The sequence below is a fragment of the Haemaphysalis longicornis genome, unplaced genomic scaffold (genome assembly GCF_048455015.1).
Source record: "Haemaphysalis longicornis isolate Haplotype H1 unplaced genomic scaffold, Haemaphysalis longicornis Haplotype H1 scaffold_4, whole genome shotgun sequence".
In the NCBI taxonomy this organism is placed as follows: domain Eukaryota; kingdom Metazoa; phylum Arthropoda; class Arachnida; order Ixodida; family Ixodidae; genus Haemaphysalis; species Haemaphysalis longicornis.
Window position 1 is genome coordinate 157,272,638 of NW_027526361.1, and position 265,882 is coordinate 157,538,519.

At 46.9% G+C, this 265,882-nt stretch overlaps 1 protein-coding gene across 1 annotated transcript; it reads left to right on the forward strand.

The window, feature by feature from the left end:
- The first annotated feature begins 78,482 nt into the window (after positions 1 to 78,482).
- Positions 78,483 to 243,427, forward strand: LOC144180065 (phospholipid-transporting ATPase ABCA3-like). Its single transcript, XM_077708473.1, has 22 exons — positions 78,483 to 78,662; positions 83,212 to 83,368; positions 92,959 to 93,038; positions 110,254 to 110,403; positions 117,897 to 118,308; positions 120,775 to 120,975; positions 130,631 to 130,809; positions 137,110 to 137,235; positions 151,293 to 151,410; positions 168,306 to 168,454; positions 180,561 to 180,771; positions 183,433 to 183,685; positions 190,862 to 190,923; positions 211,615 to 212,059; positions 217,057 to 217,544; positions 218,332 to 218,457; positions 222,635 to 222,877; positions 225,902 to 226,377; positions 233,916 to 234,103; positions 235,642 to 235,815; positions 236,727 to 236,940; positions 243,248 to 243,427. The coding sequence occupies exons 1-22, from the start codon at positions 78,483 to 78,485 to the stop codon at positions 243,425 to 243,427; spliced, it is 4,812 nt and encodes a 1,603-aa protein (XP_077564599.1).
- The last annotated feature ends 22,455 nt before the right edge of the window (positions 243,428 to 265,882 follow it).

Genomic DNA, 265,882 nt, shown 5'->3' on the forward strand with positions numbered 1-265,882 from the left:
CGCGGGGCCTTCTCTGGTGATGCACTTGTAAGGCATATAAAAAGACAAGAAATAGGAAGAGAAATACGAATTGGGCAAAAATAAATTTGTAGATGCAAAAGAGGAGAGCATTCAGGGAAGGCGAAACATTTTCTGAACAAGATATCGGAGGTCGTGTGTAAAGTGTGCACTAATGAATGCATACAAGAATAAGCAAGGTGGTGATTTTGATGGACAAAAACAAGAACAGAGGGAAAAGTTCTGGGGCGACCTTCCCACAACATGCGCATTCAAAATATGAAAATGTTCCAGCAGTCTTTTACAAGAACCGTGTTATTGTTAAAAAATGCCAATAGGAGACCAACCCAGGCGGCACAGAAAGTGTGCCCTAAGACCGGCCCGTCTATGGCCGTTTTCTGGCATGTCCGGCCAGCATCCAGGTTCTGGCAGCCACTGATCATGCGTTGAACGGCCAACATTCGGCAACCAGCGCTTCGGTATTTTTCCGTCCGCCCGTGTCCGGACGCACAACGGCAGCTAACCGGCTCCCAGATATTCAGTTCTCTTACGGCTGCCGATGTTGAGAAAGAGAACGGCCGAAGTACGGCCTTAGGGCATCCGTTTTTTCTTCGGGAAGCGGTAATCGGCCGAAGCACGGCAAGCGACCGGCCACAGATAATGCGTATTCTTGCGGCAGTTGGTGTTCGAAAGGAGACCGGCCGGAGCGCGGCTGCCGTGCATTCGTTGTTTCAACGGTGAACCGCGCGTCCGGCGGTAGAATGTTCGTTTTCTTCGGGCAACCAGTGTTATGAAGGATACCGGGCCGACATACGGCCCCAGAATATACGTTTTTTATTCGGTTAGCTGTCTTCGGCCGAATTACGGCAAGTGAATGACCACAGAATATTTGGCAACGGGTGTTGAAGAGGAGACCGGCCTACGTTAGGTATCTGGTTATACGTCATTTTTTCGGCAAACGGCATACAGCCGAACAACGGCACGCGCCTGGGCGCCGAGAATTCATGCACAGACGTGTTTGAAAGGAGACCGACCGGTTTTTTTCTGGGGGAAGAAAAAGCCGTTGGGGAGCCGAACGACGGGGACGCGTTTTTCATCCGCTCCGTGTTTCTACGTTTTAAATGAACGAACATCGTTTGTCAAAGAGTAATGAGTGTTCTCGGTGAACGGGCAAAGTGCAAGGACTCACTGGACATTAGCAGGGAACCTTTTAGGCCATCGAAATGTCATTTATTGCCACAAGAAGACTGTGCCACACCGACGGGTGAGCTAAGCCTCGCCAGTCATCGCCGCTACCACGCCTCTGCCACCGGCTTCGTCGACGCATCAGCTCGAGGCTATTCGCCCCCTCAAGAAATGGAGAGCATTGGAGACATCGACCCGGCAGAGATGTCCGATCCGAGATGGAGATGGTTCACCAAAATAACTGGCCTTCAAGGGCGTCGAGCAAGCGGCCACCACGCAGGAGCTAAACCGCCACCATATCAAGGACTCCCCACCAAAGAAAGGCAAGCGCGAGCAAAAGCGCAAGTTATTCTGCTTACAATTAAACTGCGACAAGCAATGTTGCACGATGTTGTTGGTGATAAACGTAGAAGAGACTCGCTCGTGCATTGGTAGGATCAACTTCATGCCCTGCACTATGTTACTTCATGGGATTTTACGACTGCCTATTTAGAAAAAGAATTATTTTAAATTTGTGATAACAACAAAGCCTTGTCAGTGACGAAGCCTAGCGTTAATTTAGTTCCGATGTTTGAATGTGAGCTTAGCTAGTCCTGGGATATGACTCATTTGGTTAAACATAATCGCCAGCATCCTAGCAAACACGGATTTTGTCAGGATTTTTTTGCTCAACGCAGATTGTTGAGTTCACGCACGATTTGGCTCTTGCAATAGATAAGCTTAAAGTGGTTGCCTGTATATTCTTGGACTGCAAAAAAGCAAATGATGGTGTTCCATATCACCTTCTGCATAGTACATTTCATCCTATGAACTGAATGAATCGATTTTCGCATTGTTATTGCTATTGGCCCTATAGCTTTGTTCAAAAGTACTGTGTAGTTTACCCGACTATAGCGAATGAACGTGATTCCATATACCTGCAGCTTTATTCGACTTTAATAACATCCTGGTGTGCTGATTCAGAAACGTTTTTGGATGTTAAACAGTGTGTTAACGGCACCTTTACAAGAAAACCTTCATTCCAATTGAATACGTATACCGTAAATTATGCTGCTGTGATAACGGCCGAGGAATATAAATACCTAGGAGTTTATTTAGGGAGTGGTTAGAGGTTAAATAGGCAGGTTCACACCGTAAAAGTTACGGCTGCATATGTTTTTGGCTTTCTGAGACGAAATTTCAGTGAACCTCCTTCTAACGGAAAAGAACAACCGTATTTCACTCATGTGCGCTCAATCTTGGAGTACGCATGTGTTTTCGTGGATCCCTACACCAAAGAGCTGGTTGATACGCTCGAAAACATACAGAATATGTCAGTGCGATTCGTATTAGGTAATTGTAACGCTCAACTTAGCATGAGAGAAAGTAAAAGTAAACTGAAATGGCAGGACGTGAAAGATCAAAGACGAAACCACAGGTTGAACTTTTTTCGTAATATCTATCATTCGAAAACTGGAGTAGAAGGGGAGAAGTATGTCCAAGCGCCATTCTACATATCGCAAAGTGGGACCGCTGCGTAAAGCGAATTATTAACTTTCTTTTAAAGGTGACGCGTTGCGCAATTCATTTTATTTTACATCAATACTTCAGTTTAATTATCTTCTACGTATGATTGCATTAACTGTTTATATTGACGATTTTGAGCGCGCTTTGTAGAATTATTTTGTTATTTTGTCTCATATTTATTGCTTACTGTTATGTATCTCCCTTCTGTAATGCATCCAAAGGCAAGCAGGCATAAAATAAATAAATAAATTAATAAAACAACGAATAAATAAATGAATAAAAATAAATAAACAAATAAATAAATAAATAAATAAACTTCCAGAGGCGCAAGTTTGCCTCAGACGGGTTGAGAACCCTACGCATTCAACCTTGCCAATAAAATATTTATTGCCCTATTCGTTGCAGTATGCAAGGTTTCGTGTGAAGCAGAAGTGAAGGGGCGAAGGAGGTATCCACGCTTCTACGTTTTGAAGAGGCTCACATTGTAGATGGTCGGGACGGGACGCCTGGGTGTTCTACAACAACCACAGGTCATCGTAGGTCTGGCCGTTTTGCGGAAGGCTCCAGAAACACATGACTTGCCTGCTGGGCAATGCTAATCTGTTCCAGGCATCACCTTCCCATGCTTCATCTTCCTTTCTTGGCGGCGATTGCCCGCTAAAAGATTGTCCGCCATTTTTTCGAACGATTGGCCGCCTTCCTTGACAGGTACCTTGTCATAGGCTGTGTGTATGACTAGTTTTGAGCAATATCTTGCAATATTTTTTCCCTACAAGGTAAGACGAAGCCATACATGACCCAGAGATATCGTGAACATTTTCCTCTTCACCGCATGCCTCGGAGGGGTCAGCCGGTTCGGGAGAAAGTAATCTTCATCGTTACTTTTTGACAGGTCGCTGACACCTTCGCCGGCCACGATTTGGTCTAATATGTTCCTAACTTCTGCACGTAAAAACCAAAAAATAGGAAGGAGTTAGAGAGACCAGTTGGAATACCTGTTTAAAAGCGTATCAAATTCATTCCAACGTTTTGCCACCAATGACCACCCACTTAGCAGCTATGATACGCGAAAATTTGGAGCAGCGTGAAAAATTTGGTGAACCCAAAAAGGACAAAAAGGATAGTATTTTGGTCGCCCACCTTTCCCTGAAAAACAACATGGCCAATTGAACGACGAAACAAGGAAATAGTCACTGCTTTTTGAATAAAGTTATGATGGCGTGATGCCCCCGCAGGATCCGCCGCGTGAATTCAGATTTCTCGAGCGGCCAGCGCACCTGTGGCGGCGCCTCTGAGAACTAATAAACGAGAAAATTATGTCAATTTATAAAAACCGATGCTCTAGGCTTTGACCTCGGGTTTATTTGATTGCTCCTTCCTTTCTATCTTCTGAAACACCACGTAGCAAATGTAATATGACGTGCCTTGTGCGGTTAACCTCACAATGCCCAGCGTACTAAGAAGTTGCGTACCTCTGAAAAGTGTCACTCATAAGACCTGTGAAATACAAGTCTCCATATTTTTGAGCCACCTACGACGTTTTATATTTTTCTCCCCAAGTACAATAATTATATTCTACGTGGGACCTTCATCTGTATGCTAATAAAAAGCTTCTTCCTTTTAGAGGCGAAGTCACTAAGGGGCTTGGGATCCTGACATCTTCTGTCGTCGTCGTCTCACGTAGTCACAGGACTAGAACACTGGCACACTGGTTTTTCAACACCTCACGCTAGAACGTAACCGGTGCTAAAAGACCACACTGGAACACTCGTTTTTCAACGCCTTGCGCTTGAACATTTCGTGCTTCAAAGACACGAGACTTTTCCAGCAAATCTGTATGTCTCCACTCCTAAATGCTTAATCTCCGTGGACAAAAACTTTAAGGCGCCAAAAATAAAGCTGCACACTCTATGCTCATGCCCCCCCCCCCCTTTTTAATGTTAGTGGAGATGGCCGGGGATTTTCTGGATGTGTTCCCAGTGAAGTCGCTGACTTCGGGACCGTTTTCTGTAACCTTCCTTTGTAACCGGTTACTTTGATGAGTAGCCTTCAACTTCAACTTACCATTTTTGTTTGGTACTCGAGAAATATTGTGAACGAAGGAACGTACATGTTTTTGCTTTATGTAACCATCACACGCACCATGCGGGGGGAATATTATCCTGTTTAATAAACTGCGAAGAACTTGCGTCGCCATTTAAATTTTCACCCATATTATCTGGGCATGACAAGTCTTCATATTTTTGAGCCACCTACGATTTTTACTAGTAACCGAGAGGGGCCTATAAATTTCGTCGCGAATGTAGCTTTTGGCCCAATGCCAAGGCGATGGTGTCGGCAAAGAGAATGGAGATGTGCGCCTGATCAAACTCCAACGCTACTTCACCGATGAGCTCATAGTCATTGCACTCGCTAAAGAACCGTCCGATTGTTTACCGGAGCAACCTGTCACTGACAAGGAGTTCGTCTTCGCCTGTGAACGTTGAACCAGCGCGAACCTGATCATTTAGTTGATGCTTCCAATGAGGGGATCCCGGCTTTCATGTGTAAAGCGCCATTGGAGACAATGGGGTCTGCAGATTCATTCATTCATTCATTCATTCATATACATACCCTAAAGGCCCGTAGGCATTACATAGCGGGGGACTAAATTATACACACATAAAATCAGTTTTAAGTGCGAATGCACTTTATAAGCGACCCCAAACCATCCACCGCCGGCGGCGGCGGCGGCGGCGGCGTCCGCAGTGCTCCTCTATATTTAAAAAAGAAACAGCATCCGGCGCCAGGTTTCGATCCGAGGACTTTGCGGCCGCAGCGCGACGTTCTACCGACCAAGCCACGAACGCGACGCTGATATCAGTGTTAGTGACGCGCCTTATATCTTTAACGCATTCAAACTACGTCGTCAGCGGCGTGCGTTGGCGACTCAGCGGCGTTATAGCGGCTTGATAACTGCGTGGTGTACACGTGATACTACAAACCCGATGGAAGAGATGGAAGAGAAGGCGGCGAGGCGGTGGGCTGCGGGGGCCGAGCGCAAGCGCCGCAAGCGGGCCGACAACCGTGCATTCGCACTTTCACATTCTCCCCCTCGGGGAAATGCGGGGGAATTTTTTGGCAACACAGTTCAATAAATAAACCACATTAATAATAGGAACTACAACACTAAGAAGGAAAAAAACATTTTAGGCACAGGACGCGCCGTACAGCGAAAATACAGGTGTGAAACAGTAAAAAAAAATTTACATCATAAATATTCATTTTCAAGGAAGGCTAAGAGTGCAGATTGAAACGATGAAGCCTGCCTCAAGATGGATATGTGGGATGGCAATGAATTCCATTCGGCGATGCTGAGTAGAAGCGGGAATTTTGATAAGCGTTTGTTCTGGCGACTATAGGGTTGACTTCATGCACATGATCAAGGCGAGATGAAACGTGTGGGGCTGGACGAATGTGAGTGCGTGCAAACGGGTGGGCGCTGTGATACAGAGAGTGGAAGTATGACAGTCTGGAAAATTTTCTGGGCGTGGCAAGGAGTGGAAGGGCAAGGGATTTTTTCATGGAAGATACACTTTGCTGTCGGGAGTATGATGATAAAATGAACCTTGAAGCTGTATTTTGAACGGATTCTAGTAAGTTTGTAAGATAAAGATGGTGGGCGTGCCTTATTATTGACGCATACTCTAATGAAGGTCGAATTAGCGAAAGATAAGCGTGAAGCCTGGTGCCAGAGTTAGCCTGCCGTAATCGATGCTTAGGAGGCTAAGTTTTTTCAGCGCTTTGGTAATGATAAATTCGACGTGAGAGTTCCAAGTCAGGTTTGCATTAAGAATAACTCCCAAATATTTAAATGAGGAAACTGGTTCAACTTGCCTATGATTAATTAGGTCTCTATTAAGGGATTGATTAGTACTTGTAGAAAATTTTAAATATTTTGTCTTATCCGTATTAATTTCCATTTGCCATGTACGACACCAATTTGTTAAATCAGATTGTAAAGTACCATTATCCGGATTAAATTTTGTTCTGTAAACCACACAGTCGTCAGCGAAAAGGCATATGTGGGAGTCTATGTTGGTAGCCATATCGTTTATATATATTAGGAACAGTAAGGGGCCCAAACAGAGCCTTATGGCACACCAGATTTAACGCGCACGCTTTTAGATAAGAATTTTTTATTTTCACTGACTGATTGCGGTTATTTAGGAATGCCTCAGTCCAACGAGTAGTGTTTAGGTCCACCTGGAGATTGCGAATTTTAAGCAGTAATCGCTTTCGGGGCACGCTGTCAAAATCTTTAGAACATATCTATAAAAATGGCATCGATGTAAGAAGAATAATGCAAAGAAGTGTGCAGATCAGTGATTAGTTCAAATAGTTGTGTCTGGCAGGATTTATTGCGCCTTAAACCGTGATGCCTTTCCAGGAGAAGATGATTTACGTTCAAGTGGGTCATCATTTCGGAATACAATATGTGTTCTACTATCTTACAACAAACTGATGTAATGGAAATTGGTCTGTAATTACTAGGACTAGAGCTATCACCTGATTTGAAAATTGAAGTTACTTCTGCTATTCCCCAGTCGTCTGGGTTACATCCTGAGTCAAGTGATTGCTGAAAAAGTAGAGCTAGAAGAAATAATGAGTTATCCATCGTGAGTTTCAGTAGTTTGCTGGTGATATCATAGTGTCCAGGACAGGTGCTAGGGGAAAGACGAGTGATAGCGCAGGCTACATCAGTTGCGGTGATAGCTATTTCAGGAAATGGATGAGTTATTGCGATTTCAGCAAGGTTTAATGACTCATTTATTGGTAGTTGTTCAGTACATACTTCACTAAAGTGATTATTTAGAGTCTCAGCGCACTCACGGAGTGAAAGTAAGCTGCCATCAGCACTTTTTCATGCGGGGAATGAGTTATTTTGCTTAGGGTTTACCGTGCGCCAGAACTTATTTGGATCGGTTTTTAATAGAGTAGGTAAAGCTGAGTTAAAGTATTTATCATTGGCCTCAACAAACGCCGCCTGTGCCAGTTTGGCGAGCTGTTTGTACTGTAGCCAGTCAGCAACTGTATTGGTTCGCGAAGCCTTCCTGTATGCTCTTTTTTTCTTATTTAGGCAGAGCGTAACATCCCGTGTAAACCAAAGACCATTGCTTTGTGTTTTAACGGTCAGTGTGGGAATGCAGGCATATTCTATTTCTTTTAGTTTCTTGCGGAACAAGCACCAGTTTCGGTTAGTAGATCTACTCTCGAAGTTTCTGTGAAAGTGAAGGGTGAAATCCGCGAGCATGCTGTTCATTTTATCGATGTCTGCGCACGCGTAGTTCCGCAAGCGCTTTTCTTTTATAGTTTTATCTGGACGTGGCAGCGATAGCAAGCACTGAACGAGTTTATGGTCACTAATATCTTCCAAAACACGAACGCAGGCGTTGATGGGGTGGTTTGTTAAAATTAAATCTAAGATGTGGTTTCCACGGGTGGGCTCTTGCACAAGCTGACTGAGGTTGTGAATTTGAGTGAAATAAGAAAACAGAGATATTCGCATGGTTGTAAGGGTTGTTAAGATGCAAGTTCGACCACTCAACATCGGGGTAGTTAAAATCACCAGCTAAAATTGCAATACGATTCGAGAACGTGGCAGACACTTCCTCAAGCGTTTCATTTAGGAGTTCAACAAAGTCATTCTGATAATCTGGGGGGCGGTAACGTGCCCCAATAACACATATGATAGATCCAACGGTGGCAGAAATCCAGACTAGTTCGAGAGGGGAGTCAATTGTTATTAGTGATAGCTGGTAGTCCTGTTTGATTACAATATTAATACCTCCTCCCCGAGAGACAGTTCTATCTTTTCGGAAAACAACAAACGGGCGAGGAAATCTTAATTCACTGTCTGTGATGACATCAGAAATCCAGGTTTCTGTTCCAATGATTAGGTCCGATGAGAAAGTATGCATGTAGGTTTACAAAAAAATTTATTTTAGGGAGCAAGCTGCGGAAGTTTGCTATTATTATCGATAGTTTATCGGATACGGCTACTGGAGAAGGAATTGAATCGGAATGTCATTGTGCAGTGGGAAATAATTTGATGACAGAATCTGAAGTAGGGTTGTACTGAAAGACACTGTCACGAAAGTGGAGGCTATTGAAGCGAATAATATATTTCCCATTTTCCGTGCGGGTTGACTTCACGAAATCACGGAGGTTTTTGCGGGCAAACTGAATTTTAGGCGAAAAATCCTCTTCCAGCCACACCTTTGGCCATTCGAGGTTTTTGAGTTTCGGCGCATTAGGTAAAACTTCTGATTTAGCCTTAAAGTTCAAACACTTGACTATAATAGGACGCTGGGCGCCTGGTCGACGCTGGCCTATTCGGTGAGCGCGTTCGGTGTCACCGACCTCGAGCTGGAGGTGAGTAGAGAAAAACTCTCGCACGATCTCTTCCGATTCCTCATAGCCCTCGCGTTCTGCTTCGTCTAAACCGTTCACGATTAAGTTGTTTCATCGCGTCATGTTGTTCATGTCATCAACAACATTGGCTAGCTCATCGTTAGTTTTCGCTGAACGGAATAATTGACAGCAGTAAACTGGCCATGAAACTGGGGAACACTACTGATTGCTTTTTCGATCGAGTTGACTTTAGCAATGATGTTAGTAAATTCTAGTTTGAGTTCGCGCAAAGTGGCCGAGGATTCGGCGTGACACTCTCTCAAAAGCACAAGAACATCTTCAATCTTAGGACCAGGGTTAGACTCTGCATCTCCTGCACATAGCAGAAGAAGCACTAGACACGCGGTAAGCACCGATGTGACCCTAGAGCACAGACCGCGAACAAGGCCGGCACTGGCGACAAAACGTTCGGTACCACCATGCACGAGTACACGGCATGCTAGAAACAAGCCGATGCGCGCTCGGTATGTACACACGTCTATCCCCATTTAGTCCTGAGATATTGGTTCTAAATAAACAAATTAGGATCCGCAGCCACAAGAAATAAGCAGAGCCGAAACACAGTCCTAAAAACTGTGCATACCTAGTGAACGAAAAACAACAACTTAGCAGCTGTACGGCTGTACGTCGTGGCCGCTAATCCCGTCTTGACAGCAGCGATGATGCCTTAAGTAGGCTCCGCTGGCGCCGGAACTTGTGACGTCAGGTCCGCGCACCCTCTCTTCGCGGCACTAGGCAGCAGAGCGGATGAGGTGCGATGCGGCCCACGCAGTTGAATACGCCGCCGGTGAGCTGATACCGGTATCTAGTGAACGAAAAACGACAACTTAGCAGCTGTACGTTGTGGCCGCAAACGCCAAATACGCCGCCGGTGAGCTGATACCGGAATCTAGTGAACGAAAAACGACAACTTAGCAGCTGTACGTTGTGGCCGCAAATGCCGTTTGTGTTGCTTTCGTGATCACTTCCAGCATATTCTTTACTACTCTTTTGTTGAACAACAAGGTGCTTGCATCAATTTGTTGTGCTGAAGGAGCGGTTACTCATTTGCCGTACAAGGGTTTGTAGTGCATCACAGGGTAATGGTGGTAATTGTTACGGCATTGCTGGCGGAAGTAATTTAGCACCAAGCAGATCAGGACGTCCTTATTTTCGCAAGCCATTAGTACCCGTATCGTGCCTCTTTCGCTGCCGTTTTTGTGCGGAACGTTAGCATCAGCCAAGAGTATTGACGCCTGTTGAGTTCGATGTGGATAAGAACACCGAGACAGGTATCATTTGTTGGTAACAGCGTTGGTCATCAAAAGTTTCTCTCGGCGAGAATATTCACAAAACTTTAGGCTTAGAATTGCGTGTTTATGCGGTTCGGTGTGCAGGCTTGAAACGTGGACCTGGGTTTCTTTCCTAGCAAATTGTAATTCACCGCTTCGTCCAAGAAGCCTTCCAAGTACATCACCCACCTAACTCTGACGAGGCTGTGCGCAGTGCGGAAAGCGTCCGTCTATGCTTTGGGAGGCTTCCACGAAGAACATAGGTGCCCCTTAAAAATCTTGGCATGGGGGCACTGAGTAATCCATCCAAACGGTAGTTGGTGAGCGTGCTTGCGACGGTCACCCATCAGGCAGAGAAATGGCTCTGAGGGCCTGCCGCGGTTGTAGAAATAATAAACCACGACCATCACGCGGAGGACACCAGATGCAGCAATAAGGGCTACAGCACAGAGCATTGGAAGTCTCCTGCCACCCGGCGTCTTAGCAAGATCCTCTAGTTGAATGTGCGGTCTTGTGGTCTTCGAAGGAAAGTGGGTCCGCACTGCTGTTTGACAGGAACTTCAGACAATTTAAAGGACAAAAACACAAAAAGGTAGCTAGAGGTACTGTCACACATTGATGCTGACAGGAATTTCGGACAATTTGAAGGACAAGAACACAAAACGGTAGCTAGAGGTCCTATTACTGAACTGGAGCATCAGCTCAAAGGCCGCAAATGCATGCGCCGCTAATGGCCGAAGTTTTGCTCTTTCAAGGCAGCGTTTGGCCGGAAGGGTCGAGGACAAGTGCCGTTCATGCATCTCTTTAGAAAAAAGGGCCCATCTCCCCGCGAGGGGGACTCGAGTAAATGCGTCGCATAAGGGTGAGTGTATTGCGTTAACGTTTAGTGCTTGGGGAGTTCGTGGTAGTGAATGCGTTGTATCAGGAGCTTCTTGGCGTAGTTTGAATGAGTCAAGGATGTAAGGCGCGTTCGTAGCCTTTCATTATCTGTCGGCTTTGTGGCGCAGTGGGTAGAGAATCATGTACCTTGCGTTCCGCCCGCAGGGTCGTGGGATCGAAACCAGGGGCCTATAAGTGTTATTTTTTATGTAGTGTAGGGGGAGGGGGGCGGACGTGTTGTTGAGAGCGAGGAGCGTAGCGTGATGCGGGAGAGAAGGAGTGGGGGAGAGGGGGCACCTAGAAAGGCTGTTGCGGACGCCCAGGCACGCAGACAACGCCGGCTGACCTCGTGAGTTAAAGAAATGCTCTGCATTTAATACTGTGTTCTCTATTAGGCAACTAACCAACGCGAAACGAACTCCCTTTTCAAGCTACGATTAGACGGCAGTGTACACCTGCTTCTTTTTATTGTGAACGTAATTCTATGTAGATTCAGTCACGAAACGCGGAATAAAACTGTTGTCTCCCTAGCAAAATGAAGTGTCTCGCTAAGGAAATAAAGTTCAACAGAGGAGAGTAGGACGTTATAGGCGATAAGCGAAATTAGCCACCAAAGGTTGGAACTACAGGAGGGCCAGGCAGAAATAACAACTAGGAGACTTGCAGTTGAAGCAAAGCTGCTCCGAATATAACACGCATTTACGGAACGTCCATAACCTTCAGGGCCATTTAGAGGCGCAATTTTTGTTTACACGTGTTTTCGATATGGGGTATCGAAAGGCGAAATATTTTTGCGAGGTCTGTGTGAGGCCCAAAGCTACCCTGGAAGCTTTGGGCATCAGTGTTAGCATCAATTTGAGCGAGGTTGTATCTGTGAAAGACCGGCTGGCCGCGAAAAGTGGGAACGCAACCTGACCGGCCACTCTGTAGAAGCGTAGAATGATATGGGAGGGGGGATGTCTCAGAGCTAAAGCACTTTGTGTGGCTGGGTGGCAGTGTGGGACCGATCGCCAGATGGGACGTTTTCTACAGCAAAGCTTAAAATGGCTATGCTTTAGTGTATTCTACGGCTAATTTAACAAAACCACACGCATCTTATCGTCGAGGAAGAAGACAGCCTGTGGGGGAAATAGTTGTATCTAAGTTGGAGAGGAACTCTTGCATTCGGGAAATAAAGAGTTCCTCAGCATCGCAGGAACTGGCACCCTTATAACAATAGCACTACCTCCGTCTTTTTCGCATTTCTCCAGGAGGTAAAAGAGTGATCTTTGATAATCTCGCAGTGTTGGAACTGGATCTCAATATAGAGAAACTGGCTGAAATGTGAAAACGTAACATGGAGTACTATAAAGGATGCTGGAGGGGAAAATAACCCGGAATGAACAAATGGATACTTTTAACAATTGACAATGAGAACAGTATGGACAAGCTAGAAGGCAATATAAAAACGGTAGTCATAGACTACCGATGTAGCAGAAGCAGATGTAGCAGAAGCCGCATTTGTAAAGCTGTTATTGGTAAGGACTAGCTATTGGTGAAGCAACAATTTACAACCGCCGAACTTTTTTCAATTAAATCCGGGGAGCGTCGATTGGTGGATGAGTTTGCTCCATATCACAGTAAAAAGCTGCCAAACGAGCGAGACAACTGATAATGTGCAGAACGAACCCTCCATTGCATCTGTCGTCTGCTAAGCTGTTCCCGCAACCACAGCAAAACCACTTTCCATTGGTTATCAACCGCCTTCCTGTGAACAAAGGGACGTCAAATTGCTGTAACCGTATATAAATGGAGGTATGTAGTCGGCAGAGAGGTATGTAGTTCTCTAGTTGTTGTTCAAGGAATTAGAGGGCATTAAGTGGGATGTAATAGGGCCTAGTGGGGTTAGGAGGACAGGTGAAGCCTTTACGGTGCAGGAAAATGAACAAGTCTTATGTTACTGTGGTCTAGTGGACAGAAAGGAACAGAGAGTGTGATTTGTACTCAATAAAAGCATAGGTGGCCACATAGACAAATACTATAGCATTAACGAAAAGGTAGCCGGTCTTGTAATTAGGCTTAATAAGACGAACTAACTCAGGGCTCACAATACCGCCTTTTTGTTCAAGGTATAGTCCTTAGAGTTCTTCTAGCGAATTCAATTCCCACATACCTGGTGTAATCACAGACAACAATGTCACGCACTAGGCTCCGCCATCGCGCGAAGCCGTTGGGGTTGCTTGCCCACTTGATCACGAGGGAGAGAATCCGAAGGCACCGCTGGTAGGGAAAGTCCTTCTTTTCAAGTACAGGGCGAGCCTTAGTGCTTGACTCATGCTACTCGCTGATTACGGATTTCGTGGCCCATGCCTCGGAAGTATTCTCCTTTCTTGTCTCTGCTGTCTCCATTAATCAGAATCGCCCGTGCTGAGATGGCTACTCGTTTCCGCTGAAGTCACTCAGAGTTGAAGGGGTGCGACTTTCGCAGGGTTGATGAACCGCTGTATTCAATGCGGATTGGCACGTGGCATAAGCCGAGACTGACGAACGCGCTAATTAGTGCCGTGGTCCGCACTGGGTTGTGCCGGGTCGGCAGCCCGGCCATAACAATACCCATCACCAAAGTGGACGACCTAAATCAACCCGTTCCTTCACAGCGGATACATACCCGAACGCTATGAGATGAGAGTACTGGGGCTCTTCATTAATAAACATCGCAGAGCAGACACATCATTGGCCAAATTGCGTAAGGTGGGGGACCAGGTCGGCCGGATGATGAGCAGGGTTTCCAATGAGCAAGGTTGTTACCTTGCGAAGATGGCGTGCTGCGGACGCATTAATTCGAAAACAGTCGAATCCTATTTGGCTCTATAGCTGCCCCTACGCAAGTTTGACGAGAATTTACTCGAGTTCAATCTCCGCAAAATCTACAATCGCCCCCTCGACCTTCCGGTCCACACCTCCACCCAGCGCCCTCTGGGCCTTTAACAGGTGAACGCATTCAAGGAGCTGTTACAGGCGCATTTGAAGAGCCAATACACTAGACTCTCTAAGAAGCCGTCGGGGTGCCGCCTCTTTTCCCTACTACACATTCACCACTCAATGCATACAGAAGGGCGCATACAGTTTCCCAAAAACTGGAGATACGCCCTGCATGCACTCTGTTTTCTGGCCAAAATGACACGGGACGACCAAAGTGGCCGACGCTTTGCGCGGGCAGGGGCCCTGGCTCACCTCTACGGTCATAAATACGAAGTCTTTTACATAGACGCCTCTTGTCCGTACCGCGGAGGGTGGTACACGGCCGCCGTCGTGAACCAAAACACCGCAGTGAATGAACTGAACTTCCGTGCATACAACTTTACACACCCAGAGGAGATGGCCAAACTCTAGCTGCCGCAGATCAGGAGTAGCGGGACGACTGGAATGTTGCCTGCGCAATATCTAACAGGGGTACATTCCTCACTTTGCTTACAAAAGTTTGCAAAACAGTAACTACTTGGATGCTCTTGCGAACCGCCTGATCATAAGGGCTCCGGCTTACACGGGCCTTGAGGGTAACGAGGCGGCCGACGCCGCTGCCGACGCGCTCACTCTCCGGTCATCAATCTGATTCCCTACCTATCCGGACCAAGACCTCAATACCGCTTACACCTTTAAGGAGGTAGCACAATTTTATCAATCCGGCCATTACGTCTATCCCAAGCCCTGCAGGGGCCTCACAAAAAGTCAGGAGCGCATCCGCCTTTGTTTATATACCAAAACTCTCGTGTGGACGGCCATCTTAAAACACCTCGATCCCACTTGTATGGGAAAACGCCCGCACTGTGATGAAAATTCTTCTGACATTTTCCACATGGTGTGTGCGTGACAAGAAACGCAAACCTACCCCTCTAGCGAAACCTTCCCGTCAAAACTGGAAGGCAGCCCTGCTCGGCTGTTCTGACCTGACGGCCAAGTGGCACTGCTCGGGTGGTCCCGGGCCGCAAACGACGCCGATGTGCTGTCATAAGGGGGATCCCACGTAGTGCTTGTACGGGGTGGCCCCTTAGGAACCGCTCCCCATACTCCCTGTAAAAACGTCTGTAAATAAATCTGTCTGAGTCAGTGAATGAGTCAGTGAATCAGTCCGTCAGTCAGTTAGTCAGAACGCATCCGTATGGAATGAAGGTGCAAGGCAGCAACTGTCAATTCTCGATGAAGTGTGGTGAGAGGGCGGCTTAGGCGAGACGTTCTCACCTGCAGAGTCATGGAGAGGAAAAGAGGCCGCAGCGAGGTGTGGGAGAGGGCGGGGCGCAGAAGCCACAGCAGGTGACCTTTGCAGCAGCGGAAACACGGTGCACGGGGGAGATGATTGTACAGAGCACGACATATCTGCTCCCGCCCCAATCAGCACTAAGCGTAGAAGTTTATTGCGCTCTTTTGGACTGCGCCCCGGTCAATCATGTTTCGCTCTGTGAATGTGCCCAACGCAATGAAACCGAAGCAGTTTCGCTGGCTGATCTGCAATCACATGAGTATATCGCACCCACCCCCGATTCCCACCCGATTCCCCCTAATTTTTAGTGTGAAACCAATATTGTTTCTCGATACGCAAAAAGCACTGTGGACTTCTAAGATTGCTCTCGGAATTTGAATACAAAAAGCGTTATAAAAATGGGAATAAAGCTGACCGCCTTTGACCGCTCCGACCAATCCCCACGAGGGGGATGTGGGGACATAGGTGGATATAAGGATGTGGGGATAGGTGGATATAGGGACATAGGTGGATATATAAAAGTGATAAGCGAATATATCTACTTAGGCCAAGTTGTGACCCCGGATCCCAACCATGAGCAGAGATAATTCGAAGCTTAAGAATGGGCTGGGGTGCACTTGGCAGGCATTCTCATATAATGAATGGCAGCCTACCAGTGTCCCTGAAGAAGAAAGTGTATGACAACTACATCTACCTGTACTCACCTACCGGGCAAAAACTTGGAAATTCACTAAAAGGGTTGAACTGAAACTGACGACGACTCGGCGTGCAATGGAACGGAAAATGATAGGTGTAACATTAAGGGACAAGACAAGAGCTGAGTGTGTCAGGGAACAAAGGAGTGTTGAGGACATATTAGTAGAAATGAAGAAGAAGAAATGGACGTGAGCAAGGCATGTAATGTGAGGGCAAGATAACCATTGGTCATTACGGGTAACAGAGTGGATTCCTAGAGAAGACAAGCGTGGCGGGGGGCGGCAGAAAGTTAGGTGGGCAGATAAAATCAAGAAGCTTGTTGGGATAAATTGGTCACAGTGAACGCAGGACGGGGACAATTTTAGAATATTGGGAGAGGCCTTTGCCCTGCAGTGGGCGTAGATAGGTCGAAGATTATTATTATTAATATTATTATTAATAATATTATTATAATTATTATTGGAGATTATGCTGGGCTGTATCACTTTTATTCATCTTCTGAATGGTCTAGTGTTTTTGATGTTAATGATGTTGACAAACAGGTTCGACGTTTTACCGAAATCGCCAGAAGTGGCATGGAAAAGTACATCCCTTGTTATAAGCCTGTTCCTTCCAAATTTCCCCACTGGTTTTCTAAAGAACTTCGAAGTTCGCCTAAATTTAAGAACAGCGCCCACAAAAAGGCCAAGCGTTCTGGGCTTGACAAGTGGAAAGCGGAGTTTAGTCGGTATCGCTCACTTTGTAAAATCCTCTACCGTCGTGACCACCAGCTCTATATAGAATCGTTAAAGGCTGCTGCGTCTGAGAAACCGGCTGAATTCTCGAGGTATGTACGCGGCCGTTCTAAGGAGTCTAAAGAACACGTTAGCCTGCTTAATTTCGATGGTGAAAAGGTTCAGGATGTTGCCACCAGTTTTGCTCAGTACTTTCATTCTGTCTTTCAACTGCCAGATGCCAACGACGAACGCCTATCGTTTAATAACTCTAATTTTAACACACTTATGTTCGATGAAAAAAATGTCAATGATAGCCTTCAACGGATGGAACCATCATTTTTCTGTGGTGCAGATGGAAATCCAGCAGCCCTCATGAAGGCTTACGGCAACATTCTTGTGCCTGTCTTAATTTCCATTTATAATAACTTCTTACTTTTAGGTAAATTTCCTCGTGCATGGAAGATCGCTCGAATTTTTCCAATATTTAGGTGTGGTGATAAGTCAGCCGTTTCTAACTATCGCCCGATCTCACTCCTTTGTGTCGCCTCAAAACTCTTTGAGTCAGCTCTGCACAAAGTTCTTGCTGCCTGCGTCAAGAACGTTGTGATACCACATCAGCACGGCTTTTTCTAAGGTCGATCGACGGTCACAAATCTTGCAAGCTTTATGACACAGGCTTCGGCTCCAGTTTGTGAAAACGGCCAGTTGGACGTTATTTATTTTAACTAAGTAAGGCGTTTGATGTGGTGAAACATCAGTTAATAATTACCAACCTTGCTAAGCGCGGTGTAGATGCAAGTCTTGTTGCCTTGTTCTCCAACTATCTCCTTGACCTGTCCTTTTATGTAGATGTCAACTACGAAAAGTCTAGTGTTTACCCTGCAACAAGTGGTGTACCTCAGGGTTCCGTGCTGGGTCCATTATTGTTTTCTATATTTATCAATGATGTGTCAACAGTGTTAACAAACTCTTCTTTTCTTCTCTATGCTGATTATGTCAAACTATTTAGGCACATTAGCGGTTTTCAGGAGTGCTGTGCCTTGCAGAGGGATGAGTCGGAATTATCGGTCGGGTGCAGGAAAAACTGCCTAATTTTAAACCCCACTAAAACAAAGGTTGTCACCTACAGCCGGAAAACTTACCGTCTGCTGTTTTCCTACAGTATTGAGGGAGCTCCTCTGCAAAAAGTTGAGGAGATTAGGGACCTAGGGGTGTTTTTCGACAGTACCCTCTCTTTTACTTCTCATATTAGGCTCATCACCCAGCGAGCGCTCCGAACTCTTGGAAATGTGTGTCGGATTACAAAGGAATTCTCTTCTCCAGATCCATTTCTAATGCTATACAATGCAATATGTACACCACAGTTAGAATATGCTTCTGTTGCCTGGAACGGCATCTCCAAATCTAGTAGTGAATTATTAGAACGTGTGCAGAAGTTTTTATCCATATTTAAGCACCGTCATCACAATCACAGTTTTCATCCTGATTCTGACTTACCCATAGTCCCTTCCATCCCTTCCTTGAACTGCAGACGTATGCGTGCAGACCTTACATTTCTTCACAAAATTGTTAATTGTGACCTTTCTTGCGCAGACCTGCTTAACTGTTTAGAGTTTAGTGTACCACAAAGGCCCACCAGGTCGCATCGCCCGTTCTTGACCGCTGCGCGCAACTCCAATCATTCTGTTTTGTGCAGAATACAGAATTGTTACAACCGCTTCTTTGAACGCCTTGACATCTTTCAGAAATCCTTTACAATTTATCGTACAGCGCTGTTGAATACAGTATGTTAAACATCTATGATGTGTCTGTCGTTCTTTTTTTTCTTCAATTTGGTTTCTCTGCGGTTGTGTCTATCCAACTCATAGTTCCCTATTTTTGAAGCTGTTTACTGTCATTTGTTGGTCTTATCATATGTCTCTACACTCTTGCCGTTGTTTTTGTTGTATTACTGTCAAACTTTGTTACTCTGCCTGTCGTGTGGCATCTTCTTTTTTTATTTTTTACCTGTACCCAGGCTTCGCCTGTGCTTTATATCTGTCATTTTCACTACTTCAATTAGTGTGTGTCTTGTCGCTTGTCTGTTTCTTGCTATATGTTTCTTGTATTTTGTTTTCATGTAACTATCCGTGCGCCAGCATTCAGGCCTCTGGCTGTTCCTGGGCACGTAAATAAACATGATTGATTGATTGATTGATTGAATATTCTTATGAGAGGGTGGATATGTCATGATTTGCAGCTACGTGTGAGTTTCTTACCGCGAGCAGCTGACAACGTCTTTGGTCAATTCCTTTTCAGTGGGTAGGACGTCAGTCCGTAGGCTATTCTGAACTATGAACTGATGACGTAGAATTTTTTTTCATTCATGCGGGACTTCCACAAAGTCACAAAAATTGAGGTGTCACAACACGAGATGGTAATATATACAGCATCACAGACTTTTATTCCTTTGCTCCCCATAAGGTTCATAAGATTCGGCTAGTGGTCGTACCAGGCCACGCGTATTTTTTGTAGAGTTAACCAAACATTGCAGTTAGCCAGCCGATCTCTCCGTGCTGCGGCGATGTCCTATTTACCATTTTTTTATTCGGGGCGAGCTTCCGGTATTTTTAACTGCTACGAATCCTTCATTTCTAAGCTCTTCTGTGATTCTGTGATAGTAATCAACTCTGTCATTCGTGCACGTCAATGTATTTTGAATCTCCGAAGTGTGATGTAAGTGAATTCCCATGCATCCTTGAACCGTAAAGTTTTTTCCTGCGCAAATTTCACCAGGCTTCCTCCAACGTCATGTCTCTAATCACAAGAAAAGTATGTAACACTTTCTTTTCATTTGCCTTATCTTCTCCACAATGCGATGCAGGCATCCAGAATCAACCTTTTATCGGATCTATTTCCCGGTGTCCGGCCGAAAACAATGCTCTATTCACTGAGAAATTTACCTTCCCGCAATAGTTTCTATTCCCACGTTAACTCCTGTTCTTCGCAGCGTAGGCAATGACGTATACAGGGCAGGTATTTAAAGCGAATATTAGTATGTTTACTATAGCTCTAGTGGACAGCGAGGCATCTTTTGTTGCTTCATTTGACCTTCGTACTCTAGATGGCGCCACGCTACCATTGATGCCCGCTGCACGCACACACTGGGAATTTTACCGACTTTGCACTTGGTTTATTTTTGTTTGTGTTGACAGTGATCGTTTCGTAAAACACTGGGAGTGGTCGACAAATAGGGACACGTTAGACAATGTCGCTTATGCCAAATGGCCAGTGTCACATCAGACAACAACAACAAGTACAGTGCCTGCAGTACCAACTGGGGTTTCGGGTGCTTCTGTACGTTTTCGTGTTCATTCGTAACTCCAACTGTTCACCCCAACCATTCTTACTGCTATATAAAGAATTGCGCTAAATATAAGGGCGAATCTCATTTATTAACCTTATAATCGCTGTTTAGTTTGTGTTGGATTTTGTCGGTTGTGCTGGACATTGTCGCAAGAACATGCTCATGATACGTTATAGGTTCAGCGCGGGAAAGTACCTGACGTTTTGCATGTATATTATTTATTTTTCTCACGGTATGACTTATTTTCGTGACGTATGCCTTAAAAGTGGTGTCAGTGTTATTCTTATGAGGCAATCTTTCGAATGAATCAAACTTGCGTTTCCTGTTCATGGCTTCTTCAATATCCTGTGTTTTCGTCTGAGCGATGTTATTACCAGTTTGTGCTTTTAATACATCAAAACAGTGTGTGAATAGCATGGGCAAAAAAAGAACTGAAGAGTTCAAGGGGTGTCCAGCGCTCACAAAATTTCACTCCGGGTTCTCACACTGCCCACCCTCCGGCATATACCCTAGCTGGCTATACCTGGCTTGGCTTAAGAAGCTGTATGAAAGAATGTTGTGACCGCCCTACTTTCCTCTGTTGCGGTGATTAAACGGGTTCTTTTCCAGACAGCTGTTCTGTAATACTATTATTTTCGCCGTGACGTTTCTATAAGAATTAGGTGTTTTTTTTATAATTTTTTTTTTGTTTTTCTATGCTGATGTAACCTCGGTATTACACCAATTTCCGCTGAACGCATCTTTGACATCCTTTACGTGGGTATGTGCCACGACCGAAGGTATTCGAGCAGGCAAATATATTTCTGCGTATGCGAACGTACATTCTCCTAGTGATTCGCCCCATCAGCCGCTTATTACGAAGTTGTTTACAGTGAGTCGACAACTTTTGGCGCCATAAATTGCCAGAACAGGTTATTCCAGTAAACAATAGGTTGACAGGAATACAAGAGTAAAAAATAAAGATCATTTTCATCGACAGCTTGAGTTAGCTTCAACAAAACAAAGGTGATCAAGTACGTTTTGGTTTTCACATTGTGGAAACATACATCGCTTTTACCCCATCCTGCTTTTATAAAGGCCTCCTGTACATTGAGGTATGTGCGTTGCATGAGGCGATTAGAGATTTTTTTTGTAGATTACCATGTGGTACAATCTTTGGAAGAGTTTAGTTATAATCGGTGGACAGTTCTTTCAAAACAATTTATTTTGCTCAACATTTGGACGACGTGAAGCGCTTAATTTATTGAAAGGGGGTCATGAGGAGAAAATAAGGCTGTTTAATTTGAAATAAGTACCCTTTGGTTCTTTTATTTTAGCAACTAAATACGTTTGCTCCCATAAACAACACCAAAACCCTTTTTTTCACGCAACAATGATAAAATATGGTCATGAGTGACGTATATGTGCAAGCAGTTATAACATAGTAATCGGTAAGACCACTGCGCGTCACCATTCTTGTAATACGATCAAACCAAACAAGAGCCCCCCTCAAATAGCCCAGTCTTGTTTCTTGGCGTTAGCATAAGCTGGGTGCCTACAATCGCAGGAAAAAGATTACGTGACGTCGTAAAGAAATCCATGGAAGTCACCGCTGCTTCATGGGTTTTTTTAAAAGATCGCGGTTATTGGCTTGAAGTTTGCGATATCATTGCTATCGGGTTGAAGCGTTCTGAAAGAACGAATCTTGTAGTTTTTCTCAATGGCCCCTTTAAGCGGATTTGTGCATGTTTCCTCTAGATATCAACGAAAATGCATTATTTTCCTGCTGGCCACGTGAGGTGACCCATTGGGAGACGAAGAAGAAGTCACGCTGCCGATCCCCGATCTGCCCTGCTGCCTTCCAGGGACCTTCCGCTGGTAAGCCAAGTTTTTGCCGCCCATTTCTTTAGCTGCTGTGTGCTTGGTGTCCACCAGGTATTGTTGCTAGCAGCCCCACGTGGCAGGGGTACGCAGAGTTTGAAGCACTGTGCTGTTGAAGCGCTCTGCTGTTCGTCGTTCAGTTGCCATTCTTTATGCCTTTAGCATGAACGTATCGGTAGAACTGGAGTCCCTATACGGTATTAAGTTACCAATACTGAAAAAAACTAATTTGATTTCTGCTTTGATGCAAGAAGCCTTCAGGAGGGCGTTTATTTTGTTCAGTACAATAGCAAGAAAATGAAAGTAGGGTGCGGCTGCGTTGGGAACTGAGGGTTAGAACTTTTTGTGCTAGATAACTCTGAATCGCGGAAAGCTGCTTGGCATCAGGGTGCTGAACCAGAATTTCTTCAGGCTTGGTTCCTTTCGGGTTCAGTTCCGAAGAACCATCCCCTTCCGGTTCGAACCAATTCAAACGGATTCAATCGGGTTACGAGAACAAGAGGAGGAGTGCTTCTTGTGTTTATTTTTTCTTAGTGTGGCGTTTTCGTTTTATTGCAGCGTCCGTTTAAAACAAATTCATATTGTCGGTTTTTTGTGCGCAAATGTTCTCATTTTCTTGATTCAGATAGCCTGCAACCCTTTTTTCGTCTTTTTTTATGCAAATCCTTAATGCTTCCGACAGGTGGTCAACCAACACATACAATACTTCGATTAAAGGTTCGCCAAAAAAGGTTCAGCCAAAAATTACTGCACTATGCCCAACAGGTAACTTGGAATCTGGCTCAAAGGATTTTTCTTTTTCTTCTTTGACCCCCAAAATTACGTCATTCCAGCGGCGGAGCGTATATTGGCCGGCTTTCCTTCTGCTGCAGCAAAGGATGCATTCAATAGCCACGTAAAAATATTCTCTAGATATTCAGTTAACTATGTACTAATACGTAGCATTCTTACGCCGCTTGTCTTAAGCAGGTGTTTTTCCAGCTAATTTTGTTTTTCTCAATCCTGTCCGACCAATCATCTCTACTCACGCTATTATAACGATTAGCAGTGGAACCTTTGCAGAATCCCCTTTGTTGTAGAAATGCAGGGCGCTACGCGGTTCACCATTTTCCGTACTTTTGTTATATTTTTCTTATTTTTTTGGTGCTTCAAGATTTCGCTCCACCAATTATCTCATTTACGTTAATATAACGTTTATGGGTGGAACTCCCTGAAAATCTGCATTATTGTGGCAATGCAGGTATTATCCGTGTTATCCGCATTATCCATTATACGTTTTGTTTTCACATTTTTGTTATTCGTTATTTTTTTCAAATTTTGTTACCTCAGTTATTTCCATTTATGTTATTACAACGATTACATTGCAACTTTCCCAAAATCTCCATTATTGTCGAAATGCACGAGGTACACAGCTCGGCCTTCCGTAAATATTTTTTTTTGCTATTTTTTCCCACGTTTTGTTCTACCAATAATACCATGTACTTGATAATACGATTACAGGTGAAACTGGCTAAATCTGAATTATTGTTGAAATTGCGGAAGGTATACGTTTGGCCATTTTACAGATTTTTTTAAACATTTGTGTTCTTTTTTAGTTTCACGAAATTTTTTTCGACCACTTATCTCCATTTAGTTTTTATGATCACATGTAGAACTTTACGAAATCTGCATTATTATGGAAACGCAGTGTGTTACATGGTTCGCAATTTGTCGTAGTGATTTTTATTTTTATTTTATGTATCAGGTTTCAAACTTTTTCGGCCAATTGTCTCCATTTGCGCTATTATATCGCTTTACAAGAGGAAATTTTGTGAAATCTGAATCATTGTGGAAACGCCATGTATTGTATGTTCTGCCATTTTCAGTTGTGCTTTAAAATTTTTGTTATTTTCTAGTTTTTCAAACTTTCGACCGACTACTTATCTCCGTTTATGTTATTACAAAGATTACGTTTAGAACTTTCCCGAAATCTGCATTATTGCGAAAATAAAGTGCCTTACACGGATCACCAGTTTCTGTAATAATTTTATATTTTTCCAGTTTTTTCTCAGTTTTTCAGAATTTCGTTTGACCAATTATCTCCATTCACGTTGTTATAATGAGAACGGGTTAAAGTTTCGCGAAATCTGCATTACTGCAAAAATGCGATGAGTTATACGTTTCGACAATTCCCCTAATTTTTTTAAAGTTGTCTTATTTTCTAGTTTTTCGAAAACTCGTCCGACCAACATTCAAGTTATTACAACAATTACATTAGGTCATTTCGCGAAATCTGCTTTATTTTGAAAATGCAGAATGTTACAATTTTCTCTACTTTCTGCAGTTTTTTTTTGTTATTTGTATTTTGAAAATAGTTTAACCATTTAGCTCCATTTGCGCCATTGTAACGATGGCGGGTGGAACATTCTGAATCTGAAATATTGTGGAAATGCCAGGCGTTATACATTTGACGTTTTCTATAATTGTAAATATTTTCCTTATTTTCTAGTTTTTTAGAAATTCAGTCCGACAAATTATTTCCATTTCCGGTATTGCAACGATTACATACAGAACTGTCGAATAATGCGCTTTATTGTGGAAGTGTAGGGCGGCACACCATTCGTCTGTTTCCAAAATTGTTTTATATTTTTGGTATTTTTTAAATTCTTGAAACTTTCGGTTCACTAATTATCCCGGTTTACGCTATCATAATGATTACACGTGGAACTTTCGAGAAATCTGCATTAGTGTGGAAATGCGATGAGTAGTACGTTTTCACATTTCCCTCACTTTTAAAGTTCTTTTTTTGCGTTTTTCAAAATTTTATGGAAGAAATTATCTCCATTTTCTTTATTACAATGAATATATGTGGAACTTTGCCGAAAACTCCATTATTGTGGAAATGCAGGGTGCTACACGGTTCGTCATTATCTGGCAATATTTAATTAATGTTTTCCTTAGTTCTTTTTCGATTTTTCAAATTAACATTCGTGCAATTATCTACTTTTACGCTATTATAACGATTACAGGTAGAACTTTGGCGATATCTGCGTTATTGTGGAAAAGCAGGGAATTACACGTTTCACCATTTTCTTTATTTCTTTTTCACTTTTGCTTATTTTTAGTTCAAAATTTGGGGCTACCAGTTATCCCCACTTACGCTGTTCTAGCGATTACAGGTGGAACTTCCACAATATCCGCGTTTTTGTGGAAATGCAGGGCGTTACACGGTCCTGGCTGGGGAGGTACTAGGCAAAGATTACTCCGCATTAAAATTCGAGACGCTCCAACTTTTTATGCTGCGCAAGGCTTGAAACCCAGTGAAGATGGAAGACTTCTTCCTGTCTAAGCACTGAAGGACGCAGTATCATGCATTGCACTGGGTTTAAAATTCTTTATTTACATGTTCTATCGTAACATTTCACTGTGGTAGTAGTAATGATCTTCATAGCTATCTCTAATGGCGTCTTCACTCATGCATGACGGGAGCTTAGGATCGCGTTGTCCGCAAGCTTTCACATCTTCCTGAAAGAGGAATGCGTCAGCACGGGCTAAAACCGGCGGCAACCGGCTTTACAAACTGGGCGTCTGTAGCGCGATCTCTTGGTATTTTTTTCCGAGCACCACACGCAAGTCAATGGACGATGTCGGGATCTCCATGCGACACGCACATAGGATCGCATGCGCGGAAAGCTGTCGGAGTAACCATGATCCGGTGTTTTTTAATGCCGCCGCACTCGTTACGGCCCGCAGCAAAATGGTGCCCCTTGTACTAGTGGCACAAGGCTGGACAAATAGCGGAGCTCATGGCCAAGCTAGCTTCTTCAAATTTTGCTAAGTTTCCCTGTGTTTAACTGTGCTTCCCTAAGCTTGCATATTTTACGATGTTCTTGATAGGCTACGCTAAGTGTTGAGGGGTGAGGCCAAGCTTAGCCGGATTTTACAACCCTGTTCCAGTAGGCTTCCCACTTTGACAGCGGATCCTAGGAGGGAAGAAGCACCGTGCACCACTAGTACAAGCTGCGCCATTTTTGTTCCGTTTTATAATCCCTGATAAAAACTACAGCCTTTTAATTACATAGTAACTGGTGTGTATAAGCATATGCCCTTTGTGCTCACACTCGAGCAGGCGTAAAAGCCGGCTTCAGTGTTATGAAATCCTTTCTGCGGTGTGCAATTATTACGGGCGCCGCAGCTTTCGTTCTTGGAATTTTTAACTAACGCCACCGTACCAAGCGCAAGCTCAAACAGGTCTGCTGTTAAATAAAAGCTACAAAAACAATGCAGAAAGAAATAGCATGTCGTCTGCGATGAGCAAACCAGACAGCTGGTGCCGCTTCGTTCGGCTATAGCTATAGCATTTGCAGTGCTCAGATGCGCGACAGAAAAAACTGTAGAATCTTATGGGAAGTTTTGCAGTGTTTGTGTTACTGCACAAGCAACTCGTTTTTCATGGGAGGTCAATGATTACAGCATTATTTGAAGCAATACAAAAGCCTCACATGTAAATTTAAGGCTGCTTATTGGTGTGAATGTAAAAGAATTACGGTTTATGTCCACAAGTTTCTTTTTATTACTTTGTTTAGTTCATTTATGCAATTCGATTTGATTTCATTCTTGGCTCATAAACTCGTGGTTTCATAAAAAAAAAGTTGACAGACAATTACGATACTCCCTAATGTGGAAGTTGAGCGAAGCACGTACTGTCATCTTCTCGGCGACGCCTTATAGCTGCCGCGTGTAAGCAAGTGATCGCGTCATCAGCGAACGTATGACGGCTTCTGCGTTACCTCGTAGCGCGGGCGCCCAGGAGAATGTAATGCGGGGCTTCGGCATACCGCCATCCCCCTCACCCTTTTGCCGTACTTGTATCCTCCAGTTTCCTGTTTTCTCTATCTTGAGTGACCTCTTCGTTGTCTCGGTTACAACGAGGCCGACACTGAGGACCTACACAAAACGAAAGCAGCAGGTGCTTAAGATCTAACCTCTAAAACATGGCTATACGGAACCGCCGCGGAACCGCTTTGTGTTTCATTCCCCTTACCGATACCTCGTCTCTAAATAATGCATCCTCTCCGCTGTCTTGTGGCAGGCAGACATGTAGCCTCCCGTGCAGTGAGGAGCGCACCGATGGTTTTGACACCACCTCCATCCCCCCCTTGTGACATCCTCGCCTTAAGCTCCTGAAAATGGGCACCTTCCCTTGAGGCTACCATTTGCCCCGTCCGTTCAATAAGCAACCGACCGTCCGTCTGCCATCGTTTATGGTAACATCGAGTGTTGCCGTGAGGAGGTATTTTGTGTACCCCTGCCCCTTTTGGTCTGGTGAAGGGCCGCCCCTCGCCTCCAATCACGCATCCTTGCCGAAATCTTCTGGCTTTCAGGAAGGCAGGCAGACTTTCAGGAAGGGCAGGCAACGTTCCTGGGTAGTAGAGAGCGTGCCAAACCACCGTCGTATTTGATAGAGCATCAAATGTCTAAACAAGCACGCGCGCGCGCACGCTTAATTGTAAATGAAGCACAAAAATTTGCATTAAATAGATGGGTCACTATGCTTCGCTTTTCATGTAATACTATCCGCAGACCAAGTAACGCAAGCGTTTTGGAACTTCGTCCGGCCTCCGCCAAATGATCCGCGCGAACCAAGGACAAATGGTCGCGTTGGGTTACGTGGAGCTTCCGGAGCCCCATCGCCAAGTTCAGAACTCATGCCCAAAGTTTGCTTTTCAGCCCCGTTTGTCAAAAGTGGAAAATGCAAGTTTGTCCCGTGATATCACTCGTCTTGTTCGGGAGGGTGACACGCAACGCTGCATCGGGGAGTGCATGAATGCCGTCGTGTGGTCTACAGTTAGGCCCCCAAAAAAGCATAAACTGCAACGGTAGGGTGGAATACCTAGTCACCAATGACCTAAATTGATTTTGTAAGGGGAATAGAGACCAATCCGTTGTTTTACCTCAAGGTGTGTTCTGTGAGAAGGCTTCAAGAGCAGTGCGTAATAGTTTGAGAGTAACAGCAGCGCTTCTTTGTGTCCTCCGCTTTCGTGTCTTCGCCCAGGTTTTGCGCTCTTAGCCATCAGGGAACAGTGCTAAGGAGCCCAGCTTTCAACACTCCAGCAGTTGATGATGTCCCTGAAAGCCTTCACAATGAGGCAGAGATGCATTCGAATTATAAACCCATTGAAAACTTCACACAATCATAAGCACCATGTACAGCCGTGAGCTGAAGTAAACGGACCACGGGAGCGGTGGCCAAAACTAATCGCTGCGACGTCTGGTTGCGCAGCGCCTGCTGTCGAGACCTCGCAGAGCGCAGGCGCGGCCAACCAGTTTTCCATGCATGCCACTATCACTTTCTTCTTCGCGACTAATTTTTGTTTGGATAAATCAGCGCCAGGGGAATCACGCCACACAGTTAGAGGAGCACTGCCGGGCACCGCCCTATATTGAAAACGGTGCGACTCGCCTGATATGCGGCAATGGTTCTACGCTGTCACACATAGCGTTCTGTGGCTGCGTATACGGCTCGTGCCCTTTCTGTTCTTAGGTATCACAAGGTCACAGCGGGAGTGCATTGCAGTAAATACATCTGAAAAAGAAAGGCCGACCAACGTGGGTGCTTCTGTACGGGCTACTTTGCTTGTTTTGAGTGTTTGTTTATTTGGTTGTATGTCGGCTGGGCTGATGTGCATTTGGGGGTGCAGAGCACACGTGTGGGAACGTTTTCTCCCTTCTGTCGCATCTAGGAAAGTCTGATATCGGGTATTATGCACACATTGGGCGGAGGTGAGCTGGCGAAGTGCATATCATTTTTACCAGTGTTTTTGTCACTTGAGCGGCACTATTTTTCTCCCGTGTTATGGAGGTGACGGTAATTGTTTTAGAGGGTGTTATAAGGATCATGGTAGATAGAAGCTCCCAGTAAAGACACGAGAACTGTGAGGTCAGTCGAAGTGTCAGGAGGTTTAAACGGGGTGAACGCGAAAATGTGTCAACGGGGATTTTGTTGCTAGAAATACGCTGCCGCGTTTCGATTTCTTGCGGGTCCACGGCTGTAGCCACTACCGCAGAGATATGTTGACGAAGGAGTCAGTGATGGCTCTTTTGTAATGCGGGTGCAGCCCGTCTTCTTTGAATGCCGGCGCCGGCTATCAAAGAAGGGAATATTCTGTGCAGAGCTTAATTTTAGGCGTGCATTGCATGGCTGGGAATTCATACTAAGAGTGCGAGTTTTGATTGTTGAGTGGTGCAAGTTTCTCGGTTGAGATCTGTTGTCTTGTTGTTTCTTCGGTGGCGTGTTTTTGATAAACACCTTGGAGTTTTCGCATGAGAGCACGAGCTAGAGTTTGGTCATATGGCTATCTGTGTACACAATTGACTGCATTTTTGGCCGATCAGGGGCCTAGTATCGGTTAATTGATGTAGGTCCTCCTTACTCTCCGTTGTGACGTCTCTTTTGAATGCGGGACTTCTGTAATTAAACTTAAGAGCATGGCGTTGTGAAGGAAATAGGTCGGCCTGCAGAACTTGGGATTTGCCTGACCTCTGATTTTTTATGTCAGTGGTACTCGGTCAGTCGCAGTCGCGTTCCGAGGACTCCTTGTTGGCTTGCAAAAGTGGTGGGCGACCCCACGATGAAATATGGTTATACGTGTCGTGTTGTCACACAATTAACCCTTGCAGCCAAAGTCGCACATACACATCTCTTTATGCCCGCTTTTTGAGTGTGGCTTTTTTGCATAATTGAAACGTTGTGCAAAAAGGCAGCTTTAAAATTTGTGCTGTGCGGAGAAGTTATTCTAGCATACAATGCGGCAAATCCACTCTTTTCAGTTCGCGGCAGGATTTGGAAAAAAAGGAACTTGGGAGTATCGCCGAGAGACCCACGGAGTCCGAAGTGTCTTCCCCGACCTTTCTTTGAAGACCTCCACCTAAGAATGACGGCCCTGTGCATTGCTTTGTAAAATAATGCGTGTAAATAATCTTTTTAAATTATACAGTCGTTTGCTGGCGCATGCCATCGACCGTAAGCTAGTAATCTTTTTATGTTAAAAGATCGACTGACCGATCCCTCTTTGGTTGAAATTCTTCAATTTAGACTCCTGTGACAGAAGTGCGCAAGAACTGTCAATACTGTTTTCAAGTGCAAATAATGGCATTGAAAACTGTAGTTTGTATGCGTTTCAATAGTCGCCGGGCTTTCAAAACAGGATTCAATAGAACCGCACATCGCAACGCACTTTTTGAACATTAAATGTTAGTGTCGGTGCCTCGAACTTGAAAAGACTGCAAAGCTAGATTTTCGCGAGCACTTGCGAAATGACACATATCCCGCCTTCGGCACACGAAGTTTCATAAAGCATTGCAGTACATGCCTAAACACAGCAGTATGTGTCAAAACCTCATGTAAGCTTAGATCAATAATTTTACAACTTCGCTGGCATCCTCAGGAGGCCTATAATTTCGTATCTACCCTCAAAACCGACAAAGATGGTGTTTTGACTTATTTTCTTGACTGCACAGTGAATTTTTCTGCTTCATTATCTGCTTCAATATATGACGCGGAGACGGAGGGGGTGCAAACAAAACCACAAGCACGAGATAACTCTGCCAGCGGGTCCGCATTGCCGCCGAATGCGCCAGCGCACCGTTTCCACAGCAGACAGCAAAAGAGCCGCGCGGTTCCCTGCCGTCAATTTATCGGAGCGCGAGGCAATCGTGAAGAAGCGAGCGATAGCGGCATGTGTACTGTGCTGGTAGCCCGCGCCTGCGCTGTGCGCGGTCTCGACCGCAGGCGCCGCGCAACTAGACCGCGCAGCGATTAGTTTTCGACCACCGCTCCCGTGGTCCGTTTACTTCAGCTCATGGCTGTACATGGGAACCACGGTGAATAAGCCGTGATACGTTGCCTCGGAATGTTCCTCAGACGACGTTCGTGTACCGGCTGTAGCCGCTACACCGGTGTTGTAACCGTTCCCCTTGTCTCCGATGACGATTACGTCGCTTCGACTCTTGTTCACGTACTCTTCGCGCGTTATTTTATGACGTTCCACGCTGTCGTGCCGGGTTTGGATGGTCGCGTCCCACTACTGTTCTCCAACTTCGGCCATGCATTGCAGGCTATTCCAAAATGAATGTCGCTAGCTACACTGTGTTCAATTTCCAGTGCGAGGTGAATGCATTAGCCGATGTCACCGGCCTAGGCTGTCAGTGCGAGGCCAAGCACCCTGCACCTCTGCTGCTCTATCTCAAACCAATGATAGCCTCCGATCTGCCTCCGATTTATTGTCATCATTCAGAGATATGTTTGACCTCGACGATAGCCCTCTGGGACAGGCCACTGCTGTTCAGTATCGCATCCACACAGGAGATGCTAATCCCGTACGCAGACTGCCTTTCTGGGTGTTCATGACAGAACGCCAAGCTATTCAAGCGGACGAGGACAGGATGCTTGGCAAGGACCTTATTCAGCCTTCCACTTGTTCATGGGCATCGCCCTTTCTACTGGCAGTGAAGCAAGATTGTACATGGCGGTTTTGCATAGACTACCGTCGACTAGACAAAGTTACTACTAAAGACGTGTACCCCCTTCCTCGCATTGACGGCGCGTTCGATTGCCTCCACGGGGCCAAGTACATTGTTTCCATTTATCTTGGCACTAGATACTGGCAGATGGCCATTGATGAGCTCGATCGCTGAAAAACTGCTTTCGTAACGACGGATGGTCTTTATAAATTTAAAGTAATGCAAACGGCTCTATGTAACGTGCCAGCAACATTCGAGAGATTGAATAGGGCCCCTGCTACATGGCTTTAAATCGTCGACCTGTCTCTGTTACCTTGATGACGTCATTGTGTTCTCGTCCACGTTTGAAAGCCATCTCAAACGCCTTGCGCCGATGCTAGACGTTTTTGGGCTTGCAGAACTACAGCTTAATTCCAAGAAGTGCCGCTTCAGGCGTCGCGAGATCACAGTACTCGGCCACCTAGTTGACGCCACGGGAGTCCTCCCCGACCCTACAAACGTTCGGGCTGTCAAAGAGTTCCCTTAACCTCGCTCCCCCAGCCGCTTCAATAGAAATTTCGCAACTATCACCCGGCCACTCACTGATATCCTTCGCAAGGACGCCATTTTCTCTGGGGGCCCGAACAAACAGAAACCTTCAATACGCTCACAAACCTTGTTCCTGCTCCTCTGATTGAGGGACATTTTTACCCGGCGGCACCAACTGATGTCCGCACAGATGCGAGTGGACATGGCATTGGAGCGCGGCTAAAGACTATGCAAAATATTTGGTGGCGCTGTCGGGAGAATGCTAACAAATCTTCAACCGACAGCTTTTCCACCATAATCTAAAATGAGAAAGTAGTTTTCAAGCCCCGGAACCAGTTCGGAACGGTTCCTTCCATTCGTTCCGTTTGGGGTTCAGTTCCAAAATGGCGGAAAAAGACGGGTACGTTCGGTTAAGGTTGCGGGCGAAGATTCGAGTTCAGTTCCGGTTTTCAGTTCGGTTACGATTTAGGTTCAACACTCCGCTTGGCACAATGCCGTTGAAACATCTACGTGCACCTAAATTTGAACCTTTTTATGCCAAAAACTTCACTTTTTGCTGAAGAACGTGAAAACAATTTTATTATCTAGAAAGACTTGAAACATCCGAAATAGGAAGTTAGAAAATTAGTTTCCTTAGGACGGACAGAATGAGGTTATACCCCTGAGCAAAACCGGAAACTTGTTTCTCTATTCATCAGTTGAACAATAAATATACCTTCATTGGACACTATACAGGTAAAGTTGGTATAGCTATGCTTTGTAGTAACAAAGAAACTGCACAATTTCGCTTACCTGTCACGAGCCCATCGAGCTATTGGGCTCGATGCGAGTCGACGCGCATTAAGAATTCCGCTTTTTCAGCGCGAAAACGTGAGTTTTACCAGCTCTTTTTTGCTTTTTTGAAGTCCAGGTACCTTTGTGTGTCAACAAGCGGTAAATGCGTGTTGATAAGCTACTGCAGAAGTAAGAGCAACGCACACTTTAAAGTAATTCATTAGGGACGCATACGATTGGATGTGTATGCGGGCTCTCGGTAGGAAAAATTAGGTCTCCCTCAAGGAGCTCATCGACCTGATGCTTGCTTTCCCTTGTAAGGAGGCGGGTACGCGGTAGGGGCGACACGGTTTTGGGGCGATCCCTTCCTGTAACAGAATGCAGTGTTCCCTCACCTTCGCCATTCGTGGTTTGTCCTTAAAGGAGCCGTGAAAAGAAAATGCAACTTCGTTTTATTTTAAATAACTAGGATTCTGTATCTCACTCAGCTTCATTCTAGCCGCAAAAGATTTTTTAACAAAAATGCGAGAAGTAATGAACAACTTTCAAATTTTCGGCTACAGTGACGTCTTATGAAGAAGAGTGACATGATGCGGGCAATAATAAAACATAATATTTACTGCGTTAACTGCACGTTAGCAGTCAAGTGATGGGGTCAAATGTAACAAGATGCCCCATTACAGTGGTCCAGACATGTGTCTTCGCGACTTGTCAGTTAGGCGGCCGCTAATCACACAACCAAGGTTCTGTTACGTCATAGAAAAGTTGCGAGAAATCGGCTAGGGAGCCGCCACTGCTTCACACATTTTCTTTAATGTATTCATTATTTGTTCGAAGATTGCGATGACATTGGTATCATTGTTATCAAAACTAAGCAGCCTTTCTAGTACACCGAACTTGTCGTTTGTCTTCATGGCTCCTTTAAACAAGCCCCGGCGTTCTGCGAACACCGCGCGAATGTCAGCCCTGGCTCTTTCCTCCAGATGAGCTGTCATGCTTTCTGGGAGGACCATGCCACTGGAACGCTCATCTGTCGCCCGAGGCGCATAGTCGACCTCACCAAAAGCCCTGTCCTCATCAAACATCACACCCACTGTGCTCACTCTGCTTTGGTAGGGCCGGAATTTGCTGGCATGCACAAGCTTCCTTCTTCCTCCTGGCAATTCAACGAAGTATGAATGCGCTCGATGGCCTCCGACAAGCGTGTGGGGTCCTTTCCACTTTGGAAACATTTTCTCGGACGGTGATTGTCGAACGCCAAAACGGCTTGACCCGCTTGAAAGCTCTTTTACGCGCCCGTTTGTTGTATTGGATCGCGGAGACGTTTTGCTGCTTCCTGCTCATTAGCTCGGCCACCTCGGTTGCGCGATCTACCCTCGCCATCATGTCTCTCACGTACGCCAATGAGGACAGCCCCAGAGCCACCGGCACGGTGCCCGCTCCTCACACGCGCCTTGCCTTGGAGAGCGGGAAGCTTGGCGTTCTCACGTAAAGCATCTGAAAAGGTGCAACCCCAGTCGTATGGTGAGGGACCTCCCGATAAGCACACAGACGGAACGAGATGAAGTTGCCGTAGTCCCTCCTTTGTTTTTGCACAGTGTGGGCCAACATGTTCGTAAAAGTGCCGTTCCATCTTGCGACTGCTTCGCTACTTTCGGGGTGTCCCTGCGTCAAGGTCTTAGGGGAGCAGCCCACTTTTCCCAAAAACTCCGTTGTGAGCTCCGCAGTGAAGCTAGGTCCGCAGCCAGATGAGATTACCTCGGGTGTCCCTGTCCTGGTGAACACGCTCAACAGGGCGTCGCAAGTCGCCCTGGCACTCAAGGAGCACATGCACACCACTTCCGCCCGCCGTGTGCACAGGTCGACAACCCACATGGCGTATCCGTTGCCCCTAGCTGACGCCGGCTAAAGTGGGCCTATCACGTCGATATTGACCTGCTCGAAAGGGTACTTTGGCTGGCCCAGTGGCTGTATAGGTAGACTATCGGACTGTTGGAGATCTGCTCTTGTCTGGCACCCGTGGCAGCTGCTGCAGTATCGTCTAATGTTGTATTACATGTCTGGCCAAAAAAGTTGTGTTTTATCCTGTCCTTTGTTTTACAGAAGCCCAGGTGACCCCCTCCCCGCAGTTAGGCTCGTGGGCCACCTGGAGAATTTGCTTTCGCCTGCCCTCGGGAACCACGAGCTGCCTCACCGGCCGCCCTAGTAGCTTGTCTTTGTGGTAAAGGAGCCCTTCGCTGATCATCATTCCTCCCTTTCCAGCTCTGCCGTTTTTCCACGCGTTTTGCAAAGTCTCGTCGCTTCGTTGCGCCCTCCAGAATTCAGCTGGCACTCTACTTTCGCCCGCCTCTTGGCGGCGCGATTCTTCTCCACGGGCATTATCCTCCGTGCCCGGACTGAAGCCCCCCTTCGCGCCTATCTGGGAAACTGCAACCCGCAGCTCCTGGGTTTCCTCCCCGGCAGCCCCGGCTTCGCGCCGCGCCAGCTCGACCTCCGCGCGCCCGGTCGCTTGCTCCTCCTCCTCCACTGTTACGAGCCCTTTCATGTAGCACTCATTTGTGAGCGACTCCCACGCTTCTCGGGAAAGCAAGCAATCTGTTCGTGAAACGGGCTGGTCAGTTAGCGCGCAGAGCACTGGCACTGTATCTCTTTTCCCGGCGATCACGCCCGTCTCTCGCGTATTGCTTAGGGTCACCACTGCAAACTTTGCGCTCACAACTCTCCCAAAGTGCTTTTTGGATGTCTACGAGAAAACCACTCCTTAAATTGGCGTCACTCAGGCCCACGTGAGAGGGTGTATTTTGCAGACAATGTTCTCTGAACTGATGAGTAGAGCTTCGCTTGACAAGTCAGATTTTGGTAGGCGAAAGTTCGTCTGTTTTTTGCTCCCGCTGTGAGAACGGCATTGAGGCATCTCTCACTCCTCACGGAACAACTCAATAAAAAAGCCTCATTCAGCCCCTTGGTTGTTATCTTTTGTTTATTTATTCAGAGTACCCCTAAAGGCCCTCTAGGCGAGGGTATTACATAGGGAGGAAAGGCACCACAACTTTATACAAAAATACTGACAAAAATACAAGTCTCAAAATAAACAGTAATTAGCTGCTTTGAAGGGAAGAAACGATAAATACAACCTTCAGCCATAACGCCTTGCACAGCAGTTAAACAAGATAAATTGGGTAGATAGCTCGCAAGACGTCAAGAATTTGCTTGACACTTTTTCGTCCATAATATTGGCTCAAAAATAAAAAAATAACGTGAAAACAAGAGAGAACATAACAAGTGGCAGCGTATGCACAAATAGCCTGCGGCAACAGCAAGAACAGTGTATGCAAGCTACTACTACAATTTGTGCAATAGGTAAAAAATTCAGGCCAATTTACCACGTGAATGTGGTTGGAAAGCAAAGCTGTAAACGGCACCCACAAAGATTACCCATGAGGCGTCACTTAAATTCCCTCACGTGACTCTAAAAATAGGAAACCAGAGAGAAGTGAAATGCACTTAACCACACCCGTTGTTGCTTCAAAGAGGTATTTTTGGTAAGTATTAAGCCTATACATGGCGTATGAACGGTGCTCGGTTGAGTTGTATTGGTGTAGCACAAGAGTGGAAACTTTTTTTACAAAACTAAACGAAGCTCAAACCCGGTGTTACACATTCTCTCTTATCCGTTTCTGCCGCCGCAGACGGAGGCGACGAGATCGGCGGCATAGAAGGAAGGAGGAGCAGATTGAGGAGGAAGAAATAATTCTATTCTTAGTTCTGAATGGCCCTGAGTTCGGCCCAGGGGAGTGGTTCCTTCTTCTCAGTGCGCGCCGCCGGTCCACCAGCTAAAGCTGGGTAGGCGGAGAGGGGCTGGGCAGCAGCATCTCCTATTGCTTTTGTTTCGTTGTTGACGGAAAGAGAGGAGAGTGCTCAGGGCTAATGTCGCACACCCCGCGTATGTGGCAGAGTGTTCCGACTTCTGAGCAAAATTTACATTCAGCGTCGTAGCGATTCGAATGCATTAAGGGAAGACACGTCGGGTGTACGAACGAGCCGGAGTGTATGACCCGTAGGGTAGTTTGTTATTCTGTGGAAAGGTCAGGGTAAGGCGAAAGTAGGGTCTGTCTCTGAAGGTGATAATGCTGGGTTATGTCCCTGAACGTGACAAGCAAGTGACGATCCTGGTGCAGCTCCATAGCCGGTGAGGGGGCGGAGCCAATTGGCAGGCTTGTTAGTGGACGTGTTCGGGGCTCTCCATTGAAGCGTGAGCGCGTGTCCGGATGAGCTGCATGGAACCGTTTTGAGAGTGATTTTCTAGCCCACGCAGCGCAGGTCGGGGCACCCAACCCGACTGGTAATTTTGGTAGGCTATGGGAAGCGGTGACTACCTTCCGAACCCCTGGTTGAGTGAGAGTGAAGGCGATGGATGCTGTTTCTGCTGCCGTCATGTCTTGGGTCTCGAGTGAGGCACGCATAAGGAGGTTAGTTCTGGAGGTAGCCACGATGATGGCGTACTAATGCTCTCGATGTTGGGAGGCACCTGTGTAGACAACTTCATGATCGCCACCAAGGATGGGGTGGAGCACTTGAGCGCGTCCTTGTCGGCGACCCGCGTCGTGTGACGGGTTATATTTTTAAGCAAAGGGAGAATCTTTAGTACTTGTCGCCAAGAGTCCGTGAGTATATCAAGCGGAGTTTCATTCTGTGCTGGCCATCAAGGATTATTTGAATGTGTTTCTTGATGTGTCGTTTGGTGGGAGGGCGGACGACAAGAAGCTATGATTTCTTGCGTCAACACTGGAGGCCACAGGGGGTAGGATATTGGTGTACTACAAGTGAGATGACATGCGTTGGTGCGAGCGTCCTTAAATTTTTGTAATTTCTAGCAAACCCGCAAGGCGCGCGCAAGCCCGCTAGACGTGCTGTGGGCGGAGCGCACAGCGGTGGGAGAGGTCACGTGACGCTATCAGGTGGAATTCAGAGAGAATGCAGGGGGTAAACCCGTATATGCGCTCGGTAAGTACACCACCTGCCATCCCCGTCTGCGCTTGAGCTCGTAGCTAAATTGGTAAGACAACGGGTTTTCGCTTTGCTACTCTATTAGTTCAAGGTTCGATTCCTGGCGGTGCCAGGAAGTTTTTTTATTTGTTGGCGGGCGTTTTCTGTTCACACCAAGTTTTGCGAAAGAACCCTTGGGAGGTAGAGGTAAAGAGCTTTACTTTAAAACTGATACTCTAGGCTTTTACCTCGGGTTATTCGATTGATCCTCCCTTTCTGTCTTCTCAAACACCGGGTATGAAATGTAATTTGACGGGTAATGTGCGCTTAACCCCACAATGGCCAGTGTACTAAGAAGTTGCGTACTCCTGAAAATTGTCACTCATAAGACCTGCGAAGGACAAATCTCCATATTTTTGAGGCACCTACGACGTTTACTGTTTGTCTCCTGTAGTACAATAGTTAATAGTCTACGTGGGACCTTCATCGGTATGCTAATAAGAAGCCTCTTCCTGTTAGAGGCGAATTCACTTAGGGGCTAGGGATGCCGACGTCTTCTGTCGTCACTGAATCATGTAGTCACAGCACTAGAACAACGGCGCACTCGTTTTCCAACGCCTCACGCGAGAACGTAACTGTGGCTAAAAGAACACACTGTAACACTCGTTTTTCAACGCCTTGCGCTTGAACGCTTCGTGCTTCAAAGACACGAGACTTTTCCAACAAAGCTGTATACCTATACTCGTAAATATTTAATCTCCTTGGACAAAAACTCTAAGGCGCCAAGAATAAAGCTAAACACTGCATGCCTCCCCTTTTTCATGTTAGCGGAGATGGCCGGGGATTTTCTGGATGTGTTCCCAGTGAAGTCGCTGACTTCGGGACCGTTGTGTGTGAACGTTCTTTGCAACCGTTTACTTTAGATGAATAACCTTCAACTTCAACTTCAACTGACCATTTTTGTGTGGTACTCGAGAGATGTGGTGAACGAAGGAACTACATATTTTTCTTTGTGTAACCATCCCTCGCACCATGCGGTGGGATTATTCTCCTGCTTAATAAACTCCGAAGAACTCGCGTCGCCGTGTAAATTGTCACTCATAGGTATCTGGCCATGTCGTCATCATATTTTTGACCCACCTCTGACGTTTACTAGTAGCCGAGAGGGCCCTATAAATTTTGTCACGAATGTAGCGTTTGCCCAATGCCAAGGCCACGGTCTCGGCAAAGACAATGGCGATGTGCGCGCGACCAAACTCCAACGCAACTCGCTAAACAACCCTCCGATTGTTCCGCGGAGCAACCTGTCACTGACAAGGACTTCGTCTTCGCCTGTGAACGTTGAACCAGCGCCAACCTGAACATTGAGTTGATGCTTCCAGTGAGGGGATCCCGTTTTTTATGCGTAAAACGCGATTAGAGACAATGGGGTCTGCAGACGCTGTTTTTGTTTCTTTCGTGATCGCTTCCAGCAGATTCTTTACGACTCTTGTTGAACAGCTAGGTGCTGGCATCAATTTGTTGTGCTGAAGGAGCGGTTACTCGTTTGCCGTATAAGGGTTCGTAGGGGATCACCGTGTAATGTTGGTAATTGTTACGGCGTTGCTCCGGAAGTAATTTGTCACCAAGTGGATCAGAACGTCCTTATTTCCGTAAGCCATTAGTATCCTTGCCGTGCCACTATTCGCTCCCGTTTTTGTGTGGACCTTTAGCGTAAGCCAGGAGTATTGACGCCAGCTGAGTTCGATGTAGATAAGAACGCCGAAAGAGTTATCATTTGGCGGTAAGTTCGTTGGCCATCAAAGGTTTCGCTCGACGAGTATATTCACAAACCTTTCGACTTAGAATTGCGTTTTCATGCGGTTCGGTATGCAGGCGGGAAACGTGGACCTGGGTTTCTTTCCTAGCAAATAGAAATCCACCGCTTCGTTCAAGAACCAGTCCAAGTACTTCACCCACCTAAGTGTGACGAGGCTGTGCATAGTGCGGAAAGCGTCCGTGTATGCTTTGTGAGGCTTCCACGAAGAACGTAGGTGCCCCTTAGAGATCTTGGCATGGGGGCACTGAGTAATCCATGCCAGGGGTAGTTGGTGAGCGTGCTTGCGACAGTCACCCATGAGGCAGAGAAATGCGTCTGAGGGCCTACCGCGGCTGCAGAAATAGTAAACCGCACGACCATCACGCGGAGGACACCAGATGCAGCAATAAGGACTACATGACAGAGCCTTGGAAGTCTCCTGCCACCCGGCGTCTTAGCAGGATCCTCTAGTTGAATCTGCGGTCTTGTGGTCTTCGAAGAAAAGTCGGTTCGCACTGCTGTTTGACAGGAACTTCAGACAATTTGAAGGACAAAAACACAAAAAGTAGCCAGAGGTCCTATTACTGAACGGGAGCGCAGCAGACATCCGCTCAAAAGCAGCAAATGCATGTGCCGCTAATAGCCGAAGTTTTACTCTTTCAAGTCAGCGTGGGATGTAATAGGGAATAGTGGGGTTAGGAGGACAGGCGAAGCCTTTACGGTGCAGGAAAATAGACCCGCCTTATGGTCTAGTGGACAGAATGGAACACAGAGCTTGATTTCTACTCAATAAAAACATAGCTGAAAACATAGATGAATACTATAGCAATAACGGAAGGGTAGCCGGCCTTGTAATTAGGCTTAATAACAGGAACTAATCAAGGCTCGCAATACCGCCATTTTGTTCAAGTCAAAGTCCTTACACTTCTTCTAGCGAATTCAACTCTCACATATCCGGTGTAATCACAGACAAAAATCTCACGCACTAGGCTCCGTCATCGCGGGAAGCCGTTCTGGTTGCTTGCCCACCTGACCACGGGGAAAGGAATGCGATGGCGCCGCTGGTAGAGAAAGACCTTCTTTTCAAGTACAGGGCGAGCTTTAGTGCTTGACTCATGCTACTCGCTGATTACCGATTTCATGGCCCGTGCCTCCGAAGTCGTCTCCTTTTTTGTCTCTGCTGTCCCTTTTCGCCAGAATTTCCCGTGCAAGTATGGCTCCTCGTTCTCACTGAAGTAACTCCGACTTTAAGGAGTGCGATTTTCGCAGATTTGATGAACCGCTGTATTCAATGCGAATTGGCACGTGGCATGAGCCTAGACTGACGAACGCGCTAATTAGGGCTGCGGTCCGCGCTTGGGTAGGCCGGGTCGGCAGCGCGGCCATAACAATACCCATCACCAAAGTGGACGACCTAAATCAACCCGTCCCTTCACAGCGGACCCATACCAGAACGCTCTGAGATAAGAGTACTAGGGCTCTTCAATAATAAACATCGCATGGCAGACACATCATTGGCCAAAAAGCGTAAGGTGGGGGAGCAGGTGGTCCGTATGATGCGAAGGGTTTCCAATGAGCAAGGGTGTTACGAAGCAAAGATGGCTTGCTGACGACGCATGAATTCGAAAATAGTCGAATCCTGTATTTGGCTCCATACCTGCCTCTACGCAAGTGTAACGTGAATTTACCCGAGTTCAATCTCCGCAAAATCTACAAGCACGCCCTTGTCCTTCTGGTCCACACCTCCACCCAGCGCCTTTTGGGCCTGTAACACGTGAACGCGAATTCAAGGAGCTGTTACAGGCGCACTTGATGAACCAATACACTAGACTCTCTAAGGTGCCGTCGGGCTGCCGCCTCCTTGCCCGACTACACATTCATCACTCAATACATACGGAAAGGTGTATACTGTTTCTCAAAAACAGGAGACACGCCATGCATGCAGTCCGTCTTCCCGCTAAAATGACACGGTACAACCACAGTGGCCACGCCTCGCGATGGCAGGAGCGCTGGCTCACCACTACGGTCATAAATACGAAGTATTCTACATAGAGGCCTCAGGTCCATGCACGGAGATTGGTACACGGCCCCGGTCGTGAACCAAAACACCCCTGTGGATGAACTCATCTTTCATGCAATGAACTTTACACACGCAGAGTAGATTGCCATGGGGCTAGTTGCCGCAGATCAGGACTAGCGGGTCATTATCACGACTGAAGTTGTGCCTCCGCAATATAGAACAGGGGTACATTCCTCACTTTGCTTACAAAAGTTTGCAAAACAGTAACTACCTGGATACCCCCGCGAACCGACCGATCATATGGGCTCCGGCTGGCACGGGCCTTGAGTGTATTGAGGCGGCCGGCGCCACTGCCGACGCGCTCACTCTCCGGGCATCAATCTCATTCCCTATCTATCTGGACCAAGACCTCTATCCCGCTTATGCCTTTAAGGAGGTCACACAATTTTATCAATCCGGCCATTCCATCCGTCTCAAGCCCTGTAGGGGCCTCTCGAAAGGGCAGGAACGCATCCGCCTTCTTATATAAACCAAAACTTACTTGTGGCAACCAATATTAAAACACTTCGACTGTACTTGCACGGAAAAGTGCCCGCACTGTGAGGGAAATTCCTCTGGCATTTTCCACATGGTGTATGCATACCAAAAAAACCGAAACCTACCCCTCGACCCAGCCCTTCCCGTCACAACTAGAAGGCAGCTCTGCTCGGCTGCTCGGACCTGACGACCCAACAGGCCGTGCGCGGGCGGGCCCGGGCCGCAGCTGACGCCAAAGGGCTCTTGCAAGGGGGAGCCCACGTAGTGTTTTACGGGGCGGCCCAGTAGGAACCACTCCCAATACTCCCTGTAAAAGCTTCTGTAAATAAATCTTTTTCAGTCAGTCAATCAGTAGGTCAGTCAATCAGTCAGTAGGTAAGAACGCATCCGTGTACTTCAAAGTGAGTATGGCGTGAATAGTTGATGCGGCTACAGTATATTCTCGATTAAAGGAGGGAAGCAGGCGCCGTAGGCGAGATGTTTTGACCTGCATACGATGGAGAGGAGATAAGGCAGCAGCGAGATGCGGGAGAAGCCATGGTGCAGCAGCCGCTGCAGCTGACTTTACCAGCAGCGGAAACACGGTGCACAGGGGAGATGATTGTACAGAACACGACATATCTGCTCCCACCCCAATAAGCACTAAGCGTAGCAGTTTATTGCGCTCTTTTGGACTCCACCCCGGCCAATCCCGTTTCACTCTCTGAATGTGTGCAACACAATGACACAATGACACCGAAGCAGCTTCCCTGGGTGATCCGCAATCACAAGAGTATATCCCCCCCCCCGATTCCCCCCCCCCCAACTTTTAGTGTGAAAGCAATATTGTTTCCCGATCTGCAAAAAACACTGTGCACTTCTAAGTTTGCTCTCGGAATTGAAATAAAGAAAGCATTATAAAAATGGGAATAAAGCTGACCGCCTTTGACAGCTCCGACCAATACCCACGAGGGGGATGTTGGGACATAGGTGGAAATAACCTCGGCACAGCGAAGGAGTTTGAGATAGGTGGCGAGGACATGGAGGTGGCAAGCGAATATATTTACTTAGGCCAAGTTCTGGCCCCGGATCCCAACCATGAAGCAGAGATAATTCGAAGGATAAGAATGAGCTGGAGTGCATTCGGCAGGAATTCTAATATAATGAATGGCATCCTACCAGTGTCCACGGAGCAGAAAGTGCATGACAGCTGCATCTACCAGTACTCACCTACCGGCAGAAACTTGGAGATTCACTAAAGGGGTTCAACTGAAACTGAGGGCGGCTCAGCGCGCAATGGAACGGAAGATAATAGGTGTAACAATAATGGACAAGAAGAGAGCGGAGTGGGTCAGTGAACAAACGAGTGTTGAGGACATAGTAGAAATTAAGAAGAAATGGTTTAGGCAGGGCATGTAGTGCGAAGTCAAGATAACCGTTTGTCATTGGGGGTAACAGAGGGGCAAGCGTGGAAGGAGGTGGCAGAAAGTTAGATGGGCAGATGAGATCAAGACGTTTGCGGGAATAAATTGGTCGCCGTTAGCGCAGGACCGGGATAATTTGAGAATATTGTCACGTAGCCAAGGACGAAGCAGTTGTTTGGGAAAGAAACAAGTTTATTGGAGCGAACTTGTGCTCCCCTAACAACTGAAAAGAATACAGAGGTGGCGAAGCAGTGGGGAACAAAGTGACGTACGTGCGTCGGCGAGCGTCGCGGAATCGAATGCCCCGGCCACGGAGCAAGATATAAAGAGGAGCGCCGACTGTGGCCCAGAAAAAATCGTTTGCTCGGGCCGATAATGTCCACGCGCCGCCGGCCGCCCAGCTTTCCCTTTGCTCTCTTCCTCCTTCGTTCGCCCTCTCGTCGCTGTGCCTCTGTACATGGCTCTTCCCTTCTTCGCTCTCCCCAGAGGCATCTTTTCTTGCGCAGCGACGTCTGTCTTATGCCTGTCCTACTACGCAGGAGGCATGCGTGCACGCGCGGAATTTAAACACCCGTGCGCGGCCGCAATAGACGGCGCAGATAATCGCACGCCGCTGCATACATGGCGATCGCCTATTCCCGGAACGTTTATTCTGACATTATGAAGATCCACTAAAAATATTGTACTAACCCAGCACATGTAAGACGCAACTGAACGACGACGACTTCAGAAGCACCAAAGAATGAGCAAGAGTAATATGGAACGTCACAACATAGTCTAGCGTGATTCTGCTTACGACGAATCGATGCAGCGCAAAGGTTACCCTCTGTTGTTATCCCGCTCTCCGGCCGCGTGCTTAATTATTTATGCTGCTTCTGCGCACGAACAACACTTACGAGGGTCGCCCGGAGTCTCCATCGGCAAACGGCAATGATGCACATTTCTGTGCCAATGACTGAATTGACGGCTGCCCTGTTGTATCAAGTGCACAAAAACACTGTCAGCTTGATAAGGAACCTAAGAATATCAAACGCATACTTCATTTTAACTCATGCCGCAACTTACCGCCCGATGTTCACTGTCGCTCTACGGTCGTGTTATCTCGTCGATAACACCGCGACTCCAAATAAAATACTGCGATTTGTATGGCTGCAATTTTTTTCCTACCAGGTTTCCCGGCGTTTTTTTTTTTTTTTGTTTAAGCGGCTGACCAGCAAAACAACCGGCTCGTTAAACCTTTCCTTTCGGCGAGTTATCGCGAAATGAAGGCTTCTGAAAACACCGCACTGTCAGGGACTTGATCTTGAGCAGATTGCTACGTCGCGGGCAGTCGCGGGTGATGTTATCGCATTTCTGTTCTTTTCTGATGAGCGTGTAAGTGCCGGCCCGTGTTCTAGGCACACTCTGTTTTGGACGCAAGTTGCAGAACTGCGAGAAAGCTGAGGGAACTTTTATAATCGCTAGTGATCAAAACCAATTGCTCCTTTCGCCTTTTGTAAAACCTGTTAAAACACAGCCAAATTGGTATTCCCAAATTTACAAGAGGGAGCCACATTTTCGGCAAGCACCGCGCAAAAGGTAGTGTTTGTATAGCAGCCATATGTTTGTGTGTGGTCTCTATATTTTGTTTTCCCGTCATGCAAACCAATCCTTAACGTATCTTTGACGTACGGCCTCTCAATTCCTTCGGGTCCGGGTTACCCAGAAGGTGCTGTCGAACAAATTAATCAACTGTGCGAAGGAGGCGCGCCATGAACGCGAAGCGGCGCCAAAGCAGGCCCAAAGCAGTCCATGCCCGAAACTACCGTCGCCGAAGCAGACGACAGAGCCGACGGAATGCGTTCCGCCAACTCGCCCGCCGGCGCACGGGGAACGCCGGCCGCTTAGCCGCCGCCGGCCCCATTCGCTGCGCCATCTACATTGTGCTCCGCGAGTTATGGACATTAAGAGCCCGCCGGAGAGAGCGAAGTCGGCGCTCCTGTTTATCTTGCTCCGTGGCCCCGGCGTCCGCACTGCAGGCTTTTTATCTTTCGGCGCGCGTGGTTCTCGAAACGTCGATTCGCATCGAGAACATAGTAGATCCAAGAAGATTATTCTGGGCTGTTCACGTAAGATCGGAATGCTCTCCCTATCACAACAGATAACACATGCGGCACAGAAAGAAAGAATGGAACACGCGCTTCCCTTGGCGCAGAGATAACGCAGACCGGCGCAGCCGGGCGGTAAAAGCAAAACACAAATAAACAAACCCAATGTATGGTTCGCGGCATTACCCCCCCTCTAAGAGTGCATCGACCCGATGCTAACATAAGCGACAGTCCGAACCAATGAAAATAAAAGTTTGTCATCGTCCGTAGAAAGGTTTTAGGCGAACCACGTGGACGACTTCAGGCCGCCTGCGTTGTCGTGATGTGCCGGAGTCACCATCAGGGATCACTTCGTAGGTAAGTTGGCCAACACGTCGTAGAATCTGGTAGGGTCCGAAATAGCGTCGCAGGAGCTTCTCACTGAGTCCGCGTCGTCGGATGGGAGTCCAAACCCACACACGATCCCCTGGTTGGTACTCGGCGTCTCGGCGTCGGAGGTTGTAGCGGCCCGCATCCACCAGCTGCTGGTCCGTTATACGAACTCGAGCGAGCTGGCGGGCCTCCTCCGCACGTTGAAGATATTCGTGGACGTCGGCGTTGAGATCGTCGTCTTCTTCGTGCGGAAGCATGGCGTCGAGCATCGTAGTCGGCCTTCTACCGTAGACAAGCTCGAACGGCGACAGCTGCGTCGTCTCCTGGATAGCCGTGTTGTACGCAAACGTGACATACGGGAGCACTTCGTCCCAAGTCTTATGTTCAACGTCAACGTACATTGACAGCATATCTGCGATTGTCTTGTTCAGACGTTCTGTTAGTCCGTTCGTTTGGGGGTGGTACGCCGTCGTTCTTCGGTGATCCGTGTTGCTGTAGCGTAATACTCCTTGCATCAGCTCCGCAGTAAATGCCGTTCCGCGGTCTGTGATTAGGACTTCCGGGGCTCCATGTCGCAGCACAACTTGGCTTATAAAGAACTTCGCCACTTCTTGTGCAGTCCCCCTCGGAAGAGCGGCGGTCTCTGCGTAGCGCGTCATGTAGTCTGTCGCTACGACAATCCACTTGTTCTGTGATCGTGACGTAGGGAACGGGCCTAAAAGGTCCATTCCAATCTGTTGAAATGGTCTCGATGGGACGGCGATCGGTTGCAGAAGTCCGGCGGGTCTTGTCGGCGGTGTTTTTCGTCGCTGGCAGTCACGGCAGCTCCGGACGTAGTGGGTGCCGTCAGAGGTAAGGCCGGGCCAGTAGTACCTCGCCTTGATTTTTCCAATAGTGCGGGCTGTGCCGAGATGTCCGGAAGACGGGTCGTCGTGGCACGCTTCCAAAATTTCGTCACGAAGGTCCGCGGGGATGACGAGAAGGTAATTCGCTCTTGTTCCGGGGCTGAAATTCTTCTTCACGAGGACGGAGTTTCTCAGGCTGAATGCTGGTAAGCTGCGCTTGAAGGCCCTAGGAACGGCAACGTTGCATCCCTCGAGGTACTCGATTATGACGCGTAAGTCGGGGTCGGCACGCTGCTGGGCGGCTAGGTCGCTCTCCGTCACGATCCCGAAGAACGCGCTGTCTTCATCAGAGTCTTGTGGTGGTGGGTCGACGGGGGCGCGGGACAGGCAGTCGGCGTCGGAGTGTTTCCTGCCGGATTTATAAACGACTGTAACGTCGAACTCCTGCAGGCGCAAGCTCCACCGCCCAAGACGGCCAGAGGGGTCCTTCAAATTGGCGAGCCAACACAGCGCATGGTGGTCTGTTACAACCTTGAATGGCCTTCCATACACGTATGGGCGAAATTTTGAAATCGCCCATATAATAGCCAGGCACTCTTTCTCAGAGGCAGAATAGTTTTTCTCCTCCTTCGACAGACCACGGCTTGCATAGGCGATTACCCTTTCGCAGCCGCTTTGCTTTTGGACAAGGACGGCACCCAAGCCTATATCACTGGCGTCCGTGTGCATTTCCGTTTCGGCATTTTCGTCGAAATGAGCGAGCACGGGCGGGCTTTGCAGGCGTTTTTGCAGCTCGCAGAATGCTTTTTCTTGGTCGTTTTCCCAGCTGAAAGGGGTGCTGTCTTTCGTCAAGCGCGTGAGTGGCTCTGCAATGCGTGCGAAGTTTGCGACGAAGCGCCGGTAGTATGCGCACAGCCCGAGAAATCTTCGCACGCCCTTCTTGTCTTTCGGCCTAGGGAAGTTCGCGATAGCTGAAGTTTTTGCCGGGTCAGGTAGGACTCCCGCGGCGTTGACGACGTGGCCCAAGAACTTGAGTTCCTCGTATGCAAAACGCCACTTTTCAGGCTTCAGCGTCAACCCCGACGTACGAATGGCCTCGAGTACAGACTCCAACCTTGCAAGGTGTTCGTCGAAAGTCCGGGCGAATACCACTACGTCGTCGAGGTATACGAGGCAGGTGTGCCACTTAAGGCCAGCTAGCACAGTGTCCATGACTCTTTGAAACGTCGCTGGTGCTGTGCACAGCCCAAACGGCATCACCTTGAACTCGTATAGGCCGTCTGGGGTTATAAATGCAGTCTTCTCTCGGTCTCTCTCGTTCACTTCAATTTGCCAGTAGCCGGTCTTCAGGTCCATCGATGAAAAGTACTTCGCGTGGCAGAGGTGGTCGAGGGCGTCGTCAATTCGGGGGAGGGGGTACACGTCCTTTTTCGTGATTTTGTTCAGTCGCCGGTAGTCAACACAAAACCTTAATGTGCCGTCTTTTTTCTTTACGAGTACGACGGGCGCAGCCCAGGGGCTTTTCGATGGCTGTATAATGTCGTCGCTGAGCATGTCGTCGACTTGAGTCCGGATGGCTTCCCGTTCGTGTCAAGAGACGCGGTACGGTGACTGTCGGGTAGGTCGGGCTCCATCTTCGGTTATTATTCGGTGCTTCGCTAGAGAGGTCTGACGTAGTTTTGTGCTCGACGAAAAACATTCGCTATAGCGACGTAGTAAAGCCAATAATTTGTTCCGTTGTTCTTGCGGTAGCGCCGGATTCACGTCGAAGGGCTGCGGGAGCTTGAATGTTTCTACGGGTGTGCGTTCAAAGTCGGCGACTGCGATCACATCACTTGCTTCTTGTGTTTCTTCGAGGAACGCAATTGCAGCTCCCTTGTTTAAATGCTGGTACTCTTCGGTGAAATTAGTGACCAAAACGTGAGATTGGCGTTGCTTAAAGTGCGCAATGCCTCTTGCGACGGAGACACCGCGGTCGAGAAGCAACCTTCGATCACTTTCTACGATAGCGTCGATGTCAGAAGCAGCATCCTCACAGTAGACGGCGATCATCGAGCTTGCGCGGGGTGGCAGGGTGATGTGATCGTCGGCGATCCTGACAGCAGCACGGTGATCGGGGTTCGGCTGCGGCGTCGTGGAGTGATTGGAGGAAAATGTTATCGACTTGGTCTGCAGATCAATTATTGCGCCGTTGTCCGTCAAAAAGTCCATTCCGAGAATCACGTCGCGGGAGCAGTTAGGCAGAACGACGAACGCCGCAGGGTACGTTGTGCCGTCTATGGTGACGCGCGATGTGCACGTTCCACTTGGCGTCACGAGGTGGCCTCCTGCTGTGCGTATGTGCGGACCGTCCCATCTGGTCATAACTTTCTTCAGTTTAGACGCAAATGGTCCGCTCATTACCGAATAGTCAGCTCCCGTGTCTACGAGGGCGACTACGTCAAAGCCGTCGATGGACACCTTGACGTCAGATGCAGTCGTCCTCGAGTTCCGGGTTCGTCGGGGCGTCGTATCTCTGCTTGTACGTGTTGATGGTCGGGCACTGTGCATCGTCGTTGTCGTCGTCTTCTCAACGGACGTCTCGGTCAGGTCGGGTACGCGTCGCGCCGTGTAGCTGTCGTCGTGTTCGGGAGTCTCGTCAGGGTTAGGTCGGGTCGTCGGGATGAGGGCATGTCGTGAATCACTGTCTTCAGCGCGTCCTTGCGTCGTTGGAGGGTTTCTAGTTTTTCGCCGTAGAGCAACTTCACCTCCAGAAGTTGCCGCCTTTAGTTTCCCCCGCGTGGGCTGGGGGACCTTCCACGGGCGAAGTCAGCGTTGCTACGGCGGTTCGGCGATTGGTAGGGGTAGGGCGACGGCGAACGGTTGAAACGCGCTGGGCCACGGCTGGTTTCAGATAGATACTCGTCGATCTCACGTGGTCGTTGGCCAGGGAGAGGGCGAGGTGCGTCGACGGAGAAACCACGCAGTCCGAGTCTTTTGTATGGGCAGCGACGGTAAATGTGGTCGGCCTCTCCGCAGTGGTAGCACAGAGGACGGTTATCGGGAGTTCGCCATACGTCCGTCTTCCTCGGCGTCTGGTTTCGGGCTACCGGGGGTCGGGCGGGTGACAGTGGGCGGCGGTACGGCGGGGCCTCTTGACGGCGTGTTGGAGCAGGGCGGGGTCGACGAACAGCCGCGGAGTATGTCATAGCTTGTGGCTCTCGGGGTACCTCGGATGGCGTAGAAGTTCCCAACGCTTGTTGCACTTCTTCTCTAATCACGTCGGTGAGGGAAGCGACTTGGGGCTGCGGCGGCGTTGGGAGAAGTTTCCGCAGCTCCTCTCTCACTATTTCGCGGATAGTCTCGCGTAGGCTGTCGGCCGGGATCCGCGTGCTGCCAAAGTCGTTCGCATTGGCCGCGCCAACAAAGTTGCGGTCATACTGCTTAGCACGGATTTCAAGGGCTTTCTCAATGGTGCTGGCTTCGGTCACGAATTCGGCGACGGTTTTGGGCGGATTTCGGACAAGTCCAGCAAACAGTTCCTCCTTCACTCCACGCATTAAGAAGCGCAACTTCTTTTCTTCCGTCATTTCGGGGTCCGCGCGGCGAAATAGCTGCTTCATCTCCTCAACGAAGATCACGACGCCTTCGTTGGGGTGTTGCGTGCGCGTTTCCAACAAAAGGGCGGCTCTTTCTTTCCGCACGACGGTAGTGAAGGTCTTAGTGAACTCGCTTTTGAACTGAGCCCAGTTTGTCAAGGAGCTCTCGTGGTTCTCGAACCAAGTGCGAGCCGAATCTTCCAAGTAAAAGAAAACGTGCCGGAACGTTTCTGCGTCGTCCCACCTGTTGAATTTCCGGACGCGCTCCAGTTTCTCCAACCATTCTTCTGGGTCTTCTGCGGGGGCTCCTCGGAATGATGGCGGTTCCCGTGGCTGCTGCAGAACGACAGGAGGGTTGGCTTGGTTGAGCATGGTGCTGGTTGCGACGTTTTTCTTCTTCGTCTTCTCCGGTAGTAGACCGAACTCGGGTGGTAAATCTTGCACGCGGAGGCTGGCTCTTGTTGGACTGGCTTGGCGGCTTCCAGAGGTTGTAGTGGGCATGAAGGGTGCGTACCCAGCACCTCCACCAGATGTCACGTAGCCAAGGACGAAGCAGTTGTTTGGGAAAAAAACAAGTTTATTGGAGCGAACTTGTGCTCCCCTAACAACTGAAAAGAATACAGAGGCGGCGAAGCAGTGGGGAACAAAGTGACGTACGTGCGTCGGCGAGCGTCGCGGAATCGAATGCCCCGGCGTCCGCACTGCAGGCTTTTTATCTTTCGGCGCGCGTGGTTCTCGAAACGTCGATTCGCATCGAGAACATAGTAGATCCAAGAAGATTATTCTGGGCTGTTCACGTAAGATCGGAATGCTCTCCCTATCACAACAGATAACACATGCGGCACAGAAAGAAAGAATGGAACACGCGCTTCCCTTGGCGCAGAGATAACGCAGACCGGCGCAGCCGGGCGGTAAAAGCAAAACACAAATAAACAAACCCAATGTATGGTTCGCGGCAATATTGGGAGAGGCCTTTGCCCTGCAGTGGGCGTAGATAGGTCGATGATGATGATGATGATGATGACGACGACGACGACGATGATGATGTGGTGGATATTTCATGATCGCCGCCATGTGTGAGTGTCTTACCGCGAGCTTCTAAAGGCAGCTGACAACGTTTTTGGTGAATTCCTTTTCAGTGGGTATGTCATCACTCCGAAGGCCATTATGAACTATGAACTGATTATGTGCAAGTTTTTTTTTTATTCATGCGGGACTTCCACAAAATCACAAAAATTGAGGTGTCGCAATTAACACGAGACGATCATATATACAGCATCACTGTCTTTTAATCGTTTTCTCCCCATAAGCTTTGTCACGTGAACGGATGGTGGGATGGTCTTGAACACAGCAATGAACACAGGGAAGCCGTTGACGTGTTTAACAACATACATTTAATGCACGCACGAAAAACCCTCAGGCAAAGCACTCAATATTTAAACTACACACAAACGATAAACACTCAAACCACTACAATCCCAAAATACAACTCACATACGAACCCCTACTTAACAGCGCCATATACAATTCAAATCAAAACTCAAAAGTCTCTACAATAACGTCCTACACTAAGTGCACTCTAAATACACTCCTTAACCAAGTTCCAGTTAATATATCTTGTACCACAACTCCCTAGTTGTGTCCTTTACAACTGCGTCCCTACTGAACTGGCCTACCCCGCTGTCGTCGGTGCTGACGTTACGCACCGTTGCGTGGCCGCGGCTCGGTGGTAGCCGTCCTCTTCTTGCTTCGTCGGTGCCGGCGTTCGATGCGCGCAGTCACTCGCTGGACGACGTGGGCTCCGTGCGTCCCGACTTATTTCCTCGGTGGCTACCCCCGGGTAGCCGCTCTCGCTGGAGGTCCTTGATGGCGGCGTTCGACGCGCGCTGTCATCCCTTCGGCGGCGTGCTTCCTCGGTGGATACCCCCTGGTAGCCGCTGCCGCTGGAGGTTCCAGGTAGGCTCGGCCCGAACGTCGCCTTTCGGGAACGTCGAGACGAACGTCGACGGAGCGTGGACGCTGGCCGCTGGTGCCCGACCGATGCCGCTGGGGCCACGAAGACACAGATTCGTGGTGCACCTAGGATGACGGTGCCGATGCGAAGTCGGCCCGCTCCCGCCCAGGCTCGGATGGCATGGTCGATGGCCTGGCCGCGTCCCCCTGGCTCGTTCGTTGAAGCGCACGTGCTCCGGCCGCCTCCTCGTTTCTTCGGTTTCTTGCCTCCCGTTGTCTGTCCTCTCTCTTCTCTTTGTGCGCCCCACTTTTATACCCTCTGGACTCTCCCGTGGCGCACTCCCATTGGCTTCTGGCTTCCTCCCTCTCCTTATATGGCCATCTCGCCACTTGTCCCATGCGTGGCCTTCCCTGATTGGCTGACCAGTGTGCTGCCACCTTTGCCCATGATTCCTTGGCGCGTCGGTGCTGGCGCTTGCTGATTGGCGCGCTCCTGGCGCGCACTTCAAATGGCCATTCTTTTGTTCGTTTCTTTCCTGTTTTTCTGGGGTTTGATGCGTCCCCCTCTCAGGGGGTGCCCTGACACATTACTAGCTTCACAAGATTCGAATAGTGGTCGTACCAGGCCACGCGGATTTCTTGTACAGTTAACAAAACGGTGCAATTAGCCAGTCGATCTCTTCGTGCTTCGGCGAAGTCAAATTTACCATTTTTTATTCGGGGCGAGCTTCGGCCATTTTAACTGCTACGAAGCCTTCGTTTCGAAGCTGTGCTCTGATTTTGTGATAGTAACCAACTCTGTCATTCATACACGTCAATGTAATTTGAATCTCGGAAGTGTGATGTAAGTGAATTCCCATGCATCCTTCAACCATAAAGTTTTTTTCCTGCCCAAATTTGACCTGGCTTCCTGCAATGGCATTTCTTAATTCATCAGGAAATTATGTAACACTTTCTTTTCAATTGCCGCAGCTTCTTTACAATGCGATGCAGGCATCCAGAATCAACCTTTTACCAGATCTATTTTCCGTTGTCCGGCCGCAAACAATGCTCTATTCAATGAGAAATTTAACAGTTTCTGCCATAGTTTCTATTCTCACGTTAACTCGTGTTCTTCGCAGCGTGTGCAATGACGTATCTAGGGTAGCTATTTAAAGCGAACGTTAGTATGTTTACTAGGGCTCTAGCGGACGCCGAGACGTCTTTTGTTTCTTCATTTGCCTTTCGTACTCTAGGAGGCGCCACGCTACCGTTCATGCCCGCTGGAAGCACACACTCGGACTTTTACCAAATTTGCACTTGGTTTTTTTTTTGTTAGCGTTGACAGTGATCGTTTCGTAAAACACTGGGAGTGGTCGACAAATAGGGACATACTACGGTTAGTTAGTCGTAGCCCTGTGCTGGCTCAGTGTATTCATCAACTTGCGGCAGGAATCGCTCCCAAGATTCTGATTGAATGGGTTCCACGTGACCTACTCACAGAATACTGCAAGGCAGACGTAGCAGCCCTACTGGCAGCATCCGTTCCATCCCCGACTTCCCCGTTAGAGCTGGATGATGCCACTCTCCTGGTGAAGAGAAAAGAACACCTCCGGCGCCGCACACGTGCTCTCATTTCACCGTGTGCTGCCACCCTCCCCCCGGGTCTTACCCGTGCAGAGGAGATTGCGCTCAGGAGGATTCGGGTGGTGTTGGCCCTAACTCCCGCGGTGACCCGCCACTGGCCTCAATACCGAGGTTCCTTTCAAACCCTGGTTGCCAAGTGTGCCACCGCAGTGACGCTATTGCCGACCTTCACCACTTGCTGTGGTCCTGCCTCGCCTTGATGCCGACGAAACTGCGGCACCTTGCGGAGACGGGTCTCCGCGTAGACGACGCCTCCGCATACGCCACATGGATACATGGGCACCATTATCGTTCACTCTTTCACTTCATCCGCGAAGCGAACATTGTTACTTTCATCTAATCACCATAGCATATATTCCCATTTATATGCCCTGTGGCAAAATAAACGTTCATAAAAAAAGGAACACGTTAGACAATGTCGCTTATGCCACATGGCCAGTGTCACATCAGACAACACAACAAGTACAGTGCGTGCCGTGCGCACTGGGGCTTCGGGTGCTTCTTTACGTTTACGTGTTCATTCGTAACCTCAACAGTTTAGCTCAATCATTCTTACTTCTATATAAAGAAGTGCGCAAAACGTGAGGGCGAATCTCATTCTGCAAGCTTATATTCGCTGTTTAGTTTGTGTTGGACTTCGTCGGTATCAGTTAATCACAACGACCTGCTCATGATACGTTATAGGTTCAGCACGGAAAAGTACCTGGGGTAAAAATACCCTAGCTGGCGTTGCCTGGCTTGGCTTTAGGAGCTGTATGGAAGAATGTTGTGACCGCCCTACTTTCCTCCGTTGAATTGATTACACGGGCTCTTTTCTAGACAGCTGTTCTGTAATACTAATATTTTCGTCGTGACATTTCTATTACATTTAAATGTTTTTCTATAAAATTTTTCTATCTGTTTTTTTTATGCTGATGTCGCCTCGGTATTACCCCAATTTCCGCTAACCGCATCTTTGAGATCCTTTACGTGGGTACGTGCCACGATCGAAGGAATTCAACCAAGCAAATATATTTCTGCATATGCGGAAGTACATTCTCCTAGTGATTCGCCGCCTCAGACGCTTATTACGAAGTTGTTTACAGTGAGTCGACAACTGTTGGCGCCTTAAATAGGCAGAACAGGTTATTCCAGCAAAGAACATGGTGACAGGAATTCAAGAGTAACAAATAAAGATCATTTTCATCGACAGCTTCAGTTAGCTTCAACAAAACAAAGGTGATCAAGTAAGTTTTTGTTTTCACATTGTGAAGCCATACATCGCTTTTACCCCAACTTGCTTTTATAAAGTCCTCGTGTACATTGAGGTGCGTGCGTTGCATGAGGCGATTAGAGTTTTTTGTTAATAGAATACCATGTTGTGCAATCTGTTGAAGAGTTAAGTTATAATCGGTGGACAGTTCTTTCTCAACAAATTATTTTGATCAACATTTGGACGACGTGAAGCGCTTAATTTTTTGAAAGGGGGTCACGAGGACAAAGTAAGGCTGTTCAATTTTAAAGAAGTACCCCTTCGTTATTTTATTTTAGCAACTAAACACAATTTTTCCGAAAAACAATACCACAACATTTTTTTCAGGCAACAATGCGTAAATATGGCCATGAGTAATGTAATATGTGCAGGCAGTTATAACATAGTAATCGGTAAGCCCACTGCGGGTCACCATTCTTGTGATACAATCAAACCAAACAAGATCCCCCCCCCCCCCCAAATGGCCCAGTCTTGTTTCTTGGCGTTAGCATAGGCCGGCTACCTCCAATCGCAAGAAAAAGATTATGTGACGTCGTATAGAAATCCCTGGAAGTCGCCGCTGCTTCATGGGCTTATTTAAATCGCGGTGATTGGCTTGAAGTTTGCGATATCATTGATATCGGGTTGAAGCCGTCTGAATGAACGAATCTTTTAGTTTCTTTCAATGGTTTTTTTAAGCGGCTTTGTGCATGTTTCCTCTAGGTATCAACGAAAATTTATAATTTTCTTGCTAGGCACGTGAGGTGATTCATTGGGAGAAAAGGAAGAAGTCACGCTGCCGATCCCCGATCTGCCTGCTGCCTTCCAGGGACGTTCCACTGGTAAGCCAAGTTTTTGCCGCCAATTTCTTTAGCTGCTGCGTGCTTGGCGTGCACGAGATGTTATTGGTACCAGCACCACGTGGAAGTGGTACACAGAGTTTGAAGCGCTGTGCTGTTGAAGCGCTCTGCTGTTGAAGCGCTGTGCTGTGGGTCTTTCAGTTGCCATTCCTTAGGCTTGAGCGTAAACGTATCGGTAAAACTTGATTCCCTACACGTTATTAGGTTCCCAATACTGAAACAAACACTAATTTTATTTCGGATTTGATAAAAGAAGCCTTCGGGGAGGCATTTCTTGTGTTCAGTACAATAGCAATCAAATGAAATTAGTGTGCGGCTGCATTGGGAACTGAGATTTAGAACTTTTTGTGGTACATAACGCTGTATTACCGAATTACTCTGAATCGCGGAAAGCTGCTTGGCATCAGGGTGCCGAACCAGAATTTCTTCGGGTTCGGTTCTTTTCGTGTTAAGTTCCGGGTTCAGTTCAGAAGCTCCATTCTCTTCCCGTTCGAACCGATTCAAACGGATTCAAGCAGGTTGGAAGAAAAAGAGGAGGAGGGTGCCTCGGGCATTTTTTTCTTAGTGCGGCGTTTTCGTTTTATTGTAGCGTCTTTACAAAACAAATTCATATTGTCAGTTTTTTTTTGCAAATGTTTTCATTTGGGTGATTCAAAGAGAGCTTGAAACCCTTTTTTCGTCTTTATTTTAAAAATCCTCAATGCTTCCACAACGTAGTCAACCAACACATACAATACTTAGATTAGAGGTTGGCAAAGCCCCTCAGCCAAAAATTACTCGCTCTATGTACAGCAGGTAACTTGGAAACTTGCTCGCAAGATTTTTCTTTTTCTTCTTTGACCCCCGAAATTACGTCATTCCAGTGGTCGAGCGTATATTGGCCAGCTTTCCTTCAGCTGCAGCAAAGAATGCAATCATTAGCCACATAAAAATATTCTCTAGACATTCAGGTAATTATGTACTAATGCTAGCATTCTTACGCCGCTTGTCTTTAGTACGTGTTTTTCCAGATAATTTTGTTTTTTCTCAATCCTGTCAAACCAATCATCTCTACTCACGCTATTATAACGATTAGCACTGGAACCATTGCAGAATCTCCTTTATTGTGGAAATGCAGGGCGTTAGGCGGTTCACCATTTTGTGTACTTTTGTTATATTTTTCCTATTTTTTTGTGCTTCAATATTTCTCTCTACCAATCATCTCATTTACGTTAATATAACGATTATGGGTGGAACTTCCTGAAAATCTGCATTATTGTCGAAATGCAAGTATTATCCGTATTCTCCGCATTATCCATTATCCGTTTTCTTACATATTTTTTTTCGTTTTTTTTTCAAAATTTCGCTACCTCAGTTATCTACATTTATGTTATTACAACGGTTACATTGCAACTTCCCCTAAATCTACATTATTGTTGAAATGCAGGAGTTACACAGCACGGCAGCTTCCGTAAATGTTCGTTATTTTTCCTATTTTTTTTAATTTTCAGAATTTTTGTGCCACCAATAAACCAATTTACTTTATATAAGGATTACAGGTGAAACTTTGGCTAAATCTGAACTATTGTAGAAATTGCGTACGGTATACGTTTAGCCACTTTACGGAATTTTTTAAACATTTGTCTTACTTTTTAGTTTTTAAAAATTTTGTCCGACCAATTATCTTCAATTAGGTTATTATGATCACATGTAGAACTTTGCGAAATCTGCAATATTATAGAAACGCAGTGCGTTACTCGGTTCGCAATTTCTCGTAGTGATTTTGTATTTTTTTTATTTTTGAGGTTTCAAAATTTCGTTTGGCCAATTTTCTTCATTCATGCTATTATAGCGCTTTACAGGAGGAAATTTTGTGAAATCTGAATTATTGTGGAAACGCAATGCCTTGTATGTTTGCCATTTTCCGTAATGCTTTATTATTTTTGTTATTTTTCTGTTTTTCAAAATTTCGACCGACTACTTATCCCCATTTATATTATTACAGTGATTACAATCGGAACTTTCCGATATCTCCATTATTGCGAAATTAAAGGGCGTTACACGGTCCGCCAGTTTCTGTAATAATTTCATATTTGTCTTGTTTTTTTTTTGTAGTTTTTCAGAATTTCGTTTGACCAATTATCTCCATTCACATTGTTATAACGAGAAAAGGTTGAAGTTTCGCAAAATCTGCATTACTGTAAAAATGCGATGAGTTATACGTTTTGGTGTTTCCCGTAATTTTTTAATAGTTGTCTTTTTTTCTTGTTCAAAAATTTGTCCGACCAACATTTACGTTATTAACACGATTACATTAGGTCATTTCGCGAAATCTCCTTTATTCTGGAAATGAAGTATGTTACATGGTTCTCCACTTTCTGCAATTACTTTTACTTTTGTTATTTTTATTCTGAAAATTTTTTTCCACAATTTAGCTCCATTTGCGCTATTGCAACGAATGCAGGTGGAATTTTGTGAATCTGAATTATTGTGGAAAGGCCAGGCACATATATTTGACGTTTTCTATAAGTGTAAAAATTTTTCTTATTTTCCAGTCTTTAGAAATTCAGTCCGACAAATCATCTCCATTTACGTAATTGCAACGATTACATTCGGAACTGTCGAGAAATGGGATTTATTGTTGAAATGTGTTGCATTATACCATTCGTCTTTTTCCTAAATAGTTTTATATTTTTGATATTTTTTTAGTTTTTGAATGTTTCGGTTCATCCCGGTTTACGCAATTATAACGATTATAGGTGGAACCTTCGCGAAATCTGCATTATTGTGGAAATGCGATGCCTAGTACGTTTTCACAATTTCCTCATGTTTTAAATTTTTTGGCGTTTTTCAAAATATTGCACGACAAATTATCTCCCTTTCTGTTATTACAACGATTATATGTGTAACTTTGCCGAAACCTCCATTATTGTGGTAATGCAGGGCGCTACGTGGTTCTTCATTATCCGGAAATATTTAACGTTTTTCTTAGTTCTTTTTTTTATTTTTCAAATTAAGTTCGTGCAATTATCTCCTTTTACACTATTATACGATTACAGGTAGAACTTTTTTCTATATCTGCATCATTGTGGAAATGTAGGGCATTACACGTTTAACCATTTCTCTTTTATTTTATTGTATTTTTTGTTCAAAATTTAGGGGCTACCATTTATCCTCCCTTACGCTATTCTAGCGATTACAAGTGGAACTTCCACAATATCCGCGTTTTTTTTGGAAATGCAGGGCGTTACACGGTCCTGGCTGGGGAGGTACTCGGCAAAGAACACTCCGCATTAAACTTCGAGATGCTCCCACTTTATATGTTGGGCAAGGCTTGAAACCCAGCGAAGATGGAAGAATTCTTCCTAAGCACTGAAGGACGCAGTATCATGCATTGTACTGGGTTTAAAATTGTTTATTTACATGTTCCATCATCCCATTTCACTGTGGTAGTAGTAATCATCTTCATAGCTATCTCTAATGGCGTCTTCACTCATGCATGACGGGTGCTTAGGATCGCGTTGTCCGCATGCTTTCACATCTTCCTGAAAGTGGAACGCGTCAGCACGGGCTAAAACCGGCGGCAACCGGCTTTACGAACTGGGCGTCTGTAGCGTGATCTCTTGGTATTTTTTTCTGAGCGCCACACGCAAGGCAATGGACGATGTCAGGATCTCTATGTGAGACGCATATAGGATCGCATGCGTGGTAAGCTGTCGGAGTAACCATGATCCGGTGTTTTTAATGCCGCCGAACTCGTTACGGCCCGCAGCAAAATGGTGCCCCTTGTACTAGTGGCACAAGGCTGGACAAATAGGGGAGCTCAGGGTCAAGCTAGCTTTTTCAAATTTTGCTACGTTTACATATGCTTAACTTGGCTTCCCTCACCTTGCAGGTTACACGATATTCTTGATAGGCTACGCTAAGTGTTGAGGGGTGAGGCCAAGCTTAGCCGGATTTTACAACCCCGTTCCGGTAGGTTTCCCACTTTGACAGCAGATCCTAGGAGGGAAGAAGCACCATGCACCACTAGTACAAGCTGCGCCATTTTTTTTTCGTTTTATAATCACTGAAAAAAACTGTCACCTTTTATATTCCATAGTAACTGGTGTTTATAAGCATATGCCCCTTGTGCTCACATTCGATCAGGCGTAAAAGCCGGCTTCAATATTATAAAATCGTTTCCGCGGGGTGCAATACTTACGGGCGCCGCAGATTTTGCTCTTGGAATTTTTTGTGCTAACGCCACCCTACCAAGCTCAAGCTCCAACAGGACTGTGTTAAATGAAAGCTAGAAAACCAATGCAGAAACAAATAGCATGTCGTCTGCGATGAGCAAACCGGGCAGCTCGTGCCGCTTCGTTCGGGTATAGCTCAAGCATTCGCAGTGCTTCGAAACGCGAAATAAATGTGAAAAGGCTTATGGGAAGTTTAGCAGTGTTCCTTTACTTAAGCAACTCCAAATATTTTCCATGGGAGGTCAATGATTACAACATTAATTGAAGCAATACAAAAGCCTCACATGGACACTTAAGGCTGCTTATGTGTGTGAATGTGAAAGAATTACGGTTTAGGTCCGCAAGTTCCTTTCTATTAGTTTTGTTTAGGTCATTTATGCAATTCGATTTGGTTTCATTCTTGGCTGATAAACTCATGGTTTCATAAACAAAAAAAGTTGACAGACAATTACGATACTCCCTAATGTTAAATTTGAGCGAATCACATCCTGCAGTCTTCTCGGCGACGCCTTATAGCTCCTGCGTGTAAGCAAGTGATCGCGTCATCAGCGAACGTATGACGGCTGTGGCGTCAACTTGTATCGCGGTCGCCCGGGAGATTGTTACGCGGGGCTTCGGCATACCACCATCCCCCTTACCCTTTTGCCATACTAGTATCGTCCACTTTCCTGTTTGCTCTATCTTGGGTGACCTCTTCATTGTCTCGGTTACAATGAGGCCGACCCTGATGGTCTACGCAAAACGAAAGCAGCGGGTGCTAAAGAGCTAAGCTCTAAAACATGGCTATATGGAACCGCCGCGGTTCCGCTTTGTTTCATTCCCCTTACCGACCACCTCGTCTCCAAATAATGCATCCTCTACGCAGTCTTGTGCCAGGTAGACATGTAGCCCGCCGTCCAGTGAGCAGCGCACCGGTGGTTTCGACACCACCTCCATCCCCCCTTTCACATCCTCGCCTTAAGCTCCTGAAAATGGGCACCTTACCTGCAAGCTACGAATTGCCCAGTCCGTCCACTAAGCAACCGACCGTCCGTCTACGTTCGTTTTTGGTAAAATCAAGTGTCACCGTCGAGTGTCCCGTCACCACCCATTTGGCTGGTGACGGGACGCTCGTCGCCTCCAAACACGCATCCTTGCCGGAATCTTCTGGCTTACAGGAAGGCAGGCAGACTTGATTTTTACTGGCAAGCGGGCGCCCTCATGGCAGGGCAGGCAACTTTCCTGGCTAGTAGAGAGCGTGCCCGAACCCATCGTAGTTGATATCATCGAATGCCTAAACAAGCACGCGCGCAACACTCGTATTTTGCACAATGAAGCAAAAAATTCGAATTAAATAGATGGGTCGATATGCTATTCTTTTTATGTAATACTATCCGCGGACCAAATAACATATAGTTTTGGAACTTCGTCCTGCCTACCCAGAAAAGATCCGCTCCAGACAAGGAAAAATGGTCGCGTTGTGTTACGTGCAGCTTCCGGAGCCCCATCGCCAAGTTCAGAACTTAGGCCCAAAGTTTGCTTCTCAGCCCCGTTTGTCAAAAGTGGAAAATGCATGTTTGTCCCGTGATATCACTCGTCCTGTTCCGGAGGGTGACACTCCGGAACACTTCGGAACACTCCGGAGGGTGTTCCGGAGGGGCTGCATCGGGGAGTGTATGAATGCCGTCGTGGGGTCTACAGTTATGCCCCAAAAAAGCATTAACTGCAACGGTATGGTGGAATACATGGTGACCAATGACCTAAAATTGATTTTAGAACATGAAGAGAGACCAATTCGTTGTTTTACCTCAAGGTATGTTCTGTGAGAAGGCTTCAAGAGCAGTGCATAATAGTTTGAGAGTAACAGTAGCGCTTGTTTGTGTCCTCCCATTTTGGGCCTTCGCGAAGTTTTGCAGTCTAAGCCATTACGTAACAGTACCAACTAGCCCAGCTTTCAACCCTCCAGCAGTTGATGATGTCCCTAAAGGTTTCTGAATGAGGCAGGGATGCATTCGAATTAAAAACCCATTGAAAACTTTACACAATCATAAACACCATGTACATTAGAACCGCGGTGAATAAGCCATGATACGTTGCCTCGGAATGTTCCTCAGACGCCGTTTGTTTACCGCCCCTACCCACTAAACCCGTCTTCTTGCAACCGTCCCTCTTGTCGCCGATGACGATTACGTCGCTTCGACTCTTGTTGACGTACTCTTCGCGTGTAATTTTATGACGACCCACGTGGTCGTCCCAGGTTTTGATGGTCGCGTCCAACTGCCGTTCACCAACTTCGCTATGCATTGCAGGCTATCCCAAAATGAATGTCGCTAGCTACACTGTGTTCAATTTCAAGTGCGAGGTGAATGCATTGGCCGATTTCACCGGCCTAAGATGTCAGTGCGAGGCCAAGCACAATCCACCTCTGCCGCTCGATCTCAAACACAAGATAGTATCCGATCTGCCTTCGATTTCTTGTCCTCTGCTCCAATTTATTGTGATCATTTAGAGACATTTTTGACCTCGACAATAGCCCTCTGGGACAGGCCACTTTTGTTCAGCCTGGCATTCACACAGGAGATGAAAATCCCGCACGCAGACGGCCTTACTGGGCATCCATGACCGAACGCCAAGTTATTCATGCGGACGAGTAAAGGATGCTTCGCAAGGACCTCATTGAGCCTTCCACTAGTCCATGGGCATCGCCCTTTCTACTGGCTGGGAAGAAGGATTGTACATGGCGGTTTTGCGTAGACTACCGTCAAGTAAACAAAGTTACTACTAAAGGCGTGTATCCCCTTCCTCGCACTGACGGCGCGTTCGATTGCCTCCACGGGGCCAAGTACTTTATTTTCATCGATATCGGCACTCCGTACTGGCAGATGGCTGTTGATAAGCTCGATCACAGAAAAACGGCTTTCGTAACGATGGACAGACCGTCCATCGTTACGAAAGTAATGCCATAAATTTAAAGTAATGCCAGTCGGCTCTATCTAATGTGCCAACCACGTTCGAGTGGATGATGGACACCCTGCTACATGCCTTCAAATGGTCGACTTGTCTTTGTTACCTTGATGACGTCATTGTTTTCTCGTACACGTTTGAAAGCCATCTCAAAATCCTCGCGCCGATGCTTGACGTTTTCCGGCTAGCAGAACTACAGCCTTATTCCAAGAAGTGCCGCTTCAGGCGTCGCGAGGTCACAGTACTCGGCCATCTAGTTGGCGCCACGGGAGTCCGCCCCGACCCTAGCGGTTCGGGCTGTCAGAGTTCCCTCAACCTCGGTTACCCCGCCGCGTCTTTAGAAATTTTGTGACTATCGCCCGGCCGCTCACTTATATCCTCCACAAGGACGCTATTCTCTCTGGGGGCCCAGAACAATCACAAACCTTCAATACGCTCACAAACATTGTTCCTGCTTCTCCCATTTTGGAACATTTCGACCCGGCGGCACCAACTGAAGTCCATACCGATGCGAGTCAACAGGGCATTCGAGCTCTTTTGGTTAAACAACAGGCAAACGGCGACCAAATCCTTGCTTCCTCCAGCTGTCAGCTGTCTTCCCTCGTCATCTGAGCAGAACTATTCTATCAGGGAGCGCAAATGTCTTGCTCTTATATGGCCATGAAAAATTTCGCCCCTACTTCTATGGGAGGCCGTTCACAGTTGTCATCCAACACCACGCCCTTTGCTGGCTCTCCTCTTAAAGGATCCCACGGTTCACTTAGCGCACTCGCTTTCACCTTACAAGAATACTGCTTTGCTGTCTCGTGCAAATCTGGACGTAGGCACCAAGATGCGGAATGCTTGACCTGCCATTCCGTCGATCCACCTGGTTACTCTGCCAACGACTCTGACGCTTTTGTCCTGGCTATTTTTGATTTGGTTCATATTGGGAATGAACGGGCGATCATAGGAAATTGCGCTCATCGGCGCAGGATCCTCCGCTACAGGCGTACCTAGTACAAGATGTCGCACTTTACCACCTTGACGTTCGCCCTTACGGCCCTGCTTTGCTCCTGGTCGTTCCGAAACACATCCCATAGTCCATGCTCCCTCAGCTGCACGATGCACCTACTGGAGGTCACCTGGGCCTGACGCGCATCTATGACCGCGTCAAGTGGCGCTTCTTCTGGCCTGCACTATATAGGTTGGCTCGGCGATACTTCAGTGCCTGTAACACCTTCCTACGACGGAAAAAGTTAACAACGGCATCGGCTGGTCCCTTACAGTCCTTGGACGTGCCGAGCGAACCATTACCGTGTAGGGATGGACCTCCTTGGTGCTTTCTGTTTTCTCAACCTCCGGGAGCAGGTGGATTGTTGTGGCAACGAAACTTGCTACCCGTTTAGCTAATACCGCGGCGTTACCAGCAAGTTGTGCGACTGATGTCGCTCACTTCCTCTTAAACGACGTCATTTTATAGCACGGGCTCTGCGTCAACTTCTCACCGACCGAGGACGATACTTTGTGTCCAAAGTGGTGGCTCATCTCCTTCATTTGAGTTCCATGGCACACAGGCTCACCACACCTTACCGGCCCCAGACCAAAGGGCTTTCAGAACGTTTTAACCACAGGCTTGCGGACATGCTGTTTATGTATGTCTCCGCAGATCACTAAGACTGCGAATTGATGTTGCTGTACGTGACTTCTACGTACAACTCCTCGCGCTATCATAAGGCTGGTTTTTCACCCTTTTATATACTCTATACACGTGAGCCTACTTCTCCGCTTGACACCTGGATGCCCTCAACGATCCCTACACCGACCGAATATGCCTTTGAAGCAATTTCGCGGGCAATTCTAGCCCGTAATGTCGCGCACACCGGCCTTTCGGCCTCACAGGTTTCGCAGAAAACGAGTTATGAACGCAACGTACATCATCCTCCTAGAAGTCTCGTGTTGTATAATCTCCTTCTCGCCAAGTGGGCGTCTCTGAAAAGATTATCTTGCCTGATCATAGCCATTACAAGGTCCTGCGGAAGGTGTTGGATGTGAAGTATGAGATCAGTCCTGTTGCAGCGTCCGCATCATGTTCCTTGCCGAAGACCGACATCATGCATGTACTGCGATTGAAGCACTACAGCTCTCCAAGCTCGGACGCAACACCTCAGTCAGCACCGAGTCGGTGCTTTCCCGGCCGGGGGCCATGTGACGAGGAAGTTGGGCTTTGTACTAAGCCCACGGGTATGCGTCGGTGTCATTGCTGGCCATCTACCGGGAGGTCCAGGGATGAGCGCTGAGCAGCTAGAAGAAGTCGGCGATTACCGGACTCGATTTCTTTGGTGCGTGGACTGAACGCTCTGCTAGGGCTTCACCCTTGTAACTATCTTTGTGAATACCATACCTTCCCCGTAACAATACGTTCAAGCTTAAAATATTCTACATGCAGATAAAACTTTGCGGAAACGGGCAATGCCTAACACAAACTGATAATATGCGGAGAACCTTAGAAAAAATTCACGGTACTTATAAAAAACTGATGGGTTGCGGGGCTAAAGACTATGAAAAACATTTGGTGGCGCTGTCGGGCGAGTGCTAAAAAATCTTCAGGCACAAGGTTGTCCACCATAATCTAAAATTAGGAATTAGTTTTCACGCCCCGGAACTAGTTTGGAACGGTTCCTTCCATTCGTTCCGTTTCGGTTCAGTTCCATAATGGCGGAAAAAAGACGGGTACGTTCGGTTAAGGTTCCGCGCGGAGATTCGGGTTCGGTTCCGGTTTTCGGTTCGATTCCGATTTCCGTTCGTCACTCAGCTTGGCACAATGCCATTGGAATACCTACGTGGACGTCAATTTTACCCTTTTGATGCCAAAAAACTTCACGTTTTGCTGAAGAACGCGAAAACAATTTTATTATCTAGAAAGACTTGAGACATCCAAAATAGAAAGTTAGAAAATTAGTTTCATTAGGGCGGTCAGAATGAGGTGGTACTACTGAGCGAAACCGGACACGTCCTTTTCTAGTCATCAGTTGAACAATAATTCTACCTTCATTGGAGACCACACAGGTAAAGCTGGTATGGCTATGGTTTGTAGTAATAACGAAATTGCACAATTTCGCTTACCTGTCACGAGCCCATCGAGCTATGGGCTCGATGCGAGTAGACGCGCTTAAACAAGTCTGCTTTTTCAGCGGAAAAAGTCAGTTCTATTCGCTCTTTTTTGCTTTTTGAAGGTCCAGGTACCTTGGTGTGTCAACAAGCGGTAAATGCGTGTTCATAAGCTACTGCTGCAGTAAGAGGAATTCACACCTCAAAGTAATTCATTAGCGACGCATACCATTGCATGTGTGTGCGGGCTCTCGGACGGGAAAATTAGGTCTCCCTCAAGGAGCTCATCGACCTGCTTGGTCACCTTCCCTTGTAATGGGGCGGGTACGCGGTAGGGGCGACAGGGCCCTTCCTCTAACAGAATGTAGTGTTCCCTCACGTTCGCCAGTCCTCGTTTGTACTTAAGGAAGCCATGAAGAGAAAATGCAACTTCGTTTTATTTCAAAAACTAGGATTCAGTATCACACTCAGCTCCATTCTAGCCGCAAAAGATGTTTTCTAACAAAAAAAATGCAAAAAGTATTGAAACACTTTCAATTTTTCCGCTACAGTGACGTCTTGTGGAGAAGAGTGCCGTGATGCGAGCCAAGAATAAAACATATTTTTTAGTGCGTTAGCTGCACGTTAGCAGTCAAGGGATGCGGTCAAATTGAACTAGATGTCCCATTAGAGTGGTCCAGTCATGTGCCTTCGCGACTGGTCAGTTTGGCGGCCGGCAATTGCACAAACAAGGTTCTGTGACGTCATAGAAAAGTTTCGGGAAATTGGCTAGGGACCCGCCACTGCTTCACACGTTTTTTTTTTAATATCTCCATTATTTTTTCGAAGATTTCGGTGATATTGGGGTTATGGTTATCGGTACTATGCAGTCTTTCTAGCAAACCCAGCTTGTCGTTTGTCTTCATGGCTGCTTTAAACAAGCCCCGGTGTTCGGTGAACACCGTGTGAACGTCCAGATGAGCTGTCATGCTTTCTGGAAGGACCATGACCCTGGAACGCTCATCTGTCGGCCGAGACGCATAGTCGACCCTACCAAAAGTCCTGTCCTTCCTCGTCAAACATGACACCCACTGTGCTCACTCTGCTTTCGTAGTGCAGCAGTTTGCTAGCATGCACAAGCTTCCTCAATCCTTCTGCAATTTCATCGAAAGATGAATGCGCTCGATTCCCTCCACAACCGTGCCGGGTCCTTTCCACTTAGGAATAATTTTTTCTCTGGATGGTCATTGTCGAACACCAAAACGGCTTGACCCGCTTAAAAGCTCTTGTAGGCAGCCAATTTTTTTAATTGGCTCGCGTAGGCGTTTTGCTGTTTCCTGCTCGTTAGCTCGGCCACCTCGGCGACGCGATCTAGCCTCGCCATTATGTCTGCTATGTACGCCAATGGGGACAGCCCCAGAGCCGCCGGCACGGTGCCCTCTCCTACCCAGACGCACCTTGCCTTGGATAGCGGGCAGCTTGGCGTTCTCCCGCAAAGCATTTGAAAGGGTGCAACCCCCATCGTATGGTGAGGGACCTCCCGATAAGCTAACAGAAAGAACGAGATGAACTTCTCGTAGTCCCTTCTTTATTTTTGTATAGTGTGGGCTAATATGCTCCTAAAAGTGCGGTTCCATCTTGCGACTGCTCCGTTACTTTTGGGGTGCCTGTGTGAGCTCCGCATTGAAGCTAGTTCAGCCAGATGCAATAACATCGGGTGTCCCCGTCCTGGTGAACACGCTCAACAGGGCGTCCCAAGTCGCCCTGGCACTCAAGGTGCGCATGCACACCACTTCCGGTCACTATCTGCGCAGGTCTACAATCCACGTGGTGTATCCTTGGCCCCTAGCTGACGCCGGCTAAAGTGGGTCTACCACGTCGATATTGACCTGCTCGAAAGGGTACTTCGGCTGGCCCAGTGGCTCTATAGGTACACTGTCGGACTGTTGAAGATCTGCTGTTGTCTGGCACCCGTGGCAGCTGTGCAGTAGCCCCTATTGTTGTCTTCCATGCCTGTCCAAAAAAGTTGTATTTTACCCTGGCCTTTGTTTTACGGAAGACCAGGTGACCCCCCTGCCCCCCGTTAGACTTGTGGGCCACCTGGAGCATTTCTTTTCGCCTGCCCTCGGGAACGACGAGCTGCCTCACCGGCTGCCTTAGTAGCTTGTCTTTGTGGTAAAGGAGCACTTCGCTGATGATCATTCCTGCCTTTCCCTCTCCGCCGTTTTTCCACGCACTTTGCAAAGTCTCGTCGCTTCGTTGCGCCCAACGGAATTAAGCTGACACCGTACTTTTGCCCGCCTCTTCTCCTCGTGCATTATCCTCTGTGCCCGGACTGCAGCCCCCCTTCGCGCCTACTGGGAAACTGCAAGCCGCAGTGCCCCCGTTTCCTCTCCGGCAGCCCCGGCCTCGCGCCCCGCCAGGTCTACTTCCACGCGCGCGGTCGCTTCCTGCTCCTCCTCCACCGTTACGAGCCTTTTCATGTCGCACTCTATTGTGAGCGACTCCCACGCTTCTCGAGAAAGCATGCAATCTGTTCGTGAAACGAGCTTGTCAGTTAGCGCGCAGAGCACTGGCACTGTCTCTCTTATCGCGGCGATCACGCCCGTCTCGCGCGCAGTGCTTAGGCGCACCACTGGAAACTTTGCGCTCACAACTCTCCCCAAAGACGGAATCTAGGCCAATGGTTCCATGCGGTTTAACGAACTCCGCGGGAACGGCGTTCTCACGGAGGACAGTGATTTCGGCCCCGTGTCGAGAATCGCGTCAATCTGGCTGTTAAAACAGTCCAAAGTGACTGGCTGTAGCTCACTGTGCGCGCCCTTGATATCCACTGCCGCCAACTGCGCCGACAAGCAGTTGTTACCGTTGCTCGGAGCCTGGCTTTCCTTCTTTTTTGTACCGTGTGGGCAGCTGGCCTTTTGGTGCGAAACACCCTCGTGGCGCCCGCCTTCAACGAACTGTTTCCGGCACACTGCTACCGTGGTTCCTTAGCCCTTTGTCTAGCCGCACATAGGGGAACAGGGCATCCTTTGCTTCAGCTTTCTTGGATGCGCTGCTTTTTGCCTCTGCTTCCTTAAATGTTTCAACCGGGCCGACAAAGCGGAAGCTTTCTCACATTTGTTCTCTTCCTGCAACGTGGCGTAGCGCAGTGAGCCTTCCGAGAAGTTTTTTTTACCTAATCTGCTACTAGTAGCTCCACCAGCTCATCGAATGCATTCATCCCTCTCGCGTACAGGTAGAAATTGAGGTAGCCCTGCATACGCGTGGCAAACGGTCGCCACCCTTCTTTTCCCCTTTTCGTCATTGTAAGAAACCGCCTGGGGTACTCCTCTGCTGAAAGCTTAAGCTCTTGGAGCACTGTTTCCCATGGTGTGATGCGGGTCCACAAAAAATGCACCCTCTCAAATATTACCGGGAAGACAATTTGTCTCCACAATTCCCGTAGTACCGCATACGCTTCCAGTGTGTTTTCGACGGACTCAAACCACACGGGAACTTTTGCCTCGGTAGGAAATTTTGGTAGTGCTCCCGCCAGCAGCTTCGAACAATGACGGAGCTCCGCGAGTGCGTCTTATCTTGGCGGCGTAAGCGAACTATCTTCCGCGCTAGTTCTAGAAATTCCTTTGGCTTTTCTGACCCCGAACTCAAGTGCAAGAGCTTTACAACGCTGGGACGTAAGCCTTAGCTCTAGCTGCATCTTCGACATCTCAGGGTCAGATGAACCTCCCCCCTGCTCTCGCTCCTCATCCCCGCTCATTGTTGAAAGCCTACACTTGGCAGGGTTTAAATGTCCTAAACGCGTGTTCATGAAACACCAAGACTTATTGCGGACAGCAGTGCTCGCCCCTGCTTGAGAGAAAAAGGGGACTCACCTTCGGATGCGTAGTCGCCTGTCCCTTCTCCGTCTTTCTCCCGACGGCTTATCTTGCTGCTGCTCATGGGTGCACTCTCCGTGCCCCGTCTTCGGTGTCAGTGGTCGCTCCTCCGATGCACTGCTACCCCAGTGGTCCCTCCGATGACATCTCAGCGATTTCGTCGATCCTGCTGGTCCTCGAAAGCTGTTTCTAGCTCTCCGTTCACTGTCTTCCTGGGCTCCCGGAAGACGAGGCTTTGCAGATGTGGTTGCAGATGCGGCTCTTGCGTGTTCTTCAGTTGTCACCCTCATTGTCGCCGTGCCACGCATATTCTGCCCGACTGCGCCATTAAAGGTTGCTTCAATGTTTCTTGCTTCGATGCGCCGGTGTTGTGGCGTGAGGAAGCCTTCTGCTTGTCTGCGTTGTTGCCTGATGGTGTGTCAGTGATGGTACGATGACGATCTTTGGTGAAGAGTTTTCAATGTACACGGTATATACAGACTGAAGCAGACAGGGTAAGAAATAAAGTGTGGTTCCTGATCAGTTAAGACTGTGCACGCGGCACCCCATCAAAGGCGGACCCTGACCTAAGACACCCCTATGTGATGAAACCCTCCCTAGCCGAACCTGGCTAGCTCGGCAATAGGCCAGCCGTGTATAGCACTTTGAAACCCTCAGGATCCGACGCCAAGATCTCGTGTCTCGAGGTTTTAATGTGTCAGTTATTCTCCACTTCCGATACACAGGCCAATCAGCACCCCCTGGCGATCTGGTTGGTCGGGTTACCGCATCCGGGCTTGAAGTGCGGTGGGCAACGAACCCGCAGCCCTAAAACATTGGTCACCCTCTCTCACTAACCAAAAAAAAGAATATCAAAAACAAATGAAACAGCTGCAACAAACATTCAGACACCGGCGCAAATACGTGCAACCATCCACGGACAAGCTTCTAGGAACGCCGCCTGTGCCGCCTGTTCTCGCGTTGCTGGTCCAAGCCTGGACAGCCGCTCCACACCAGCGGGTACCCATAACCATTCATCTTAAGGAAAATCGGCGCGCCACCCAGAGTGTCCGCCCTTGACAGCGATGCCCGGTTAATTGGACCGGGAACCATGACCAACGTGTAGAGAAAACAGGACACGGCGGCCGCCGCTGGCGTCGCCTCTCCTGAATCGACCCCAAGCCGCTACACGAATGCCCTCGCATGCCCTCACACCACGCGTTGACGGTGGAACAAAGGGGGCACTATCCCCTTAAATCGACCTCTGTCCAACCCCAGTTGACAGCTCCAAGCTTACACGTCTCCAGCGGCACGCCGGACCAAATGGTGTTGCAACCGGCCATTCCGCTAAACGAAAACGCGGCGGGCCCACAGCCAGCTGCTGCCAAGCTCCCCGAATGATTTCAAGCCGCCGGACTACCAGCGTTTTGCTACAGCTGCACCACGTGCGCTGACTAAAACGGAGTGCCGAAGCGGCTGTGGTCCGAGACTATGTGTCCTCACTCGAGCGGCGTGACCCAGAGGCCCTTTGCTCTTAACAAGTTCGCTACTCTAAAGTCATTCATTCACAATTCAGGAACTGCCGCCCCCTCTGCGTTCGACACATCCTGCGTCGCTGGCGCCTAAAACCCTTAATGCACGAACGTCTTGTCGATAACTGAAGATCTCAACGAGCGGATTCTGATGTGTTGCCTGTCCTCCAAAAGGTCGTAGACTTACTTGCTCACCTAACTGATTGCCGTTTTTTTATGCTTCCCTTTACAAGGTCTTCGTCGTCATTCACTTTATTTTGATTCACTATCTTCTCAATATTATCTTCGTCCATGCTGTCTTCTTGGACACCAGAAATCTTAAATCCTGGTACCTCTTTCGCAGCTCTTCCACCGTCAGTTCCCACATTTCAATATTCTAATTTTTTGGATGTCGACGAGACAACCACTCCTTATATTGGCGTCGCTCAGACCCGCGCGAGAGGGTGTAGTTTGCAAACAATGTTTTTTGCACTTCCGCTGGCTGATGCTTCTCTGAAGTGATGAGTAGAACTTCCCTTGGTAGGTCCGATTTTAATAGGATGAGAGTTCGTGTTTTTTGCTCCGTCTGTGAGTGCGGCATTAAGACATCTCTCAATCCTCACGGAACAACTCAATAAAAAATCCTCATTCAGCCCCTCTACTTCACCGTTGAGTTAGGTGTTATCGTTTTATTTTTTTATTCATAGTGCCTTAAAGGCCCTCTAGGCGAGGGTATTATATAGGGGGGAGGGGGCAATACAACATTATACAAAAATACTGAGAAAAATAAAATACTCAATATAAGCAGTAATTAGCTGCAATGAAGGGAAAAAACAATAAATACACCCTTCATCCATACCGCCTTGCACAGTCGTTAAATCAGAAAAATTGGGAACATAGCTCGCAAGACGTCAGGAATTTGCTCGACACTTTATCATCCATAATATTGGCTGAAAAATAAAATAAAATGACGTGAAAACATAGAAGAGAGAACATAACAAGTGGCAGCGTATGCAGAAATAGCCTGCGGCAACATCAAGAACAATGTATGCAAGCTACTACAACAATTTGTGCAATAGGTAAAAAGTACCAAAAAAATTCTAGTTAGTGACCATAGTGTGCAATAGCTTGAAGAATTTATTGGAATCTTTTTCTCTCTCGGTGGCAACATGTGCTGGCAAGCCATTCCACTCAACAATGGGGCACGGTATGAATAATTGTGCGATACCTAGAGAATGTCATTGTGGGCGTTTTACTTTACTAAGGTGATGGCGTCGTAGAAAGAGAGCAGAGCGTCTATCAAAAAAAAACTTTCACACAGTGATATGTGGTTTTAAAGCTTGCAAAAAAGCTTTAAACGAGCATGTTTCTGGCGAAGGGCCAAATTAACTATTTCAGCAGAGTTTTTGAAGTTAGTGATGCTGGAAAAGGAAGAATAATCAGAGTAAATAAACGAATCAGCACGGTTTTGCACGGATTCAATATTTTATACGATGTCTGATTGATGATGGTCCCAAATTGTGATAGAATACTCTCATTCAAGGCGAATTAAAGTGGTGAAAGGAACCTTTTTTAACTGTGATGAAGCCTGTTTTAAATTACGTTTTAGCAACCCAAGAGAACGGTGAGTGCTTGCAAGAGTATGTTCAACGTGATGCTGTCATGTTTGATCCTGCTGAAAGTGAAGGCCAAGGTACTTGTAAGAAGATGTGAACTCCAGTGGCGCATTATTCAAGGAGGTAATAAGAGAAAATACTGTTACTATAGTTAGTAAACGACAAAAACAGTGTTTTAGAAACGTTAAGGGACATAAGCCAGGTTTAACACCAGAAAACAATTTGGCCCATATCAGATTGCAAGGTTGAACTGTCCGACCCAGACGAAATGATACGATATATTACGCAGTGATCTGCAAACCATCTATCTTGAGAAGCTACAGAGTTGGGAAGATCATTAACGAAAACCAGGAAAAGGAGAGGACAAAGGACGCTTCTCTCGCGGACAACAGAAGTTACCGGAACACAGGAAGAATTTATATTCGTAGCGCAGGTGAATGGGGACCTGGAGGATAGGACAGAATTAATCGATCTAAGAACGTCCGGGTGAAGGTTAAGTTATACTAGTTTTAGAGAACACCTGTGGTGAGGAAGGTGATCGAAGCTTTAGTGAAATCCAAAAAAAAACACGTCGCCATCTGTGGATTTCTGAAGATCGTAAACACAACCGGCAAGTTGGGTGACGCAGTAATAACCCTTAAGAAATCCGTGCCGACAATACGAAATGATGCGAGTTTTTTAAATAGCCTGGCTTGGCTGTGTATAACATGCTCCATGAGTGTACATGTAGTATTTGTTAGGGAAATGGGAATGTGATTCAGCGGAGAAAAGCGGTCACTGGATTTGAAGACAGGGACAACCTTAGCTGTTGGCCAGTCTTGAGCTACAGTTCCAGTAGACAACGATTCTGGATACATAGCGTTTAATACGGAACTGATGCTCATGATATGGCTGCAAGAATTTTATTAGGTCCAATATTGTCGGGTGTTGCAGAAATTTTCAGTTCCTGCAGAAGGCACAAAATACCGGCTTCACTGATAGTAATCTCCGGCATTGTTGTAGTGTATGAACAATTTAAAATGGGAGTGGATGAAACATCGTCTCTTGTAAAAACACCTTAAAATTAATATTCATTGGAAAAGGAAGATCCATCAACAGGCGTAAATTGTCTCGCCTAGGGGGCGGACACCAGAACGCCTGCCTAAAGAATCCTGATTCAGCAGCTCTCTGCATCCAGAGTAAGGGTCTGAAACACTGTTGTTATCGTTTAAGCTGATGTCTGGATTACGTTCAGGGTTTACAACGTTCCAGAACCTGCGGGGGTTAAGTGCAAAGATCGATGATAAATCATGGCTAAAAAATGATGGCGGGTAGATTTTAGTAGTGATTGATACTCTTTATCACAAATTTTGCATATGGTCCAAGAGTGCAAAATAATATTTTTGGAGGCCTGCTTATATAAAGCTTTCTTTACTGTTCAAACGTCGGAGCTGCTGCGTAAACCAAGGAAACGTGATTCGAGTTCTTATAGTACGGGTATAAATTTGTCAGTTAGACCAAGAAGCTGACTTGTTGATGGCAGCAGGTTTTCTTAAATATACCGGTGAAGATTTCCGTCAATGAATTGCTCATAGAAAGAAGATAATGTAAGTTCACACCATAATACTTGCCTCGGTTATATCACCCTATAGTTTTCTTATTCGACATTCTTTTTACCACTGCGAGGATTAAGTTTCCACTAATAATGACATGGTCGGAAACACTATTAAAAGATTTTATTTTTGAGCAAGCATCGGGCTCGTGCTTTAAATTTAAATCAAGAATATTAGAAATGTTGCCGAGTAGCGTTGAGAGAAGTTGATACGTTGCGTTAGAGAAAACTCTAGACCAGTCTGCAAAAAAGTCTGCGCCTCAGTATCATTGTGTGAAACGGTTAGATCACACAAGTTTATAGCAGGATAATTGAAATCACTAAAAATGAGGAGTGTGACATCAGGAAAACGCGTATAACTATCGTTTAAAACACGGAAAAATTCTCTCGGGAACAAGAAGCCCATATAAGGAGGACGGTAAAAGACGTCATTAATAACATGATTACCCGGGGACTTGAAGGAAACAAACACGCATTAAAAATAAGTGAATATTGTGATAGGGGTCACAACAAGATTGCCTTTGACGGCAATGAGTACGCCTCCGCCCCTTCGGTGGCACCCATCACAGCGACAGAAGTTAAAATATGATACGCAATCATAAATATTTTTATCACTGACAGTGTCATTGAGCCAAGTTTCAGTTAATATTACAATGGTGCTGATGAAGAATCGATAAGTGAAGAAAGGGGGACGGTTATTGAAAGGGCACTTAGAATATATGTGAAAAAGAATAGAAGAGGATGGGTTACGGAACGTGTTACACGTGGCGAAGAAGCATTAGTAACTGCAGGGAGGAAACGACGTCATTCCATGGTGTCCCTTACGGGGGAAACCATCACTGGTACATTATCACTAGCATTTATTCTAACAGCACAATCATTAACAGTGTCCCACACGTTAACATGAATATTTCCGAAAAGCCTAGTAAAAAACAGGCGGCAGCGGTCTCCCTCTTTAGCTACAGCTTTCTTGAAGTGGGCCAGCCTGCGTGGTTTATCGCCAAGGGGCAGAGAATAATCACGCGTGATGCTGAACTTTGTGTTTTTTGTTTGGATCCTTTGTTCCCAAGCGTTTTGATTTTTCTATCATTAAAGATTTTGGCTATGATAGGTCTCTATTTGTCTTGTGCGAAACAGCCAAGTCGGCGCGCTCGGGCTACTGAATCAACTCTACGCGTAACTTTGACGAGCAAAAGTCTTTAACAACTCGTTCGGTTGCATGCCATGCTTCAGATGGTTCGTGACAGAAAAGAAACCCAAAGAAAAGAAAATTGAACGCCTAGATTGATTCTCTAGGTCATCTATTTTACATTGTAAGGTAGAATAATGTTGTTCATGGTCTGTTGGGCTTGCGCCAATAGCATCAGTTTGCTTCTTAGATACAATAGTCTTTACCAGAGTTTTAAGCTGCTCCACATCGTTTTAAATGGCGATATGTTGGAGTTAAATCTTATTTACGGATTCGAGGAGTGTAGCGTTGCTGTTTTCTAGACGTTTGACTGCGTCAAATCCGAAGTTTAGTTTTTCTTCTTGGGGTTTGGCCATTGGTCCAGGGTTTTCCTCGAAGTCATCATCAAGTAACAAAAGGCCACTGAGGTACGACGCTGTTCTCCGAAAAACATTCAAGAACTCCGACAAAGAACAACACAACGCCGGGTACGGCATGACAACAATAAATCTATCATCGTTATGGAAACAAGGCGTTGCATATCTTGCACGAACCTGCACGAATATGACTAGAAGGTTCATGGATCCGTCCGATGTGGTCCCGCCGTGCCCCTGAGCCTTTTGTCGATGTAGCTGGTTTTATGCTCGAGCTACGGTAGCGCCTCTATCGCACTCCGGGCCGACAGTGTTACCATGCCACGTGGAAAAAGCTTGATCATGATGCCATGCCCAGATCCCGGCAGGAGTTTTGCGTTTGAAGCCTTCCAAGGTGGTTCCTAATTGACGACAGTGAGTAGCGTGACCTGTACGATTAAGAGTAGAGGGTTGCCGCCACAAGGATTATAGGCTTCAGTATGCGAGTATATTAAAAATGGTTTGCGAAAGAGCTTTTAGGTTGTGGTTGTCACCACACTCTGCCCACAGTTCTAGTGTGGCCTTCTTTGCCTTGTCGTCCCTCTCTATGATCCTTGACATCAGCATTCGTTGTTCTTTGTTTGTTACAGCACTCGGCATCAACTGAGGAAAGTCCTCTCTAGAAATCCTACTGAAGCTCATTTTTGCTTCGACTTCTTTTCTTGCTTCGGCATATTTTTGTCTTGTGGAGTTGTCGTAAACAGAGCCCCTTTCGGGGGAGTTACTCCCCTGTCGCTGAGTTACCTGTGGTGTGCTCACATCTGTAGTGAAGCTGCAATCAGCACCGGTCTCTGTCATCACTTGTATTGTCATCTCCAACTTTCTGTTTTCTTTTCTCTGATGTCAGTACGCTTTTCCGTGTGTTTCGTACTGTTCTTGCTTTTCTTCATTTTCTTTCTAGTCTTCAATTCCTTACTAAGTTCCGGTACATTGTTCGGTACGGTTTCGGCGATTCGAGTTTCTCCTCCGTTTCGCCCTTTATATTATTGCTTTTTGGTAGATAAACCTGCTTTCTAGGACTGGCAATTGCGTGTCACCGCCCCGCCTCACTCTACGGTAGTCGTCCTCCTGATTATATGTATGGATCAGTCACTTTTTGATCGATCTTGCGCTGGATTTCGTGCACCGCTTTTCCAAAAAGACCCTATTGAAGAACCCCCATTGGACGCCGAACCAAGTTCGAGAACAAACTGTACGCGAAAAAGTGGCTGTCTGCTGGTGCGCACTGTGGGCGAGATCAATTGTCCCAGCAATTCGCTTAAAGTCGACGTCGGGCAGTGCAGCGGAGAAACCGGATACCAATTCTCGGGGGAAGGAATAAAGACGGCGCGAACTAACCGTCACCACCGTTCACCGCAATTCCCCGGGTTAGCGGGGTTGCCCCACGCTGGATGAAAAACAATAGGCTGGTCAGGTTGTGCAGGTGGTTGGATCTTCCGTACCAAGATATCCTAAAGTGCCGGATACCTTTGAACACACGTAGTTATGATTTTGACCGAGATAAACGTATACATTACTTCACAAACTGTTGAAAAAGAAAATAGCGAATGTGGAGTGCTTTCAATGGAAGTGTTTGGGCTCGTTTGTTCATACTAATACAAAATAGCACTCAATACGGGACACAAAGGAAAATGCAACACACACATAGTGCTGTGTGCCCTATGTGCGTGTTGCCTCTTTCTTTGTGTCCCATCTTGAGCGCTGTTTTTGTATGGAGTGCTTCCACAATGCTAATCCCACTGGCCTCTGAGCAGTCAATTGCTAAACTGCCAGTTGCTGTCTCAGTAACACGCTAACCTTCGTAACCATTTCTTCGCAGGCAAGCAACACTTTTCCGCATGCAGCCAGGGCTATGGCCTTGTGCAGGAACACGTACCTTGTGGTCAAGCGCCGGCTGTACTGGCAGACAGTGCGTCGGCACCCGTTCTTTCTCGCCGCAGAGGTTCTGTTCGTGCTGGCTTCCTTCGGCTTCGTGCTCACGTATGACCACGTCGACCCCGAGAACGTAAAGAAGCTTACCAGGGACCAGAATGTGACACCAGTTAAGGAGGAACCGAGGTTTTCTACCGCTCCTAACGCTACCAGGATTGTTGTGTACGGCCCGAACAGCTCCTACACCAGGCAGCTCATAAAAGAGATTGATGGTAATGGCCTACTTTACTGTTCCTACACATTTAGGTGTCACAGAAAAGGGCAGTTCTCTCTGCTTCAATACTCACAGCGCGAAAAGCAGACAACGGACCTAGTAAAGGGCCGCTAACAAGCGTTTAAAGAGGCGTTTTTGGGGTCCTTTAGTCTGTCAGCGATCTGTGTTTTCGGTCTGTGAGAATTATGAACTACCAACTGACAGGGACCCTCACTATCTCTTGCGCCTTTAGGAAGATGGGAAATATCAAGCGGAGTGTTCGATGCGCATGCAAAACCACTGTTCCAAAGTACAGGTTGTATGTGCGCCATAGACAGGCGAGAAAACTGTAGCCCCAGCCGAATAGTTGTAGGGAGCAAGTAAAAAACCAAACAACAAGATGCCTATTTCCGTGGTAATGAGTACAAAAATAACACGGACCTGTCCCCATTATTCGCGATATACGGAAGTGCAATAGCGCTTACATACAAACAGTATGCTCTTATATCTCTACGATGACAGTTGTTTTCTCGTTCGGTAACTTTCCAACAAATTCTGTCCATAGCGCTGGTGAAGTTGACGTGACTCAGTAAATGTGATAATCAGAAAAAGTGACGAAAAAATGATGCATGCTCTGAGAAATTTGGACCCCCTTGGATGAATAGCTATCTACCGCGCCGTTCTACGCAAGTGTTCGGGCACATTTTATAGAACCCTTCAGGTGCCCATGCAATGTCTTCATCGGCAGTGAATGACCGATTAGCATAATTGTCTAAGATTTCTTGCCGCTGGCGAACTACATTTCTGAGAAAAAAAACAGGAAACGTGCGCAACTTACGATCTACACGTGACTGGACAGCAAAGCCAAGCACGAGCACAAAAGAAAACACTGTTGTCTGGGACACTGGCCAGAAGTGTACAATAAAAAGGCGTGCTTGTTGTTCTTTGCAGTTTAGCGTACGTCCCAGGCATTTTTTTAATTAAACGTGTGAGAAATACATTTTCGCTCTGGCCGAGAAACAAGGGGCTGACCATCGGAAAGTACGCGCGTAATCTGCTGGAAGGACTGACGAGTGGCGGTTTAAATGTTACGCGTTGTAAAAGAGCGACAGATAGTTATCAAGAAGATGTGCTGCCTCAATACATTCAATGTTTATGAAGTTGGTGGAGAAGACAACGACTAGTCCATTTATTCTCGATAGTTCCCCAAAAACACAAGCAACAGCCATGCTCTGTAGCCATACTCTTTCAGGAGCTGCCAACGTATAGACAGCGGACAGGAATTCGTAGTTGTCTAACACTCTATGGTGGGCAAACTACTTATGAAAAGGTGTCAAACTCAGAGTTTTGGTACTCATTGTTATTGAATTTATTACGCTTTGACACTGTCAAATCTCGTGTGTAGATCATTTATGCGATCATTTTTCTCCCGTCAACTTAGGTCGTGTAACAGCTGAATGTATCTCTGAATTGTTATACCTCAATGGTGAACTAGATCAGACAAGTGAATGGAAGCTGGCGCAATCGTGCTCACGTTTGTGGGAATCTCAAGGATAAATATTTGCAAGTCCTCTCGATTTAGTTTAATGAAGCTTGTGCCGGAAGTTTCTCCTGCCGTTCAAGCCCAACTTTAAGGGCTCTGTGTAGCGTAAAAGCAGGTGTCGGTGGCGCTTCGAACATGAGGGAAAATTTTCGTGGCGCCGCCTTGCGGGGCTCACTGAAGCTCCCGAATTGGTAAGGGGCTGCCCCAACATGTGTCGTGCAGCGGAGGGGCCGCTAACGTTCCACTCCTACAGGGAGAAGCTCGATTAATTTAACGCGCCTACGCTTAACAGGCGATGAGGCACGCCGTAGTCAATGGCTCTGGTAGAATTCGTACCACCTGGGGATCTCTAACGTTTGTCGAAACCTCGAACTCACGGGAGTTTTAGCTTTTCGTCTCTATCAAAACGGCAGCCTCCGTGGCTGCGAAGAAACCGCGTCCTTGGGCACAGTAGCACGATCAGTACCACTGCGGCACAGAAAGTAACATCCTGCGAGATCTGTATTGAATACTTCTTCGTGCCGCCACTATATAGTGTGCAGTAGGCCGCTTTTGCAGTTTTAAAGGCGTTGTGAAGGCAAAACACAGCTTGCTTAGGTTTCATAAACTGGCTTGTGGTAACTTACTGAGTTTTATTTTAGCCAAGAAAAATGTTGTTTAACTGAGAAAACGCATGAAATATTAAAAGAAAACTATCCAAAAGGAGCGAGAGGTCACTTCCTCCCTGTGAAGTACGCCACATGGGCCAGAGAAACAAATTCTACCATCGTGATAACCGCAACTGAAACTTGGTGACAGGATTGACCAAGACCCTTTTCAATCTCCCGTTTATGTTTCTTGGCAATGGATTCTTTCGGGGCTCGTTAATCGCAAAAGAGTTCTGTTACTTCATCGAGTGACAGCCAGAAAGTAGCAGAGGAGTAGGCACTTCTGCAGCAGTTCCCCCAAATATTTTCTTTTTTTGTTCGAAGTTTGTATAAAACTATTATCATTGTCATAGGCACAAAGCCGTCTTTTCACTGAAGCAAACGCATTTTGTCTTACGGAATTTTCGAGGTAAAGGCCTCATGTCACAGCAAACGCGAAAAGAGACTGTTTTCGCCGTTGTTCTAATGTTCTGTTGTGGAAGTGGAGTGACAAGGGAAAATATTTAAACATATCCTTCCGAAACCGGTAGTAAAAAGTTCTGGCCCGTACTGCCACGCCGCAAGATTGGGTCGGCCCCTTTTCGCGAATCCTACGGGCGGGTTCCGTACCCCACAAATGATAAACTCTTCGGATGTTCATGGCAAGCGACCTGTTAGGTTTCACTCGTTAGACATGCTATCAAGAGCACAAAAGTGAGAGATACACAGTTGAACATGCATGATCTACACTAATCGGAGACAAAAACACACGAAGAACATGAAATGGGACTTCCGCAGTGCTGACTTCAATATGAATGGGTAATGACATAAAAACGGTTATAAACGAGCAAAATATCGCCACAGAAATGAAGAAAACAACAAAAGAAACGCAGCATTTGCCTAATTCTTTAGCCGCTGCCGTCGTGCAACCACACGTGCTTCGTTTAAATCTCTTTTGCGGTAAGACAGAGAGAAGCCACACTAATAGAATCGCTACCTGAACGTACAATCTTCTGTGCTTTTAGTACTTCCTATTTCACCTGATTCGACGTCCTGCCAAAAATGTTTCCAAGAATTGCACGTGCCCCATTGGTTACTGTGTAGGCGCACAGGGCGGCATCTCTATCGCTGATCACAAAGGAGATTGCATACTTGAATGAAGCACTTGTGGGTGCCCAGCGACACCGACGCATGGATTAATGGTACTGCGCTATATTCTCGTAGTTTTCTGTAATATCTTTTTCGGACGTTTTAACGTGTACACATGGGTTTCCCTGTAACTATACATTCAGATGGAAGTCAGCGCTGTGCATGTACCGTTATTTGTTTTCGTGGGCTTTTTTTCTGTTTCGGTAGGCAGCGCTTAATTACAAACACAAAATCTCCGTTTGGCTCAACGAATGCGGGTCAACGGACCTGTATTACGGCTATTGTCCATGTAAAATCTCTTTTTGCAGCTTTTAGGTTCATCGCAGTTCTTTTAAAAGTGATTATTCCGAAGTTATTCGGCCGAATGCAATGATTATTCGCACAGCTACTATTGGCAAAGGCTTCCCGTGTGCATAGTTCAAGGTAATAACTCTGCTTTAACACGTCACAGGGCCATAGAAACTATCCACTTAAGATGTATGAACAGTAACTGCGGAGGACGGTTTACACAAATAGTCTTTATAGTTCTGAAATACGCTTTTACCATGTATAAATTTAGGCAGATATCTTGGTTCGTGTCACATATCGCAGCTGTGCTATGGTTTTACAAGGTTTCTGCGCTGCTTATTTTTGAGCTGGAGAGCTTGAGATGGGTACTCGTCATTGCGCCAATGGTAAGCAAGTTATTGTAATGAACGAGGGCATGTGATGCTTTAGGCTTCTCTTGATAGGATGAAAAACCATAGGGCCAACGTTTAAGACCGTAAACATGATGGTCCAATTAACGTTCTACACCGCAAGGGTTCTGGGAGAATTTTAAAAAAACCCAAGACTTGGAAGGTTGAACAGCAAGCGCAGGTATTTCCTGTTTTTTCTATAGCCTGGAATGTCAACACAAACTTCTACATGCAGATCAACGGCCGTATCCATCCATCAAAACAACATTCATTGCGGAGCCCACCATAGAGGAAGTCGCCGAGGTGTGCCACAGGACGCTTCGTGAAGCACAGGATAATTTCTATTTCACCGAACTCATTTGTGTCTATTTCTCGGGACAAAAGGTGAGATACCGCTCGGTCGGCTATCCGGAAACATCGCAGAACCGAACAGATGTCCTTGTTTACAACTCTCCACCCAGGCCGATAATGCCAGCCTGTCCTACACCCTCGCCTATAACGTGCCTCGAAAAGCTTTTTTCCCGACCGAGGCCCACTTGGACGCCGTTTCGTATCTCGCCAAGTACCGTGACGACTCATCTGAAGCGAGTGCCTACAGTGTCCAGCTAGGAGTGATCGGTAAGCGGGATAGGGGCATACTATAGACTAAAGTTGTTCGCAGTTAGGAAGTCTGAGTGTCGACGGTTTTTCGCAAGCTTGTTCCAAGCGTGATGCTCGTTAGGCTAAAAATCACGCTTTATAAGTACCACTGGCGCTATGTGTAACGCTTGCGAAATGCGAGAAAGGATATTTTTCCCGCGCTCGTTTTGAGCGTTGTGAACAAGCACGCCCAGCTCTCATGCTTACCACCCGTGACTGGCGACCTTCCTAATGCTTAGTGGAGGTGAAAAAGATAATTTGTAGTTACTTGATGCGTAATTCTCCAGTTGTGTGTAAAACGCCTGCCTGGGCACCAGAAATATATTAAAGGAAAGCTTAAAAAGGCAATGTTCGCAGTCTCGTGTAAATGGGTTTGGTGGCTGATCCATGCTACCGAGCGCATAAATATGGCCTAAATATATACAGCACAAAAAAAAACCTTGTAATAAAGCATTCTGACACGCGTCTTACACACACAAGAGAATACCGCATCAAGTAAGTTTGAATTCCCTATTTCACATTCCCTAAGCGCAAACAAGTTGGGCAGTCACGGTTCAGCAAGGTTCACGTGTGATTGCGGCCTTACCTCTTCTTTACATACGGCCCCGAACTTAGCAGATTTACCAGAATAAAGGGTTTACCATTGCCTCCTAACTTCGGTTAAGGTAAAACCAAGTGCCGGTGAAGTCGATGCAACGCATACGTTCATAAAGCATTTTGCAAGTGCACCGAGCGGAGACTATGGCTTTAAGCCTGTGATGTGCATTTTTACGTCGCCACTACACATGTTTGTCATGAAATTGCGAGGAAGTCTGTGAACAATGCTGCGAAGGTAGAAATTTTGAATACGAGCTGAGGGACAATGCAGAATAAGAAATTTTGACGAATTTTCAATTTGAGGCAAAGATTTTATTAGAACAGGTTCTATGAATGTTACCTTGTGCAGAAATCCGAGAAAAAAACAAGAGCACTAAAAGAGGCGCCCAATAAACTGTTCATGACACTTTAAGCAGCACGTAAACTCTGCTATGCCCTTTTATTTAAACAAAGTGTAGGTTTCTGAACAAATCGCTAGGCATTTTTCGCGCCTATGGAATTTACTTTTTTTCTTTATTGGAATATTTCAGTACAAAACAAGGACCATCAAACAAAAAACTGCAACGATAAAACTGCTAGTCATCACCTCGCCAGCAGAAAAACGATTAAAATTGTTTGAGGTTGGTCAGTATTTCCATTACAGGAACCCACTCTGGAGGCTGGGGCTGAGCCCTCCACACTTCAATATCATACGCATTGAATCACCGAAATATTCTCTTGACCATTTAGCGTCAACGTCCCTATGGCCTATGGCCATGCGGGATTTCCAAATCGCATGTAGGGCCAGGACCATCACCATCTCGTAAGGTACTTCGTCACTCTAAATCTGTAAAAACCTAATGCCATGAGCGTCCAGGGGGAAATCTTTTTTGGGGGTCTGCTGAAGGACGTGTCAAGGAAGACCCCGTCCCAGCAGTCCAAAAACACGTGTTCTACAGTCTCGGGTTTTCTGCACGGGTAGCAGTCACCCCCACCCGGCAAAAACATTCCCTTTTCCTTCTGCCACGTTTTCACATCAAGTAAGCCCGAGTAAAGTTTAAAGAAAAACGCCTTTACCCATGGGCCAATCGCCATACGTTTCACACACTTAAGCACATCCTGTCCTGGCCCTACACGGTACAGCGATCTATACAATGGAACGGGAAGTACGAAATCAACGAGGTCATTATACAATCTTTTACGCGTCACACTAGATAAGTACTCTAGCGTGAAGCGTGCACGCAAAAACATGGTGGCTTGTACCACCTCACGGAAGTGGCCTTTCGTTGCGCGAAAAGAAAAAGAAGCTGACGTTACAACAAAATCAGGAAGCGCTCTGGCCAACTTTACCTGACACACAGTGCGCAAAAAGGGGTCCTTCACATCCCGTATTTCACATCCCGAAGAAATACGGTTCGAGTGGCCTCTCCAAGACGGTACCAATGTTCCCTTTGCCCTGTGATTCTTTGGCGCTTCCCAACGCGCTCACCGTGCCGCCGCTTCTCGAAATTCCCATTGCTGGCCCGGTGACGCCGTCAAGCGTGGGGCGCTGGACCGATTTACGGAAAGGTCCCGTCGCCTATCCTTAGAAGTTCAATGCACACACGCGTAAGCATATACATGCCCCTGTACAAGATTAGAACCAGTGATAATCTCTTTTATGCACCGGTTCCCGGGATTAGTGGTGCTGCGGGGGGACAGCGTACCAGTTTGGTGCCATGCACAGTTTATTCAGGCCAACCACCTGCCGAAGGTTTTTGGCGAAAACGACCGATCACATCTGTTCCTTCATAAAAAAATTGTTCACCGAACATTACCAGTTGACTCTGTTAACACACACATGCCCACACCCTGATTGGAAACGCATCTCGCGAATGTCATGCTTGCCTCTCACGAGCATCGAGCCAGGCAAGAAGTCAAAAAGGATTCATCAATATTTATACCACCCGAATGCAAATGTTGGGGTTGTTCACACTACGTACAGTTTTCAAATAAACAAACAAGCAAAGAATAAAAATTAATTTACATATTTACAAGAGCAAAGGCAAGGTGGAAAAACAAAACCGAAGAAATCGACCTTACTGCTCAAACACTCCTTGGATTTTTAAAGGAGCCATGAAGAGAAAATGCAAGTTGGTTTTATTCGAAAGATTTCGTGTTTTATAGTGCCCCAGCGCTTGTACGGATACAAACGATGCTTTATTCACTGAGAAATTAAACAATTCAGGTTAAAATTTTGATTTTCCCGCTAAATCGTTTGTTTTCGGGGTCTGCAATGACATCACATGAACCGACCGCTCTGCAGCCTAGAATACCTTCATTCACGCATCCGCCGTACAGGGTAGAGACACGTATACGCTGGCGCCGCCATTTTGGGTCGCTCGCTCGCCGCGCCGCTCTCAGCCTAGAATACCTTCATTCACGCATCCGCCGTACAGGGTAGAGACACGTATACGCTGGCGCCGCCATTTTGGGTCGCTCGCTCGCCGCCGAAGCAAGTCATTGTGTCAAAACCGCGCTAAAATTATCGCAGCAACGCGGTTTACTGAAGAAGTTTGAATCATATTGTCTGTTTCGCGTTGCTAGGTCTCGTGGGAAACGAAAAGAACAACGCTTTGAGCACGTTGGCCCAATCGCGGCGGCACGGGACCGTTGAAAGGTTGTCTCCACCCTGTACAGCGGTGTTGGTTTGTTCCCGCGTTTCTTTACGTTTCCCAAACCTAGATGGCGCCACCATACCGTGGCAAGCGTTTGGTTTGTTTTTGCCCGTATTTAAACCTGGCTTGTTTTTGTTCTGGGAGAAAATATTCATTCCCTGAAACAGTGCTCGATCGACAAATGTGGTCACGTAAGACACCGTTGCTTGCGTCAATCGGCCAGTGTCGCCTGAGACAACCCCAAGCCCCGTAGTGCTGTGCAGCTAAACCAAGCATGCTGTGCGCAGTACGAACAGCAGTACGCATCAGTACTTCTATGTTTACATGTGCTTTCGTAACTTCCACTGTTTGTCGCATCATTCTTATTCCTTTGTAAAGAATGTGCCATAAATTTACGCGCAAATCGCTCGTTCGGCTAGTTTGTAAGCTCTACCTAATTTGCGTCTGCTTCTGCCGGCCTCCGCCAATCGCAGAGCTGGCTCGAATGACATCATAGGTTCTGTTGCGGGAAATGAGCTGGTGGGTCGCATGACCATTTCCTTTTTTCCTAATTATGTAGCTTATTTGACCGAAGTTTACGTTAAAACTGGTGTCAGTATGATTCTAACGAGGCAATTTTTTGAATGAACCAAACTTGTGTTTTCTCTTGATGGCTCCTTTAACTGTGTCTCACAGGCGTTTCCGTCGATCCCCCACTCAGACTCTCCTCGGCTCTTTGACTGCGTTTCATAGTCGTTTCTTTCGAGCCCCGGCTCAAACTCTTATTTTTGCCTTGACTGCACCTTACAGTCTTGTTCTGCCTCATCCTTCTTCGTCTCTCCATTTCATTCCAGCTCTTCCAAACTACGGCACTGGCTCACTAGATATAAGTGCACCCTATATTTCTTTATCTCACGCTCCAACATTTCCTTCTCTCTTAGCCATTCGGCTTCCGCGCCTCCCTACGCCGTGCTATCTCCCTCTGTATGGATTCCAAAAGCTTATTTCTATCCATTCCGAAAACTGATCGAAGAACGGTGCCCTATAACTCAGTACGGCGCTCTTCATTTGGGGCTCACTACACGGGATAGCCGAGCCTTTAAACGCACGCACTCTGGGCAAATGCGGTCCCCTACTCTAAATTTAGCTGTCCTAGTTCTGGTGTGAAGCAGCCTTTGGCGAACACTCACGCCAAAAGGGCTGTAGACTCGATTGGTATTCTTCCATGTTGGAACCGAGTCAGTGTCTCAACCTCCTCTGCCTGGGGGCATACTCCAGCTTTTGCCCATTGATTTAGGCGTTATCTCCACTTCTGACACCAAGGTGGTGGTCGGGATTCTTAACGTGACCCTGGGTCTACAGTGGGCTAGAGAAGATGGAAGCACAGACACATCGAAGTTTTTACATGGAATTTATTAGGGTCAACTCGCTCGGCCTCGCTTACGGCTCGGTGTCGCGGGGTTGCTTCGGCATGATGCGGCACGGGCTTGCAGGAGGGCCTGATGTTCGTCGGGTGGTTCGGGCTCGAACGAAGGGCTCCCAGCGATGAGGCTGCGTTGACTCGGTCTCGTACGATGGTGTACGTAGGATGGCTTAGGTGTGAAGACGGGTGGTCAGACGCCGCACTCGAGTGATGGCTAGACTCCGGACCCAGCGTCTCGTATCGTCCACTCCCAAGGTCGCTCTCCCGTCAGGTGTCGCACCCGAACGATGGCTGGACTCCGGGGTCCGAAGCCCCCCTGTCTTCGGCCTAACGCATCTCGCGACTAGCCTCGTCCACACCCGGACCGCTATTCCTCGATCTCTCAGGACCTGACCACCTGGATCTGACTGTCCTCGCCCTCCGGTCGGCCTCCTCGTTTAATACCGTTCGTCGTTCTTCCACTCCTCCTCCTCCACGCCGTCAATGACCGCTGTCCCCTCGTGTACAGCGGGGCATAATGATCTACTTAGTTTCTCACAAAAGCAGTTCTAATAGGAGGGGTTCGAGCGGTGTCTCCAAGACGATACCAAGGTGCCCTTTGCACTGTGAGTCATTGGCGCTTCCCATTGCGCACACCTCGCTGCCGCTTCTCGAAATTCCCATTGCTGGCCGTGTGACGCCGTCCCGTGTGGCACCCTGGACCGTTTTTTGGAAGGGTCCCGTTGCCGATGTCCTATCCCCGATCTTTAGAATATCAATGCACACACACGCACACACATGCACAGCCCTGTACAAGATTAGAACCTGCGATAGAAATGGTACGATGATGCCATACCAGTATGGCGCCTTGCACAGGTTATTGAGGCTAACCGCCTGCCGAAGTCTTGTCGTCGAACACCAGCCGTCACACTGCTACGCGGAAGGGAAACTAACGGTGCAATGTTTGCCCCCAAGAGTACAGCTCAAAGCCTGCCATGTTTTAACGGACGTATTTTGTTCGCTAGGAGGAAGAACACAAGGAATTGAAGAAGCGTCTGCCGGAACAGATGAGAAAATTTGCGCGAAAAAAAAAAGTCATCTCCACCGCCGTTGCCGCTGCAAGTTCCAGTTCGTAGAGTAGCTACGTATTCTTCTGGATGAAGGCTCGAACGCCGACGGGACCCAAGATCTCTTGTTCGGAGTGAAGATCTTTCCCACTCACATTTGCGACAGTAGCTTCCCCTTCTAAACTCGCAAAAAAATTAGCAGTGCCTTAGGCCGGCTATTCCAGGAGCTAAGGTACAGCAATCCGGTGCGGTGCGGTCCGGCCCAGTTCAGTCAGGTCCAGTTCATTCCAGTCCAGTCATTGCGCCTCGGGGATGCGCAGCGCGGCTCTCCACGAGCCACGCGAAACGGCCATCAAGCGGCTCCGGTGCAGCATCAGACTTTGCTACTGCGCAACGGAGGCGCAGAGCTGGGCGCGCGCTGGCGCCAGTGCCTCTGCCACGGCAATGACATCAATCCTCTGGAATGCGCAGACCGGCGAATGTGCAGACCCAATTCTCTACACACCCGCACTCCAATCGGATTGGATTTCCAATCCAATCTAAATACAATCCAGGCCCTTCATGGTCAACGCGAAACTTCTGAACCACGCCCAGTGTAGCTTACACTGCAATGAGCGGTTGCCGTTTTATTCGTACAAAGGTTGCGAGTGAAGGAAAGAATGGGGGCTTTGAAATCCAGCTATATATTTTGTACGCTCACTGATGACATTTCCGTTTTGCTGGAGGGAGGTAAACTTGTAGGTCAACCGCCCTAATGCTACCTGTCCGGTGTCCTCCGTGGTCGAGCGGATTGAGCTGGTGGGTTCAACAGATAGTAAGCTGCCTAAGAAGCCGGAAGGAAAACGATATCCCATCTTTTTTGCTAAAATCAATATGGAGTCCTTCCAAGTTTTGTCGGGCGTATTGGTTAGGAAGCATGTTCAATCACAAATTGCGAACTTGTTTTGCTTCGTTCATTACGTGGACGGCGTCCACCGTCGCAGGTGCTTCTTTACAGAGTGGAAGGGCGCTGATTTTTTTCTTGAGGCGTGCACTCCCAACGCTTTCCCTCACACTTCGAGATTTTTCGTGCGACAGACAGAGAACACTCGGGCTAAACAGTTCCATGGTTAAAAAAAATTTTCCCCCACTAAATTCGTATAGGCTGGGACATTTGCTGTGAATGCTGGTCATAGTGAAGTCGGGTATAGCGAATAGTAGGTGCAACAGAACAAATACGTTTTTTTATTCCCATGTAAAGATTTATACTGCTTGTACCCAATACCAATGAAGGAACTATATCAGCTCTCTCGGATATCGCGAGGATGTTTATAAGGTAACTAAAGAAAATCGAGTTATTTAGAAAACATTTATTACCGGTGGAGTGCAGTTGTTTGCTTCTTCTAGAGCAATAAAAAATAAAGTAAAGAAACAAAAGAGCAGACGACTGTGGACAGGCTGCTCTAACCGGCAACCTCCGCAGCGGAGTCTGTTTTTTGCGCCGAACGCAAGTGGATGCGCTCCCACGCCGCACACTGAAGGAGGCTAAGATGGTGCGCCGAGAGGGGGAATTTAGTGAGGAAGAGGCTACGACTGCTGGTTTCTGCCACTAGCAGTCGCCTGTCAAACCACTGTGACCGAATTCATTGAGTGCGCTATCAACCTCGCTCGGGAAATGCGCGTAGAGAAACTTCGAACCCCGTTTACGAACAACCTGAACTGGAGCTCGGGTTCCCAAACTTTGAGCATTATTTTTTTTTCATACCACAAGAAAAAAATCAAAATAGCCATTGTAACAACAGATATATACATGCTATCTATTTTATTACAACCACATTCTGTGGTGCTACCTCCCCCTATGAGCCACCGTACCGCTTTAGTATGGGTAATGCGAGCGTTTGCTCGAGAATTACGAGGGCCAGATTGACAGGTAAAAAGCTGTCCTTCTAAGTGATCAAGATAGATGTCTCAATATACGTACAGGTACGTGCAGAAGTATACGGAGCACGGGAGTGGTGGCCGAACTGTATCGCTGCGTCGCTTACGTGCGCCGTCGGGAACCATAGAGCGCCGGTCAGAGTTTGTTCGCACTGTCTCCGCCGCCCTATCTGATATGCTTAATCGCCGCTCTGCTGGCGTGTCATGCTGGGCGAGCCGGTCTTCAAAAGTCAGCGCTGGGTTATAGAGGGGCGCTGGTTGCATTGCCGCTCTCAGGCATCAGCGGCGACCGAATCCGCTGCCCATGAACTTGCTGCTCACGCCCGTAAACGTGCCTTGTTGCGCGCTGAAAAGGCCGGCATAAAACTGTAGGCCGCTACGGTTTGGCATAGCATGTCATTGCGATATAATTAATCGTCATGTACAATATAGATAGCACGTTCACAGACATTTGGTGTTCTGAAAAGAAACGTCGCGTTAAAAAAATTCTTCTTTAATTTCGGTTTGTCTCAAGTTATTGCTGCTGGTCAGTCGAGGTACCAAAAGAAATACCAAAATTGTCTATGCAGGTGAAATTCTGTATTGGAGAACACCGTAAAGAAAAGGTACAATCGTTGCCTGCTATTACAGTGGGCCTCATATGGCGCACATTTTGTTTTCGGATTACAACTGACGTTGTTATTTTTAACGAGCCCTTATATTAGTTAGGAAAGTGTTGCAGATTTAAATAAACTCCGTATTGAATTCAAAGATGGCTTCACCGCGTTATCTCAATGTCTTGCAAAAAAGCCCCTTCAAGGCCCCAAAATGACCGATGACGAGTGTAGTCGTCATGACCGATGGCGACAATACTCTTAATCGGTTAATCTGGTACAAAATCTTGTGAGGGCTATCCTCGTCCACGGGAGCGAAAGGGTTAATGCGACAACAAATAATGCGCCATATGAGGCCCGCTGTAATTGCAGGCAACGATTGTACCTATTTTTTACGATGTTCTCTAATACAGAAGTTCCACAGCATGGACATGCTTTATTTCCCTTTCTCTAGAACAGACGTGGACTGACGGGCAGCAATAACTTGGGACAAACCCAAACTAAAGAAGAAATCTCGTAAGTGAGATCTTTTTTTCCGAACAACAAAAACTTCTGTGAATGGGCTTTCTATATTGTGCATGGCATTTCTTTTCCCGCCTTAGAATTAATTGTGTCGCAATGGCACGCTATGCCAAACCGCAGCGGCCTACACTTTTATGCCGCCCTCTACAGCCCACAACAAGGCACGTTTTCGGGCGCGCGCAGCCTCGTCCAGCTCATGAGCAGTGGATTCGGTCGCTGCTGATGCCTGAGAGCGGCAATGCAACCAGCGCCCCTCTATAGCCCAGCGCTACCTTTTGAAGATCGGCTCGCCCAGCATGAAACGCCGTCAGAGCGGCGAATAAGCATAACAGATATGGCGGCGGGGATAGTGCAACAACACCCTTTGGCCGGCGCTCCATGGTTCCCGTCAGCGCCCATATGCGGCGCAGCGATGCAGTTTGGCAACCGCTCCCATGCTCCATTTACTTCTGCGCGGACATCTACTTTTGTTCATCCTGTCTGCCTTATTATGGTGCACATATTGGCGAACACTGCAAACACCTTGGCTGACAGGTTTTTAAGGAGTGGTCTCCAGCAAGCTTGCTAACTTCTGTCCGACATAAAACTAAGCTTTCAGTCTAAAATATCTGTGACCCTGACCTAAATGAAGTGGAACTCACTCAAAATGTATGCCAAGCTTGTGTTCAGTAGCGTATGTTTAGGGTGCATGCTAAGGAGCTGGCGAAATTACTTCTGTGGGCTGCCACATCAGCGCAAAGTACAGAGAACAAAGTGGTGGCTCTTTAGTCTGTCGGTTCGAAAACAACAGTCCGAATTGGTTCATATAGATTTTAAGAATTACGCGCTCTCCGCTCATTGCTATTTCTATTTACAGACCGTGTCGTATCGGCACAAAAGATCATCGACTCGGCCTACATGAAGCTGCACTCGAAGAATGAGTCCATGCCTTACCAGGTGTGTGTGCGGTGTGTATTCGTGGTTGAAAATTTTCCTCGTATGTTTCTTCGCTGGAGAAGTCACGGAAAGATGGTAGCTTTGTGCCGCCGCTGCCACGTAAATACCTCCTTTCTCTTTCCCCGTCCGCCCACCTGTCACGCCTTTTCACTCTTGTGTCACTCTTTCGACTGTAAACACGGTGATGGTTCGCTCCAGTGAATCAATGTTGCAGAGGTCCGCTGCTCGCTAACCATATACTGGGACCTTCCGTTACTGTGGGAGAACTGCATGCCGCTAGGAGGCACGAACCACGGGCGTAGAGCTTTTTTCTATTTTGGGGTCAAAACATTGTTTTCAACGCGTAACTTTTCTTTCATATCCTGGAAAAAAGCAGCCATGTATATTTCTTAAGAGAACACTCCAAATACTACTTTCGTGTTTATCTTTTGCCTAATGTTTCCTTCGTTCGGAACAGTGTTGAGAAGTACAGAGAATGGTACTGGATTTAGTAGTTTTGGAATTTTTTTATGTAAACGTCGCGTTGAAGTATTCGTTTAAATTTTGGCCGTAGGGCTGAAATCTCGGCTATACTGTTATAAGCACGAACGATGTACAGTGTAGTCACAGCCGAACGGCTGTGCACGATGAGCAGTGGCTGCGCAATGGGAAGCGCAAGTTCTAGGTCAATAACCAGCATTGACGACGACGACGACGACAACGACCGTCAGTCTTCAGCATCGCTAGCGACGAGTGCACTAGATAAAGCCGTCTCTTTGTTGAATCTGCTGCCTCTCCACTGATATTTCGGCTTTGAACAACGCACCACATCAAAATTGGTGGCGTTTGCTGCAGTCCTCACGTCTGTACCCTGGAGCTCCGCAACAGGACGCTCTCCACAGCCATGGCCCCTCGTGAGGCTGAGGTATAGCCTGCCCCTACTCCGACGCTTAGCATCTGCGTCTGTTCGGTTAGTCAGTGGGATCCACCTTTCTTCAATGGCAGATATGAGCAAGGTGTGGAGGACTGGCTTGCCTTATACGAACGAGTAAGCAGCCACCCCAACTGGGGCGACAAGATGAAGTTCAACAACGTGTCATTTTTCCTTGACTGGTGTCCCGGAACATTGGTTCGGCAACGAAGGAAAGGCCCGGATATTCAAATGTGCTCGGCATTCAAATCAAAGTTTTCCGAAGTTATCGGCCGCTCTGCAGGGCGAAAACTTCGCGCGCAGCAGCGTTTGCGTGAACGGGCACAGCAGCCACGTGAGAATCTCACCAGCTATGCTGAATCTGTTCCGGATTTCTGCAAGGGGGTGTCATAAACGCGTATCAGAGTTACGATGAACGGAGGAAACAGCGAGCTCTGACACAGCGATCCTTTAAGCAGGAGTGGTAATTGTCGATCATAACTGCTAAGGCCGACGACATCACCTTGTCAGCGCGCATGCAGCAATTAATCCGTAAAGAAGTTGCTCGCGAGCTTTCTTTGGTCTCTTATACAACAATACCTGGTGCCAGTCTTGCCGCTTCCCTTAGAAGTGCTATAAAGCAGCAAGTGACAGACGCGCTCCCCTGCTCTCGCAAACACGCTCATGTAGCCGCTTCTTTGATCGGTGTCAGCATCGCGCCGCCGACAGCTGCTCCTCTGTCATATGTGACCATTGCACCTCTGCCCGTTGCCTTGCCTCAGATGTACGCAGAAACCGTCACAAAGCCCGTCGTACAACGTATGCCAAGCCCGCCATTCATTCAGGTCATGCCGAGACACTATGGACACTTTGCTGGGGCGCCGGACCACCTCAGCACTCAGGGGTTTTGCTGGTTCCGTCCATGCTGAAGAGACGTCCGCTGAAACGGTCTAAAGCTTCCCCTCTCACCAACGTTGGCCCACGCAGGGCAACTACCCCATCTGCTTTGATTAAAAAATGGCCGGACATATAGCACGTTACTGCCACCGCGGGACCACGACGGCTTCACAGCAGTATTCATGGAACTCCCCGTATGTTCTGCCGCCACCGACTCAACATGCGCCACCAACTTTTCCGTCAACGTGCTACCCTGCCGATTTTTCTGATACCGCCAACTGTCACTCGCAATCTCCAAGACGCCACTCGTTGTCACCAATGCTCCGCCGTCCCCCAACTCACGAAGTGGAAAACTAGATACCCTAGTTCCGGAGACAAGAATCATCCAATCGTCAAGAGTGGTCATCGCCGCACTGCCGAGAGCCTAATTTTTCAGTCACGAACGTCATCGACTTATTCATAGAGGGCGTCCCCACCTACGCACTGGTCGATACTGGAGCCACAATTTCAGTCATGAGCTTTGTTGCCGTTTAAAGAAGGTAATGACAACTCATTCTGGTCTTTTATTGCGTACTGCCTTTGCGCATACCGTTGAATCCTTCGGTTTGGGCATGGCTCGAGTGCTCATCCAAGACTCTCTACATTATCGCGTTCATAGCTCTTTCTTCTTGCTCTCGCGACGTCATCTTGGGGTGGGATTTTCTTTCTAGCAACACGAGGAAATGCATACGCCGAGCCACAGAACAACAAACATATTTTGAAGAAGTTAGCAGCTGATGGGCCTGGCCCAACGCTCGGAGTTTATCGAGCACTCACCACTCGCGCCACGATGGACAGCATAGCGGGAAACCCAACCCGCAACGAATACGTTGGCGATGGTTTCACTATAAATGTCGGGAAGAGAGAACGCCTCGGGCCAAAGCGTGAACCGATCCACGCCAGTTAGTCGGTATGTGTTCCCTTATGAAGGAGGCCAAAGCCGCAAAATGACTACGTGCACCTTATTGAAACGCTCATTTTGTGCCGTAAATGAGCCCAAAGTTGCCTGGCTGTACTGGTTAACCTTCGACTGCTGGCATACGAGACAGCAGCACGTCCACTCGCGTACGTCCTCCTTGAAGCCGAAACGGTACGTCAGCACGTGTTGCGTGGCTCGTAATCCAGAGTGCGAAAGTTCATCGAAGGAATCAAAGACGCTGCGTCGGAAATTCGCCGCGGCGAGTGGACGCGGGTTGGGCGTGGAAACATCGCAAAGCACGGCGCAGCAGAGGATGGAATAGGTAGTTCACGAAGGTGCAGCTCCCCGGGATTTTCGCGAAGCGCAATTATGTGGGCGTCATCTTGCTGCGCTGGTGCGAGCGCGGTGAAGTCGATGTCGGAACTAGCTAGAGATTAGTGGCGACACGTGAGAGCGCGGACTCCAGCCCTTCCACGTGCCTTATGTCCGTTGCGATTTCCCAGAGGCCGCAGGGGGTGCCGACCAGTGCAGGCATGGAAATAACAGCTCCCGCCTCTGTAAACGTCTTTGGTCGGAAATTTGTGGTTCCTGTGGCTAAATTGTGCATCAATCGACACCGCTTCTTCCGAGTATTACGCTGATACCGGACCTTTCTCGGTGAGTGGTCCATTGGCCTAACTGTTTGAACTTTTCTGTCGGATCCCGCCGCGAGTCTGCTAACCCTAACGGGCTAGATGACGTCGGCGGCTAGGAACCGGTAGGCTCACGCCTAACCCGGTGATGTAAGGCACGATGCCTGGAGTTGAGATGGTCGAGGGAGAAGAAATCTCCCGCGAAGAAGCGAATAGCCCTGGGTGGACTACAGCGGTGTTCAGAAGTAAGAAGGTGCGCGCGGAGGTCATGCCGGGCAGTGCACCGCACGAAGACGTGAAGGGTGGGCGCCACACGGCTGCCCCGCAAGGCGTTGCTAAGTGCCTCGCAGCCGCATCGAGGCTCCCTCGCCTGCCGAGGGACCACATACGCATCATCGTCAGGCCGAGGGACGGCCTAGACATTAAAAAAGTCAGTCAAATTTGGCTCGCACAAGCTCTGGCCATGGCCCCGGCGGAGACCGAGGCTGACATCGTCTGCCCTAACGTCGCTCGGAACATTCTCGTCGTTTCAACGCCGAAGAAGAGAAACGCGCCTGTCTACGCAGGGATCCAGCAGATTCCGATAGGCGAAGGATCGTAAAAGGTGGCTGCTTACATAACGGCCCCTGCAACACCTGCAAGGGTGTCATTCGTGGAGTAGACGCAGATATCAGTGACGCTCAGCTCCAGTCAATGATCGTCAACCAACGGAATCAGAAGGCTGTAGAGGCTAAGCGAATCAAGACCACACTACGGTAGTAGTACTCTTCGACGGCATGAAGGTGCCAAACTACGTAATGTGTGGTGTCAGCATGCTGTTCTGCACGCTCTCCAGGCGAAAAACTGACGTGTGGTATACGGTTATGGGGGCCTCGCCCAAAGGGCCGACGTGTACCCCAATCCCAGAAAGAAGGTGCGCAGGGGGTGTGAACTCATTTCCCCTACTGAGGACAACCCGTGTTCGCCGAAATGTGCTCTTTGTGGAGACCCGCACACCACGGCGGACAGACTGTCAAACAATGCTTCGAAGTTTCCTACGTCGTCCGACGCAGAAGACGGCGCCGGAAGTACGCCAGGAAGATTCAGCAACAGCTGGTCCAGGAGGGCCGCTCACGTGACACCAGCGTGCAAAGTGTTCCCGGGCGGGGGCGCTCCGTCACGCCAGCTGGCCATCGGCGCAGCCTCTCTAGGAGGCGCTCCCGCTCTAGGGGGCGCTCTCGTTCCCGGGGGCGGATCCAGAATGGACCTACCTGGGGGGATCGAGCCAAGCCGAAGCCAGAGGCACCACCAAAGGAAACGCAGGTAGCATTGCCAGAGCATAAAAAAAAAGACCCCAGGGCAGCTAAACTCGTCCAAGAGAATGCCCGCTTAAAATCAGAGCTCCAGAAAATAAGGGCTGACCTTGAGTCTTTCCGAAAGTTGCAGTCTCCGCAGGTGGAGCAGCAGAGGCCTCCTTCTGTTGAGGCTCAAGCGCGCTCGGGTAAACGTAGGGCCCCGGCCTCGCAGGGGGAATGGGACTCTATGGAAACCGAGTCCGGTAACAAAGAATTAGAAAGCATCCAGCAGTCGATTCAACAGCCGGTGGCAAGCCCCCCATCCCTCCTTAAAAGGATGTCTGCAGTGGAGAGCACACAGGCGGCATTGGCTTCACCACGCACGCCGTCGAAAGGCCCGAGTAGGGCGCAGTCACCTGCAGGTACGGTAGCTGCAAACGTTCCCAGGGAGTGGATAAACCAGGATAACACCCATGGCGCGCAATGTTAGCGAGTTGGTCATGGGGCAGTGGAACTGTGACAGTTTTAGGAGGAGCAGGGCTCCGCTGCAGCAGTTTGTCGCATCACAGGAGGTCAAACCTCACGTAATTCTACTACAGGAATCTCGGAAAGGCGCTTTCCTTGACAGGCTACCGGGTCATCTCGGAGCGCGAGGAGGGTAACCGAGGTATGGCAACCTTAGTTGGGAGGAAATGCTCTTACCTGGTACATAAATTACAGATGGGCAAAACCAGGGCACAGGTGATTATGGTACAAATCATACCCAACAACTGGCTCAGGAATAGTGTATTTACTTAAAATATATACAGCTCGCTGCCGGACCACCGGCAGGCATTTCCGTCGAGTTTGGCAAAGGCGGTTGGGCTGGCAAAGGGTTCCCCAATCGTGGTGGCAGGCGATTTTAGCGCTCCTGACGACGCTTGGTGCTACAGCAGACAATCCGCTAAGGGTGTTAACCTGCTACAGGCGGTCACGGACTAGTATTTGCAACTTCTCACGGGCCCGCATTACCAAACGCGCACGGGATCGTCGGTCCAATGCGATACAACTCCGGATTTGGCGTTCGTCAAGAACGCCACTGGTGCCAAGTGGCAGAATTTGCAGCAAAATCTAGGCAGCGATCATTTTATCTCAATCATCTTAGAAATAAATGCGGCTCCACCAAGGAGTTTGAAGTAACTAACTGGGATGCCTTCTTGAAATGGCGGAAAGAGGATCTGGAGTAGTATGACTGCCTTGACAGCCTCTTCTTAATGCTCAAGGAGGATGCCAGAGCTGCGACCAGGGTTGTCAAAACGGATCTGAAGGTGGATAGGATGGACGCGCATCTTGAGCACCTCTTAGTGGCTAAAAAGTCCCTCTATGCCCGTTGGAAGACGCAGAGGCTTCGAAAGAGGATCGCGAAGCTTAATCGAGAGATTGAGGCTTACTCTGACGAACTTTCGAAACAGAAGTGGAACGAGATTTGTTCCTCGGTTGACGGGCAGATGCGTGTGGGGCGAAAGTGGAACCTGCTGAAGCAACTGCTTGACGACTCCCAGACTAAATGCAATCAAACATTGTCTATTGACAGGCTTGTTCAGAGCCAAAAAAGAAACGGAGTGTCGGAAGTGGCCCTCCTTCAAGAGCTGGCGGACAGATACCTCACACTGGGCCCCTCAGAGGACGCGGATTATCCTCGTGGCCGGGGGGCTGCGGTGGAGGATCTTGACACCCCGCTCTCTGAATCTGAAATCTGGGAGGTCCTTCTCGAGCTCAACAGAAGCTCTGCCCCGGGGCCGGACGGTATCCCTAACAAGCTTTTACGTAACCTGGATGGCGAGTCCATGGGTAAGCTAACCGAGGAGGTCAACAAAACTGGGAAACGGGACTCGTCCCCGAATCCTGGAACACCGCCTCGGTGGTGCTCAACCCAAAACCGGGCAAGCCGCTTGCGCTCGAGAATTTGAGGCCGCTCTCACTCGCATCCTGCGTGGGGAAGGTGGCCGAGCACGCTATTCACAATGGGGTGTCGCGGTACATGGAAGAAAAAGAACTGTTTCCCCACAACATGGTGGGCTTTAGGCCTGCATTGTTCACGCAGGATGTAATGCTCCTAATCAAACGTCAAATCACAGATGACTAAACAAGGCAAATTAGGGTATCCTAGCCCTGAGTCTCACCAAAGCGTTTCACCACATTTCGAACAAGTTCATACTCGGGGCCGTTTCGGACATAGCAATGGGTCATCGTTTCCAGGCATATGTGAGCTCCTTCCTTAAGGACCGCAGTGCTACAATTAAAATTGGTCAGATTAAATCCGGGCACTTCACCTTTGACGCGACGGGCACCCCACAAGGGGCTGTCATCTCTCCTCTCCTGTTTAATGTCGCCATGAAGGGCCTCTCGGAGCGCCTTGCCACCGTGCACGGCAACAACCATAGACATGGTCGATCTCGTGGCGAATATCGCCGGGAGATCGACATGTAGGTGGCGACAGTGTCGCGCTGCTAGTGTGGATGCTCCGCTGAGCGGCCCGTAAGAATGCACACTGTTGTCACGCTTCGTGCCTTTTTCCCGCCGTATGTGCCCACGAAAGGCGCAAACAAGAGTGGTATGTTGTAGTTCGGTTCCTCAACGTTCAATGCATAGAATTGATTAATTGTAAGTTCTAACCCGCCGACGCAGCGCAGACGATAAAGCGCGCCGTAGTAGAGGGCTCCGGATTAATTTTGAACACCTGGTGTTCTTTAACGTGCGCCAAAATCTCTAACCCACGGGCATTTTTGCTCTTCGCCTCCATTTTAAAAGGAGCCGCCGTGGCCGGGAATCGAACCCGCAACCTCGTGCTCAGCAGCGCAACGCCTTAGCCACTGACCCACCGGAGCGGGTCAATGCATAGCATGGAAGCGGCCGTAAGTTTTCATTACTACGCCAAAAAAAAAAAAAACGACGACCCATTGGGAGTCTCAGAATGGTCGTAATAGTGACAATGAACTTGTACGCCGTGGCTTGTAGAAAGCTCGATCTTTCCAGACTATGGCTTTGAGCCTTCAATAAAAGCATAAGCAGAAACAAATCATGAAGCCTCGATCTCTGAAATTCAGTTTACAACGGCAATCTCAATCGCTTTGACTAGTAGCATGACGCATTCTTGCATTTGTGGGATACCCTGAAATGAAAAACCACCTACGTGCCCCGACATTCTTTCTAACAGCTTACGATATTTTTTGTGTGTTCGAAAGGCAACCTAAAATTAGTGAATTTTGATCAGCGCAGACATATAAACATAACCGCTCTTACCGGTTGTTTAAATGAAATTTCAGTGACTCTGAAGGAAGGTTTCATGATTAACGGTGTCGGATCACTTATTTAAGGCTTTCGTCGCAAGTGAACTTGCGAATTGAATTTTCAACGCACGTAGTACAAGCAACATCTCATGTTTAGCTAGGTTTTCGCAAAGTGACAAGCAGGTTTACAGTGTGCAAACCAAGCTTCTGAGACCTCACAGTGAGCACAAAGTTTTTGTTACGGCTGCTCTGTTGATCATTTGCGTTCTTTTTAAAATCTAACAGGTGCCTGCAACAGCGAGATGTATTTGCATACTTGCGTATAAGGTCGCTTACGACCCCTAAAGATGGCAAAGAAGTTGCGCTATTGCAGATGTAGTGAAACGTTTCCTTTTTATTTCTCATTGCGATTCAGTGCAACGGGTTCCCGGTAACTACTTTGTTTTGTAAACTGAACATCGCCCTTGTCTTGACAATTAATTCTTGAGGATTGGTTAAAAAGATGCAATGATAAAAGGTTTCGGTCATTTCGTTTTTCTGGGGGGGGGGGGGGGTGCCAACGTTGCAAGAGCAGCGAGAAGAGAAAGCATGTAACGCGAAAAGCCAAACGTTGGTTATCAGTATTACTCACAATCGAAAGTACGCTAGGCGTGGTGTTCTGTAGCGGTGAAAAAGCATTACTTCAACACGTATTTTCAGAACTGATTAACGCCGCTTTGGTCCGAGATTGTCCAGGAATTGTGGCTCGCCTTTTTCAAAATTGTATTGAAAGCAAGCATTGTGGGAAAAAATTAAAAAAAGAAAAACACCAGTGAGCCATGGCCCACACCACACATGTGGGCAGCAACCTGCATTATACTACGCGACTTTTCCTCTTTCTTTAAACTTAGGTCTACCTTAAGAGGTTAAGACGTGACCATATTGGGCATTTGGTTATGCTGAGTGAGACACATTTCTGCAGAATTTAATTCATGTCGGGATTTGAAAATGGTATATATGAAAATGACACACGAAATGCCACATGACAGACGCAAACTCACAACTGCTTAATTTACCGAGAACTCCCCCTAAATACTCTTGCACATCCATAGAAATGTATTTTAAATATCACGCAAAATTAGCAGCTTGTATAAACAACGACTGTTCAAAAACGGTATTTATTTTAGGAAAGGTACAGAAGAACACGATCACACAGGCGCTTGCGGGTGTAACATACGTCACCGGTAATGTATGGGCGATAGCGCACGGGGCGTGGGCAGTTTAATTGTTTTTGTTTGTTTCTTCTTTCTATAAGGAAACAGAGTGATTTTACAAGGGTGTGGCAAATGCACGGGTATGCACAGGTCTTGTTGCTTCTTACCCGTTTCGCGTACTAAACGTTTATCCTTTAAATAATCACCACGCCACCTTCAAAAAGCACCCTTCGACCTTATCGAAACGGCAGACGGCGGCACTCAACAATGAAAGAAGTGCAATGTGTGGAAGGAATGTTTATAACACGTTTCAGACTCAAACGGTGACCACGGCGAAGATTTTCGTGGAATTAAACCAGCGCATTAACCCGCAACGGCCGCTGAATATTGCGTTTCTAGAGGAAATAAGCAAGCAGAGGTAACTATGTAATTGCTTACTGTCCAACGAGTACACTAATTGGTTGTTTTGTCATGTACAGCACGCGTCTTGCGCCGCGCGAAACGTGAACAAGCAGACGACCCGAGAGCGCCATCCACACTAGGAGCGGTTCGTCCCGCCGCCGCCAGGGGCCGACTGTGTTCGCGCTCGGGGTGAATAGGCCTCCTGCGCTGCCCAGGCGGCGCTGTGCAAGCGGCTTTCGGGCAGTACTTCCAGGGTGGTACAAATCTGCTCGGGTCCATAGCATCCCGTGTTGACAGAAGCAAAATGAGCCCGATGCTCCCAATTGTTTTGCGACATAGTCACCAGCTCATCCCCGACGAGTCCGATCTGTGCTGGCGATCAACTTGGCATGATAGGAAAAAGCTTTGCAGCGCTAAATCCGTAAACAGCGCCGACGAAATGGCTGCGACGGTGACGGCGTTCTGCCACTCGCTGGTTCACCGATCGATGGTCGTACGAAGTGAAATCTGAAGTGAAACTTGTGGTTTAAACAATTTACTACTCGCGGTGAGAAGGAATTTTCAACAACAGCCGAACAAATAAGAAGAGTTACGCAATGGGCGACGATGGTGCTTTAAAAGCCAGCGAGTCCAGCGGAAAGCTGGCTCGCCTGCTGCGGTGCGCCGCTCTTTTGCGTACCTGTGCACTATGCATGCGCTTTCATTAAATAGTGCTCGTTTCCGTCGCCGTTTCGAATACATGGTGCAGCGTTAGCTTGCCGTTTTGTTGCGTGTCTCAGTGAGAAAAATCAGCGAGCGAAGAAGCGTAAAATCTGTTTCGCGATTCCGCAGTTAGTGGCCGTAAAACAAAGTGGTCGGGCGAACCGATAGGCCGCTCGCTTTCCTTGTTTGCGCTCACTTTACTTAATTACGCTCTTGCATAATATATTCCCAGTTCGCACTTAAAAGGCTAGAATGAGGGTCAGCAACGTTTTGAATTGTAGGGCCGAGTTGCATGCAGCCGACACGGCGGAGGGCTGGACGTAAATCGGCCGGGGGGAGGAGGGCTTTGAATGCGAAGCTAAAAAATTCAGCGAATCGCCAGTAATATTTGACAATTATCTTGCGAAGTGTGAAGATAGGGGACAATTTAAAAGGAATCGATCAGTTTTCTGTTCTTGTCTCGTGGTCTAACTCCATGTGACGACAAAACTGGCCTGTCGACGTTCAGATTGTTACCGACGAAGCTAACAGCGTCAGTGATGAATCCATGTAAATATTCAGGGCCCCCCGCCATGTATGCGGCTGTGTTATGTTATGTTACGCAGATAAAAGTACACATTTCCTCAGGCAGCGGGTGGGTAATTTGATGATTGTTTTCGTCCTTTAATAGCGCCTGATTTTTTTATTTCACGCAATGCCTCACCTACTCGCTACTGTACATTTACTCTGCCGTTCGTAACTCATACGGCGTAAAACGTTACGCAAGGATTATTTAGTTTGCGAGAATACCAAACAAACTTTCCACTCGTTTTCATTGCGGTGCCAGGCCAGCTGAGTCGGTTGCGGAATTTTCGGGTTCGCTTGCATGCTCCCGATGAAGCTACTTTTGCAGTCACCTCAGCCTATAGGATGAGCAGTGTTCCCTTTGTGCTACTCGTGAACTTCCCTCTGTCGACCGCGCAAGACGAAAGAACGATAATGGTCGTCAGAAAGTTGGACCACCCGACCTGGCGATACCGTCCCACGCCGACGACCGCGACAGCTCGCTGAAAGGAAAGCCGATAAATCAGCTTGTTTGAGCGCATGTTATTTTGTTTAGCCTCTACAACGACTTTAAGGGCTATTTCATACAGTATGCAGTCATTTAAACGCGCCACAAAGAGATCAATCTAAGTACAACCAAATTTCACTCTGCCTAGTAAATGAAAACGCATGGAGGGCGGCGAGGGTCATCTTCTTTTCTAATACCCAAAGTCGTCTTCCACTAGGGGCGCTGCAGGTCGCCAAATCTCCAGCGCAGGAGGCCTATACGCGGACGACATCACCGTGTGATGTATGGGCGGGTGTGACGGCGGAGTGGAGCAGGCGCTCCAGAGCACCTTGGACATTACAGAAGACTTTTTAGCTGGATCAGTCCTCAGTCTTTCACTGGCAAAGTCTCAGCTTTTGCTTTACAGGCCAATTCGGAGAGGAGTTAGGTGTCTTACTCCTTTGGAGCGAGTCCCTAACACCTTGCACACACGGGATGGCCGAACGATACCTGGGGTCGATTTTATCAGGGTTCTCGTACTTGTGTTAGAATCCAAGGGTCGTAATACACAGGCTATAGCCCGAGCACCTCCAAGACAAAGAGCAAGATCAGGCTAATTCTCAGGGTCTTGAACCGCAAAGGAGGGTTGAGGGAGAGCAATCTGCTTCGGCTGTATCTTGCGTTTCTCATGAGCCACATGAAATATCTCGCCTCAGCGATCGAGTGGTCAAAATCTGACGCCAAAATCACAATAGTCATGCGTAGGAGCATTAAGCGTGTGCTAGGTTTGCCTGTCAGCACCAGCACGGAATAGCTCATGGAACTGGACATTATCAACACCCTCTCTGAGGTAACAGAGGTTCGACAGACGGCCCAGGTGGTACGCCTCCCGTCGTCGCGGTGCGGCAGCCGCATCCTGGAATCAATTGGCTGTGGCCCAATGACAGTAAATAAAAGTAGAGTGTCGATTTCAGCTTCCGCAAGGAATACATTTAGGGTATACCCCTTTCCAAGAAATGTACATTATCAATACAATGTAGGGCGCAGCACGGCTCGGGCTTGATCTCTATTGAACTCTGTCGCGGTTAGTCCTGAGCTTGCAATTTTTCTAGACGCGGCTCAGTACGGCCGCTCGGTTTGCTTTGTGGTGGTCGCCGTAGACCACCAGGGCGGGATGCTCAACTCTGCCTCCGTCAGGAAGGTCTCCGTGGTGGTGGCCGAGCAGGTCGTCATCGCCTTGGCCATGAAGGACCCACTCCGTCCGAATATCTTTACGGACTCGCGGGCTACGATTCGAGCTTTTGCCTCGGGATCGATCTCGCGGGAGGCTGCGGTGATACTTGGTCGTGAGGGGGCCGCTGGACTTCACTCAATCAAATGATTCCCGGCCCATATGGGGACCAACGTCCATCCCGACGTTCCCAACACCAACCAGTTGGCCCATGACCGTGCGCGAGGATTATCTGAGCGCTGAAGTCCCAGCCGATCGATTCGCGGGGTGGGGGACGCCGGGATGTTCAGGGATCCCCTTCTAACATTTCACGAGATCGTACGTCACTATCTTTTCTCTCGGAGGATCTACCCACCCACACATCCAACGCTTACTCGGTCTGAATCGTCGGTCTTGAGAATACTCCAGACAGGGTCCTTTTTTTCGCGGGGTAGGTTTAGTCATTTTGCGTCCAACATTGACCCGCACTGTCAGGACGGCGGAAAGCCGTATTGTTCATTTGATCACATGCTCTGGCAATGCCCTACAATACGTGACGCTGTGTTTACGTACAAAGAGGATTGAGAGGAAGCCCTCAAAAGCGGTGACCTCGCTGTCCAACTGCTGTCCGTCCAGAGGGCGTGCGAAAAGACGGAGGGCCACGGCCTTCCTGTCCCTACGTGGGAGCGGCCCGCAACTACAGCCCCAACGTGATTCCTCAGTACCAAAAATAAAAGTTATTTGCCTGTCTGTCTGTCTGTCTGTCTGTCTGTCTGTCTGTCTGTCTGTCTGTCTGTCTGTCTGTCTGTCTGTGATTTCCCCGACGAAGAACAGATGCCGGGTTTCATGAGGTGAAAATTGGGTACAGTTCCACAGCATGGCGAAGGTCAGAGGTTTGTGGTTCATTTCGATATGAAAGTCTCGACCATCCAAGAAGGGCTGGAAGTGACGTACAGCCATGTACATTGCAAGAAACTGTCGTCCGAAAGTGCTGTAGTGCGACTCGGCGGGAGCCAACTTGAGGGAAAAGAAAAAAGGGGTTACCAGGCGTTGCCCACAAACTGTTGCAGGACAGCTCCGACAGCAGCGTCAGATGCATCACTAATTAGGCAAAGCGGAACTCCCGGTCTATGATGGACGAGAAGGGTTGCTTGGGACTGCTTCGTCTTGACATTCTCGAATGCGGTTAGTGCTTTTTGAGACCACGTCAGTGAAGATGATTTTGGTTTGTTTTCCTTGAGCCTGTCTGTCAGCCGCCGGAGGAGGTCAGCGCAGTTCCAGATGAAACGGCGGTAAAAATTTAGGCTGCCAAGAAACTCGCGGAGATTGCGCACCGAAGATTGCTGCACCACGCTTCTATACCATGTGCTTTAGAAGTCAAGCAGCGAATGTTATTGTTGTCTACACGGTGGCCGATAAGTCTAGTTCGAATGCAATGAACTAGCACTTCGCTCTATTGTCGATAAGGCCGAATTCGGCAAGGCGACTGAAGTGTTGGGGAAGGTTCACAATGTGTTCTGCGTCGCTACTGAACACGAGCAAATCGTCGATTTAAGCGAAGCAGAAAGGTAGTTTTGGGGTCACGGTGTGAATGGACGGTTGGAAAGTTTGTGCAGCGTTGTGAAGGCTGAAAAGCATGTGCACGTATTCAAAACGTTCGAATGGCGTGATGATTGCCGTCTTCGAAATATCAGTCGGCTCCACGGGAATCTGATGGTAGGCCTTAACAAGGTCGACCTTAGAGAAAACCATCGTTTTCATGTGTCAGGGCACCCCCCGGGATGGGGACGCATCAAACCCCCAAAATGTAGAAGGGAAGAACAAAGGAACGAGAATTTTGAAGTGCGCGCCAGGAGAGCGCCAATCAGCAAGCGCCAGCGCCGACGCACCAAGGAATCCTGGAATAGGTGGCAGCACACGGGTCGGCCATTCAGGGAAGGCCACGCAGGTGACAAGTGGCGAGATGGCCATATAAGGACGTACAAGAGGCGAAGAGCCAATGGGAGTGCGCCACGGGAGAGCCCAGAAGGTATAAAAGCGGGGCGCACAAAGAAGAAAAGGGGCAGGCAAGACAACAGGAGGCAGACAACCAGGAGGTGGCCGGAGCACGTGCGCTTCAACGAACGAGCCAGGGGGACGCGGCCAGGCCATCGACCACGCCATCCGAGCCTGGGCGGGAGCGGGCCGACTTCGCATCGGCATCGTCATCCTAGGTGCACCATGACCCGGTGTCTTCGTGGCCCCAGCGGCCAGCGTCCACGCTCCGTCGACGTTCGTCTCGACGGCCCCGAAAGGCGACGTTCGTGCCAAGCCTACCTGAGACCTCCAGCGGCAGCGGCAACCAGGGGGTAGCCACCGAGGAAGCGCGCCCCCGAAGGGATGACCGCGCGCGTCGAACGCCGGCATCAAGGACCTACAGCGACAGCGGCTATCAGGAGGTAGCCACAGAGAAAAGAAGTGAGGACGCGCGGAGCTCACGCCGTCCAACGAGTGACCGCGCGCATCGTACGCCGGCACCGACGGAGCAAGAAGAGGACGAATACCACCGAGTCGCGGCCACGCAAGGGTGCGACACCTCAGCGCCGACGACCGGGGTAGGCCAGTCCAATAGCGACGCAAGCATATAGACACAATTAGGATGTTGTGGTTTAGTGAGATCACCTAGTGGGTGATAGAATTAGTTCATTCGGACGAATTGTGTAGAACTCTATTGTAGAGCCATTGGGTTTTGAGTTGAATTGTATATTAAGCTGTTAAGTTAGGGTTTTGTATTTGAGTTGTGTTTTGGAGTTGTTAGAGGCTTGAGTGTGTATAATTTGTGTGTAGTTTAAATATTGAGTGCTTTACCTGAGGGTTTTTGTGTGTGCAATAAGTGTGTGTTATGTCAAACGCAGTCAACGGCTTCCCTGTGTCCATTTCTCCGAGCTGGTTAAGACCACCCCACCATCCGTTCACGTGACAGTCGTCCCCATGACGTGGTGCTCAGGAGTCTGCGATGTGCGGAAGCGGGTAAAGATCGGGAACAATGGCGTTGTTAAGCAACCGGTAGACTCCGCAGGGACGCCAGTCTCCAGGTGGCGGCTTCAGCACCATGAACAGCGGGGGATGCGTAAGGGCTTGCTGACGGTCGAACGATTCCGAGTTCAAGCAAGTCTTCAAACTCGTCACGTGTGATCTTGTAGCGATCAGGCGGTAAGCGACGATCTCGACCGTGAATGGGTGGGCCAGTAGTGACAGTGTGGGGAGTGACTTCATGTCTGACGGAGAGGAGAAAGTTGGCAGGTCGCAGGAAGGACGGGAATTCCTCACGACGCTTGGCGGAAACCGACTTAGACGAGGTGCTCGCCACAGCCAAGAGTGGTTCCTTCGATGCTATACCGAAACCAGAGGTGCGTGTTGCAGCATCAATAGGGAGTTTTAGCTGACCGTTTGTCACGGTCCGCTCCGCTCCGATAGCAAGCGCGAGCGCTACTGCGCATACGCGGCGTGCTTGGCCGCGAACGGCATTGGGTCCGGTTGCGCCGAGCGGGCCATCGATATAGGAGCGGACCGTCGAAAACGGTTAGCTAAAACTCTCTAATGAGGCGCGTGCGGTGCATGTCAATTAACAAGTTATACTGACGCACAAAGACTGCGCCGAGAATGGGCTAGGCGACATCAGCGGCCAGAAAAATCCATCGAAATGTTATTCGGAAGCCAATCATGAGGGGCAGCGATTGCTCTCCGTAGGTGCCGATCGGAATCTTGTTGGCAGCTTGTAAGCCGCTTACGGCTCGCCTGCTCTTGCGGAACACGGCTGAAGACGGGATGATGCTGGCCTCCGCGCCGGTGTCGATGAGAAAACGCCGCCCAGTGGTTTTAGCCGTCACAAAAAAAGCGGCTTTCAACTGACTCCACTCGCCGCCTCTAGTGGTGCGCCGGGGAGTTTCCTGAAAAGTGCAAGGTGCTCTACACTTCCGCGCTGCTTTTCCAAACGTGCGATGATACCAGGATACGTGCACATGCTTTTCAGCCTTCACAACGCTGCACAAAATTTCCAATCGTTCATTGACACCGTGACCCCAAAACTACCTTTCTGCTTCGCTTAAATCGACGACTTGCTCGTGTTCAGTAGCGACGCAGAACAACACATTGTGAACCTTCCCCAACACTTCAGTCGCTGAAGGACACGGCGAACGGCGGCGTAGCCAGATTTGTTTGTAATATTTATTTCCCGAACGCATTACCCCAGTGCACCGTGAATTTTAATTGCAAAGCAGTGCGTTTTTATTGTGAGGAACATTCAGGAGCACACATACAAGTATCAAATATTGAAGCGCTTATCAAAAACATGTATTTTTATCCAGCTGTAATTGCTACAAAATTGACTGGCCTTACATCTCAGCAGCTCGTGGCACCTATGCAGCTTCCCCGTTTTTGCTCCAATTCGAACCGAATCTCCACCGTCTACCGAACATGTTGACACAAAACCAATTGCGAGGCTTGTTCTACAATACCGTACGGTCAGCTTGATGTTCTGAACGAATGATATAGTATTGTAACATATTTCTGTTTTGCCAATACCAGTGTTGAAACCGAAAGAAGGATAGAATGGACGGGGAGTATAAACAGTTCTCATTCTGCACGACGTCTGCTATAGTTACTCTTAGCCAGACGTGCTTTTTTTTCAAAAGGGAAACGTGCCGTATGTCCCGCAATACCCTATTTCTCCTCTTTTTTGTTTTACTAATGGCGACGCTTTGATTTGCACTTCTAATAGGTGCTGCACCGAGAGATGCCCATGGCGCCTCCGTTTCTGGATGTCAAGGCCTACCGAAATGCCTTCTTCTTCGCGCTTTCCATCGCCTTCTGCCTGCCACTCATCTTCAGGCTTGGTGATGTCACCAGTGAAATAGGTTCAGGCCTGCTTGTAAGCGCTCATACTGAACACGATCATTCTTCTAGCGGTAAAATCTTCCTTATTTTCACCAAGCGTGATGCGGCATTTGCTTCACTGGATGTAAGATGCACAAAAAAGCAATACATACTTTCCCTACTTGGCGTTCATCGCAATTCCCGTTCGCTCACAATGAAAGTGTTCGGCAGCTCAAATACGCGGCCATGGTGACAATCTTTTATCACGCTTAGAATTTCATGTTGGCGTTTAATTTGCAGTGACAACGCCATAGCTCGCGTCTGCACATAGATTATTTCCTGACGGGGAAGTAATTAAGGATGGAAATAAAAATATAGCGGGGGAAGGGAGAGACATGCGTAATATCAAGACAGGTTGGGAGGGGCGCCTCTGGGAAGGCAATCACGCACTGTGAAAGCGTTGGATTGGAACGTCTTCGAGGGGACTTGAATTCACACGCGTGGCTATACAAAAGGCGAAATCAGATTTTTGGGCAGCTGTTACCTGGGATTCGCGGTGGCGGCGTCCGTAACGCAGAAGTGTCGGCCACAGCCAGGCTGGAGCCGCAGACGCCGTCGCGGTAGCCCAGCCCTGGGTTGGCAGAAAGAAGGCGGAGAGGAGCGTCTTTCGAAGGCTAAGACAGCGGAACCTAGCCTTCCTGACATCCTAGCTCTGGGCTAGACCACTGCGTGATACAAGCGCAGACGACGAAACAATTCGGCATGTGATATTAGTAATTCCCATTAATCTCGATTTGTATTAGTTAGTTTAGTAAGTCTGAGAATTGCGAGAAAGAAGAGGAAACATTCATAACCGCTATTCTTCAGAACCAGTTGCTCCTTTGCCCTATTGAAATACCACTTAAAATGCAAACGATTTGGTAGTCACCAATTAAGAAAACGGAGCCCCAGTCCTGGCAAGCTGTGTGCAAAAGGTAGCGTTTTTCTAGCGGCCAGGTGTGTCTACGAGGTCTCTACAATTTTTCCCACACTGCTTACCAATGCTTAGCGCATCTATGCTGTACCACCACTTAATTCCGTCAGGGTCCGGGTTACCCCGGAGGTGCTGTCGAACAAGTCAACCAAGCTGTGTCAAGGAAACGCGCAATGCACGCGAAACTGCACCAAAGCAGGACCACAACAGCCGTCGTTAAAGTGGACGACAAAGACAGCGAAACGGTTCCCGCCGTCACGCCCGCCTCCGCGAAGTGAACGCTGGGAATGAACGGAGTGAACGCGCGCGTTCGCCTCGCCATTTACACGGTGCTCTTTGAGTGAAAACCACGCTGCCCTCTCCAGCCACGTTAGGAGTGTATTATCTCGCACGCCGCGAAGGAACTGTTGGCTGGTAGAGGTAGAAAGCATTCCTTTAAAATAACCCACAGCAACTGCATGCCAACACATACTTGTTGGAAATAGTACAAACGTTTTTCCTGAAGAAACAAAATAAAATGTTTCACGGAACCTAAGCCGAAACAGGTTTGAATAACTGTCGAAAAGTAATTCACAATAACTGGACGCCAAAGCATATGCTTGTAGCAAAAAAAATATCTTTCCTAAAGAAACAAAATAACATGGTGTACGGAACCGAAACTGAAAGAGGCTCCAATACCTCCCGAAAAATAAACCACAACAAAAGCCGGCGAACACCTAGGCTTGTTGTAAAAGCATTATTTTTTTTTAAAAGAAACAAAGTAACTTAATTCACGGAACCTAAACCAGAAAAGGTTTGAATAACTCTCCAGAAATAAACCGTAACTGCATGCCAACACGACTTGTTGCAAATTGTACTTTAATTTTTTCTAATGAAAAAAATAACATTGACAAAACGCAAGTATGTAGCCGTGTACATTAAAAATCATGCACATCATAGAGTCGAACCACACGACTTCACACCCACTGACCTTGAATTGTATTATTTACCTATTTCAGGATTTAAAAACTAACTACTGCTTTAGTAACCGGACAAACGGTGAAACGTACGTTTATTGGAATTTGTCTATGCTATGCAACCGCAAATAGAAGTTTAACGGTTTTTATGCAGCGTGACTTAATAAAATGGGGATATGAAGATTGCAGCTCCGAGCAGATGTTAACGCGGAATTGTACATTCCATTTGGTCTCGGAGTCGACTAACTCTCCCGTTTCAAGGGCAGTCCCCTGAGAATAGATTGACTAAAACACCCGGAAAAGCAAACAAAGAAAGGAAACTTCAGCGGCACTCCAAGAACGAACCAATCACCGAACGCCAGGACGGAGCACCGTGGAAATATGACCACAAATGGTAGCGAGCCAGGCAGCCAATCCGAGGACGCCGCTGTGGAGACTAGCGGCGTGGCTACCAAATATAGAAACATAAGGCAGGCAGCAAATCAGTATGTGTCACGACTAAAACCGGAGGGTTTAGAAGGCAAGAGCACAATCAGACGGGAAAGGCAAGAAACCCGGAGGCGGAAGGAGCACGTGAGCTTCGAAGAACGAGCCAAGGGGACACGGCCGGGCCACCCACTATGCCTATCATGCCTGGGCTCAAGCGGGCCGACCTTGCATGGGCTCCGGCGTCCTAATCGCCCACCAATCTGCGTCTTGGTAGCCCCAGTGGTGGAAGTCGGGTACCAATTGCACAGCGCCTACCCCCCGTAGACTTTTGCAGACATGGCGCCCAAAGGGTACGTCTGTGATCCACCGGGTACCTTTCACGGCGGCGGCTACCACGAGGGTTGGCACCGAGGAAAAAAATGGCCGCGTATCTGCTCCTTTTGTTGTAAATGTCGTCCAAAGGCGATAGTCTTTGTACACATTTGCCAAGGAAATGCTTTTCCGCTCATCTCTCATGCTGTTCCTGTACTGTCGCACTCATCTCAAAGGAAACACACAAAGGTTTGCCCAAGGCGATTTGAATTTACCGCGTTCCACTGCTACATGCCGGGTTCCTCAATGCCAGCGCTGCAGTACGGCAGAATCGCGCGTGAATCGTGGCGGCCAACTTCAAGGTTTGTAGATCCGCGTGGCCGTGCTCCACGTGCGTTCCAAGCAGTATGTGGAACATAGCTAGTGGAACCTTTCGTTGATGTTGCCGCATGATTTTTTATATGTCGCCATCCTGCAGAAACAGAGCGCTGCCGGAAACCTCGGACCTTGCGGACACGTTCTTGAAGGCACAGGGGCTAAGGAACTTGGGTAAAACGAAGCAGGATCCGGCGAAGTCGTTCGACGAACAGAAGCACACTGTGAAGAGTGCCGGGTCTCGAATGCCGTAAAAATGTTTCCTGTAGGGTCGGGCAGAGCATAAGGCAGCACAGTGCACGGTGAAAACCCATTGGGGTGCCCCGCCACTTGTATGTGAAATGTGTCGTCAGAAAGGTCCCCGCACGGAGGATTGTGGTTCGCGAACCCTAGACCAAGTGGGTTGCATGATAAGAGCCAAGGTGGATCCTTCGAAAGAGCTTCAAGCATAAAGATGAGGAGTACCAGGTAGACGGCGCCGGAGACACTAACAAGAGTATGCCCATGCAGGTAGCACCAAGAATAGCTGTCGTATATGGTGAGATTAGCGGTAAACGCGTGTCAGCAATACGAGATAGCGGTTCTACTACAATGCTCTTTGGAAAAGTAAGGGAAAATGATTTAACTGTAAATAAACCTCTTATCGTCATGGCGGATAATTCTAAAAGGTCACTTCCAGAGGCAATTATTGGAGTACACACCCCGTACTACCAGAAAAAATTTAGCGCGAAGTGTATCGAGGATATACTGTATGATAGCATCTGAGGAAATATCCCTGGTGTAAGGAAAGTAGACAATCCAGGTAGCAGTTGGAGGCGGCTACTAAAGTTGAGCGAAATGGGAGTGGACCGGCCGCAAGGAAGAAATCTGAGGAGGAAAGACCGAGGACAACAGTAGAGGCCACACTGCCGCGAGGGTTGAGCGTAACACTAGGGGAAGTGTCGTATAAGCAAACGAAAAATCCTCATTGAAAGAGTGGCTTTGAAAGGAGCAGGAGGACGTCAGACGAACGTGAAACCTGATGGTATAACAGTTTCAGAAAGTTGATGAAGTTTTCATTTGCCTTTTCACCTTCGGCAGGTGCCGACAGATGAATCAGGTAGTATTTCAAAATGGTCTCCAAGGTTCCGTTGTAACACATGGGCATGGACATAGCAGTTCTAGAGCGAGACATCTAAGAGTACGGCGGATGGCTGCCAAAACCACTCGCGTCCTCACAATGACGTCCGGAAATACGTGACATCGTGCAAAGTATGTCGGATGACTTTTGCGAATTTTAGGATCACTGGTAAAACGCAAAGGCGATATAGCCCAAACAACCACCTGAACAAGACATCATGCACATACAAGGGGCGTGGGCGTAAAGAAAACAAAATGCGACGTCAGCCACTATCCAATTGTTGAGAAAATGTGGCCGAATGGGGTGTTTGTAGAAAAGTGAAGATGAAGTGAGAAACCAAGCAAGCATGTTGAAATAAGAGCCGACTTGGCTGGCGTCAGAATTTAAAGAGACAAAGGACGCATTGGATGCACAGTTGTAAATCAGCTTGTTGCGTTAGTGTACCCATTCAGGAGGGAAACCGTGGACTGTTTTTAATGATGTGTTGGAGGTGGATCGTGCGAGTAGATATCTGTGAAGGGTGAAGTGTTGGTTTAGAAATTGGTGAACTGGGCGGTAACAAAACGTGTATGGTGCGTTCAGAGAAGTGACGTGGGAAGTTAAAAGTCTGACCTGGGAAGTGAGCATTGGCGGTGAACGGTGGACTCATGAGAAGTAAGAAATGGTGGTTGAAGAAGAGGATATTGGCGACCAAGAGCAACCAATTTTTTAACTCTTAGAGCGGGGGGTATTGTCATGTGTCAAGGGCAATCCCATGAGAGGGGCGGACAAACACCCGGCAAAGAAACTAAAGAAGGAAAATTCGAATCGCGCGCCAAAACCGGACCAATCAATGAATGCTACGACGGAGGCTCATGGCATTACGACCAAAAATGGGGGCGAGCTGGGGATCCATTCCGGGAGCGCCGCGTAAGAAACTAGTGGCGAGGTTACCAAATATAGAAACAATTGAAGCAAATACAGACAGCCAATGAGTTTACCGCAATAGAGCCAAGAGGGGTTACAGGCGAACACAACAACTAGAAGGCAAAGAACCAGGAGGTGAAGTATCACGTGATCCTCCAGAGGCGAGCAAGGGTGACGCGCCAGTCCCCCGACTATACCTAGCATGCCTCGACTGGAGCGGGCAGACATTGCATCGGCTACGGCATCGTAGTCGTACCAGCAACCTGCGTATTGGTGGTTCAAGCGGTGACGGTGGGCTACCGGTTTGCCAGCATCCACGCTCCACCGAATGTTTCGGTGACGGCCCCGAAAGGTTAAGTACGTGATCATCTTGAGTACCTCCGGCTGCGCAGGCTACCACGAGGGTAGCCACCGGGGTACTGCTTCAGGCGCGAGGTGCTAAGGACATCCACACAACAACCGTGCGCATCGACGCCGGTGCCAGCGGTTACCACGAGGTTAGCCACCGAGGAACCCCTTGGGGGCGCGCGGTGCCAACGCCGTCTATAAAACGAGCACCCGCAGTGAGGCTGGCACCAACGCCAGACGACTAAGGCTTTCACTGCGTCGCGGCTACTCCTCGGGTACGCCACGTCTGCGCCTACGACCGCCGTAGGCCAGTTCATTAGGGACGCATCATATAGGACAAGTCGGTACGCGTTCTAGAGGCAGTACGAAGGACATGATTAATTAATGGAGTTTTACCTAATATTGGTTTCGACTTTGCAGTAATTTTTTGTAGAAACTTTTCGTTTGGTTTAGATTTCTTTTTGTTATGGTCGATTAAGGGGTGTATGTTCCTTAGTTTTACGCTGTTAAATTCCTTTGCGGTTTAAGTTACGGTTTTTCGACTGTGTAGAGAATCTGCCTTTCTTAAACTCGCCAAACGCTCTTCCGCGTCCATTTCTCTAAGCTGGTCGACAAAGCCTACGATCCCACGTGACACGAAAACCCCCATTTTTCATTGTCTCGCTAAGGGTCCGGCTACGGCGATGTCAGCCGTCAGAGCCTAAAGGCCGATTTACCCATTGTCACTGGCATGGACTTTCACTAACCCACCTACATGTTTCTCGAACTAAAGGGCATGCGATCAGGCATTCTGATTCCATAAGAACTTTTGCAACTCCTTTTTTGTCAACTTGAATCTGGACGAACTCGATTTTAGTTGGACTTGCCCTGGCACGCCCTAAATTGTGATCGTTCGGAATTTATTCGTTTTTTGTTGATCATTCTTCTGTATTCATGGTTTATGGACTACCGTGAGACACAGAGCACCTTTGGCAAGGCTGGTGATCATTCCTCACCAACATATTCCAATCGCACAAAATTTTACTTGAAGCATATAGCAGCAGGGAAATTCTGATGTTGGGTACCGATTTACACCTCTTCGGCTGTTTATTAGATGCAACGCATCTCATGCTCGCCCCTCTGTCCTTCCTGCGTCAGTCTGGCATTGTCCGCACAGCTGCGCCTCTCCTCTTCTCCTCTCTCTGATAGCGAACACTCTCAAACAGCTGCGGGTTGGCGCAGCGCGATCTCACTCCGTTGCTACGCGGCGGTGGGCGGCGCTGCACTCGGCGCTGCGCGTGCTGGGCATGTGCAGTACTCTCTCTCTCTCTCCGCATTCTCCTCTCCTTCGGGTGATGTGAATATAAAGCGGCATGACGCGCTCCGACGGTCTCGGTCGACGGTCGTCCGCATTACGCTAGCACTCTCTCGCGGTACTCGATTGCTTGATGCAATCGTCGAACCCCTAACTGTGCACATTACGGACCACAAGGCACTCATTCTCGTCTGCAATAAAGACCGTACCTGAGCATACGTTTGCGGCATGTTCATTGCTTGGTGAAAATGGCAAATTACGCCCACCTCCCATTCGCGTGAGAATCCCTGCTATAAGCGTAATCAATACGATGGAAAACGCCAATGGAACCCCCCATGGGATGCGTTTCATCACACCAGGGTTCCTGCGAGGGGAGGTGGGCGGAGGAATTTTTGCGTTTCGTTTTACCCAGCGACAATGCAACTTCTTTCCTACACTATGTTATATTCTCGCCAAACGTAAAAAATGAAGCCCGGATGTTTAAACAATTGTTTCTGAAGTGATACCCCGATAACCTCAAAAATAAAAACGCCTGAAGATGACTTCTTTAGCTTAAACGTTACGCTACCAGCTAATTCCAAGACATCCCCCGTGCAAGTTTTGAAGTCCACCAACGAACATAAAAGGGAAGCAAACTTTGGTGCAGCCAGATAATACGGCTCGTCAACAGATTAGATGGATCATACTGTTCTTTGAAGGAAGTATTCAGAGGACGGGACAGCGCAGTTCTTTATTTCTCTTTTTTCCATATTTCGTACAATGAATTAAAGCCTGTGCAACTGCTGGTGGTATTTTTCTCGTTGTGATAGTGGCCACGTTGCACTCTTTATTCCAGGAGCACCAGCACCTCATGGGTCTATCCCTGTTGCAGTTCTGGATGGGGCATTTCATGGCGGCGCTTATACTGGGCCTCGTTGAAGGTGGCTTGGTACTTTGCGTCACCTACTTCAGCGTCAAAGACTTCGCAGCCCCGAATGACAACATAACAGCTTCTACCGATTACATTAGGCGGATCACGTACCATGCCCCCTTTATACACGGGATGAATGCGCCGTGGTCAGGCCTCCAGGAACACGACTACCATGGTGACAAAGGCAAAGTGCCCGAATACGAGCGCGTTAGCCAGGATTTTCTGGACGTGCCATACCTGGGCCACCTGGATGCGTCTGTCGCAGTTGTCGCCTTCTTCCTATTCCACGTGTGCCACACGTTGCTTGGGCTGCTGATCGCCTGCGTCATGCCTTTGGGTAAGAGCGCCAGTTCCAGAGGTCAGCGCAATCACTAATGAGTCCACTCAGTCAGACAAATTTCGACTCGAACTCACGCGTGAGTTTGAGAGAGCGAGTGGCCAGAATGGCATGGTGAGTTTCAGCTTGAGTGAGCTTTACCAGAGTGAGCCCGAGTGAGTTTGAGAACGCCTGAGGTCGAGTAAGCTCTGAGCCCATTCTGACTTCTGAGTTCATTTTTGGTTTGAGTGCATTTTGAGTTTGAAGAGTTCTTAGTACATTTGGAGTTTCAGTACATTTCTTATTCTTATTGCATTTTGAGTTTTGAGTCCACGTTAAGTTCTGTGTACATTTTGAGTGATGCGTACATATGCTCAGTTCTGACAGCAGGACTCTCCGTATCAGCGATTACACTGTTCGGGATTTTGTACCGCTGCCTATCATGTTAAAGCGAAGCTTTCGTTTTCTAACTGATGGCGGCTGTTACGCAAAAGCGCCCCGAAGGAAAGCCAACTTTTTCTCATGATGATGATGAATAATCACGGGTGAGGTGAAAGAGAAACAAATGCTTTCCGTGGCCGGAATTCAACCTGCGTTCCTTGCACTGTGAAGCCGGCGTCTATCCCATTGCTCCATTTCGCCATGGCCGAAGCGGTTCGTATTGAGAAAGGGGTGCATGGTGCACAGACGACAACCAAAGAATCCGTCACGAGAAAGCATTGCGTTCAAACATCATCGTTGTTAGACGGAGGAGTGCATGACTTTTTTGGGGGTTTACCACAAGAAAGCTACACCTGCGCTATGAGGCGCGCCGTACGGTAAGGCTCCAAAAAAGTTTTTAAAACCTGGTGATCTTTGAGCTTGCCCGAAAATTTCGACACATGGGCGAAGCCAGAGTGACACAACCAGCGGGATACTCAAAAACATTCACGAAACACACTGTATATGAATGGTGGCGGTCCTCAAAAGGGAAAGACGGTATCGGCAGTCACAAAACCAGATGAAACAGTTGTAAACTCGGCTAACCTAAACACGAAATTCCCCACCCAGCATGAAGATGCACGCATCGCCCCCTTCCAACCACAGGGAAATATTGTAAATGATCTGCACGAGGCCTGCACACATTTATACAGGACGACATCTTCAAACTCACTCATCGAATTCCTTCGGTAGACCCACCGGAAAGAGTGCTCATAATCGGGACGCCGGAACACACGGGTCCAAAGGGAAAGGACGCCGCCGATGTCACAGCCGAAGCCCTTCTTATTCTGTCCGTCTTGGTAGCAACCCCAGTCCATGGATATAGTAGAGCTGTAGGTACCTCTGAACATTTAACCATACTAGGGCTCAATAGGACAACTGAATAACTTATCCTCTAGAGGTTAAACACCTACCTAAAGAAGAAGAGTACACTATCAGGAGACTACAGACAGACGCACTACCCACACTGGCGAAAGTACACTTCCAGTGCACCAGGCTATATTCCCCTTTTCCCCTATATTCCACGCTATATACCCCTATAATAGCCAGGAGAGGCTGGACCTTACATGGTATGAACATCCCAGTTTACACCAACAATACAGGAAATCACAAACACATCACGGGAGCAGTTGGAGGGCATCCCGCGCAACGGTGTCCCTCCCTACCAGGCATGGCTCACAGAGACAGCCTCAGCGGCGTTAGAAGCCAGTGGAATTCTGGGATGAATATCGCCACCTTCTTTTCTCTGTTTTTCTTTTAAATAGATAAATTTTCAATCAAAAATCGCCATACTTTAAAATGGCATTATAATCAGCTGTATTCGACGACCCATCGTTAATGCACAGCAGCGTCTGGATCCCGTATAAAGTATCAGAAATCAACATCCTTGAATAAGCACAAAGAAATATGTTTCATTTGCCGCTCTTTTGACTTAAGCCTTTCGCCATCAACCCACCTTGCTACACTTTAATTACAACCCCTGTCCGAACGCACTGATCGCGACTGTGTTAAACATTTGGACATCCTTACGATCACTCTGCGCTACTTATTGGATAACTATTTGCCTTCTGATAACAGGAAATCTACTCAATCAACTCGAAATAGCCGCACATTTAACCTTGCAACCTTTCGAACCCATACTTTGAAAAATAAAATTTGGTACAAAATGAATTTAAATCATTACATTCCCAAAAATCGTAAAATTTAGATTGTTTATGTTGTGGGAATTTTTGTATCATTTTATTTGGATTTTTTGTGTTTTATTCCTTGCTATGTGTAATGTTCTAAGAAAAATACCGGAGGTTTTTGTGTTGTGAAGTTTTACTTTGTTGATGTGTAGAAAAAAGGGTTTTCTGGAGTTTTGTGCACATACCCACTTTAGTGATAGCCGATTAGGCTACAGAATATAGAAATAAATCAATAACACTCCTAATAGGCGGCTGCTCTAAATACCCGAATGGCTAAGCCATCCTGCTTATTTCTTGTTGTCCGAATACATTATCACAGGTCGCTGGGCCGTGCTTCTCGGATTCGGCGTCTTTCTGCTCCTGCCGTGTTACGACCGGGCAAGCTTCAGTTTTTTTGATCCAATTCGCCTCAGCAGCTACCTGGGAGAAGACAGAATAACCAAGCTTCGACGCTGCATATACCCTAATGCGGCCACGGATACCGTCATGAAGATAATTGGCATCTTCAACGACTTCGAATGTGAGAGATAATCGCGCGCTCTCTTAACTCTGCCTAATAAATAACGAAGTGCTGTTAACTAAATGTGAAATTATTGGGTTGGCCTGAGAAGCTTATTCTATTTGTTAGTACTCGTTGAAAACCATGACTGCTGGACATTTGTTCAATGGTAAAAAACGGGGAAAAGCTTGAACTTTGCTCACCACAGGCCCCCTGATCCTATAAGTGCTAGCCCAACGTAGGGGCTCTCACCAATCCCGCGGCGCATGGAAGACAATGAAGGCTACCTCAAAAAGGTGCCCACCAATTATGCTTTTCTTATGTTGTCTTTGTTACGACAGAAGAAAGTGCTCTGATGCACAAAGGAGCACCCACAGAAACCTCTGTAAAAAACGTGCATCTTTTTTGGCGCCAAAGTTTTGTTACTGGAGAGAGAAAGAGAGAGGGAGGGGGATAAAAACTTTTTTGAGCCAAGCAAAACTAAGGCGAATACGAGTGAATAGAAAGCCCCCCTATTCACGGGACCCATATGCTTGTACAGCCACCTGCTCCCTGTGTATCAGAACGAACTGTTCGTCCTTCTAAGGTGGGGCTGGTTGCTAAGGTGTCCTATCGCTCGTTACGGAGAGTGGGAAGTTATTGGCTACATTTTACTAGCGCAAAAGACGGACCACACGACCAAGAAAACCACAGGACGAACGCTAGACATCAACCGGGTTTATTAGAAACTACACATTATGACAGCGGCGCACTCGCAGGGGAAGAAAGAGAGCGAGAGAGAGAAAAGGACACTTATTAATAAACACGGGGGCGGGTTAATCTTCGCTGCAGGAACCTTAGTTCGTTAGGGGACAATGCCACAGAAGGGGTGCTAATACACTCGTCGCCTTCTTGATGGATAGAATATGCCTCATAGATTTCACGTTCGCATTGGGAGCGTGCCCTGCGAAGGACCTGTGTTTTTTCGAATGCTGGAGTACATTTGCACCTGCGACAATGGTCGGCCAAGTTCCCCTCTCACATTTCAGCTAATACTGCGGTCCGATGCTCTCTAAGCCTGTCAATGAGGCATCGCCCCGTCTGACAAGTGTACCAATTACGGTAGTCCAGCGGAATGCGATAAACTACACCAGTACTGAATGGCACAAAACGCATGGCTTGCTTCTTCGAGCACTCAGGTCTTTTCGTTTCACTGTTCACCTTCTGGCACATTTTACCAACTTGTGGGGAGCCGAAAACAGAAAGGGCACTCCGTATTTTCCGCCACCTTTTTGAGGCGATGCGAGAGCTGGTAGATGTAAGGGACCACCGCTGGTCTGACTCTTCTGTTGCATTGTCCACTAAAGAACTGAAGTCCCTGCAGCAAAGATTAACCCTCCCACGTGTTGATTACCGGTGTCTATTTCTCTCGCCCTCTTTTTTCCCCTGCGCGTGCGCCGCTGTCATAATATGTGTATTTTCGAATAAACCCACTTTATGTCTAGCGTTCGTCCTATGTTTTTCTTACTCGTGTGGTCCATCTTTTGCGCTAGTAAAGTGTACCCATTATCATCTAACCAACTAGCCGAACTTTCCGTCCTTAGGAGTGGGAAGGGCTGGGTAACGAGTCGGTGGGTAAGGGGAGGTTGGTAAGAGGTGGGGGGTCAGTAACGATGGTTGGGAAAGGGGTGGGGGATGGTCCTGATGAAATAGCAGTCTCCATCGACGTGCCCGAACGTGGGCAACTGCCCACAACAGCGACACTCTGTCTTGCATCTCTCGGGGCACATTTTGCTTTGGAGATAGGGGTGCCGGAAGGAAGAAGTTCTCGGACGAACTGGTGGTGAGTTTGTTGCCCTCCAGCCCGGAGTGAGCCAGTGTTAATATCAGCTCGACGTCCGGCGAGGAAATACGTCGTTTTCTTCCCTCGAGACACTGGCCCTTTTCTATAGTTGCCACACGATTTCTGGAGTCAATGTTTATTTTGATCACTTGAGACGGCGTGAGCGTCACGGGTATTGCCACCTCTTCCACTTCCGGGAACGCCGTTTTGACAGAGGCGCACGTAACGAGCGTATCTTGCGTCGTGACCGATATGGTGGCTTGTGTCGAAACCTTGGGTAGAGAGGCATCCGTGTAGACGGTGACCGCCGTTACGTCTTCTTGTTCTTCCTCTTGTCGTAGCGTTTCGATCCGGGCCTTGACCCTGGCCGCTTTGCGCCCGTAGTCGCGGCCCGGTCTCATGTTCCGGGGTAGGGGCTTGCTTTCGATTTTCTGTGCAAATAGCTTGGGTTAACTTCCCGTTTCCTTGAAGTCGGCATCTTGCCAGCCCAGCTTTGCCTGTGCCATTCGGCGCGGCGAGGTTTGGGTGAGCCGCACTCTCTGGGTAGGCAGGTGGGCTTCCACCAAATCTTCCACCGTATTGTGTTTGGCCATGCCGAGCAGCTTCTCAGTGAACGAGCGGCGCGGGATACCCAGCGCTATCTTCGTTGCTGTGCATATGATAGTGTTCAGCTGATGTCTGTCTTTCTTCACTAACTGTAGGTATCGCACCGCGTATACAGTGGGCGACGTCACGAAGGTCTATCACGAAAGTACCTTTTTTTGCAATATAATAAGTTTATAATAATTATGAGCGGTCGTGGTATCCCATACCAAAAACAGTATGATAGCTTAGAATAAAAAAGGGTATAGTACAGCAATTTTTTCAACCAAAGGTGGATAAGAGATGCGATTTTAAAGAGGCAACCAACAGTTTTACTTAGCTCAGAACACAATTTTTCTACATGTGTATTCCAGGATAGGTCACTCTTAAACCAAATACCTAAGAACTTCCGGGTTTCTGCTTGGTCTATTTTACAGTTTCTGAACAGTATCGTTAAATTTGTATTTGTCGATTTATTAACCGGCGCAAATATTATATATTTAGTTTTACTAACAATTAATGGAAGTTTATTCATATGCAGCCAATTTGACACAATATCCATCCGCTTCCGGCAACGTTTATTTCCAGGTCAGGAAGTGATTTTGAGGAGAAGAACATATCAGTATCATCGGCAGGCATTACTAACGGTGGGGAGTTAGGTATTCCCGACAAGTCATTAACTTATAAGATAAATAGCAATGGGCCAGGTATTGAACCTAGGGCAACGCCGCTTTCTATTACGTTTAGTGGATGTTGCGGTATGTATTGACACATAATGGTATCTATTACGTAGATAGTTTCTTAAAAGTTCTAATGCCATTCCGCGTATTCCATAGTTGTGTAGTTTTTGTAGTAGGACTTCATGATTTACTGATTCGAACGCTTTGCGCAGGTGTAAAAAGATACCAAGTGTGTAAAGTTTTTGCTCTATATTGCTAATAATTTTGTGTTTTGTCATCAATTGTGCCTGTTTGGTGGATTTGTTTTTCTGGAAACCGTACTGCGCATCACTTAAAACTTTGTATTTGTCCACAGACAAAGCCAGTCTAACACTTATAACACGCTCAAACAGTTAAGCCAATACTGGCAACACGGAAATTGGTCTGAAATTATTTATAGTCGTGTCCCTTACACCTTTATGAACCGGGCACACTTTTGCTATTTTGAGGCTGCCTGGAAACCAGTTTCTAACATAGTATTGTCAATGCTAGCCAAAGGCTGGGAAATTATAGCTGCAACGTATTTAATTGGACACGGCTTCAATAAATCCCATCCGGCAGCTGCAGTGTTATTTAAACTGTTTATTATTTGCTCTACCTCTTCAATATTATTGGGGAACCATACTAAAGAATTCGCTACATTAGGTTTTGGCAAGATTACTTCAAATTGGCAACCGGTAACCGGGGTGTATTTTCCACTAGATAAAAAATGTGCGTTCAAAGCAAATGCTGCCTCTTCGTCAGTCAAATGTCCTTCTGTAGAGGATATTTGAACGATAGAGTCTCATAATTCCTGTTAGAAATATTGTTAACTTTTTTGGGGCCATTTGAAAATCGGGAAAACAGTTTTTCGTAGTGCTGCTCCTTAGCTTTCTTTATTTCTGTGGTAAGCTTGTCTTAAATACCGGTCAAAGGTCAAAAATTTTTTATCACTGCAAACACAGTTACCTGAAAGATATTTTATTCACTCGAATACCACTCAGAAAGAAAGTTGAAGAATAGAGAAATATGACACGCACAAGAAATAATCAGCTGAACAGAATTGCTGTAGTAATCCCAATGAAAAGAAAGACCGTGAAGGAAAACCATATTCTTGCGGGATTAAGGGTGGCAGAAGAGATTGATAATTAAGATTTGATGGCATCATTAGTAACAGTCCTCGGTTTGTAATTTTTGTTTCACTAATCGAGAAGCACGACGGCTTTGTGCACACCATTGTAGCCTGCGTTTTTACTCCCGAAGGAGATTTTGCGAAATTCCCGGGTAGATATTTTCTCAGTGAGACTGAGCGTGTACTCTTCCCTTAGTGTATTTAATTAAAACAATTTTGTAAAATTTTAATCCAATGAATTTAGGATCGTAAAACGCATTTAGGGGACGGGTTAGGGAGCTTTGTTTTTAAGAAAGACGGTCTTGCTTTGATCCACCTAAAAGGTAAACCTTTGTCTGTCTGTCTCTCACTCGATGCAGCCGCCGGCCAAATTTGAAAGAATTTTTCAGCAAGACGATAATATAGGCGAACAATTGATCCATGTTTGTATACAATGTTCAGCAAAATGGAGCACCCTTAAAAAATTAGTACCCTTCCTCTGTGAAGAAGGATGCCCTGTAAAGCTGGACGCAGTCCACGGAGTGCACAAAACAAGACACCTTTATCGCAATATGCGATGGAGCATACTTCCTAGCCAATTATCTGATTGACCCTCTGAAGAATCCAATCTTCGTTCTCTAAGATAAACATGGAACTGCCTGTGTCCCTCCCGCCTCATATGCATCCTACTGTTAGTGTAGGCCAGGGTTCAGACCCCGCAACTGTCGTGATAACTTGTCGTAATAACATAAGAATGACATCATTTCACGTGTCAGCCAACCCAACAGCGTAACATAATTTTTACGTCCATAGTTCACGATACGGCTTTTTCGTCGGTAGTTTGAACATAGCCTAACACACAAATTAATTCGCTCAACCACTAAGGACTCTGGACATGACCCAATAGGCCGTTTAACGTCCGCGTTTAAACCTCAACGAACATGCCATCCAATATTACGGACATGGAACCTATAACTTCTCGTGCATGCTTCCACTATTCTCCACTACAAACCTGCGCACCCATAACCCGGGGGCACGGTGTAAGAATATTTACGTGTTGACACTCGGCGGCCGCCACGGCGGAGAACGCGGCCAGATCGTGTTCGCCCTTAGTACATGCGCAGACCGCAGCGGCGCGGGGGCGCCGCGAATGAGGGGCTGGTAGAGTTCCTGTATATCGCGTAGCGCAAGAGTTGCGCGTCTGATTGCCACATGCCGCGCGTTCCATTCCGACATTAAAGCCCGCTTTAAGTGGTGTGCATAAGACCCCGTATTCAGTCAGTTCTGCTGAACTGAGCTTCGCTGGTTGCATAAGCGGAGTAAGCGGTGGCCGCTCAACTGATAAGCAGTCGACCATCCGAATATCTTGCGCCAGTTTTTGTGCACGCCGCTCCTGGCCACTCCTCCTCGCCACTGCCGCTGGCGCGGCAGCCCGTCTGCAGCTCCTACATACTAGGCGGGTGGCTTTCCCGCACGACGGGAACTCAATACGGCGGATGGACGCGCAACTCGGCTCCCCTAGGGAGCTATATACAGGAACTCTAGGGGCCGGTTATCGCTTGCGGAGTAACGGGCGCAGCTGCGGTGGATGCGCGGCGTGCTTGACTTTCACTGACATTCACGCTGCGTTTCGGTGTTTTCTGCTGCCAGAGTGAGTAGTAGACATTATGAGTCAGCTTCCACGTTGTGTTCGTCACCGATCACTGTGGCACCAGCCGCAGTGAGCGTTTTCGAACTCCCGTGGTGCAGCAAGCGACGCAGTGCGCGGATATCGCGGCCCATGTGCTTTTCGATGGCAAATCACCACGAAAGGCACTTGTAATGCATTATGTTTTCTCCAGTAAGAAAGGCGACTTGTAGTTAAAAATATGTGTTACACATAACAGCTATTTTGGCTTTCGTGGAAGAAAAATAATTTTTTTATCCTTATGCTGAATGTATACATGGGTAATCAGCGGCATAGAGAGAGCAATGCTATTAACAGCGGTAATTGTTGTATTAAAATGTAAAAACACGGATAACGGGAATGTTGGTTTGTTCAGAAGTATGGTTCTTATACGTATCCGTACTTTTGTGCAGATATTACGTCGACGAAACAAATAACACAGACATTACTAAAGCAGAAAAACGAGAAATGTTTCGCCGCAGGATATATTTCTTTTTATTTTTTACCTGTGTGCGTATAGCAACCCCCGAAAATAATTTCTGGATACGCCACTGTGGGAAATAATAGACACCGCAATGCAAGGCGTCAAATTAAAACAAAAATGGATTATTTTAAATCGAACAGAATACGGGCACCAGTTGCATTCTTTCGCTGATGCCGCGGTCAGTGTTACACTTAGGTTGTTCGATTGAGCTCCCTGATCAGTAAAATGTCAAAATATCAAAAGTCTGGAGGTCACAATGTCCCCGGACGAAATAACTGAGACTTCCGCAAATTTTGACCAAAAAAAAACCGTGCAGAGATAAGGACAAAGAAAGGAAACAAAAACGGGAGCTCTTGTGTTTTCCTTTATTCGACCTTGTCTACGTGCAGTTCTTTGTCAAAATGTGCTAAAGTTCAAAATTTATTAGAAATAATTGAGGCTACCGATGCCGGTATCTTCCATGTGTTTTCAAACAAGCATTTACACATGCACACCACAAGCCGTATGCCATGGCAGCGATGCGGTTAAGTTTATGCAGCCATCGCGGGCCCAGTTTTTACGCGCTGCATATTCTGGTTTAACATAATACGTTTATAAAGCTGTCTAATTTACCCTGACCCTACTAAGGTCGGGGAAGAATTTTCTGGTCCACGATGTCGTCTTACCACGCCGACTGCAATTATTCCAAACTGACATCTGCCAATCCCAGTTTAGAGTCGCTTCAGTATTTTATATCTAGGCGTGCACGCCTGTGTTTCCGTGAGATAGACAACCGCTCAGCGCCGTCGGTACCGTCGTGAAAGCCAAGCTTGATAGAGAAACGCCTGGGAAATTTACAATACAAAGGGATAAAAAGCTGGGAATACAAAGCTGGGACCCGAGCCTCGCATTCGTGGCCCGAGCGCTACATCCCTACAGCCCCAGCAGAAGGCGAGACAGCTGCACTGACGCGGCAAAATTGAACTTTTTAAACTTTTAATTGGTGTACCAATACAGGTAAGCAGTAGTGTGAGAACTGGATGGATAAGACAGGAAAGTCAGTTACGTGGGAGAGGCGGCAGACGACTATCATCATTCGACATTTGCAGCGACGCAAGCTGAGCGCCGCGAAATTTTCGAACTCCCTGAATTGAACGCCAATATTTCGGTCCCACAAAGGACGTATGACAGATGTATTTCCGGAAAAAATGAAGTTTCTCGGGTAGTGGTCATTCATAACGGCGGCTCATTTAACGATTTATATAATTACAGACCTATCTCCGTACTCTGTGATTTTCAAAAATAGCCAAGAACATCATGCGAAGAATCACTGCGTTTTTGACCGCGCATAACATATTAGCCGAAAAACAATACGGCTTCCCAAAAAACAAATCTGCAGAAACGTCGTTCCTAAGAGTAAAAGAAAAATCGCTGCAAAATATAGAGGAGAAAAAAATAACACTTGGCGTATTCCTTGATCTGAAAAAAGTTTTGATTGTGTCCGACATGACGTTCTTTTTCAAAAACTTTTTTTCTATGGGATACGTGGTGTCGCAATAGATTTATTGAAAAGCTACCGTACGAACAGAACTCAGTTGACGTCAATAAATGGGGTCCTTTGTAAGACACAGTAAATAAAATACGTACGGAGATCAACAGGGATTCATCCTTGGGCCTATCTTGTTCCTGGTATATATAAACGACATTGTATGTACACCTCAAAGGTTATACAACTATGGTATTATATGCAGACGACAGCAACGTGTTTTTTTTTAGGCGTAAATGTTCACGATTTGTTTGGGCAGGCCAACCCCTGGTTAGACCGTTTATGCTCATGGCTAAAAGCAAATAAACTACAACTGAACGGAAGCAAAACAAACTACATGCTTTTCAAATCAAAAGGAAAACAAACACCGATTGGATTACATCTGCAATTGCAGGGTGCCGAAAAACAACACACATCAACAATTAGATTTCTGGGGGTGTATTCCACGAAAATCTATCATGTTTACCACATATTGATGCACTTAAAGTAGATGTTTCACGTGCCGTAGGTATATTAAATAAGCTCAGTTATTATTTCCCGCCAAGTTTTAAACGCGTTATAAATCATGCTCTTATACACTCCCGCTTGAATTACTGTTCATTTGTGTGGTCAACCGCAACCAAAACAACTTTAGATCTCCTACAGGCACTTCAAAATCGAGCTTTCTGTGTAATAGGAAATATTGAACTCAGTGAGGAAATTACTCCGTACTACACCGAATACAGAATTCTTGGTGTCCAGAAAACACTGACGTATAAATTGTTCATGAAAATATTGCGACAATACAGCTCGGACAGCCTGTTTCTACCTAAATACCAAGTAAAAGAAAGGCCGTTTGAGTTGCGAAAAACTTTTTTATCGAAGCCAATATTTAAAACGAACTATCGTGAACAAAACTGTCTCACAAATTACCCGGTGTGTTGAACGAACATCCGGCCATATTGGAAGTCTTATTTTCAGGAACAACGCCGTCACAATACACGAAATTTATTAAACAGCTACTCCTTTCTTTAGGATAGATATGACGTTATCATTGTAATTATAAGCGAAATTTTATTTTGTAACACCACGCACTGCTCACGATGTTTTGCATTTTTTCTGTTTTTGTATTTTATTTTGTTTCTTCTGTACCGTATAAATATAAACAGCTTGGTACAAAAATTGAAACCCCGTGTAGTTGTTCCAGAGTGTGCAAGTGTCTCCTTTTCCTTGTAAATTATTCTTGTACGTTTTATTGCTTTGTCCTACCGTCTGCTGCTGAGGGTGGCATGGCCTCCGTCAGACAACTGATTTGCCTTTAGCCACGTCCCCCAAGGCAATGTTTTGCAATATTATCTTGAATAAACTTGTGAATGGAAATGAATGAATATATATTGCGAGTTGCACACGTTTTCGTACAAAGTGAAAGGGCGAAATTTGGTCGCAGAAATTTCTGCAATATCGAGCCGCTGCGTTCCGGCGGCTACTAGAAGTACAGCGGTTTTCGGCTAAAGCCAAAGCTCCCTCAGCTGCATTAATAAGCGAACTAGCAACAATCTTCTTCTGAGCGCACCGATGGGCAAGGCGTTGCAGTTGTACTGATGCAATAAACCGCATTACTGTATTCTAAATACATGTGATTCGTACATAACAGTTGGGTATTAGCTTCGGCACTTCTTCTTGTTGCATAGCGGTGGTTAGGTAAAATGTTCAAGATTCATTGCCTAGACAGAGCTGTTTCACCACAGGCCAGCCCACACGAAGCCTCACTATCTGGTGACATTCCCTAACCTTGGTGCCCTGGTTCAGTGAACGCGGGATGGAACGTGGTGGCGCAGCAGGCGCTTGGGTGCGATAACGTGACCATCCTGGAAGTGTGGGGCGTCATGGGGGCCACGGCGCTGGCAGCCGTTGTACTCATCTGGTACCTGTCCCACGTGCTGCCATGGACATCGGCCACTCCTCAGAGTCCCCTGTTCCCACTGCTGGTCAGTATGCCATTGCTATAAAATGGGTCAGGCTTAACGATTGCAAATCTAGTTATTGCAACTAGAAGGTCTCTTTGGCTCCGGTTTCTCCGAGGCGGTGCAGACAGTGTTTTATGAAAGTTAGGTCACAGCTGCCACACTTGCGCCCCGGTGGCTGCGCACCATTTAGGGCGCGAGGAATGGCCAGGTGCCGGCAGCATAAGCATGTGGTTCCGCAGCGGCAAGGTTCCCAAGGGGGATCAGCCGCGACCCATCTCTGCAAGGGATCACGTGGCATGACGCCACCAGTTACCCTACTTCCGTATCCGATGGTCACGTTTATTTTGACGCTATCAATGATTGGTTGTAGGCTTTCAGGCACCCACGCAACGCCGGGGATGAGTCGCGCCGTAGTGGATTGCTCCGGAATAATTTTGACCACCTGGGGATCTTTAATCTGCGTCGAAATCTCCTACACACCGGCGCTTTTGCTTGTCGCCTCGAACTCGCATCCTCGTGCTCAGCAGACGCTATGAATGACCTTCCGAGAACTGATCTAGTAAAGCTATCGCTGTGACATGCGCTGAGGTAGAGCCGATCATTCTGTAGTATGCAAGGGCGTAGCCAAGGCGTGTTTTGGTCTAAAAACACCCGATGAAATTTTATGAGCGCCATCTGCCGCCTTCGTTTTCTCTTTCGCCTTTTTTTTCACCAATGCCCTTTAGATACCACAGCGATATACTGTAATGTAAAAAGAAAAGAAGGGTGTAGGTTTATTAAAGCCGACAGAACGCCGAAAATTTGGTTGGAATGAAGGAAAGTCTCAATTTCATTTTTTGTAATGTGGGACGATAATATCCACCCAAAATATTTCTGGCTGTGCCATTAACTCTAGGTCGTTTGAGTAATGTAGCCCTTTACGCTCCGCGCCATATAACGTGGCTGCTCAGCGTTTTGAGACAGATAGATCCTGGCAGTGCCGCTCGATCGGATTATCAAGGCCGCCTTTGAAAGCGGCAACAGAGTTGTTTTGCAATTGCATTTGTTAAATTAACAACCCGAGCAGGCGACTCGTAGCACCCTAGTGCATGATTTTCTGGCATGTCTCCGATTTTTCTAGTTACTTTCCGAGTTCTCAGGTGTCCTTCCGCCGTTTCTCAGATACTGTATGAAAGTTTGTGTGGCTGTTGGCGGAGAGCGTAAAAGGTTTTTTCTCGATTCCCGTATCAGGCGGCTTGATAAGCCATCGTCAAGGGAGGAATGAAAGTACGGCAATCATGATTTGGTTGGCATTGGAAAAGGTGAAGCAACGCTTACTTCTGTTTGTTCATTCACCAGAGAAGATACGTTTTACCGAGCTATCGTTGTATCCACAGTACAAAAAGGAAACCCATTTTATGAGATCTCAGAGTGGAGACGGTAGAAGCCAAAGGGACTCGGTTACCGCGAGGGTTCTTGCCGTCAGCTTTTCTTAGTATCGCGGCCAGAGCTCCTCTACGCCTGGTGGCGGGAATCAGGGGGAAGTATTCCCGCGAGTATTCACGCAGCGAATTGAACACGGCCCTACTCTTCGCATGGGAGTATTGGGATGACAATGTGATAGAGTGTGTGCACCAGAACTCTGCGCCGTCAGAATGTGTGGGTAGGAGGCGCCCACATGTGGCCTGCTCGGGCAATTGTGGGAACGAGGGGATTGGTAGTGACCTGCGGAGGAGCCGGTTACTCTCGGGGTTGTCCTAGTGTTTAAGAAGCGGACGTCGGCATATCAAGAGGCTTGCGTGTATGAACGTAAAAGGTGGGCCTACGCGGAGCAGCAGGCTGCATTGCCAGATTAGGAAGATGCTTGAACCCCAGCTTTTTACTAAAGTTTCACCAGATTTTAGAGGCTCTAAAATAAGGTCGTTATAACGTATTATCTGCTCGGATTATTTCTGTGCACGACATTCTTGATAGCTCAGCCTTGAAGATGGTGTGCTTGTTGCATATAGCAAGCCAACCTATCAGGGAAAGGGACTTGATCACCTTTATAACACGAAAAAAACAGTAGTGGTGACTTTATTAAATCGGCCATTAAATTAGCAATATGCGTTCGAGATAACTGAACTAAAATATCCCATATTATCCGTCATAATGCCTTTTCATAGAGAACTTACCCAAAATTCAATGGGCATGCTCTCACTGAAAGTTGCTTCGCTCTTTGAGCTTTTCGCATATATTTATATTGAAATAAGACCTGGTATGGTGCACGCGTCTCTGAAGTTATTTCGTCATAATCTGACACTTTGCTGAGTTTTGCTTTTTGCGCAATCAACATGCTATACAAAATATTCGTAGCTCGGAAGATTAGTGAGGAATTAGTTAGAGAGGCAATGCTAGTATTACGGCCGGTATAAAATATTTCCGCCAATGGTATTTTCAGATTGGATGAATTATATTGCCAGATTGGAGTTTTAATTTCGATCAACTAGTGCTGAAGCACAAAATACTTATCAAGCACCCTAGGATCCACGTGAAGTTCAATGCTGTTTGAAGCTCTTGGTGTTTAGGATAAGAAAAAGCTTCAATTCAGGAAAAGGAAACCATTATAAAAGCAATAACACACTTCTCAACCTTTTTCACCAGGTAACTGTGTAGTTTCCTCATTCCGTGACTAACATAAAGAAAATAGTAAATGTACAAAGGAAGGCCATCAGGTTCAAACATAAGAAACTTAAACGGGCTGATTCACCCACTACCCTCCCAGCTGTTTCTGGGCTTCCCACGCTCGAAATACGTGAGAAGCAGGCACGTTTAAAATTCCCTTATCAACTATACATAATTATTAAGTAATAGACGTTTCAAAATACGCTGAATATTCGCAGACATGAACTACCCGGCAGAAACATAGAAATACATCATTAGAATATCAATGTAACAATGATGGGTTTGAATACTCCTTTTTTCAGTTGCCAACCACGAATGGAATTTGTTAACGCATTTCACCACTAATGCCGAATAATTGTGCAATTTTTGATCAACAGTTGAAAATAACGTCCTGTACATCTTTGATATGTCTTTGCTTTTCTGTGACATGAAAACCAGCGTGCACTTCTGTTTGGTGTAGATAGTTGTAATTATAGTGAATAATGTTAAATTACCATTGTTACTATTTTCATGAAAATTAGCTTGTACTTGTAGCCCTTTGTGTATTCTGTGCCTAATTGCTTTTGTTTCCGAACTTCAAAGTTTCTGATTTTCACATTCACCAATTATTTAGCTCTTCCACTATTTACGATTCTTTAAGTGTTAAGTGTTTTTGTAAATGTATATTGTAGTGCCAACCTGCTATGGTCTCTTTGGAGACTGGCAGTAAATAAATCGTAAACAAAAATGGCAGCATCTCCACTCCGTGGATGATGTCAAGGTTGCGGAGTACAGTGACCCGAAATGACATCCAAGTTTTGCCCGTGTGACATCTGATTGGCGCGACGACCGTCATTTCATTGGAACAGTGAGTTGCACCTTGATTATTCCCTAAATGAAAGTGCAACTCATGGCTCAAATAGAGTTTCGCTTGATTTTTTTTTTATAGTGGTGTGTGCACGGATAGACGCGGGTGGACATGGGAGGTCTTAAAGTACTCCGCACCTTTAAAGGCGAGAAATTAAGCCGTTTCCCTCTCGGGCACTAAATCATGGTCGTAGCCCAATGGGCAAGACGACTAGCACTAACTCTGTCTGGTGTGCCAGACACAGGCTGGAATCCTGCCGTTGCATGTGTGATTTTTCGCGATTGTAAATGCGATGCGCGCGGACGGGCATTGTGCCGTCCTAAGGTACTCCGCACCTAACAAATAAAGAATTAATGTTTGTTGTAGTAATAATGGCACCTCAGCACCCACAATCCTTATATTTACCACAGTTTCATCGGCATTCACGCGTGAATACGCGTGAATACGCGTGAACAATTGTCCACTGTCACTCGCAATGTCTCTTCTATGTCGGAAATAATAATTGCTGATTCTGGAATGTTATTTCGCCTTATAAATATCAAGATTTTATCTTCAGCAGACAATACTGGCTTCAATAAAACAATCCTAAAAGTCTGGAACCAAGCATTTTTCCACTATTGTCGGTGTTGTTTTCGAAATCACTATGAAAAGGCGTAATACCCCAATATTAAATAGCGGCACAGGTTATACCACCGCTAAAGTAAGGTGATCGTTCCTCACCCATTATCTATCGACCCATATCTTTATAACGCACAATTTGAAAGTTTTCGAGCCTAATATACAATAACAAATTATTTAATACCTAGAACGTAACCGCATATTTAGGCATCAGCACGTTTTTCGCAGAAGCTATTGCTGCGACACACAACTCACTGGCTTAATTCATGACATGAAGTCAGCGATAGAAGACGGAGTGCAAGCAGATGCCATTATCCTAGATTTTTCAAAAACATTTCACATATCTCCTCAATATCGCCGTTTTCACAACCTTACTGCAATGAACATTGACCGTACTTTTGCCTCATGGTAACACAATGTCTTTCTAATAGGATGCAATTTACAACAGTTTACAATCACGACTCATCTCTAGTCCCCGTAACATCTGGTGTACCACAGGGCAGCGTTGTTAGGCCTCTTTTTTTGTAATTTATACTAATGATCTACCAGATGGCGTTAAGTCTATTATCAGGCCATCTGCAGACAACTACGTAATATATCATAATATTTATTCTAACTGGGATCATCGGATTCTCCAATCTGACCTAAACGCTGGAAATGCATGATATTTCTTGCCAGAATAAAAATAGACGTTTGCTAATCAAGCACCCCGCCTATGAAAATCTTACTTCTTAAACAACAATCGCGTGGAACTGGTTTCTTCCTGCAAATACCTTGGCGTTCAGCTAACCACTAATTTGACGTGGGATGATTATATTAACCACATTCTTCCATCTGCAAACCGTACTCTTGGCTTTCTGCAACCTAACCTCAAACATGCTTCTGCGCGTTCACCGAAATTAGCATAGACAACACTAATACGTCCTAAAATACAGTACGCTTCAGCCATATGGGATCTTCATCAACCATACCTAAAATCTGATTTGCAAGCCCTGCAAAACAGTGCTGCACGCTTTATATTTTCGGATTATACACGTTACACCAGTGTAACAGCATTAAAAACCGCGCTGAGATTGAAGCCTTGTGTCATATTCGTTGTGCATCTCCTTTAACACTATCTCACAAACTCTACTATCATGCGTCTCTTTATAGTGATTATACGTGTGAACATTCTGCCGTCATCCCGCGTCGTGATCATCCACACATGTTAAACCCATCAGGTGTCATTGCCTCGCGTCTGCTCCATCATTCATACCTCGCATCAAAACGATCTCTTTAAATTTACTAATGCTCTAAAGAGAAACACACAAACCTAACACCATTTCACGGTGTGATTTGTAAAGGTATGTTTTGAGTTCCGTTTTATTGTTTATATTACTTTCCACACGCTAGTAAACATCCATGTGACGTTGTGCTCATTTTTAACATAGTGCTCCCAGACCTTTCTTTGTTCCTATTTGTGTGTGTGTGTGTGTGTGCTCTCTGCGAGTGTTTCTTTTTTTACGGTATGCAGTGCCATTTATTCTACCCTTCTTGTGTTGTGTTTTGTTTTAATTACATTTTCATTTATTGTATTACCATTGTCATGAGATACACACCCGAAGTAATACCCTTCGCTGGAGGGCATTTATGGTTATTTTGCAATAAATAAATCAATAAATAAATTGTAACAAAATGCGGTCGTGATTAGCCCCCTAGGCACGCGGGTATCTAGGCTCTGGCTTGATGGCTGGCCGCATGATTACGGTTATGCCGGAACAGGCTGGAGTCCGCAGCACCGCCACTGGTTAGGTAGGTGGTTAAGTATGAAGGAAAAGAGGGCAGGAAAAGAGGCGACATAGTAAGAACTATTTCGTAGCTCATGTGGCGGGACAAGTAGAATCAGATGAGGAGTTGTTCACCAGACCAGAGCAAGGGATACAGCGACATCCTCCGCAGCTACTTTAGGTGTGGTCGTGTCAGTGGCCGGACTAGGTGGAAAAGTATAGAAAATCCAATTTCCTTGATGACAGATGTAAGCATAGGAGAGCATTGGGCCACTTCCACATCTTGCCACACTTATTCAAAGGACGCAAAGTGTAAGGACAGAAAAACTTGGGAAGGGCACTTTTTTACATAATTTCCGTGGGCCAAGTGAGTTTTTTCATGATCCCTCCTTGTTTGCTGATCGTGCTTCCCCTCTGAGCTGTTGAATTTTTTACTTTCTTGAACAGCCCTGGTACTGGATGCCATGGCGGGTTCAGCTGAGTAAGGATGAGACAGCGACTGCGCTGAACCCCGAGCGCTTCGAGCCTCCGCCAGATGCTCCAGCCGTTATAGAGTGTCGAGGACTGAAAAAGGTGAGCCGCTGTTGCCACATGGTCGTAGTATCTTTATACGTTCCAAGCGTCAGGCCTTGTCGCGGGTCCCACATGGCGCAGGCGTTCTCCACAATGGATCTTACGTTGGTGAAATATAAAAGTTCTTTACTTTTGGAGGAGCATCACTGAAGTTGCGTTTTAGAAAGTTGAGCATGCGGGAGGCAGAAAAGGACACGTGTTCAATCTGACATTTCCAGGTTAGGTTAGATGAAAAATAGACGCCAAGATATTTGTAATCTAGCACTGTATCAAGATGCGTACTTCCCAGAGTGTATTTTGATAAAACAGGGCTGCGACTGCATGTGAAGGAAACGTGCTTACATTTCGCAATATTCAAAGTCATTTTCCATTTTGCACACCACGTTTGGATATGGTCGAGATCACTTTGAAGATAGACCGTGTCAATTGGGCTTTTGATACTGCGATAAACAACGCAATCGTCTGCGGAAAGGCGTACTTTGCAGGACATATTACTTACAATATCATTAATATATACAAGGAAAAGCAGAGGCCCTAAAACAGACCCCTGCGGAACACCAGAACTAACACTCACAGCACCTGATTTACAGCCGTTTATCAGGACACATTGGGTGCGATTGTGCAAATAACCTGTTATCCACTGGACAACATCATGATGTAGGCCAAGAAAAGACAACTTATGGAGCAGCAACGAGTTCGGGACAGAATCAAATGCTTTTTTAAAATCCAAAAATACACAGTCTGTCTGTTCTTTTTCGTCAAATGATGAGAAGAGATCATGGCTAAATTCTCTTAATTGCGTTGTGCAGGAAAAACCTGCCCGAAAGCCGCGTTGGCAGTTCGTAAAATATCTATTAGATTCCAGGTGTTTTATTGTGGCACTATATATTATATGCTCTAGGATTTTACTGCAGACACTTGTGAGGGATATATGCCTATAGTTTTCAGGATTGCTTTTCGGGCCACTTTTGTGAATGGGCGCAACGTTAGCGATTTTCCAATCCTCAGGCAGGTCACCAGAAGCGATCGACTTGGAAAACAGAGTAACGAGAAAGTGGGCAAAAGTCTCACAGCAGGCATGAAGGACGTAATTGGGTATGCCGTCAGGTCCGCCTGAAGAATTAACTTTAACGTTCCTGAGTAGTTTGAGTACACCATTATAGGTCACACTGACGGGATCCATTTGTTCATTTATTTGTTCTGAGACACTCGGAGCGTTTTCACAATACGTTGGAGAGAAAACACACTGAAAGTAATGATTGAAACAATTAGCCTTTTCATGGTCATCAGAAACAGTTGTGCCGTTAACGTGAAGACAGGGTATTCCTGTGTGTTCCTTGACCTGGGATTTCAAAAATTTCCACATTTCTTTGGGATGTTCTTTTAACTTAGTTCCCAAGGAGCAGAGATATTTGTCTTTAGCAATTTTGTTCCGGGTTTTTATGTCTTTTCCGAGGAGCCTTACGGCATCCATTAGGCTCTGGTCTTACTTTTTTCTATACGTTTGCAAAAGACGCCGCTTTTTGTTGATAAGTAGACGTACGTCACGGACAACCTTTCGCAAAAGGCGTGTCGGCACGCCTTTTGCGAGATATTAGTTTGCTAGGAACACATTTTGCTATTAATTGCTGTAGTTTGTCCTTGAAAGCTTCCCATAGACTGCTGCAGTTAGAGCATCGGCTCATTTCGTTAAACTCTGGTAAAAAGGATGCAAGTTCCCTGGATAAGGAGGCATAATCTCCTTTATTAAAAAAGAAAACTTTACGCGGGTTATTGTGTACAGTTTTGAATCTGATTGGTGGTACATAGGCAAGGACGCAGTCATGATCACTAATTCCAGGGACGACTACTGTATTTCGTACAAGTGAGGGCCTATTTGCGAAGAGCAAATCTAAAACGGAAGCGCGGTCTTTTCCTTTCCTGGTAGGCTCGGCTACAAATTGGAAAAGATCGTTTGCTTGTATCAACTCGTAGAAACTGGCAGACAGCGCCCACGAGTCGGTGGGAATGCATTTTTGATCAAACCACTGAACTTCCGGCATGTTAAAATCCCCTCCGAGAATGTAATCGTGGTTCAATGTTGACAGAAAGTCTGATAAAGACCTGAAGGCTTCCGGATCAGCGCATGCTGGTGAACGATAATATGACCCGATAGTGATGACTCGTCCGCTGTTTAAGTGAACGTTACACCATACCGATTCTGCTCAATTCAACGATACGGTTAGTGAAGTAGATTGTAAGCTGGCATCGACAAGCAGAAAAACACCTCCCGCTTGGGTATTTCTGTCACTACGATATACGACAAAGCCATGCGGAAAAACTTCAGCGTTCTGGACCGAACTATGAAGCCAAGACTCTGTGCCAATGATAATGTGGGGCTTGGCTGTTAAAGTGAGCGTAGCAAATTCATCAACTTTGTTTTTTTATGCTACGGCAGTTTACTACGATGATAGTAAACTCTGGAATATGTAATGCTGTCTGAACAGAGTTACGACCGAACACCATGTTGCGGAGACAACTGCGTCCCGCTTAGCTAACTTTTTGTTTCGACTACTTGGTCGAGCCCAGAATCGTAGACGAATGTTTTTTTGTTGATAACTAGCTTGTCATGCCTCAGTTTGTACCGTAAGTCTAACGTACGGGCATGTTGTAGAAGTTTCGAATGTGCTAATCTTACAGCCGGTGTAAGATCATGCGCATTGCAAAATCAGTCTATTTTAGCTTAGGCCCACAGGAAAGGATGCGCTCCTTATTTTTGTAGCTAGAAAACATCACAATAATCGGACGGTTCTTACTCTCGCAGAACTGCCAAATTCGATGCGCACGCTGAATACGGTCGGGACTAACGCATTCGCCTAATTGTGTTTGAAAGAAAGAGCGTGCTTTTTCATCCGAATAAGCCCAGTTTTCGTTTACAGTATCAGTTATTCCATGTATGATTAAATTATTTCTGCGAGTTCTGTTATTGGCGACATCTAGTTGTCCTTTTAGCTGGGCGATGTCTCAGGTTAGGGAACTAGCAAGATTGTTTTCCGATGATGCGCTAGGCGTAGTTTGCTTCAACGAGTTAACGTCGCTCTCAACCTTCGCACCCAAAATTAGGCAAAATTATTCAATCAGGAGTGTTAACAACTAGATATTACAAACAGAACAGTTAACTAAAAAGAAAACGAACAGTTCGATGCATATGATAGACAGAGTCCCACAATATTCACCGACCGGGCCGGACGATGCATTGCTGTCGAAGGCGATACGGCTACCTATCAAGCGTGGCTTCGTCGTAGGCCAGGCCGTCCGAGACGATCCCCGTGATTCGAGTCCCGGGAGTACGTTGGAGTCCTCTAGGGCGCGGGTCGCTAATGGTGTGGTGCACAAACTGGCAGAAACCGTTGTCACATCACGACGTCCAAAAGTAGCGAACTTGCTTCAGCGCGAGTATTTTTATAACTGCGCCAGCGCGGAGAGGGCACAACACCCAACGCGCCCGCCACTGACGAGCGCACAACTACCCTCTTTCTCCCTTCTAGAATCATCGACGTGCCTTATCCCTGGCAAAGCCTCACTAGCCCCCTCGAAAGAACTCGAAGCTTCCGTGAAAGTTGAGCGGCGGAGCGGTATTTTCATGCCGGCGACCCGGCGAATGCTCGCGTTAGCGCCGCTTCGTTCGAGAGACTTCCAGTGTTATCTTGGGGCGAATGGAATTGAACTGAATGAATCGGACGACTGTGACGAGATTTAGGCGCTGTTCAATAAAATGAAAATTTATACGGTACTTTTAGGCGTCGTACGCTCGAGTTTGTGACAGGAATGTACGCGCGCTATAAAATATAAGGAACGCTATGAAACGCGTTAGCGAAGGGTTAACAGCTGTGAAGACTTTCTTGCGAACGATATCTGGGAGGCTGGGCGCTCTGTGGACGCTATCCGGGTGAGTGCATTTGCGAGCTTAGCCACATAACAATTTCGCGTTAGAGGCATCTCATCTGAGCACACCATGGAGACCATGGAAGGTGTGCTCTGCACCAATGGGAGTTGCCAAAGACTGACTATCAATAAGGTCGTGTTTACCAGCTCGGAGCAATGGACACAGGGAAGCCGTTGACGTGTTTTACATAACACACATTTAATGTACACTTGAAAAAATCCTAACGCAAAGCACTCAATAATTAAACCACACACAAACGATACACACTCACACCTCTAACTAACAATCCCAACATACAATCAACTCTAAATCCGAAAGTCTCTACAATAAAGTTCTACACCATTCGTCCGAATCAACTAATTCTATCACCCTCTAGGTGATCTCACTAAGTCACAACACCCTAGTTGTGTCCTATCCCTTTACGGCCTAGCCCACACAAACGTGTGGGTCAACAAATTCGTTTACTAAGTGGCACCTGTTTCGGTTTCGGTTTCAGAGCCCTGGGTAGTCACTGCGAACGCTTCAGAGACTTTATTGGTTTCGGTAGTTCATTCATTTCGCCACCAGGAGGCGAGAAAACGCATATTAAAAACGGCGCCCAAGCCGTCGCAATCACGCTAGCCGCCTTCACGATGAAAGCTGGTATTTCTTCTTGCTATTCTCGTATTTTCTGAATAACAAGCGTAAGACGCGATTTTCAGGACTCGGGAAAACACGATCGGCTAAAAAACACACCCGTTCCCTTCGTGTGCGTACTGTCATCACGCTTGAAAAATGCACCCACACATATGTGTGGGCTGGGCTTTCGTCGTCACGAAAATTTTGCTAGGCGGCACACGGTGGCGGGATGATTTGTTCTTGCTTTACTGGTGTCTCATTTATTCGCGGTTTTGTTCTGGTTCATTGGTAATGTTTTCTTGCGCCTTAACCTTCAACTCGTTGCGTAATTACTTGTGATAATAGTATTAATTATAATTACTAATTATGTTATTTAAAACTTATTTATTATTTATTTTCACAAAGTCCTATTTATAATATAAATACTCCTGAAAACAATATAAAACTTATAAATAATACGTAAAAATGTAGTTTTTCTTTGCCTGATGCCGTTTTTAAGGTATTCTTACTGTCACGTGAACCGATGTTCGGGTGGTCTTAACCAGCTCGGAGCAATGGAGACGGGGAAGCCGTTGACGTGTTTAACAACATACATTTAATGTACACTTCAAAAGCCTAACGCCAAAGCACACAATAATTCAACACACAAACGACAAACGCTCAAATCTCTACCATCCCAAAATACAATTCAAATCAAATCCAAAAATCTCTACAATAAACTGCTACACTAAGTACCCTCTCAATACACTCATACAGTTCTAGTTAGTTCCTCTCGAACCACAACTCCCTAGTTGTGTCCTTTACAACTGCGTCCCTATTGGACTGGCCCACCCCGGTCGTCGGCGCTGACGTGTCGCACCATTGCGTGGCCGGGACTCGGTGGTAGTCGTCGTCTCGCTTCGTCGGTGCCGGCGTTCGATGCGCGCGGTCACTCGTTGGACGGCGTGGGCTCCGCGCGTCCAGACTTCTTTCCTCTGTGGCTACCCCCTGGTAGCCGCTCTTGCTAGAGGTCCTTGATGCAGGCGTGCGACGCGCGTGGTCATCCCTTGGGCGGCGTGCTTCCTCGGTAGCTACCCCCTGGTAGCCGCTGCCGCTGGAGGGTTCAGGTAGGCTTGGCACGAACGTCGCCTTTCGGGGCCGTCGAGACGAACGTCGACAGAGCGTGGACGGTGGCCGCTGGTGCCCGGCCGATGCCGCTGGGGCCACGAAGACACCGGTTCGTGGTGCACCTAGGATGACGGTGCCGATACGAAGTCGGCCCGCTCCCGCCCAGGATCGGATGGCGTGGTCGATGGCCTGGCCGCGTCCCCCTGGCTCGTTCGTTGAAGCGCACGTGCTCCGGCCGCCTCCTGGATTCTTCAGTTTCTTGCCTCCCCCTTCTCTTTGTGCGCCCCGCTTTTATGTGAAGGATCACGTTTATTTCGTGCTTCAGAGGAAAGCCTTACTTCATGGTTCCCGTCCTCGGACATTGCTGTGCCTTTCTACAATCGGGGAAACCGACCTTCCGCACACGTAAGGAAAATATCGCTCTTTTTTTGCAAACTCGTTTGGCATCCTACGCCACTTTCCTTTCGAGCGTGCACGGCCGGACCAAAGCTAACCATAACGACAGCGGCGGCGGCTGGGCCGCCTGCGGCGGAATGGCGTCGCCATCTATCGCTGGAACTGGCAACTCCACGCCTGCGATTTCATCAGGAGAACTGACGTCCCACCCGCCCGCTGCGCCACCCCGCGGAGCGGAGCCAGCGGAGCTCATGGAGGTTGCGCCGGGCGGCGCACCGACGACGGAAGGGGCGCTACGCATGCGGTGTAAACCATCTGTAGCGGCCGCTGACGGCCTAACTACGAGAACTAGAAGTGACCGCAGACAGCAGCATGACAGCAAGCGACGGCGAACGGAATCCGAGGATGCCGGTGAAGCCACATTACGCAAAGCGGCAAGTTTCCAGGCCGACTGGTGCAGCCGAGACCCGGAAGATGGCGCTGAAGGGGACGGACTTTGGGAGCGCGCAACTACTCGCGCCAAACGAAAAGCAGCGCTACAGCGCAGCGGGACGTCCGCAAAATCGGCAAGAGCCGCTGAGCGCACCGAACTCGGCACCTTCGTGTTGTCAATACGACCCAAGTAGCGATGTAGTATCACATCTCTCAACCCTCAGGAAGTGAGACGGGCTATCTGTGCCCTTTCGCACAACCAGCAGTTAGCGAAGCACCAACTTCTGCGCTTCAACAAGGAGTCTAACACCCTCACCGTGCATACCTGCGAAGAGAAGCAGGCGTCGGCAGTACGTAGATTAAGTGCGTTAGACACTCCCTCGAACCCATCCTTTCCCGTGACTGTACACCAGGTTCCCAGTGATGGCATGTCGCGTGGCGTCATATATGACTGCACTCCAGGCGAAACATCAGAGACGTTGGTTGACGCTTTGGACCCTGAGAGCGTCCAGGTGCTGCAAGCCCGTCCCAAGGGAAAGAAAGGGGCGGTGTTGATCACGTTTGCGTCGCGTCATCCACCCCGGTACGTGAAATACTGGAATTTTCTCAAACGAGTAAGCCCTTACGAGCCGCGATCCGTGGCGTGTTTTCGCTGTCACGGACCAGGCCACAAGCAGGATGTGTGCCCAAAAGAGAAGGCAGTGTGTTCGCAGTGCGGCTCCTCCCACGAGGAACCACCAGACGCCTGCCTTCAGAAAGACAACAAACACTGCGCCAACTGCGGGAAGGATGGTCATCTGGGAACCGACAAAAAGTGCCCAGCGCGTAGGCTTTTCAATAAGAAAGTCAAGGAAGCGACGCAGGAACGTCAGTCACGCAGCAAACGTCGACGGCGAAAGGTTTTCGCACCGTCTGCCAGCCGGGAAACCGACACTAAACGGCACAAGCACGAGCGGAAAACCGCAACGCGGCCGCTCGCAACGCGCACCAAAAAGCAAGTGTTCGGAGCCCAGGGATAATCAGTCGCTGCCTCAAACTGACGCGTTGTCATACGCCACGGTAGCGTCCGGAGTCCAAATTTCAGCCAGCAAGCCGGGATCATCCGGCTTCAGTTCGCGTTGCAAGGAAGAAATCGAGAGTGAGCTGAAGCAACTGGACAATGAAACAGAAGTCAGCACTTGGGATTTCGAGAACACTCTGGCGCGCCTAGAGAAACAACTTTCGGAAATCCAGCGCTCCATAGACGTGACTCGTACAAGGTTCCAGGAACAGCTCAACGCGCGAAACGAGCAAAAACTGGTTCTTCAGCACCGGCTGAAAGAATGGAAGGAGGAAAGGGTGCGCATTGACAAGGCGAAGTCGAGGCAGTCCCCATCGCCCAAGAGAGCCCTAGTAGCCGCTCCCCCAGACGCGCAACAAAAACAGAAGTCAGCAGGCAAGTCTACAACTGCAATTACTACTGCTCAAAAAACGACTCTACAAGAGCAGCAGCCACAGCAAGCACTTCCCCTTGATTACGAAGCTCCTCCGTGGGTCACACAATTCCTTCAAGAAACAAGGGCACAGTCCATGCGATTGCAAGCGCAAGCACAAACACAAGCTATTCAAACGAATCAAGCTAAGCAGAAGTGGACCAACATGCACCAGTCACAGCAGGAGGAGATAAAACAACTCCGAGAAATCCTTCAAAAACAGCAGGCCCAAGTGACAGCCGTACTATTACAGCATGGCCAGCCAGCCCACCATAAGCCAGAATAAACCGCCTGCGCGGACACCAGACGTCCTGCAGTGGAATTGCCGGTCACTCAAGTCCTGCGCTGCCGAGCTTGGAGCACTTTTCAGACACGTAGGGCAACCGGTGGCCCTTCTACTACAGGAGACAAGAGGTACTAATCCATGCATCCAGGGATACGAAGGGCATTTTCAACCTACGATTGTGCACACACAGACAAACAAGAAGAAGCAAGGTCAGCAGCCAGACGAGGTAGTCGAAGCACAGGCGGCAATCTTCATTCGTAGAGATGTTCCGCATGTCAAACTCGACACTGGGAAGTACTGCAACAGAATACAAGGGGTGGTTGCCGTGCGATGTGAGCTCGCCGGTCGCCAGACCATCCTGGTGTCTGCCTACCTACGTCCCGAGAGCAGCTGCTACAGAAAAGGCAATTCGGAGACTGCAAATTTCGCTTGGTTACGCGAACTCCGACATCGGTACCCCAAAGACCGATTGCTGGCCGGGGGGGACTTCAACGCTGGACACAAGAGTTGGGGATACGACAAACAATCACAGAGGGGGCGCCGACTTTACGAAGAGGCCGAAGCGGCAGGACTTACCTTGGCCAACGACACAGACTACCCTACTCGTCATGCACTTCACTCCAGGCAGCGCGACACTATACCAGATCTGACTTGGACAACGTCCAGGCTTGTAAAGGACTGGAGGTGCGGTCCCGACGGAATGGGTAGCGACCATTATCCGATCTGGATTGAACTTGAAGTAAGAGCCACAGGGTGGAAAAACGGATGACCGCAGCTGTCGACTGGGACAGGTTTCGATCCGGCTTTGACGCTTACGACGAAAACGTCCCGTTTATTCAGAAGCTTTCCAGAGCTGCCCGGGAAGCCACTAGAGAGATTGAAGTGGATGAACACCTTCCTACACCCGACAAGCACCTTCTCAACCTGTGGGACACCCGTAGCCAGCTGCATCGAGTTTACCTCGACAGGGGGAAACGGCATTTCGACCTTGTCAAGGTGCGCAATAAGACCGCACAAGCACGCCGTTACGCCAAAATGCTCTCTCGGGAGCGATAGCACAACCACTGCGCCTCTTTCAATGAACGGACTGGCGGGCGGAAGCTCTGGCAAACTTACAAGGCCATGTCAGGCAACCGCAAGACTGGAAACACCGTCAAAAACATCAGGCTGGCGACCGGCGACTCGGCGTCCGACTTCGAAAAAAAGGCAGCAGAGACGCTCTTCCCGCTGCCATCAGTGCCACCAGACCCCAGAATTTATCAACGCACAGCACCTACTTCCGACAAAGATGTTGATTCGCCTTTCACAATGCAAGAATTAGTGATGGCTCTCGAATCCGTCAACGTCAAGAGCGCACCAGGAAAGGATGGCATCACCTGGCAGATGCTGCACAACCTTAACGAACACGGGAAAATGCAGCTACTTGAAGAAATTAAAAAGGTTTGGTTGTCAGGCGAAATTCCTGCTGAATGGAAGCACTCCGTGGTGAGCCCCATTCCCAAACCAGGGAAGCCAGCCGTCAGCATCAGTAACTTGAGGCCCATCTCGCTTACCTCAACACTCAGCAAGCTCTTGGAGCGGATGGTTCTCACCCGGCTTAACTACCACCTTGAAGAGGCACGGAAAGAACCCTACTTCGACCCGGGCCAGACAGGATTCCGACCAGGCCTCTGCACACAAGACAGCATTTTCTTGCTCCGTCGTTGTCCTCAAAAGCGGAGAGGAAGAAAAAGGGTTCCTGCCATACTGGTAGCCGTCGAACTGCGGAAGGCGTTCGATACCGTAGCGCACGATGCAGTAATCTCCGCACTCGAAGACACTTAGCCAGGAGCCCGCATCCTCAACATCGTCAGGTCATTCCTAGAGGGACGCACCTTTGAGATTTGGAGTGACATTAGGAACCCTAAGATTTACAGCAGCAGCATTGGCATTCCCCAGGGGGCCATACTGTCGCCCACGCTATTTAACCTGGTGATGCGAGGGCTGGCTACACGCCTGCGGCGAATTCATGGTGTGCGCCTCACCATGTACGCCGACGATGTGACGCTGTGGACGGAGCCCGGTGACCCTCTCAGAACAACAGAAGACGCAGCCAACGCTATACAAGACGCCCTCAATACTTTAGCCGACTACTTGAAGACTACGGGAATGGAAGTGTCTCCGGAAAAAACAAAATATATTCTCCTAAGCGGCTCCACGGTTGAAAACGAAAAGGTCAAGGTCTGCCTCGCCGGCCAGACACTCGAGAGAGCTCCAGACCGGGACATCAAGATTCTTGGCATCCCGATACATGAAAGCGGAGGTGCGGCAACGTGGGTACGGCAGCTAGAGCCTAAGTGGAAACAGCTTCTGCATCTTGTAAGACGCATAGCCCACAAATCCGGAGGAGCCAGCACACGCACAGCTCGTACGCTCACAATGGCAATACTAACGTCCAAAGCTTGCTACGGAGCTGTGTGTTTTGACCTGACAAAATCGCAATACGACAAGCTGGAAAGACTACACCGGGAGTGTCTTCGGGTGATAACGGGCCTGCCCCGCCATGCCCGGGTCGAGGAGCTGCACCGCTACTCTCGCATCCCGCCGCTCAGAGACATCATCGCAGAACGCAAGGCAGGACACGATCGCCGCCGTCTCTACACGCCAGCGGGCCAGTCGCTCCTAGAGCTGGACGGGGAACAGCTGGGTGAACAGATAGAAGTGCTCCGCGCGATCGCTTCCTGGGACGACGTCCAGGTTCGTGTCACGAAGCCAGTGACGCGCCGACGCACGAAAGGGGATCACACGGCCCAACGAACCGCCCTTGCTGAGAGGGCTGATTTCCAGGACAACGCCATCTTCACGGACGCCGCCTGGGACCCAGACACCTTCCGGGGAGCGGTCGCTGCCGTCGAGGACAGCAGCGGGATGCGCAGGCGTTTCAATACTGCCAAGAGCAACCTGTGAGGTCACTTGAACTGCAGGCCATCCTTTATGCACTAGAGAAGTTGACTGAATGTTCAAGGACCAGCAAACTTTCTGTGCGAGGACAAACCTTCACCGTTTTTACCGACTCTTTGGACGCCCTCAAAAATCTGACGAGGACACCTAGAGCCGGCACTCTGGCGCACAACGTGAAAGTCGCTTGCGCAACCCTTCACGAGCTCTACGGAGTGATGGTGCGGGTGGACTGGGTCCCGGGACATGCGGGCAGCATCAGAAACGGCGCCGCCCACGACGCGGCGAGCGAGCTGTTACGTTTCCGCTCGTCCCCCCTTGACACAGTCCCTCAGGCTCCGCTGCTCTTTGACCCGGACGAGGAACGCGAGCGGATGAAGGTGCAAGCCAAACGAGAACTGAGGGCGAAGGTGCCGCACAATCCCCACCCACTTCCCAAAGGGCTTCCGCGCGGTGCGGAAGTGCTAATATACAAGGCTAGGACAGGTGCTGCCCTTACGGAAGATGTTCTGGCAGAGTGGCGAGCACACGCTGCATCCAAAGAGCCCGTGGCGGTGACCCACAAGTGGAGAACGAGGAGGGCGACCAGGCAGCCACTGCGACGTGCTGCACGTGCAATACCGGTGCCTCTCCAACGTTAAGGCACCTACTGCGGGACTGCCCCGGCCTTTCACCGCTGAGGAACAGGCACAAGGGCGCCGGCGTTAGATCATTGGAAGAATGGACAACTCCGCCCCCTCACTTGGACGCCGCGAGCACGATCCTTTCTTTGTGGGAGTTCGTGCAAGCAGCACACCTGACCGGACGACTCTGAAGGCCGCCCCACTCCATTTCCCTTCTCCCCTCTTCCCCAACTAGGCTACCAAGCCCCCCGTATCGTTAATAAAGTTTCATTCATTCATACCCTCTGGGCTCTCTCGTGGCGCACTCCCATTGGCTTCTCGCCTCCTCTCTGTCCTTATATGGCCATCTCGCCACCTGTCACCTGCGTGGCCTTCCCTGATTGGCCGAACAGTGTGCTGCCACCTTTTCCCAGGATTCCTTGGTGCGTCGGCGCTGGCGCTTGCTGATTGGCGCGTTCATGGCGCGCCGTTCAAATTGGCGTTTCTTTGTTTTGCTTCTATTTCGGGGGGGTTTATGCATCCCTCTTAGGGGGTGCCCTTGATAATACATGACATGTACTACCCGAAGATCATACAAATAGAAGCCCAGCCCACACATATATGTGGGTCTGTTTTCTGTGTGAAATACTGTAAGCTTTCCATTTTAACTTCTCGAAGCATCAATGGGAAGGGGTAAATACACAAAATTTATTTACTTGTGGCCATTTTTTCTAAAATCTTTATGTTGGGCAGGAAAGAGCTATGACTGCGTCCCTATTGGACTGGCCTACCCCGTCGTCGGCGCTTAAGTGTCGCACTCTTGCATGGCCGCGACTCAGTGGTAGCCGTCCTCGTCTCGCTTCGTCGGTGCCGGCGTTCGATGCGGGCAGTCACTCCTTAAACGGCGTAAGCTCCGCGAGTCCTCACTTCTTTCCTCTGTGGCTACCCCCTGGTAGCCGCTCTCGCTGGAGGTCCTTGATGCCGGCGTTCGACGCGCGTGGTCATCCCTTCGGCGGCGTGCTTGCTCGGTGGCTACCCCTAGGTAGCCGCTGCCGCTAGAGTTTCCAGGTAGGCTCGGCCCGAACGTAGGCTTTCGGGCCCGTCGAGACGAACGTCGACGGAGCGTGGATGCTGGCCGCTGGTGCCCAACCAATGCCGCGGGGGCCACGAAGACACAGGTTCGTGGTGCACCTAGGATGACGGTGCCGATGCGAAGTCGGCCCGCTCCCGCCCAGGCTCGGATGGCGTGGTCGATGGCCTGACCGCGTCCCCCTGGCTCGTTCGTTGAAGTGCAGGTGCTCCGGCCGCCTCCTGGTTTCTTCGGTTTCTTGCCTCCCTCTTCTCTTTCTGCGTGCCGCTTTTATACCCTCTCGACTCTCTCGTGGCGCACTCCCATTGGCTTCGTGCTTCTTCCCTGTCCTTATATGGTAATCTCACCACTTGTCCCATGCGTGGCCTTCCCTGATTGGCCGAGCAGTGCGCTGCCACCTTTGGCCATGATTCCTCCGTGTGTCGGCGCTGGCGTTTGCTGATTGGCGCGTTCATGGCGCGCCGTTCAAATTGGCGTTTTTTTGTTTTTCTTGTATTTTTCGGGGGGGGGGGGGGTTGATGCATCCCTCTCAGGGGGTGCCCTTGATACATTACACTGATCACAACGAACCGAGAAACATCCCGGGCCATTTTGACTAACGTGAATAGCGGGGAGGGGTGAGGCATGCAGTGTATGTGCTCTAGGCGCCTTGATGAGTTTGCCCACGCAGATGGAACTGTTGGAGTGTAGAGGCATACAGCTTTGCTGTAAATGTCTGGTGTCTTTGAAGCACGAAGCCTTCCAGCGCGAGGGATTGGAAAATGAGCGTCCCACGGTGCTCTTCTAGTCCGCGTTTTTGCCCAATGAAACGAAACACTGTAGCGCGAGGCATTGGAACGCGAGTGTGCCGGTTGTGGCATGCTTCGGTCGGTTCTTACAAGTGCGCTCCAGTGCAGATGCTAGGGAAAGACTGGCCATAAGCCCTTCCGACCACTTATAGGGATGCCTGCATCGATTGGACAATTTCCAAGAATGTTCCGGCAGCTTCGAGTACCCGAACACCGATTATCGGGGCGACCACAAAGTCATTGTGACTATCGATACTAAGAGTAAGCGAGTGATTCACAGCAGTTTACGGGCGCTGTGGTTCAAAGACCGAAGGTTTTGTACATTTATGTTTACAGCTCCGCTGGTCGATAACATTAGCAGGGCCAAATGGCACTGGACATTTTGTTGTCCTTACTTTGCGCAGTATTTCGGGAACTTTGCTGCGCTAAGTGGCGTCGACATGACTATTCACCGAGACCAGGTCACCGTCCTGCTCGGCCACAACGGAGCTGGAAAGACGACGCTGTTCAGCATAATGACGGGTGAGATGCTTCCCAGGATGCTTCATTTTCGCCTGTGTTTTAATTTTCACTAGAAAGAGAATACTGCAGAAAATAAAACATTCACAACATGTTTCAAATATAAAGTGAAATATGACCCAATATATGGCGTGGCAAATCGCAGCCTTCTCAAAAATGACTAAGAAACCTCTTGAAGAAAATATGATTTCTCAATAAGACCGGATAATGTAGGTAATGAATAGTGCAATGTGATTCATGTGTAAAGGTGGTACAAGTGGTTAGTTTAGTCTAACCCTTACTAGAAAAATAAGATGCAACTTTGAAGTCACCACGCGAATTTATGTTCAGAAGGAAATAATCGCATTTAGCAAATGTCTGAGTGTTACCTAAAACGTACGTAATGATAGCAAGTCCCTTCCGCCAAAAAATTCGGTTTCTGACATTTATTGAATATTTGGTACAATGTGTAGAGGAAGAGGTTAAAGGAACGGAGTTGGAGGTCATCTACCTGGAGCAATTGGCTTCGTCTCGCCTCCCTTCTCTTTGATCGCAAAAGCGTTAAATCGACAAAACAAACGACTTTTGTGGAGTAGGTGTCGTCAACCTAATAAGCAGCCAAGCATTTTGTATACTGGGGTAACCGCAAGGAATGTCTAAATAAACGGAGGGAAAGAATTTTTTATGTTCCACTAACATTTCCCTAGGCCGAAAGTGGGCAACGCATAGTATCTAAACGTGATACTACGTTACTTGTCCAAATAACTCCGTTGTTCTTAATGCGCGATTCAACAACCGCATAAAGGGATAGGAAAGTACCCACCATATTGTTGTTTTGGGCGGGGACAAATTTTTAAATATTTCTTTATTTCACGTGCAGTTAAAAGTGTTTCCCCACGGCTCACTGCCATGGTTCTAAGCATTTCTCTTGGCGGGACACGTGTGGCCATTATATATAAACACTAGCGGTAATATCCGGCGGTGCACGGGTGGGCCATTATATTAGGGACAGCAATTGGTATTTGTTAGTCGCCATATTAGGCTACTTCATTGGGAAGCGGTACGCACTCGGAAGCGTCTGCCTGCAGTCAATACATAGGCTCCTACTGCAGGCGCGTCGTGGTAATGTGAAACGACTGGTACTCGTGTTTTACTTCAACTCTCGCTAAACAAATTGCACCAAGATGGCGCGGTTGAGAGAATGAGTTAGTGAGTGAAAAAGGTTTTATTGAGCCGGCGAAGTGGGAGTGGTTCCCAATTTCAGAAAGCCATGTGATGAGTGGGCAACCTTCGCTCTGGAGGAAGTATTGTCGGGACATCCAGATCGCTGTTAGTCACCAGGTTCTCCCACAGTGCAAGGTTTGGAGAAGTGGATGGAAGAAGGAGCTTGGTTTATTTGCACTCTTTATATGATATGAGGAAGAGTGCCAGGTTGCAAACACAACTTGAATTCGGCAGGAGATTGCGCTGGGAACCCATGATGGAGGCCGGCTGGATGAGGGCTATTCTTCCTCGTAAGAAGTGCTATCTCAGAAGATATGAACGAGGCTCATCGGTAATATTTTATCATAAGTAACATGGGCTCCCTCTTGGAGGCGTGAGATTGCAGGAAGTCCCAGCAGATGCCGAGGGCTAACCTTCGCGCTGTTTACTGGTACATTTTCTCTTTTACATTTACACCTGCTCCTACGGGAGACGTGTAGTTGCCCAAAGTGTCAACAGATGGCGACCACTGAGCGAACGCGGGAAAACTCAACTGAATTTCACGTCCAAAAGAATCCAGATTAAAAAATCTCGCTGGCCTTCTTATCCGCATGTTAGGACAAAATCGTGCAAGTGGTTTTTTGGGCAGTTAAATGGGCAGCATTTCAAGAAAAAACGAATGGGGATATCAACTGGCTGGGTGGTTATTTACGAAAGTGTAAAAACACAGTGTTTTCCCGAAATCCCGCTTGCCTGTATTGGGAGGGTGTCATTGAAAAATCTTGTATAACAGTCTTTAGATACGTGAGTAAGTTGCCTATCCCAAGAAAAATCAGTTCGATATCTCAGATGGCGGTCGGTAAAAAATTAATATCTGAAAAACTATTTTACCGCTTTTCACTGTTTCTATGGTAAAATTTTTAAAATTTTAAGAAATATTGACCTCCACCACCGTAATCAGAATGTGCCCTTGCAATCTGTAGCCGTTTGTAAGAGAAGTTTGTCTAGACGTGTACATAACCTGTCAGGCCTTTTTGGCTCATCAGCCGTGTCATTTGTAAAAAAACAATTTGACCCTTTTAGTTGCGTCGCAGAGCGAAATCCTTAAAAACGGTTCTGTGCATTTGTATGAGTATTATATTCTAGCAAAAATCAGTTGGATTACTCAATCGGGGAAAGATTTATTTGACAATCTTTAGGAACACCGCTTTAGTTCTGGAATGCGGAATCACCTCGCTGGTGTAGGTTAGGCCGAAATCCAAAAACTACTTTTTAGGTACTCTTAAGGGATACTTATATCAGCAAAAAGCGCTCCGATATGCGAATGGCTAACCGAGAAAATCACAAATTCGCGAAAACACAATTTCGCCCTTTTGTTCGGTTAGGAGGGCAATTTCTGAAAAACCTGCCTTATCGAGCACTTACTCAATGACGCAAAAAAACTCGTGAAATTTCAAGTCTCTAGGTATAACAGTTTAGGCTGGAAGTTGATGAGTCAGTCAGTCAGTCTGTCAGTCAGTAAGTCAGTCAGTCAGTCAGTCAGTCAGTCGGGCACTTCTTTTATAGGTATACATGACACCTGCTCCTACGGGAGACGCGTAGTTGCCGAAGGGTCAACAGATGGCGACCGCTAAGCGAACGCGGGAAAACTCAACTGAATTTTACGTCCAAGAGAATGCAGAAAAAAAAATCTCGCTGGCCTTCTTATCCGCATGTCAGGAAAAAATCGTGAAAGTGCTTTTTGGGCGATTAAATGGGCAGCATTTCAAGAAAAAATGAATGGGAGATATCAACTGGCTGGGTGGTTATTTACGAAAGTGTAAAACACAGTGTTTTCCCGAAATCCCGCTTGCCTCTATTGGGAGGGTGTCATTGAAAAATCTTGTATAACAGTGTTGAAATACGCGAGTAAGTTGCCTATCCCAACGAAAATCAGTTCAATATCTCAGATGGCGGGCCGTAAAAAAATTAATATCTGAAAAACTATTTTACCGCTTTTCACTCTCTCTATGGTGGAATTTTTAAAATTTAAAGAAATATTGACCTCCAACATCGTAATCATATTGTGCCCTTGCAATCTGTAGCTGTTTGAAAGAGCAGTTTGGCTAGACGTGTACATAACCTGTCAGGCCTCTTTGGGTTATCAGCCGTGTCATTTGTAAAAAACAATCTGACCCTTTTAGCGGCGTCGCAGAGCGAAATCCTTAAAAACTGTTCTGTGCATTTGTATGAGTAACATATTCTAGCAAAAATTAGTTGGATTACTGAATCAGTGAAATATTTATTTGAGAATCAATAGAAACACTGTTTTAGTTCCGGAATGCGGAATCACCTCGCTTGTATAGGGTGAAAACCAAAAACTACTTTTTATGTATTATTAAGGGCTACTTATATCAGCAAAAAGTGCTTCGATATGTCAATGGGTGACTGAGAAAATCATTATTTCGCGAAAATACAATTTCGCCCTTTTGTTTGGTTAGGAGGGCAATTTCTGAAAAACCCGCATTACTGAGCACCTACTCAATGACGCAAATAAACTCGTGAAATTTCAAGTCTCTAGGTCGAACAATTTAGGCTGGGCGTTGTTGAGTAAGTCAGTCAGTCAGTCAGTCAGTCAGTCAGTCAGTCGGGCACTTCTTTTTATAGGTATAGATTAGGACTACGAAAGTTCTAGTGCGCTATCAGCAAACCCGTTTCGGCTTACAGTGCTTTAAGTGATGTACTTTTGTTTGGGACAGAAAAATCGCTTTCCTTGTTTGGGACAGAAAAATCGCTTGCCTTTCTCCTCAACATTTGTTTCAGAACTACGCGCACAGTTTTTTTTTTTTTTTGTACGTGCCTAAGGCGTTAATTTTCATCCACTCCGCTACTTCGCGCAGCAAGCGGGGTTGAAGTCTCGCACTGTGCAACCTTGAAACCACGGCATAAAGGAACTCTGCAGCCTTCTGTTTGATGAGCTCCTCTACAGGCAGGGCTTCGCTTGAATATTATATATTGCGCGAACCATGTATTCTGTTTCTATACTTGTGTTTATATTTACTATCCGCCTGCGCCCGGTTGTGTTACTGTTTCAAGAAGAGTGCATGAATCCTTTGGATTCTTTTGAGTGAGTTTTTGGCCCTGGGGTCACTAGCATAGAATATCCTTATTTAATCTTGAGAGTTCTCTTTGCTATTCCATGTTTCGAGAAACAACCGCGACGAAAGATAAATGCTCGCTGTGCTGCCGCAGCGGTATTTCGTTCGCCGACTCTCACCTGCGCACGTCACTTTCTTGACTGCTGCCATGCCTAATGGGTATTCTTTGAGTTGTTAGGGGAGCACAAGTTCGCTCCAATAAACTTGTTTTTCCTTCAAGACACCTGCGTCGTCTTTGGCAATGTGATATATAGTGGAGGAGCTGAGCACATGCACCATAAAGCCTCTGCCAGCCGCCAAGCAAACCCAACATGTACCAGCCGCAGATAGCAAAGCCTCCCACCCTAGTTCCGTCTAATTACTGAGAAGGTGATAAAGCAAGACGTCGCGACCAGCACCATGCTAAACTAAGCCAATCGCCCCGGTGTCGTCTAGCAACATCGGGAACCAACATCATTCAGACGGTATTCTGGCGAAGACCCCAAAGAGCGGCCCAAAAAGTTGGAGCGCGTCCACATTTTCAACCGGTCAGGTCAGGACGAAAACCTGACGAAATTGTGTTTTCCTCTTGGAATCGGCTTGAACGGGGACTCGGTTTGGCTTGAAAACCGCGACCGCTCGCTGACATCATGAACGATCCTCAAAACGGAATATTTGAAAACGTTCACAACTGTCTTTCGTAAGGATTGATCTGCGCTGTTGTTGCAGATGCAACACCAACATGCGAACGAATACGTGTTAGTGCGCGGTGACGACATGAATGTGCCGTTCTGGCTAGGTGACACAGAAATTCCATACGAGAAGTTGCCCTTTGTGGTGCTAGACGTTCAACATCTCTTCGCTGGACTCCTTCGAAACCTCCGACAGCCATTCCTGAGTTCTCAGCATGCGCTCGAGGAGAGAACGATCGACCCCTTAACCCCTTTTTGGCGAACTCCGCCAACGACCCAGGATTCGCAACGGACGATTTACGGGAAAGAATCCGCGCCGTAATTCGCGAAGAACTGCGAAACGCTTTACCAACAACACCCAACCCCAAGTTGCCTCCCTGACAGACACAATCCCAGCAGGTTCAACATGCACTAGGAACGTCTAAGGCCTCAGAAACACCCCATGAACCGCAAGCTATGGCCTCCGCCGACGCCGATTGTCGACCCCACCCAGCTACAGTACGTCATCAGGAGGCCCTGCTGTACTGCCGTATGCTGTCTCCGCCCCACCCACTGTAACACAAAACAAGACGTCCAGGAAGAGGGACGTATGGCGAACCCCGGATAATCGTCAGCTGTTCTACCACAGCCGAGAGGCGGACCGCCACTACCGTCGCTGCCCCTACAAGTGGCTCGGTTCGCAGGGTTCATCGTCGATGTACCAGGCCCTCTACAAGGCCAAACCAACCGGGGTCCAGCACGCTTCAACCGTTCGCCGTCGCCCTGCGCATACCTATCGCCACGCCGTCGAAACAACGCAGACCACGTGCGGGAGACCCTTCAGCAGGCGTAGGACAAAATATAAGCAGCAACGTCTGGGGCTGAACTTGCTCAATTCGTTCATTAAATAAAAATAATTCCATATCACCTGTTGCTACTTTATTCTTTGTTCTGTATATCACACCTTTTGTTTTATTCGTATTAACTTTAAGACGCTTTCTGTTGCACCAGTCACGCAAATATTCCAAAAATTGGTTTCCACACTACGATATCTCGGATGTTGTGTTTCCTGTGGCAAGCATTGTCATATCTTCAGCGTAAGCTACTAAACGAAACGGAAGAGGTTTATAAAAATGTAATCTAAATATACCAAAAACAAGAGTGGCCCTAAAATACTGGCCTGTGGTACACCAGACAAGATTGACTCGACGTCAGACACAGTTTCATTAAAACACACCACTTGCTTACGGTAGTTCAGGTACGACTGCACTAAAGCAAGACTGATTCCCCTAACCCCATAAAAACTGGGTTTTTGAAAAGTAGCGAGTGGTCGATAAAGTCAAATGCCTTGGATAGATTAACTTATATACCCAGCACAATAGCTTTTCTTCAAAAGCGTCGATTATGATGATGATGATGGTTGGATGTTTATGGCGCAAGGCCAACTGGGGCAAAGAGCGCCAAGACGATAGTCATATATGAGGGGTGAAACCTTAAACACTACAAAAAGTCAGCAAAAACAAATGTAAAATCACAAAACGACAATGAGCATGGCTGGTGTATAGGGCCAGGGAGTGATCACGCGTGGTATGAAATGAGGTCTAAAAACTTAACTTCTTCTAAATATTTAAAAACGCACTTGATAGAAAACATGGGATCGTCAGAGAGGAAAAACTCTGGGTGTAGTGGGACGTGTAGTCTGTATAGCTGTGGGAAGTGTTTGCGTCGTGTTGTGTGAAGTGCGTTGCATTGAATGAGTATGTGAACTACAGATAGGGCCTCTCCACGCCTGCCACACTGGGGTCTTGAAGACCCCGTGAGGAGATACGAGTGTGTGACATGTGTGTGCCCTATCCGTAGCCTAGCAAAGGCAACTTCTGTGTATCTGTTGCGGGTGTCAGTGGTGTATGGTCCCAAGCGTGGTTTTATAACGTGTAACTTGTTATCTGTTTGTTCACTCCAGTGTGCTTGCCATTTCTTGCGAAGTTGGTGTCTGATGTGTGGCTTCATGTCTGTGTATGGCACTGTTGCTATGTCCATTGTATTCAAGAGTGTAGCTGCAGTGGCCATTCGATCTGCGGTTTCGTTCCCGGCAATTCCAGAGTGCCCTGGAACCCAACAGAAAGTGTTTTGAAGGTTTGATGCATATGCAGACATGATAGCCTTAAAAACATGATTGATGACAAAGTTTTTAGAGTGATTTCCTGATGCAAGTGCTTGTACAACGCTAAGAGAGTCCGTGTACACGATGGATTTTAGGATTTGATGTTGGACTATGTGATTTATTACTATTAAAATACCGTATGCTTCCGCTGTGAATATACTGCTACAAAGGTTCATTGTTTTCCTGACGTTAAAGTTTGGCCCATGCGCAGCACAAGCCACAGCAGTTGCAGTCTTGGACGCATCACTGTAAAACTCTTCACAGCGGCACTTATGCTGCACAAACAAGAAATGCTGCAGAATCGCAATCCTTGGTGACCTGTTCTTGCTAAACTGCATAAAAGACAGGTCAGATGACACAGGGCGGAGACGCCATGGTGGAATTGAATCAATGATGGGCGTCTTGTGAATGCCTGAAAACGAGACTTCTAGCTCAGAGGCTTCTTCTCGCACTCTTAGATGAAACGGCATGGAGATTAATGGACGATTTAAAAAGAGTTGCTGTGAGGATGCATCATTAATGGTCGGAGTAAAAGGATGATTTGTCATAGACATGATTTTTGAGGCATATAAAACGTCCATGTACACCCTCTGGTGATCTAGGGACCATTTGTTGCATTCTACATAGAGACTTTGGACAGGGCTAGTGCGGAAAGCACCGCATGCGAGGCGTAGCCCTAAATGCAGCACCGGGTCCAGCATTTTTAGTGCCGTTTTTGTTGCGCACCCATAAACAACACTGCCGTAGTCCAAGCGGGATCCCACTAGGGCGCTATAAACCCGCAGAAGAAGTTGCCTGTCTGCACCATATGACTGGTGGGAGAGAACTTTGAGAATATTCATAGTTTTTAGGCATTTTTGCTTAAGATGTTTCAAGTGTGGGACAAAGGTTATCTTGTTATCGAATATTATGCCTAAAAACTTGTGCTCCTTTTTAACAGGAATTGAAACGCCATTCAGAGTAATATCTGGGTTCGGATGGATCCCACGCTTTTTGGAGAACACAACACAAGAACGTTTTCCTGGATTGAGTTTAAAACCATTCTTGTCTGCCCAGCTGGCAAGTTTTTTGACACCGAGCTGGACTTGACCCTCACAGATGGACATATTGCATGATTTAAAAGATACCTGGATGTCGTCTACATACATTGAATAAGAAATTGTAGGTGGCAATGCCTTCCCAAGGGAGTTCATCTTAACTATGAACAGAGTGCAGCTAAGAACTCCACCTTGCGGAACGCCGTTTTCTTACACATGTACTCTTGAGAGTGCGCTACCTACTCTCACGCGAAACGTTCTTTCGGACAAATAACTAGCAAGGGTGTTGAGCATATGGCCCGAAACACCGAAAGACTTCAGGTCACTGAGGATCCCGTAGCGCCAAGCGGTGTCGTAGGCCTTCTCGAGGTCAAAAAACACCGTTGTGCAAAACTGTTTATGAATGAAAGCGTCCTTTGTGTATGATTCAAGGGCGATAAGTTGGTCATTTGTAGATCGCCCCGCCCTGAAGCCTGCCTGGCAGCCCTCGAGAAGACCGTTGTACTCAAGAAAGTACACAAGTCTCCTGTTTATCATCTTCTCGAGGAGCTTGCACAGGCAGCTTGTAAGGGCGATGGGCCGATAGCTAGCGGGAGAGGAAGGGTCCTTCCCTTCCTTCAGGAAAGCCACTACTATGGCCTCCCTCCAAGAGCGAGGAATGTGCCCCGAAAGCCATATGTTATTGTATATATGTAGAAGTGTTTCAAGGGTGTCTGAGTGCAGGTGTTGTATCATGGTATATGTGATTTTGTCTGCACCTGGAGCTGAAGGCTTACATGTTGTCAGGGCTGCCTTCAGCTCATGAATTGAAAAAGGATAATTGTAAGAAGTGTGCGACTTGTTGCTATCACGCAGTGACTTCTTCTCCGCAGATGTTTTGTGTTTCATGAAAGTGTTTGTGTAGTGTGCTGAACTGGACACGTGTTCGAAGTGTTGTGCAAGTGTGTTAGCCTGGTCTTCGAGTGTGTCCCCTGTTGTTCTAACCAGGGGCAGGCTGTGTGTCTGTTGTCCTTTGAGCTTACGTATGTGTGTCCAGACTTTGTGTGTGTCTGTGTACGAGTTTATGGATGTCAAGAAGAAGTGCCAACTCTCTCGTTTTGCCACACGGCGCACACGTTTTCCTAATGCCTTGGCCCGTTTGAACAAGAGGAGGTTTCCCGACGTGGGGTACCGACGAAGGATACCCCACGCCTTGTTCTGGGCCTCTCGCGCCCGCCTACAGTCCTCATTCCACCACGGCCTCCGCTGGTTGCGCGGGGCACCAGAGGCGTGGGGAATGGACTTTTCGGCGGCGTCGAGGATGTGCGCCGTGAGCAGTTGGGTAGCTTCTTCAACGTGTAGGTGTCTTATGGATGTGTGGTGTAGTTTGGATGTTTCTGTAAATGTATTCCAGTTAGCTCTTGCTTCATTGAACCTATTATGGGAAGATGGACTGCATGGGCCTTTACCTATGTATGTGAGTGAGGTGGGGAAGTGGTCACTACCGTATGGGTCAGTGCCCACACCCCACTCGAGGAGAGGGAGGAGAACTGCGGAGCCAATTGCCAAGTCAAGACATGAGTATGTGTTGTGTCCTATGTTATGGTATGTAGGCTGTTTATTGTTGAAAAGGCATGCTCCTGAAGATGTAAGAAATTTCTCTATAAGGCGACCTCGGGCATCCGTGCGAGAAGAGCCCCAAAGAGTGTTGTGAGCATTAAGGTCGCCTGTCAGGATGTATGGTTCGGGCAGCTGGTCAACCAGCGCCTCGAAGTCAGAGCTTAAAAGTGAAACATCAGGAGGAATGTATATGGAGCATACCGTTATCAACCTATTAAATATTATCAAGCGTATTGCTACAGCCTCAAGGATAGTGTTCAGAGTGACAGGGTGGCAGGCTAAGGATTTCCGGGCAATTATGGCCACACCGCCAGAAGAGTGTGTGCAGCCATCCCTGTCCTTTCTGAAGACCATGTAACTATTCAAGAAATTTGTGTGCTTGGAATTCAAATGTGTTTCCTGAACACACATTACACTTGGCTGACTAGCATGCAGTATTTCGTATACATCGTCAAGATTTTTAAGAAGGCCTCTACAGTTCCATTGAATTATGTTTTCTCTTCCCATTATTTAGTGTGAGAGCTACTGGAGTGTGTGTGTTTGTTTATGTATCGTCTTTCGGGGCTGTGACTCTCGCCTTTTTTGGTTTCTCGGGAGGCTTTGGCGTCGGGACGCGTTCCTTGCGGTGCACCGCAGGCAAGAACGGCCCGACGTCCATCTCATCGTCCGATGTCCTGGGTGTGCCCGTCGAACCGGGCCCCCCGGACTTGGCCCCCCTTCGGGGGGCCCTTCGTTTGACCCGCCACCGCCGCAGGTGTCGGGGGCACCAGAAGTGGCACGGGCGGTGCGGTGGCGGTGGGAGCCGGTGCGGGGCCCGTGGTGTCCATGGCACTCTCCAACGCACCAGAGGACGGGGAGGCAGGGACGGGAGCGGCACCGGTCCCAACGAAAGAGGTTGCCACCACAACCGCTGCTGCCTCAGCAATCGGCGTGGTGGCGGGTTGGGCTGCCAGAGGCAACCCAGGGGGGCGGCGGGTGAGGGACCAGGTCAGACTCGCTGAACTGGGTCCCTGTGGAAACCAGACGCCGCTCCGCCCCCCGGCGAGCTGCGTCGGCGTACCTCCCCAGAGGGAAAGAGGCGAACCTCTTTCTCGCCTCTGGAAAGGTGATGTTCTCAGTGACCTTTACATTTATGATTTGTTTTTCTTGCTTAAATTTCTCACAAGTGCGAGACCACGCTGCGTGGGGCCCCTGGCAGTTGGCACAGGTGAAACTCTGGATGTTGCAGTTTTCGGACGGGTGGTCATGTTGGCCGCATTTCGCACAGGTAAGGCGGCCGCGGCAGGAGTTTGTGCCATGCCCAAACCGTTGGCACTTAAAACAGCGCCGTGGGTTAGGGATGTAAGGCCGGACCGGACATCGAACAAAACCTGCATTTATGTATTCTGGAAGGCTCGACCTGTCGAAAGTTAAGATAAGATGCTTTGTACGTATTTGTTTGTCCTCTTTACGTATGTTTATGCGCCTGACCGCTGTTACGCCCTGACCTCGAAGGCCCTCCAGCAGGTCGGCTTCAGTTTCGTTCAGTAGATCGGGATCGGAGATCACGCCCTGGGAGCTGTTTAAGCTGCGGTGGGGCGTGACCCTGATGTCAAGATCACCGATTCGGGTCTGGCTCAAGAGTTTTTCTGCCTGCTGCTGCTTGGTCACTTCGACCAGCAATTGCCCAGTTCTTTGTTTCTTGGCTTTGTACGCCTCTCCAATTATACTCGTCAGGAACTTCGATAGCAAGAAGACAGACAATGAAGCGACAGATCTTTCTGTGTCAGTTGACTCAACTACAAGAAAACGGGAATAGTTGTTTACAGTTGTTGGAAAGACAGTTGTTGAAAGAGGTGGAAATGGAACTTCGGTGCGGCCCCTTTTAGGGGGCCGATCACGTCTGGGGGGGGGGGTTTGGAAAATGCCATATGATACATTGAAAAGCAGGGAGACGGGGGTACTTTCTCCTTTGACCTTACCCTGGTAGTCAAAGAGGTCCCGGAGCTCCCTGCCTGGTAGACAGGCAGGGAGCCCATCGGCCGGAGCTTGACCAAGGCTCCGACGGCCACCGTTCGTGGTTTCTAACCCTCCACCTATGAACACATCGCCACGGTTAGATCCAGCTTATGTTTGGGGGCTCGGGATCCGCGGTATCGCCAGTACCGTCACCAAGATTGCTCAAGGTGCCCCGTGCGGGAAAGCGTCGATTATGATCTCTTTTTGCTTAGTTAATGCCATTTCTGCGAATCGCTGTTTTCTAAATCCACACTGACAATCGGAAAAAAGAGAATGCTTGCATAAAAGGTTAGTCAATCTGTAATGAATGACTTTTTCTATGGCTTTAGATAGTAGTGGCAGGATAGATACCGGTCTATAATTGGAAAAGTCAGACACAGAACCACTTTTATGTATTGCAACAACCTTTGCAATTAGCATTTGTTTCAGGAAGACACCGCGGTTGTAAATATATGTCAATATCGGGACCAATATGTCTATTACAAATTTAAACAGTTGAATTTGAAAACCATTTTTATCCTTAGATTTACTCGGTCGAAGATTTGAGAACATGGATATAACTTCTCATGCAGTAGTGGGAAACATTAAGTTTTTCGGACGCTTGGTGCCATACAGGCATAAGGAATATTTTGTGCTGGAGACAGCAATTGTGCAATAGTGATAAAAAACCGTTTAAGCTGGTTGGAAAGCTCTTTCCCGCCGAGAACCTTCCCGTCTTTTTTAATGGAAACAGTAACACTGTGTTGCCGGAAGTTAAGCAAGCAATTTAGTTTGTCCACTTTGATCTGGCGCGTTGTTGCTCAGAGAACGATCAAAAAGATTACTAAAATATTCAGGTTTTGCCCTCTTTATTTCTCGGTTGAACTGATTGCGGTATTTTTTATACGTGCGTAGTTTTTCAGGATTTCGTGTTTGAATCAACTGTGCGAATAGCTTGTCTTTTGATTTGATTTTGCAGATTATTTCTACTGTTACCCATTGTTTTGTAGTGTGCACGAAAACATTTTCTCTTTTATTTCTATTTTCTATTTTCTATGTTCTTCATTGTATTTTCTATTGTGCACGATGACAGTACTATACGAACGATGAAGTTGGAAACCTTGATTTCGGGACAGGTCACACCTTCCACATCGAGGAGAGGTTCCAACAGTATCTCCAGAATCTCCGGCCACCCCTTTCGTCCCTATGCCAGAGAGCGCCGATTTTCATATCCCAGTTCGTACTTTCTTGTGCCACCCTATGTTCAGTGTTCAGAGTTTCAGCGTTCCTCTGAAACAAGAACGAAAGCACGTTCCTCGTTCCTTGCCAATTTTTAAACGAGCTCCCGTTACAAGTTCCTTTATTGCGGAAGGAACGCATTCCAGATCCACTTCCAACACTGCAACATCTCGTTACATTACGTCACATCTCATTTTTAGAATTGAAATATTGTGTCGGATTCCTGAGGCGAAATAAAGTGAGAAATTTTAAACTCACACGAAGCTATGTATCGTATAGGAATATGAATACCGCCAGCAGCAGTTTATTTGGAGATAAAAAGAATCCAAAGAAATGCTCCCAGACGATTTTTTTCAAGGGAGCACGGGACAAACTCCAGGCATGTCTAACTGCGATTTGGTGCTTGTCTATTATAGGTGCAACACAGATGACACTTCCCACTTCGGTCTTACGAATGCGCAGTAAGGTTACTGTGTTTCAAATATGCGAATAGAAAGTTTTAAACATGCAGAAATGTAATTAAATGTCGTGCATTAGAAACCGCATGGAAAGGAACAGTACATAGGCCTTTAATGAATGCTGATTTAATATTACAGTTTATTTAAAATACCTTACAGGCCCGTTTGCAGGAAGTTTAGTAAGGGGGTTACAAAAATGAAGCTTCGCGGTTCATACAGCACAAATTTGCGAGTAATGAAACACAGCAGAACAAGTACTGACTGTGAGATTTGCAATTCAAATTTGTTGGAAGACGATAAGAAGAAAAAAAATCCCACAGCGTATTTACACACGAAATCTACGGACAAGAATTACAAAGTATGCCGAACACAATTGGGGTAGTAGATAAAGGAAACAACCAAAGATAGCCCAATATGTGGACTTGACGCCTAGATCAGTTACTGGGTTAGAAATACGCATAAGGGAAAAGCAAAAAAAGGAAACGCGGAGTGTAATCACGCGCATAAAAAAACATGTACACTATAAAAATCATAGTCGGCCACAAATTGCGGCATTATAAAAAACAGAAACAACCACAAATAAAGAAAAAGAAATGAGAAAACAAGAAAACCCGTTCCGTGGTACAGAAACGACTAATTGCTTGCTTCTGATTGATTGATTGTAGGCCATGACACCCCGACTCAACGCCGGCGATGAGGGGCGTCGTAGTGGAGGGTCCCGGATTAATTTAGACCACCTCGGGATCTCTATCGTGCGCCGAAATTTCGTACACACGGGCATTTTTATTTTTAGCCTCCATCAGAAAAGCGGCTGCCGCAGCCAGGAATCGAACCGGCATCCTTATGCTCAGCAGCACAACGCCTTAGCCACTTAGCCACCGTAGCGGGTGATTCCTTGCTTCCACAAGGAAAAAGAAAGTTGAAAACAATGTTACAGGATATGGCAGAAAGGAAACAAATGTACATTAAATGAAAAAAATTATGAAAACAATTATTGGACAAACAATGCCCGAATGCATAGTCGCAACTAAGCAGAGTCCCTTTTTTGAACCCAGCAAGAGTTGCACCTCGATCTTGGAGCCAGACAGGCGAACCCGTTTGTCTGGAGCCAGACAGGCGAACCCGTTTGTGTGGGCGCCGTTGTGCGGCGTCCACACCCCCACTGCACATGTCTGGCCGGGCACCGCTGATGATGATTGTGGCAGGATGCTCCTAGAGATTGTTTAACCAAAGAATCCATCACGAGATAGCTTGGCGTTCAACCACCGTCGTCATCTTCCAGTAGGGGAACCCTGAGTAGTATGCGAGCCATTCCTCCTCTCCTCTCTGACGCTCCTCTCCTCTCCGGGATTGCGCACTAATGGCAACACCTGCGACTCCGCGCCCAATAATGCAAAGCAGCTTAGGGTTAGAGACGCGACGGTAGCCGCTGCATACTCCGCTGGGGGAACCACTGTACCTCCGCGGTATAAATGACATGACGCGCGCGCGCGTTCCGCCTCCGCTCCCCCCCCCCCCCCCATTGTCCTTCTGCAACGCCGCGATCGAACTGAAAACTAATGGGAACTTGAGTCGACCCCACGGCTGCTTTGCATACTACTCAGGATTCCCCTACGGGAAGATGGTGAAATTTCTTTCGTCAACATTTCGTTGACAATGTTGAAAAGCCGTTCCACGGAAGCGCTTGAGGGTACTGACGTGTTGTAGTTGAAGAAACGTTGGTTCAGTGCCTCGAAGTTCTTCATCTGCGGCAGCGGCTAGTCAACTGGTACCAGCAGGTACCGCGACAGCTCGTCCTGTGAAAATCGGCAGGTAGGGTTTGCTGCCCACAGGAAACGAAATCTTCGGCAGGGATGAGGTGGCAAATTATGCTCTGGATGGCTCGGTCACTGCAGCCAACTCCGTCTTTATATAGTTGGTAGCCTTTTCTCGCACAGAAGTGTCTGGGATTCATGATAGCTTAAAAAATGGGATTAAGCAACTGGCGACAACGAGCTCGCGCTTTCCTTTTAGGGGTCTAAACCTGCAATTCCGAACAATCCCCAGTTCCCCGGTGAACCTGCAATCCCAGTGACCCTTTGAATGACCTCACAGCGAGAAGAACTCCCTCGACAACACCGCACCCGCGGCTCGCGCGTCTAATGCGGTAATTACCCCTGGCAGTATACGGTGATTTCGCATGGTACCTGCAGCGCCGCTCGGATTTAGAAACCTTTCCCCGACAGGGGACAATTCTATCGGCCAGACGCGCATCGTGTCCTTCCCAGACAAACGATGCAATGTGAAAAGAATTCTCGCGGCTGCGCTTTCACCCGTCGAACGCTGCGTAAGCTCAACTGGCATGAAAACAAGCACAAGCTGCGGCCCACTGCGTGTTCATTCTTCTGCCTTTTACCTTCGAGGTAGCACGCTCCGCTGAAGGGCGGGGAAATTGCCAAAGAGAAACACAGCATTGACTTGTGGATTTTCATACTCGAGCCTTGGCATCAAAAACAGCCAATTTATAGGAATGTAGCGTTTGCAGAAGAAATAGCGTTCCGGCCGTTCCCCCGAAAACGTAACGAGTTACCGTAACAGTTCCACCGACGCTTAATAGAACGGTGGCGTTCTTTCGTTCCTCCCAAAAAGAACTAGTTCAAGGAACGCCGTTACTTAGAACGCCGTTACGTACAACACTGGTGCGGACTCCCGTACGACACTCCACTGCTTGTCTCGAGGAGCAAATGAATAATTTTTTCCTGCATGATTTCCGATCCCAAATAAGAAACTTTTCAGCTTCCTGGTGGAACACGATGAAAAGTACCTACCCCTAATATGCTCTACTGTTGCCTTTCGTGCAAACACTGCAAAATATTAGCATCAGTGCCGAGATTGACATTCACGTGAAGAACTCAACAGTGTGGAAAAACGGTGGACGGGTATGATTTCATAACGCCAAGAATGCTAAGCTCACCCGCAGCGCCAGTATCTCTGTGAAGACATTCAGGATGCAACGCTACCCTTTCACTTTAGTGCCTGGTTGATTTCTTGAAAGCTTGAGCTCTTCTCTGCTGACGATCATACTGGGGTGTTCTATGAGAAGAACAGCAATGTTGCATCCTAAGCCGTTATAGTATCCGTATTTTACAGCCGATGTGTCGTATGTGTTTAGTAAGCGTGCGGGATGGATTCAAAGAACACAGTTTTTTCCCTTACCGGGACCTTCACTTATTTGTAGTCATTGGTGTTCTTGTTTGATCTTTACGCCGAAGAATTTAATTTAGAAGAACTAAGCACCGGCTATAGTACCAAACGTGTAACGTGCGAAAAAACTCTATATTGCATCTTAACAAATTGTAAACGAGACTTTCCACCGAAATACATTGCTACCAGCGCCTTTGTCAGTATTGTTTTCGCAATTCCAAGATTTTCTTTTTAACCACTGTAATAGTAACACGTGCTCTTCTGTCGCACAGGGCTCTATACACCCAGCGGAGGGAAAGTCACCGTGGCCGGCTACGACGTGCACACCGATGCTGCGCGCGGAATGGTGGGCTACTGCCCACAGGTGGACGTTTTTTTCGATGACCTCAGCGTCCAAGAGCACATCGTGTACTACGCGGGCGTAAGTTCTGTTGGATTTCTAAGAAATGACGAAGACAACTCCGCCCTCACCAGTAAACTGAAGTTGGTTGCCACCGAATGGCTACAAAGAAATACGGAGGCGAATAAGTGATCGAACGAGTAACAAGGTACCGTTTTGTGTCAATGGTAGCCAAACACTGTGCCCTTGGATCACTGGAGACTTCAGCGCCGCTGCGTGGCATAGACGTGATTGCTAAACTCGTCGACTCGTGTGTTAAAATCATAATCAGTAGTTCTGTGCAACTTCTGAGCCGCCAAAATTTTCGCGTTCCCATTGTGTGATCTTCGCCCGTGCCGGTTTTATAGCGGCTGGCGAACTTTTATCCCCATCTCTTCAAGCAGCGCCATACGATCGCAGGTTTTATTGGATGTCGCATTAATGCACTTCGGTTGCATGCCAGCACAAACGGCAGGGTTATAATTTGCCTCTCCATCTTCTTGGTAATGATGAAGACTAAATAATAAATTTCTGTTGATTCTCGAGCCGAGAAGAAGATCTCGACTCGCTCCGATAAACAACGTCCGATGCTTGGAGCAGGTGAGGGATGAGGACTGCCTTTATTGTTTAATATAAGGCTTACTTACACTACTTACATTACTCCAATTATTTAGATCAGGACAGAATGACGCTTACATTGTCACTGTGCCCACAGCAGCCTGTTCGGCCAAGGTCTATACTGAACTAGATCCCTCTCGACCACCCTCAGACAAAATACTAACACTTCGGTTTTGATCCCAAAAACCACGCCTCCAAAATGGGCGTTCACGAAAGATCGGAAACACGTTTCAAAATGATTAATGCGAACAATTGATTGGCCACAAGAACCAACCAATCATACACATGTCCCCAACTGTGGTCACGTGCGATCACTCTGCCATAAGTTGGAACACACGAGGGCTCCCGCTGAGGTGCCGCCTCGTTGAATCGCGGCTTCCGGCGCTTTGAGCTTTAGCTTACGAGACCTCCCGCTTAGGTTGCCGCCTCGTCAAATCGCGGTTTTCGCCGCCTTAAGCCGGAGCTCACAAAGCCTCCTGCTGAGGTGCGGCCTCGTTGAATCGCGGCTTCCATCGCCCTAAATTGAACCTCACAAGGCCTTCCGCTGAGTTCACGAGGCCTCCCACTGAGGCGCCGCCTCGTCGGTGCTTGGAGTCTGGCTAGTTATTGGTCAGAACCGAACCATGCATTCAAGGAGTCTCTCTGGAATGCCCCACCAGCTCTAGCACATGGTCGTGGTCATCCTGTCGACTGCGCCAGTTATATTTGCTCTCCATCTTACTATGAATGATGAAGACGAAATAACGAGGTTCTTTTAGTGCTCGATCCGAGAGGAAAATCTCGACTCGCTCCGATGACCGACGTCCGATGCTTGAAGCAGGTGAGGGATGAGGACTGCCTTTATTGTTGGATATTATGTTTATATACGCTATTTACATTGCTAAAAGTATTTACATCAGGACAGAATGATGGTTACACCTCACTCTGCCCGCAGCAGACTGTCCGGCTAATATCTATACTGAACTAGACCCCTCTGGATCTACCTCGGACAAAACCCCGGTTTTCATCGGAAAAACCCCTACTCCAAAAGGGGCGTTTAGGAATAAGCAAAAACCACTTTAAAATGATTAATACGAACTATTGACTGGCCACAAGGATGACAGAGTCTTACACATGTCCCCACCTGCGGTCACGTGACCCAACAATACCTCTCATGCACTCATAGTACGTTTCCCACGCACGTTATTGCAACCGAGAAGCAAATACAAGACATCTGCCACCTAACGTCACTGACCGTGCGGTGTGGACACACCATTACGTTGATCGGCAGCGTCAGCCCTAAGTTCAAAGGCGAACGCTTAATGCAGTCTTCGCGCGGCTAACAGCTTACAGTGCCCTCGCCTTCCCGCACTGCCTTTTCGCGGCGCGCACCGGCACAATGAGAGAGTCGTGGCTAATCCCTTTCCCAGACTAAGCGATGCCGCCGCCCGCCGCGTGTTTGGCGGGAAGAGCTGCTCGAAACCTAGGCGAGCATTTTCAAGGTGAATGACTCATAAACGAACAGAACCTACGCCGGCTTTGCAAATCCTCAATGGCCACGCCACGCGCCTTTTCGACACGAACAGACGGCATCCTTTCGCTTCCCGTCGGGTCGTTCACCTCGATCAACGACTGAGCCACTTCCCAATGTCGGCAAGCCATATTAGCTTCATGCGGGCTGTCCGAGAGGGGACCCCTGGCCGGAGCGGTTTTCACCTCTCTGCACCCATCGCCAAGGTTGAGCTGATCGCATACCAACCCAACAAGGGCACTCGGGCAAGCCCCCCCCACCGTCTTTTACCACACAAAAGGAAGGAACACAAAGCATGTGCCCGGCGGCACCCAACTTCGCGTCCCTGCGGTTGCATGAAAGGAACACAACTTGGCACCTACAAGCCGAGCCGACGCCGTTGTATGAGCCACCGGCGGCTTTCGTTATTTAATTCAGGAGCTAGAACTTAAGACAGTAAGCGGAAAAATTAGGTACTTCTCTAATTGGGTCGCTGAAATATCTGCTAGTCTTCAGTAAATGCCCCTAACAGACTTTTCTGATGGCCCACTTGCAATGTTCACCTCACCTCTAGTCGGATGAGGCCATCAATGCGGCGTAGCGTTGGGGACGCGCTCCAAACGGAGTTCAGGATTGCGTACGTTGAATTCAACCCGAAATTGGCCGATACTTCATAATAAAGCAATTATTTAACCTTTGTTATTGCGCGGTCGGGCATGTCTTCACCGATGTCTTGCTGTGGATGCGTTGCTCGCTAAAGCACTCCATTGTAAAAAGAAAACATTTATTTCGCTCTTTTTATTTTTGTCCTACTTTTCATGTGGCCCCACGGCTTGGTAGGATTATGGAAGACGGTGCTGAGGTGGTTTCTGCGAATAAAAAGGTGTCTACCGGCCTATGTTTACTGTTCCGATACAAGAATAACTACAGTGTCAGCATGGCATTGAGAAAGTAAATTTTAGATCATGCGATATTTTATCCATTATGACGTTTTCTCGCCAAAGCTTCACGGGGCCATGAAGCGCGCTGTGGTAGAGTGCTTTGGGGTCATTCTGATCATCTGGAGATCGTTAACGCGCGCTGAAATCGCGACAAATGCCGTTTTAGCTTTTAGCCTCCATCTGAAATGCAGGTACTGCAGCCGGTATTGAATACGTGTCGTTGAGCTCAGTATAACAACGGAACGTTCACTGAGCCACTGCGTCGGGGAAATTATTTCTGCGCTCATTCAGTCGTGAAAACACCGGCTGGGCAATACATTTCATTTTTTTACTAAACACATTAACACTGCACCGTGGGCGAAATGGCAAGGGTGGCCTGGTCAAGAAAAATGCGGGGCCTCCAAATTCTGCAAAACGTTTCGCAATGCTTGGGAATTACCAGCAAAAATAACTTCTTCGGAAACAAATACACATAATTTCAGTTCAAACGAAAGTTTCTAACATGTAATGTAATCTTTTCAGAGCCATGTGACTTTGTGCCGATTGAAATGAGGTCTTTGACATCTTAAAAAGTGCGAAAAGCAACCGGTGTAATGGTTTTTCTTGTGTTCTGGTTTCTTCGTGCTTTTTGCGATGTCGAAGTGCTCTCACCAACTAGCCCAACTTTCTGCATTGAAGTCAGGTCGCACAGAAAACGCTATCTCGGGTGCAGTGGCCATAACTGAATATGCATTACCACGCTATGCGTCTTTACGTAGCACTTTTGAGCAATGCAACAAAAAGATGTTTACTTCGGGCTTTCTACCCGCCATTTGATATCGGGATCGCAATTATGGTAGCTTCTGTTTAACCCCGTGCTCGGTCTTCTATAGCGACGATGATAACAGCAGTGATGAAGGTTCTACTAGCTGCTGATGGCAGACGGCGCTAAAGGTGCGTACAATAAAGTTGCTATATGCCTTATAAGGCGCTGACGACGATGAAAATAGCGACCACAATGATCATGCACTTCACGATATCTTGAACCGAGGGTGAAAATGCCGACGCGTAGAGGGACGTTTCTGTCGTGGCCAGAAAATACCAATGTCACGTGATAAGTGTGTTCTTCTGTAAAATATAGCTGTCCAATGAGTATTGTCGCGGGACTTCTCACCGCGAACAGTGCTGCTACTTTTCAAAATGCCTTTAACAAATTGGCGACAGTTTTAATTACTGTGAAACCCTCTTCGTTGTTTTTCAGCTGAGAGGCGTCGACAATCCTATAAGAAAGGCGAACAAGATAATGCACACTCTCAGGCTCAAGGACAAAGCTGAATGTTTGCCTCACCAGCTGTCGGGTGGATACAAACGAAAGCTCAGCGTAGCTATAGCTCTTGTGTCATCACCAAAGGTATGGTGGCTTTCATAAATTCTTGCATGCACTTGGCGGTTTTCCGTATCTCTATGATACATTTTAAATTCAAACTCGAGCTTTACGCCTGAAGCTGATTCGCGGAATAAAGGGTAAAGAGCGAGCACTATTCTACGATGTATCACGCGCTTGTGAATTTTGATCACCAAAGTGCCCTAAACCAGCTCCAATGCCTTGAAAGAAAAACGTTCTTTTAGCAACCATCTGAAGGACAGCTGGCTCTGCAACCGTATATTTATCATGCACTCTGCCTTCCGTACAACGCCTTACTCTTTGAACTGATCTATGGCATCAGGTGTATTTGATACGTTTCTGTCACACATAGAGCTTATATGTCTTCGGAAGGATAAAAATAATGGTTAAATTGTCCTAAATTGGCGGCACTCTTTAGTAGCCAGCTTGGCGACATTTGACACTTTTCCCGCATGGAATAAACTACTCAGCATTCATGAAACAGTCTAAAATTGCCACAGTGAATAATGAAGGTTCCGGAATTAGACCTCGCAAAATCTGAGTAAAACAGTTGCAATTCATTGGGTCTTTCGAAAACACGGGATGCACTCAAAGTATGTCGTATAAGTTGTCCGACTCCGTAAAAATATTGCAAAAATTGTTCTATTCATTTAAAAGTTTCCCGAACGAACGCCATATGGGGAAAGATAGACAGAAGGAACCCAGTTATTGACAACAGGCAGCTTGTTCGCTATATTGGTGAGAAGCAAACTATTAGCGTTAATAATAGAATAAAGCTAAGGAGGCTACCCAGCTTGTTCTGCGCAAATTGAAAGGTAGGATAAAGTTACTGCTATATTTAGCCCGTTTCTTGCGGCGATGCTGATATGCCCTGCATTTGGGGCGAAGCCCGTAATCCCTTGATGTGCGTCGGAGGTGTCTCGTGCTCTGGCCTTTGTGTAAGGTGAGCTTGCGTTTCCCATGCCTTTCTAACAAATTTCCCCTGGCTTTGGGGGAGATTATCTACGAAGTGAGGGTCCTGATGCTACTCCTACGTCCAGCCCACCATTGGCGCCCCCGGGGCGCTTGTGGGTAATTATTAATATTCCCAACCATTAAATTATCTGCGCATTGAAGCAGAACAGAAGACAAGGACACAAACACGGGCGGTGAAAATTCAGTAAGACACGTTAAAAAGTACAGAGGTCTGTTTCAAAGTGCCGCTCATTTGCCACGGCCCTGCTTGCAAGCTTCATGAGAATGGTTTTTGGCGACAAAGAGCGCTCTGCAGGACATTGTTGTCAAATTTCTGGTGCGTTTAATCGCATCAGCGGTTCATGAATAACCGCGAAGCTTTTATTATCTATTAAATGGGGGAATGAAAATAATAAATGCTAAGGTAAGACTGTCTATGGACAAAGACATGTCGATATTGTCACGTAGTCAAAGACGACGGAGTGGTCTTAAAAAAAAACGAGTTTATTGGAACGAACGTGTGCTCCCCTAACAACTCATAGAATACAAAGACGGCGAGGCAGCAGTCAAGAAAGTTACATCTGTAGGCGAGCGTGGAGAGTCGTGTGCCGAGGCGTATGCTCCGCAGGTTTTTATCTTTCTACGCGAGTGTTTCTGGAACCGTAGATTCACATCCAGAACATGGTAGATCAAAGAAGATTATTTTGGGCTAGTTATGTTAGGGCGAAACAGTCTGCTTATCTGAATGAAATAGCTATTGCGTCATCAGAATAGAAGACGCACTTCGCTTGGGACACAGATAAGCGAGCTGGCGCGGCCGGGCAGTAAAAACAAACAGTAAACTAACCCATACATGGTTCGCGGCACTACCCCCCTCTAAGAGCGCATCAACCCGATGTTAAACGAAAAGACAGTCCCAACAAACAACAACACAGTCCCAAAAAACGTGATGTTCCCGAATCACCATCGGGGATCACCTCGTAGGTGAGTTAGCCGACACGTCGTAGAATCTGCTAGGGTCCGAAACACCGTCGCAGAAGCTTCTCACTGAGTCCGCGTCATAGGATGGGAGTCCAAACCCAAACACGATCCCCTGGGTGGTACTCGCAGTCTCGGCATCTCGGCGTCGGAGGATGTAGTGCCCGGCATCCACCAGCTGCTGGTTCGTTGTACGAACTCGAGCGAGCTGGCGGGCCTCCTCCGCACGTTGAAGGTATCCTTGGACGTCGGGTTTGAGGTCATCGTCTTCTACATGCGGAAGAGGGCGTCAAGCATCGTAGTCGGCTGTCTTCCGTAGACAGGATCGAACGGCGTCATCTGCGTAGTTTCCTGGATAGCCGTGTTGTACGCAAACATGACATACGGGAGAACTTCGTCCTAAGTCTTATGTTCAACTTAAACGTACATTGACATCATGTTCGCGATAGCCTTTTTCATACGTTCTGTTAGTCCGTTCGTTTGGGGGTGGTACGCCGTCGTTCTTCGGTGATCCGTGTTGCCGTTGCGTAATACTCCTTGCAACAGCTTCACAGTAAAGGCCGTTCTGCGGTCCGTGATTAGGGCTTCCGGGGTTCCATGTCGCAGCATAACTTGGATTATGAAGAACTTTGCGACAAATTGTGCAGTCCCCCTCAGAAGAGCGGCGGTCTCTGCGTAGCGTGTCATGTAATTGGTCGCTACGACAATCCTCTTGTTCCAGGATGAGGATGTAGGGAACGGGCCCGGAAGGTCCATTCAAATCTGTTGGAAGGCCCTTAAAAGGACGGCAATCGGCTGCAAAAGTCCGGCGGGTCTCTTCGGAGGCGTTTTTCGTCGCTGGAAGTCACGGCAGCTCGAGACGTAATGGTTGACGTCGGATGTAAGGCGGGGCCAGAAGTACTTGGCCTTGATTTTGCAATAGTGCGAGCTGTGTCGAGATATCCCGAAGACGGGTCGTCGTGGCACGCTTCCAAAATTTCGTCACGGAGCACTGCAGGCATGACAAGTAGGTAATGCGTTCTCTTTCCGGGGCTGAAATTCTTCTTCACGAGGACTAAGATTTTGAGGCTGAATGCTGGCAAGTTCCGCTTGAACGACCTAGGCACGGCGACATTTCGTCCTTCGAGGTAGTCGATCATGACGCGCAAGTCGGGGTCGGCACGCTGCTAGGCGCCTAGGTCGCTCTCCGTAATGATTTCGAAGAACGCGCGTTCTTCATCGGAATCTTGTGGTGGTGGGTCGACTGGAATGTGGGACAGGCATTCTGCGTCGGAGTGTTTCCTGCCGGATTTATAGACCATTGTAACGTCGAACTCTTGAAGGCGCAAGCTCCACCGCCCAAGACGTCCCGAGGGGTCCTTCAAATTGGGGAGCCAACACATCGCATGGTGATCTGTCACTACCTTAATGAGTCTACCATAAACTTATGGGCGAAATTTGGAAATTGTCCATATAATAGCGAAGCACACTTTTTCAGACGATGAGTAGTTTTTCTCCTCCTCCGACAGACCACGGCTGGCAAAGGAGATTACGTTTTCACAACAGCTATGTTTTTGGACGAGAGCGGCAGCCAATCCTATATTACTGGCGTCCGTATGCATTTCCGTTTCGGCGTCTTCGTCGAAATGAGCGAGCACGGGCGGCCTTTGCAGGCGTTTTTGCAGCTCGCAGAATAACTTTTCTTGGTCACTTTCTCAGTTAAAAGGGGTGCTATCTTTCGTCAAGCCTGTGAGTGGCTCGCCAATGCGTGCGAAGTTGCGACGAAGCGCCGGTAGTATGCGAACAGTCCAAGAAACCTTCGCCCGCCCTTCTTGTCTTTCGGCCATGGGAAGTTCGCAATGGCTGACGTTCTTGCAAGGTCAGGTAAGCCTCCCGCGCTGTTGACGACATGGTCCAAACACTTCAGCTCGTCGTACGCGAACCGGCACTTTTCGGGCTTCAGCGTTAACCCCGACGTACGAATGGCCTCAAGTACAGACTCCAACCTTTCAAGGTGCTCGTCGAAGGTCCCAGAGAATACCACAACGTCATCGAGGTATACGAGGCAGGTGTGCCACTTAAGACTCCTTGCACAGTATCCATGAATCTTTTTAACGTTGCTGCTGCCGTGAACAGCCGAAACGGCGTCACCTTGAACTCGGGTGCGCGTTCAAATTCGGTAACCGCGATTACGTCACTTGCTTCTTGCGTTTCCTCGAGGAACGCAATTGCAGCGCTCTTGTTTAAATGGTGGTACTCGTCGGTGAAATTGGTGACCAAAATTGGGCCCATCTCCCCGCGACGGGGACTCGAGTAAATGCGTCACATGGGGGGTGGGTGTATTGCGTTAACGTTTAGTGTTTGGGAAGTTGGTGGTAGTGAATGCGTTGTATCAGCAGCTTCTTGACGTAGTTTGAATGAGTCAAGGATATAAGGTGCGTTCGTAGCCTCCCATTCTGTGTCGGCTTTGTGGCGCAGTGCGTAGAGCACCATGTACATCGCGTTCCGCCCGCTGGGTCGAGGGATCGAAACCAGGCGCCGGGTAGTATTTTTTTTATATATAGTGTAGGGGGAGGGGTGCGGACTACGACTACGGACGTCGACGCGGGTGACATCGTGTGTTACTGAAATGCTCTGCATTTAAAACATGAGATTGCCGGTGCCTAAAGCACACAATGACTCTTGCGGCCGAGGTACCGGGGGCTAGAAGCAGCCTTTGGTCGCTCTCAACGACAGCATCGACGTGAGGAACCGCATCTTCACAGTAGACGCTGATAATCAAGCTTGCGCAGGGTGGCAGGGTGACTTGATCGTCACCGATCCTTATAGCTGCACGGTGTTCGGGGTTCAGTTCCGGCGTCATGCAGTGATCGGAGGAAAATGTTATCGACGTGGCCTGTAGGTCAATTATTGCACCATTGTCCGTCAAAAAGTCCATTCTGAGAATTAATTCGCGGGAGCAGTTAGGCAAAATGACGAACGCCGGAGGTAAGTTGTGGAGTCTACGGTAACGCGCGATGTTCAAGTTCCACCTGGCGTCACGATGTTGCCTCTGCTGTGCGTATGTGCGGAAGGTCCCATCTGGCCGTAACTTTCTTCAGCTTAGACACGAATGATCCGCTCATTACGGAGTAGTAGGCTCCCGTGTCTATGAAGGCCACCAAATCAAAGCCGTCGATGGACAGCTGAACGTCGGGTGCCGCCTTCCTCGAGTTGCGGGTGCATCGTAGCGTCGTATCTTTGTTTGTACGTATTGACGGTCGGCCACTATGCGTCGTCGTCGATTTCGTCGTATTCGCAGCAGCAGGTGCGGTCATGCCAGGTACGTGTCGCGCCGTTTTGCTGTCGTCGTATTCGGGAGTCACGTTAGGGTTAGATCGGGTCGTCGGGCTGAGGGCATGGTCTTTAGCGAGTCGCTGCGTGATTGCAGGGTTTTCATTTTTCTGCAGTCCTGCAACTTTACCTCCAGAAGTTGCTCCTTTTAGTTTCCCCCGCGTGGGCTAGGAGACATTCCACGGGAGAAGTCAGCATGCAGTGCTACGGCGGTTAGGCAACTGATACGGTTATGGTGACGGTGAACGGTTGAATCGGTCTGGTCCTCGGTTGGAGTTGGACAGGTATTCGTCGATCTCGATAGAACGCTGGCCGTGTCGGGGGCGTGTTGCGTCGACGGAGAATCGTCGTCAACCGAGCCTTTGTAATGGCGGCGATGGTGGCTGTGGTCGGCCTCTCCACAGTAGTAGCACAGCGGGCGATTATCGGGCGTTCGCCACACGTCGGACTTCCTCGGCGTCTGGTTTTGGGCTGCAGGGGGTCGTGCGGGCGACCGTGGGCGGCGGTACGGTGGGGCTTCTTGGCGACGGGTTGGAGCAGGTCGGGGTCGACGTACAGCCGCGGAGTAGGTCATGGCTTGTGGTTCGCGGGGTGCTTCCAACGGGTAAAAATCCCTAGTGCGAGTTCGACTTCTTCTCGGATCACGTAGGTCATATAGGCGATCTGGGGTGGCGGCTTGGTTGGGAAACGCCTCCTCAGTTCTTCGCGAACGACGGCGCCGACCGTTTCCCGCAAGTCTTCCGTCGCGAATCCAGGGGCATTGACGGGGTTCGCCAAAAATGCGTTCAGTGGTCGATCGTACGGCCACGAACGCATGTATAGGGTCCTCTCGATCATCAAAGCATCGGTCAACGAACTCAGCCCACGGTTTTTGGCAGGTTGCGAATGAGTCCAGTGAACAGCTCTTCCTCGCTTCTGCCATGTCGGGGTCAGCTCGTCGGAACAGCATCTTAATCTCATCAACGAACACCACAACACCTTCATTAGGGTGTTGGATTCCCGTCTGCAACAACAGCTCAGCTCGTTCATTCTGTACGACAGTTGTGAATGTTTTCAAAAATTCCGCTTTGAACAAGCTTCATGATGTTAGCGAGCTCTCGTGATTTTCAAACCCGACTTGCGCCGAGTCTCCGAGGTAGAAAAACACTTGCCTCAGAGTTTCTTCATCATTCCATCGGTTGAAACTCTTCCAGGTCTTCACAAGGGGATCCTCGGAATAATGGGGGCTCCCGAGGTTGCTGCAGAACGACGGGCGGATTGGCTTGGTTGACCATGGTGCTGGTTGCGACGTCTTCTTTCTTCGCTTTCTCCGGTAGTAGACCGAGCTCGGGTGGTATACCTTGCAGGTGGAAGCTGGCTCTTGTTGGACTGGCTGGGCTGCTTCCAGGGGTGATATTGAGCATGAAGGGTGCGTACCCAGCACCTACACCAGATGTCACGTAGTCAAAAACGACACAGTTGTCTTTAAAGAAAACGAGTTTATTGGAGCGAAGTTGTGCTCCCCTAACAACTCATGGAATACATAGGCGGCGAGACAGCAGTTAAGAAAGTGACATTCGTAGGCGAGCGTCGAGAGTCGGATGCCGCGGCGTCTGCTCTGCAGGCTTTTATCTTTCGGCGCGATTGTTTCTGCAAACGTCGAGTTACATCCAGAACATGTTAGATCAAATAGGATTATTCTGAGCTAGTGACGTTGGGGCGAAACAATCTGTTAATCTGAATGCGATAGCCCGTTGCGACATAAAAATGGAAGACGCGCTTCGCTTGGGACACAGATAACACAGGCGGGCGTGACCAGGCAGTAAAAACAAACAATAAATAAACAAACCCATATATGATTTGCGGCAATATCCACGACCGTATGAGTAAAATTGTGGTTTTGGAAGGCAGAAAAAAATGAACTTAGCTTACTGCAAAGTAGTCGGATGTTGTACAGGTAGGTGATGCGTCAGCCGCGAATGCGGATCACCTTTTGTCTCCCCCCTATTCCAGTTGAACTAAAGCTTTAGACTGCGGCCACATGGTATAATCAATTATTAGACAGGTACACCAGCCACAAAATCAGGTATTGAGAAATTTAGTTCGCTGTATATATAAGTAAAATATATTTATTGGTTCATTTATTTAAAATTTCTTACAGGCGCTAACAGCGCTCTGAGTATGTCGGGTTACAAGTAAAAGACTGCAAAATTAATAGGAATTGTATAGGGCGCTCACAAAGGCAGTTTAAAAAATGAGACTTAAAATCAGCAGCAAATGCTCATCTAGACCAGCGTAACGTGCAAGACAAACGAGAGCTATATCTTGCGCTAACCGAGAACAATGTCCTTCACATTCAAACTAACGCTGGCAAATAGCTAATATTTTTCAAAAAATAATGGGCGCAATATTGACCAAAAATTTAAATGTGGTTGACGGAATAGAGCTTAACCGCTAAGGTAGCGGTCAACTCGTATGCCCCTCTTATATCAGCTGCTGATTCTTGACGAGCCGACGTCAGGCATGGACCCTGAGATAAGGGAGAGCTTCTGGAAGGTCATCAACCACCTGCAAGGCAAGGTGACCATCCTCCTCTCAACGCACGACATGGAGGAAGCGGACGCCGTCGGGGATAGGATCATCGTGATGCACAGCGGCCGGGTCATCTGCAGCGGCTCACCGACCTTTCTGAAGAACGCGTGCGGTGAGCCTTCGCCTCGTGTCTCATGTGGCACTAGGTGTGCATCTGCGGAGAAGTAGGCCCGTTCAATGCGGTGTGAATTTCCCTGCTAATTAGCTGTTCCGGAGGCGCTCGAGTGGCAAACGAATATACGTTTGTTGCTGCGGCAAATTGCCATAGGCTTGAAGCGGCCGATCTTTCTTGTAGGCTAAGCGCGAGGAGACCCAGGACGAGACAAGACTTGCGTCGATGACGAGCGCTAACTTACAACAAAGTTTAGTTGGAGAAGCAAATGAATATACACCCCTTGACCCCCTAAACAGTGAGACAATACGCACAAACCACCCAAAGATTACACACTTGCAATGCTCGAGCATTCTATAGACTCAGGAATTTCAACTCTTTATCACACAGCCCGCGGGAGGGCGTGCTCACACATTCTGGCCTCACTCTACAAATCTTTTCCGTTTCGATGATTTCGCGCTTGAGCCTAATTTTTTTTTTTGTCCCTATCACAAAACATTTTTTTGAAAATCCGGCTTACAACCAAACGTGCTGCAGTGCATCGCCAGAAAACCGTCGCGACCATTGATGACGTTGCATGCCTGTTCACAGAGCCTATCGTTGACACAGCGACCGGTCTCTCGTACATACTGATTATCACGAGAGAGAGAGGGATCTGGTACACCACATTTTCTTCACACGTAAAGAAGGAATTTTTGTGCTTCTTGGAACATCCTCAGTTTACTTTTGTATCAGAAGATTTTCATTTGAATAAGGTGGCCATTTTTGTGCGGCTAAATACACTACTTTTACACTAGCACCTGCAAATGTAGTGTACGAACTACGAACTACGGACTACTAAAAGTAGTGTAAAAGTTGTGCAAGCACGTTACGAACACCGCCTGGCTTTTCACATTTTGCTGCGGCAACAAAAATGCATCTTTCTTGCCGATCCAGTGGCTCCGCAACAGTGAATTCACAGAGATATTCGCACCATATTGAGTAAGGAACTGAATACTCAGACGGGGCTTGATAATATTCAACTTTGTTCAATACCAAAATAACTTCCCCCTGATAACTCCCACAGCTATATTTTAGCCTGGAATGATGTTTCGTAACCAAAAACACGCAAGAAACTTGCAATAGCATATGCACTACACGGACGTAATGTTGGCCCGATGGACGTAATATGGGGTAGCACTAAAACCGCACCACGAAAAAGATACCTGCATGTTAACCTTGGAGTAATATTATCAAGCGGAACTAAAGGCTCCGTTAAAATTGTTCTATCATGTTTCGTGGCAGTGGCTTCGATCGCAGAGGCAAGAGTTTGACGTCACAAAGAAACCGACGGCCGTCTGCTTTTTTCAATGCCTCGTTCATTTTTTTTTTAAGTTGGGGAGTAACCTTGAAATTTGTCTGCGTGGCCCCGTTAAACTCATCGGAACGTTGATACGCGGAGCTCTTTATACGAAATGTCTGCAAAATTGTGTAAACAGGTACACGTTATTCCGCCATCTGACATAATTACATCCGCTATGCTAGAAGTTAAAAGTGCCTAGTTCATAAGGCATGTGGCGGTATTCTGCCATCATATATAAAGATTACTGAATATCGCATGTTACCGTACGGGATGACTTTTAAACATTTACCTAGTTGGTTGTATACCTTTACATTTTATTGCGTACGAAGCGCTTATTTTAAGGAGGAATCTGCACATTATCCACTTCGGGAACACTGCTAACCCTGCCAATGGCTCAGGTCTGACCCTTCTAAGCCTTGTTGCAGCGACCACAAGCAAGGACTATGTACACGGTTTTTGGCGAAAGTTTGCCTAACATTTCGCTTCCTGCTACCTTGTTAATCTGCTGCATCTTTGGATTCATCCTTGATCTAGCGCTGAAGGGCACGCGTCGACAGGCCAGCCGGCGCGCGATCAGCGGCAAAACTGAGGTACCAAGCGGGGGAGGAGCAGCTGCTACACCCTCGCCTACTCACGTCGTTTGCTTGCACTGAATGCACGAACTGAAGGCACAGCCGCGCTGAGCGATCAAACGCAGAAGAAGTGGTGGTTTCAGCCTGGCCGAGTCACGTGGTACTGCACCGGGAAGGCTCCCAGTAGGCGAAGTTATAAGAAGGAAAGGAGCAGCTTGCACGACGGTGGCTGAAGTTTACTTGGGACATGATGTATGACCTCAAAATATGTAGCATGGTAGAGCTTCTATTCAAAAAAAGCACCTCTTGCTACATCGTTTACCTTTGGCGTGATTGAAGTATATGCTCGGTGTAGATAGGTTTCCTAGAAATACGTATCACACCCAAACGCCAACATTAACGTGCCTTTGGAACTGGCTATCGTGCCTGGACTAGCGAGCGAGGGAGGCACCTCTGCTAACGGTTCCTTTTCCAATTGGCATCGCTGCGCGCCCCCTAATTAGGGTGAAATGCCTGCGAGGCTTCGTCTCCTCTTTCAGTTAGCTCCACGCCAGATTACCATTCAGAAACAAAAACACGCACGGGGGTTACAAAGTTGCGCAATAAAAGCAATGGCATCATAATAGATATCGCAAACGCATCGCCAACATTTTCCTTCACAAAATATTAACTAACATGTTATCCCCTTTTCAGTGCTAAAAAACCCGAAGATTTCCTACGTTTCCCTTTTTTATACCCAACATGCAGGAGCGGGCTACAAGCTGACCTTCGGGAAACCTTGGACGGGCTTCAAACTCGACCAAATTCTAGCCATCCTGCGCAGTACGGCACCCCTGGCTGTGGTCGAGAGAGAACGCGATAACGATGTGACATTTGCGCTGCACACATTCAACTGCGATGGTTTCGAGGAAATGTTCCGGACGTTGGAATCCAATGCCCCGATGCTGGGTCTCACCGGCATTAGCGTGGCGGTCGCCACGATGAAGGACGCATACGTCCTGTGAGTTGGAATTGATTGATTTATTGATTTTTTGATTGATTGATTGATTGATTGACTGATTGATTGATTGATTGATTGATTGATTGATTGATTGATTGATTGATTGATTGATTGATTGATTGATTGATTGATTGATTGATTGATTGATTGATTGATTGATTGCGTGTCCTAATGCGCTGAAGTGCACCTGGGCTCTGAGGTGCGCCGTTGTGGAAGGCTGCGGATTAATTTTGACCACGCCGGGATCTTCAACGTGCGCCTAAATCTCGACACAAGGGCAGTTTATGTTTTCGCCTCCATCAGTTATGCGACTTATGATGTCACCATACTTTCTTTTGATTTGGGCTGTGAAAAAGCTTTCATTGTCATGAACTTGTTTTGCTTTATCCTCCTCAGTCCCGGGGTACCCAAATCGGTACCATAATCATAAAGGCAGAAGCTTCCTCCTATTCAAAATTCGCGCGTGAAAGCTGTTTCCCCGCAAAAAGCATGCATTGCTTTCACTAAGCTCGCCGAGGTGGTGCGATGTCTCGTACTTTCTGCAGAGCTAGTCGGCAAAATTGGCTTTCAACGGCGCGAGCGCTGCAATGCGTCCATAGGGTAAGCAAGAACCACAGTACTCAAATGGGTACCATGAACTTCTATTACTTTCCTTTTATTTTTTGGTATGGCAATTTTTTTTTGCGTTGATTTCTATGGATAACGAACCAAATAAACGTTTGTTACAAAATATTCAGTATTTGCGCATTCTTGGGGCTGAAGATGTCATAAACTCTTTATCCATTTGTTAAGAAACCCTGCAAAACTTTCGATAAGCGCTTCCACTCTTTCCTTCGCGTCTGGAACCACTACGAAAGCTATATTTATCGCCAGCACGGGGCAGCACTGCGTGATTAGTTTGCAGCACCAGATAGGCTTTCCATTTCTGGTTTGTTCTTGGGGCTGTTTTTTTAAAGTTGCTGTCGAAAAGCGTTCATTGCTGCTGCGGAAGGAGAACCGGTCAACAGCGGCTATTTGGCCGTAATGACGTAATTCGAGCGTTAAAAGAACGTCCAGACCGCGAAAGAGAGAAAAATCTTTTGAGCGAGTTTTCAGGTTATTTGATGGGCATGGAGCAGTAATTTCAGGCTAAGTTACTTTGCAATTATTACAACAGCGCAAGGGACGGGACTAGAAAAGCTTACAAGGACGGGCGCTGACTAAAAACTAAATTTTATTGAAAGAAACAAGGAAATATCTATGAAAAAGCGAGAACACAAGCAAAACAAGAAAGGCAAAAAAAATTCAATTCAATTAATTAACAGAGGCGTCACACTCCGCAGCCACACAACCCAAATAACTTATCTTTTTTGCATGCAGCGAGATTGATGGCATGCTTACACATGAGTCCTCCATTTTATGGATTGTAAACGTCTCCGAAACTTCATGTTTGCGTTCATCCGGGCATCTGGTTACAATCGAGGAGTGGTCAAGCTTAGGCTAGCAGCCATGCTTTCCGTAACGAGTAGCGAGATTGCTCCCTTGGAATGTCTTGAGCGAATCAGCATGCTCACGTAGGCGATCGTTGAGGCAACGCCCCGTCTGCCTACGCAGAACTTCCCGCAGAACAGTGGGACATTGTACACTACAAAAAGACTGCATTCCGTGTAGAAGCATTTCCGCTTGACGTTGCAACGTTCCAAGCTACGGTAATCGTTGTTGACCTTTCTGGAGAGTTTGGAAAGCCTATTGAGGACGGAAAGAAGCCACTCTGGCGATAGCCTTCCTTCCGGTTTTCAGAACCTTGTGTGACACCCTGTACAATTATGGGATGACGGCAACTTTTTCTTTTTGTATGTTCCGGGTTTTCTCAGCCCTGCCTTCCCAGATTTTCTTCAGAAAGACTCCTTCGAGACTTTTTACCAACTGTTCGGCGAAGCCCAACTCTTTCAGTTGTGAGTCTTGAGCTTTGAAGCTCTCTGATATGAGGTGATGGCAACTTCGGTGAAGGGCATTAGGCAAAGCACTTTGGGCAATTCCTCGCATAACCACATTTGAGTGAGGCGATACTTGCACAGGGTGTCACACAAGCTTCTGAAATGTGGAAGGAAGACCGGCGTCAGACTGGTTTTTTCCGCCCTCAATAGGCTTTCCAAACTCTTCAGAAAGGTCAACAACGATGACCGTAGCTTGGGACGTTGCAACGTCAAGCGTAAACGTCTCTACACGGAATGCAGTCTATCTCTGGTGAACAACGTTCCACGGAAGTCCTACGTACGGCAGACGGGGCGTTGCATCAACGATCGCTTGCGTGAGCATGCTAATTTGCTTAAGACGTTTCAGGGCAGCAAGCTCGCTACTCGTTGCGAAAAACATGGCTGCTCGCCTAAGCTTGACCACGCCTCGATTGTGACCAGATACCAGGATGAACGCACACGTGAACTTTAGAAAGCGTTTACAACATTCAATACTCGTGTGTAAGCATCCCGTCAATCTCGATGCATGCAAAAGTGATAAGGTATTTGGGCAGCATGGCTGTGTAGGGTGACACCTCTGTTTCATAATCTTATTGTAACCTCTGTTTGCCTTTCTTGTTTTTTTTATGGTCTTGCTTTTTCATATTTATTTTGTTATTTCTTTCAGTAAATTGTAGTCGTCAGTTAGCGCATGTCCTTGTCAGCTTTTCTCATCCAGTCCCTTGCGCTGTTTTAATCATGGATCCTTACCGACTCCGCGAGCTTTGCCCTCTTGTTAAATACGCAACTTTGCGACCCCCTATTCTCAGTACTGGGTGTGTTGGGTGACTACGTCCTGCAAGCATTTAGGGTTTCAAAAATAAAATGAACCTTTAAGCAATTTGTGATACTCTTAATGGCGCGTCGTGGATACTAACAATTTGAGTCTAAAAAATGGTCTACTCTGACTACACCTAAGATGTTCTTATACCTTGGGCAGGTTATTACTCGAATGACCATTTGAACACCACTGAGTGCTTTTTAATACACACCGATGAATTGCGTAGCAGCGGAAACCTCTTCTGTTTCCTAATGCTAACCAAGCGCTGTTGAACCCTTCGACTAGGCTTCCGAGCCATCTCGTAACGACAGACAGCCGACAATGGCGTTTCTGCCCCAGGGCTGGCTTTAGGCTTTCGCGTTAAAATGAGGAAACAGCAGCCATTTTTGCTGTCTGGTTTCTACTATACGCTTTTGTCGAACTGGCTATCTGGTTTCAGCTGTATAATTTTGTGAAAGTAAACGGATAGTGGAAAAAAGTTTTGACGTTAACCTGGACATCATCGTGAGATTTTGTGACCCATCCGCCGTGCATTTGCGCCACGTGCATTTACAGTGCTGGCAGAGGAAACATGTGAGGGTATCATCAAGATGGTGACTGATTGTTTCGCGACGAAATAAAGTCCACTGGCCACAATCCTAAGGAGGACATGTTTTAAAACATTAACGCGAGTTATGAGGGGATGTTCTTCGAGGGCAAGTGGACGACTAGCCTAACCACATCTGACACTGCCACAGCACCGCACCGCCTTTCAAAGCTGCACACAAATGCCAGGCGATACATTAATAATGCCATTTTACCGTCAGGCAAAGAGCCACGGCAAGTATAGCCATGCTGATTTAAAACGAGGTGGGTGTGCTCCGCAGAGTGAATGACCGCGGTACATGAGCAAGGCCCAAAGAAGGTCACGCGTCGCATCACGTGACTCAGAGATGGCGGCAAAGTCATGTCGAAGAAGTCGCAACATCGCTGTTACAACGGAGGAGAAGCGAAGAGTCGAAATTATATGTGTCTTGCAAAATTGCTGCTGAAATTATTTTCGCCTGCTTAGGTTGATTTTTTTCCGAACGATGCAGAGGAACACGAGATTGCAGATGGTTTGAGATTGATGCGACAGAAAGGCGCGATCGTGTGAAGGTGGTCTTGTATGCTTTAAACAGTACATTTTCTTAAGGTGGAAACAGGGGACGACGAGCGCTACCTAATCTATTAAAACGGCGCTGCTGTGTTACGAGGTCTCTTTATTACACGTTATAGATGTAGTCCGTACAGAGACGCCTGTACGTCTTGACGGTGTGTTATACAATACTCCGACACAGTCGTAATCGATGAGTTGTGTTTTCTGAATGGATATAATTTAGTACAACTCACACATCGAATAGGAATTGAAGCGTGAATCAATGTCATTTAGAAACTTCGTTCCCCCACCAAAAGTGAATAACGAATGTAAATGGTAAGCAAGACCGCTCTTTTTAGAGCGTGATTAGGACAGTTATAGTTAGCGCTTAGAAAGGCTGTTGTCCTGGTGTATGTGGCAAAACATTAAAGAACCAGAAAATTTCCATGTAGCAAATAAATGCCGTTGTGAGTTAGAAAGGCGGTGCCCTTTCTACTCGAATTTGTCAGATTCCTGAGTAGTGAATATGCAAAGAAGGAAAATTCGGAGTCACATATTACGTTGAACAAATCTCAATAAAACAATGCTAGTATGGAGTCTGCAAAATGAAACAATGAAACATGCCTGCATTAAAAACATTTTAAAAAGAGCCAAAAACTTAACCATAGCAAACACAGACACCACCCACACGTAACGTCGTTGCTCATTGCTTTCTCTTGTTCTGCACCAGGGCTATGTAATCCGAGTCCTGCCTTTCATGAGCCAGCATTTTTTTGAAATAAAGGTTATCTTCGGTTGTACTCAGACGGTCAGACTTACAATGTGTTGGATTTGCAAGACATCACACTTTCAGATAAAGCAGCGGCACATCTATGGGGCTGCACGCGCCAAACTGGTGTAGCTTTAATTTGTACTATTCATCGATAATTAATAGTTTTATTTCATTTTTAATGACAACACAACGGGAAAGTTTAAACACAAGAACATTTATGTTCACAAGACTCCAGGGATTGATGCACAATATTCATTGCACAAACCCCCGTTTTTTACGTTACATTGTGCTGTAGGTTACGCCAAATGATCCTGCTTGCGTGCCTCTTCGCTTGAGCGACACTCGTAATAATTACCTGGTGTTCCAATGTACCCACCTTCACAAAATATGTTTTAAGGAACCATTTGTTTTAACACCTCCTTGCTTAATTGCTGAGTCGTTACCAAATATATTTACTCGTTTTAACTGCGGATATTTTACTTGAATGATTTTTTGCCACAGTAACACTTCTCTTGCGAAAAGATTATAATTCTGACCGCTCCGATTTTCTTCGCATTTAGCCCGCATTTATCTCTGCCTCCGCGTCCAAAGGAAAAAAAAACAAGCGCAAAGGAGTGCGCGGACGCGATTGTAGACTTGTTCGCAGTGGAAGAGATGATGCAGTCAAACCTCATCAAAAACGTCCCACCTTAATCTGTATTCGCCGCTTAAACGCAGCGGCAAAGATTCCCAAAGTAGCCCCCATTGAACCCCATGTATCGGTTGCCCGCTTAAGCCGTAGCCGCTGATTGCACATGAAACGGTCAGTGCGTGCAATTTTCTTTGTTGTTCTACACGCGTAGGTATAAAATCAGCAAAATCTCATGTGCGCAGTTGTTACATGCTGGAGCTGCAACACCCGGGCGATAGGTGCACAGAGGCGCGGCATTAAAACGTGGCCGCTATGATGTGTTCTTTGTCATACAGCTGTTACCGATAGCAGCAACAAACACATGGCCTTCGAAATTTACTTCCGGCAATTCGAAGAAGCTGCGGGTCAGCGTGGGAATTCACGGTCGCTGCCGAATCCCATCCAATCTAGTTCAAAAAGCAACTGCACAGGAGCGCAGCGTGTCCTAGTTGATAAGGAAAGTATTCTGGGTACGCTGGAACTCCACAATGAAACAATATAATTGTGCGAAGGGGAGATACGTACGAGGGGAGGCCATACACACACGGTGCTGTGTGTGCGCGAAAACGTGGGGACACGGGCGAGGTAAGGGGAAACACATAAGTACTATATCCCTGTATGTGGAGGCCTGCCGACGCCACAAGCTACCCCGAGTTGCAACCTCTAATGTGTGCTGCGGGCCCGTTTCAACAGGTTGACATAGACCTTTACAGACCCTTAACACTCACGCCATCTACACAAAAGTATATTATTGTCGCCGTGGACAATCTTGCGCTCTACGCGGAAACTTCCGTGTTTTGCAGCGGCACGGCGCCCAGCGTGGCCTTGTTCCTCCTTCATCAATTCACCCTACGTCCTGGGTTTCTTAGGGAGCTTCTCCGCGACCGAGGACGTGTCTTGCTGTCCGACATTTTGAGAGCTCTCCTCACTCAATGCAAGGTTGTTTACTGGACGAGTACTGCCTAACACCCGCAGACAAATAATTTCACAGAACAATTCAATCACATGCTTGATGACATGCTTCTTATGTACATAGCTTCCGACAACTTGGACGTGGTGCATCCCTTCGTTACTTTCTTGTACAATACCACTACGCAAACCAACACCAAATTTTCTCCCTTTTTCCTTGTGTACAGAAGAGCCGGAAGAGACCAGACTCGTCGTTGATGGGCTGGTGACCATGTCGCAAAACAATAGAGAACATCGAGGTTCTTTTGCTTCTGTCAACACTCGATGCTATTGGACTCGCGCAGCTTTGTACTACAATGGAAGTACTGCCCGGAAGCCAATTGCGCAGCGCCCCCTGGGCAGCGCAGGAGGCCTATGAGTCACCGCTGGTGCCCAATCCAGCGGGCAGGCCGGGTGGCCAGTATTGGGTGGGTGTGGCGAAAACACTCAATCAACGAACAGGCAGTCGCTAGATAAGCGAAGCGCCTTAAAATAGCGCCAGTTTCAGATGAAGCTAGATTGTGATGCGCCCTGTGCACGTAAAGGTTCTGACGTTTAAAGGGCCTCCAATTGTGCTTATCGTATGGTTGTATTGTTGCGACCATCGATTCAAAAGTGGGCGAGGTTCCAACGCTCACGATTCAAAACTGCCCAGCAACAAGTAACTTCCCTCAGCCCCGCCTGGGTAACCGTGTCACAGAGCTTGGATGAGCTGTAGGGTGGCTCGATTCCGGCGCGTCCGCCGTACAGGGTGGCGCCGCCATTTTGGCTCACTCGCTGACTGCCGCAGCTGGTCACTGGCCATTTCTATTTCTGAATCTAAGTTTCTGGGTGTTCAACTTCATATGCTTATGTTTCTATGTGGTCTGTTTCTTCCTCATCGATCTATTATAGTATACACACCGAATGGGTTCCACAGATGAAAACTGCTACCGAGAAAGAGGAATCGGAATCAGGTACGTTGAGTGGTTTTGTACGTCAATGCAAAAGTTCTGTCTCGGAACTGACGCACTTGGCCACACGGTTCAAATCATGCAACTCACCCGCTAGACACAGTTTATATAGACCTATAGAAACCAACAAACTAGCTTCAAGTTACAATTATACGGCAGCACAAGCATCGATTGAAAATGCAGAGATGTTTGTGTTGCGTAAAGTTGAAGTGAAAATTCATGACGCCTTCAGCTACGCACTGCTTGATCGCGTTTCGGCAATTGTCCCGCATCTATGAGAGGACCATGCTAACCCGAGGCGTAATTGTGATTCCAGAGGCGGGGAAGGAAAATCGAGTGTATGGTTTTGTATTACGATTTTTATTTCGCAATGGCATTTTTCGGAAGTTTCACGCAAATTCTCTTTCCTAAGATGCTTATCAAAATAATCTGCTTAAAGGAGCCATGATGACAAAGTACAAGTTTGTGGTACTCAAAATATTTGGTGTTTTATAGTGCCCCCATCGCTAGTCCAAATCCAAACGATCTATTATTAACTGAGAAATTATAAATTTAAAGTTAAAATTTTGATTTCCTGCTCAAACGTGCGTTTTTTGTCTTCAGCAACGACATCACCGGACCGTGTTTACCATTAGTTAACCGAGATGGCGTCACCACAACGTGTGAAGCCGTTTTCTTCCTTTGGTTTGTTTGTGAATGTATTTGTACCCGGCTTGTTTTGTTCATAGAGACAGTCGTTTCGTGAAACATGCTGCTTGATCGACAACTACGGTCACGTAAGACATCGTCGCTTGCGTCAATCGGCCAGTGCCGTCTGCAACAACCCCAAAGCTCCGCACACCTGTGAAGCTAAACCAAGTATAGTGCGCGCAGTACCAACAGCAGTACGCATCGGTACTTCTATGTTTACGTGGGCTTTCGTAACTTCCACTGTTTGTCCCACTATTCCTAGGGCTTTAAAAAGAATATGCCCTAAATATAGGCACAAATAGCTCGTTCGGCAAGTTTATCAACTCTGCCTAATTAGCGTTTGCTTTTACCGCCCTCCGCCAATCGCAGAGCTGTCTGGTATGACATCATAGGTTCCCTTGCCGGAAATGAGCTGGTGGATCGCATGGTCATTTCCTTTTTTCATGATTAGGTAGCTTATTTGAAGGAAGTGTACGTTAAATGTGGTGTCAGTATGATTCTAACGAGGCAATCTTTGAATGAGTCAAACTTGTGTTTTCTCTAAATGGCTCCGTTAAGGGGCGGTGGCGGTTGCACCCGTTTTCTCGTTTTCCCACGTTGACGCTACATTGAGCGCCTGCAATGCTAAGCCGTAAACAGAAAAAAAAGGGCATATTTGCGCTAGGGGCGGAAAGACTGCGCATCCAATGAAGTTGGCGGTCCCACTTAGCTTATTCTTAGTTGGGCTAAGTTTGTGCGTTGTTACGCTTGGAGAGTAGGCCAATTTTTTTGCGTGGCTATGCCCAAGGACTAGGTAACGTTTTCTACGTGCTGTAGCAGTTAGCCCCCCAAAGCACAGAATACTCGGTCATTAAGCTATGTACACTGTATTATCGCACTCACTACAACCTACATTGCTCATTAGTATTCAGTTGATTATATCGTCAGAACAATGAGTATGGACACATACAGGTTAGTATAAGGTTCGTGTGCTCTAAATGCGCTCTGGGTCTTTAACCCGGGTACTAGACAAAGGTTGTAGAAAGCGCTGAATACTAATGCATGGTGTAGGTCGTAGTGAGTGCGAAAATACGTCTGCCCGATGTCTTCGCGAGCTGGATGAGTGTTTTCTCAAAGTTTTTGAACTCCGTTTGTGGTAACGGTTTTTTCTTTGTGTTCTGGCCTGTGGGATACTAAATTGTTTAGCGTTATTGCTTCTAGGACTTTTCGCTTCTTTTATCTTGGAACGAATTCATATCTTTGCACTGTCAAAACTGCCCCACTTGTAGCAACAAGCGACAGAGGCGCGTTTCCAAAGTCGTTCTTGTACCAGCACTCTAAACTTTTTTTCCTCCCATATACTCCCTGGAGGTTCTTTTTCGCCTGTCCTCTAGTGGTCCTCCTTGTAGGAGTTTTTTTACTACATGGAACAGGGAGGTTTTGTTTACCTCCTCAAAACAGGGCGTTTTTAGGTTATAGAAAGGAGGTATTTAGGGAGTGTTAAGAAATGTTCGGGAGAATTTAAGGAAGTCAAAAGGGAGTATTCTTTACTTCCTGAATGGCGTTTTGAAGTGATGTTTATGGAATTTTTAGGCGGTTGAATAGGAGCCTATTATAGCTCCCTTTGGAAGTACATATGTTAGTTTAGGGGCGTTTTTAGGAGGTTCAAGGGAAGCATTTACTTCTTTTGAATGGAGTTTGACGAAAGCTTGGGGACTTTTGTAGGCCATCCGAAAGGAGTTTTCAAGGCTATAAGGGAGAATTTCTAGTTCCCTGCGGGAGTACTGATTTCACAGGGTTTTTGTTGATTTCAGGTTTATTTCAAACGAACTTTCGCAGACAAGTTTACATGGTACATGGTGTACACAAGGAGGTTCCGAAATAAATACTTATGGCGACCTCATATTGGAAATCACAAATGGTACATTGCTAAATAACACGCCAGTTAGGAATTGAAGACAGCAATACGATGCTAGTTGAACAAACCGTAGAAACAATATTACTACAAGAACTGGAAATACGCGAAAAACAAAGATAGCCACAAACACAACCGCATGGTAAGTGAAATCATTATAGAATACTAGCCGATCGAGAACGCGCCAGTACTTATCAGAACTTATCAGTACGCATCAGCGCTCAGTACACAGTGAAAAAAAATGGTTGCAGTGGTTTACAACAACAAAAAAAATTCAGTAGGTGGTGAAATGCGTGAGAGCTGTGTGCTAGTTGAACAAATTGTAGAAACAATAATAATACAAGAACTGGAAATACTTGAAAAACAGATAGGCACAAACACAACCGCATGGTACGTGAAATAATTATATAATAGTAGAGGATCGAGAACGCGTCAGTATTTATCACAAGTTATCAGTACGCATCAGTAATAAGTACACAAAGTGAAGAAAAAATGGTGGCAGTGGTTTAAAACAAGAAAACAATTTTTCAATTTGTGGTGAAATGAGCGAGAGCTGTGCAACGATTTCATATTGAAAGGTAACAAGCATTTTGTAGGTGGCAAAGGCACAACAGATAAATAATGTAGGAGACAGACAGCAATGAAATGGCTATGGATAAATGAGTAATATGTAGAGAACGAGAAATATACTGCAAAAAATACCAGTGCGTTTTGATAAAGACACAAATGCGCCACGAAAAGTGACCAAGTCTGAAGGGTTAATTGCAAGGATATAGAACAGAATGGGTGGTATCGCGACAGCGTCTTTAGAGTGAGAAGAAAATCCACGTAATTCGTGTTTTTCGGATAATTTTTAGTTGATTCATTTGGCACCAGTTGCCAAAATTATTTAGATAATTGTTTCAAGTTAAATTAGTTTGTTAATATTATTGCTTCACTGAAAGATAGCTGTATTATCAGCATACAGAACGGCCCATCAAATATCCCCTTTGCAGTAGAAAAAGAAAAAAAGAAAAAGTCAGAAGTATAATACGGAATTATTTTTGACTACTATCCAATGATTACAGGATTGAAAACCAATATTAGTCAGCGATATTGATGCGATAAAAGTTAATTAGTTTTAAATTCTTCACACGTGGTTTGGTGCTGGCAAGGTCCAAAAAGGCATGTTCCACAAACGTTAGAGCTCTGTGTGCCTTCTTGGGATATTGAATGTTCAAAACCCAGAACGATGCAAACAGACTACACCGTCCTCCCAGTAAAGATGATGCAGTCAAGGCACGCTGGCCATCGATGTGGAGGCTAACTTCCCCGTTCACGGAATGCAGGCAGGTAGTCAGAGGAACATCTGCCTGAAAAAGCAAAAAAGAAAAAAAAAATGCCCCACACGTAATATTCAAAGCATACACTATGGTTAAATGAACTTAAAGGGACACTGAAGTGAATTTGTCAAGCTCCCGTTTTTGCTTGCACTGCGTAGACTGGCTCAAATTAGCACACTTTTCATCGTTTATCCGGTTGACAAATCGGTAATTATTTTACAAAGCGCGAAAGAAGAAAAACTACCATGCGCAGTTTTTGGCGGCCGCACCAACTAAGGCTGTGACGTTGGGAGGAGGGGCGCCGTGATTGGACGATGCCCAAGGTTAGCAATCACACAAGTTTCGGTTTCGGTTTCGGTTTTGGTTCTGTAAAACATAACCAATGGCGTTGTTGGATGGGCATTCTCAATATCTCAGTAATCATCGTACCGCGCTTCTGCCATGTTGTCGGCTGTAAAATGCACAAGATAAACCTCCCAGGACGGCTTGTAGTCGTAGCATTCACTAGCCGAGACCTACGCAGTACATGAACGCCCTCCGCGTACCCGCAGACGCCCAAATGTCAAGCGCTTTTCCCCCATATTTGGAGCTTGCCTCCCTCATGCCTGTATCGTAAAAAGCGTGTTCGCACCAGGCCAAGGGTCTCTTCATTCTGGCCTGTGCCGACTGCCTGCAAGCAGTCGGTGCTTATGGCAACACCACGCCAACGAGAACTCGCTAGCGCTCCAGTGCCAGCCTGCGCGCGTTTTGTGAACTAGTTCGCGTAGCCATGAACGTTGCGGCCCAAGAAAAGGTGAACTCAATATAGAAAACATCGGCGGAAAACAAAAAAGTTAACTTACAAAAAAAAAAAAGCACGTACCCGCGGGGATTCGAACTCGTGACTTGCAAACATTTGCGGTGACATACCTAGCGCCCCAGACAACTGAGCCACGGAGCGGGATGCGGAGGCCTAGTTAATATATGGTATATATTGTACAACCGGTCTACACTTTTATTTAGTTTTGGCATTTCAAGCAGCTTAGGTGACTATTTGTTGTACTGCGATCGTGCAGTAAGCGTCGTCCGAGTTTCCACAGTAGCTCACGTCTAGCAATTGCATTTCGTAGACGGAAAAGCGTTCGCAGATGCGTAGTCGTGCTGCTGACCGCTGTGCTTGTTCGCCCAGCGCGAAAAAGTGCTTCCCGCGCCCTAGTTTTACGCTGTACGGTAAAAATATCAGTTGATTTTATTTCCTTAGTACCTGTATTGACTTCGCTGACTCTTCTCCCGCCTTCAAGAGGCCTTTTATTTTCCTACTGGCGTACCAGTCAGCGAAGCGTCGCATGTGCGTATGTGCCGCGCTTGTGTGAAGCGACCTTGACTTGCAGCTAGATACAGTGTACAAACAAACCAAGTAAAGAAAGGCACATTCTTCCATTCACAAACGTGTCCTGGCTTCGTTTCAACTAAGCGAACGAATTGCGACCAAGCAATTTTTTTTTAACCTCCTTGATTGCGACGACCCGCCGGCGGCCGGCGGACGAAACGCTGGGCCGACTGACTCTGTCGGCCGGGGAGCCGTGCAGTAGCCCAGCCGTGGCGCAGCCAATTGCCAGCTCATCCCCTCCTGACGTCACACGAAAACGCCACAGAAAATGGGCGAGCGTAAAGAGAGGAGGACAGCATTTTCGAATTAGTTTTTCTACTAAATAAAATCGCGTAAACGCGCCTAGAGTGGTCGAAACGTGGCCTGGTGACTCCGGACTACAATTTGCGCTAGTAATCCCGCAATGTTTACATATCACTTCAGTGTCCCTTTAATAATTCGGTCCAGTAATAAAATTGTAAGGCCAGGTTCTCTGCGAATTCCAGTACCTAAATTAGGAATACAAAGGCTTCATAAAACCAAGTGCCAGTACATTAACCGTCGTGGCTTTTGCAGCAATAAAAAAGATATTACTTCCGCACAATATACTCGAGCACAACTTTAAATGACAGTGAAGATAAAATGCAAGTCTCTGTAGGTTGATAGATTAGATTTGTTTTTGACTTATAAACAGTTTGGTATTGCATGATTTTGTTAACTGCTGTTTCTTGCTTTAAGATGCCAGCTTGCATCTATTCAAGTGAGTGGGCACACAGTTAAAGATGCAAACCCTTACACTGCCGCTCCCCTACCATGGTGGCTCACTTTCATAGAAAAAGTGCAGCTTTTGCGAGCTGGACGGCTGTTGCAAGCCATGGCAATACTCACTTCCGCTGGAGAGGCCAACTTGGTTTCCGAATGCAGCCTTGCCTTGTACAGCACAGCCTATCCTGCCTTAAGATCTATGAAGTCATTCAACTCGATCATGAATCAGGATCTGCAGAAGAAAATCGTGTCAGCAAATAATAAATTCATGCCGGACAGGCACCCACTGTTTCAGTTATACTTGCAGATACCTTCACCTATTTCTCTCCTGGTGTTACATCCAAAGCTAATTTGTTACGGCTTGTCTCATCAAGTATGGTTATCTGTCATACCACAGCTAGTCATACAGGACAGTCCTTCACTGGGTCAGAAAACACTTTTTTTACAGTAGTGATAAACTACGCGACTCAGTCATCCGTATTCTGACACCTTAATATTCTGTATCACCGAGCTAACAAGCATGATTGGTGCATAAGGTCATTTGTAGCCGCAACCGTTACTACAGCCTTGTTAGGTAATGTAAACGTCGTTCATGGCACCGAATTACTTGTGATTGCATGGCAACAAAAACAAAAGCAGCTGAAATGGAAACGCTATTCTCAAACTTACCAACGCTGCATGCCACACACACCTGCCTTAGTTAATTTACCGTGATTGTAGAAGTTTCCGTCACGCAAAACCACTATGCACTTTTTGGAGCTGCAAGCTCCGTGTCAAAATCGAGTTTCAGATGAATCGAGTAATTTTTGTGTATGGTCTTACTATTGATTATGACAAAGTTATTACAACAAAAGAAGAGTGTGTGTATTGTTCTTCTAAAAAATTATATCCTTTTTTATGCCCGGCAGACTTGCGTCATGCTACGGCAAACTCGGTTCTCGTCCATTAAGGCATGAATTTGTGTTTTTAATTCCGTGGCCTTAGCTGGCGACTGACGGGCCCCGATTGTATACAGACCCCTCATTATCATCCGAAAGGGAATAAAAACATTTCGGTTTCGAACCACGTCGCTGTCGTGGTCCACACTATATGCATTTAATCGTTCGATAGGCTCATAGCATCTTTTACGCATGTCACCGTTTCCCTAATAGGGTACGCTGTTAGATGTGAAGAGTCGACTCAAGCGAGTAAACAACCCCACCGAATCTACAGGGCACAGTTTTCGAAGGGGGTGGCCGTCTGATCTACGGCTTCGCCGACCAGAGCGCTAAGAATGAGTCAGAGCCTTGAACGAAAACAACACAAAGACTTATATTTGGACAGGCAAGCCATCAGGAGCGTTAACAAATAGATATTACAAAGTAGAGCAGTTAACTAAAAAGAACACGAGCAGTTAGATGCATATGAGAGACAGAGTCCCACAATATGCACCGACCGGGCCCGACGATGCACCGCTGTCGTAGGCGATTCGGCTACCTGAGTAACGGTCACGTTGCTTTGAAACGACGCCGCGCGCGACAAACGATTTCATCTCGAATGCCCTGTTACAAACCGGCCTACAAAAGAATGCGAATGCGTACTCCAAAAGCCACAAACAAGTACAATAAAACGAGTGTGCGCTTTTTTTTTGCCCGTGCGTGTACGTGCTGTGCGCGGCACGGGTACTTCGCAGTTGACCCTATCCAAACGTTTGACAAACGCATCGACTGATAACAGATCACTTACCAGCGAGCTGTCCACAGCTGTCGCCGTATCCAAATGCTGTTAGCGGCCGTTCCTCGTGTGACAGGGGCACATAAAAATCTTTCCACCAAATGGCACTACTAGTACTCAAATAAGAAAAAATTATTGACTTGGTCTGCAGATCGAATATTGCACCGTTGTCCATCAAAAACATCCCCCTCGCGAGGGGCACGATCAAATGCAGAGCATTTCCGCGGGGGGCGTGCCTGCAAGTCTTATGGATTACGTATTGGTTGTTGTTGTTGTAATTGTTGTCTTCCAGCGTAGACATTGTCGATGAAGTCGAAGGTGAAACGTGAAACGTGCCGTGAACCCCCTGCCGCGGCTATTACGCAACGTGGAGAGGCTACGACGCAACGTGGCGCGGCTATGACGCAACACAATCCAACACAATCCACTCTAATCCAACCCAATCCAAATCCAATCCAAGCCAAGCCAAGCCAAGCCAATCCAATCCAATCCAATCCAATCCAATCCAATCCAATGCCCTTCGCGAGAGAGTGTTATAGCGCCGAAATCGCGCCACCACATGAACGCGAACCGAACGCGGCGAGAGAGGGTGTTGCGAGCGGAGAGAAGGCGAGGAGGACGCGGGGGAGAGGGCGCACCTGTGGCCGACGGTTGAATGAGTCAAGGATATAAGGCGCGTGCGTGACCTCCCATTCTGTGTCGGCTCCGTGGAGCAGTCGGTGAAGTGCCGTGTACCTTGCGGAGTTCCGCCCGCAGAGTCGTGGGATCGAAACCTGGCGCCCGAAGGTATTATTTCTTTATATAGTGTAGGGTGCGGACTACGTAGTGATGCGGACTACGGACGCCAACGCGGGTGACATCGTGAGTTACTAAAATGCTCTGCATTTAAAAAACGATGGCCCAAGGCGAGGCTTGAAGCTCCGGCCGCACCGAGTCACCGGCAGCGCTGCGTTGATAGCACGGAGGTTGTTTACATCCGGGCAGCAAGTCGTGCCGCCAGGGCAAGTTGAGTCGCTGCAGTCGGGTGCGTTGGCGCGCTGGCACGAGAATTTCAATCGTCTATATATGCGCAAGCAAGCGAAGCAGATGAGCATTGCAATTGTTTGCAACGGCGAGAACTGTCTCTTTGTTATCAGCAGAGTTTGATAACACCTATCTCCAAAATAAACAGATTGAAACAACACGGCCGCGCTGCCTGCCTATGATCGCACTGGCTGAAGCATCTGTACGGGTATACGTACGGCATGGGGTTTGTAGCTGCATGCAACCGTAGCGTCCTGCTTACTCCTTCTAATTAGCATTAGGCCACGGTTGATACACGGAAACAACAGAAGACTAAAATGGCGACCGGCCGCTTGAGATGATAATCCCAGATGGGGAGTTTATTTTGGACGTGGTAATATACAAGGAACCGAACGCCATCTCACAAATGGTGTTAAGTCGTTCTAAATCCTCCCTTTTGCTACACGGATGGGCAACGGTACTACCATAGAAGTTCGTCCACTTTTTTAGACCATGCCTAGGGAGTACATTTTTTGCTATAAGTACTTTTCAGAGCAGATTACTTGATTAAAACTCCATTTCCGGCTAGTTTGCGTTTACAGTGAGCTGTATCGCGCCTCCTACATCTGGAAGCATGAGTCCTGCCATCAGCTTCAGCAGTATCGGTGTTAATATTGCTGTCTATAACCTTAACTGCACTTTTTCCGCTGTTGGACACCGCGGGAACAGCTGAGTTCCCCGATTTACCCGATTTTCCTGAATTCCGACCTGTTCATTATCACCATTATTCAGTAACACTGAAGCACTCAAGAAGCATGCGTGGTTAAACGTTTGTGCGCTTTAAATCGAAGGAGGCACCCATTTTGGATCTCCCCTGGTGTTTCAAGAGGCGCATCGGTTTTTGTGAGGTGAACTTTTGACGGCTCTTAAGACTGCTGCGTGACCAGCAACTGCGTGTCACAGAACCAATTTCGCTTATCGGAAGTGTGGTAACCAAAAAGGGTCGTCAGAACAAAAAATCTGAAAAAAAAATAATTTTAACGTCACTCTGACAAAGTCCAACAGTTGAATGAACGCCCAAAATGAACGTCTCTGCTTTCAGAGCTCGGAAAAAGTGAACACGGAAGAAAAACAACAGCACATTGATTATACCTACCGCGTTGATTTTGCTAATTCAGGGCCAATCACTGCGTGCTTGCGTACTTGTTTATATGCCATGCACGTGCGCCAAGTGGTGCTACAATATGTTTTAAGGCGTACAGATATCCCGCAGTGTTGAGTGCCCGGTCTATTGTCTATGAAGGGCATGAGGAAGCTTTGCTTTGTCCGGCCCGAATCAGGCACCGGGTGTTTATTACATGTTCCTGCCGTCTTGGCCAAATCCACATGTGTCCTAATGACGCCATTTTAGTCTCTTTTCTACTCAACCGGATGATTTTGCAGATCTTTCTACGAATAGCCTGCCTTCTTCCCCTGCAGTCATTGACCCTTGAGGTCCCCCTGCAGTCATTGATTTCGGGACCTCCTTCTGTATATACCCTTTGTATGTTGTTTTTTTTTGTGATAAATAAACCACCATCGAATCGTATCGAATCTTGGCGATAAAAGTTTCAGTTGAAAAAATGTCTGCTAACCATACGTAATTTTTATTGGATGCGGCTTGGAAGCTTCTCTGTTGTGCTGGGGACTCGTAATCGCGTATTGGCGAATTAATGTGACACCCTGCTGTTCTTATTACAGCTCAAAAAACGACATTGTTTCTGTTGCGTAAAGAAATAACAGCCTTTTTTTCGCATCTGTGCATACGTTCGTCCCGAATTCTTCCCCAGTGTTATGGAGGGATAAATAATGAAGACCGAACTTGATACTTCGTGTGTCGAGGGTGGACTTCAATGTTAGAACTTTATTTGTCTCACTGTTGACGCCTTCTCACGTGACTATCCCGCCATTAAAATTGCCTTGAAATTTGGTGCTCTAAAGTGCGGCAGTGGTTTACTTGTTACACATATTTTGCATCCAAAACAAAATTAATGCATCAGAGTGGTTTCTTGGGCGAGTTGGTCATTCATCCTGTAAGTAAGCGCAAAATGAACAAGGACGAACGAAGCGCCGTGTCCCGTTCACTTCGTTCATCCTTGTTCATTTTGCGCTTACTTACACAAAAATTAATGCAGCCAAGCACGGCACAAGCACCAGCGAAAGAAACCGCGCCTTCAGTTGCCCCGTCTACGCAGGCCGGTACGGTGGCGCCCGCTAAAACTGCAGGTTACATCATCCGTACTTTGCACTTTCCTTGCACTGCACGAAAAGTATTGAAATGTCACTGATGTCTTTTTCACGCCCAGTACGAATTCGATAAACTATTAAAATTGAACTAAATGTGGGCGTGTCCCGTATTCAGTTTTTTTGCATGGTTCGGCTAACACGTCTATGATCGGTTGTTGAACCTGTGAAACGAATGCTTTGCCACATTCCTTAAAGAGAGGAAGTTGATTGCATCTCTTAAACGGAGGTTGGTCGCTGAACTCTAGCGAAGTACACGAAGTACGACGCTGATGCTCAAGTTCCAGCTCATATAAAAGCATGCGGGGTCGTGTGTAAGGAGTATTTTAGCACAATGCTTGCAGCAATGGAGTTGACTACATTTGTTCAAAAGTGGTTTGCGATTTAACTGTACCGATGAACGACGCTGAGGACACAGTCCTCATCTTATGTAAAAGAGTGCGGGGCCGAGAGCAAGGACTACCTTGCCGCACTACTTAAAGAAATGGAGTTGATTACATTTCTAAACAGAGGTTTGCGACTGAACACTAACGACGAGTGGGGCTGAGGACAAAGTTCACCTTACTGTAAAAGGATGCGGGGCTGTATGAAAGGAATGCCCTATTTTGTAAAGAAATAAAGGTGATTACATCTATTAATTGTGGTTTCCCTAGCGAGAAAGGACGCGCTGACGCCATTGTTTCCATCTGATGTAAAAGGATGTGGGGTTGTGCGCGGAGCCTTTCTGCAGAAGTTTGATCCCACGTGATGTCAGGTTTTATTGAATTTGGCGGACTAAAAATGGCAAAAGATCAAACTTGAGTTCCTCTCCATTACGATTGGGAAAGGTAAGCCAGAGTGACTGGTTCAGCTAAACGAATTGGCGTGTTGAGGATGGAGTTATTACTGCGTTTTACATCAGATGAGCACGCGACCGCCCTCATCTGATGTAAAACGCAGTAAAAATGCAGGCACGCGATCGAAACAGCCGCACGTCAAGGTGCGGCAATGGGGGAATTTTGTTCGTGAAAGAAGGAGAGGTGCTGAACACCCTTCAAGGGATGAAGATGTCTTTCGAGCATTTATAACATGATTTTACATGGTTCAAACAGAATCGAATAGAAACTGAATGATGAAGTCGCAGCTACCTAAACATTAGTAATATTTTGGTTGCGTGTGAAGGTACTTACTATCCTGAAAAATGCTATTTTCATGTTGCGGGTATTTTTATGGCTAACGTTGACGCCATATGCCTTGAAGATAAGTGCGGAATTAGCGTGTAGACGCAATGTCATAGTACTGTTATTGGTTGGTGAGGTTATAGCCACGGGTATTTCTCAATTGATCATTGTCGCTGTGTGATATTCTAACAGCGCTAGTATTTTGAACCACGTAATCTGGATAAGTTTGACCTATTTGTGTGCCTACTTATGACTGAAAGAAGCCAGTCATCGTTTCAATGGTATCCTCACTAGACTAAAATCTTTATTTTCGATGTGCTGATGACGACCGGTTGCCTAAATCGTCGGTGGCCAAAACGGGAAGAAAAAGCAATACTAAATGCGGTCACTGAGTATGACCCAAACCTCAAGCAGTCACGCAAGAGACATGTTTTATAAGAACGCTACCTCAGGAACGCTGATAAAGCAGGAAAGCTGATCGATGATAAACTGATTTATACCATTCCGACACGTGGTGTCTGGAACAGGAAGATTGAGCGGAAGCGACACCTCAGGCCTAACAATGCACAAGTAACGCCGGTTACGATAATTGGATGTCACAGGGAGAATTGCCAGGAATAGTAGTAGTGATTTGTCACTGTGTTGGCGTAATATAACACGAATATCATGAATGTGCAACTGGCTGGAAATTTGCTGTTTTCAAACATGGCTGACAGCATGCGTTGATGAAGTATACGGCCAGCAGCCCAAACGGTGTTGACGTTGCAAGTTTAATGTTATCTATTTATTTCATCCTTAAAACAGGACGTGTGCAGCCATGCGCTGCCGAAATGCCGCAGACACCTCAAGGCAGCGAGATGGCAACTTCAGTTCTTCCATCCGTGCATGCCAGTACAGCGGCACCAGTGAAAACTGCAGCTAAAATCATCTGTATCTTGCGGGTTACTTAAATTAAACAAAAAAATAGGGACATATTACAGGAAATGTTTTCCCGTTGAACAAAATTGTGACAAACTAATGGAACAGAGGTGACTGCTAGACGAGTCATTTTCGTTGCATGGTTGTGAACACACGTGTATTATTGGCTGTTGCTGCCCTGCAAACGGCTATGTCGGGTTTTGGCGTAAGAAAATTGAGTTGATTATATTCGTATCAAGTAACGGACGTTATCAGAAGGAATGAACATTACAAATACTTTTACAACAATTTGCTAGTAACCAACGACACACTGGAAGCCGTATTTACAATACCATACACGGTGCGTCGCCTGCGTTGTGGTATTTGCATGGCAGTCGAATGACGCATTATATACGATAAGGGAGTTATTGAAAAACCGTGGTGCTATATTCTGGTCGGCATATTAAAGTGAGGTTTGCCGGCGCAAAATGTCTGTGAAAACGCGACGCTGTGATTGTCTGAGTTGCGATCGCGAACAAGGTTGCTGGATAGATAGATAGATAGAAACTTTATTGTTCATGGGATGGTGGGGCGAATCAGCCGCCTCGGTCCAGGCAGCCGCTGAGGGCCCTGATGATGTGGGCCGCCAGTTCCCGTTGCTGTTGGAGACTCGCCGCAACAGCCAGCCACTCTCCGGTGTAATTGTGTGGTTGGGTAGGGTTGTAGGGGCACTCCCACAGAATGTGGTCCTGGGTAGGGGGAATAAGGCAGTGGGGACAGAGTGGGACAGGGGTGTCTGGCGTCCGTTGGAACAGATGGAGACGAGTGGGTGTGTGTAGTGTATATGTTTGCGCCTGCCGAATGACTACTTGCTCGCGACGGGTAAGCCCGGAATGGAGAAGAGGGAACGTGCGGCGTATGCTTAGAATGTCTTCTAAGGTGGGGAGCGGAGGTGGAGGACAAGGATTTGTGTCGCGAGCGTCGACAGGGGCCCGGAGGAGAGCTTCGCGGGCAAGCTGATGAGCGCGTTCGTTCCCTGCGACGCCTGCGTGACCAGGGATCCAGTGCACGTGAAAAGACCCTTTAACGTTGTTGAAGAGGGACAGTGAGGAGGGGAACACAAGACCTTGAGCCAGGTGGTAGCATGCTGACTTCGAATCCGTGTAGATGTTGGTCGTGCGGACGGGGGATGTGTTGTCAGCAGCGGCAAAAGCGATAGCGAGAAGTTCGGCTTCTTCTGGGGAGGTGCAGCGTCGAGTGATGGAGTAGTGAGTACCCTCTGAAGTGATGAAGGCGACCGCACCGAGGTTATCTTCAAATGCCGCATCTGTGAATACGTGGCGGCTGTCGGTATCACGGTTTACTTTCTTGGCGTAGTATGCGGCACGAATAAGACGGCGTTTGGGATTGCGTTCCTTGTCCATGTGGCGGGGAATAGGTGCTACGGTAATATGTTGGAGTATTTTGCTGTCTAGGGGAGTTGTTTGAGGTCGAGGAGGACGGGACGGGTATCCTAATGTGCGTAAGATATGAAGGCCTGTTGCAGTTTCGGAGAGGCGTTGACGTTGGTGGCTGCGGTGGATGTCAATTATGTCAGTAACCGTCGGGAGAACACCAAGTTCCGCAAGTCGGGTGGTGCTAGTGGTAATAGGAAGACCCAGAGAAATTTTTGTCGCTTTGCGGATTAGGGCGTCAAGTTTCCCTTCCAAGGTGCGCGTTAGGACGACGTACGGCGCTTGATAGCGAATTCGGGAGAGGATAAGAGCATCACGGAGTTGAAGAAGGTCCTGTTCTTTGAGCCCCCTGGAGCGTGTAGTGACACGGCGCATCATGTTAAGAATGGGTTCGGCTTGACGGAGAATGTGCTGCACAGCCAAACCTCCTCCTCCATCAGATTGCATGTGAAGGCCAAGAACTTTCAAAGTTTTTTGTGGGTAGATGGTGTTGTCATGGTGATGAAGGACAACTTGAGGTGGTTTCCAATTACGAGAGTGCACAAGCAGCAATGAAGTTTTCTCAGCCGAGCAAGCTAGACCGATACTGTGAGCTGCTTGATCAACGGCTCTGAGGGCGTCTTGAAGGGTGTCTTGAATGAATCCCGGACTGCCGCGTTTGATCCAGATAGTAATGTCGTCGGCATACAGAGAGTACTGAATTTCGGGGAAAGATTGTAGAGCACGGTGGATACGGCGCATGCTGGAGTTGTTCGGCTAGCTAGAGTAAAACAAAAATGATAAACTTCGCTTGTTTGGGAGGCTGTAAGACCTCGCAGACTCGTAGCATGTGACACACCACCTCCTCGTCCGTCGTAAGACCCAGTAAAGGGGCGTGTACGGCAACAAAAACTGGTAACGAGAACTTAGGCTCTAGAGCTACTTTGTTTTTGAAAGTAGGAGTGTTCTTAACCCATGGTGTGGAGATATATTCCGGTGGAGATGGCTACGACACCTGCCAAGGTGGTCCGGAAATGGGGTTACAAAAGTTCTCCCTTAATTTATATTGTACCGAGCTCAAACTGTGGCACGAAATGAAGTGATGATTTAGAAAAAGTGTGAAGTACAGTTAACTCAATGCAAAGAAATGTTTGCACGGACGTCGATGGAAAGTTTAAAGAAGCCTTGATTACTAACGTTATGGCTATAGAGACGAAACAGCAGTCGCAAACGAAAGTATAAAAAATATATATAATAATTTAAGCGTAATGCAGTTGACAGACTAGGTGGTGTGCAGTGTAAGGTATAGTATACAACTTCGATGATGGCCTCCCGCAGAGGCAGCGATAGCCGGTCTGAAGAATGCGGTCTGTTTATTTATTTGGTATTTATTTCTTGCCCTGGGAGCCACAACACAACACTATATCACACTGGAACGTGGAGTGATACACAAAGTGCGTGAAATATTAATCGCTCTTCCTCGTGTCTTTTTTGTTTAAGAGAGCATGTATCAACGCAAATAAATTAGTAGTGCCACAGGGCTACGTATAAGGTGCAAAACAAAAGCAACGCGTAACATCAAAATCATCCGTAGGCGCATTGGAAAGCATACATACAATGAAATCAAAACATTCTTAACTTTGTGCAAAAAACAAGGTTATGCTGGGCAATTGAAACTGCAAAAAATGCACAATTTACAACACTTTTTTTTTTCAAACAGCAGTTCCTATCTTACTGGTCGATATTTTAGGTATAAATGAGTGCAACACGGTCTTAAAGAAATATGATTCTGTTAGATGAACTATACTTGCCGGGAGGAATTTCCATTCCTGTATTGATAAAGCCAGGGTGGCTTCCTGATATTTTTTGGTTCTAGCAAAAATCGGTCTTACTTTGTGCGGATGATCAGTTTGAGAGGAAATTTGATGATCCGGCCTAAATTTGGATGACCTGGAAGATGACTCAGAGTAGTAAAGAAAATTAAGAAATGGCAAGCCAGAAAATTTCCTTCTGGTATCCATATAGGGCAGATCAAGAGAACGTTTCAGAGCAGATACGCTTATATCAGAAGAATTGGAACACCAGATAATAATTGCAGCTTTCTTCCGCAGGTCTTCCAGTGAGTTAATAAAGGTCGTCTTGTGTGGTTCCCAGATTAGAGAAGCATATTCTTTGGTGGATCTTATTAAGGAAATGTACGCAGGGAGTTTGGTATAGCTGTTAGCTTGAAAAATGCAGCGTTTAAGAAATACAAGATTTGTGAGAGCCCTGTTTGTGATGTAATCAATGTGCGTGGTCTAGCTCAGATCGCAAGTAAAACATATACCCGCATATATAAATGAGGAGACTATTTTATGTCTCCTGTTGCCAACAAAATACTGTTTGGACGGAGTTTCTAATAGAGTTGAAGATGTGTGTTTGGTTTTTGATGCGTTAATCTAAATTCATCATTTATTGCACCACTCTAAATATTCGGACAAGTCATCCCCTAGATTAATGACGTCATCAATGATAGTTGTCTATTTATAAAGAACGCAGTCATGGACGCGCTCATTGAACGCAGTTATTGAACACAGTCACTCAACGCAGTTATGGAGTGCTGCCTGCTCCGGAAGTAACCATCATCCCGGATACTTCAGAATCTAAACCAGATAGGTTCAACCACGCCGGTTAGGCTGGCTCTTTGGTACGCAAAGAGCACTCCTGCATTAGAAGAGGATCTGGCCAGCCTGGTCTAACACCTTCTATCCTTTGCCAAAGCAACCTTAAGCCCTCAGTCCCAGGCAGTTGTAAAGCAATGACCAAGGCGGCTGTCAGGCCACTGCTATATTAGGGGGGGGGGGGGGGGGGGCTAAGAATCTCTGCGTTGGGCACGCCTCCTTCTGAACTACACCCTGCGTGCGTGTTGACAGAATGTGTGGTGTACAGTTTAACTTAAAGTGCAGTAGACGACAAATTGTACGGTGGGCTCCCCCAGAGGCAGCGATCAGGCCATGCTAAGGATTTCAACATGCCTAACAGCTTTTTACATTAAATTAAAGAAGAAGAACATAAACTTCAATGCATAATTGTTATAGAATTCAAAAAGTGACGAAGTGGGCTGTCTCGCTGTAGGAGCGCCGCTATGGTTTTAGACCAGCCATAGCCGATTACTGCTTCGGGAAAAGGAGTGACTATGTTCAATTAAAGATCCCCGAGGCACTTGGAAGTTTGGAAAGCCGGTCCCGGTGAGCACGTTTCCGGAAAGTTTTTGGTGGTGTGTGCGAGGAAGACGTTAGCTCTTCTACGGTACCGTTTGATTTCTTCAGCCCGCGTTTGTGGATCCTTCTTAACTTTCCTAATTAAGATGTATAACGACGGGCTGTTGCAGGCTGTGTTGATTAGGCGTCCTTCGACATTGTGGCTGGCTGCTCGGGCCATAGTATTGATGTGGTGGTTCAAACAAGTATCTGTGGAATAGGGTAGTTAGACGAAGCGAACCAAGCCACCTTTGCGGAATAAAAGATGACCATCGTGCTCAAAACTTTCACCAACCTGAAGTTGCAACAGGCCTTCTCGAAGTCGTGCAAGGAAAGCCACGTGTTTAATTCGTAGCATTATTCGCCGAGTATCCCAACAGCAAAGACCCTGTAGCTCCTTGCACTTGCTCAATATGCATATTTGGAGGAAGTAACAACTTGAGAAACGCTATTAAAACAAGACTGGATCTATTTATTCGAACAAAATTTTCAAAAACACGGGAAAAGAAAACAACTAAAAATTTTGCAAAAATATACTAACTGATGAAAAAAATATGCATCGTACACACCTCCGAGTTTAAAAGTAAAAGCCTGGAAAAGTAAGACAAGAACATGCATAAATATGACAAAAAGGAATCAGCCTGCCCCTTGCATCTGTTAAAAATGCATAAGTAAGGAAGCAGACGCCTTTGATCAGTTAATGATGTAAATTTGCACCATCGGCGAAAAAACGAACTAATTTAACTATAAAAGAACCCAACGCATGTCGATACACCCAGTCAAATCTGGCTGTAATCAACTCCCATTTTATAGAAGCGGCGGAAGGATCCTGCGCGTAGCTATACTTATTTTCTGAGCTTCTCCACATTTTTTTTGGGGGGGGGGGGGGGGGGTGACACCCATTGTCATAGCGAGGGTAAAGACAGTTTCAGAGAGGGGTTTCGGTGTCAACACACCACCGAAACGTTATTCATCGCGCAAGACAACCCCACTTTTGGCCTTTTTGTTTTTGCGGTCATGCTTGTTGCCCACTTCATCTATATGGTTAAGCGTTAAAACACGAACACGACAGAATCGAAAAGAAGAGATCGTTTGGGCGGGGACTATAGTTTTAAAATGTTTTTACCGGCGCGGCATGACACTCCGAAAGATATGTTTGGCGGTGCCACTTCATGGAAGGGCTTAAAAGAGCTGAATGTCCACTGCCAATGAGGATCTCACTAGACTAAAGCTTGGGATTGGGCTAGTTGGTTTGACATCTCAGGGGGCAAAAAACAGCGCAGAGACGGGGACTAACAGCGCTTGTACTGTCTTTTCGTCCGTTAGACCCCGTCTCTGCGCTGTTTTTTCCCCCTGAGATCTCACTAGAGCTAGAGAATCAGGAGATATTTACGGTGAGTGGGTGTGAGCATACCGCGCTCGAGAGTACAAAACCTGAAACAACTTTACCGCGTGATATAAGGTGTCGAAGGGGAGAACCAGCGTGTCGATCGAGACTCGGGGTGTTAGTGACAATTGTTAGAATGCCCTTTTTAATGAACGTTACTAAACCGTTCCGGACGTCCTGACACTGGTTGATGAGGATGTTACCATTGCTAAAACACTAAACACATTATAATTAGTCGGGTTGTGGTAAGAAACTGTTGAGACTAGGCATCCCACAGCACTCACCAATGTTGTGACTCACGTCCCAGCTTGTCGCCGATGTTGAGAATCAGCCATGCCGACGCCGTCACCGTTGGGGCGATGCTGACTTGCTTCTTCCGCTATCGACGCGGAAGATGCATCGTTCGGCCGAGCCCCCGCGACGCAACAGGAGAGGCGACCCTGCGGCTGTGCATGTTTGAGCCTGTCGACCACGGGTGGTTCGGTATAGTTCGTACGAGGCGTGAATGGGCGCCGCTGTCGGCGCGTCGCCCCGTGCAAGAAATTTGGGCCGGGCGCCCTGGCACATCAGAAAATATGCGTGGGTAGGTGTCACACGCGTAATCGCCCGCCTGACGGAATGGCTGCTGTTACTTTCAAATGCTCAAGGGCGTCAGCAAGAGAAAATACGTCGAACATCTTTCAGCACCCACTTTTTCTGAACTTTTCAAAGGACATATGCAACCCCTTATACCCCTCCTTTGCAATCTGTCTGGGCAACATAGGTTAGTCAATGGCAGCTCCCAAATTTTTTAACGGCTTTGCTTGTCATTTATATGCCTTTCTTAACCGCAATGCTGTTGAGCAAATCATTCGTGTATGGTGTGCGTAGTTTTAAAAATACCAAGCATATCCCTATCGCTCGTGCACACGGGCCTCGAGCGCACGTTGTACAAGCTAGGCGCTCCAACTTAGGCAAATTGACCAATATGGCCAATGAAAACTCAACTAAATTGGCTTAAACTCAACTTTGTGCCCCTCAATGATCAGATTAACAGCTTCATGATTCACGTCTTGCACGTGAGTGAAAGCTTCCCTGATTTTTTAATCTCTACGTGAAATTGTCTTTTGCTATATAACCTTAATAGACTTTCTGGCCATCTTTTAACCATACTCGCAACGTATTTCTCGCTTTAGTGTTCATATTATATTATACCAAACAGAATTTGTATATTATGTCACACGAAGGTTTTACGAATAAAATGCAAGTCTCAAACTGGCAACCTAACGTCGAGAAAAAAATAGGCTCACGCTTACATTTCGAAGGTTAATTTTCAGGTTGTGCACAAAGTTTTAACATTTTACGCACACCCTACATTAAAAACAAGGTTGTATCCCGTGTGTTTATTTTTTTCTTACGTCAACACAATTAATCATTCGTTCTTGTTACTCAGTTTCCTACAACACCGATACGCCAAGGTTAATGTGCTTGAATGGGCCTCGATATGCCCCGCTGGTTTGGCCAGCCACCTTGCTGCTCCCTCTTAGAGATCAGTACGTGAGTCGTGGATGCTTACTTGCAGCCCCTGACACGACACCAATCGAATTCCGTCGTTACACCCTGGTTCCTCGCCGGTGGGTGCAGTTCAAGGCTCTGCTGGGCAAACGCTACAGATACTTGCGTGGCACGAAGATGCTCTTCCTCACCGGTTGGATCCTGCCGGTCGCCATCGCCCTGCTACCTGGCGCAGTCCTGGTTCGACGCGAGGCAGATGATGTGGGTCCCGAAACGTTGCGCATACCCTTGACCGCGCAAGCCCATTACGGGCCACACGTGAGTTCCTTCCTGCGGCACCGGCACGTGGACCCCACGAATTTCTCAATCAACTACGAGGCGCTGCTAGAGGCCCGCAACATCTCGATCGACCACCTGAGCGGCCCTGGAAAGGAGCTTCTGGAGGCTTTGAAGAAAGGATACTTCAAGTACGGCTCGCATTATGCAATGGGCGCTGTGTTCAACGACACCGAGTGAGTTGCTTATGTCACTGTAATGATACTCGACCGATTGTGATTGTCTGTTGTAGTACAATGTCGATGTACCGCGTCATTACCGTCATCAAATTTATAGTGAGAGAAATTGCGTCCCCTTCCGAGTGGGATAGCGTGTAAGGATTTTTCGAGTCGCACTTTGAGGCACGGGGATCGAGGCGTCGAACTAGTATCCCGTGAACAGGGCAGGTCTTTATCAATATCAATCATTACTGACATAATTGCATCTGGTGTCCCTTTTATGAATATTATCTGTCCCGGATGTGACTACATAACACTAAGCCGTTGAACGTAGTAATTCGGCACACCCATGGCCATACAGAGTGATACCCTGCTGAAAGGTTCCGTATATACGGAAATATGGGAATACGGAGTCGTTTCCTAGAAAGAGACAACGCTGCCACAAAACCAGGAATATTTTTTAGGAACACATCAAAATAAAATACTGCATACTTATCGAAACATTTGACAACGATTTTATGTTCTCAAGTTTACTAGAACCGACAAACCTCTCTAACCACATGTGCACATATATATTCGTGGTCACGTATACCTTCCCTTGTCATAGGACGAAGCAGTCTAAGAGGGCATACTTCGGGCCGTAAACTTCCTGGGCGTGCCCCCTGCAAGTCATGCGGAATATTTTTTTTTGCCAAATGTGAAAAGCCAACTAGCCAGCAAGAAAGCCTTATTTCGGTTAGACTTCCTCTTGCGCCACACACGAATAGCTTCAAAAGCACTTATCAAGCCGTCTTGCATTCGGAAACGTACTCCCAATCACTCAAAATATTGTACAAGCCGAGGTACTCCGGCCCAGGTCATTCTACAGTGCAGATGGGGAGGCTGAGAATTCTTAGAGCCACTGGAACGTTGACACTAATCTGTTCATATTAACAGCGCTAGCGACACAGACAAAAAGAAGAGGGCACAAACACGGCGCTCAACACGGAAGGCACAAACAGTGCCGTGTTTGTGCCCTCTTCTTTTTGTGTGTGTCGGTAGCGCTGTTAATGTGAACAAGTACCAACTCGCCCAGTCTTCCATTTTAGCTTCACACAAATCTGCCTTGAAATATTGAGCAGGTAAAGTTGGTAGGCTGTCTCAGCGTTTTACACGTACACAAATGGACATCAGGCGTGTGCATACATGGCTATTAACCGGAGGGCAAACACGGAGGGCACAAACAGCGCCGTGTTTGTGCCCTCTTCTTTTTCTCTGTGTCGGTAGCGCTGGTAGTATGAACAAGTACCCACTCGCCCAGTCTTCCGTTTCAGCTTCAGACTAATCTGCCTTGAAATATTGAGGAGGTAATGTTGGTAGGCTGTGTAAGCGCTTTCCACGTGCACAAATGGACATCAGGCGTGTGCATACACGGCTATTAACCTAAACTGACACCACCTCCTTCATTGTCACTTATAAAAAATATGGCGGAAATATTTTAAGAGAAATACACATTTCCCGGGTCAGAAGTAAAAAAAAAGTGGGGTTTAATTTCACATCTTCTCAAATTATTTTCAAATCCCTAACACCCTTGTCACCATGGCAGGCACTGTTGCCAAAACGATGGATGGCCACATTCGGTGAACTGCTGGCCATAACGTTCATCTTAGGCACATAAAAACACCCGGACACAGGAGAGAAGGACAAGCGCTACTTCCAACAAAATTTTATTGAATCAGGATGAAATATATACCAGCAAACAGACAAGAGATACAGAAAAATTAACGATTACACAGAGATAAGAATAACAAAATTACTCAGCAATGTCCCAAATGTGTCAGTCATTACCACGGCCAGTTCTTTTTTAAGAACGCTGCCTCCTTATCGGTCAAGACTACCGATGTTGTTCTGACACACTCGAACCCACCTAGTTGCATTTCAGCTGCTTCCATTACATCACGCATGCGCTGATCAGAGTCATAAGACAATATCACAGAATTTTGAAAGTACGGCTCACACTGGGGGCATTCACCGCAGTAAGGTAAATTTTCCCATCCTTTCTTTTGTGTACATTATTTTGATGCTCGCGTAACCAATAGTTGACACACCGTGCCGTCTGACCTACATATACCCTTCCGCAGCCCAACCGAACACGGTACACAACCCCTCTCTCGCATTCTACGTACTTGTCTTGGTGCCCAACGCTAAAGCCAGCGTTTTCTTTTTGCACAGGATATGTATCTCTGCAAAGCCTTGTGAACCTGATTGGTGCGGACATTACAACGTGAACTCTAGGCCTTTGCCCTATTTTCTTCAGCCGATGTGCGATACCGTGCAAATACGGTGTAACAGCCGTCTTACAGCGCTCGTTGCGGTCGTGCGCACTTGCTTCAGCTGCTTTTATTTCCTGCTTCTCACGCCTGTGGGGAGTCTCAACGACTAGCACAATAACGCGTTCAGGATACCCTGACCGTCTCAGCCGAGAAACCTGCGCCTCCACAGAGATCTCCACGCGGTGCGCGGCGCTCATAGAATGTACTCTTTGAAGTAGTGAGACTGTCGTATTGTCACTCATATTACCCAACAGCACGACATTGCACGGTTTCCGGAAAAGGACTTAAGCCAAGCAGATGTGTGCAAATGTACTGCGTTTTGATTTACATCTCATTTTTTTAAAGTTTGTTGAGATGAAGTGTAGTATTGTTTTGTTTCCACAAATATAAAGTTCCTTAAATATTCCAAATACTCTCACCCGCCGCGGTGGCTCAGTGGCTAACGCGTTACACTGCTGAGCACGAGGTCACGGGTGCGATTCCCGGCCGCGGCGGCCGCTTTTCTGATGGAGGCAAAAAGCAAAAACGCCCGTGTGTTCGAGATTTCGCCGCACGTTATAGATCCCCAGGTTGTCAAAAAAATCCGGAGCTCAATTACTACGGCGCGCCTAATCGCCTGCTTTGCGTCGGCGCGTTAAACCCCACAATCAATCATTCCAAATACTCTGTTCGGAGACATTTCTGCTAGCTCTGGGGCGTTTGCACAGCAGCAAGAACATTTGTATGAAAGACCAAAGTAGCGCACCTGATTCCGACATGGGAAGTCCTCGAATGGGTAGCAGACGCAGCGCTTGAGGTTCATGCTCTGTAGTGACACTTACCAGGCTGGCATCAGGTTTAGCAGCGTAGTTGAAAATGTCCTCGATTATATGCACGGAACTCGCAAACACAGCGGATTTGGGTTGGACGGAATGCACTTCATACAACGTAAATCAAGGTTGTCAAGTACCACAATGGAAAGTGTGAGGTATGAAGCTTTCATAGGTTGGTTCGAGTGTTTAACAGACGTGCGTGTAAACAAATAAATTTCATTTTAACAATTGCATGGGGGCCTGTATCGCATCACCATTGGTGGCGAAGTTGGCGCCTCACTTAAAAATTAGTTTTATGACAGTTGCATGATAGTTGCATGATGACAGTTCGTGACAGACATCAAAGACTACTTAGCGCACCACTTTAAATGTAGTTTTATGTCTCTCCTGTCACACATCAATAAATACTCCAGTTAGCGTATCTCATAAAATTTAGATTTATGACAATTGCATGGTGGCTTGCTACAGACAATAAGCGCTGTAGTTAGCGCAGGATTTCATGTTAATTTTTATACTTTTTCTTAGAACCAAGCCGCCATTTTGCGACGTATTTTTTTGCATGTTAAATGCATAATTAGAATTTTTATAGTTTGTTCTTGTTTTTTAGGTTTGTATCTAAAAACAAATTCTCGGAAACCCTTTTTGCACCAGTCCACCGTAAAACGTCCTTTACCCCACAATTAGGCCTATATAGTGCATTGCGCTAATTTAAGTTTATTTGAATCTTTTTTGAACCACAGTGCACTAAATAGTAGTTACAGACAGAGAAATCTCTTTTGACCGGGTGCTTCTTAGTATCAGCCACGAATCTTTTGGTGCCTGAATAAAAGGCTTTGGAGGATTCATTAAACGTGAGTGTTGTTTGAAACTGCGATAAACTACATTTCCAACCAAGCATTCAAGTTAAGATTTCAGCAGCGGTCATTACACAGCGTCACCAGGCCATTTATGTTTATGAAAACGAAGGCTACTCATCACCAAAACTGCGCCTTTCCAATTCACTCCTGTCCCTTGAATTTGCGTGTATGATGGTTTCACCTCATTTTTGCCGTTTTTCTCTTCTTTATTCGCGTTCTTGGATTCCACTTTGTTACTCAATTTTACCACCGGTCGTCAGTATTTTGCCGTACCCGATCGGTTCAACTCTGTTTAATGAATTCATGCTGACGTTTTTCGCACAAGTTTGTTAACACATACCCGAAACGTCCTTCTCCTCCCTGCGCATTATTCTTCTCATACGCCTTTCCGTGATGGGTTCGATTGGTTTCATTGAAGATTTTACGCCCGAGTGTTGGCCTTGTACGGAAGGACAAAAGCCGGACAATGCTTGCGTACTTTTATGTTTTCTAGCGGGAACCCAATAGTAAAACCTTTGCTTGCGCTTGCAGGCACACGTCATTTCCGCCGTAGTTTTTGAGGTTACAAAAATTGCGTAAATCATTCATTGTCTTACTTAAAAATATTGTGCTGAAACGTAGCGTCTTTTTATGGCTTCTTGCCGGTTCTTTTTTTTCTTCATACTAAACGTTACCCTAAGAGGCAAATGTGCTTAATAGAAGGTCAACGCAACCACGTTTTGTTTATCATTTCTGCATAATGAATACTTTTAATGAATACCTAATGAATACTTTTGGGTTAAAATTGTGCACTGACTTTATTCCGCCCCTCCCTAAGAGACACAAGATGGACACAGCAATTATCCGAAACCATTTGGTAGGAAACATACAGATACCATTACATGTTCAGAATTCATAGCTCGTGCGGGGCGAGCTTTCAGTCGAATTTGTGAAGCGACTTTGGTGCTAGGAGGACTTCTATCAACAACGCCTAATTTCGGATCGGCTTGTTGCTGTGAAATTGAAGTGTTTTGTACTGTGCTGTCGCAACGCAGAATGGAAGCCTGGTACAACCCCACCAGCGTGCTCAGCATACCCATAATCACAAATCTGGCACACACGGCTCTGCTGCGTATATACTCCGGGAAACCGCGCTCGTACATTTCAACCGACGTGGCCCTGTACGCTCTCCCACATGAAGATGTCGATTTCACTGTTTCCCATTCATCGAAACCGAACAAGCACTACCTTCAGGAAGAATCAGAGATGCTACAGCGGCAGTTGCTGGGGCTGGTGCGACAGACGTGGCTCTACTGGGGCTGCGTGGTAACCATCAGCGTCGGCCTCATCCTGTCCTCTTTCATCGTCTTCCCGGCCGCAGAGGTCCACAATGGCGCCCGTAACCTTCAGCTCATGACGGGTGTTCCAGCCTGCGTGTACCTCAAGGCTCACTTCTTCTTTGACCTGGTCTTCTACTTCGTTCCAATGGCGGCCATATACGGAACCTTCATCTACCTGCAGCAGCTGTCGTCGCAGACGATAAGTAAGCTCAGCAAGGCTATTGTCAAAGGCGTTCGCTCTGTACGCGACTTGTCTGCTTATGACACGTCACATGGTAACTATGGATCTAAAGAGAAGCTTTACAATGCTGTAAGAAAGGAAAATGTGGTGGCTACGCGAAAAGAAAATCTTTTGGAACTTGAACATCCGGATAGATACCTGACATTGCCAAACAAAATTTTGGAAGTAAGCTGCCACCCAGCTATTACAACGTCTTTTAGCTACTTTTACAAAATACACCATGCTGGTAATCATACTGAAACCAAAGAACAATTTTCCTGCGCGGTGTCTGCCTTAGCGCTAGTTTCCTTTTGGCAGCCCCTGGCGAAACTACGTAGAAACATTTTAGAAGCAGGTGCGGTAGAGTTATAGGAACATTAGGGATATGTTGTCTATATGGCTTCTTTACCATGAAAAAAACGCCAGGTTTAGGTACAGCAAAAAGATCGCATTCTTAATCAGTGGTTTTGCCTTCTCCCCGAATGGGTGATACTTTGAAGAAAGAATCAAGGGAGGCCGCCTTGGAGGAGTGTCACTTAGGAGCAGTGTCACTTCGTTTATGAGGCGAAGCAAGAGCCGTAACCGGCTCGTAAGAATGAGTGTTTCATCCGTAGTTTCATATCCAGCAACAGAAATGGTGGCGAATTTCTTATGAAAGTTGCGGGCAGTGCAGACGGTGGTCAGTCACGGATAGGACCTTCTCTTTCGGGGCAAAGATTTGGCGGGCCGTCTTTGCTTTTCATATAATATGTGTTTTTGCTTTGTCGCAGTCGCTCTGGTGGCTGTCATCATCTCATTCGCACCACTGGGAATACTTTTGCCTTACTGTGTCACGGATTGTATCGAATCCGACAGCACCGCGCACTCCGTAATCATGGGGATCTTTTCGATTGGAGGTGAGTGGAAAAGTAGTGCTGTAACAAGCTCCGCATGATTTTTGGCATAATAGCAGTTTTGCTAAAGAGGAATCCACAATTTGCAAGAGGCAATCGGCTTGTAAAAAACATTAGTTGTTGGTGACAAGCGTAGTAGTGACACCAACCATAAATAAACGTGCCTTGGCGAAACTAACGGATACTTTTACTTCACTTTGACTTTAGAACACTGCCATAAAATGGCCTACTATAAAAATCATCTCTAGTCGACATGGGTATTTTGTGAAATAGCAAACTTTTTGTAAGGTAGGAAGCAGCAAAGTAATTCAAGTGAACGAGTTTCCTTCCTAAATCAATATTATTTCCTTTCACATGGTTCACACTTTTCGAATATTCATGCAGCTCATCAGCATTTTCCTAGTCCTTGTCTGCTCTTTTATATGCGCAATCTTTCGCACGAGGTTTTTACAGCGCTTGAGCTGCTTGCCTGCCTACTTTGAACAATTCGCAAGCTATTTATCTATCCACAGAGAAGGTTGTACATATACACAGCGAATCTTAATGGTGACGCCTACCATGCTCAACCAGCGCAATTGTAAACCGCTTTCGTTACGAACCAAGTATCTACGCCTTATGTACCCGCCTCAAAGAGGTCACGTTGTCTTACCGTCGCGCCTTTGCCCCCCCCCCCCCCTTGCAGTAGTGGCTCAGTGGCAAAGCTTTCTGCAGCTGAACGCGAGGACGCGGGTTCGATTCCCGGCCGCGGCGGCCGCGTTTCTCATGGAGGCGAAAAGCGAAAACTCTCGTGTGTTCGAGATTTCGGCGCACGTAAAGATCCCCAGATGGTCAAAGTTAACCCGGAGTACTCCACTACCACCTCACTTAGTGCCTGTGAAGCGTCGGCGCGTTAAACCCCACAGTCAATCAATCGTCTTTGCCCATTTACCCCTATCCCCCATTTTTTTCATCGGGCCTTCCCTGGTTGGTCCAGTTCTTGGTGGCGAGTTGATCTTTTTCTTCTTCTTCTTCGCTACCCGTCGTTTCTAAAAGCCTTGTCTAAAGCTGTTACGGGATTCTCCCCGTGCTTTGAGTCTCTTATCCTATGAAACAGCTGGTTACTCTAGCGAGTTCCAATTGTGGCCACAAAACATATTTTAGCTTAATTTCCCTCTTCCCAGCGCATGCTCGCTCTCCGGTCTCACCTCGTCTTTCATACGTAGAGCACTTTTTCTTGTTTCCCATGCAGCATAAGCAATCTTGTTTGATACAGAAAGGTGTTAGGTATGTGGCCACTATCGCAGAAGCTCTTATTGTCTGATCGACAGTGTTCTTGGTCTATCGGCATGTTTACCGGGAAAGGAAAGCCATTGGAGTAATTCCGTGCCGAGCAAGCACTGAAACATTCGATTCCTCGACGTTTGACAGTGCACGTCACTTTACTGACTGCTTTTTCGACGCTCGTGTTTTTGGAGTTCACTCCAATACATGCGATTCAGTTGAACTATGTTGCGTTCGCACTCGTTACATGACAGCATCAACAAACCGCATATGAGTGGATTAGGTATGAACAACACAACGCTAAATCACAAGGCCGATGGTTATCTGCCTGCCGGAAACTGCTGCACACGCTCGTTGCACCAGTTGCTATACAGTTGGAGTGTTCTTCAAGGGGAGATTTCCGAGCATGCGGCCCACTGTACTTCGCACGGACGGTTGGGATTATTTTGTTTTACAATACACGATGCATATGGCCACAATTGACATAAAAGACGTTACAATCCTTGCCAAGGTACGTTTTTAACATTGAAGTCATAAGACACGCATCCTTGCCTACAGAGTCACTGGAAAATGTTCATGTGGGCTCTATGGCCACTTTAAGATGTCTCTGAGGCAATTAACCATCCTGGAAAGATATTCGGATACCGAAGTAGCGCGTGAAAAACAGCAACCGGATCATGAGTGCCAAGTTTCTCTGACGCTTTGAGTACACACCTCTCTTCCCGTCAACTACCCAACAAGCGCAATGGAACATGTTGCTGCCCAGCCCTCTCGGCCTACCCAGCTTCAGCTGGTGGACAGAGCACAGGCGGCGCGGAATGCGTATGGGCTCCAGTGAAGGAGCAACCACTCCCATGGCCCACTCTTTGGGCCGTTCAAAAATCTCAATAAATGTATTTCCTTATCCTCTGCCGTCTGCTCCATCTCTCGCAAACTTCGTCGCCTCTGCCGGCGGTGGCAGAGACGGAGAAGTGAGATAGTCCAACACCGGGTTTGAGCTTCCTTTAATTTTATAAAAACAGAGTTCCCACTCATGTGCGACACCAATACATGTCAAACAAACACCATTCACGAATAAACCATTTATAACCCTTAGCAAAGAGTATCTCTCTGAAGTGATAAATGATGTCGTTAGGTGCATTTCACTTGCCTCTGGTTTCACAATTTGTAGAGCCACGTGTGTGAATTTAAGTGATGTCGCATGGGTAATCATTGTGAGTGTCACTTGCGGCTTTGCTTTTCAAGCACATTCACAGGGTAGATTGGTGGCATTTTTGATACCCCGCCCAATTTCTGAATGAGAAAGCTGAGCGAATATTTATACTTTTGTTAAGATACTTTCCGGCGTGTGGCTGGTGCATTCGTTTTAAAATCCAACGTTTTTATCGTCCCTCCGGCCTCGGTTGTCTGTGCCGGAAGTTGTGAAGCAGCCTATCCTGTTTTTCTTTGTTTTGTGAATGTTTCAGAGACGACACTGAATTATTTTTCACTCTTTTCTGATCACATGCAAATTTTTAAAAAACGTTTGTACCTTAGAAATTCTAGCAATTTTAAAATATACGTAGGCCAAAATTGCCCACGTATGTTTCAAAATTCCTGCAATTACTACAGCAACCTTGAAACAAACATGGTTCAAAGAGCTCTATGTAGGTACGCAACGAAGGCCAAAACATTCTCAGCGCACAAAACACCCTGAGAGTGCTGTTACATTGGTTCTGCGCCGTCTCGAAGATCCTCGACCTATCGGCGATAAAATTTTACCAGTGGGTGCAGTGGATCAATAACGTCACCATGTGAGTCTGTTGGAGTGTGCTCCCCATGCGGTTGTTGAAGACAGTGGTGGAACGAGCGAGTACTGCTTGCGGAACTACTTTTGGTGTGCTACCATGCGTTACCCCCACTTGATTCCAAACATCAACTCCCCTTTAGCAGCGATGTAACAGCGCGTCACGTCTCGGGATAGACTCGCAAATGTTTCACTACCATGCTCGCGATGCTTTGCTTTGACTCCCAGTTACAGGACCACAGGTCTTGGCATTCTCTTTGATGATGAGCTTACGTGTTTCGTGTATGTTGCAAGTCCACAAAAATCGAGTTCCTTGGGAGTTTGGTGAATCTGCAGCATATAGTGAAGTCGTCAGCGCTCAATTCCCCCAGAAAATGCACCCGCGCCCCTGTCACCCAGTTCTGAAATCTGTCATCGCAAATGGGTCCATGCGATCCCTAAAAACGTACAGAATGTTTTATTGTCAGCCATCTAGCAGTCGCCTAACTACGAAGATTAACCCTATTAATTTATATTTACTGTATTTGGGAGAACGGCCTTCTGTCAAATGATGGCTCCATATTTTTGGAGCAATGTTTTATATGAGCGTATCAATCTGAGTTTTAGCTATGATCACTCATTTAGTCGGTCTTACAAATAGTCATTCGTCATACTACAAGAGGACGTCACTCTCTCCATTCTTTTATGTTTCTAACGCGTAACTTTTTTCCTAGTGCTGGTAGTGGCAGAGTGACACTTTACTCCTGTATTCTTATAATAATGTCTAGTATGTCTAATAGAATTCATTTTTCCGCCACACGTTTACTAGCTGGTTTTCTTGATTCCATCGCCGACGTGCATGCTATCTCACTGCAGCGTTTTTATAAATTTCCACCTTCGTCGGCGGATTATACACCCATCTGATTTCCTTGACAAACCCGTTTCAACGTTGTCACCATAAAGACTGTGTGCTGTTGCGTTGCTTGTAGTGTGTACATTAGCCATGTGAAATGCAGCTGAGCAGTATTTTTAGATGTTATCGCACTTGTTTTGAATTTTTTGGATGCCCTGAGCATTCATCCAAGCTAGTAAGATGGATAGTAGTTGTTTGTTGATATTTGGGATTTAAACCGATACAGCACCTATACCTTGCAGGTCCTGCCACCTTCCTTCTGTACATTCTGGTCGCCATCGCCACTGGCAGCGCCATTCCGCGGCTCCCCATGCTCCTGTTTCCGCCGTTCCTGCTGGGCGCCTCAACGATTCGTGCCGTCAACCTTGAATTCGAGGCTGAAATCTGCGAAGAGATGATGGATCAGGAGGACCGTTACGGTTTCAATCCGAAATTCTGCGAGGAAATTAACCCATTTGGGTCTGGAATTATCCACTGCTGCAAAAGTAAGCGATCCAGATATTTGTTAGGGCAGACATCTTTATGGGAATCAGGGCATGTGTGCGTAACGAAGCCTAATTTCTTTATTGTACAACTTCTTTAGCTACTTGAAAGCGCAACTTTTGTTGTGTTTGGATTTACCTAGACTCAGCTTGCCGACCGAAAGTTAAAAAAACTGTTGAACGCAACATTTATATCGGCAAACATTTTCCAAATTCTTCATCTTGTATTGTATTTTATAGCTGTCGACATTGCTTTAAAAGAGAAAACACAGCAAATTTGAAGCAAAACACAAATACACAACTTATGCTTGCACTGCTTTTCAGTTAAAAATAAACGGGACCAAGCTTTTTCTACAGCAAACCACAGAATTGCAGAACAAGTATGGTTGAAGCGCAAACAACCTCACAACCCCCAGCAGCACCCTTACCAACCACAACAACAATAAAGCGCTCGCGCTTGAGCTTCGAGAACGTGGCTCGAGCGAAAAGCACAACAGTAACAGATGTCCGACCAGATGGCCCGCAATGCAGCTGCGCGAACAAGCGACAATAGAGTAGACTTGACCAATGTCCCATTACTTTTGTAATGGGAAGACCAACACAGGAGGGGTGGGCGCAAGAGGTGGGCGGAGGAGAGGGGAGAGGGTTATTAGCCAGAAGGCGATTGTCATTAGACGACATTTGTAGCAAGCCGAGCTAATATGCGGCCAATTTTTTTTATATACTTGCTTATATTAGCTGCAATCATGGCAGCGAGAGCATTGCAAAGGGAGCAGAAAGGATAACGGTAAAAACTAAGCAAAAATTCAGTGGCATTCCACCCTACAGGAGGATGACCGGTGGAGCAGTGTGTGGGTCGCTAAAGCTCAAACGCACACCTCATGGGGAAAATGCGGTGGCACACTGTGCTGTAACATCATGAGCACACGCTCAACCTGTTGAACGTGACGCACTGCGCGAACAAGACAGGTCCCCGCGGACGCAGAAGCAATTACACAACTACCACAAGCGACTCCTTATTGGTTTATCACAAACTGTCGCTTAAACTGCGTCACTGAGCTGGAGAAGTGCTCAGCGAATTTTTGGCCACGCAGAGGTCTTGGTTTTTCCGCTACGTGTTAATCGGGGTGCCTAAGAGCATCGCTGTTACGCTTGGCGTCGCGGCCCGCTTTCCGTCGGGGGTCTCTTTCCATCACAATGAGCCAATTGCCGTTTCTGCTCGCAACGGCGGTCCTCGAAGGCACACCATTCTTTCTCGCTGCGAACAACTAGTGTCCATCCGAGAGCTCAACTCAAACTAAACTCTAGTAACTGCGCTAGGCGACTTATGTCACAGCACACAGCGACGCACATTGAGGAGGCACAAATGGCGAGATATCGCGGGAGGCAAACATTTGACCCGTGTTGACGTGAGGCGGATAATACACAACGACTTTTCTCTGCCTAAGAAATCCTAAAATGGGGTAGCTCTACTACAATTGCTCTTTTGTAAAAACGCAGTTACAACAATGAAGGGGCGCAGTATCTGCAGCATCAGCGAACTGTTGTTATTGTTATGAAGCAGTAAAACGCATGCGATACGAACTGGACGAGGTGAGGACAGAAGTTCAGACAGAAATGTACGCTGGAGATTGCCCTTTCTGCCGAGGATGACGATGAAGGGGTTGGTGAACAGCGCCCTATGGAACGAAGCATCTCCCAGGATACTTCGAACACACCGAAGAACAGGGCTAGGGAAAGTCATCGTCCAATGGGCAGATCTGTGCTGGTGACATCGGATGTTCCCAGCGGTTCTTTGCAAACCAGAGGCTTAGGACACCACGTGGGCATTTGGTGAGCCTTTCAGTTACCAGGGGTAGCGCGTTCCGACACGATTCAAGCGCCTTTTAAGTCGTCGCTTCTGCAGCAAAGACACAGTGGAGCTGTGGGCAGGTGTGGTATGCGCAGCGTACCCTGCACCAAAGATGCTACGTAGCGGTGGGACGAACCTGCCAGGAACGATGAAAGATGCGAGCGGGGTATCCTGAGATATTTAAAATTTGGCTTTAAGCGAGTCCGAGCAACTCTTCATCTCAAATATATCTTCATTGCCGTCGGCAAGAGATAATCAAAAGTAAAATAGGATAAGAAAAATAAAGAGGTTCTAGGCAGTGCAATAACAGAGTTTTACTTTACGAAAGGGAGAGAGAGCGGAAGAGTGAGCGTCAGACGGTCAGTGTGATTGTCCAATTTTCCTTTAACGTTTTTGTGACGTTTTGAAAGTAGCACTCAGACGGGTGAGTGGCTTTGTGCAAACGTTCTCTGTATGAAACAATTAAGGTGTCTTGGGGTTCGGCAAGGACTGACACTGACTTTATAAGGATAATCTGACGTATACAAAGAGATCTACGAGTATGTTGTCGTGGTGCCCTTCCACGTGGAAGCAAGCACATTCATGTAGGTGGTTGCTGTAAGCCTGATTTTGATACGAATTTGGGTATGTAAATTGGAAAACGATGAAAGTGGCTGTAAAAACTTTCCATGCAGTTTGAGAGTTGTAATGATAAGCATGGTCTCACGTTTTGTATCGCTTCGGCACCGTTGGTAGTTACAGCAGTACTAGAAGCGGCACCCTTGTGTAATCATGGCGGCTGTGAACGAATGTTCCGTGGCGATGATTACCCCTTAAGTTCGTGCGTCGCCAGCTTTGCTGCGCGCCATATGTCACTACAGGAATGCCGCTTTGTGCCGAATACGCCATAGATATCCGGAATCTGCATGGGACACAAAACCTTAGACGGCTATTCACTTAGGGTAATGCGCGGGCTGCACACATACTTTTTTGGCATCCTCCCCACACGCGCCGTGAAGGGTTTTCGCGGTGTGACTTCCACCTGTGTATATAACCCAATATCCATGCTTTTCTGGCCTTCAAATAGTCTTGTGAAGTGCGTGACGGATTTTGCTGTTGAAATAGACCACAAAAAATGGGTACGTGCGCCGTCAAGTGTGCACTCTTCCTCACTCCATGTTCGCATCTCGTTACAGTGCTCTCGATTCCGAAATCAAAAAGGGAGCCGTTGATAGTGACAACGCCCTTTACAGTCGACCCCTACGGAATCATGTTTGACCTAAGCATCATGATCGTGCTGGCAGTACCGTTCTTCTGCGTTGTGTTTTTCAACCTGAACAGCGCATACGAAGGGGAACCCAAGCCGCGCGACCTCCACACGCCCGAGCTAGACGATGATGTAGCCAACGAGAAAAAGCTGGTAAACCGTCTCTGCCGCAAGAAGAAGTTTCGTGACCACGTCATGGTCGTTCGGAACCTGCACAAGTTCTTCGGGGAGTTCTATGCAGTACGTGGCGTGTTCCTGGCCCTGCAGCCCGGCGAATGCTTCGGCCTGGTTGGAATCAACGGTGCAGGAAAGAGTACCACTTTCCAGATGCTGGCCGCCCTCCTTGAGATGAGTGACGGCAACGCCTACATGCAGTCTCTCGTTCTCTCGAAGCAGCCACGCGAGGTGAACCTGGGTCAATGCCTTCATATACGCTTTGAGAATTGCTGCATCGGACGTACGCATAGGAAGATAGCAAGGAGGTTGTATAAAAGTTCTGGAGTGGAGGGCTCCCATAGCCGGCAACACGGGGAGGTGAAGCCGCGGAAACCGGTCGGCGGCCATATTGCCGTGGGTAGAAAGGGCGCTCAGCTGGTAAGGACGCGTAGTGTCTTGCGTGTTCCTTTGGGTTTACACGGGAAATACCGACAGCTAAGTTGGATTGTTCGATTAGGTTATTTGACGGAAGCCATTATTTCGCCTTTCGCATAAACTATTGACATGATTCGAGCAGCGGATTGGCGTTTGCATCTGTTTAAGTGGTGAAGTGGTGAAGTGGCATGCTTACAAGAAGTATTCAGAACGTTGGATTGGGAACAGGTCGGAGTAAGGGTTAATGGAGAATACCTCAGTAACCTCAGATTTGCTGATGACGTTGCCTTGCTAAGTAACTCGGGGGACGAATTGCAAAGCATGCTTTCCGCACTGGGCGAACAGAGTAGAACCGTGGGCCTGAAAATTAATATGCAGAAAACTAAAGTAATGATCAATAACCTCGGGACAGCACAGCAGTTTGAGATAGATGGCGAGGCAGTGGAAGTGGTAAGCGAATATATATACTTAGGCCAAGTTGTGACCCCAGATCCCAACCATGAGGCAGAGATAATTAGAAGGATCAGAATGGGGTGGGGTGCATATGGCAGACATTCTCAGATAATGAATAGCAGCCTACCATTGTCGCTGAAGAAGAAAGTGTATGACAGCTGCATCTTACCGGTAGTCACCTACGGGGCAGAAACTTGGAGGCTCACTAAGAGGGTTCAACTTAAATTGAGAACGACTCAGCGGGCAATGGAGCGGAAAATGATAGGTGTTACATTAAGGGACAAGAAAAGAGCGGAGTGGGTCAGGGAGCAAACTGGTGTTAAAGACATATTAGTAGAAATTAGGAAGAAGAAATGGACGTGGGCAGGGCATGTAATGCGAAGACAAGATAACCGCTGGTCATTAAGGGTAACAGAGTGGATCCCTAGAGAAGGCAAGCGTTGCAGGGGGCGGCAGAAAGTTAGATGGGCAGATGAGATTAAGAAGTTTGCGGGGATAAATTGGTCACGGTTGGCACAGGACCGAGGTAATTGGAGAATAAAGGGAGAGGCCTTTGCCCTGCAGTGGGCGTAGATAGGCTGGTGATGAAGTGGTGAAGAGCCGTGGTGAAGAGTCTAGTTCTGTGCTAGTTCTGTGCTAGAAACACCACTATTTCTTTGTTTTCAATAAAATCCGCCGCGGTGGCTCAGTGAAGTGATGTGCTGCTGAGGACAAAGACGCGGGTTCGATTTTGGGCCGCGGCGGCCGCTTGTCTGATTGAGGGGATAAGCAAAAACGCCCGTGTGTTCGAGATTTCGGCGCACGTTAAAGATGCCCGGGTGGTCAGAATTAATCCGGAGCCCTCCACTACGACGAGCCTCATCGTCTGCGTTGCGTCGGCGCATTAAAACGCCATAATCAATAAATCTTTCATAAACGTTTGTTTAGTGTCTGTAAGGTTATAGCCCGCCCCTTAAGTATTAAAATTACATGTTGCACGCCATGGCAAGAGGTGCCGCCTGAAAACGGCTACTAATTCCCGCATTCCACGCTGGAAAGTGCTGTACCCTTCTGTTCTAGCGTGATTAGTGGGCGCAATTGCTTCTTCTAGCAGCAGTGCCGGAATTCATTAATGTTAATCACGCAACTCTCACACCCCAGCAAGCTTTGTCGGAACTGTTATCGAGACGACTTGTTTTAAAACAGTGCTGCAACATGCAAGTTTTTTGGTTCATAGGACATCCCCATTGATGGCACATGCACAAGGCCAAATTAAGTAGCATGCTGAGTTACTATGCGGCCCACACTTTAGAATTATCTGTTTCCGTTCATCGCTGCCATTTCTATCTTTTCCTTGTATTTTACAAAATGTATATGTAGTACCCTTAAGCTGGTCACAGCTGTTTCTTTATTCAGGGTAAGTCTATACGATTGATGCACATTCCATGTCTCGCTCGCGCTGTTTTTTTTTTTCTCTTTTTCAGAAGGTTACTTAATTACATTCTCAACTTCGTTACCCACGCCCATTCGCACGCGATCAACCCGCCATTGAAAACAAAACTGTGCGCAGGAGGTTACTGTTGGCGTTCACAGCCTCGCTAACCGTGTACGTTTGCACGCGAGTAGCGCCTGCTGTTGATTAACACTGAGACGAAGAACGCAGGAGAGCATTGCATCAATGAATTGTACAAAGCTAAGCGAAATGGCCCGGATAACCTCGCCTTTACAATTAAACTTCAATTAAAACCCTGCGAGTACTCGCGTAAGGCGGGCAGAGCGCAAATCAAATATTCGACGGCACTGCCTTGGTTTATGTCGTTACTACACAGGGTGGTCAATTTTAAGTCGACAGGTTTTATTATACTTACACGCTGAAATGTCCGTAAAAATTACCTCTATAGTGACGTTAGGCACCCAGGAAAAAACAAAGGAGGTGGTAACTATTGATGTCGGTGGCCTAATTAACTAATATTCATTAATTATCTTTTAATAGCTGCAGTAAACAAGCCTATTGCAAATTTAGGCGCAATCGTGTTTCTGCGCAGTATCATTTAGCAGAAATCTTCAAGCGCATCTGTACTCCGAGATATTGAACTGCGAAGTTTAATTGCCGTTCGCATGATTACGTATGCAAAGTAGTGAGGACCGGCAGAAAGCCCCACCTGCCCATCCCACACACTTTTGTCACGTGCCTGCCGTGAGTGGTTTTTAGGTTGACTTCGGGGTGGAGGCATAGACAAAAGTGATAATTGGAGCCCTTTCCGTCTTGGCTGGCGTTATCGCAATCTGCAGTACTCGGAATCGCTATCGCAACACAGAACAAAGGGGCGGAGCTCTGCGCCGGTCATCGTGGTCTAGCATTCGTAATCATGCGAAGGGCAATTAAACTTTGCAGTTCGGTTGCGGTAGAAGAATTCTGCCGAATGAAACTGCGAAGAAACACGATTGCGTCTAACTTTGCAATACAAACGTGCCATACTTACTGCAGCCACTAAAAAAATTAATAAACAATGTTAGTTAATTAAGCCACCGACATCAATAGTTAGTATTTAATTTTATGTCCCCAAGGGCGCGCAACTTCACTGTAGAGGTGGTCTTCCCGTAAAGCTACGCGCCTTATTTAAAAAAAAACACCTGTGGACTTAATTTTGATAACCCTGTATATATCTGAGCAAACACTCTGCATATAAGTTAGTGCGCCAGCAGAAATTGCGGGACACATCATGTGTGCTGCAATTTCTGCTTCCGCACTACTGACATTGTTTAATGGTATGTCACTTGTTTTGTAATAGTATTAAACAAACACGTGATCTCGCGCAGTCGTGCGACTACTGACCACCGCAACTACGAGTGAAAACATTTGCATATCTGCGTGAACAAGTAACAAGTACGTAAACAGGTGGATGGATCGGCACCATACTGCACAAATAGTGGGAAAGTGTACACTTATAACGCTGTAGTACTCGTTAGACACAAAACGAACTAAGCCCAAGGTTATCCCCGGCGTCTTCTTCGCGTGATTAGCGCAGTCGAATGCGACGCACGAGCACAGCATTGCTGATTTCTACAGCGTTGTAGCGTCCGAAGAATATTCACGAAAAACTAAGCCATAAATGCAGGCATGCGAGCGTGTAACACCGCAAGACTTTCAGCAGGGAGCCGGCAGAACGCGACCGATGCGGTGCGGCTGCTGCGACGGAGTCAGTTTTTTGTCCAAGGCAAGATGGCGGCCGTCGGCGTCAGTTCTCGAGAGCCGTGTCCACTCCAGAAGTTCTTACAACCGCCTTGGAAGATAGTTAAAATAAAAGAATTGGATTAATATGCACTGGGAAATGTTGCATCGGACGCACCCGTACGAAGATATTCAATATAAAAGAAGTGGCTTAATTTGCACCCTGAACGTTGAATCGGACATACACGTAGAAAGACAGTTAGAATAAAATAACTGGCTTAATATGCACTGAGAAGTGTTGCATTGGACGTACGCGTAGGAAGATAGTGTAATGTAAAAGAACTTGCTTAATATACACTGAGAAGTGTTGCATCGGACGTACCCGTAGGAAGAGACATAAAATAAAAGAACTGGAATAATATGCACTCAGAAGTGTTGCATCGGACGTACCCCTAGGAAGATAGTTAAAGTAAAAGAACTGGTTTAATATGCACTGAAAAAGCACACATCGGACGTACGTGTACAAAGATAGTTAAAATAAAAGCCCTGATTTAATATGCACTGAAGAGTTTTGCCTTGGACGTGCACGCAGGAGTAAATATAAATTAAAACAACTGGCTCTACATGCACTGACAAATGTACAATCGGACGTTCGCGTAGGAAGAGAGTCAAATTGAAATAATTGGCTTAGTGTACATTGAGGAGAGTTGCATCGGACGTACACGTAGGAAGATAGTTCAAATAAAAGAACTGGCTTAATATGCACTGAGAAGTTTTGCATCGCACGTACGCGTAGGAAGATAGTTAAAGTCAAAGAACTAGATTAGTATACATTGATGAATGTTGCGTCGGACGCACACATAGGAAGATAGTTAAAATAAAGGAAGTGAGTTAATATGCAGAGAGAAGTGTGGCATCGGACGTACGCGTAGGAAGATAGTTAAAGTAAAAGAACTGGAATAATATGCAATGAGAAATGTTGCAACAGACGTAACCGTAGGAAGAGACCTGAAATAAAAGAACCGGATTAATATTCACTGTGAAGGGTTGCATCGGACGTACGCGCAGGAAAGTGTTGTATCGGACGTTCACGTAGGAATATAGTTTAATGTAAAAGAACTGTCTTATTATGTACTGAGAAATGTTGCAACGGGCGTACGCGTAGGAAGACAGCTCAAGTAAAATAACTGCCTCAGTATACATTAAGGAATGTCTCATCGGGCGTAGACGTAGGAAGATCGTTAAAATAAAAGAACTGGCAGAGAGAAGTGTTGTCGGACGTACGCGTAGGAAGATAGTTAAAGCAAAAGAACTGGATTAGTATACATTGAGGAGTATTGCATCGGGTGTACGCCTAGGAAGATATATAAAGTAAAATAGCTGGCTTAATATGCACTCAGAAATGTTGCATCGGACGTACGTGTAGGAAGATCGTTAAAATAAAAGAACGGGCATACAAAACGATGCCATCCTGCCCTGCGAAACTGAATTTCCAGCGCAGCTGTTGTACACCACTATATACACATGCTGTTGGGGGAGCGTATGAAGCGTTTTCAGTTGTCTGTCAGGCTTGTCGCTTGTACTGCTTGTCTGGCGGCAAACGCTTGGCACTGACGCATGCCATCGGCGTATTGCGCGCCGCGTGTTGGGTCCTGCCTACACGAACGCTTGCGCTGGCCCTGGAATTAACCCAATCGCCTTTCGGGAGCAGATGCAAAGCTAATCTTAGCGAGAACACAGGAGGGTCCCATTGTTCACGGGCGCCTTGTCGCCAATCTTGCGATTTCGATGCCTGTTTTGTGGTGTTTCTTTAAACGAACACTGAGATGCCACGTTAGTCTGACGCACGCGCTCCGCGTCTTGGATGAGAACTGCTCAGTACTGGCTGGGTTTTTTGTTTTGTTTACGACACGAAATGTTTGAACCCACGAGACGCTAACAGCTTCGCTGTAATATGTTCAGAGAAAAGTTGCATCGGACGTACGCGTCGTAAGATAGTTACAATAAATGAACATGCCTAACATCCACCGAGAAGTGTTGCATTGAACGTACGAGTAGGAAGATAGTTAAAAAAACGAACTGGCTTTATTTGCAGCGAGAAACGTCTGCCTTAGTGATGCATCACATATTCTATCGTTACTGATGCCTTTTTTATGTTGGATGTTGGAATTGTAAGTTAACAGAGCCACAAGCAACCAGCCGAGAGCTTCGCCATGTTAGCTGAGTGCGCGTTTTTTGTGGCGTAATGTTCATATATTTATATACATATCACAACAGCCCGGGAGGAGCATGTAGGGGCGTGGCATTGGATTGCATTAGAGAGCACCTCTTAATAACGCTGTTGTGAACAACAAATGAACAACGAGCAGTAGGAACAAAACTTTGAAAAAGCAAAAACCTAACAACGTAGGAAATGTCAGAAACAGCAACAATGCCACAACAAGAAAGCGAAATACTTCAACAGACTTCACAATTATTCTTTTTCTATGCAAGCCAAAGGAGTAGTTTGATAACATGACGTCTTAGATGAGTCGGCTACGTTGCGATGATAATGAATTCTATGCAGTGATGTTGAAAAGTAGCGGAGAATTTGTATAGCGTTTATTCTAGCGAACATCACGAGAACTTTGTGCGCACGATCAAGATGAGATTAGGCGTGAGGAATGAGAGAGTGCGAAAGCGAGTAGGCACTATGATGACAGAGTGGAAGTATGATAGCCGGGAAAACGTTCAGAGCATTGCGAGAGGTGGAAGATCAGCGAATATTTTAGCGAAGGTACATTTGGATGCCAAGAGTGGGAGGGTGAAATCAACATTATAGTTTTGTTTTGGACGGACTTTAGTAAGTATGCAAAATTGGGGTTTACAGGAGTGCAGTGTTGTAGATGCATACCTTATTGAAGGACTACTAAGTGAAACACAAGAAGGAAACGGGGTTAGAGAGTTAGCTGTTCCAAACGATATTTTGAAGGCCAAGTTTTCCCACAGGTTTGCTGGTGATAAGTTTGTCCTTGCTGTTGAGAACGTTGTCCCAGCGAAAGCTGAAACACAAACCTTACTTGCAGACTCTACCATGGCTCCGAGGGAGGTTGTGAATTGTATTGAATGAGCGATGGCACTGAGCGTGATGTTACCTAGCTTACTCGCCACGTGCTTGTTTGACACAACTTGAAGTGTAGGTTGTTAGGCTACAGTTAATAACAATTGTTTCCCGCATTGCACCTCGTCTAAAAATTGCAAAAAAATGCTTGTTTACTTTGGCAGTCGTGATGAAAGGGCACCTAAATTCCCCATCATGATAGGCTCAGAATGATTCACAGTAGGGTCTCAACATACGTGGAACATGCGCCATGTCACATGGGAATCCTCATACCGGCCTAATAAAGCAGACCTTAAAAGCAACAAAAAACTACAGGGCTATATAAAAGCGCATTGGGAATAATGATGCCCAGAGTAAAATCACGAATACGAGCAGTTCCTTAGGTTCTAAGGAACTGCTCTAAGGTGTTTTAAATTCGCAATTTCATACATGTGAAATTTCGCTGCTCACTAGAGCACCAGCGCATGGCTATCAACGTTGTCATGAGCATATAACGTATAAAACATAGAAGTCAAGGTGTTTGAATTCCACGCGTACATCATTTGCCCATAAGCAGTGCAGGCCGACTTTGCGGTGTCAATAGGATGGGCTTATTTTCTTCCGCTATCCTGTTCATGGATTCCCTTTGCTCACCCCTGCGCTTTGCAGTGGCAGGCCGTCATCGGGTACTGCCCTCAGAGCGACGCTCTCTTGGGCAAGCTGAATGCTTACGAGACGCTGCGCCTGTTCGGCCGACTACGCGGCGTGCCGGACGTCGATATGGACAGCATGGTGGAGCGGCTCATCAAGTTGGTTGACTTAGCAGAGCATGCCAGCGAGCCATGCGAGCACTACAGGTACTCGACCCACCCAAGTGGCGATAATTTTGGGATGCTCCGCATGGTGTCGCAGATTCGTTTACCGTTCCGTAGCAGCCATTTTTCGATCTAGCCAGAAGTTACTCGGAAGTGCACAACTCAGGAAGACGTTTAAGGTTCCCAAGTGCAAGAAGCGTTTCTCTGGCTGCGACTTTTTTACTTCCATTCTCATGTCCTCTAACTGGTCCAAGTAGAGGTTCACAATGGCACTATTCTTATTCTGAGGTTGCAACATTTGAAAGCAAAGATTTACTGGTCTCGCTGAGCGGTTTTGACGCCGCATAGGTTTGGCCTTCATTTAACCGCAGCTGCGCCGTATCCTTGGCAACGCACCACGTGACCCCCCTGGCCGAGCTCTGCCGACCGAGCTCGTTCGCCCACTAAATAGGGACAAAAAAGGGCCGCGTCGGCTGTACCGCCTCCGCGACCGGCTTGGCGCATGCTTTCACCGCAGTTGTTTCGCGCCTGACCACGTGACTCAGCACTTGCATGCCAGGTTGTCCATGAATGCGGTGGAGGCCGTGCCATCTTCTGGGAGTGCAATGCGGGTGCTGTAATAGCGCCTCCTGTATTTTTACAATGCCAAACGCATCAGCCCGGACCGGCCAACCAAACTTTCTCCTTCTACTCCAGCCACTCTCCCCAATCGGGGTAGCCTTCCCAGCGCTTCCGTCATGTGACCAGTGCAGCTTGGGGCGACGCGTGGTGGAGAGCGGCAACGTTGCCAAAACAATTCCCGCCGCGGCTCTGAGCTTTATAGCGCTGGCCCGAGCGCCATTACTTTGCCAATATCAAACACCGATTGCCTTGGCAACCAGGTACAAGCCACTCTCAAATTAGGTTACGGTTGCGTGACCCACTCCCATTGGGAAGCGGGCGATGTGTTTGGCATTGTAAAAATACAGGAGGCGATGGCTGGAAGCTTTGTGCCGTCATCAACAAGCGGCGTCTGACAATCCCGCCGATATCTCCCGGCTTGCCGATCTTCTCGGAAAGCTCCAGAAGTGGGACCACAACCGTATACAAAGGAGGCCACGGACAATCAGTATAATAAGGACACCTTATAATACGGTTAACTAATTAAAATAGAGACTTAAACAGTCTAAGCGAGGCTCTCAATTTGCATATCTGCGGTTTTCGGGCTAAGCCTCAGCCATTGTTTTAATGAAACAATAGTAATTTGGGTCTGTAATTGTTTGCAGGAAACTTTCTAACTCCATTTTGATGAAATATTCCCCGACAGCAAGCCTGCAAATTCGGAGTACATTGAAGCCGCAGGGATACATTTCTTTCGTCGCACATTTTTTTTTAATCATAGAGAAATATCCGAATTACGGTTACAGCAAGCAAACACATTACCGCGGTGCTCCAATGAGCTTAGACCTCACAATCACGCAGTGCTTAATGCAGAATCACAATAACGGCTCACTGATGCCTTTATTAAAAATCAAAAAAGGATAAAGTTGATACTGGAGTCAGTCAAGATTTCCGAATAATCGACGTTTAAACTCGTGCAGCGGTGGCCAAAAGCGCAAGCTGTCCATAGCGGTGGCCATGGTTGGCTACCCCCCGGTCGTGTTCTTGGACGAGCCATACGCAGGTGTGGACGTGCTATCGCGGAACAAAATGCGTGAAACTATGACTGCCCTCAAGGAGTCTACCATGACCTCGATTGTGCTCACGTCCCACAAGTGAGGGCTTTTGTCTGGTTTTTATTTCTTATATTTCAAGTGCAAGCCTGCACCGATGTGCCTAATGACATACATATTGGTTTACAGACCGCAACCCATCTAATGAAATCAACATACAGCCTCCTCCAATTACTACTTTGGGTCCAGCTGAACAATTATACACATATATTTAGGGAAAGTTAGGCAATCATTTGACAGTGTATACCTTTAAGCCATGAAAGTAGAATGGTTTATAAACACGCGTGGTTTAATGCAGATGTAGCTACATAAATCTTATTTCATATAAGAAACAATAGCATACGCAGGCAGAAGTCGCACAAATAAATGTTTTTTTGTATTTTGAGAAACCTTCAATAATTGTAAAATCAGGTTTTGGTAGGAGAATTTACTCAAAAGTTCACCACGGCGTACAAGAAACTAATTATTATGTGCTACAATTCGTTTGTATTGAGAACGCTTGAATGAACGTCCAAATTATCCTGCAGAAATGTGCTTCTCCACTTTTAATAAACATTGCGAGTTAAAATATTAGTTATTATTTTAAATCCGAAGTTTTAGAATTTCGGGAAAGAAATGGAACGTTGCCAGAAGATGCTTGATTTTGTCTTCCCATCATCACTGAATGTAAGGCCAAATTGCCATCTCCGTCCCTACCAACCTTAAGAACAAAGAAAACAGCGGGTTATTTTTAGCGGGCTGAAGGCCGCCGCTTTAGGACTTTCAACGAAGCAGTTTCACAAAATGCGAATCTGTGTTTTGCGGTGTTTTGCGAACAAATATCTTGGATGCGAATGGCAAGTTTCAAGGGCTATACGAAGAAAACGATCACGGAAAAGAATTTGGCTCACTATGCTTTAAGTAATCCGCAATCTGCCTCACGTATATGTCAGCTGTCTTCTCCAACTTCGCAGCATGGCTGAATGTGAGGTGTCGTGCGACCGCATCGGCATCATGGTCAAGGGTCAGATGACCTGCCTGGGATCGTTGCAGCATTTGAAAACCAAGTTCGGCAGAGGCGTCACCATGCAATTCGTTGTGCCTCGGCGTTCGAAGATCGATGCAGACGCCCTCGACATGGCTGTCGTTCAAGTGCTCCCAGGCGCAAAGCAACTAGACCAAAAGCACGTGAGTACCATATGAAGGGGACAACATATTGGCACCTGGTCGCTGTGTGTAAAAAGCATCCCTCTTCGTGTTACGAATCATTTCTTGCTGATTTTGTAATTGTTTTTCCCATCGCAGTTTCATTGCAGTCCCACATCGTTAATTGGGATCGAGGTAGTGATGATATGGAACAATAGATCATTGTCATTCCCACCGCCAGCAGTAGCCTTTAATTAGAAAAGTTGATGCGTTCCTCTTTGGGAAAATGCTGCGTCTGGCGTCGGCGGGTTGTAAAATGGTCCGAAATATTGCCGACAGTGCAAACACAATTTGCACAAATCTTTCTGCAACCTTTAAGCTGGTGTCATGCAAAGTCTAAATGTGACTCAAGCAGCTCTGTTTTGGTTTCAATGCATGGTTTATAAACTGCATAGAGAATTAGGAGAGACTGCACATCTTTATTGGGACATCTTGAAGATAGCGCAATTAAACGCGGACACTAGCGAAAGAAAGGAGAAGCCACAGCGCTGACTCACAACTGATTTTTTATTAGATCAGACACACACCTAAATACTACAACCTAAACCCATGTGACCAGACATCATACATACGTCACAATCCAGCGTATCATTTACAAAACATGACAGGCATGAACCAGACTGTGTGGATTAAGGCGCGTGTTATATTTCCGTTACAGAGCGATTTGAAAATTCAAACTCACTCTCATGTAAATGAATCGACGGCACACTAAAGCTCCACACCCCCTTTTTTCTTATATTATATGCTTCAATAATCGCTCGTGTTAACTTATAAATGTGCACAGATAATATAACCGTTTCCTGGAAGGCATGCTCGCACGTGCACTTAGATACGTGTTGAGCAAAAAGGGGGTGTGGTGCTTTTGTGTGCCGTCGATTCATTTACATGAGAGTGAGTTTGAAATTTTAAATCGCTCTGTAACGTAAGTATAACACGCGCCTTCATCCACAACGTCTGTTTTAAGCCTGTCATGTTTTGTAAATGATACTCTCTATTGTGACGTATGTATGATGTCTGGTCACATGGGTTTAGGTTGTAGTGTTTAAGTGTGTGTCTGTTCTAATACAAAAATTTGTTGTGAGTCACCACTGTGGTTTGTCGTTTCTTTCGCTAGTGTCAGTGTTTGTGTGCGCTACCTTCAAGATGTCTGTCATGAGTGAAAACGAAGACAACGACGATGACGAAGACGCAAAGGCGCGATCTACGTGGTATGTTTCAAAAACCCCGAGGTCACCATCATCATCAGTGTCATTCGGGGTCGTTCACCCCTCAATCTTGAGCCGGCCAATCGGAAGCGGCCAGCGACAGCGGCTGGCGGCAGAGAGAGAGCACAGGGAGGCTTCAGTGCGGAGCGAGACCGGGATGCGCGGCGGTCGGGCGACTGGACCCGTGCCGTGCCCCAAGAGGTCCTCCTCAACTGCAACCCCCCCGAACTTCACCACCGCAAGAAAGTCGTCTCGCCGTGCGTCGGTAGGAAACCGCGACGCCCCAAGAGAGCTGCGTTCCCCACAACGGTGCAACGGGAGCTCGGTGCGCGCGCTACCACCCTGGCCTTGACACGCCACTTCGACCTTTCAACACCGAAGCATCACGACGGCAAATATGGGACGTGAGGTATGACAACCCCGTTCCCTCAGTGAACCCTACTGTGTCCCCGCCGTCCTTTCGCGGACTTTGACGGTTGGTTGTTTGTTAAACTTGTTAGCGTTTTCGATACCGCGGTATCGCCGCCGCCCTCTATTCTTCTGTCCCCAGTGTTCTTTATTCTCTCTGTCCATGGTGTGTGTTTATTTGGGTTTCGGGTACTACATAAACGTAGTCTTGTTCACAATTTATACTTGTATTTATTATTGTTGTTCATGAACCTGACAATAATTGGCGTCCACGGCAGGACGAGACTACTTTGTTTTTTGTAGCCTTAAAAACCCGGCATGGACACAGAGGAATTATTTGAACTGGGGACGCGCTTAGGATTAAGCGGCGACGATCTTGAGCAGTGGGTGCTTGAGGAGCAGAGATACTGGCGGGAAGAGAAAGAGTTAGAGCTAGAATCGCTCAAAAAGATTGCCGACATGGAGAAAGCGCGGGCGGTAATAGAGAACGAGCGCGATGAGCACGTGCGAGCGCGTGAAAAAATAGAAAAAGAAACTTTGCCGCTAAAGCTACGGCTCGCGGAACTTGAGGCTACGCTAACAGAACCCCGCAAATTTAAGGATGGTGGGGAAATCTTTGATAAAGTACAGGCTTTCTCACCACCGCGCTCTAGTGCAGATCAACGGTCGCCCCCTCTTGACGTGGCACGAGATACCAATGAACATAGGGAACTTGATGTAACTGTGACACATCAGGCGGTCCTTCCATCACCTGATAAAGAAACTTCACTTTCACATAGTCCGCAAGTGGCGGCATTGCACTTGACTCTTTCTGGGTTTGGTGAGGTTAATGTTGACCAGAAACCGTGCTTGCAGGACAGCCCGTCTCCAAAGCGGAGATCTGTACCAAGAGAAGTCCTTATCACAGACAGGGACTTTCCATCGCCCCATATTTCAATCCCGAGTGTCTTTGGGTCCAGTAGAAAGCACGCGCCGCATAAGCACCGAAGGAGATGCTTCGGCCGGCGTAAGTCGCGGAACAAGAGAACCCAGAGAAAAACCGGACGGGTAGGAAAAAGAACTACGGTAAAACTCAGTTGTTCACGCGAAGAGTCGGCCAGCGGGAACAGAAGGTCACCCGCACCGCATTCACACACTTTCCTTGAATGCATATATAAGTTGTCAGCTGGTAAGAGCGGGAAAAAACTCAATCACCACCACGCCAGTCGCGTGTATGGCAGAGGCAGAGGGTGGCACCGTAGTCACTGTAGAAAACGGGACACACTGTGCCAGCCTGGCTTTTCGATTGTTACCTGTCCGTGATTTTTCAGTTAGAGCATGCTCTGCTAAATATAGGCAGTGAGTTGTGTCCGATCTTAATGAACCACGTGCTAGCTCTCTTCATGCTGTTCTTGAAGTGTATTTCCCTGACTGTTAGATTCATGAAGTGTGAGTGTGCTCTGTTACCGGTGGACAGCGAACATTTTTGTGAAGTGGCATAGAACTGTGCGTGGGGTATGTGTGAACATTTTTCAGAGAAAAATGCTTAAGTGGGGGGATGTTGTCATGAGTGAAAACGAAGACAACGACGATGACGAAGACGCAAAGGCGCGATCTACGTGGTATGTTTCAAAAACCCCGAGGTCACCATCATCATCAGTGTCATTCGGGGTCGTTCACCCCTCAATCTTGAGCCGGCCAATCGGAAGCGGCCAGCGACAGCGGCTGGCGGCAGAGAGAGAGCACAGGGAGGCTTCAGTGCGGAGCGAGACCGGGATGCGCGGCGGTCGGGCGACTGGACCCGTGCCGTGCCCCAAGAGGTCCTCCTCAACTGCAACCCCCCCGAACTTCACCACCGCAAGAAAGTCGTCTCGCCGTGCGTCGGTAGGAAACCGCGACGCCCCAAGAGAGCTGCGTTCCCCACAACGGTGCAACGGGAGCTCGGTGCGCGCGCTACCACCCTGGCCTTGACACGCCACTTCGACCTTTCAACACCGAAGCATCACGACGGCAAATATGGGACGTGAGGTATGACAACCCCGTTCCCTCAGTGAACCCTACTGTGTCCCCGCCGTCCTTTCGCGGACTTTGACGGTTGGTTGTTTGTTAAACTTGTTAGCGTTTTCGATACCGCGGTATCGCCGCCGCCCTCTATTCTTCTGTCCCCAGTGTTCTTTATTCTCTCTGTCCATGGTGTGTGTTTATTTGGGTTTCGGGTACTACATAAACGTAGTCTTGTTCACAATTTATACTTGTATTTATTATTGTTGTTCATGAACCTGACAATAATTGGATGCACGGCACGGGTCCGGTCGCCCGACCGCCGCGCATCCCGGTCATGCTCCACTCCCGGTGTTCCTCTTCGGCCGCTCCTGCTGCCAGCTGCTGTCGTTGGCCGCCTCCGATTGGCTGGCCCGTGAGTGCGGGATAGCTGTCCCCGGAAGACGATGATGATGGTGCCGTCTGGATGTTTGGAACGTACCCCGTATAGCACATCGTCGTTATCGTCTTCATTTTCCAGTTCACTTCGTGACAATGTCCCATATGGATTACCAACTGGCCCAATTGTCACTTCTACTACCTTATTGTTTTATCGAGAGAAGTTTTTAAATGCCTATTTTTACACCTCCTTCCGGTAAATGTATATTGCTGTGCGGATCACTGCCACGGCTGCAAGCAGTTGTTTTGGCTGCCTATGTAGGGCCGCTGGATAAAAAAGGTGAGGGAATTCAGGGAATGTCTACTGATGCGAAGGATTCTTATGTCGCTCTGGAGGGTGAGTTTTTTAGAGCCAAATTTGTAAGTTTTTTCTTATATTGTGCTCGACGAATTATCTCCATTTACGCTATATAACAATTACAGGAGGAACTGCAGCCAAGTCTTCATTTTTATGGAAATGCAGGGCTTTACACGGTTCGCCACTTTTCGCTATTTATTTTGTTTTCCTATTTTGTGGCCTTTCCAAATTCTGTTCTATTTATTTTCTACATTTACACTATCTTAACAATTACAGGTAAAACTTCCCCATATCTGCATTTTTTGTGAAATGTAGGGCGTTAAACGGTTCTGGCATACGGGTACTCGGCAAACAGTGCTGCGCATTAAAATTCTGATTCAGGGCACCTTCAAAAATACAAGTTTACCCTTTCAGTGGAGATAGTTGAGAAAGTTTTACTGCACAAAATTCGGTTGGCATCACTCTAGAAATTCAACTTCTGGCCTCATGAGGGCCCCACAAGGACCTGTGGCTGCATTGATGACTTGGGAATTTGCCGCCCAGTCTTAAAGCCACGAGCCACCTTGGCATGATGTCACCCGTGTCCGCGTCCTGATGATTCGCTGTCGGTGTACAGCGACGTTTGACATTTACTTACGCGTATATTCGGCAGCAACGGCGATAAAATTCTGCTAAATTGGCATGCTTTTGCTATGCGAAATTTTTAAACACGCCTATACTAAGCCAGGAAAGGTTTTAGCCACAACCTGCTGCAAATGCGTCCCAGTGTCTGTGATCGCATAAAAGATGGCACAAGCATTCCTGTCGACAGAATAAGATTTTTTAACCGTCCGAGTGCGCTTATCTGAGTGCATTCATGATTCTCTAACAAGTTGTCCTGCTTGTCATTCCTTTATTTCTTACTACGCGGTGTCTGATTGGTCGCAGTAATTTGTATTCTTATTATCTACCCTAATAAACAAGGTCTCGTTCGCTATATCACTGTGTGGTCGATGATTTAGCATAATATCCGCATACCTCTTCAACTCCTTGCCTTCATATAGTCCTTCACAGTCTAGATAACCAAACATCTGGCCTTCAATTGGTTCTACGCTTACCGCTTCGACATTGCACGATAAATCATATGCCTCCTTTGTGTCTTCATAATCAACTCACTTATCAGCCGTTTCGGAGGTTGAATTAGCTTCCGATGAAAGTCTACCCTGCTGATTTGAGACCAAATAGTGGGCAATAATCTACGACAACAAAATTGTTTTGCATCACCCGGAGCTCAGCAAGATGCGTCAAAATCTCTAAAAGCACCTTTTGTGGTTTTTGTGATCTATTACAAAATACTGCTGTGATTAAAACCCACCAACGTCATGTTATTAAAAATCAAACAGTTTATTCAAACCGAAGGTATTATTACACTTTAGTGCTTGATCAACGACGGTGCATAGTATTGTCCTAAAAGGAGACTTGAAGATAACGAATCGGTCCCAGCTTTTTATTGGCGGGTGTCACCAAAAACTATTTCGAAATCTCAAAACATGGAAAATTTTATGGTGGTTCGGGAATCCTGCAAATATAAAAGGTATGGGCACTGCAAGATTTGGTTTACAGTTGTATTTGAAATACATCAGAAACATTAGCAGCACTGTATGACCACCTTACAAAAAGTCACCTTAGAATTGACCCCTTTTTATGTTGTTATGAAATTGGCTTATTTGGGAAATTTGGGCGCGTTGATGCCTATTGATACTGGGAAATACCGTTGCAAGAAAGACAGGGAGTAGATGGGAGACATTCATATCTGCGGATCTTTTCTGTCATCTTCCCTTCCCGCAGACAAGTCAAGACAAGAGGTAAAAATATTTTTTAATCTCTCATCTGTTCCAGGCAGCGTTCCTCTTCCCTGCGTGAGAGCTGTTTTAGGTTCTGTTCTTCTTAACGGAAGTTTCCAAACTCTCGCTCCCCCCAGGGCCTCCGTTTCTTCTTGGAGCAACGTCCGGCCTGGAGTGAGCTGTTCCAGCAAGTGTCCGCCTTGCAAAAGACCTTCCACTTCCAACACATCATTGTGACGGACACGAACCTCGAGGAGCTCTTCCTTGGCTTCGCCCACAAGGCTCGCGAAGAAGCCAAACTGGCCATTAACGACTAATACCGTGACTCTCGATCTGCGCACTCTGTTTGCCGCGGAACTCCTTTGCTGCGGTTGAATGTAAAAGTTGGCGTCTTCTGGATGCGAATATTATATATTGCCAGGTACAACTGTAATTGGTTTGCTGAACGATTCTCCCATACGGTAAAAATGAGGCTAACCTGTAGAAAAATAAAATCCGTATTGAATGCGGGGTTGTCCTCTTCACAGAAATGTGTTTTAATCAGTACTTCCAACAGAAACGCATATTTGAAAATGTCATCTCTATCATATTATATTCCACTACATCGGTTAAGCCCCACGCAAACCACCTATGGGGACTTCGCTGCTGTCACGATTATATATATATATATATATATATATATATATATATATATATATTATATATATATATATATATATATATATATGCGAGAGGTACGGGGATCGATACCCCGCACCTCCACCAAAATATAATGGGGTTTATTAGCAAACGGCTAGAGCGTGGTAACGGGGGCTGGTTGTACCAGAGGCCAAGCTAGCTCGGGAGTCCACGCGCAGGTCTCTCAGCAAGATCGTTCTCGATGGGGCTGCTCCGATGACTGAGCCTTGCACATTGACCCAGTTGGGGGATTGACGCCACCTGACAGTCAGCCTCGGTCTCAGTTGAGCACACACCCCTTTGGCCACACTGGGGCGCCTGCTAACGGCCACTATCTCTGTTACAATATATATATATATATATATATATATATATATATATATATATATATATATATATATATAGTTCTGAAGAAAGGGAGTCCTCTCCCTAAAACGTCAGTAAACTTATTTTGATTTTCTAAGTCTTTCTCGTTTGTCTCTGTCTCTACTAACCTTATTTTTTTCGCGCTCTGTGTGAGTTTTTACCTTTTCAGTCTATATATATATATATATATATATATATATATATATATATATATATATATATATATATATATATATATATATATATATATATATATAGTCTGAAAAGATAAAAACTCACACAGAGCTCAAAAAAAAACGTTAGTAAAGACAGAGACAAACCAGAAAGACGTAGAAAATAGTAAAAGGTTTACTGACGTTTCAGGGAGAGGACTCCCTTTCTTCAGAGTACAAAAAAGGTTCGTTTCAGAGTTATATATATACAGTAAATGTAGCATGGGCGAGGGCAAGGTAAGAGGAGGAAGACTTTGTACAAACGAATTGTACAAAACGACTTTATTTGCGTCATTGAGTAGGTGCACATTAAGGCAGGTTTTTCAGAAATTGCCCTCCTAAACGAAGAAAAGGGCGAAATTGTGGTTTTGCGAATTCATGCTTTCTGCGGTCACCCATTCACATATCGAAGCGCTTTTTGTTGATATAAGTAGCCCTTAGGAAAACCTAAAAAGTAGTTTTTGGATTTCGCCCTAACCTACACAAGCGAGGTGATTCCGCATATCGGAACTAAAACGGTGTTCCTAAATATTCTCAAATAAACCTTTCATCGATTCATAATCCAACTGATTTTTGCTAGAATATGTTACTCATACAAATGCACATAAACGTTTTTAACGATTTCGCTCTGCGACGCTGCTAAAAGGGTCCAAATGTTTTTTTACAAATGACACGGCTGATGAGCCAAAAAGGCCTGACAGGTTATGTACACGTCTAGCCAAACTGCTCTTTCAAACGGCTACAGATTGCAAGGGCACATTCTGATTATGGTGTTGGAGGTCAATGTTTCTTAAAATTTTAAAAATTCCACCATGGAGAGAGTGAAAAGCGGTAAAGTAGTTTTTCAGATATTATTTTTTTAACGCCCGCCATCTGAGATATCGAACTGGTTTTTGTTGAGATAGGCAACTTACACACGTATATCAACACTGTTACACAGCATTTCCCAATAGAGACAAGCGGGATTTCGGGGAAACACCGTGTTTTTACACTTTCCTAAATAACCACCCGGCAACTTGATATCTCCCATTTGTTTTTCTTGAAAATGCTGGCCATTTATTTGCCCATAACCCACTTCAGCATTTTGTCCTAACATGCGGATAAGAAGTCCAACGAGATTTTTTAATCTGCATCTTTTTGAGCGTAAAATACAGTTGAATTTTCCCGCGTTCGCTTAGCGGTCGCCATCTTTTGACACCTGCAGCAACTACGCGTCTCCCGTAGGAGCAGGGGCCCTATTCTCGACTGCACAAATTGCCGGCATTTCGCCCATGTTTTTTTGCGTAAGCACGACGTAAGCAATCAGTGACGTGCTGCACCTATAGCTATGACGACATGCAGTGTAATTTGACGAGTCACTCATAAAGATCGCTACCAAGGTATCAAATATTGTGCAAGGAAGATATAAAAACACTTGGCATGTACTATAAAAATTAAGACGGTAGCTGAGGCTGACAAGAAAAACACATTTCTGGAGGTCAAATTTGGTGCCAACACCACAAGGCAATCGAGTAACGTTGATCCAAAAGCGAGCGAAAGGCGGATGTCGAGCTAAAGAACATCACACAATTTTTTACCGTATCTATTTATTTCTTTCAATTGCTTTTATTGACATAGCTGGGCTCTCTGCTTCAATGCAAGCTTTGTTGCGTTATCACCTTCCCTGCCGCCACCGCCGCCACGCCATATCGTCTGCTGCTATATTACAAGTTTATGGCGTGATCACAGAAAAAGACGGCCGCGACCATCGCTTCTATGACACATAAGAGCAGCGAAGCGCTACGCCTGATAACCGCGGAGCGCACCGATATCGCCGATTTACTCATTCGTCAAGCTCGACTGCAATCAGCGCTGTAATGAACTAAATAGTCACTTTTCATTGTTATTTTTCTCTTGAGTTCGATCATGTGACCCAACAGCTTACTAGGACAAGTATGGACAAATGCCATGCATTGGGTTCTCTTTGTCATGGAGAGGCTTGTACTGCCCTCTTATGTTGCGGTTACGCCAAACAAATAATTTTTATTTCATTGCCAAACATAAAAGCAAAATACTGCATGTTATTTGTACGTTCCATGATCGCTGACTTGGAAGCAGTTGAAACTATAATTTGTTTCGGTAGAAAACATGCTTTAAACAGCGCGCATGCGAAACTGCGCCTGCTGCAAATTGCCGCACATTTCGCGTCGCCGTAAGCCGGGGCAATATTGTGCCCTATTTTGCTTGTATTTTGCGACAAAAACAGCCGCCATTTTCAAGCTGTTACGTAGCAATACGTCACTTTTACGCAGGCTGAAGTTGCCAATGCATGACGTAATCGTTCCCGCCAACTGTTTAAATTACGTCACGCCTTCTCAGCCAATCACAGAGGGGGTGTGTATTACAAGAAGTTTTGTTGTTGAATAGCAAAGACAGGCTTACGTGGTCATGTCCACTGCATTTAGTCTCGTTTTTCATTGCCCGCCAAGAACTATGCGCCTTTAGTAACGAGAAATAAGGCAAACTTTAGAACTGGTGTCCGTAGACGACATGAAACGTCAAAATGACGACAGCACACACAACCGCTTTGTCAACCGGAAGCACGTGACCAAAATTGAAAGCCAATCAGAAAAGACTTCCGGAAAATTGCCTGAATTGCCGGCAATTTGTGCAGTCGAGAATAGGGCCCCAGGTGTCATATATCCTAAATGTAAAAGAGAAGATGTACCGATAAAAAGCGCGAAGGTTAGCCCTCGGCATCTGCTGGGACTTCCTGCAACCTCGCGCCTCCCGTAGAGAGCCCATGTTACTTATGATAAAACTGTATTGATTCCCAGTGAAGTAGCCTAATATGGCGACAAACAAATACCAATTGCTGTCCTCAATATAACGGCCCACCCGGGAACCGCCGGTACTTGCGCTAGCATATATATATGTGTGTATAGAAACAAGGGTTTAGCTTCAAGCAAAACTGTTTATTTGTCGACGTTTAGGTCGGGGCAACATTTCGTATTTCTCTGCATGTATTTATAAGCTCGTCGTCCAACGGCGCCAAAAAAAAGAGCGGGGAGATTTGTGCAGAAAACCAACAACAAACACACACTCTCGGCGATGTGAGGTAAAGGTTTACCAAAAAGAGAAAGAGAAAAAAGAAAACAAAAACAAGCGTAAACATGCAGAGGGGAGAGAAGAGTGTACAACTCTCAAAACGCTGTCCCCTATCGTTCGTCAGCTTGTAGAAAGAGTGACTGGGACCGCCTGCTTCAGAAGGGCGCCGCTCTGCTCAAGAAAGTAAAGGGCAAAGCAGTAACAGGGAGCCTCTGAAACAATCTCTTCGGGCCACCGAATTCCAATGGTAACTGACATTACGGGAAGGGTTACAGGAAGCGGTTGCCGCCGCACACATGTTTCAGTGACCCCAACCCTACAAATACATTCTAAGGCTCGTTAAGAGTGTAGGTACGATCTCCGCACTGTGGCTCAAAACATGCACAATTCCGCCGACCGGCAGGACGGGCTGGCGGCATTCATCATTCTTAGGTTTATTGTTGTGCCTCTTCCGGGCAGCCGAACGGGTCGTCCCGGACCATGAACCCGGGGAAAGCCGCTTAGCTAATTCTCTACCCGCATGCGAGTGTCGCTCGGGTCCTTTGTCAGAGTAAACGACAGCCGGCACCTCGATTATGTTTGTGGTGTATGCCTCCCGTGCGGAAATCCAAGAAAGGGATAAAATAAAATATTAGCTTGATTACTTGTTTTGACAACACAGAGACTTACAATTCAGATGGGGATTATTCTGCAGCCAGATTTTCTACAGCATGTATAGACGACATAATGCCCTGGCTAACATTCATTCCCGCCTTTACGGTATTGAACTTGTGAATATCGAAAGATTCACGTTGTTCGCGTTCTCTTAAAGTAGAAAATCCACTCTATAAAAGAGTAACTTTGATGGAATCGAATTGGTGGTATTCGGAGTAAATATGTCGGGATAAGAGTAGATCCGGGAGAGAACGAACAAGTGCGCGGTGGTTGTTGAAGCGCATGCGGAATGCCGTGTGCGTCTGGCCAATGTATTGAATGCCACAAACAACGCACTCCAGAAGGTACACCACATTGGAAGAGTCGCAGTCGAGTGTCGCGTTAATTAGATCTTTAAAAGGGGAGTTGGTTCTTTCTGCCACTGTGGTTGTCTGTATGTGTTTACATACGCGGCACCCTGCCTTTCCGCATGGTTGACACCGACCTCTGGGTGCTCTCTCAGTTTTGGTGTGTACAAGGTAATGTTTATATCTTTGGGGCGCCTGTATACGACACCAGAAGGGGTGGGAAAGATTTTCGAAAGCCGTTCACTCTGTTGTAGCATGTTGAAGTGCTTTTTCAAAATTTTGTTTATGTTCGGGGAATCGCCCCATAATGTCAGAACTAGGTTGCCTCTACCTTTCTGGTTTAGTTCTTTTTCATGGTGCAGCACCTCTTGGCGATCAAGGTTGGCAGCTTTGCAAATAGCGTCGTTGACTGTGGGTGTTGGTTATTGTTGCTTCGCGAGTACATTGCGCAAGTTTTCTGCGTTTGCTTCGAAGTCCTCGGTGCGGGAACAAATTCTCTTAAATCGGTGGTCCTGCGAGTGTGGGATACTCATTTTGCAGTTGCGCAGATGACAGCTGTCAAAGAGAAGATACTGCTGCCTATCGGTGGATTTTTTGTACATGTAGTGATCAATTCTCCTTTGCATTTATATGCATGTCAAGGAAATTGATTTCCGTGGTTTAATAGGCGTGAGTGAATGCGATGCTTGGATGGGCCTTGTTGAAACACTCAATAAAGTCGATTAAGTCCCCCTCCGTGCCTGTCCAAATAAGGTATACATCGTAAAGAAACCGTTTGTAAAAAATGGCATAATTTCAAGGGTTGATAGAAATTTTGTTTTGAGATCGTTCATGAATATATTAGCGTAGTTGGGTGTCATTTGAGTGCCCATCGCAATGCCGTTTATTTGTAGCTAATATTGATTGTGGAATTCAAAGCTTTTTAACTCCAGCACTAGCTTGGTCAAAGTTTCAATAACTATTGGGCTTGGAGCATCCTAATCCCGATGTGTGCTATGGGGCTCAACCAGGGCTTTCATCCCATCTTGGTGAGGTATATTTGTGTACAGCGAAGTTACATCTTGAGTTACAAGTAAGGCGCCATCAGGGATTTTGATGTTGTTGATTTCCGTACGAAATGGTTAGTATCACAAAGATACCCCCAATAGATAGCGGGTATTTTCTTAATCAGGGAGTCTATGTAGCATGATATTGGTTCGGTGAGAGTGCCTGTTCCCGAAATTATTGGTCTACTAGGGTTCCCATCCTTATGAACTTTAGGCAGCATGTAAAAGCTTCCTGTCGTGGCGTGTCCTGCTGTAAATGCTTCACGAAGGCGTACCTCGATTTCCCCATTTTTGACAAGAATATTTAGTGTGGTTGTTAATATTTCCTGATGTTCAACAGTTGGATCTTCGTCAAGCTTGTGGCAGAAAAATTTGTTATTTAACTGAAGGTGGCCTTCTTTATATAGTCTGCTTTACTAAGTATTACCCTCCCTCCCCATGCATCGGCCGGTTTTATGACAATGTCTGTTCGATCACTCAGTACCTTAAGTGCTTCGCGCTCCTCTTTAAAAAGGTTCTGGGCGACTGATTTGCGAGCGTTATCAGCCGTAGGACGTATCTTTGAAGGGCCTCAATGTACGAGTCCAATTGTTTTTGCCGCTTCGATTTCGGTGTCCACTGCAACTCTACATTGAGGGAGTTTGGAGGGGTGCGCTTTTTCTCCGGCTTATCGAAAAAATATTCTTTTAGGCGCAAATTCCGGGAAAAATTGTCCAGATCATTCAGCAAGCTAAACTCATTGTATCGGCCGGTAGTTGAGCACTATGTCAGCCCGCGCGACATCAAGGACCGCTCATGAATAGTAAGCTGTACCCCGGAGAGGTAAATTATGTTTTCATCTATGCTCTTTTGAGTCTTTGGGATTACTTTCGGCTTGCAGTGCCGAACCTTTACCTTTGCACGGCCGAAGCTTTACCTTTGTTGGGCCGACCCTTTAACCCCCCTCGCCGAGAGTGTGTGTTTGTTTTTGCTTGTCTCCACATATCTTCTCTAATCTTTTTTTTCGGTGTCTTTGGACGACGAGCTTATAAATACGTGCAGAGAAATACGAAAGGTTGCATTGATAATGGTCGGCATCCGACCGAAACGTCGACAAAAAAGCAGTTTTGTTAAAATATATATATATATAAAATATCCATATATATATATATATATATATATATATATATATATATATATATATATATATATATATATATATATATATATATATTTTAGTCGCCATAATAGGCTACTTCATTGGGAATCGGTACAGTTTTATCATAAGTAACATGGGCTCCACACGGGAGGCGCCAGGTTGCAGGAAGTCCCAGCAGATGCCGAGGGCTGACCTTCGCGCTTTTTACTGGTACATCTTCTCTTTTACATTTATGATATATGACACCTGCTCCTACGGGAGACGCGTAGTTGCTGCAGGTGTCAAGAGATGGCGACCGCTAAGCGAACGTGGGAAAATGCAACTGTATTTTACGCCCAAAAGGACGTAGATTAAAAAATCTCGTTGGACTTCTTATCCGCATGTTAGTACAACATGCTGAAAGTAGGTTTTGGACATATAAATGGGCAGCATTTGCAAGAAAAAACGAATGGGAGATATCAAGTGGCTGGGTGGTTATTTAGGAAAGTTTAAAAACACGGTGTTTTCCCGAAATACCGCTTTCCTCTATTGGGAGGGTGTCATTGAAAAATGCTGTCTAACACTTTTGATATACGTGAGTAAGTTGCCTATCTCAACAAAAAGCAGTTCGATATCTCAGATGGCGGGCGGTAAAAAAATTATTATCTGAAAAACTACTTAACCGCTTTTTACTCTCTCCATGGTAGAATTTTTAAAATTTTAAGAAATATTGACCTCCAACACCGTAATAGGAATGCGCCCTTGCCGTCTGTAGCCGTTTGAAAGAGCAGTTTGGCTAGACGTGTACACAACCTGTCAGGCCTTTTTGGTTGATCAGCCGTGTCATTTGTAAGAAACAATTGGCCCCTTTTAGCGGCGCGCAGAGCGAAATCCTTAAAAACGTTTATGTGCATTTGTATGAGTAAAATATTCTAGCAAAAATCAGTTGGATTACTGAATCGGTGAAAGGTTTATTTGAGAATCTTTAGGAACACCGTTTTAGTTCCGAAATGCGAAATCACATCGCTGGTGTAGGTTAGGGCGAAATCCAAAAACAGTATTTTAGTTATTCTTCAGGGTTACTTATATAAGCAAAAAGCGCTTCGATTTGTGAATTGGTGACCGAGAAAATCACGAATTCGCGAATCGACAATTTCACTCTTTTCTTCGGTTAGGAGGGCAATTTCTGAAAAACCCGCCTTAGTGAGCACCTGCTCAATGACAAAAACAACTCCTGAAATTTCAAGTCTCTAGGTCTAACAGTTTTGGCTGGGCGTTGATGAGTCAGTCAGTCCGTCAGTCGGACACTTCTTTTTATAGGTAGAGATAACACCTGCTCCTACGGGAGACGCGTAGTTGCTGCAGGTGTCAACAGATGGCACCCGCTAAGCGAACGCGGGAAAATTAAACTGTATTTTACGCCTAAAAGGATGAAGATTAAAAAATCTCGTTGGACTTCTTATCCGCATGTTAGGACAAAACGCTGAAAAAGGGTTTTGGGCAAATAAATGGGCAGCATTTTCAAGAAAAAGCGAATGGGAGATATCAAGTGGTTGGGTGGTTATTTAAGAACGTGTAAAAACACGATGTTTTCCCGAAATACCGCTTGCCTCAATTGGAAGGGTGTCATTGAAAAATTCTGTGTGACAGTAGTGATATACGTGAGTAAGTTGTCTATCTCAACAAAAACCAGTTCGATATCTCAGATGGCGGGCGGTAAAAGAATTTATATCTGAAAAACTACTTTACCGCTTTTCACTATCTCCATGGCGGAATTTTTAAAATATTTATAAATATGGACCTCCAACACCGTAATCAAAAAGTGCCCTTTAAATCTGTAGCCGTTTGAAAGAGCAGTTTGGCTACACGTGTACATAACCTGTCAGGCCTTTTTGGCTCATCAGCCGTGTCATTTGTTAAAAACAATTCGACCCTTTTAGCGGCGTCACAGAGCGAAATCCTTAAAAACGTTTATGTGGATTTGTATGGGTACAATATTCTAGCAAAAATATGTTGGATTACTGAATCGGTGAAAGGTTTATTTGAGAATCTTTGGGAACACCGGTTTAGTTCCGAAATGCGGAATCACCTCGCTGGTGTAGGTAAGGGCGAAATCCAAAAACTCCTTTTTAGGTATTCTTAAGGGCTACTTAATCAGCAAAAAGCGCTTCGATATGTGATTGGGTGACCGAGAAAATCACGAATTCGCGAAACCACAATTTCGCCCTTTTCTTCGGTTAGGAGGGCAATTTTTAAAAACCCGCCTTAGTGAGCACCTACTCAATGACGCAACAAAACTCGTGAAATTTCAAGTCTCTAGGTATCACAGTTTTGGCTGGGAGTTGATGAGTCAGTCAGTCGGACACTTCTTTTTATAGGTATAGATAACACCTGCTCCTACGGGAGACGCGTAGTTGTTAAAGTTGTCAACAGATGGCGACCGCTAAGCGAACGCGGGAAAATAAACTTTATTTTAGGCCCAAAGGATGCAGAATAAAAAATCTCCCTGGCCTTCTTATCCGCATCTTAGGACAAAATGCTGAAAGAGGGTTTTGATCAAATAAATGTGCACCATTTTCAAGAACACACGAATGGGAGATATCAAGTGGCTGGGTAGTTATTAAGGAAAGTGTAAAAAATTGTGCATTGTTATGGCAGTTCGGTGATTAACCCGGGGCTCATTGTGGCCATTTTTTTTTCACTTGTTAAAAACACGGTGTTTTGCCGAAATACCGCTTGCCTTTATTGGGAGGGTGTCATTGAAAAATCCTGTGTAACAATGTTGATATACGTAAGTTGCCTATCTCAACAAATACCAGTTCGATATCTCAGATTGCGGGCGGTAAAAAAATAATATCTGAAAAACTACTTTACCGCCTTTCACTCTCTCCATGGTGGAATTTTTAAAATTTTAAGAAATAGTGACCTCCAACAACGTAATCAAAATGTGCCCTTGCAATCTGTAGCCGTTTGAAAGAGCAGTTTGGCTAGATGTGTACATAACCTGTCAGGCCTTTTTGGTTCATCAGCCGTGTCATTTGTAAAAAACAATTGGACCCTTTTAGCGGCGTCGCAGAGCGAAATCCTTAAAAACGTTTATGTGCATTTGTATGAGTAAAATATTCTAGCAAAAATCAGTTGGATTACTGAATCGGTGAAAGGTTATTTGAGAATCTTTAGGAACACCGTATTAGTTCCGAAATGCGGAATTACATCGCTGGTGTAGGTTAGGGCGAAATTTAAAAACTGCATTTTAGGTATTCTTAAGGGCTGATATTCTTATATCAGCAAATAGCGCTTCGATATGTTTATGGGTGACCGAGAAAATCACGACTTCCCGAAACCACAATTTCGCCCTTTTCTTTGGTTAGGAGGGCAATTTCTGAAAAACCCGCCTTAGTGAGCACCTACTCAATGACGCAAAGAAACTCGTCAAATTTAAAGTCTATAGGTCTAACAGTTTTGGTTGGGCGTGGATGAGTCAGCGAGTCTGTCAGTCGGGCACTTCTTTTTATAGGTATAAATGACACCAGCTTATACGGGAGACGCGTAGTTTCTGCAGTTGTCAACAGATGGCGACCGCTAAGCGAACGCGGGAAAATTCTACTGTATTTTACGCCCAAAAAGATGCAGATTAAAAATCTCGCTGGCCTTCTTATCCGCATGTTAGGACAAAATGCTAAGCGTGGGGTTTGGGCAAATAAATGGGCAGCATTTTCAAGAAAAAACGAATGAGAGATATCAAGTGGCTGGGTGGTTATTTAGGAAAGTGTAAAAACACAGTGTTTTCCCGAAATACCGCTTGCCTCTATTGGGAGGGTGTCATTGAAAAATGCTGTGTAACAGTGCTGATATACGTGAGTAAGTTGCCTATCTCAACAAAAACCAGTTCGTTATCTCAGATGGCGGGCGGTAAAAAAATTAATATCCGAAAAACTACTTTACCGCTTTTCACTCTCTCCATGGTGGAATTTTTAAAATTTTAAGACATATTGACCTCAAACACAGTAATCAGAATGTGCCCTTGCAATCTGTAGCCGTTTGAAAGAGCAGTTTGGCTAGACGTGTACATAACCTGTCAGGCATTTTGGTTCATCAGCCGTACCATTTGTAAAAAACAATTGGACCCCTTTTAGCGGCATCGCAGAGCGAAACCCTTAAAAACGTTTATGTGCATTTGTATGAGTAAAAACTTCTAGCAAAAATCAGTTGGATTACTCAATCGGTGAAAGGTTTATTTGAGAATCTTTAGGAACACCGTTTTAGTTCCAAAATGCGGAATCATCTCGCTGGTGTAGGTTAGGGCGAAATCCAGAAACTGCTTTTTAGGTATTCTTAAGAGCTACTTATATCAGCAAAAAGTGCTTCAATATGTGAATAGGTGACAGAGAAAATCTCGAATTCGCGAAACCAAAATTTCGCCCTTTTCTTCGGTTATGAGAGCAATTTCTGAAAAACCCGCTTAGTGAGCACCAACTCAATGACGCAAATAAACTCGCGAAATTTCAAGTCTCTAGGTCTAACAGTTTTGGCTGGGCGTTGATGAGTCAGTCAGTCAGTCAGTCGGGCACTTCTTTTTATAGGTATAGATGACACCTGCTCCTACGGGAGACGCGTAGTTGCCGCAGGTGTGAACAGATGGCACCCGCTAAGCGAACGGGAAAATTCAACTGTATTTTACGCCTAAAAGGATGGAGATTAAAAAATCTCGTTGGACTTCTTATCCGCATGTTAGGACGAAACGCTGAAAGAGGGTTTTGGGCAAATAAATGGGAACCATTTTCAAGACAAAAACGAATGGGAGATATCAAGTGGCTCGGTGGTTATTTAGGAAAGTGTAAAAACACGGTGTTTTCCCGAAATACCGCTTTCCTCTATTGGAAGGGTGTCATTGAAAAATGCCGTGTAACAGTTTCGATTTACGTGAGTAAGTTGCCTATCTCAACAAAAACCAGTTCCATATGTCAGATGGCAGGCGGTCAAAAAATTTATATCCAAAAAACTACTTTACCGCTTTTCACTCTCTCCATGGTGGAATTTTTAATATTTTAAGAAATATTGTTCTCCAACACCGTAATCAGAATGTGCCCTTGCAATCTGTAGCCGTTTGAAAGAGCAGTTTGTCTAGACGTGTACATAACCTGTCAGGCATTTTTGGTTCATCAGCCGTGCCAATTGTAAAAACCAATTGGACCCCTTTTACGGCATCGCAGAGCGAAATCCTTAAAAACGTTTATGTGCATTTGTATGAGTAAAAAATTCTAGCAAAAATCAGTTGGATTACTCAATCGGTGAAAGGTTCATTTGAGAATCTTTAGGAACACCGTTTTAGTTCCAAAATGCGGAATCATCCCGCTGGTGTAGGTTAGGGCGAAATCCAGAAACTGCTTTTTAGGTATTCTTAAGAGCTAATTATATCAGCAAAAAGCGCTTCAATATGTGAATAGGTGACCGAGAAAATCCCGAATTCGCGAAACCAAAATTTCTCCCTTTTCTTCGGTTATGAGGGCAATTTCTGAAAAACCCTCTTGTTGGCACCAACTCAATGACGCAAATAAACTCGTGAAATGTCAAGTCTCTAGGTCTAACAGTTTTGGCTGGGCGTTGATGAGTCAGTCAGTCAGTCAGTCGGGCACTTCTTCTTATAGGTATAGATGACACCTGCTCCTACGGGAGACGCGTAGTTGCCGCAGGTATGAACAGATGGCACCCGGTAAGCGAACGCGGAAAAATTCAACTGTATTTTACACCTAAAAGGATGGAGATTAAAAATCTCGCTAGCCTTCTTATCCGCATGTTAGGACGAAACGCTGAAAGAGGGTTTTGGGCAAATAAATGGGAACCATTTTCAAGACAAAAACGAATGGGAGATATCAAGTGGCTCGGTGGTTATTTAGGAAAGTGTAAAAACACGGTGTTTTCCCGAAATACCGCTTGCCTCTATTGGAAGGGTGTCATTAAAAAATGCCGTGTAACAGTTTCGATTTACGTAAGTAAGTTTCCTATCTCAACAAAAACCAGTTCCATATCTCAGATGGCGGGGGGTCAAAAAATTTATATCTAAAAAACTACTTTACCGCTTTTCACTCTCTCCATGGTGGAATTTTTAATATTTTAAGAAATATTGTTCTCCAACACCGTAATCAGAATGTGCCCTTGCAATCTGTAGCCGTTTGAAAGAGCAGTTTGTCTAGACGTGTACATAACCTGTCAGGCATTTTTGGTTCATCAGCCGTGCCAATTGTAAAAACCAATTGGACCCCTTTTACGGCATCGCAGAGCGAAATCCTTAAAAACGTTTATGTGCATTTGTATGAGTAAAAAATTCTAGCAAAAATCAGTTGGATTACTCAATCGGTGAAAGGTTCATTTGAGAATCTTTAGGAACTCCGTTTTAGTTCCGAAATGCGGAATCACCTCGCTGGTGTTGGTTAGGGCGAAATCCAGAAACTGCTTTTTAGGTATTCTTAAGGGCTACTTATATCAGCAAAAAGCGCTTCCATATGTGAATGGGTGACCGAGAAAATCACGAATTCACGAAAACACAACTTCGCCCTTTTCTTCGGTTAGGATGGCAATTTCTGAAAAACCTGCCTTAGTGAGCACCTACTCAATGACACAAATAAACTGGTGAAATTTCAAGACTCTAGGTCTAACAGTTTTGGCTGGGCGTTGATGAGTCAGTCAGTCAGTCAGTCAGGCACTTCTTTTTATAGGTAGAGATAACACCTGCTCCTACGGGAGACGCGTCGTTGCTTTAGGTGTCAACAGATGGTGACCGCTAAGCGAACGCGGGAAAATTCAACTTTATTTTACGTCCAAAACGATGCAGATTAAAAAATCTCGCTAGCCTTCTTATCCGCATGTTAGGACAAAGTGCTAAAAGTGGGTTTTGGGCAAATAAATGGGCAGCATTTTCAAGAAAAAACGAATGAGAAATATCAAGTGGCTTGGTGGTTTTTTAAGAAAGTGTAAAAACACGGTTTTTTCCCGAAATCCCGCTTGCCTCTATTGGGAGGGTGTCATTGAAAAATGCTGTGTAACAATGTTGATATACGTGAGTAAGTTGCCTGTCTCAACAAAAAGCAGTTTGATATCTCAGATGGCGGACGGTAAAAAAATTAATATCTGAAAAACTACTTTACCGCTTTTCACTCTCTCCATGGTGGAATTTTTAAAATTTTAAGAAATATTGACCTCCAACACCGTAATCAGAATGTGCCCTTGCAATCTGTAGCCGTTTGAAAGAGCAGTTTGGCTAGACGTGTACATAACCTGTCAGTTCGTTTGGTTCATCAGCCGTGTCATTTGTAAAAAACAAATGGACCCTTTTTGCGGCGTGGCAGAGCGAAATCCTTAAAAACGTTTATGTGCATTTGTATAAGTAAAATATTCTAGCAAAAATATGTTGGATTACTGAATCGGTGAAAGGTTTATTTGAGAATCGTTAGGAACACAGTTTTAGCTCCGAAATGCGGAATCACCTCGCTGGTGTAGGTTAGGGCGAAATCCAAAAACTGATTTTTAGGTATTCTTAAGGGCTAGATATATCAGCAAAAAGCGCTTCGATATGTGAATGGGTGACCGAAAAAATGACGAATTTGCGAAAGCACAATTTCGCCCTTTTCTTCGGTTAGGAGCTCAATTTCTGAAAAACCTGCCTTAGCGAGCACTTAGACAATGACGCAAATAAACTCGTGAAATTTAAAGTCTCTTGGTCTCACAGTTTTGGCTGGGCGTTGATGAGTCAGTCAGTCAGTCAGTCGAGCACTTCTTTTGATAGTTGTAGTCTAGCGGTAGTACCCGCTAGTTTCTGGGTGGGCCGTTATATTAAGGACAGCAATTGGTATTTGTTAGTCGCCATATTAGGCTACTTCATTAGGAATCGGTACAGTTTTTTCATAAGTAACATAGGCTCCGTACGGGAGGCGCGAGGTTGCAGGAAGTCCCAGCAGATGCCTAGGGTTAACCTTCGCGCTTTTTACTGGTACATCTTCTCTTTTAATTTTATGATATAGGACACCTGCTCCTACGGGAGACGCGTAGTTATTGCAGGTGTCAACAGTTGGCGACCGCTAAGTGAACGCGGGAAAAATCAGCTGTATTTTACTCCCAAAAGGATGCAGATTAAAAAATCTCGTTGGACTTCTTATCCGCATGTTAGGACAAAATGCTGAAACAGGGTTTTCGGCAAATAAATGGGCACCATTTTCAAGAAAAAACGAATCGGAGATATCAAGTGGCTGGGTGGTAATTTGGAAAAGTGTAAAAACACGGTGTTTTCCCGAAATTCCACTTGCGTCTATTGGGAGGGTGTCATTGAAAAATGTTCTATAACAGTGTTGAGATACGTGAGTAAGTTGCCTATCTCAACAAAAAGCAGTTCGATATCTCAGATGGCGGACGGTAAAAAAATTAAAGGGACACTGAAGTGATATGTAAACATTGCGGGATTACTAGCGCAAATTGTAGTCCGGAGTCCCCAGGCCATGTTTCGACCACTCTAGGCGCGTTTACGCGATTTTATTTAGTAGAAAAACTAATTCGAAAACGCTGTCCTCCTCTCTTTACGCTCGCCCATTTTCTGTGGCGTTTTCGTGTGACGTCAGGAGGGGATGAGCTGGCAATTGGCTGCGCCACGGCTGCGCTACTGCACGGCTCCCCGGCCGACAGAGTCAGTCGGCCCAGCGTTTCGTCCGCCGGCCGCCGACGGGTCGTCGCAATCAAGGAGGTTAAAAAAAATTGCTTGGTCGCAATTCGTTCGCTTAGTTGAAACGAAGCCAGGACACGTTTGTGAATGGAAGAATGTGCCTTTCTTTACTTGGTTTGTTTGTACACTGTATCTAGCTCCAAGTCAAGGTCGCTTCACACAAGCGCTGCACATGCGACGCTTCGCGGACTGGTACGCCAGTAGGAAAATATAAGGCCTCTTGAAGGCGGGAGAAGAGTCAGCGATGTCAATATAGGTACTAAGCAAATAAAATCAACTAATATTTTTACCGTACAGCGTAAAACTAGGGCGCGGGAAGCACTTTTTTGCGCTGGGCGAACAAGCACAGCGGTCAGCAGCACGACTACGCATCTGCGAACGCTTTTCCGTCTACGAAATGCAATTGCTAGACGTGAGCTACTGTGGAAACTCGGGCGACGCTTACTGCACGATCGCAGTACAACAAATAGTCACCTAAGCGGCTTGAAATGCCAAAATTAAATAAAAGTGTAAACTGGTTGTACAATATATACCCTATATTAGCAAGGCATTCGCGTCCCGCTCCGTGGCCTAGCGGTCTGGGGCGCTGGGATTTCACCGCAAATGTTTTGCGAGTCACGGGTTCGAATCCCCGCGGGTACGTGCTTTTTTTTTGTAAGTTAACTTTTTTGTTTTCCGCCGATGTTTTCTATATTGAGTTCACCTTTATTGGGGCCGCAACGTTCATGGCTACCCGAACTAGTTCACAAAACGCGCGCAGGCTGGCACTGGCGCGCTAGCGAGTTCTCGTTGGCGTGCTGTTGCCATAAGCACCGACTGCTTGCAGGCAGTGGGCACAGGCCAGAATGAACAGACCCTTGGCCTGGTGCGAACACGCTTTTTACGATACAGGCATGAGGGAGGCAAGCTCCAAATATGGGGGAAAAGCGCATGACATTTGGGCGTCTGCGGGTACGCGGAGGGCGTTTATGCACTGCGTAGGTCTCGGCTAGTGAATGCTACGACTACAAGCCGTCCTGGGAGGCTTATCTTGTGCATTTTACAGCCGACAACATGGCAGAAGCGCGGTACGATGATTACTGAGATATTGAGAATGCCCATCCAACAAAGCCATTGGTTATGTTTTACAGAACCGAAACCGAAACCGAAACTTGTGTGATTGCTAACCTTGGGCATCGTCCAATCACGGCGCCCCTCCTCTCAACGTCACAGCCTTAGTTGGTGCGGCCGCCGCAAACCGCGCATGGTAGTTTTTCTTCTTTCGCGCTTTGTAAAATAATTACCGATTTGTCAACCGGATAAACGATGAAAAGTGTGCTAATTTGAGCCAGTCTACGCAGTGCAAGCAAAAACGGGAGCTTGACAAATTCACTTCAGTGTCCCTTTAATATCTGAAAAACTACTTTACCGCTTTTCACTCTCTTCATGGTTGGAATTTTTAAAATTTTAAGAAATATTGACCTCCAACACCGTAATCAGAATGTGCCCTTGCAATCTGTAGCCGTTTGAAAGAGCAGTTTGGCTACACGTGTACATTACCTATCAGGCCTTTTTGGCTCATCAGCCGTGTCATTTGTAAAAAACAATTCGACCCTTTTAGCGGCGTCACAGAGCGAAATCCTTAAAAACGGTGATGTGCATTTGTATGAGTACAATATTCTAGCAAAAATCCGTTGGATTACTGAATCGGTGAAAAGGTTTTTTTGAGAATCTTAAGGAACACCGTTTTAGTTCCGAAATGCGGAATCACTTCGCTGGTGTAGGTTAGGGTAAAATCCAAAATTTGCTTTTTAGGTATTCTTAAGGGCTACTTATATCAAAAATCGCTTCGATATGTGAATGGGTGACCGAGAAAATCACGAATTCGCGAAACCACAATTTCGCCCTTTTCTTTGGTTACGAGGGCAATTTCTGAAAATCCCGCCTCAGTAAGCACCTACTCAATGACGCAAATAAACTCGTGAAATTTCAAGTCTCTAGGTCTCACAGTTTTGGCTGGGCGTTGATGAGTCAGTCAGTCGAGCACTTCTTTTTATAGGTATAAACAAGCGGTAGTACCCGGTGGTTCCCGGGTGGGCCGTTATATTAAGGACAGCAATTGGTATTTGTTAGTCGCCATATTAGGCTACTTCATTAGGAATCGGTACAGTTTTTTCATAAGTAACATAGGCTCCGTACGGGAGGCGCGAGGTTGCAGGAAGTCCCAGCAGATGCCTAGGGTTAACCTTCGCGCTTTTTACTGGTACATCTTCTCTTTTAATTTTATGATATAGGACACCTGCTCCTACGGGAGACGCGTAGTTATTGCAGGTGTCAACAGTTGGCGACCGCTAAGTGAACGCGGGAAAAATCAGCTGTATTTTACTCCCAAAAGGATGCAGATTAAAAAATCTCGTTGGACTTCTTATCCGCATGTTAGGACAAAATGCTGAAACAGGGTTTTCGGCAAATAAATGGGCACCATTTTCAAGAAAAAACGAATCGGAGATATCAAGTGGCTGGGTGGTAATTTGGAAAAGTGTAAAAACACGGTGTTTTCCCGAAATTCCACTTGCGTCTATTGGGATGGTGTCATTGAAAAATGCTGTGTAACAGTGTTGATATACGTGAGTAAGCTGCCTATCTCAACAAAAAGCAGTTCGATATCTCAGATGGCGGACGGTAAAAAAATTAATATCTGAAAAACTACTTTACCGCTTTTCACTCTCTTCATGGTTGGAATTTTTAAAATTTTAAGAAATATTGACCTCCAACACCGTAATCAGAATGTGCCCTTGCAATCTGTAGCCGTTTGAAAGAGCAGTTTGGCTACACGTGTACATAACCTATCAGGCCTTTTTGGCTCATCAGCCGTGTCATTTGTAAAAAACAATTCGACCCTTTTAGCGGCGTCACAGAGTGAAATCCTTAAAAACGGTGATGTGCATTTGTATGAGTACAATATTCTAGCAAAAATCCGTTGGATTACTGAATCGGTGAAAAGGTTTTTTTGAGAATCTCAAGGAACACCGTTTTAGTTCCGAAATGCGGAATCACCTCGCTGGTGTAGGTTAGGGTGAAATCCAAAAACTGCGTTTTAGGTATTCTTAAGAGCGAGACAGAGAGAGAATAAATTGCGTCAGCACAAAAATTGCGGAGTAGTGTCCTCATTTCAGGACCCCATTCGTGGTGCCAGCTGCGACGGCCATTTCCACCAACCGAAGCTGGTCGTCCGCACTGGATCAAAATTAATCCGAAGTGCCTCATAGCCCATGTGTTTTTTTGACACCTGTGAGTAAAAAAAACCCTATGGCCTAGAGGCGCGCTGTAGTGGGGGCTCCGGATTAATTTTGATCCCCTAGGGATTTTTACCGTGCGCCAAAATCTCAACACACGGGGGCTTTCGCTTTTCCACTCAATCTGAAAAGCAGCCACCGTGGCTGTGATGGGTGAACCCCGGAAACGGAAAAAATGGTCCCAGTGACCATGAAAAAATGGTCCCATACTCCAGTCTACGTGTTTCCCTTCAAGTTATATTTGAACTTTTTTGCGGTTTTGATTTTATCCGTTTGGGTTTTATCCAAAGGGTTGAGGGAGGTATGGAATGCTTTAATATTCCTATAGGGGCAGACATTAACGTCTCTGGAGGCTAAAACCTAACAAACCAAGTTGGGTCGACAGACGGACGGTTTGATAAATGGACGGATGGATGGATGGACCGATGGAGGATGGATGGTAGGGCTGAGCAATGCAAGTAATTGGATTAAAACCGCACAAACAACAACTGCGAAGCCAGGAAGCCTGGAACCGTCGGGTTAGTAGCTTAGTCGGACACAGCTAGCCATCCCAGTGTCTGGAATGTCATAGAAGCTCTACGGTGCGAGGTTTCATCAGTATCGGTGAAAATTGCACTAGAAGCCGTGGGGCTCTACCAAAGAAGAACACAGCGTCGTCGCAGATCTAGGACATTTCGTTGCTGGACATTTCAGTGCAGGACGTTTCGGTGCGGATATTTTGGTGTACGGACATATCGGTGTACGGACGTTTCGGTGCACGGCATTTCCTTGCGCGAACATTTCGGCGACCGTATTATCGGGTGCTTGTTTGTTTGAAACAGCCTTTATATTTTTATTTTCGCTTAACATGAGTTTTGGACAACAATCTAGGGCAGCGATTGCATTTTAATATTGATGCCGTGTTCGCGATTTTTTGCAAGGTATTTTTAGAAACTGAACATTTGTGTATTTTTCTTCAATACCTAGTTCAGTGAACACCTGTTTTGCAGCCAGCTGATTGAATTCTTTCGCACATGTTTTTTTTTTATTTACGACAAGACGTTATTTATATTCGCTCTTATTTCGGGCATGCTAATCAGCAAAGACAATTAGCCGATGTTTACGAAGGCTAACGCATTCTTTATGTAATTGTTTTCTAAATAAAATGCACACTCTTACAATCCAAAACTTTACAAACATTCGGTTGCCCCTAAAAATGCAGACACTCTTATGAAGAGTTTATTTAGGCTGTGCTGTCATGTTTAAATGAATTTACACTGCTCTCGCCAGCTTTTTTTTTTTACGGACAAGTCTAGGATATTGTGGCGGATGAAGAACGGGCCTTTTGAAAACAGCTGCAGCTTCTATATTTCCTCAATGCTGACCAAGCGCGTACAGGTTGTGCGTACAAATACCACCAGTTCTGTTCGGTCAAACCAACCTCCGTTTTAGCCTTACATGCTTACTTTCATTTCATTTTAATTCTCCTAGCCCCACCCCTCCTTCCCCCTTTGTATGTAAGTTTTAACCTTCCCAGATTTCGTTTTCATTATTATTATGTTCGATTTCCCGTAGAAATCTTACAGGCATAGCGGCCATCCCCTTCTCCAAAGAGTCACCGCATTGATGCAAGAAAAAGCGATACATTCGTCGTGAGCTCACACAACCTGTCTAGTGCACAACAAAAAGCCACCCGAAAAGCCGCTGAGGACACAATGACCAGGATTGTTGGCGCCTGTCGGCCCCACCGAGAAACAGCTCGATGGCTGCATTCTTCCGCGCGTCGCGGCCACACGGAAGGCGCCCCTCTCCAGGAATCGCCGTCTTTCCTTTCAGTCGCCCCACCTGCAATTAACTCTTCATGTCGAACATATCATGGACACCGCAGACATTCCTCCTTTTCTTCCATTGTAAGAGGGAAAAATTTTTTAATAGGCTGGTTTTGCGAGAGTCGCGACAGTCGTATTCACGTTTTCGATGCCCAGTTTACACTTTGAAGAAGCAAAAGTGACACCCCTCTCTCTCTACCACAGCTGGTGCTTAGCCCTTCCCACTCCCACCCCTTTAGCCATTCCACCGTAAGTGCGATCAATGGCTAGTTTTTGAGTAGAACCAACACGGACTGCAAGAATAAATCAATTGATAAAATTATTAATAATTAAAATGGATGCACGCGCGCTGCTAGCTCGTTTCCTTTCTTTATTTTTTTCGCAGCGGTTTGGCGGACGGGGAAGTGGGGGGAGATAGGAATGGACTAAAAGCAGCAGGGTCTTGCAGCGGTGGGTGAAGTGAAATCAAAGCCTTTCGGTAACACTTGAATTAAAATATTAGAGTTGTTCACATGAATGCTAAAATAAAAAAATAGGTAGAGGGGAAATAAATTAACAACGTGAATTTTTAACATTTAATTTCAAAAATGCGTTCTATGCGCTAATGCTCCGCCTCGGTTACGCGCTCTTTTCCTTGCAGTGCGGACCAAACACAAATCTCGAACGTAAAATTATATCATCTGACGAAACCAAAGTATAAAAGCTCAAATGTTTAAAGAAATGCCTGGAGGCTGGGACATCCCGTGCACCGAAATGTCCGCACCGAGACGTGCTGCACCGAAATGCCCTACACATAAATGTGCGGATCCCCCACAGTTTTTGCATATTTTTTCCCCCCAAAATCCTAACTCTCTCTCTCTCTCTCTCTCTCTCTCTCTCTCTCTCTCTCTCTCTCTCTCTCTCTCTCTCTCTCTCTCTCTCTCTCTCTCTCTCTCTCTCTCTCTCTCTCTCCCCCCCTCCGCATTCCACGCCGCGCCGCCACCGATCCTGGGACCCCCGCGCCGTTTACACGCCGCCGCCGGAGGTGGGAACACCGGCGCGCCGCCGCCGGCGATTTCTGACCGGCGCACAGGTCTAGACAACCTTATTTAGTGACTCTAGTCTAGACTAGACGGAAGATGCAAGATAGAGAACAGAAGCTGGCTTTCACTGGATTGTGCCGTGATATGGATTGGATTGACAAGTGCCTGCTCCCAATGTTGCCTTGTAATAACGAAAATCCACCAAACTTCTAATTTCACGCAATACACTGGAACTTGATTGTTACAATGTTTCTCCACATTTGTTAACACCTAAAATCCATGACAAACACTTTAAATTCTTGTGACAAAAGAGGGCCATTGATTCTCTCAGGAAAAATCAAGGGTTTTCAAGGACCATTTAAAAATTCCAGGACTTTCCAGGCCTTGAAATTGACACTTCTGAATTCAAGGGTTTTCAAGGTTTTCAAGGACCTGTGCGAACCCTGAAGG

Bases quoted from the DNA above. Each gene is read 5' to 3' on its own strand.
- LOC144180065 (XM_077708473.1), top strand. From the start codon at position 78,483: ATGGCCTTGTGCAGGAACACGTACCTTGTGGTCAAGCGCCGGCTGTAC. The intron at 110,404-117,896 runs GTAAGCGCTCAT...TCTTTATTCCAG, and splicing joins AAATAGGTTCAGGCCTGCTT to GAGCACCAGCACCTCATGGG. The intron at 168,455-180,560 runs GTAAGTTCTGTT...CTCTTATATCAG, and splicing joins ACATCGTGTACTACGCGGGC to CTGCTGATTCTTGACGAGCC.